The following is a 265650-nucleotide window of genomic DNA, read 5'->3' as shown; positions in this document are numbered from 1 at the left end:
TTATAGGATTCAGTGCCGAACGATGCTTATGAAATGTTCTCATTTTCCCTATATAAAACGGAGAGATGGAGGAATCTGACCCTCTGGGTACAATATTGCCACACTGTCATTATCATGGTACCATACAAGAATGATTAGAACCCACATTTCAAGTAGAGTATAAATCAACACTGACAAAGTACTGAATAAATCGTATATACACTCACCCTATCGGGATAATGCTTGCTCAGAGCTGCATAGTCTCCAGGTTGAGTATTTGTTGTTTATCGTTGGCTGTACATTCCAGTTGCCATGTACAATGGCTCTATTTTCTGTTGATTAGGTACTAACTATACAGTTGACTTTGCATTGAATTGAAGCATAGCATTCCATTGCGCCTAACAATTGCCTTTTATTATTGTGTAGAATTCCTAATCCAGCATAAAGTGTTCAGTGCCCAGCAAAAAAATTTGTAATTGCTGACATATTACAAGCAGACTGCAACACCTCTTAGACACTAATAAATATTGTCTAAGTGCCTTTAGACACTTAAGATCCATTTGTTTTTGTTTAAATTGAACTTGGGAATGAAGGAGGAAATGTTCTGGGATATGACATTGCAAACTAGTGATCATCTCAGATTTAATTTCTACAAATTAATCTGGCACCTTTCTTGATAATCCAGATATGTATGTTGAGATGCAATTGTACTGGTTTCTTGCATATTCAACTGGGTCAACAATTTAACATAATTAGAATCTCATTGCTAACTCCATAGTGCCTATTGTATGCAGTGCTCAAATTTATTAAACTAAGGAAATGCAAATGAAGCTTTCCTCTACCTTCCATTTTAGCCAAAATCATAATGTCAGAATAGTTCGAAGTATTCATTCTGACATCATCTAGATTCAGTCTTTGTTTGTAACTAGTTTTACTATTTGTAAAGTAGCCAGCAGAAAAAAAGGTGATGCAGAAGGGAGAAAAATAAAGTTTTTGAGACTGGCTTGTGTTTAAAATGTGCAGCCATGACTGTTCATGCTTTACCACTGTCCCAGTGTCGTGCAGGACCGGTTCCTGACTGGGGCAGAGATCGCATCATATAGAAGGTAAGTGTCTTTATAGATTACGCTTGGTTTATGTAATCTCCTGGACTGGTTTTGATCACCTGAAGGGGTCGGAGAAGAATTTTACAGCGTATTTTTTTTTTCCCCTTGTTTGCCCTGTTTTTTTGCCTTTCCCAGAATATAGGCTGTGGGGGTGGGGAGGGGGGAGGTATGAAGTGTTTAGCCATGATGGTCCGGCTTGATGGACCAGCTGGTCTCTTTCTGCCCGTCAATTTCGTATGCTCAGGTCCACCAAGAAACCCAGATGGACTAAAGACATGGTGATGAAAGCTTTGGTTTTCAAAACTGCCTTTATTTTTGCTATTACAGTTCTGTTAAGTTTACATCTTGCTGAAACTATCAAACACACTAGATCTGCCAAATAGGAAATCTAACACAGAGCTTTGCATAATGTTACATCTATATGAAGGACAATATATTATATGTAAATGTAACATTTTGGCTCTTGTGTATTTTGCTTGTGATCCCTCTGTATGTGGACAATATGCTTGCAAAGATACTATGACACTGAAGTTTATTTTTATATTGTACGGTTTTGCAGTGCATAACATTTTTTATATTACATTAAGTAAATGGAAGTTTTGATCCCTAACAAGTTTTGAAGATGGGTGCCTGTTTGTACATTGCTTTATAACTACAGCATTACGTCAACTGTGGTCAGTGTGAATAAATTGTTTTGTGATTTTGACACTTGGGTTTTTTTTAGTGGCAAAATGTGAATGTAGTTACCCTGAATGTTTGTTTACTTATGTGTTTCACTCCCCTTGATATCCATGCATAATATGGAAATTGTATAGTATTAGGGAAATCTCTAACATATCATAACCTCAGATAATGAGTGGTATATTGACGGGCTTTATTTTCTTTTACAAAAACGTCCAGTTTTAAGCAACTCGCTGAAAACATTTTGCCTAGTACATAGAGTCCAGTATATATAGTAAAGGGCAATTCTGGCTTTGAGGTTCTTCTACTTAATTGTTTAACAGTATATTATTAACTGTATCCAGGCAGGTTGGAGGAGTCAAGAAGACTTGGTTTTCTGATCATTACTGAAGTCCCATCAGTCTGATCTAAATTTGATATAAAATCCTGATTTAAGCTGTGGAGTGGCAAATAGAGATATGTAAATTTTCTGATGTGACTGTACATCTTAAAAAAAAAAAAAAAAATTATACTGCTGATGTCTGCTTGTATACTTTTACCCTAGAACTTATTGTTTTGTTCCAGAGGGGTAATGGCATTCGAAGCCATTAGAAACCTAGTTTTCCTTGGTGAACTAAGTTCTGTATAAATCATTGCATCATCATAACTCAAGCAATTTGTCTTCATGTTGTATTGACCAGATTTCCACTCCTCCCCCTAATAGTGCAGAAAGGGCAGGCACTTGGGGGTCTGGGATCCTTTCCACTGTTAATTATTTGGGGTTGTTGCTACTGTGTAATTCTAGTGTCTGATATCTTTCTTTGCAAACTCTAGGTTTACATAATGGGATTGAAACTCTTCAGGTACAGTTGGTATGGAATCGTAGAAGTTACAGCACAGAAGGGGACAATTCAGCCCATAATTTTTGTGCTGCTGCTAGTTTTTGAACTGGAACTTTCTACTTCAATTTCATTTTGCTGTCTTTTTTTTATCCATATCCTTTTTTTAAAAATATGTATTTTTTTCAAATACTTACCCAATTCCCTTTTTAAATGACCTAGTCACTGCCTCAATAGCCATTTGCATATTCATGTTCTAATAACTGAGAATGAAATTCTTTTAACTTCCTCCTTCATTCATTTAGTGCTTATCTTGAGTTTATGCCCTCTTGTTACTGATTCACTATGTAGCTGCATCCCCTTTCTAAGTGTTCACTGATTTCATCAGTATTATGAGCTTTAGATGTTTATCCACAACCAAAATAAGACTGACTGGTCTATAATTTCCTGCCTTATACCCTATCTAATGTTATCCCTTCACCTTCCTTAAAGTTAATACCAACTTTATCTCCTCCCCAATCTCCTGTTCTAGGGTGCATACTATCTGAGCCCTGTGACTTTTTTACTTTCAGTCCATAAACTTTTTTTTTTAATACCACTTCTTTTTGAGTATCCCCAACAGTGGATTTTTCACATTTTCCTTAAGTACTCATCATCCTGTTTTAAAAACTGAAGTAAAATTCATCTTAAGGATCTCTGTTTCTTCACTCTCAAATACAAAGTGGTGCCTTTTGTAGTGGTTCTATCCTTTTTTTGACTATCTTTTTGCCCCTTATGTATTTGGAATACTTTTCAACTTTCTGCTTCATTTTTCTTTCCTCTTAGCTGTAGTATTTTTGCTCCTATCTCTTCTCCACTGCTACTGTGGCCCTTCTTTGTGGCATAGATGAGTTTGTGATGTTGTCATGTGCGGAATTGTAGGTCGGACTGTCGACTCACTGCAATCCTATATTCCGTCTATTCACCAGCCATTTTGAACTTTGACATTTGGCAGAAGTTGTGCAGTGCAAGGTCGTGTGCTGTGGGAAGACAACAGGCGTGGTTGAGCGTAAGACATCCTTTGTAATTAAGTTAGATTTTGGATGTAAGACCATGGCAGCAGGTATTTATAGTGAAAATTATATATAATTTGTATTTATAGTAGATATACCTCAACAATATTGCCATTCCATTTCTCATATTGAATGAACACATAAAATCACTCTTAATTGGATTTATAGAAATGACACATGTACTAGAAACTTTGCCTAACGTTTTTAGATGAATTGGCCATCTAAGAGTCTGACTTAATGTAAATATAAATGTTTAATAATAAATGCATGTTTTTCTTTAAAATAGGAATATACCTAACTTTTTGTGAACTAAAAATGTTGCTGAAGCCAAATAATGGTGCAAGATTGTTTTAATCTTTTAGCGTTGTTTGATTTCACTGAAATAAGTGTTAGGAAGAGGTGGCGTTGTGATTGTCTGGTTCTAAATAAATAAACAAAATGTGCTACTTCCCTCCCGTTCTCCATTGATGCTGTTAGAGCAGATACTGAGTGCAATTCACTTTTTGCAGGGGTGGGGGCGGGGGGCAGATTCAAGCACCTTAAAGTCACTCTAACATTCTTGGACGGAGGAGCCACCTTGCAAAGTTGTCTACTTTTTAAACACCCACCTCCTTACCATAAACAACATCAATGCAAACTTTACTATTTTTAAAAAAAAATAACAGTAGATAGCTCTTAGAACATGTAGTTCATAGATCCGGGTACCGACTTGACCCCGGAACGGAATACCGCGCGGACGGTCGGTGCGGACAGTCGCCGAGTTCCTGTCTCCGTTAAACGGGCAGGGGCAGGATGACGAGCGCGGAGAACTACTGGGCCATCGTGCGCTACCTGACGCACAAGAAGCAGCCCTACGCTCCCGGCACCACCGAGCACACCAAGCGGGCCATCCGCAAGGCGGCGGCGTGCTATGTGTTCCGGGACGGGGTGCTCTTCTACCAGCGGCGTCGCAGGGACAGCGGCCGCCTGGACGAGCTGGAGGTGGTGGTGGACGAGCGGAGGCGCTGGGAGATCTTCCGGCGGTGTCACATCAGCCAGAGCGGCCTGCACTACTCGAGGGAGATCACCAGCAGCAATGTCAGCAGCGGCTACTGGTGGAGAGGTGACTGGGCTGGAAGACGGGGGAGTAATAAATAATACTGGACGATGGGGGAGTAATAAGTAATACTGGGCGACGGGGGAGTAATAAATAATACTGGGGAGATGGGGGAGTAATAAATAATACTGGGGAGATGGGGGAGTAATAAATAATACTGGGGAGATGGGGGAGTAATAAATATTACTGGGAGACGGGAGTAATAAGTACAGTTAGATGGGAGTAATGTAGGTAGGTGCGAAGGGGAGAAAGTGTAATAAGTATAGATATACACGAGACTGGGAGAACTGACTACAGGAGTTGGGAGAAGGGAGTAGTAATAGAGTTATACAGTGATGTAATAAGTATAGATGTACATAACCTGGGGGGAAGAGAGTGTAATACACATAGATGGACAGGAGCTGGGGAGACTGACTGTAATGAATATAGATATTCAGGGCTGGGGGAGAGTGTAATAAATGTATATGTAGAGAGGTTGGGGGGGGGGTAGAAAGTAATATAGATATATAGGAGCTGGGCGAGTAATATACAGGAATAAGGGATGAGTGTAATATATATAGATACACGAGTAATACATATATACAGGAAGTAGGGGGAAAGAGAGTAGCATGATAGACTGAGGTGAGATGCCTAAATATAGATTTACAGGAGTGTAATAAATATAAACAGGAGAGTAACAAATATAGATTTGTGGGGGGGGAGAAAGAGTGTAATGAATATACAAGAATGTAATAAATATAGTTATCCAGGAGCTGGGGGAGAGTAACAAATATAGATGTACAGAGGCTAGGAGATAGTGTAATGAATAGAGAGCACACACAAGCTTTGGGGCGAGTGTAACAAATATGGATTACAGGAGTTATACACACAAAACATTTTGACCTGTCTTTTTACAGACCTGGTGTATATTTGTGGAATTTACAGTTTTTACTTTTTATTTTACAAAAGACATTGTGTTTCCAATATTTCTGTGATCTGGTAGCTGTGATGTTTAGCTGCCTTACAGTTTGTTTCCAAAGCTGTTGTTTTATTAATGCTGTCCAACCAGCTCCACCACCAGGCTAATTTTTAATTGCAATCTTCAGTGAGGTGTTGTACAATACTGGTTTATCTTACTGAATTAGAATTTTACAAAAAAGCCTTCCTTTGTGATGAGGTGTTATGTTCATTTGGGGTTGTTTTTTCTTTTTGCTTAATTTGTAAATGTGCTTGGGATTGAATTGCATTTAAAAATGTTTTTTTATTTAAATAGGAATTTTGAGCCAAATATCACAGTTTGTCAAACAGTGTGAAGTGTGCAGGTCAGGTGCTGACAAAATCCGCTATCTGCCAGAAGACTTGCCCACAGAGCCAGAGATAAGCCATGGGACTGTCAAAAGGAAAAAAGCTACAGCAGCAAGACCTAACCAGAATAACGTGGAAGACAGTATGGGAGCACAACACATTCAGAGAAATGAAAAACACTTTACAGATCAATCCTGTAACCAGGCGAGTACAATAAATAACCCAGTGGTGGGGGAGGGGGGTTTAAATGTCTTTCTAGAGGCAGCTTGCTATCAGTTCTCAGCCAGATCTCCAGATGGAGCATCTTGCAACAGTCGAACTTTCCAGTTCAAATGAAGAAGACATTGAGGTTCTCTGCCTCTTCTGCCACTTAAAGTGGTAATACATACCCTTTAAGAAAACAAGTTAGTGGCTTCAACAGCTCTGTGAAGCTGGTCAAACAAAACTATTAAAAACAACTGTAAAGAGACAGATGGGGGATAACATAGTAAATATTGCATTTAAAACAATGGGTGTAAAAAATACAATTCAAAAGCCTCCGAGGTTAAGTAAGTATTTTGAGACCATTTCTTGGCTGACTTGGTTAGTATTTGGTTGATGCTTTTAAACTGTTCAAGCTAATGTGACATCAATTTATAGTGGGGTTAAATAACACTTTTTTTTAAAGTTCAAAATCTTAAATGTATATTTGCAAAATCTTAGGCTGAACTTCAGAGGATTGTGAAGCAGACCTCCACAGGACACAGCCGAGTAGTGCTAGATCAGCTGAACGAGCAGCGAATTGTAAATAAGTTTTGTGACATTGCCTTGCTTATTGAGGGAGAGGAGTACAGGGCACACAAGTCAGTGCTGGCTGCCAACAGCAAGTACTTCCAGGACCTCTTCACCGAGAAAGGAGCCACCTCCAGTCAGGAAGCAGTAGTGGAGCTGGCAGGTAAGGAAAATGTCTATTTCTATCATAAGTTATTAAGTTTTTCCTTCGTGATTGTTTAAGAAAAATACTTGTTTCACTTCTGCGCAGCAGCGACTCCTGGTAAGGTGCAACTTGATGCACTTGTTGCATTTGAAGCTGTTTGATGAAGAAGCTGAGTAGCTATCCAAGCCTGCCATTTTCACAAGTATTTGCTGGGAGGCAGAGGGCAGTGTTTTTGTGTGCATATTTCCAAAGGTGTAAAAAGAGCCATGCAACTGATTCCTAGCAACAGAAGACTGGGTTAAAAGCAAAGACTGGAGAAACTTGGGCTCTTCAGCCTTGAAAGGAGGTCACTAAGAGGAGATGTCATAATGCAGCATGGTGAATGGTATAGAAAAGATAAATCCAAAACACCACTTCAAATTAAACTATTGACAGTAGGATAAGCAGGCGCAAGTTCAAACTAGCAAAAGACCAATTTAGGACTGAAAGCGGTAAGTTCTCCTTCACATGAATAGTGATTGACATGGGGAATGGATTTGCAGGAAGCATAATGGAGGCAAAAAGCTTGAAATCATTCAAGAAACAGCCGGATACTGTGATGGAATGTCGGGTCCTTCTGGATAGATAAGCTGAAAAGTCTTCCTCATCTCAATCTATCTTGTGAAAACACTAGAATAAAAATGACTGCTTTAGTGGTCTAAGGAGGAAGGAAATTGCTTGTTGGCTGCCCAGTTTATTTGCCAGGTTAGGCTGCTGGTTGTTATGTAACCCAGTTGTATACTTAGACTGCAGTGAACTCCCGAAATATGCGCTTTAAGGGAGGGAGGTCACCCATATCCGTGAAAGAGAACGAACTTGCATTTATATAGCGCCTTTCACAACCTCTGGATGTTCCAAAGAGTTTTACAGCGAATTAAATACTTTTGAAGTGTAGTCACTATTGTAATGTTGTAAACAGTGTCTGTTTATTTATTTAGTACAATGTGAAGCTGAATGCTAGAATAGTTGCTGGTATGGTTGAAAGCCCGAGTTACAGTTGCAGTTTCCAGTTTTTGTTTTATCCTATGTTAGTAGGATCAGTGGTTGGATTTGAAACAATGGCTTCGGCTCCAATGAGTTAGGGAGGTGAAATAAATCGGGGTTCCTTTATGCATGTCGGACAAGAATAGAATTGGATTTGTTTATGATGCCCTCCACAATAAAAGAACCTGAGGCTTGGGATGAGAATAGTTTGGATTTAATTGAATGTTCTGATTGAAAAAGCTGGAGGTTTACAGTAATGAGAGTCAGTCACAATTTTGCTAATGTTTTAGCTGTGAAATAATATAATTTAACTTTTTCGCCCATCAGTGTGTTTTTCTGTTGAATTTATGTTGCAGGCTTTACAAAACCAAGTTTTTTACCTTTGTTGGACTTCTGTTACACATCCTGCTTGACAATTGAAATGCTTCACCTGGATGACATTGTCAGTGTTGCTGAGCATCTCAAGATGGAGGAAGTTATCAGCCTGTGTAAACAAATTCAGCTGGAAATGGAATTTAAGAAAGCAAGCTGTGATCTCAGGTCAAGTAATTCAGCTAGCAAAGCCCATGCTTGTGCTTCGAAGCAAATAAACTTGTCGACCAGCAAAACTGCAAGTAAAAAGGCCTTTGGGAAAGAATCTGCTCTAATCTCTCAACTCTTTGAACCTCCAATAAAAGCACGCAGTAAATGCAGTTTAGTTGTAGGTAATCACTCACACAGAGTCGATGAAAAAGGAAGCGTTGTCGTCAAAGACCAGGAAAGATTTGGCTGGAGAGGTTCAGAGGATGGAGATGATTTGCAAGCATTTGATGGTGAAGTCTGTTGTGTGGAGATGAGTGATGATGAAGAAAATGTGAAGACTAACGTGGAGAACCAGTATGAACACAAAGCTCCAAATCCAGAAGTCGAAGTAACACTGGGGATGGACTGCATCTCAGCAAACGATTATAACTGCATTACTGGCAGCCTGAAAGGATCAGGAGTAACTCGACCTGCAAAGCTAAAGGTGAGTGACACCAAATCTTTGATTAAACAGTAGTGGATGCCGAGATTCCAGGGCCAAGCCCTAGTGAGTGCTAACATTAAAAGTGGTCGTTGCTGTTTTTTTAAAGAATGGGATATGGAAGTCCTTGAACAGTATAACTTAGCTTTCCTGCTGTATAAGGATCTGATTGTGTTATAGGCTGGGCAATGATTGCAAATTAAGCAATCAGAATAATGGCATTTGAAAAATTCATTGGAACATGGAGACATTATTTTCATAATGTGGAACCCAGTATTTAGATTGTATATGCAGCCAAAAAATATTCATTTATCAAAAGTATTAGAGTTTAGCTATTTGTCCTGTAGAAGTAGGGGTGTTCTAGGACAGATGAATACCATTATTAGATCCTCTCTAATTGTAAATGAGCAGCCTGTTGGTGGGGGCTGATGGCCTGTATCTTGTTTTATTCATTCTGTTTTGTTTCCCCAATCGGTTTAAAATTAAAAAGTAAAAATAGAGAATAATTAGGTCTTTTTTAATACCATATTTTTTTTTAAATGCAGGATGAATGGAGCCTGCTGGCTGCTTCATTTGTGCTTGATTTCACTTTGTCTTACCATAAAATCTTATAATATATTTTTGAGGAGCTGATATTTGCCTCTTCCTCTTTATTAGGTCCATCAAAAGCGGCTGAAGCGATGGAAACATTTGGCTATCAAGTCACTCACCAAGATAAAGGATGAAAACATAGCCAGTTTTACCTGTAGCGAGTGCGGTGAATCATTCCAGTCAGCGTGGAGCCTACAGAAGCACGCAGAAATGCACGGCAAAACAAAAGGATTTAAGTGTGCAGTAAGTCCACGCTGAAGCTTCTTATCTTGCTCCCTATTCTTAGCAGCACTCTATTGTGCACAGTTATAGATCACCAATCACTAGGGCAAGTGATCTGGCACAGCCCGATATTCTGTGAATTTTTACACTTGCCTTGAGAACTGCAGTTTTGTATAAAAAGCCACAGAGGCTGTGACAATGTCAGTATGGAAGCACTAACAAATTACTTGCCCTACAGCTCCACCTACTGTGTTAGATTCCTCCTTTCTCTTTGCAGTTGCATACAGTTTTGACACTTGTATAGCTGTTTCATTGGCCCCAGGCTGTCAAAATATCAGTCCGGCTACTGAATTGCAGACACTGGAAGCCTGCAGAATTATATTTTTTTTATTAAGTGACACTCTCTAATGAATAGCTGCTTTCAGACATGACAACTTTTTGGGGAAGTTGGACAGTGACTGGGAGCCTGGAGTCAATTAATTATTGGCAGGCAGCACAGCGGCCACATCTTTATTTTTCTGCAGCAATTGGCCCCGGAGCCTGCAGCTACATGTTTCCAGTGCCAGAGTGCCGCAACTCCCTGGTAGAGGACGGGGGCCTGTCTTTGATATGGCAATGACGCCAGGCCTGGAAAACCATTCGGGGTCAAGGTGGTATCTCAGGAGTGGGCAGAAATGCCCACCCTGCCTCAATTCTGCTGGTGCAGCTGCCAAGTAGAAAGGCCAGACCTTTGTGAATCTTAAAATATCCTACCGTATTGTGTTGTGAACAATAACCTTTTAAGGACTCTTATAAAAGACTACCTCCCATATATCAGCTTTTTCAGAAATTTTGCATTTGCTCTTAATGTGACCTAAAGATTGAAAATAGATTGTTCCTGAGTGCTTCTTTGCTGAACTGGTGATTTCATCTTTGAATGTACTGCTGAGTCTATTTGCTAGGCTCCTCCCCATCCCACCTGAAGTAATATATCACGTAGTTAATGTTATCCTCTGGCTAGCACTGCAGTAAACGGGAGTCAAAAATTTTGTCAAATTGATGAAAAATAGCTCTCTGTAAATTGTTAGCAGATGTCAGGATCATAGGTTGACATTTGTTGTATGCAGTCAGCTTAAGCATTTGATTTAAATTGATTGGAAAGAAGCTGTTTCACAAGCTGGGGTTTATGCCTGTTGAGAAGGGTACAAATTTTAGCAAATGTTTTATCTGATTTCCACCCCCACACCCCCCACCCCCATCTTCCCATTCCTCTTCCTGTGAGAAGCATCTAATCTTCATTTGCTGCCTCTCCTGGCAGTGCAGTTGAGATCAGGTATGTGATGGGCCCCACTATACCAATAAATTAAAAAATTTTAAAAATCTCTTGGGCTTCTGTGCTTGATGCTCTGAACTGGCTGGTTCGAGTGATGCCAGCTTACTAAATTGTGACTAAAGTTTCCAAAAAAGCCATTGAGGCTCCCCCAGTGTCTCAGTTATTAAATCCAGTGAGATGTGCAGTTCAGTGGTCCCAGTTTTCTTTTAGTTTTTGAGCTCATCAAGGTCCTATTGCTCAAGAATGCAATCTTTCCCATTTCGGTCAGCATTAAATGCTCCCAGATTAGGTGTAGTATAGCCAGATGCAGAGTAAAGTCCCCTCTACTCTGTACCACTAATATGCCAACCCCAACCTCAAAAGAGTACCCCTTACTGTACCAATGCAACATTTTTTCCATTTTCCACACCAGCCGTTCTGTGGCCTCTCTGAGATTGCCAATTAGGCCTGAATTAAGGACGGTTTTATGCTGTAGGCCCATGCTCACTAGGAAGTGAATTGAGACTACCCAAACCCATTTCACATTTGACCTCTAGAGGTAGCAGATGGGAGAGACTTTTATCCCATCAGTCTGGACTGGATTTAAACCCAGGCCTGAGAGGTGAAAGGTCAGCATCTAACCCAACTCCCCTAGAAGGTGCCAGGTATGATCCTCAGTCTGTTTCGAGTTAACTAACCTCAACCAAGGTGATGGGGCACTACCATTGGCATCAGCGTCCTTGTTTTAGGAAGGGAAGAACCAGCTGGGGTCCCTTCTGGATATGTGCATGTATGGACATCGGGTGAGGACAGGATTGTCTCCTACACTTGATTGTTGAGGGACTATTTGGCCGCAGGAAGCAATCAGTCTAGGGTCACTCATGGGCTACTTGGGTGAGGGACTTGTCAGCACCTAGTGCACCTGGAATCTTACTCAGCAAGTAGTCAGTGCCAAGTAGAAAGAAAGGGATGGGGAGAACATTGATAAGGATAGAGTAAGAGTCATTACATGATGCATCTTCACCCACCCCCCACAAACAACAAAGAGTTTCCTGGTTGTTGGCATATGGAGTAGCCCTGATGTATAAAGCAGTGGAAGTAGCCAAACTGTACCAGCTTCAGCTACCACAGTGGAGCCTCACTGAAATCAATCCTGAGCAGATCATATCCCAATGAAAGTCAGTCTTTGTTATGTCAAAATGTATTATGAATGATCCAGTGTAATATAAAATGGGGTATTGGGATAAATTATGCATGTGAAACTTCCCTAAATGGAACCCTTTGATAAGTAGTTGTTGCTATTGGAGATCATGGGCTGACAATGTAGGCAATGGACACGTTAACTGCTGCAGTTAAAAGAGCTTAACGCTGTACTTTCACTCATGCTGTTTTCAGATCTGCGGTAAGGAATTTTCTTATAAATCTTCATTGAAGACTCATTTGAAGAGACATGTCCCTGACAGACGCAGGTCCAGTTCTGATTCTGTGAAGCATAAGCAGCAGAAGCTTATATGTACCACATGTGGGAAACTGAGCCGCAGCCTCTATGAGCTTGAGATGCACGAACTGAAGCATGCTGGGGACAAACCACATAAATGCATGGTATAGTTCTGTCTTTCTCCTTAAATGACATTTTGGATATAGTTATGTCATGGCCATTGAAGCTGACTGCATAACTTTTTTTTTTCACATCGTTCACCTGACGAAGGAGGAAGCCTCCGAAAGCTTGTGAATTTAAAATAAAATTGCTGGACTTGGTGTTGTAAAATTGTTTACAATTGCATAACTAACAGTTAGGCTATTGCCTACCTCACCCGTGAAGATATTTATTATACACGTAGATCTCTAAAGGTGTTGCTCATGATTGGTCAGGTGGTAGGCTCCAGAGTTTGCTTTGCTGTGGTTCTGGCATCCAATTGGTCACTGCTAAGCATGTGATGGTTAATACCATGTGGTTAGTATGATCCAATCAAAGTCAGGAGGAACATTCCAGTAGATGCAAAAGGTTTTATTAATGAGATTGGACCAGATACAGTGACTAGTTGTGCTTACATCAGGTGGTCAGAGAACAAATATAGTGAATATTTTATGATTCCTGGAGCAGTTGAAATCGTTTTGTGACAACCCCTTGTAATTTTGGTGTTGGAACACTGGGAACATGATTTCTGTTTCTTCACATAAGTGATCTAATCGTCAATTGTTGATATACCTTTCCAAAACAAAAGCTGGGTAATGATGTGAAATGAGGCCCACTGTGACAAGGTGTATTTCCTATTCTGTCAGTTACCCATTGTTTGTTCTTTATATGTCATATACTTAACTGATTGTCATTATTTAAAGTATATATTTGACAAAAATGAACCCAAAGGCTTTGACTTTGCATTATGAGATTACTTGAAGTGGGGCATCATTCATATACTTGTACATGGAATATGTGTGAGTGTACATTCAAAAAAAATCCCTCTTACTGTCAAATGTCTTGGAATTTTAAGCACTTCTTTGAACTTGAGCAGAATGCCATAAAAAGAATTGTGGTTAAAAGAATCTATAAACTGTACGGACTTTAGCTATTTCACCCTTTTGAGAAATGGTGAGGTACAGTGCCCGTGGATCTTTCTCCCTTAGATGAGTCTTGAAAATCCGACTGCGATGTCACGCAACCCCTTATTTAAAAAGCTTTCAGAATTAGTGTGTTACTAAGCCAACAGACCAGGAGAGTCCTGGTTTGCGTTTCCCTGGTCTGTGCTGAATTTGCTGATGTCAACTGGTGCTGCAGTCAGGTTCTAAATTTAGCCTGAGCTTCCTGAGTGGAAGAGAGAAAATTGAGATGGATTCATATTTCTGATTGTTATCCTGTGTCGTCTGCTGGAAAGCCTTTGTGTATTGATATCAAGTGGGTCAGAACTGGGCTCTGTTACGTTCCCATAGTTGAATAGCCCGCTGACACTTGCCACTTAGATTCACACATGAGGAATGGCCACTTGGGTGTGAGGTACTGAAAGCTGCTAGCCTCTATGGAACCATATTCCAGCATAGTGACTGACTTCAGGGGAGGAGAAGAGAAAACTAAACTTTCTAAGTACTGGTGTTCATCAATGAAGCTCAAAAATTACAATCTCTTCCCAGGTTAAAATGTTTATCATTCAATCTAAATACCAAAGTAAAAAGTGAAGTAACATTAAAAGATGCAGTTCCTCTCTATTTGTCCTCTGTCTAGCTCAGATATTTTCACTTTATGGCACAAACCACTGCTGGGAAAGTATATACCCTTATCCCAGACCTCCACCAGCATAGCTTTGAAATCGGCCAGGATCAGATGCACAGTTACAGCTTGGGCTAATACTCCCTCTGCTCGTCTCTCCCTCCCTTTGGGGTAGTACCATGGCTCCACTTGGTGAATCCTTATGATGCACTTGACATCAATAACTCAACATGTAAAGGATTATAGGTGTAAACTTGTGGCACAGTAACTTGAGAGCCCAACACGCTGCCTCGTTCCATTTTTAAATATGCCACTGCTGGATCAGTTTCAAATTATTCTGCTCCCTGAAATTGCACTTTAAGTCATTCAAGTATTAACTGAAATAAGTTTTAACATTACTGCTGCATTGTTATGTTTTACCTAAAATGCAAATTCCTGACCAATGCATTCTATTGCAGCTTCTTTCAGATTATAACACATTTCCACTTGCTGTCTTCAGTCTCTGAATTGTTAACATTTGTTTAATATGTTTCATCTTCAGCACTGAGTTACATCAAGAATAAACTTCAGCCTATTCACTACATACCGCTGTTGTGAAGTCATTTACTACACATAGGATAACCCACAGACTGGAACATGCTACCATGTAGTAACAGATCAGACAAATTTGTGCACCATGAAAGTAAAGTTGATGTTGGCTTTTCAACCTCATCTAAACCTTAGTGTGGGTTACATCTTTGAAGCACATTCCAGCCTGTGTAATTCTTTATAACTTAAACAGTTAGTTAGTGAGTGGTTTTATTCAGGTGCCCTTTTGCTGCTTGTAGCAGTCAGCAACAGATTACAGGCTCTCTGCATTGAGTCACGAGTTAAACTATGTGATATTGGATTTTGTTTTGCTAAATATTAACAGGGAGTAGTATACCCTATTCTGTCTTATAGTCATCTCATCTAGGTGAGGAATGATAGGGCAATGGAACACCTTTCCATTTTGATCATGCATTATCAGCATTAAACACTCCTAGATCAGGTAGAACACAGCCAGATGCACAGTAAAGTTCCCTTTTTTGTGCTCCAGCAATATACTTTAACCCTAACCTCAAAACACTTCCACATCAACCATCCTCTTACTAGATTAGGGGCAATGTTCTGCTGTGGACTTTTGGTGACAGAATCCTTGATTCGCCATTTATTTCATGGAGGACCCTTATAGCCAGCAGACGGAGAGGAGACTTTCATCTCATTGTTTTGGACTGAATTCAAAATCAGATCTGAGAGATGAGTAGATGGTGTATTTTATTTGAGGAGTTATAATATATCTGCCATATGATGAGGAAGAGATTATTAGGTTTTATTAATCATCTAGAAAAATGAATCCAAAAGGTGAATCCACCTTCTAAATGTATTATGATTAGGACAATTGATTTGTCGCAATGTGGCAATTTCTACACTTGCTGAGTGCTGTGCAATTTGTACCACAGTTTTGCATAGAAAGTCCTGGAGACATGTTTGAGTGAACCTGAGTGGTATCAAATGGTCCTAATTATAGTATATGGGGATCACCTATTTGGAAAAACGGTTTGCACTTTGACCATTTGTACTATTGTACTTTGACCCCATCATATAGTGTACCACAAATGATGGATGGAATGAACTACAGTTGGTACAAATCGGTTTTGGTACTTAAACTTTCCATTTTATTCTCCAAAACTAAATTAATTGAGTTAAATACTTTAGAAACGATTAACTGAGGACTGCTGGTACTGCAGAATTGTCGCACAAGATGATAAGATGCAGACTTTTGTCCTTCTGTACAAGGAAAAGAGCAAAATGAAGGTTAGGCATTCTCAAAATGGAGATAGAGGATAACAGAAGGTGAGTCAGCCCTGCCCTATTCTTGTGCACTCTCTGAGTAACCAACTCAAAGAGCACAATGGCACAGGCAGTGTGGTAGCTTGCTTGCCCACCAACTAGAGTTGCCGACTACAAGTGGCTCAGTTCTGGATAATTGCTGGTTTTGATGAACTTCCTAACTTTTCTATTTGTGCGTTACCATTTCTGAAGGGATATAGTTCAGGAATAAACCTTCAGTAGTTGTATCCTGAAGTATTCGTGCAAAGAATACTTGTATATTTAATTTAAAAAAAAATCTGACCTTCCAATAGTATCTACATACCATTTCCAAAGTTGGGGCTTCGGAGCTAGGAGTCTACAACATTGCTATAAGTCACTCTGAACTTTAGTTTAAACTAATAAAATTATTAACTGCTGGTCACCTCATAGAGATCCTGTAACACGAGAGCTGGAGGATTAACGTGTGACCTCCTGAAATCACATAACTGCCATCTTGCTCCAGGTCAGCATATCCGCTAATCTTATAGCAAGTTACTGACCAATTGTTGTAGCAGACTTAAAATAGTCACTCAAATAATTTTCCAACTATCATTTTCAGTTTAATGGCCTTGTTGATAGCAGTGTGTCCCACTAATATTTGTACCAGAGACAATTACTGACTTATAGAAATGATCCTGATGTCGGATTGATGGGTACACTACATTGTGATGGTGATCATCATAGCAAAATGGTCAGCCCATGACTTTACTGTTGAGTCACTACAAAGTACATCCGTCATCCTCTAGCACATAGAACTAATGCCTTTGGTTTGAATCAATACGGAGATCAGTTGCAATTGATCGGGATTCCATGTACATTTGCACTGATGTGAAAATGTTTCCGATGAGGCTTTGGAATATAATGCCAGTAACTCCCAACTTAACATTGTTCATGAGTGTTGAAATATTCTATTTCTTACATCACAAGTCTAACTTTGAAACACTCCATTCAGATGATCATTTGCGATCCTTTTAAAAATGTCAATTGCAGAATAATTTGCCCCATGGCATCAAGTTTCAGTGAGTGTCCTGTTTTATTGCGATTTTATAAAGCTGACCATGCCCTTGGTTTATGTTATATCCTTTCAGACATCTGTGTTGTGTCTCACCAGCTTCTGACTTTGGCAGCAATTCTGTTGACTAAAACAACTAGCTAAAAGCTCTCTACATCTCTTGTAATCAGTTCAAAATGGGCTGAAAATTCTTAATTACTTTGGCAGATCTGTGACAAGTCTTTTGCCTACATCCACGTCTTGAAGCTTCACATGAAATATCACCAAGGTGTAAAGGACTACCGTTGTGAATTATGTGGAAAAGAATATTTCAATGCCAGTTCATTGTGGTACCACAAACTTACTCATTCAGGTATGTTTTCTAGAATACCCCTTTTTATGGAGTAGGTTCTGAGTCCAAAGATGCTGATGAGCCTCCAGTTAAGCAGTGTTGCACAGCATTAACATAGTAAGCGGTAACTGCTAGGTCAAACTGGCAATTACACCCAATCTATATATAAGCACTATTCTAAAGTTTCTTTTATAATCAAGTTATAATTATTTCATTATAGATGTCCCACAGCCAATGATGTCTCGAAGCACGTCCCAGCCAATTACTTTTGAAGTACAGTGATAGTTATTTTGTAAGCAAATGCTGCAGCCAATTTGTGCATAACAAAGTCACGCAAATAGCAAATGTGATAAATGACCAGCCAAACTGTTTTGTGTTGTTAGTTGAGAGATAAATGTTGGTCAGCACACCAGGAGAACTTCCCCTTATTCTTGGAGAAAGTGCCATGGAACCTGTTAGGTCCACCTGAACAGGCAGTTGAAGCTTCCGTTTAACGTTTCATCTGAAAGACGGCAATGCAGCACTCCCTCAGTACTTTGCTGAAGTGTCAGTCTAAAATATGTGCTCAAATCCGGGAGTGGGGCTTGAATCGACAACTTTCTGACTCACAGGCAAAAGTGCTACCAATTGAGCTAAGCTGACACTGGGTTTTCAGTCTACTTGTTTAAATTCATATCTAATTTTAAAGTCTACATTTACATTATTGTCTGCTCTCTTTGGATAGATGAGCTGCAGTATCGCTGTATTCTCTGTGGAAAGAGATTTAAAACGCCTTCAGGTTATAATCGTCATAAGAAAAAACATCACTTATCAAAAGAAGAGAAGTTCCGCTATAATCAGTTGAGTATTGTTTTCAACATTGTGGGACTGTACATCTGTCCTTGAAGCGCACGTGTCACTAACACCCTTTAATTTAAACCATTTAAAAGAAACACTTTGTTTTCTGTTTTTTAAGCCATTTAGGAAAATACAGTGAGATCACTGTGTTAATTTCTTACACAGCAGCCAGCCAACGTTCAGTTCTTAAGCCTTTTGCCTAGTTCTGTAATGGGAAGGATGAAAGTTATATGGAAATTAGTAGATGCCTCGAAAACTATGTTTCTGGCATCATATACAACCAGCACATTCACTGAATGAAAGCCTTTCCAGTTATGCAGGTGTCTGCCCTCTTGGCAGTCGTTCAGATGAATATGTCAATGCAATCATTTGAATGCTAGACATTGAGGAATTGCCAGTGGTGCAAATATCGACTAGTTCCCAGCTGCTGCTGTTGAGGTGTTGGATGGTGTTCCCATGAGAAAAGTAATGGTGGCTTCAGATGCAGCATATTCATCAGCAAAAATTAGTGTATTTTTGTGTTCATCAAATTGATGGATGCAGTGCTGGGGAGTGGAATACTTTCCACTCTTGGCACTTATTGGCAACACAAAGTACTCCCAGGTTAGGTTTGGGCCAGCACACCCTCTACCCTATCCTACTGATCAACTCCTTATTGCACTAATATGAATTTTTCCATTTCTGGGCCAGTCTCCTTTCAATATCTTAGTGAGAGATTGGCAATTATACCAAGTGACAGGCAGTTTTTTTTTGGGCTTTAGTCCTGCCTCCACTGGGAAGTGGTTTGTGACAGCTCAAACTAAGTTAATTTAGGACCTTTAAAGTTGTCAGAAAGAGACTTCCATCCCATCAGTCTGAGCTGGATTGGATCCAAGTACGAGAGGTGAAATGGCAATGTATTAGCCCACTGTGTCACCAGTCCGCCTCGAGAAACTACTTCATTTACTGCTCTAGTAAAAGATGATACCTAGATTCATCCCCTCTGTCACAACAATCCTTTTTTTAAAAAAAAAACATCTTTTTGAAAAATAAAACTAGGCATACAGCCCTTTCACAGTTGCTTATTAAATGGATAATTCTGCTAACGGTGTTGAATGTGGCATCTGCATATCTTAAGGGGTCTCTCTATTACCTGTATCACCAATTGTTGTCTCTTATTTTGAAATCAAGAAGAATATTACAGATCCATTTTATTCTCTCATTACTTAGTCCATTGGCTGCACTGTTCCTACTCACTGTGGCAGGATGTGATTTGTGCCTGATTTCTCACATTGAGTGATACCGATCTAATGGTGGTTGTTTCCTGGTGGACCTGTTACATATGTCAATTCAGCATCTTCCTTTTTTGGCTTTAAGACTTTAATATGGTAAAGCTTTAACAGTCTTCTCATTCAGGGAAGAAAATCAGATGTTGTAACAGGTAGGTGAGGTCTTCATGCTCCGTTCTCCCCTTGCCTCTCCCAACACTGGTGTTTCCCATCCAAACCTCCATCTGGAAGCAGGCGACTGCTAATTCTTTCAATCAGAGCAGCCCAGTGAAGACCCTCCTCCCCTGACTACCTCTCATCACACTTTTTTCTGCTGCGCCCTCCCTTAGGGAGATGTCCGATCACCACTTGCTGCATGGAATGGAGGGAACCCGCAGCTCCATAATAGAGCGCATTGCTATGCAATCCCACTCTACCATCTGTCAAGAGAGGCTTGTTAGGACACATGTCATGCAGACGAGAAGCTCCTCGGTTTGATTGCCAGTCTCTGCTGAATTAGCTGATGTGCTGCGGCAGCTGTTGCACCACTACTATTGACAGTGCTCCTGAGCTGAGGGGTGGGGGGAAACAATTCAACCAGATTTTTTGCTCCTGATCGCTATCCAGTGTGTTCTTCTGGAAAGTGTCCGTATGTGGACATTGGGTGAAGGTCCAGGCAGTTGAATAGCCCATTGGTTCCTCATTATTCACGGTCATATTTGAATAATTGGGTGAATTGCTGAGGGGCTGCTGGTGCCCTTGGAATCAAACCCAAGGGAGAGGCAGTGTCTTCAGTGCGGAGGGGAGAAAAATTGGAAAAAGGAATATATAAATACTATTCAATCTCCTGTGGCATTGCATGCGAGAAGTCAAGACCAAGTGTAGTCTTCAGGTGAACTGGTGTTAGAGGTTGGGGATAATTGGATCAGTTGTAATTCAGTCCACATTTTAAAATCATACATTTTTAAATAATATGTTAATTTTATATTATTGTATAGTTAAGTAGCAAAGCTTCCAGCATTTTGGGAAGCAGAGAAGTAGAGTTGTTGGAGCATCAGAGTTTCTCTGCGGTATTGGCTGAGGACCCGGAAAACACTAAACTGAGACACTACAGTATCCTCACTGATCGGTTGTAAATATAATGTGACAAGTTTACATAGGCAGTTTCCATTATAAATATGGACATAGGAATTTATAATGGAAAAAATTGACAAAAATTTGACAACAGGAAGTGCATGCAGATGTAAGAATTTTTAATATATTAAAGATGTATGGTGGAACAGGGTACAAAGTGCATTTAAAACATTGTTGAAGAGTGTTATTAATTGACACGGTGCTCAAATTAAGTGCAGTTTTTTAAAAAACTGGTCGAATTGTGGCACAGTAATTTAATGCCCGAATGCACAGTGATGAGGATGTTAATCGGAGGTAGATTCACATCACAAATTCCTGGTTTTGGTTATGCTTCTGCTGAAGAAGGGAAGCAGTTTCTTCCTCAGTGAAGGGAGAGAATTAGAGGTCACGTCACCCAGGCTAGCAGAAGTACTATTGGTAGATATGGAAAGATCCAGAGAGGTGTTCTCAAGAATGGAGGGAAAACTTTAGATTCTTGATTTTGTACAATGGCTTGTAACATTGATCATTACAACAAAAAAATTGTCCATTTTGCTTAGGTGTGATACATGTGGCAAGGTGTCCTGTGACTGCAAACAGACAAGAAGAGCACATTGTGAAGATAGGCCGCGAATCAGTCGCACGGTAGAGCATATTTGTGAACATTGTAACAAGATATTCAACCAGATCGAAGACTATCGTAAACACATGACTGAACACACAGGTACTGTTTGAATTCAGGAAATTACCAGCTGATTCTAAAAATAATTAACATTTCCATCTCTTGGTGTTCACTTGTCTTATCAGCCAGAATGAAGGGTAGATTGCTGATATTTTTTTAAGTCTCAAAGTCTCAGACAAGAAGAGCACATTGTGAAGACAGACGAGAGTCTCAAAGTCTCAACTATAAAGTAAAGAGTACAATTTTAAAAGGGAACAAAGAGATCTGGGGGTATCTGTACACAAATCATTGAAGGTCGCAGGGCAGGTTGAGAAAGTGGTTTAAAAAAGCATACGGGATCCTGGGCTTTATAAACAGACGCATAGAGTACGAAAGCAAGGAAGTTATGATGAACCTTTATAAAACGCTGGTTCGGCCACAACTGGAGTATTGTATCCCATTCTGGGCACCACACTTATGGAGGGTGCAGAAGAGATTTACTAGAATGGTTCCAGGGATGAAGGACTTCAATTACTTGGATAGACTGGAGAAGCTGGGGTTGTTCTCCTTAGAGCAGAGAAGGTTGAGAGGAGATTTGATAGAGGTTGAACATCATGAAGGGTCTAGACAGAGTAGATAGAGAGAAACTGTTCCCATTGGAGGAAGGGTCATGAACCAGATGACATAGATTTAAGAGGATTTGCAAAAGAACTAAAGGCAACGTGAGGAAAAACTTTTTTACATAGCGAGTGGTTAAGATCTGGAATGCGCTGCCTGAGTGGGTGGTGGAGGCAGATTCAATCGTGGCTTTCAAAAGGGAATTAGATAAGTACTTGAAGGGAAAAAAATTGTAGGGCTGCGGGGGAAAGGGCGGGGAAGCTGGATTGCTCTTGCAGAGAGCCAGTACGGACTCAGCGGGCCGAATGGCCTCCTTCCGCACTGTAACCATTCTATGATTCTAAATACTTTCTGAGCTGTAAAATTATGTTATGCTAAACAGTGCTGATTTTCCAAAATAAGAATTTGTAACATTATTGTTTGTAAACTCTCTTGACTTGTCAAAGTCAGGACCTCTGCTGGGAGTCTGACTTTGACGTAGCCCTACTCCGCTGCTATCACAACATTGCTGTCAGATTTTCTTGGTTTGCACACAAATCTCATTCTTAATATTTGACCCTTTGACAGAGTGTGTTGTCTTTTCTGTTTGGTGCAGGCCTAAAACCGTTCCAGTGCTTGACCTGCGGCTTGTCCTGGGCTGACCCTCGCTCTTTACGACATCACATTCGTGAGCACACCGGGGAAAAGCCTTACATCTGTTCCATCTGTCTGGAACCTCACATCGATGCGCGGAGTTTGCGGCTGCACATGAAAAAGCTCCATGGAAACGACGTTCCAAAGCGGATTGCACTTAAAAAGGAACCACTGCCACTACACAAATACTCAACACACTTGACCCATGATATGTTTGTGCCACCAAGAACAGATCAGAAGCAGGAGGGTGACGATTCCATGAATGAGATAACGCAATAGGGCAATTATACTGTGAGACAATGGAAAGCAATTCCAACCATAGCTATTTCTAATGAGCACTGTAGAAATCTTCCCGTTCCATGTAATCGAATTTCCCAACTTTATTGAATGAGCCAGTTTTGCCTGTTTCCGAATGGAAAAATCTAGGCGTTGAAATGACTGCAGGATCACTTGAAAAGCAAGTGTGGATGTGTTTTGCATAAAATTTAACAATTTTTTTTCTTAAAAGCCTTGTGAAAAAAGGAAGAACTTTTTGTGTGCAACAAATGGTTTTTGACATTTTTAAATAAAATGATACTTTGTGTAAAAAAAAATCAACTTTGAGTATTATAAAACTTAGTAAGAACTTGTAAAGATATAGCAAAGATAGTTAGAAACTTCACAGGGGTCACAATTACACCCCTTCTCCCCTACACGTACACAATACAAATCTAAGCTTTATTAAGAGGGAACAAGGTACAGTTATTAACTGATTTGCAATTTTTGAAATAATATACAACAAAGGGAAACAGTTGTGTTTTTTAAATGTTTGATTTTGTTGTCCTGGTTCACATCCGTTTTTAAACTGACACTTAATAGTCGGATTAGCTTCATTCATTAGGAAACGATGTTCCACACATGGTTACCTTTTAATGACTTTTTCACTTTGTTTCGTAATTGGCTCTCGAGCATTACATTACTACTAAATGCCTGCAAGGAAACAAAGGTTATGACTTTTCATTGAGATGGACACAGCTTGCTAGGTGATTTATAACTATAGGTTTTGTTTCTTTGCCATGAGCAATTGGAGCCAGTTCTGATTTTTGCTGAACAGATTTGGCCATTTTAATGCATTAATTGAAGTGGATGCTGGAAAGCCCAGTGGAACTTGTCCTGATAGAAACAGAAGCCATGTCTGGACGGTGTCAGCATTTGGGCTGATGGCCAAAGTTATAAAGGAATTCTGGGTTGGTACACTGCCAAGGACTCCTGCAGGCACTCTAAAGGAGGTGTATTCCTCAGCTGTTTGAGAGAGGTTAAAGAGGTTTCTTTTCAGAAGCTAAGCAGGATTTATTTTTCAATTGGGATTTTTTTGGACCTCTTTATCCTGGATGTACCATGTACAGTTTTCCATACCTGTCAAACTTTGAAACTTTGTGCATCTCAATTTTAATGAGGTTGAACAGTTGAATCATCCACATTTTTAAACACTGTTAGATCTTAGTTTAGCAACTTATATTGCAACTCATGAAAATGGCAGAATTAAGGTGCTGCTAAAAAAGATAAAGTACCTAGTATATTTGAAGTACTTTCCAGGAACTTTTAGTCATTTAATGAAAGATTATCTTCTAAAGTAATTGTAAACTCTGGAATTTAGGTTAAGGTATGAATTACTACTGAATTATGTTGACAGGTCTTCCAGAAACAGTCGTCAAGAAGCTTGGTCTGCCCTGATCAGTCTCACTAAAGTTAACTTCTGGAATCTAGCACTCTGTCCTAGTGATGGTCGAGCTGTACTCGTGTGATGGGCATTCAGTACTACTGAGGAGGTATTGTGTTCCTGTTTGGTGTTGTGTGGAAACTGTACTTCTTTATGGTCAGTCTGAAAACAGTTCACATCTGTGAAATCTGCCAGAAGGCTGTTATTAAATGAGACAATAGCAGATTGTGCACATCACACACTAAAAAATCGGAGAGGCAGAAATATGTACAGTAATGCAAAGCGTACTGAAGCAAGTGCTGATGACGTCAAACTGTGTTGAAACTCTGGCCAATGTGACGAAATGGAACACTGTCCTTTTACTTTTGTGTTAATTATCCATTTTCTTCTCTTTCCCCTGACAGTCTCTCCCTCTCCCTCGTCCTCAATGACTACATGGGTCATAAAACAACGTCTTGTGCGTAGTCACAATGGTGCATCCAGTAAAATTACTGTTTTATAGTCTCAGTGTAGTTCCTTGTTTTGTGTGATTTTATACTTTCTATTCATTTATTAGCACTGGAATATAAACTGAGTTAGCACAAGTAACTTATTTACACAAGCTTTTCTTCCGTTCTCTTCCTTTGTAATATTTGCATAGTTACTTCAGGGTAAATGATCAATTTTTGTCTATTCTGATTAATCGCAATGCATTTACATTTTTTTTGTTGCTACAGTTTCAATACCCAAAACAATTGAGTGTGAGAGAGAGAGAGAGAGAGAGAGAGAGAGACTGAAGATGACCTCCCATCACCACATCATGTACCATTCCCTAAAAAATGCTGGCAAGGAGCCTGGTCTATGCCTCCATCAGTGCTGCTGTGTAACCCTATCCTTGGAGAGGCTACAAAGCAGCCTGGAGCAAGACTCTTTTATTTAACCTCCCCTTCCCTTCTCTTTTTTTCTTTCAGGTAAGTGCCTTCCCGCGATGAAAATGAACTACCTACTTCATGTCTTGTGACTCACTAAGATCTGTCTTCTGTAATAATGGCAGAAATCCAAACAGGTTCCTGCTGATCAGACTTGCAAACCAGTAGGTTGCATTTCTTTTTCAAACAAAACCTACCTTTCTCCCAATTTATGTGAAATAAGGCCAAATAGTTATAAATTGGTGTAGCTTTGAAACGGCATCATCTTTCAATTGAACCAAAAACAAATTGATCTTGTTGGGCTATAAGTAGGCACAAGAATAATTAAGATTTCACGTGAGGCAGTTTTTATTGGTGTTGTAAGGCAGGAGAGTGTTAATCACAGAAAATATGTGCTGGTTTTGTACTGGAGTTTTTACAATGAAGTGTATTTTGAACTTTTTCTCTACCTAAATACTGTATGATAGAGGAAAATCTTTTAAATTTCAAAATAAAAATGTGATCTTGCAATAAGATTTTTGTTAATTGTACCATGTTTGCACAGATTTATCAAAGGCACTAGTTGCTCCTGTAAGCGGACCCCACATCTCTTACAATCAGATTTTTGCCCATACTGCCCAATATCCAATTATACATTAGTGTAACCTGGGGGAAGAGGCTGTAACAAGCAACACCCTTGTTTTATGAACCCATGCTCTCACGTGCACTTCTCCAATCCTCCAGCAGTTAATTTTCAGTGCCAGAAGGTTGTTTGGCTGTAATTAAGACTTACCACGCCATTAAAAGGGTACTTAGACTGGAATGGACAAGCCCTAATTTTTTCTGGAGAGTTTAGTCCGTATCCACGATAAATGCTCTGAGGAGATTGAGTCAGTGTAAAACAAATAAATTGGGCTGGAGTTTGCTGTAAAAATTACAGTGCGGCTAACAGCGCTCGAACAGCAATTTCCGGTGAGCACATGCGCAGTTAAACATGGATATCAGGAAATTGCTGACCGAGATGCGTCGTCACTCTGTAACTGCTCAGAAATGTCATCTTGCCATCTGGCTCCCCGTTCAAATTAATTGAACAGCGTGTAGTTCCTGCACTGACATCGTGGATACGGACTAAACTCTCCAGAAAAAATTAGGGCTTGTCCATTCCAGTCTAAGTACCCTTTTAATGGCGTGGTAAGTCTTAATTACAGCCAAACAACCTTCTGGCACTGAAAATTAACTTTAACAAGTCTGGAGTCTCATTCCTTCAGGTTTTCATGTTAGACATTTTTTTTAAAAATAATTTAAATAAAAAAAACTCTTACTTTTTCTTTGACTCTTTTAGATCTGTCTCTTAATCCAAACTTTCCCCCTCTAATTCGCTTTCTGTACCTGATTTGACATTGAATTCACTAGTCTAACAGTCTCTGCGCTGCTCATTAACAATTCTTCAGTGAGATTGATTAAGGAGACACTTGGTTGCTTGCCCTGTTCACACAGGTCCCAGATGCCCTGTAGAGGGTGCAGTGCTGAATGGATCTCTAATTTACAGGAACTGGCCATGCAAAAGCTCATAGAAAGTTTATGGGCAAGTGCAAGTCTAATGAACGGCTGGTACGGTTCCTTCGCCATTCACAACAACATCCGGCCCAATGGTTTATGTTGCAGAATACACATGATTAAACAAATTACAGACATTTAACATTTCTCCCAAAGCTCTTCCTCCTAACATACAAAACAGGCTATGCTATAGTAACTGAACTAAAGAAGAGTAAAGTACATGTTCAAGATCAGTTCCAGTAAAGACTGAGAGGCAGGCCAGGACCTGGGCCAGAAATTAAGCGACAACTGGTCAGATTACAGCTAGCAGTTGACCAGAAAGGAAAACAATAGTGAGCAGTCCACCCACTCCAATATAAATTGTACCTGAATCCTTCCGTAGTAAATTGTCACATTGCCTGATTTTTTGACCATTTTTGCAGGTGCGTTGCAAATGACAGTTTTTCAGTACGCCTAATAAAATTGCATTCACATTGCACATTTCAAAACCATGCACTCCTACGATATTGTTAGTAATTCAGCGAGGGAGACGTGGCTGAGAGGAGCACTATATGACATGGATATTGTGTGCTTTTTAAATTTTTCTTTGAACACTTTCATTTAGTAGTTATAAAAATATTGGAGATGGGCAAAATGGCTGTTTGACTGGGTAGGGCGGTTCGAGACGGGAGGCCATGTGGTGAAACCTCCAGGAATACCTCCAATCAGAGTTGGCAATCCTAAGCACACCAGATTGATTAGGTTAAGTTTAAAACAAAATCAGTTGACTAGGCAGTTAGTATACAGAAAAGATCTATGAAAGACTACGTGTACGTTCTAACTATTTTAATTTATTACCACCGACAAACACTGATTTTAGTGAAAAATTGTAATTTTCTGCGTGTCTGTAATTGAAGAACAAGCTGTTCATTTCAAGGTGTTTTTCTCAGAAAGCATAACAGCTGTTTGTTATCCTGAAAGAAAAAACAAATGTCATTAACAGATAAGAAGGATTAAATCATTCACAGTGTTCATCAGTACAGGGTATTGGAGTACCACAGTGGGGGAACACAGATTCACCGTGTTCCTGTTCTTTGGGCACTGACGAGTTAAGACACAAAGTCGATGCCCCTAAGAAAAGAAAAAAAATTAGACTCAATCCCCCAAGCACACGTATATCCAGTGAGGACTTGGAAAGCGTAGCCCACCTGCTGCTGGCTCATTTATTTGTTCATGAGATTTTGGTGATGCTGGCAAGGTCACATTTACTGCCCATCCTTAGTTTAACTGAAATGGTGGTGGTGGTAGGCTGCCTTCTTGAACTACCTGTGGTGATGGTGCTCCCGTGATGGTGGTAAGTAGGATATTCTTGGATTTTGACCCAGTAACGATGAAGGAATGGCAGCATATGTCCAAGTCAGGGTGGTGTGACTTGGAGGTAATAGTGTGCTCACGACTTGTAGAGAAAGAGATAGAGGACAATGGAGAAAATAGAGGAATTCATATTCTCACAAAAATATTATCAACTTATTTATTCCTAACAGTTTGTGGAAATCAAGTACAAATGTTTTCTAAACTTATCAAATCTATCCTGCTACCCTATGCTTGAGTAGCAGTAGTACATTACTCATTCACAACTTGGGCAATGCATTTCCAAGCTTCTGGCATCATCTTCATGTGTTGATCCTTTTCAGAAGTTCAAAGTAGGACTATTATCAGTTTTCCACTGCTTCAGCATCTTGTTCAGGTTTCCACAGGTTGGTAAGCACTGGTTTGAGTGGGCTGTACACAACACAAATGGGGTCTGGAGTGATAGCAAGCCTAGCACACGCTTAAAGGGTAGCAAGTGAAGCAGATTGCAACGTTAAGCCCTGCATTCCTTGCGTGTGGATCTTTATTCCAAGTATACACTCCACTTACTACTGGCAAATTACTGCAGAACCTACTGTCCAAAAAAGAATTAATCTGTTTGTTACAGTTTGTTAATCTGCTTGTTAAAATCAGTTTGTTACTTATACTTTCATTCTGCTGTCTCTCCAATCCCTGACACAGTTTGCCTTTCATTGCCATACATGGATTGTACCACAAGGTGGGGGAAGCATTCCATCACTCAGGTTCTGGCATCTATCTTACATTAAAGCACAAAATATAAAAGGAGAAAATAGCATTGGGCTCATGTAGCTTCCTTCTTCAAACATACCATGTTCAATTTGCATTATTATTTTAACATCTCCTGTTTAATCTCCTAAGGAAGGTAAGTAATCAACAGATAAAACTGCCAAAAAGGCTGAAAGATATCACCCATCATAAAATAAATATGGATGAAGGGTGCCATTGGCATGTCCTAGTTCCTAAATCCAACTGAAATCAATGGAATGAAAATCAGGCAGTTCTATTATGGGTGGGCAATCTGCCTCGCTAGATTAGCGCTCAGGCTGTGAAGACAAAAATCTACCCACTAGTTTCCAACTTCCCCTCCTGCTCACAGTATCCAACTCCAAGACTTTTGTCTCTGTTACCCTACTCATGAAAAGCAAATATAAGACTGATGTCATGGAGTCCTTGATATAATAAACCCACTGTTTGTATCTGATATTATTGCTTGGCTTTCATGTCACGTGGCACTGTTACATGTATAGTTTAGGAATGATGGACACCTGAATTGATCTTAAGGCACCATAACTTATACACAGTGAATCCATGTACTTCATAGTGGCTTGGGAGAGTTTCTACCGCAAGTTACAATTGCACTTTTTTTATTTAGGTGTGTTTCTAAAAACAATTCGATCTGAATTTGAAGCTATACCAATCACGGAGGTGAGGAGGAAACATTAATAGTTTCAGTCTTCGAAACACTCAACTCTGACCTTAAGATTCAGTTGTAAAGTTGACAGTGCTGTGGGACTTCCATTATCTGCAATCCAATTATCCACCCTCCCAATTATCCACTGGAATTTTTGTGGGACAAAGCCTTGCATGAGAAAAAATCAGCTCCTTTTCTCGTTGAATAAAGCTACATGATGTTTCTTTTGTAATTTGTATGGTACTTTTCTTCATTTGCATATCCTATGGGTACTCCTTTACCATATGAATGAGGCCAAACATGGGGACTGAATATCTGCCAATCTTCAAATATTTGGATAAATATTTGAAGCAGAGAAAGAAACAGGGCTATGGGGAGAGACCAGGGTAGTCGGATTATTTTTAGATTGCTCTAGCAAAGAGCTTTCTCAGACACAATGGTCTGAATGGCCTCCTTCTGTGCTGAAAACTTTCATGGTTCTATCCACTCGTGTCCCCTCATAGTCCCAGCAACGATAGCTATCAATCAGTCAGGCAAGACTAGCACCTCTTCCAACACAGTGTTATCAACACTTTGCTATCACCTTGAGTAGTTGAAAAAAGGAATTGTTATCTAAAACCAATAAAGTTATCAGAATTTTTTTGTGTTTCTGATAACTTTGCAGAACTTTTGAGGGCCATTAATCATTAAGAGTGATGCTAATTTAAATGTAAGGAAGTCATTATATATAACAGTTGCAGTTATATAACAGCTTGTTGTGTTGAAACTGCTTAAAGCATTTCACACAAGTACCTTTTGAAGTACAATGGCTTGTTGGTTTATCACTTCTTAAAGCACTTCCCACAATGAATTACTTTGAAGTGCAGTGAATGTTATTATAGGTAAACATAGCAGCCACACAAAGGGTGGTAGAAGTTTGGAACCCTCTTCCGCAAACGACAGTTGATACTAGCTCAATTGCTAAATTTAAATCTGAGATAGATAGCTTTTTGGCAATCAAAGGTATTAAGGGATATGGGCCAAAGGCGGGTATATGGAGTTAGATCACAGATCAGCCATGATCTTATCAAATGGCAGAGCAGGCACGAGGGGCTGAATGGCCTACTTCTGTTCCTATGTTCCTATTTTCTGCACAATGAGATCCCAAAGTCAGCAATGAGGTGAATGCCAGTTAATAAAAAATATACATTGTGATGAAAAGTAGACAAATGTAAGGAATCTTACAACACCAGGTTATAGTCCAACAATTTTATTTTAAAATCACAAGCTTTCGGAGATTATCCCCTTCGTCAGGTGAATGAGTGGAAGGTTCTCAAATCGCATATCTTATATTAGGCTGGGACAGCATCACACCAATCAAAAGGTGTCGTTGTTGTTCAAACAGGCCAGTCACGGAGAACAGCACGTCCCAGTACACTGGATATACATTGTGTCAATTACACAGACAGAAAGAAAGAGACCCAAATGGCAGAGAGAGAGAGAGAGAATATTAAAACACATAACTTTTTTTTTCCCTTTTTGCTGGTGGGGTTACGTGTAGCGTGACATGAACCCAAGATCCCGGTTGAGGCCGTCCTCATGGGTGCGGAACTTGGCTATCAACTTCTGCTTGACGATTTTGCGATGTCGTGTGTCTCAAAGGCCGCCTTGGAGAACGCTGACCCGAAGATCGGTGGCTGAATGTCCTTGACTGCTAAAGTGTTCCCCGACTGGGAGGGAACCCTCCTGTCTGGCAATTTTGCACACTCTGCAACCATCTCGTACACCAACTCTACAACAGACGCCGCAAACTCGAAACCAAGATAGAGTCCATACCCTCAACCTGTACTCAGGACACAGCAGACGAAGCAACGGAACTACACTGCCTACATGAAAACCAAGAGCAGGAAGCTTGAGAAACTCGGCATCACCACCAGCATCAACCAAGCCTCCCCCGGTACCACGGTAACAACCACAGGGAAGTCTATCGTCAATTTGTCCGACCACACCCTTCAACCAGACGAAATCGAGGTTCTCAGCCGAGGACTCAATTTCTGCCCCACCACCAAAATGGACCCCATTGGTCTCGCGGCAGACACAGAGGAATTCATCAGGAGAATGAGACTCCGGGAATTCTTCCACAAATCCCAAGATTTCAGCAGCGAGCCCAATGAGACAATCAACGATCCGGAACAGCAGACAGAGGGATCCGCGGTACAGCAACCGAAGAAGAGTCAAACTGGACTCCTCCGGAGGATCGCTGCCCTAAGCTTGACATGTATGCTCAAGCTGTCAGGAAATGCGTCAATGCCAGATTCATCAGCCGCACTCACAAGACAGTCCAGAATGTCACCCGAGCACAACGCAACGCCATCAACGCTCTCAAGACCAACCGCAACATCGTCATCAAACCAGCGGACAAAGGAGGAGCCATTGTCAGAACGGACTATTGCAAAGAAGCATACCGACAACTGGACAACCAGGAACACTACAGACAGTTACCCGCAGATCCGACCAAAGAATACACCCACCAGCTCAACAAACTGATCAAGACCTTTGATCCAGACCTTCAAAGCATCCTACGTGCTCTCATTCCACGTAGTCCCCGCGTGGGAGACTTCTACTGCCTCCCAAAGATACACAAAGCCAACACACCCGGACGTCCTATCGTATCAGGCAACGGAACCCTGTGTGAGAACCTCTCTGGATATGTCGAGGGCATCCTGAAACCCATCGTACAGGGAACCCCCAGCTTCTGTCGCGACACTACAGACTTCCGACAAAAACTCAGCACCCACGGACCAGTTGAACCAGGAACACTTCTCATCACGATGGACGTCTCGGCACTCTACACCAGTATCCCCCACGATGACGGCATCGCTGCAACAGCCTCAGTACTCAACACCAACAACAGCCAATCTCCAGACGCCATCCTACAACTCATCCGCTTCATCCTGGATCACAATGTCTTCACCTTCGATAACCAGTTCTTTACCCAAACACACGGAACAGCCATGGGGACCAAATTCGCACCCCAATACGCCAACATTTTCATGCACAAGTTCGAGCACGACTTCTTCACTGCACAGGATCGCCAACCAACGCTATACACCAGATACATCGACGACATTTTCTTCCTATGGACCCACGGCGAAGAATCACTGAAGAGACTACACGATAACATCAACAAGTTCCATCCCACCATCAAACTCACCATGGACTACTCCTCAGAATCGGTTTCTTTCTTGGACACACAAATCTCCATCAAAGACGGACACCTCAGCACCTCACTCTACCGCAAGCCCACGGACAACCTCACGATGCTCCACTTTTCCAGCTTCCACCCCAACCACGTCAAAGAGGCCATCCCCTATGGACAGGCCCTACGAATACACAGGATCTGCTCGGACGAGGAGGAACGCGATGGACACCTACAGACGCTGAAAGACGCCCTCGTAAGAACGGGATATGACGCTCGACTTGTCGATCAACAGTTCCGACGGGCCACAGCGAAGAATCGCATAGACCTCCTCAGAAGACAAACATGGGACGCAACCAACAGAGTACCCTTCGTCGTCCAGTACTTCCCCGGAGCGGAGAAACTACACCATGTTCTCTGCAGCCTTCAACATGTCATCGATGACGACGAACACCTCGCTAAGGCCATCCCCACGCCTCCACTACTCGCCTTCAAACAGCCACCCAACCTCAAACAGACCATTGTTCGCAGCAAATTACCCAGCTTTCAGGAGAACAGCGTCCACGACACCACACAACCCTGCCACGGCAACCTCTGCAAGACATGCCAGATCATCGACACGGATACCACCATCACACGAGAGGACACCACCCACCAGGTACATGGTTCATACTCCTGTGACTCGGCCAACGTTGTCTACCTCATACGTTGCAGGAAAGGATGCCCCGGAGCATGGTACATTGGCGAGACCATGCAGACTCTGCGACAACGGATGAACGGACACCGCGCAACAATCGCCAGACAGGAGGGTTCCCTCCCAGTCGGGGAACACTTTAGCAGTCAAGGACATTCAGCCACCGATCTTCGGGTCAGCGTTCTCCAAGGCGGCCTTCGAGACACACGACATCGCAAAATCGTCAAGCAGAAGTTGATAGCCAAGTTCCGCACCCATGAGGACGGCCTCAACCGGGATCTTGGGTTCATGTCATGCTACACGTAACCCCACCAGCAAAAAGGGGAAAAAAAAGTTATGTGTTTTAATATTCTCTCTCTCTCTCTCTGCCATTTGGGTCTCTTTCTTTCTGTCTGTGTAATTGACACAATGTATATCCAGTGTACTGGGACGTGCTGTTCTCCATGACTGGCCTGTTTGAACAACAACGACACCTTTTGATTGGTGTGATGCTGTCCCAGCCTAATATAAGATATGCAATTTGAGAACCTTCCACTCATTCACCTGACGAAGGGGATAATCTCCGAAAGCTTGTGATTTTAAAATAAAATTGTTGGACTATAACCTGGTGTTGTAAGATTCCTTACATTTGTCCACCCCAGTCCATCACCGGCATCTCCACATCATGAAAAGTAGAGGCAGAGATGGATAGAGCCAGAGATTGAGAGGGTACTGTGAGTTACAACCCTACACTTTTGTAGGATAGCTGGCCATTCCAAAACACGCTACAGACAGTCTGTAAAACAAAGGGTTAATTCTCGAGTCCTGCAAAACTGAAACTCAGACAAAATATCTATATGGCCTGCTGTTACCAGAAGGTCAATAGTGATGGAACCTGCTCAGCTGGGTCTGAAAGAGACCTCTCAAGGTTATGGAATAGTGGACTGAGTAATGTGCTATGGGTCTTGCAACAAAAAGACTGGCGAGTAGAAAAGAGCCCTGCAACAATTGGGGTCGTAGCCTCAGTCTCCTAATAGTAAACTGAGCACTAGCACAGACGTGCTGTCACTCAACAGAAAAGCTAACGGATAGGAAGAGCCTCAGATGCAATTGGGGTCTCAACCTCATTGTCCTGGTCATGAACTCATACTAGCAGCAAGAGGTGTAGCAACAGGCCTTCATCAAACTAATCGACATCTGGCAATCATCGTTTCTGACACATGCCTGTCTACGTGAATGACAACTTGGAAAAGATCCATGTGTCAGAGTTAATTCTCATAATTTGGCTACTAAAGTTTGTGTCGATTAGTGTGATTATTTTAGAAGAAATTAAGGTATATAAAGCCATATTTTTGACCACCCTTAATTTAGACAGGGTTACCAAGAAGATTCCATGTGTTATGAAGCTTTTTAGATGTGACAGAAAATTAAAAGGAAGTTGTAAATAAATTTTGGTGGTGTAGATTGTCTTAGAAGTTTAATTGCTGCCAGTAAGCAAAAACCCAGCTAAGGCTAAAATATTGTGATACATATAATAACCAAATAATTACTGTAATTCTTAATGATTAATATTGTGATGGCATTAGTTGTGCTCTAATAAATGTTGTTTGAATAAAGATTGCAATTACTACAATATGAAGAGGAATCAATAGCAGTACAACATTAGCATACTTCAGGACAGTCTGATTAATCCTTTCCTTACAAAAGGATGAGCCAGAGTATTAAAATGATATTAGAATCTCATCCAATGTGATCGTTCATCATGGGATATATGTTTGGGGATAGCAATTGGAACTGAAATTCAGGATGCCACAGGTCTAATTCATGGCAGATTGACTCTCAGCAGGGTTACTATTATTAGAGGGAGAGACAGAGCATCATGAAGGAGGACATTGTTTTGACTTATGAAGTGTACGTGAAGGAACAGTTTGTACGAGAGCACAGCAAAGTCAGAAAACACACTATGATAAGATGCACTGAGATGATTAATGTAAAAGGAATCATTTGTGTTTCTTCATACTCATTTTCTATCATCATAACTCAACCATTTTGATGCTAAACTTTTACACAGGATAACAATGAGAGCATCTGAAGTGAACTGTAAGTTAGAAAACCAAAACCAAGAAATTACTGTGTGTATATTAATGAATGAACGTTTGTATGACATTCCTCTGTAATTTTAACCAAAGAGCCAACCCACTTAAAGTAAACAGGTTAATGCCTCAATTAAAATAGCAAATAGAAGAATATTGTAGCAATGCATTAAATATTAACCTTATATCACTGACAGTAGTTTCCAGGTTACAGTTACACATAACCCAAGGTTTTCACTGTGCAGAAGGATGTAAGTGAATGGATCAAGAGAAGTCAAAAGCAGCAGAAAAGTCAAGAGACAAAAGCAAAAATTGGAAAATCTAATAGAGGATAAACAGTAAAAAAAAATCAAGAAACATTACAAGGACTGGGGATGGAAGCCAGCCAATAAACCTGGAATGAAGGCAATGGTTGATTTTCTGTTTGGGCGTATCGCTACCCACCGGCTGGATTCGAGCATGCAGGCATTGGGACATTTTGAGAGAGATCCTGATTAAGCTTGCTTCCCGCATACTAACAAAGGCCTCCAACCGGCCTGTTCCACTATCTGATGTTTGGGCTGAAGTCTTGCCCAGCGTTACTTATACCCATTATAATGGAGCGTTAAAGGGAAGCTGCTTTCAGTCCCAATTTAAAGGGAAAGAAGGAAAAAGTTTTGAATACACTTTTTAAATTGCAGGTAATGTTGAATGTACTTTTGCTGTGTTTTTCAGATCAGACCATGGAGGGGATGTTTCGGTAATGAGCGAAGCATCTGAATCATCGTTACCAATATCAGTGAGAAACTGACTGTAGAGACTCTTTCTGCAGATCAAGAAGATCCTTAAAGGAGACAATATCTGTATAGTGTCTCCTATAATATCAATGTTTGCACCACTTCAGAGTGCACCATTGCAACCAATTGGAAGCTACACCAAATGCAGTGCTCTTTGGCAAGTCACTATTACCCGACTGACAGGGGGTCCTCTGAATCTGGCCTATTTTGCATCCCAAAATCCCTTCGCCCCCACCATTGTAGTATTGGCCCTAAGCTCTGGAATTCCCTTCCTATACCTCTTCACCTCCCTCTCCTCCTTTAAGACCCTCCTTAAAACTCATCTCTTTGACCAAGCTTTTAGTCACACCTCCTAATATCTCAATTGGCTCAGTGTTTATTTTTTATCTGATTATGGTTCTGTGAAGTGGCTTGGGACATTTTTCTACATTAGAGGTGCTTTATAAATGAAAGTTGTTGTTGCTATGTAACTGTTAATACAATTTGGCTCAATAATGTAAAATGGTTGAAAGGTGAGTTAGTTTAGCACCTTATAAACCTCAGACAAGAATGGTAAATATCCACACCAATTCTCTGATGTGAAAGTGCAGAAATGGGGAAAGATTAATCTTTGACTATTACCCATTTGATTAATAGTCTTACATAGTTTACTGATTTACCATTTCTTAATTTTATACCGAAGCTAAAAAACTATAGGCAAACCTGGCATGAAAATAAGTTCAGTCCACCATGTGTACAAAGTAGGATTTGTACGTGTTCACAGTAACCCATTCTCAAATTATGAACTCCAATAGTGTGGTTACTATATTTAATTCCTGGGCTCTGCTGATTCCAATATCACCCCTATTCATCCCCCTCTACCCGTACTCCTGTGCCCATTCATTCCCTGCTTCCAATCATTCGCTCCATACCTCCCATTCATTTTTCATTCCCTTCCACCCCATTTATTCCCCATTGCCACCCTCATTTGTTCTCCTCGCCCTCTTCATTCCTGGTGGTAAATGAGGAAGGAATGGGACAGGAATGAGTGGAGAAGCAAGGAATTAATGAATTTGTAGCCCACTCTTCATTCACTTCCCACTACTCTAATCATAGTCACCCCATTCATTCCCTGCCACTCAATTAATTACTTGCTCCTCCATTTTTGTTTCATCCATTCATTTTTCCAATTTCCTATTCATCTCCTCTCCTCATTTAATCCCTTCTCCTTTTTCATTCCATGCTTCTTCCCCTCTATTTTCAATTCTTTCCCTAATCATTTATTTCCCACTCCTTTCATTTCTTCCTGCTTCTCTGCAATTAACTTCCTATTTCATTCCATTCATGGCAAGCTCCCCCATTCACACCCCACACCTTGATTCATGTCTCCTTTCTTCTTCCAGCTCCCTTCATTCCCCTGAAAAAACAGCCATTCATTGCTTACTTTGCCTCTATTCATTCCATGCTTTTTCCTATTCATTCTTTGTGCCTCCCATTCACCCCCTTATTCTGCTTTGAATCAACACTCTCTTCATTTCTGACTTCTTCCCTATTAATTTTCCACTTCTCCCCTTAATTCCCCATACTCCAGCCCATTCAGTCCCCACTCATCCTCACATTCATTCACTGCTCCCCCTCCCCATTTGGTTCTCATGCTCTTCCCCCGTTCACTCTCTCCTACTTCTCCTGATTCATTAGCTGCTTCCCTCCCATTCATTTCCCACTCCTCTTCCCATTCATTCCACACTGCACCTCCCATTCATCCCCCACTTTTACCCATATATTATCCCCTCTCATTTATCCTCACTTCCCTTTTTTTCATTCATCTCCCTCCCCTATTCTTTCCCTGTTGTTCCCCCCATTCATTCACTGCTCTCCCCATTCCCTCTCCACTCTCCCTCCCATCTCTTCTCTACTCTCCCTTCCCCACTCTTTCTCCATTCCCCCTCTCAGCCCATACCTACTCTCCCCCTCTCTCCCCACTTTCCCTCCCTGCTCCCTTCCCCACTCCCCTTCCCCCTAGCCCATCTCTACTCTCCGCATCCCATCCCTCCCTCACCCCTATAAGAAAATAAGAAATAGGAGCAGGAGTAGGCCATACGGCCCCTCGAGCCTGCTCCGCCATTCAATAAGATCATGGCTGATCTTCAACCTCAAATCCACTTTCCCTCCTGATCCCCATATCCCTTGATTGCCTGAGAGTTCAAAAATTTATCTATCTCAGCCTTCAATATACTCAACGACTGAGCATCCGCAGCCCTCTGGGGTGGAGAGTTCCAAAGATTCACAACCCTGAGTGAAGAAATTTCTCCTCATCTGTCCTAAATGGCCGACACCTTATCCTGAGACTATGCCCCCTATTTCTAGACTCTCCAGCCAGTGGAAACAGCCTCTCATCATCCACCCTGTCAAGCCCTCGAAGAATCTTATATGTTTCAAAGAGATCATCTCACATTCTTCTAAAATCCAGAGAGTACAGGTCCATTCTACTCTCTCTCCATCCATCCCTCCCTCCCTCCCTCTCTCCTCCCTCACTCTCTCCTCCCTGCTTCTCTCCACCTCCCTCCCCTTCTCTCCCTCCCTCTATATTCCTCTCCCTCCCACCACTTCTCTCTCCCCCTCTATCCCTATCCCTCTCCCCTCTATCTGCCTCCCCCTCTTTCGCTCCCTCTATCCCTCCCTCCCTATTCCTCTCCCCCGCCCCTCTATCTGCCTTCCCCTCTTTCGCTCCCTCTATCCCTCCCTCCCTATTCCTCTCCCCCTCTATATCCCCCCTCTCTCTCACTAACCCCCTTTCTCTCTCCATCCTCATCTCTCTCTCTATCCCCCTCTCTTTCTATCCCTATCTATCTTCCCTCTATATCTCCCTCCATCTCTCTCTACACCCCTCCCTCTCTCTCTCTACACCTCCCTCTCTCTCTCTATCCCCATCTCCCGCTCTCCCTAGCCCCATCTCCCGCTCTCTCTAGCCCCATCTCCCGCTCTCTCTGTGTCTTCCTCTCTTTCTATCCCTCCCTATCTCCCTTCCCTCCATCCCTCTCTATCTCCCTTCCCTCTATCTCCCTTCCCTCTATCCCTCTCTATCTCCCTTCCCTCCATCCCCCTTCCCTCTATCCCTCTCTATCTCCCTTCCCTCCATCCCTCTCTATCTCTCTCACTCTATCCCCCTCTATCTTTCCATCCCTCTGACTCTATCCCCCTCTATCTTTCCATCCGTTTCACTCTACCCCTCCCTCTCTATCCCGCTCTCTCTATCCCCCCTCCTGCCCTCTCTCTATCCCCCACTCTATTCAGCTCTCTACTCCCTTCTCTCTCTCTATCCCCCTCTCTTTCTATTCCCCTCTCTTTCTATCCCCCTCTTTCTCTATCTGTTTACCCCTCTCTTTCCTCCCTATCCCCTCTCTCTCCCCATCCCCCTCTCTATGCCCCACTTTCTCTCCCATCCCCCCTCTCTCATCCCCCCTCACTCTCTCTCCCCCTCTTGCGTTCCCCATCCCCTCCCTCACATTCTCTCGCTCTATCTCGCTCACTCTATCCCTCTCTAACTCTCTCTCTGTCCCCCCCTCCCTATCCCTCTATCCCCCCTCTCACCCTCTCCCCCTCTATCACCCCTCTCACCCTCTCTATCTCTCTCCCTCCCCCTCTCACTCTCTCCCTCCCCCTCTCTATCGCTCCCTCTCGCTCACACACACTTTCTCTGTAGATATCTCTCTCACTATACCCCTCTCTCCATCTCTCTCTCTCCCTATCCCTCTCTCTCTCCATCTCTCTCTCTCCCTATCCCCCTCTCTCCATCTCTCTCTCTCCCTATCCCCCTCTCTCCATCTCATTCTCTCCCTATCCCCCTCTCTCTCTCACTATCCCCCCCTCTTTCACTATCCCCCGCTCTCTCTCTCTCACTATCCCCCTCTCTCTCACTATCCCCCTCTCTCACTCTCTCTCAATCTATCCCCCTCTCTCTCACTATCCCCCTCTCTCTCACTATCCACCTCTCTCTCACTATCCCCCCCTCTCTCTCACTATCCCCCCCTCTCTCTCACTATCCCCCCCTCTCTCTCTCACTATCCCCCTCTCTCTCACTATCCCCCTCTCTCTCACTATCCCCCTCTCTCTCACTATCCCCGTCTCTCTCTCACTATCCCCCCCTCTCTCTCACTATCCCCCCCCTCACTCACTATCTCACTCTCACTATCCCCCTCTCTCTCTCTCTCAATCCCCCTCTCTCTCTCTCAATCCCCCTCTCTCTCTCTCTCTCTCACTATCCCCCCCTCTCTCTCACTATCCCCTCCTCTCTCTCACTATCCCCCTCTCTCTCTCACTATCCCCCTCTCTCACTCTCTCAATCTCCCCCCTCTCTCTCTCACTATCCCCCTCTCTCTCTCTCACTATCCCCCTCTCTCTCTCACTATCCCCCTCTCTCTCTCACTATCCCCGTCTCTCTCTCAATATCCCCCTCTCTCTCTCACTATCCCCCTCTCTCCATCTCTCTCACTATTCCCCTCTCTCCATCTCTCTCACTAGCCCCCTCTCTCCATCTCTCTCTCTCTATCCCCCTCTCTCCATCTCTCTCTCCCTATCCCTCTCTCCATCTCTCTCACTATCCCCCTCTCTCCATCTCTCTCTCACTCTCACTATCCCCCTCTCTCCATCTCTCTCTCTCTCACTATCCCCCTCTCTCCATCTCTCTCTCTCCCTATCCCCCTCTCTCTCTCACTATCCCCCCCTCTCTCACTATCCCCCCCTCTCTCACTATCCCTGCTCTCTCTCTCTCACTATCACCCTCTCTCACACTATCCCCCTCTCTCTCTCACTATCCCCCTCTCTCTCTCACTATCCCCCTCTCTCTCTCACTATCCCCCTCTCTCTCTCACTATCCCCCTCTCTCTCTCACTATCCCCCCTCTCTCTCACTATCTCCCCCTCTCTCTCACTATCCCCCTCTCTCACTATCCCCCGCTCTCGCTCTCTCACTATCCCCCTCTCTCTCACTATCCCCCTCTCTCTCACTATCCCCTCTCCCTCTCACTATCCCCTCTCCCTCTCACTATCCCCCTCTCTCTCTCACTATCCCCCTCTCTCTCTCACTATCCACCTCTCTCTCTCACTATCCCCCTCTCTCTCTCACTATCTCTCCCTCTCTCTCACTATCCCCCCCTCTCTCACTATCCGCCGCTCTCGCTCTCTCACTATCCCCCTCTCTCTCTCTCTCTCTCAATCCCCCTCTCTCTATCTCTCACTATCCCCCTCTCTCTCACTATCCCCCTCTCTCTCTCACTATCCCCCTCTCTCTCAATCTCCCCCCCTCTCTCTCAATTTCCCCCCTCTCTCTCTCACTATCCCCCTCTCTCTCTCTCTCACTATCCCCCTCTCTCTCTCACTATCCCCCTCGCTCTCTCACTATCCCCCTCTCTCTCTCACTATCCCCCTCTCTCTCTCTCACTATCCCCCCCTCTCTCTCTCACTATCCCCCTCTCTCTCTCACTATCCCCCTCTCTCTCTCTCACTATCCCCCCTCTCTCTCTCTCACTGTCCCCCTCTCTCTCTCTCACTATCCCCTCTCTCTCTCTCTCACTATCCCCCTCTCTCTCTCTCACGATCCCCCTCTCCTTCTCACGATCCCCCTCTCTCCATCTCTCTATCCCCCTCTCTCCATCTCTCTCTCTCACTATCCCCCACTCTCCATCTCTCTCACTATCCCCCTCTCTCCATCTCTCTCTCTCTCACGATCCCCATCTCTCCATCTCTCTCACTATCCCCCTCTCTCCATCTCTCTCACTATCCCCCTCTCTCCATCTCTCTCACGATCCCCCTCTCTCCATCTCTCTCACTATCCCCCTCTCTCCATCTCTCTCTCTCTCGCTATCCCCCTCTCTCCATCTCTCTCTCCCTATCTCCCTCTCTCTCTCACTATCCCCCTCTCTCTCTCACTATCCCCCTCTCTCTCTCACTATCCCCCTCTCTCTCTCACTATCCTCCTCTCTCTCTCACTATCCTCCTCTCTCCATCTCTCTCTCTATCCCCTCTCTCCATCTCTCTCTCTCTCTCTATCCCCCTCTCTCCATCTCTCTCTCTCTCTATATCCCCCTCTCTCCATCTCTCTCTCTCTCTATATCCCCCTCTCTCCATCTCTCTCTCTCTCTTTCCCCCTCTCTCCATCTCTCTCTCTCTCACTATCCATCTCTCTCACTATCCCCCTCTCTCCATCTCTCTATCCCCCTCTCTCCATCTCTCTCTATCCCTCTCTCCATCTCACTATCCCCCACTCTCCATCTCTCTCTCTCACTATCCCCCACTCTCCATGTCTCACTATCCCCCTCTCTCCATCTCTCTCTCACTATCCCTCTCTCCATCTCTCTCTCACTATCCCTCTCTCCATCTCTCTCTCTCTCACTATCCATCTCTCTCACTATCCCCCTCTCTCCATCTCTCTATCCCCCTCTCTCCATCTCTCTATCCCCCTCTCTCCATCTCTCTCTATCCCTCTCTCCATCTCTCTCTATCCCTCTCTCCATCTCTCTCTCACTATCCCCCACTCTCCATCTCTCTCTCTCACTATCCCCCACTCTCCATGTCTCACTATCCCCCTCTCTCCATCTCTCTCTCACTATCCCTCTCTCCATCTCTCTCTCTCTATCCCCCCTCTCTCCATCTCTCTCTCACTATCCCCCTCTCTCCATCTCTCTCACTATCCCCCTCTCTCCATCTCTCACTATCCCCCTCTCTCCATCTCTCTCTCTCTCACTATCCCCCTCTCTCCATCTCTCTCACTATCCCCCTCTCTCCATCTCTCACTATCCCCCTCTCTCCATCTCTCTCTCCCTATCCCCCTCTCTCCATCTCTCTCTCCCTATCCCCCTCTCTCCATCTCTCTCTCTCCCCATCCCCCTCTCTCCATCTCTCTCTCTCCCTATCCCCCTCTCTCCATCTCTCTCTCTCCCTATCCCCCTCTCTCCATCTATTTCTCTCCCTATCCCCCTCTCTCTCTCACTATCCCCCCCTCTCTCTCACTATCCCCGCTCTCTCTCTCTCACTATCCCCCTCTCCCTCACTATCCCCCTCTCTCTCTCACTATCTCCCCCTCTCTCTCACTATCCCCCTCTCTCTCACTATCCCCCTCTCTCTCACTATCCCCCTCTCTCTCTCAATCCCCCTCTCTCTCAATCCCCCTCTCTCTCAATCCCCCTCTCTCTCTCTCTCACTCAATCCCCCTCTCTCTCACTATCTCCCCCTCTCTCTCACTATCCCCCCCTCTCTCTCACTATCCCCCGCTCTCGCTCTCTCACTATCCCCCTCTCTCTCACTATCCCCCTCTCTCTCACTATCCCCCTCTCTCTCACTATCCCCCTCTCTCTCTCTCTCAATCCCCCTCTCTCTCTCTCTCTCACCATCCCCCTCTCTCTCACTATCCCTCTCTCTCTCAATCTCCCCCCCTCTCTCTCTCACTATCCCCCTCTCTCTCTCTCTCACTATCCCCTCTCTCTCTCACTATCCCCCTCGCTCTCTCACTATCCCCCTCGCTCTCTCTCACTATCCCCCTCGCTCTCTCTCACTATCCCCCCCTCTCTCTCTCACTATCCCCCTCTCTCTCACTATCCCCCTCTCTCTCTCTCACTATCCCCCCTCTCTCTCTCTCACTATCCCCCCTCTCTCTCTCTCACTGTCCCCCTCTCTCTCTCACTGTCCCCCTCTCTCTCTCACTATCCCCTCTCTCTCTCTCACTATCCCCTCTCTCTCTCTCACGATCCCCCTCTCTCCATCTCTCTATCCCCCTCTCTCCATCTCTCTCTCTCACTATCCCCATCTCTCTCTCTCACTATCCCCCTCTCTCCATCTTTCTCATTATCCCCCTCTCTCCATCTCTCTCACTATCCCCCTCTCTCCATCTCTCTCACTATCCCCCTCTCTCCATCTCTCTCACTATCCCCCTCTCTCCATCTCTCTCTCTCTCGCTATCCCCCTCTCTCCATCTCTCTCTCCCTATCCCTCTCTCCATCTCTCACTATCCCCCTCTCTCCATCTCTCTCTCACTCCCACTATCCCCTCTCTCCATCTCTCTCTCTCACTATCCCCCTCTCTCCATCTCTCTCTCTCACTATCCCCCTCTCTCCATCTCCCTCACTATCCCCCTCTCTCTCACTATCCCCCTCTCTCCATCTCTCTCTCACTATCCCCCCTCTCTCCATCGCTCTCTCACTATCTCCCTCTCTCCATCTCTCTCTCTCTCTATCTCCCTCTCTCCATCTCTCTCACTATCCCCCTCTCTCCATCTCTCTCTCACTATCCCCCCTCTCTCCATCTCTCTCTCTCTCACTATCCCCCTCTCTCCATCTCTCTCTCACTATCCCTCTCTGCATCTCTCTCTCTCTATCCCCTCTCTCTCTCACTATCTCCCTCTCTCTCTCACTATCTCCCTCTCTCTCTCACTATCCCCCTCTCTCCATCTCTCTCTCACTATCCCCCTCTCTCCATCTCTCTCTCACTATCCCCCTCTCTCTATCACTATCCCCCTCTCTCTCTCACTATCCCCCTCTCTCCATCTCTCTCTCACTATCCTCCTCTCTCCATCTCTCTCTCTATCCCCTCTCTCCATCTCTCTCTCTCTCTCTCTATCCCCCTCTCTCCATCTCTCTCTCTCTCTCTATCCCCCTCTCTCCATCTCTCTCTCTCTATCCCCCTCTCTCTCCATCTCTCTCTCTCTATCCCCCTCTCTCCATCACTCTCTCTCTCACTATCCATCTCTCTCACTATCCCCCTCTCTCCATCTCTCTCTCACTATCCCCCCCTCTCTCCATCTCTCTCTCTCTCACTATCCCCCTCTCTCCATCTCTCTCTCATATCCAAGAAGATCGCGCATTTAGACACAGACATCAAGTTTTTACAGAGCTGCAAGAAAGCAGACAAGATCCCGAAAGGACTCCAGATCACGAACCCACTCAAGTCCACATACAACTCGGATTACGCTGAGAGACTCTGCCGCCGTACCTCTCGCACACTCCGCAACCATCTCATACACCAACTCTACAGCAGACGCCACAACCTCGAAACCAAGATAGAGTCCATACTCTCAACCTGTACTCAGGACACAGCAGACCAGCTACGTTATACCGCCAAACAGACGAGGCAACGGAACTACGCTGCCTACATGAAAACCAAGAGCAGGAAGCTTGAGAAACTCGGCATCACCACCAGCAACGACCAAGCTTCCCCTGGTACCACGGTTGCAACCACAGGGAAGTCTATTGTCAATTTATCTGACCACACCCTTCAACCAGACGAAATCGAAGTTCTCAGCCGAGGGCTCAATTTCTGCCCCACTACCAAAATGGACCCCACGAGTCTCGCGGCGGACACAGAGGAATTCATCAGGAGAATGAGGCTCCGGGAATTCTACCACAAACCCCAAGATTTCAGCAGCGAACCCAATGAGACAATCGACGATCCGGAACAGCAGACAGAGGGATCCGCGGTACAGCAACCGAAGAGGAAAGAGTCAAACTGGACTCCTCCGGAGGGTCGCTGCCCTCAGCTGGACATGTATGCTCAAGCTGTCAGGAAATGCGTCAATGCCAGATTCATCAGCCGCACTCAGAAGACAGTCCAGAATGTCACCCGAGCACAACGCAACGCCATCAACGCTCTCAAGACCAACCGCAACATCGTCATCAAACCAGCGGACAAAGGAGGAGCCATAGTCATACAGAACAGAACAGACTATTGCAAAGAAGCATACCGACAACTGGACAACCAGGAACACTACAGACGGTTACCCGCAGATCCGACCAAAGAACACACCCACCAGCTCAACAAACTGATCAAGACCTTCGATCCAGACCTTCAAAGCATCCTACGCATTCTCATCCCACGTAATCCCCGCGTGGGAGACTTCTACTGCCTCCCAAAGATACACAAGCCAACACACCCGGACGTCCCATCGTATCAGGCAACGGAACCCTGTGTGAGAACCTCTCTGGATACATCGAGGGCATCCTGAAACCCATCGTACAGGGAACCCCCAGCTTCTGTCGTGACACTACAGACTTCCTACAAAAACTCAGTACCCACGGACCAGTTGAACCAGGAACACTTCTCACCACGATGGACGTCTCGGCACTATACACCAGTATCCCCCACGATGACGGCATCGCTGCGACAGCATCAATACTCAACACCAACAACAGCCAATCTCCGGAAGCCATCCTACAACTCATCCGCTTCATCCTGGATCACAATGTCTTCACCTTCGATAACCAGTTCTTTACCCAAACACACGGAACAGCCATGGGGACCAAATTCGCACCCCAATACGCCAACATTTTCATGCACAAGTTCGAGCAGGACTTCTTCACTGCACAAGACCTCCAACCAACACTATACACCAGATACATCGACGACATTTTCTTTCTATGGACCCACGGCAAGGAATCACTAAAGAGACTACACGATAACATCAACAAGTTCCATCCCACCATCAAGCTCACCATGGACTACTCCTCAGAATCAGTTTCTTTCTTGGACACACGAATCTCCATCAAAGACGGGCACCTCAGCACCTCACTCTACCGCAAGCCCACGGACAACCTCACGATGCTCCACTTTTCCAGCTTCCACCCTAACCACGTCAAAGAGGCCATCCCCTATGGACAGGCCCTGCGAATACACAGGGTCTGCTCAGACGAGGAGGAACGCGATGGACACCTACAGACGCTGAAAGACGCCCTAGTAAGAACGGGATATGACGCTCGACTCATCGATCGACAGTTCCGACGGGCCACAGCAAAAAATCGCATAGACCTCCTCAGGAGACTAACACGGGACGCAACCAACAGAGTACCCTTTGTCGTCCAGTACTTCCCCGGAGCGGAGAAACTACGCCATGTTCTTCGCAGCCTTCAACATGTCATCAATGAGGACAAACACCTCGCTATGGCCATCCCCACACCTCCACTACTCGCCTTTAAACAGCCACCCAACCTCAAACAGACCATCGTTCGCAGCAAACTACCTAGCTTTCAAGAGAACAGCGTCCACGACGCCACACAACCCTGCCACGGTAACCTCTGCAAGACATGCCAGATCATCGACACAGATACCACCATCACACGAGAGGACACCACCCACCAGGTGCATGGTTCATACTCCTGTGACTCGGCCAACGTTGTCTACCTCATACGTTGCAGGAAAGGATGCCCCAGAGCATGGTACATTGGCGAGACCATGCAGACGCTGCGACAACGGATGAACGGACACCGCGCAACAATCGCCAAACAGGAGGGTTCCCTCCCAGTCGGGGAACACTTCAGCAGTCATGGACATTCATCCACCGACCTTCGGGTAAGCGTACTCCAAGGCGGCCTTCGAGACACACGACAACGCAAAATCGTCGAGCAGAAATTGATAGCCAAGTTCCGCACCCATGAGGACGGCCTCAACCGGGATCTTGGGTTCATGTCACGCTACACGTTACCCCACCAGCGAACAAATGTTATCTGTTTTTAATATAATGGGTCATTTGCTGGCTCTCTCTGCCTTCCGGATGTTTCTGCCTCTCTCTGTGTTTTTTTTCTCTGTTTTTTTTCCCAGTTTGTTTTTTTGTTGAATGTGTATTCGGGGGTTCTGCAGGTGACACCTCTCTGTCTGAACACGGTGATTGCCTTGGCAACGGGCAGTTGCAGGGGCAGTCTGTAAACACCATGTATTGTTCTATATGTATAAATGCGTAGGCTTCAAGGAGCTCTTGAAACATTTGCCTGAGGAAGGAGAAAATCTCCGAAAGCTTGTGAATTTAAAATAAAATTGCTGGACTATAACTTGGTGTTGTAAAATTGTTTACAAACATCTCTCTATCCCCCTCTCTCCATCTCTCTCTCACTATCCCCCTCTCTCTATCACTATCCCCCTCTCTCTCTCACTATCCCCCTCTCTCCATCTCTCTCTCACTATCCTCCTCTCTCCATCTCTCTCTATCCCCCTCTCTCCATCTCTCTCTCTCTCTCTATCCCCCTCTCTCCATCTCTCTCTCTCTATCCCCCTCTCTCCATCTCTCTCTCTCTATCCCCCTCTCTCCATCACTCTCTCTCTCACTATCCCCCTCTCTCCATCTCTCTATCCCCCTCTCTCCATCTCTCTCTATCCCTCTCTCCATCTCTCTCTCTCACTATCCCCCACTCTCCATCTCTCTCTCTCACTATCCCCCACTCTCCATCTCTCTCTCTCACTATCCCCCACTCTCCATGTCTCACTATCCCCCTCTCTCCATCTCTCTCTCACTATCCCTCTCTCCATCTCTCTCTCACTATCTCCCTCTCTCTCTCACTATCCCCCTCTCCATCTCTCTCTCACTATCCCCCTCTCTCCATCTCTCTCTCACTATCCCTCTCTCCATCTCTCTCTCTCTATCCCCCCTCTCTCTCACTATCTCCCTCTCTCTCTCACTATCCCCCTCTCCATCCCTCTCTCACTATCCCCCTCTCTCCATCTCTCTCTCACTATCCCCCTCTCTCCATCTCTCTCTCACTATCCCCCTCTCTCCATCTCTCTCTCACTATCCCCCTCTCTCTCTCACTATCCCCCTCTCTCCATCTCTCTCTCTATCCCCTCTCTCCATCTCTCTCTCACTATCCCCCTCTCTCCATCTCTCTCTATCCCCCTCTCTCCATCTCTCTCTATCCCCCTCTCTCACACACACTCCATCTCTCTCTCACACACACACTCCATCTCTCTCTATCAAACTCTCTCACACACTCTCTCTATCCCTCTGACATTCACTATCCCTCTCTCACACTCTCTCTATCCCTCTCACACTCTCTCTCTATCCCTCTCACACACACTCTCTCTATCCCTCTCACTCTATTCCTCTCTCACTATCCCTCTCACACTCTCTCTATCCCTCTCACACTCTCTCTCTATTCCTCTTTCACTATCCCTCTCTCACATTCGCTCTCTCTATCCCTCTCACACTCTCTTTCTCGATCCCTCTCACTCTCTCTATCCCTCTCACACTCTCTCTATCCCTCACACTCTCTCACTCTCTCTATCCCTCTCTCACACTCTCTCTCTATCCCTCTCTCACACTCTCTATCACTCTCTCTCTCTATCCCTCTCTCACATTCTCTCTATTCCTCTCTCTCACTCACTCTATCCCTCTCTCTCTCTCTCTATCCCTCTCACACATTCTCTCTCTCTCTCTATCCCTCTCTCACACTATCCCTCTCACACGCTCTCTCTCTATCCCTCTCTCTATTCCCTCTCACACACTCTCTCTCTCTCTATCCCTCTCACACTCTCTCTATCCCTCTCTCACACTCTCTCTCACTCTCTCTATCCCTCTCTCACACTCTCTCTCACTCTCTCTATCCCTCTCTCACACTCTATCTCTCTATCCCTCTCTCACTATTCATCGATCTCTCTCTCTCTATCCCTCTCTCACATTCTCTCTATTCCTCTCTCTCACTCACTCTATCCCTCTCTCACACTCTCTCTCTCTATCCCTCTCTCACACATTCTCTCTCTCTCTCTATCCCTCTCTCACACTATCCCTCTCACACTCTCTCTATCCCTCTCTCACACTCTCTCTCTCTATCCCTCTCTCACACATTCTCTCTCTCTCTATCCCTCTCTCACACTATCCCTCTCACACTCTCTCTCTATCCCTCTCTCTATTCCCTCTCACACACTCTCTCTCTCTCTCTATCCCTCTCTCACTCTCTATCCCTCTCTCTCACTATTCATCGATCTCTCTCTCTCTCTATCACACTCTCTCTCTCTCTATCCCTCTCACACTCTCTCAATCCCTCTCTCACTCTCTCTCTCTCTATCCCTCTCTCACACTCTATCTCTCTATCCCTCTCTCTCACTATTCATCGATCGATCTCTCTCTCTATCACACTCTCTCTCTATCCCTCTCTCACACATTCTCTCTCTCTCTCTCTATCCCTCTCACACACACTCTCTCTCTATCCCTCTCTCTCACTATTCATCGATCTCTCTCTCTCTCTCTCTCTATCCCTCTCTCTCACACTATCTCTCTATCCCTCTCTCTCACTATTCATCGATCTCTCTCTCTCTCTCTATCCCTCTCACACACTCTCTCTCTCTCTCTATCCCTCTCACACACTCTCTCTCTCTCTCTATCCCTCTCTCTCACTATTCATCGATCTCTCTCTCTCTCTCTATCCCTCTCTCTCACACTATCTCTCTATCCCTCTCTCTCACTATTCATCGATCTCTCTCTCTCTCTCTCTATCACACTCTCTCTCTATCCCTCTCTCTCTCTCTATCCCTCTCACACACTCTCTCTCTCTCTCTATCCCTCTCTCTCACTATTCATCGATCTCTCTCTCTCTCTGATTCCCGCCCCGCTGCCGATCGTCCGATTGTGACTCGCCCCGGCTCGCTCTCCATTGGTCGCGCCCCTCCGCGCGGCTTCCGGGCAGAACCTGCCAGAAGCCAATGAGACGGCGCGCGCGGCGAGTGGGCGGAGGGGGGGAGGGGTGGGGTCGGGGGTCGGGGGTCGGTGACCGGCAGTAACCCCCAATCACGCCACTGGGTGATGCCGCTGTCACCGAAGGAGACGGGGAGAAACCCAGAGAAACTCCCCTTCCCTCCCTCCCTCCCTCCCTCGTCCTCCTCCTCCACCACCACCATAAGCCGAGTGGCCCAGGAACTCTGGTCGGCCCATTGCCTGGAACTTTTGTGCCAAAATCATAATATCAAATCTTAATTAAATCGTCATCAGGGTGAGTACTCGGTGCGGCTCCTGCATCTCCTGTGATGGGGCCGCTTGTACCATCCAAACCGGGGCAACTTATTGATGTTAAATCAGTGCAGATAATAATTGAGGCACCTTAAAGGGAGTGGGGCGGATTGATAGGGATGCCGATGGTCGATGCCGGTGTGCAATGTCCTTGCTTTAATGACTGTGATGTGGGATGGTGGTGGGGTGGTTTCTTTTCTTTTTCTTTTTGCTGGATCTTTTAAAATTGATCCGAATCAGCTCCCAGGGGCTTGGAGGCTGGCGAGAGATTAAAGGGCAGCTGGTTTACTGGAGGTCCCGGACAGAAGGGAGACTCGCACTCACTCGGGCTAGGCCTTGAGGACAAGCAGCTTCCTGGTCCTGAAACTGGGGTATCTGAATTAGACGTTCGTTTAAACCCCCACCACCACCACCACCACCGAACGATAATCTCGGTGTCACACTCTCAAATCTAACCCGAGGTCCGACTCTCTACTTAGTTTAGCGATGGAAGGGTGATTTCAGGAACCATGTTACATGGAAAATGTACCAAGACACGTGGTACCAATTGTAACTAATCGTATTGATGAATTATAGACGCGTTCGTTGCTTCTGTCCCAGACTTACTAGGTGAGCTGTGGCTGCAACTCACCCGTAGTTGTTGCTTTAATTACTATAAAGTAATCTGTTTACCTTTTACGTAAAATGATTTTGGATGGATGTACTTATTTTACTGTACTGTACACTATTGTTAAGTATCATTCCCTGGATGGATGGGTCAGTATTGTGGGACTGTATCTACCGAGCAGCAAGCAGTCTGCTAGCAGAGCGAGGCTGACCAGATAGCCCGCACACAATCAGAAATCATTAGTGGGATGAGTTGTGGTCAAGCTCAGAACGTCAGGATAGTTATGATTTTCTTGCTACCAGCCACAACATATTTTGTTTAAACGTAACTCATGTTTTAAAAATGTGACCATGGCAGAATTTTCTGCTGCCTGGGCAGTAAAATTGGGGTTTCAAAATTGCTATTCGCCAAGTGTGTTTCTCTTCATGGTAGCTAATGTAATTTTATTTTCCTCTATCTCTAATTTTTATCTTCCAATCTTCTGTCAGTCACTCCTTTCATGAAAGTGTTGATTCCCTCACTAGGGTACGTTTTGACTGCTAGCATTCTAGTTCCTCACCCAGGGAGCCTTTCAGGTAAATGTCCATTAGGGGCCACAATGTGGCAATCAGGAGTGAGAGCGAAATGACCCTGAGGGGCTGGCCAGTTGCGGTGTCCCCACTGCTGCTCTGTCTGAGATCAATTAACAGTACAGACTGAGGTCTTTCCTGGCCTGTGTGGTTACCTCTGAACCATCAAAGCAGGCAAATATGAATGTTCTAATGTCCATCAAACTGACTTTGCAGCAACTAACTCATTCAATAAGAACAACCTGCATTTATATCGCACCTTTTAACGTAGAAAAATGTTTTAAGGCACTTCACAGAGCTGTAAGAGAAACAGGTGCTCAGCTGAAACAGGAAAGATTTAGTAGATCAGATCCAAAACTTTATTACCAATATCATTCAGTGATCATTCACAGTGAGTTTATGGCTGACTAACCCTTCCAAGCAGTAAACCGACCCCAATTCTTCATGTGTAAACTTAAGGCGTGAGATTTAGCAGACTGACTATGTTGGGAGTGGGGTCACACAAACATGCACGTTCCAGCAGGGTCACAGGATATTGGATGGGGTGGGAACCCAGGAATCATTTTTTTTTATTTGTCCCCTGCCTCACCCAGGGATGCTGAGGCCAATTATGTTGAGATTTGTGATTGGGTTTCAAATAGAGTTCAAATTAGAGGGACATCGTGGAATTTAAGAAAGAAAAGTACTGCAGATGCTGGAAATCTGAAATAAAACAAAGTGCTGGCCACACGCAGCATATCAGGCCGCATCTGTGGAGAAAGGGAGCTAGGGTTAACGTTCCTGGTCGAGAACGGGTTCTGATGAAAGGTCATCGAACTGAAACGTTAAGCCTATCTTCCTGTCTCTACAGATGCTGCCTGACTGGCTGAGTGCTTCCAGCATTTTGTATTGCTAGAATTACAGCCCTTGTTTGTATTGGAACAGTTTTGCCCAATATAACTCTTTTGAAAATTTGCTGGACCATTTGTCATATGGTGAGCTTTATACACTTCAGTAGTATGATTGAATTGCTCAATTGAGTGTATCATGTACCTGGGATCAGGGTAATTTTAGGGACAGTGGCCAAATATCCATTTTAATATTTCAAGTTTCAGTGTCCTCAAAGGCTTAGGGTGTTCTGCTCTTTCTTTCACTCTGTAAAGATAATTCCTTCCTAGCCAGTCTAGTAGAATTCCAAAATAATTTTTCTGATACTATGATGCCAGGGATTGACAATAGAGTACTGACTCTGAGCCACGCAACTGTCCAGCAGAAAAGCAACTCAAAGATAGAGAAAGGGACGGGGGAAGGACTTTTGGTACATTCAGTTTTGCCTGGATAGTTGGACTGGAGCTAGATTAGGGAAGCAGACAGAACTTCTGTCACCCTTCCCTGCAGAGAAAACCAAGGAGCTAACTTCAGGGCAGGGCAGGTCTATCAAAAACATTAATTAGCCATAATTATTTTTTCCTTCTTCCTAATTTTCCTCTCTTATTTCCTAAAAGTATGACTCCCTGCTGCGGTCTGGTTCACTAGGTGGTGGTTAATCTCTTGGAACTCTCCCAAGTGGCCTCCAAGCCGCAAGTTTTCCAACTGTGCTGTCTTGACCTTAAGACAATCTGCAAGATGCTCCAAGGGAGTCCTCGAGGGCATCTGATTACTGTGTTTTTAATTTGTTGACCTGAGGGTATTATTTATGTTGGTGTATACGAATAAAAAATATTAGCCAGAATACAAACCAGATCCTATCCTCATCCCTCAACACCCAGAAGTTGCTGGACAGGAGCAGGAGTGCTAGTAGATTTTCCTTCCCTAACCCAAGGACACCATGAGGATCCCAGACTTCCAAAATTATACAGAGACTTAAAGGGTTAAATTATGAGGACAGGTTGCATAAACGGGTTGTATTCTCTTGAGTTTCGAAGGTTGAGTGTGATATAATTGAGGTGTTAAAAATGATAAAAGGATTCGGTAGAGTAGATACAGAGAAGCTATTTCCTTTAGTGAGGGAATCCAGAAGACGGGGGAAGCTCAACCCTAAAATTAGAGCTGGGTCATGCAGAAATGAAATCAGGAAGCACATTTTCACACAAAGGGTAGTGGAAATCTGGAATTCTTTCCCCCCCAAAAGGCTGTGGATGCTGGGTCAATTCAAATTTTCAAGACTCAGATCGATGGATTTTTGTTAGGCAAAAGTATCAAAGGTGGGTAAATGAAGTACAGATCAGCCATGATCTAATTAAACGGTGGCCTACTCCTGTTCCTATGTTCCATCATAAAGACTACCTACCTCCACCTCTAACATCACCGCCTCCACCCCGCCTCAGCTCATCAGCTGCTGAAACTCCCATCTATGCCTTTGCCAACTCCAGATTCGACTATTCCAATGCTGTCCTGCCTGGCTTCCCATCTTACACCCTTCATAAACTTCAGCTTATCGAAAACTCTGCTGCCTGTATCCTATCCCACACCAAGTTCCACTCACCAATCAATCCTGTTCTCGTTAATCTGCTTTGATTCCCAGGCCCTAAAGCCTCAAATTTAAAATTCTTATCCTTGTGCTTAAATCCCTTCATGGCCTCGCCCCCATCTGTGTAATCTCCTGAACTCTCTTTTGACACTGACCTTGCGTGCTACCCTTTCCTTTCGTCCCACCTTTGGCGGGTGTGCCTTTAGATGCCTAGGCCCCATACACTGGAATTTCCTCCATTAATCCCTCTGTGCCTCCACCTTTTTTTTTCTTTGTTTAAGACTTTCCTTAGACCCCACCCATCTCTTTCAGCAATGTTTTGTTCACCCCTCCTGATATTTCCATCTTTGGCTCGATGTCCATTTTGTCTGTTTATGCCTTTTTGAAGCGCCGTGGGACATTTTTCCATGTTAATGTGAGTTTTTGTTGTAGCAGAAAATCCACGCCTGATTAGTGGGAGTTGCAGGATTGCACACACTGTACTTTGTAGCAGTTCCAAGTTGCAGCAAAAGCGCAGAGAGGCAGAAGGAAAAGATAGGACTGTGTCCAAAGCTTCTTGCTCAATTCTCATTGTGCAATAAATACGCGCAAATAGATGGTCACTGTCATTCTATCGGGCAGTCCAAGTCTTAACACTTTCTTTGGTGACTGTGACTTTCCTGTCATTCTGTTTCAGCTCTGGTTCCTTTCATTGCAGTGCTGATTGTCCGGAGCAAGGATGTCGGATCAGGATCCAGCGGCCAAGCTTCCTGAGCTGCAGCTAACGTGCCAGTCCTCCAGGTTCATCATCGGCTCCGTGTCAGAGGACAACTCTGAGGATGAGATCGGAATGAACAGCAGCAAATCTGATATTTTGGAAGACAAGGAGCGATCATTATCACCCTCATCTGTAAATTCTGACAGCCTGTCTGACCTGGGACTGGGCTACGATAGCCTTCCTCTACAGTTGAGGTAATGTCAGAGTGTTCCTGTTGCTATTTATGTAAAATGCCTTGCTCCATCTTGATTTTCTGGCATGGCCGTGCTTTATCTGTGATGGCTGAGTCGGATAATCAGGGTTTTGGGAGCAGAGTTATGGGCCTGCTCCCAGTATATTTTCCTCTCTATTAGGAAAAGAACGAGCAATGCCGTTATCCATTGCAGCATCGGGAGAACTCTTTAATAATGCATTTTTGTTTAAAGAAAAAGTTTCCAATGAAATACAGTAGCTCTTTTTCATGCCAATCTACTATGCTCTGTCAACAATTTTAATTTCCATAATTTCTCTAACAGTTTTCTTCCCTCTCCACCTCTCTTGAAAGGCATTGACTCCTTGTCAAGTGCCCATCAGTATCCACCCCCCCCCAACCCCGGCCAAGTGGACATTATTCATGTGTGAGCTTTGACACTGGATATCAGGTCTTGGTGTGGGATACATAGAATCATAGATAATAGGAGCAAGAGTAGGCCATTCGGCCCTTCAGGCCTGCTCCGCCATTCAAAATGATCATGGCTGATTGTCTAACTCAGTACCCTGTTCCTGCTTTTTCCCCATATCCCTTGATCCCTTTAGCATTAAGAAATATATCTATCTCCTTCTTGAATATATTTAATGACTTGGCCTCCATTGCCTTCAGTGGTAGAGAATTCCACAGGTTCACCACCCTCTGAGTGAAGAAATTTCTCCTCACTCGGTATCCTGAGATTGTGACCTCTGGTTATGAATTCCCCGTCCATTGGGAACATCCTCCCTGCGTCTTGTCTGTCTAGTCCTGTTAGAATTTTATATGTTTCGATGAGATCACCTCACATTCTTCTAAACTCTAGTGAATATAGGCCTAGTCGACCCAATCTCTCCTCATGCGTCAGTCCTGCTATCCCAGGAATCAGTCTGGTAAACCTTTGTTGCACTCCCTCCATGGCAAGGACATCCTTCCTCAGATAAGGAGATCAAAACTGCACACAATACTCCAGATGTGGTCTCACCAAGGCCCTGTACAACTGCAGTAAGACATCCCTCTTCCAGTATTCAAATCCTCTTGCAATGAACACCAACATACCATTCGCCTTCCGAACTGCTTGCTGCACCTGAATGCTCACTTTCAGCGACCGGTGTACAAGGACACCCAGGTCTCGTTGCACCTCCCCTTTTCCCAATCTGTCACCATTCAGATAATCTGTCTTTCTGTTTTTACAGCCAAAGTGGATAACCTCACATAATCTGCCATGTTCTTGCCCACTCACCCAACTTGTCTAAATCACATTGGAGCCTCTTTGCATCCTCCTCACAGCTCACATTCCACCCCAGCTTTGTGTCGTCTGCAAACTTGAAAATGTTACATTTAGTTCCCTCATCCAAATCATTTTGCCATTCAGGTTTACCATTGTGAATAGCTGGGGCCAAGTGCTGATCCCTGCGGTACCCCACTGCCACCCGGAAAAAGACCCGTTTATTCCTATTCTCTGTTTCCTGTCTGTTAACCAATTCTCAATCCATGCCAGTATATTCGCCCCAATCCCATGTGCTTTAATTTTGCACACTAACCTTTTGTGTGGGACCTTCTCAAAAGCCTTCTGAAAATCCAAGTACACCACATCCACTGGTTCTCCCCTATCTATTCTAATAGTTACCTCCTCAAAAAACTCCAATAGATTTGTTAAGCATGATTTCCCTTTCATAAACCCATGCTGACTTTGTCCAGTCCCGTTAATGCCTTCCAAGTGCACTGTTATCACATCCTTTATAATAGACTATAGCATTTTCCCCACTACTGATGTTAGGCTAACTGGTCTGTAATTCCCTGTTTTTTCTCCCTCCTTTTTTAAATAGTGGGGTTACATTTGCCACCCTCCAATCTGTCAGAACTGTTCCAGAGTCTATAGAATTTTGGAAGATGACCACCAATGCATCCACTCGGCAGCAGAGTTATGGATGAGCTGATGGTCTGCTCCCACCTGATTTCAGGAATTTCCCCTGACATTCCTAGTTGCTGGAAAGTCACAGCTTCTGTCCCTGGTCTGTGCTGAGTTAGCCAATTTCAGCCAGGACAGTGGCACAAACTTAACTGTTGACCTGAGCGGCCCCAGAATAGGGAAAGGGGAGGATGGAATTAGTCTGGGTTCGTTCTCCTAATTGAAATTCATGTGCGTGTGTGTAGAAGTCAAGTGAACCTTGGATAGGGCTCAACTTGATGCCCCTGAATAGCCTGCTGACATTCATTTTCCATGATGAATCACCACTTGAATGAGGTACCAGAGCCCGCTGCCATCCATGGAACCGTATTCCTGGTTAAAGTGTTTCACCACCTTCAGGAGAGGTGGAGACAAATTTGGTGGTGGGGATGGGGGGAAATGCAGCAACGGGATTGGATTGCAACGGGATCTTGATAAATTGGGCCAGTGGGCCGATGAATGGCAGATGGAGTTTAATTTAGATAAATGTGAGGTGATGCATTTTGGGAGATTGAATTGGGCCAGGACCTACTCCGTTAATGGTAGGGCGTTGGGGAGAGTTATAGAACAAAGAGATCTAGGAGTACAGGTTCATAGCTCCTTGAAAGTGGAGTCACAGGTGGATAGGGTGGTGAAGAAGGCATTCAGCTTGCTTGGTTTCATTGGTCAGAACATTGAATACAGGAGTTGGGATGTCTTGTTGAAGTTGTACAAGACATTAGTTAGGCCACACTTGGAATACTGTGTACAGTTCTGGTCACCCTATTATAGAAAGGATATTATTAAACTAGAAAGAGTGCAGAAAAGATTTACTAGGATGCTGCCGGGACTTGATGGTTTGACTTATAGGGAGAGGTTAGATAGACTGGGACTTTTTTCCCTGGAGAGTAGGAGGTTGAGGGGTGATCTTATAGAAGTCTATAAAATAATGAGGGGCATAGATAAGGTAGATAGTCAAAATCTTTTCCCAAACGTAGGGGAGTCTATAACGAGGGGGCATAGATTTAAGGTGAGAGGGGAGAGATACAAAAGGGTCCAGAGGGGCAATTTTTTCACTCAAAGGGTGGTGAGTGTCTGGAATGAGCTGCCAGAGGCAGTAGTAGAGGCGGGTACAATTTTGTCTTTTAAAAAGCATTTGGACAGTTACATGGGTAAGATGGGTATAGAGGGATATGGGCCAAGTGCAGGCAATTGGGACTAGCTTAGTGGTATAAACTGGGCGACATGGACATGTTGGGCCGAAGGGCCTGTTTCCATGTTGTAAACTTCTATGATTCTATGATTCTAAGTAAAATTACTGGAAACATGAAGTTGCTAGGAATAAATAGTAATGTTTCTAGAATGTTCTGTACCTGAACTCTTTGTAATTTAAGTTATACGTTGTGACATTTTACTGTGTTCTCTGGGAAGGATCCAGGAGTTCTTCGCAGCGACTTTTTTTTTCTTTGTATAAATTGTGCTGCATTCCTTCACAGAGCTGCCCAGAGTGGAATGGTTAATAGCAAAGAGGCTAATTGCCTGTGGTGAAGGGTGTGTAGGATCGAGAATGGGAAGAAAAATTGAAAAAACTTGAGGGGAAAAATCAGCGTTTGTTTTCTGTTTTATCACACTAGACTTAAAGAGCAATCAGCAACGCTTTTTCCTCAATCGAATCAGCAAGTTAGATATGCTGCTATTATACGACCTGTTCTGGCTAACCACTGGTGTAACCTTTGATTCTCGCTTGACTTTGGTTTCAACAGCAGTCAAGAGGTTATTTCAGTCCAGGCCTAATCCTCTTTGCTTCAGACGTCTGTTTTGAATTGTGATGCAATGTCTGGTCATCCGATCTGTTTCGCAAAGCTCAGCTAATGCTCTGGATGTTTGCTGAACTGGGTGATGTAATTAAAGAGCATCCCCTGCCATAATCTCTGAACTACTTTGTGAGGACAAGTTTGAACCCGTACAAATCTGCAAGCAATCTTTGGAAGGGACAGTGCACCCTCTGCAGGCTGCAGTCGGTTTCACTTGTTTTTTGCCAATTTCTTTTGCTAACTTTCTCCCCACCTCTTGTGAAGGCACTAAATCTAATCTGGGGAGCTGGGTCCCCCTTCCAGTGCCTCGCCCTAGTAGCCATTATTCCTTTGTGAACCTTGACGATGAATATCGGCAGGTTGTTTAGGGGGTTTATAGCTGGGTCCAGTGATGATGTTATACACAGTTCCAGCAGAAGTTTCTGCATATTGATCAGGAGTGAGAACCTCAGACTTTTTTCCTCCCTCCCAAACTCTGGAATGTTGAGGACAATTGTACTTCCCCCCCCACTGCTGCCCCGTCTGGGATCAATCCTAGAAGCTTCCTGTCTGTATGGTTCAGCTATTCATTGGACAGACTTCATGAGCCATCGAGGAGCCTTAAAAGCCATATCTATGTGCAGTGGTACAGTGTATTGCAGAGTGGTATGAAGTGGGATCCCTCCAGCAGCTTTCCGCACGGCACATTGAAAATCTCAAGCAAGCTGCCATGGAGAGGTACAAAGTAAAGGCCTGAAACCTCCTCACGTGGAAAGAAAATTGGAAGGCCAGTTTTCAAAATCGCTCCATCATCTATCACCTCGCTATAGAGTGGCATTGGTGGAGACCGTCTCTTCGTCTGGGGAATCAGAAAATTTATGGCACAGAAGGAGGCCATTTGGCCCATCGTGTCAGCGCCAGCCAAATATGAGCCACCCAGCCTAATCCCACTTTCTGGCACTTGGTCCATAGCCTGTAGGTAATGGAAACTTCAAGTGCATCCAACTATTTAAATGTGATGAGGGTTTCTGCCTCTACCACCCTTTCAGGCAGTGAGTTCCAGACCCCCACCGCCTTCTGGGTGAAAAAAATTTTCCTCAGTCCCCTCTAATCCTTCTACCAATCACTTTAAATCTATGCCCCCTGGTTATTGACCTCTCTGCTAAGGGAAATAGGACCTTCCTATCCACTCTGCCTAGGCCCTTTATAATTTTATATACCTCAATTAAGTCACCCCTCGGCCTCCTCTGTTCCAAAGAAAACAACCCCAGCCAATCCAATCTTTCCTCGATGTTAAAATTCTCCAGTCCTGGCAACATCCTTGTAAATCTCTGTACAACCTTTCTGTAATGTGTTGACCAGAACTGTATGCAGTACTCAAGCTGTGGCCTAACTAGTGTTTTATACAATTCTAGTATAACCGCCCTGCTCTTGTATTCTATGCCTCGGCTAATAAAGGAAAATATCCCGTATGCCTTCTTAACCACCTTATCTACCTGCCCTGCTATCTTCAGGGATCTGTGGACATGCACTCCAAGGTTCCTCCCATTTATTGTGTATTCCCTTGCCTTGTTTGCCCTCCCCAAATGCATTACCTCACACTTCCCCAGATTGAATTCCATTTGCCACTTTTCTGCCCACCTGACCAGTCCATTGATATCTTCCTGTAGTCTACAGCTTTCTTCCTTACTATCAACCACACGGCCAATTTTTGTATCATCTACAAACTTCTTGAGCATGCTTTCTACGTTGAAGACGAAATCATTAATATATACCACAAAAAACAAGGGACCTAGTACTAAGCCCTGCGGAACCCCACTGGAAACAGCCTTCCAGTCCCTGTATGTAGTACAGTTTGCAGGGACTGGAAGGCTGTTTCCAGTGGAGTTCCGCAGGGCACGGAAGGTCTGTACCGCTAGGGGTGGTTTGGAGCAAATGACCAAATCCTTCTCAAAAAGCTGCTATACAAACTCCCCAGACCATGTCCTGACCACTCCCCAGCTGAGATTAGCCTATTTAGCACAGACTCTGGAATTAACCTAATACCTCCCTGATCAGTATGGCTGAGCAGCTCATTGCATCGTGTCACTGAGTCCACAGAGAGTGAGTATCCAGCTTTAATATTAAGTTGAAATTAAGATGATCCTACTTTTGCCACGAAGGACCTAGTTGATCATGGACTGCCATGAAGCTGCAGAAACCCATGGTCTGAAAGTCACTGTGGACAAATTACAGTCAGAGCCTGAGTGCTGTCACCCTGTGACACGGAGAACACTGAACGTCGGTATTCTTGCTCTATGCATTTCCTTCCTTCAGACTTCCCAGTTGTTTGTATCCGCTTTCTAGACATTGTAGGCTGGACAAGTGATTTGTTGCAGCACAAAATCTGTTATCGGTCAGATCGACTTAGAAACCGGCATCTTTGCTGCTTTTGGCACATTTTACAGAAAATTGGGTTTCTGAGGCAGCAAATTCTGCTACATGCAGTGAGTGTAGGGATTTGTTGCATTGTACTGTGCCAAATTGTTTGCCCCAATTATAGGATAGAAATCATACACGCACATTTTTAAAATTTACCCCATAAAGTTGGTAATTTCACGACTTCAGGATGTCTCAAAGCGCTTCACGGCCAATTAAGTATTGGAGTGTAGTGACTGTTGTAAATTACGGTAATTTGCCAGCCAATTTGTGTACTGCAAGGTCCCAATGTGTTTTAAGTGGTGTTGGTTGAAGGATAAATATTGGCCAAGACACTGGGAGAAATCCCCAGCTCCTCTTCAAATAGTGCCATGGGATCTTTAACGTCCATGTGAGTAGGCAGATGGGACCTCTTTTCAATGTCTTATCTGATAAATGGCACCTCTGACGGTACTCTCTCAGTACTGCACTGAAATGGCAGCCTCGATCATACGCTCAAGTTTGCGGAGTGGGGCTTGAGCTCATGACCTCTTGACTCAGGCGAAAGTGCTACCACTGGGCCGAGGCTGACATTTAAACAGGCTGTTAATGGGATGCAGTGTAATGCTGGAGCTGTGGCAGCCCAAATTTAAATTTGAAATTGGAAAAGGTACAGCAGTAGCTGGATACAAGTGAGGTACACAAGAAAGGTCTGATCAATGTAATCCCGAGACAGCCTTGAACTTACTTGTTGCCATTGGCACAGGGTGTTGTTTGTCTGGGTGAAGTACATTGCGTCTCTCTGGAACACTGTTGCTTTCTGTTACCTGAGCCGATTGTCTTCCGTGAAACTCCCTCTTCCTATCGTATGAGGATTGGGCATGTGGCTGAAAACTGGTGCAAATGCAGGACCTAAATTAAAGTTGCAACACTTGAGGGAGAAACAAAAATGAAAAAAAAACCTGTATATCACTAAAATTTGTGACGCAGGTTAATAAGGCCATTTTAAAAAAAAAAGCAAACTAAGCACTGGGGTTCGTTTCTAGAGGCATAGAATTGAAAAGCAGAGAAGTTACGTTAAACTTGTATAGCGTACTTGCAGGACTGTGCACAGTTCTGGTCTCTATTATGAAAAGGCTATCGAAGCACTGGAGAATGTGCAAAAAAGATTCACAAGGATATCATCAGAACTGTGAGGATATACTTATCAGAAAAGGCTGAACAGGCTGGGGCTCTTTTCTCTAGAAAAGAGAAGGCTGAGGGGTGACCTGATAGAGGTCTTTAAGACGTAGAGAAAATGTTTCCATTTGTGGGGGAGTCTAAAACATTTAATATAAGATAGTTACTAATAAATTCAATAGGGAATTCAGGAGAAACTTCTGAACCCAAAGAGTGGTAAGAATATGGAACGTGCCACCACAAGGAGTAGTTGAGGCGAATGGCATTGATGCATTTAAGGAGAAGCTAGATAAACACATGAGGGAGAAAGGAATAGAAGGATATGCTGATAGGGTTGGATGAAGGGTGGGAGGAGGCTCGTGTGGAGTATATATGCCGGCATAGTCCAGTTAGGCCAAATGGCCTGTTTCTGTGCTGTAGTCTCAATTTAATTCTATGTAAAAGCTGTTGGGAATAGGAACATTGTAACAGGAGTAGCTCATTTGGCTCATTGAGCCTCCACCTCCAATTTGTTAGTCCATGCAGCTCTTCACCTCCTTAAACCCAATTCTCCACCCTTTATCCTTAATATCCTTATTTTCCAAGTAAGTATCTATCTCCCTTTTTAATACCTCAATTAATTCTGCATCTATGGCCTTCTGGGGCTGTGCATTCCACATGCTCACAATCCTTTGTGTGAAGTATTTAGCTCAAATTTATGTTTCTGACCCCTTATTCTGGATTCTCCCAGAGGGAAGAATCTTTTCACACCCAATCCCAACATGCAAGAGTTACTTCCTTTCTACCCTATCTCCACGTTATTTTAAACGCCTTTGGCAGATCATCACATAACCTCCTCCTCTACAGGGAATGTACCCAAGTTTACCCTGTCTCTCATCATGGCAAAATCCCTTCCTCCCCGCTATCATCCTGATGAATCTTTGGACTTTCTCCAGTGCCAGTACATCCTTCCTATAGTGGAATGCACAAAACTGCAAAGTACATTTTTGCTTTTATATTTGATACCTCATATGATGAAAACCACAGAAACTTTTTGCACCTGTAAGCAAGCTTTTAATTACTATTAGTGCATCTCCCGTGGCATTGCTTATGATTAGTGAGCTGTTTTATAAAGACAGGAGCATTACATCACGATGTCATGAACAATGCATTATTCTGCTGCTAAGATGGATCGATATTTAAGTTGGCCTTAGCTGCCATTGTGAGTCTTCACAGAGAATGCCAGCTCCAGGACCCTAATCCTGTACACATAAGTGAACTTCCAGCAGCATTTTAGTTAGTGGTTTGGAGCAGGAACCTGAACCCTTTTTTTGTGCAAAGAAAAATTTAGCAACTTGAAGTGCTATCGGAGTTTTCAAACAAGAATTCAAATTAACAGATGATTTGAATTAAGTAACCAAATTAAGAGTAGATTGTAGTTAGAAACATAGAAAATTTACAGCACTGAAGGAGGCCATTTGGCCCATCGTGTCCGTGCCGGTCGAAAACGAACTACCCAGTGTAATCCCACTTTCTAGCACTTGGTCCGCAGCCTTGTACGTTATGGCACTTCAAGTGCATATCCAAGTACTTTTTAAATGTGACGAGGGTTTCTGCCTTTACCAGCCTTTCAGGTAGTGAGTTCCAGACTCCTACCACCCTCTGGGTGAAAATTTTTTTCCTCCGCTTCCCTCTAATCCTTCTACCAATTACTTTAAATCTATGCCACCTGGTTATTGACCTCTCTGCTAAGGGAAATAGGTCCTTCCTGTCCACTCTAGCTAGGCCCCTCAATCAAATCACCCCTCAGCCTCCACGGTTCCAAAGAAAACAACCTCAGCCTATCCAATCTTTCCTCATAGCTACAATTCTCCAGACCTGGCAATATCCTCGTAAATATTCTCTGTACTTCTCTAGTGCAATCACATTTTTCCTGTAATGTGTTGACCAGAACTGTATGCAGTACTCAAGCTGTGGCCTAACTAGTGTTTTATACAGTTCCAGCATAACCTACTTGTTCTTACATTCTATGCCTCGGCTGATAAAGGAAAGTATACTGTATGCCTTCTTAACCGCCTTATCTACCTGTCTTGCTACCTTCAGGGATCTGTGGACATGCACTCCAAGGTCCCTCTTTTCCTCTACACCTCTCAGTATCCTCCCATTTATTGTGCATTCCCTTACCTTGTTTGCCTTCCCCAAATGCATTACCTCACACTTCTCTGGATTGAATTCCATTTGCCACTTTTCTGCCCACCTGACCAGTCCATTGATACCTTCTACAGTCTACAGCTTTCCTCCTCACTATCAACCACACGGCCAATTTTTGTATCTTCTACAAACTTCTTAATCATGCCCCCTACATTTAAGTCTAAATCATTAATATATACCACAAAAAACAAGGGACCTAGTACTGAGTCCCACGGAACCCCACTGGAAACGGCCTTCCAGTCACAAAAACACCTGTTGACCATTACCCTTTGCTTCCTGCCACTGAGCCAATTTTGGATCCAATTTGCCACTTTCCCTTGGATTCCATGGACTTTTACTTCTTGGACCAGTCTGCCAAAAGCCTTGCTAAAATCCATGTAGACTACATTAAACGCACTACTCTCATCGACCCTCCTTGTTGCCTCATCAAAAAATTCACTCAAGTTAGTCAGACACAACCTTCCCTTAACAAATCTATGTTGGCTGTCCTTGATTAATCTGTGCCTTTCTAAATGACTGTTTATACTGTCTTTTAGAATTGATTCCAATAGTTTGCCCACCACCGAGGTTAGACTGACTAGTCTGTAATTACTCAGTCTATCCTTTTCTCCCTTTTTAAACAACGGTACAACGTTAGCAGTCCTCCAATTCTCTGGCACCACACCTGTAGCCAGGGGGGATTGGAAAATGATGGTCAGAGCCTCTGCTATTTCTTCCCTTTCTTCTTTTAACAGCCTGGGATACATATCATCTGGGCCTGGCAATTTATCTATTTTCAAAGATGCTAAATCCCATAATACTTCCTCTCTCACTGTTTATCCCATCCAATATTTCACACTCCTCCTCCTTAACTAGTTGAAGCTAATTTTTTAATTACACAGATATGATTTCACTTCTGTAAATGTATGAGTTCTACCATTACATCCACAGAACTGTTTTATTTTATGGTTTGTCCCCTCTCTCCAAACCATTTTCAGCATTGACTGGTGACGTCTGTCTGTTCATAATAACCGTATTGTTAGGTTGTGCATGATCATGTTTGTCCAGACATTTCTGGGCAGTCAGTTAAATATTAGAAGGATGTTGCAAAGGAATTCTCCCATCCAGCCCACTTGGTTTGCAAAAATGACCTATCTATTGTGAATGTGCTTTGTAAACAAAAAAGCTCTTACTGAAAAGGCCCCCCGTGTTTGGTATTGTGCAGGTATGTGCGATTATAGTTATGTAGTCAACTGATCATTGATACTTTATCATCTATTAAGTCAGTCCTTCTATTACCAACAATTTGTGGCAGTACCTCCTGTTTGGTGATTGCCTCCCACAGAGGCTTGACATCCTTTGCCTTTCTCTGTGAAGCACTTTGAAATGTTTTATCAATTAATGGTGCTTTAGAAATACATGTTCAATTTGAAGCTGTTGTACCATCTCAGACTGCACGTAAATCAATCCCCTCCTCCTCCCCACCTCCTTGCTGTGTAATGCTTTATTTCCCATGTCTGCACCACCTAGAGGAATTACTGGTCTGACCCACTTCCTGGTTTATACTGCAGTTGTGTTAGTTTTATACTGGCACGAATCCAGGGCCCCTGGGTGAGGGTGGAGAATTTGTACCAGTATAAAGTCCCCAGTGTTGCCTGGCAGCTGGTTCGCGTTCGTCTAAGATGTGGGTTGGTTTGGGAGGGGGTGGCAAGGAGACGGACTGTAACTGGCAGCACCCAACATTTCCTGTCAGTACTATATAATTCCTTTCAGCGTCAGCAGCCCCACTTAGCTCTGACAGGACTGCAATAGACAGACTGCGTCATCGTACTCAGTAGTAGCCAATTCCTGTGTGAGTATGAATGAGAGTCAGGTGATATGCATTTGCTTATCAAGGCAGGACTGTTTATCCACGCATGCAGAAATAAATTGAAAGCAATGGGGACCCTCTTGTCATCAAGATATTCCCTTCAGACTGTCTAACTGCAACCAGTAAAGCCTGCACAATTTTTCTACTGAGTCTGGCAGCTTGTGACTCTCTTCACTGATCATGGAGGATTCTGGAGACGAGAGCCAGAGAATGATATACTACTTACTGCGGAGGTTAGTAGGAGGTGGTATTTTGAAATAAAAATGTGAAGTGTAAGTCTGCCTGTTACCTAATCAGTGAAGTTCTAATCCTTCTGTGTGAATGTTGCAGTCAGTTTAAACTTACTGGTACGTAGGGCTGAGGCCTCAGTGCGTTAGACTTCTGCAGCACTCAATCCACAGTTGATAATGTACCAAGAATGCCGTGCCTATTGACCGATCAGTCACTTGCTTATCAGTTGATCAGTGATACTTAAAAAAAAAAAAAAATATTTCACCTTTCTCCCCTTCTCTCCTGAAGGTCTTGGTGTCTTCTTGAAGGATAGACCATGGGCACTTTGTTCAAGTAGCTGTACTTCATGTGGGAACCCGGATAGTAAATGTTAGTAGGCTGTTTGACTGTGGAAGGCATCCCAGTCGAGCTAAATGTTCCTCTCGATATGATGCCTGCAAAACAGGTGCTTTCCAGCCAAGGTCATTAAATAGCATTCAGGAAGAGGAATCTTTACTGATTTCTTTTTTCATCACCCTTGCTTAAGGACATTTAAGTTAATTGTGGCATCCCTGCTGCTGCCTTGGCTGAGACCAGCTAACTTAGCACAGAGCAGGGGTTGAACCTGAGTCTTTTCTGTTCTGCATTACAGTACCATACTGGGTGTGAAGTTAGCCACTATGCCATGAAGGGGGAGTCGGTGTCTTATTTTCAAGATGCAGCATCTTGTTTTTCTTGATCCTTTTGTATTGTCTCCCCAAGGAGCACAGTTGAAGGCACTGCTTAGTGTAATATGAATAGACCTGGAAAGTATGCATGTGCGGCCCTCGTGAGGCCACGATAGGGCTCGGTCGTAATGCTCGCCCAATTGAATAGCACGTGGCGAGTCATTGTCGAGGCTAATGTATTAGAGTGATCACTTGGGTTCGGTCCTGGAGGACTGGGTTGATGTCTGCAGAACTATACCTCAGTTTGTGACTTCAGGAGAGAGGGGGAGAAGAAATAGTCACTACAATTTTAATATCCTCAAGTACAGTAGTTGCAAGCACATTCCTGTTCAAAGCAGCAATTTTTTTTGTAGTTTTAAAATTTGTTTCTCATCAAGCTGCTAATCTGCAAAAATGCTTTTTGTTGCAATTTGTTTACAGACATTTTACAGAACAACCATTTGCAGTGATTGCAGAAAACTATATTTTTGCAGTGAAGGAAATGCTCTCTGAATCAGGGTCATAGTTTGCATTGGTACTGGGGAGTCCAGCCATTCCAATTATATACCAGTGTAGCTTGATATAACTGAATTCCACTGTCATTTATTTAAGAAATATCTTCTAACAACTTGCTTTTTATGTTGCACTTCATTAATGACTCTTTGCTACCTGGACATGAAGCCATGGCTCAGGTCAATTTCTCACATCCTCCTGACTGCTGAAATTATTGGTGTCTTGCTGGCATAAAGTCGCCCTCCAGCACCTTGCCCAAGTGACCATTATTCACGTTTGAGCCTTGACAGTGAGTGTTGGCAGGCTGTTTCACCTGGGGTCAACTTACAGCCCAGCTGTCCTAACTAAATGTCCACACAACTGCACTTCGAACAGAGGTCACACCTCCCTGGTCCGTATGACTCACAGAAACACAGATGGAGTCCATTCCACCTATTGTGCCAGTGTCAAATGCCACCTTCTGAGCTGGAGCTATCTGCTTCAATCCCATCTTCCTGCCCTTTCCCTGAACCTTTCTGTATTCTTCCTTTTCAAATACTTATCCCTGTCAAACAAAGTTATAGTCTCAGCCGCAATAGTCAATCAGCACAAATGACCCCACTAAACAAGCTGTTCGGTTCTTGAAATTTGTTCCTTATCTCCACAGGCCTAGCATGTCAGGACTGCACCTGATGAAGCAAGGAAGGGACAGGAAGAAGCTGGAGCTGCAGAGAGATTTCACAGTTGCTTCCCCGGCTGAGTTTGTAACTCGCTTTGGGGGCAATAAAGTTATCGAGAAGGTAAGCAAATAACTTCACTACGGCTTGAAGAGGCTGGGTTGGCTTTCTGTCTTTGGACAAGTACAAATATTCTTGTCCAATCACAGAAACAGCTCTGAGAAACCCTTCTTCCTGCTCGTTGCTATAATTTCCCATTCATTGTGTTAAAGGGATCACTGAGAAGAAAGCATTTTAAAAATGAGCGTTTAGATATGGTGAAATAAAAGTGATTAGATGGGGTCTGTTTAATAACTTAAGGGCATGTGGAATGGAAAAGGCCATTAAGCCCATTCTTTCTCACGTACCATGTGCAATTTGCATTATCGTAGTCTCTAAATTTCCAGAGAAAAGTGATTATGCACAGATAAAATGCCTAGCCAAAATTCCTGGAGGTAATATTCAGACTTCTACGAACAATGTGCTTCATAAAATATTGAATAGTTGGTGCCTAAATTTATCCTTTATAACCTTCAGTTCATTTCTAGCCAGATAACTTGCTGGACTTTGCCAACAGGTGCTGATTGCCAACAATGGGATTGCAGCAGTGAAGTGCATGAGGTCCATACGGCGCTGGTCTTATGAGATGTTCAGGAATGAGCGTGCAATACGATTTGTTGTCATGGTAACTCCAGAAGACTTGAAAGCTAATGCAGGTCAGTTTATCTAAGGGGTTACTGTTTTGAGTGTGGTTAATAACATATGACAGAGGGCGTGGTCTATTCTGGACTGTAAACATTCTGTAACAAACTGCCAATAAAAATAACTGTTACAACAAAAGCAGGAGTGTCAACCACCAAATACCTTTAGTAGCTGTAACCAAGGGCATTTTTGGGTGGTGCGGCCTGCAATCTCTGGCTTAAAGTTTAGCAAAGCCTTTTAGTCCAAAGCACTAGTCACAGCTTTTGCTGTGCTAGTGCTACTTCTATGGTTTCTGTTTTTTTAGCACAAAAAGATTAGAGCTGTGACATATGACTGTCCAGTGCTGAGCCATATAGACCAGCAACATCTCAGGTTTAATCCCTGGTCTGTGCTGATTGTATCCGGGCTGTAGATGGAATTGTTACTGGGGTCGGGGTGGGGGGGGGGGGTAGAGAGAAAATTACATGGAATTTGCAGAACAGAAACACATGCTCCACATAAGCTGACACCCATTCTATTTACTTCATCTCACCCTATCAACAAAATCAGCCCTGGATTCTGCTCCTGCTCGCTATCTAGTGAACCTCTGTGGGAAAAATGTGCATGTGGAAGTTGGGTGAGGACAAAATGAAGCTCGACTATGACTTCCTGCAGACACTCACTGTCTTGGCTCACACATGAAGATTGGCTATTTGGGAAATTATTAGAGAAAACTGGCGGCCATGGAACCGTACGCCAACAAGTGTCAGATAGAAAAAGCAGAAAATTGGGAGTGAAACAGGGAGAGAGGAATGGCCAGTCAATTATATGGGAGTGACCAGATGGCATTCTGCTGCCAGTCTCAGAAGTATACACTTTAGGAGTCGCACATGATCGAGTGCTGTAATACTGAGAAGAAACCGACAGACGCTTGTCTCAAAAAGACTCCGTTGTTCACATCACCTCTCAGCCTCTTCAATGGTGCAGTAATGTTCTTTTGGCAGCTTATAATTCAATTCGGCGAGTTCAGGTAGTGACTGTTTGCTGCTGATCTTTGTGTGTTCCTTTTAAAGATTACTGCCAATGACAACTTGTGGTCTGAAATGTTGGTTTTGCTTTGCAGAGTACATTAAAATGGCAGACCATTATGTTCCTGTACCTGGAGGACCAAACAATAATAACTATGCAAACGTTGAGCTAATACTGGACATTGCAAAACGCATTCCAGTCCAGGTACTGTTAGAGTTGCTATACACTCTCCCTGTTTATTCTTATCTGGGATTAGTTCCTTTGGGTCAGCCCTTAAGTAAGCCTTTCTAATATTTTAGCATGCAAATATTTTCCCTCTTTAAAATAGCTTGAACCTCTAATCCCGGATGCTGTATTCTTCAACATGATACACAGCTGAGAGGTCATTTTGTTAGTTTTTTTTTGAGATCACTTACAATCCAATTGTTGTTTCTTGACCACTTGCTCACTTCCTCCTTTAGCTGAGTGGCAGGGTTAGATGTAGGTCTACATAAGCCACCACATTGCAACTCTGACAAGAGCTGCAGGTTCTACCAGGAGGCACTGGTCCCTCCAATATGAAAACTGGCAAACTTGTAACCGGTATTGACAGCCATGTCTGGATGGCTTTCAAGGCTGGGGTTTGAGTGATTTATGCCTACAGCTACTAGTTATTTCCTTCTTGGTACTTCAAATATATTTTATTTATAAAGCAATGATGTACAAAGATTGAATACAAATATGTGTTATCTCCTCCATTCACAGGCGGTGTGGGCAGGCTGGGGCCATGCCTCTGAGAATCCCAAACTGCCGGAACTTCTTTACAAACATGGCATTGCTTTCATGGGTAAGAAATGTTGGTTCTGACCAAGTAGAACAGTCTCTGCTTAACTCATCTGTTAAGAGACATTAAGAGAAGGAAAGAACTTGCACTTACATAGTGCCTTTCGTGTCCTCAGGGTGTCCCAAAATGCTTCACGGTCAATGTTGTTTTGTGGCTAAATATGGCCACCAATTTGTGCACAGCAAGATCCCACAAACAGCAAATGAGATAAGTGACCAGTTAACCTGTTTTGGTTGCCGGATGAAAGTTGGCTGGGACAACAGAACTCCCAGCTCTTTTTCAAACAAGTGCTATGGGATATTTTCTGTCCATTCAAACAGGCAGATGGTGCCTGGGTTTAATGTTTCATCCCCAAAAGATGGCACGACCAACAATGGAGTTCACTCTCTGTATGGCATCGAAGTATCAACCTAGGTTATGTGCTCAAATCCCAGAGTTGGACTTGAGTCCGCAAACTTCTGATTCAGAGGCAAGAGTGGTACCAACTGAGCCAAACTGACAGACTATATAACCTGATGGTGGAAGCTTCAGATTGTCCTTTGTAACAGTGTTTCATTGACTCTTTCTAGTGAGACTAGGCCCTTTTTATTATTGTATTTTATGTCATTTTCAGTAACAGTACAACATTGAATTATAATATTACTTCACAATAATTAGTGAATCCTAAACAAACTGTTTATTTCTGTAGCCCTCACTATAGTAGTCTGATGTATTTGGCATTGTCTTTGGCTCCCTCACTAGTCAGCCACATAGAACAAGTTTGATATAAAATGCCCCCCCACTTTAATTGTCTGGTATACCTTACATTGCCCTTGGCTCCTGCTCTAATCAGTATAAAGTCTAACACATCTTTCATTAGACCATATTCTTTTTTGTTTGACTCTCAAGGACGTGCTTATAGATAGCACTGAGGCACACTAGAGCTTACGAGGTTACCATTTGGTTATAGGGGCTCATAAGAGAGATTATCTTCTGGTGCTGTATAAACTGAGCTGAGACGTTGTTCAACTCTTTATTCTCTTCAGGTCCTCCAAGTCTAGCCATGTGGGCTCTGGGTGATAAAATTGCCTCTTCTATTGTAGCACAGACTGCGGGAATCCCCACTCTCCCCTGGAGTGGCAGTGGTAAGACATCTCAGTAGACGAAAGATGTTTGATGACTATAACTTTAACTGGACAGGGAACCTTTTAGTTAAGATTATTGTGACAGATGGGTAACAATGGGCTCCTGTGGCAAATCAATTTGTGATAAGTTTTTCATTTTCAAGCCTGTTTTATGATTAAGCTATACAGACCAGAAGGTACCAGGCTCAATTTCTGGTCTGTCCGAATTATCTTGTGTAAGACGAGGCAACATTAGGGTCTCTACAATTAGCCTCAATGCACCTGGGCAAAGGAGGGTGTGCCTGAGGTTCCCTCTGGAACATTGGGTGATGAAAGGATTGGACCTGGTTGTAATGATCTCTGCAGTCAAGTAGTCTGCAGTCAAGTAGTCTACCAACACTCGCTATCTAGGCTCACAAATAAAGAGGAGGTGCTTAAGGGCTGTTGGCACCTGTGGATCCCTCCGCCAGCAAGAAAATGTGCTTTAAGAACCATGTGCCATCGCAGTGATGCGGGCTGCTGCGGGTCACTTTTGTGAAGCACTGTTCAGTCCCTAAAGTGAGATTACCCTGTGTTTATAGGACAGTAAGAAATAGATCCCGTGAAAACAAAGCTGTATTTTTCCTATACACAGTACTGGCTATGTTGGTGTTGGGAATTAAAAATTGAGCTTAAACAAACAAAAACACAGTTATCGGCGGAGAAGAAACAAACAATTATAGCTGTTGGTCCCACCCTCTCGTCTGTCGCTGTATAACGACACAATAGGCACCCTCACTTTGTAAGGAATGAGTGGCACTTCGATTCATGTGTGTTTACTGAAATAAAATTGGCTCTAAGTGGGAAGTGTTATTGGAATAGATTGCTGAATATACCTCAAAGTGCATAGGTTTTTGGTTGAAAAACTGACATGAATAAAGAGGTGATTTTTAGTTATTAGCTAATCTGAAATATCTGAACCAGTAGGTGTTGCATCTCATTGTGGGAGGTGCTGAGAGAGGGTCAGGCACTCCTCCATAGGGAAGGGTGAGTGATCACAAGGCGCAGTCTGTTAGCTCCTGAGGGTTGGCTCGAACGGCAGTAGCAGGATCTTACTGCATTTCGAACAGGGGTGTAGTGTGAAGTTTAAGAAGATGTAAAGATTATGAAGAATGTGTGAGGCAAAGGGGAAGAACAAATAATTTTTTAAAATAGCAGCCTTATGCACAGCCCTCTTAGAAACAACCTCTGCACTCTGGAAGTGTAGAATGTGTATGTAGAATCTGTTGATCATAATGAAATTCATTTAAGTTTTGATTTAATCAATTGTCTCCTGGATCTCCCTCCTGCAACCCCCTTCAATTTATTTTCTTCTCTTTGGTTCCCTTACGCCGTTAGGCCACGCAATGCCCATATGTAACAAGACGAAGCGGCCAGCCTGCTTCTGCCAATGCTGCTCTTGGCTGACTACCAAGAGAAGCGTGAATGTGGCCTGGTGCAGACTGCCTCTCTGATTGTCCCTCCCTTCTCTCACCATCGGGGCACGGTTGGAAAGGTCAGTGGAGTGGCGATCAAGCCTCTACCTTTACTACTTGGCACCACATGTTGCTGCTCCACTGTGCTATCGTATTAGAAGATCGCACGCGTGAAACTTTCTTCAGTCATGCAAAGTGAAAGCTGTTAATGTCAACCGATTGAAAGACTCTGTTCTACTCCCCACCCAACCCCTCTCCAGCTCCCCTCTGGATCCAAAGCATACATTATCTTGGAATCTGAAAGTGCAATTCAATTGGTTAACTTTTGATTTTAGGGCTGACTATTGAGTGGACAGAATCTGAACCACGGAAACTAATCGTGAACGTTCCTCCTGAGCTGTTTGAGAAAGGCTGCATAGCAGATATGGAGAGTGGTATGAAGGTGAGGGGGAAGCAGTCTTTTAAGTGCTCTTGCACTGCCTATATAGTCTGCGGCAATGTCACGATAAGTGAAGAGGCTGGCACAGTGGCCAATGTATAAGCAGCCAAGAGCGTAAAGATAAAGAACTTGCATTTATATAGTTCTGTATCATGCTTTCATAATGTCCCAAAGCACTTTTGAAGTGCAGTCACAAGGCAAATGTGGCAGCCAATTTGTGCACAAGGTCCCACAAACAGCAAATGAAATGAATGACCAGTTGATCTGTTTTTAGTCGTGTTGGTGAGGGAGGAATGTTGGCCAGGATACTGGAGATCTCCTTTTCCATGGGATCTTTTATGTCTACCTGAGACCACTGCTGAGAATTGGTGGTGACACTACCTTCAGTCCCTGGCACTGAGAGTCAAAAGCCTAAAAACGGAGGTTTCATATCACAATTACTTGCTGATTCCCATCATGCTTTTGTGTCATGTGGCACCAGAATTTCACAACAGCAGCTGTGAGGAATGGTCTCACTTAAAGTTCCAGGCTGAATTTTTTTAATAGCTTTGAAGACTCAGGATCAGCATCCAGCATTTGGAAGCATACTAATCCTTGTTGAGAACTGCTTGCTGATAGACCCATAACATACGGAGCAGCTACGAATCCCAGCTCTGTGATGATGAGATCCTTTATTTGCTATACTTTGCTCCCCCTGATCTCCCTGGGCCATGACAGCAGGCAGGTAATCTGCTACTAGGCCTCTGCCAGAGCCATTCTGAACCAGTCACAGCAGAGCTCTCAAGCAGCGTGGAGGTGCCTGTTCCTCTGCTCAGCACCTCCTCATTATGATGAGGTGGGGACTGGGAGCTCGGTAGCTGAGGGGAATTCAGTATGTGTCCCACCACTCTGTGCACTGGCTGTTGATTTTTTTTTTACTTACTTTTTCTCTCTGAATTGGGTCATGGTCTGGAACACCCGAGAAGATTGCTGATTTTAGAAAGGCCGTTTATAATGGGGGCTGATTTCCACTTGTAAGCCAGCTACACTGCCATGTAGCTTTTCAGCGCTATTTTGCAACCTGCCATTCTGCCCCTCCCCACATCGGGTGCCGAAGACGAACCCATGCTGGTGCGGCGGCATGCCTGTTTAATTTAAATTTCCTGATCTTTCCCTAGAAACTTCAGCAACATAAGGACCTCTTCACACTGGCAGATCTCGGATTCCCACTCTGCTGCAGTAACTATGGCAGAGCGGGGTCCTGGGTATTTGGGCCTGAAACGTCTCCTAACAGTGATTCATTTGTCTAGGTACTGGACTAGATGGGACGTAGAGTGCGCTAGTACTAGATTTGTACTGGGAATAGAGGAACCGGTACTGCAACACTGTCCTAGCAGATTTGGGTGGCTCTAGACTGGTATATTTTATACCAGTGTGCCGTTAATCTTTATCTGTCGCTCTGTTTTATTGAATGTGTCAGGCTGCAGAAGATATCGGCTACCCCGTGATGATAAAGGCCTCTGAGGGAGGAGGTGGGAAAGGGATAAGAAAAGTGAATAACGCTGAGGATTTTCCAAACCTTTTCAGACAGGTGAGTGATGTGGATATTGCAGTCTGATAAACACAGAAAAGTTGAATTCTGTTGTGCTTTGAATAATGATATGCTGGTAATGTTGGTTCTGACTCCCATTATCTGAAGAGTGCCTTTAATGTGCTGATGCTGCACGAGCTTAATCAGATACATTTACTGTTGTGCTGCTGGTAGCACAGATACAGGCAACGGGAAAGGGGGATGAGTCTCTTTAAATTTGGCACTTGGGGCTCTTTGAGGGACATCAAATGAGTTGAACCAAGTTGTGATCATGTAAACTGTTCTGATTGACTGACTGACTATCCAAACCTAATTATCTTGGACACTTTGGGATTTAATTTGTCCTGGTAGCGCACTGGTTAATCTGTTCATGTAAAATTCTTTTGTGTACAATTGTAACCCAGTCATTAACCCATATTTTAACTGCACCACAATAGTACACGAAAGAATCTTGCACATTAATCAGCGCACTGCCATTAGAGATTAAACCTGTATGTTCAGGTGGTTTGTCCTTTCTGTGGGGTGGAGAGGAGGAGCAAAAATGTTAATGAAAATTTAGAAAAGGTCTTAAGATTGCTATGGATCCATTGTGTTTTTGTTCCTGAACTGTAATGTCCCCTGTCATCAATGTGATCAGGTTTGTTTGTACATGCAAACAGCACCATTCTTGGTTGACAGGTTGGCTTGTCAGCCTTAGGGATGTGTGTACGTTTATAATTATACCTCAATCGGCTTATGTGGTTCTTCAACAAAATTTCCTGGGTCATTTTGACTAAACATATTTTTGAGCTTTTTTTTAAAAAAAAGAATTACTTACTTGAGAGTAAGCCCCCTTTATTTTTCCTCTTTTTTCACGAAGATAAATACAGATGAGGGAGGCCATTTGGCCCATCCAACTGATCCTTCCATTGAAGCTTACGATCGCCCATCCCCTCCCCCACAGCGTCTAACCTCCTCTTGAATATCTCCCGGGGCCATACACCAACTGTGACTGAGAATAGAACGGCAACCTGTGCACAGGTCTCCCAAAGCCATGTCTAATCCAGCTGCTTGGTGGCATCTGAGGATGGCCTAGGGCTGAGTCTCTTCTGTGCCTCTCCATTGCCATGCACAGATATCAAGGACTTGGCAGAGTGGGTAACTGAACTAGCGACCCTCTCCCATTTTATATTTTTCGTTAAACTTTCTCCCTTTTTCCACCCACCCAAGGAATGTACTATTTTTGCCTCTTGTTAAACTAGTAGCTTGGAGATGCACAGAAGTGCTTCAGGTTCCCTCTGATGGGCTGGCTGAGATTTGGATCATGGCATCTGGGGAATTGTAGGTGTAAATGTGTCCTACCCCCGTTCAATCCCTTCAGTTACACTTCGTGCATGGCTCACCAGAAGGCTTATCTTGAAAATGAAAATGAAAAGGACAACATCAAATTTCCATTCTAGTAGAAAAGTATTTGAGCAATGATTCCAGTTCTCGTCCTCTTAGAGGTGTTGTTTTCATAAGTGGGGACTAGTATTTTTCTCTTTATTTCAGGTACAAACAGAGGTCCCTAGTTCTCCAATTTTTGTGATGAGGCTTGCCAAACATGCACGCCACCTTGAAGTCCAAATCCTCGCTGATCACTATGGCAATGCAATCTCCTTATTTGGCCGTGATTGCTCGGTTCAACGTCGGCACCAAAAGATTATCGAGGAGGCCCCGGCGACGATTGCTACCTCAATAGTGTTTGACAGCATGGAGAAGGTGAGCACAGGTTGTTCATGGGATAAGAAGCTGCGTATCATCCATTTCCTTGTTGTGCATCTTCGCTTATTGGCAAACCAGTTTGCTCTTTACCCTGTTATCTTGCTGACTGCTGAAGTTTTATTTTCCAGTGTGCAGTGAAGCTGGCGAAAATGGTGGGCTACGTGAGTGCAGGCACAGTGGAGTATCTGTACAGTCAAGACGGAAGCTTTTACTTCTTGGAGTTAAACCCCAGGCTTCAAGTGGAACATCCCTGTACTGAAATGGTAGCGGATGTAAACTTGCCTTCTGCACAGTTGCAGGTGAGTTCTGTTGGATTAGTCATGTTGCTTTAAAAATTCTCTGGGATTGTTAATCTTCCATCTCTCTCTCTTTCTCTCTGTCTCTCTCTCAGTGGGAAGGGTGCGGGGGAGCATGGGGAAAACCCGGGGAGGCGGAAGTCCTGCTGAATTTATCGACGGGGCCTCATTATCATTTTTTTCTTCCGTTTCCTGCCTGGCTACCAGTCAAATTGACAGGCTGGCTGGACAGGAAAACCAGCGGCAGGAGGCCGTAGCTGGGGACCCTTTAGGACGATCCCTGGCATTCGGGAGGGGGGAGGGGGGGGTCGCCAATCATGAGAGGGAGGGAGCTAGAGATTGTGGTTTGGGGGGAGGGTGCAGAGGTCACCAATCACGGCAGGAGGGAGAGAGGCGCTGCGATCGGAAGAGGGGAGGCTGAAGGCTTCCTTGAGGGGCTGGGGGGAACACTCCTGCTCCTCCTGGCCCACAAGGAGTTCTATAAAAGGCATGTACCTTCTTGAGCCAGCAACTCCCGCCTTCCTTTCGCTGCTGGGTTCGCTCCTTGGAAACCTGCATGACAACTGTTAAATCAGGCTCTCAATTGCACTGGGGGAAGCCTGATTTAAATATGTTAATGAAGTGCGCTCACATGACACAAAACCCACCGCTGTAAAAATGACAATGGGCGTGTACGCACCGGTTGGGGATGTGTTCCCTATTTTAAAATTTTTAACACCTCGACCCTCTCCCATCCGTTGTGGGGGGGTTAATAACGAGGCCAATGCCTGTCTGCTTGTCATTGTCTCTCTGAAGAGATGGAAGTCACCTCTGCCTGCCATGTGTCCTACGTTAAATGAGTGAGTAGTCTCAATCCAGTTCTTAGTGGGCCTAGACCCGAAGTACAAACGCCCCCTAGTTCTGCAATAATTGGCACCAATTTCTCAATGAGATTTCAAGGTGGCTGGCTTAGGAAATGGAAAGATGTCGCACTAATGCAGTTTGGGATGCCCTTCACAAATTGCAGCTGATACTCTTCACCTTGAACACAAAAAAAAGGTAACAGTACTAAACTTGCTCGACTATTCCGTTTCATGTGTTTCTGCTCCTTTGATTCCCCTCAGATTGCTATGGGAATCCCTCTACACAGAATCAAGGACATTCGGATGCTGTACGGAGTTGCCCCATGGGGAGATTCACCAATTGATTTTGAGAATTCAGCAAACACCCCTTGCCCGCGTGGTCATGTGATAGCTGCCCGTATCACCAGTGAGAACCCGGATGAGGTAAAGTTTAATTTTACATTTTTCTTTTAAGAACATGAGTTACAAAACGTTTTCTTCATTTTCTTCATATTTAGCGACTACTTCCCTCACAATTTCCAATGAGGCCTCTGATTTTGACACAAAAGTGGTAGAATTGTACGCATTACAGACTTTCTCAACAATTGCAGGCTATTTATTCCTTGATCAGCAACTGCAGTCTATGCATCAATAAGTACTGATATACCTGGATAAAATCCACAGCCTCTTTCACTCCTTCCCTTCTTTTCCCACTTCTCCCCCACTCCCCTGCAGTGAGATGCTGTACTATTGACCTGGCTAAAATATGAAACTCAGTGGTGGCTGGCGTTAAGTATTGCATTTTGGATGGTGATGTGGTTCCATAGCAAACCAGTACTGTAATTGCTATCACACCAGGCACCTTGTTGGACTTAGTTGGATTGCAGCCCATTAAAACAGCTGTTCAATATTACGTTGTCCCTTTAACTTACATCTTTCCCCTTCCTGCCTCACCCCTGGCTGTGGCCAGGCTGAGGTATGAAAGTATGTTGCCTCTGCTCTGCAATTTACCCACTTTTTAACCAGGCCCAGGTGGTCAGTAGTAGGCACAGGCCCATCTCCTGATTCTCAGTATGCAGATTATTGAACACTCCTGTAGTAACATACTGGCTGCTATATAATGTTACACAACCCCAAGCCAAGAGTACGTATGTTAAAGTCAGGCTCAGGGGTATTCGGAGACCACAGATGGCTGCAAAAATGTCTTGACGTAAACTCAACTTAAGTAGCTGGTTATTCAATCTCTTGTCATGCAATGTGTGCACTTGAGACAGACACAGTAAAGCAGTGAGTAATGCATTTGTTGCAGTCTGACTGCAACTGAGTGACTCACATTTACATTTGTTCTTTTACTCTATCTGACAGGGATTCAAGCCGAGCTCCGGTACTGTGCAGGAGCTGAACTTCCGCAGCAGTAAGAACGTCTGGGGTTACTTCAGCGTGGCAGCGGCAGGAGGCCTCCATGAGTTTGCTGACTCTCAGTTTGGACATTGCTTCTCCTGGGGAGAAAACAGAGAAGAAGCCATCTCGTTAGTACTTGGCCCGACCATTCTTTCACTGAGACCCTGCTGTCTCCTTAGTCAAATTAAAAACAAAATGTCTGATGATGACCTTCTCTGCAATCTGAGCATGTGCAGGGTACCTAATTTCCCAGGCTGCATCGGCATCGTTCAATCAGCTATATTGATGCAATATTGAGTGGGGTGGGGGGGTGTGGTTGAATGAGGGTGAGAAAGAAAACGAAAGTTACTGAGAGAAAGGAGGCAGAGAGAGAAGGGGCTTGTAGTTACAGTGTGACAAGTTTATATAAGCTGCTTCCATTATAAAGCTATATTTTATAATTAGCTTCCATACATGTAGTTATTTTATAATATTTCTACCAACTACAGCAGCTACTTGACCTGATGTAGTCTGTATGAAAGTTCCAGACTAACTCTCTGATTTGAAGAGTCCAGGTTAATGAACATCCCTGAAAATAATTATCACTGTTTGTAGGTTTGAATAATTGCCGTATGAATTGCATGGCTTGGCTGGTGCTTTAAGCCAAGGACCCAAAGTCAACAGAATAGAGCCCTCGCAACAAATATGTCAGGTTAGGCTGAGATATGAATCCTGAGAATGCAGCTGGTTTTAAAACTCCTTGCGTTCTTTGACCAAATTACAGGAGCCACTATCAAACTAAAACTAGACAAAAAGGCTTCATTTTGTCACAAGATAGTGTTTTCTTCTCTGGTAGGAACTTTTCCTGATCATGTCTTTCTTACTGTGCAGGAACATGGTGGTGGCGCTGAAGGAACTATCCATTCGTGGCGATTTCAGAACAACTGTGGAATACCTCATCAGATTACTGGAAACTGAGAGCTTCCAGCAGAACAGCATTGACACTGGCTGGCTGGACCGGCTCATTGCAGAGAAAGTCCAGGTAATGTAACTCAGAGTGGCAGGACTTGTACCCCTATTAAAGACGGAAAGCTAGACATTGGGGGTGTAATCCAGCTTCAGCTTACAAAATGTGCAGTCGCGGATTGGCTGCCCATTATTCACCCTTGGTTATACACTGCACCCGATTTTCTTTTCTCTGCAGTCGATGGAAGGGAAATCGGGCAGGGTGTATAATGGGCGGCAGATCCACTTTGCGCCCCCGCTGAAGTTGAATATTGCCCCCATTGTTTCTGCAGAAGAGCTCCACCATTTACATTAGGATTAAAATCAATTAATCCTGAAGTTCAAAATTCTGAGAGATATCCAGAATTGAATGTCATGGGTAGCATGGGTGTGTTCTCAGTACAAAGTTGAGTGTGATCCGGCTGCCTCTAGCTTAATTCATCGGTTTACAGATGTAGGGTCTGTTTATTGGATAAGTAAACAAGCTATTGGGAAGAGCTGGTCACAGAAGTAGATGTCAGGCAAGTTCCAGGCTGCTCCCCATTTCTAATCTTGCCGTAGAACAAATAGATCTAGCTGAGTCCCGGCCCAATGGTGAGATGAAAGATACAAGTCAACCATCCTGCCCCCACCCACATGTCATAGCCTACTGATGAGTGAGTGGATAATTGAATGAAAGGCAGTGATGATAATGGTGATTATTTGTCTATACCTGCACTGATGAATATGAAATAAGGTGCAGGGCAGCAATTGATACATCCCCTCCTTCCTTCATGGTTACCCTCTTCCTCCTGACCACCAGATTCCTCCAGTGTGGGCAACAAGCTTTTGCTGCTTGTGTTGGTACCATTGACAAAATGGCTTTACCCGGTGCTTGCAAGTACCATCAGGTAAAATCATAAAAACCAGAGCAGTGAAATTGCAGCCCTTTGAAAAAAAATCAGCCAGTAATTTCTGCTATTTTAACAAATTTATTTTCAAATGTGTTAGATATATTTTCTCTCCCCGCCCCGAGGTTATTGGATTCTTGCTGTGGTATAGTCCATGGGTGCCAGCTGTCCTTCAGTACCACGCTCAGCAACCATTCTTTGATGGTTGGGCATCACTGCCAAGTTTGATCTTGGCTCCACCCAATGACCACACACACGATCTTTCAGGCAGAAGTCCCTGGAGACTGATTAGGAGGGGCATCCTAAACTGAAATTTTCTTTTCCTTCCCTAACCTGGGGCACTGAGGCCAACAGTAGTATCCCTGTTGGCTGCAATCAGCTAACTCAACACAAATCAAACAAATCAGGGATCAAATACTGATCTCTACGGTCCAATTGCAGACAGGGCAGTATACTTAACCTGCTAGGCCATGGGAGCAGCACTTTAAAATGTTAATGATTTCATAGCAATAATTGGGACTGAACAGCATATTTTCAGTTGTTTGCTCGTGTAGTTGCTAAAATGTCTCCATTTTCTTTGCCCTCTTTAGGCTGAGAGGCCGGACACAATGCTGGGGATTATCTGTGGAGCTCTTCATGTTGCAGACAAATCCTTCAGAAACAGCGTCTCCAATTTTCTTCACTCGTTGGAAAGGTAAATGAATCGTATTGACCTTGAATGTTTAACAATTTTATCTGAATTGTGTTTTTTAATAACTGTATTTTTGATGTGGGGGTTGTTTGTGGTTAAACAAGGCGTTGACATCTCATTAATGTTCATTCTTACTGGGTCACTGCAATACTGATTTTATTCCTACTTGTATCAGAGCTGTTGCTCCTGCTGTTTACACAGGAACCCAAATGACTCTAAAATGTGGTGAATTGAGAAAGTTTCCTCAAATAAAAGAATAGTGTCTTATGCTAATTGGGAAAAATGCCAAAATCAATGCTGCACAAAGGATTGTTATAACCTACTTCTTTTGGAAAGGCACCTTCTTCTGGGGTATGATTCCACAGATATCAATAGGCCTCCACTCCCACGCCCAGCTACTCTTTTTATTTATGTGTCAGCCAGGACAGTAATGTCAGCAAGCTGTTTGACCACAGAGAACATCACAGCCAAGACTGATTTCTGATCCTGTCTTCAGTCACCACCTCTAGCCTTTCTCCCACCACTGTTTGATGTCTGGTTATTTTCTCCCCAGTGCATTGCTTTGGGACATTGTATTAAAATAGGACCCTGTCTGCCTGTTGTGATGGTTTAGATGAATGTTTAAAAGATCCCATGGTTCTATTTGAAGAACAGCAGGGAGTTCTGCTGGTGCCATAGCCCAACATTCCACCCTCCACCAAAAACAGATTAACTGGTCATTCGTCTCATTGCGGTTCATGGCATCATGCTGTGTGAAAGATGGCTGCTGTGTTTGCACACTTAAGTCCCTGTATTCAGAAGTCATTTATTATATGTGAAGCACTTTTGAGACATTTGAGAGATGGGACAAAGTGCTATAATAATGCAAGTCTTTTATGATTCATCAGGACAGAAGGGAGAGAGAACATTCTCTCTTTTTCTCTTTCTCTCTCTCTTCCTCTTTCTCTCTCTTTTTTTCTCTCTCTCTTTTTCTCTCTCTTTTTCTCTCTCGCTCTCTCTTTTTCTCTCTCTCGCTCTCTTTTTCTCTCTCGCTCTCTCTCTTTTTCTCTCTCGCTCTCTCTCTTTTTCTCGATCGCTCTCGCTCTTTTTCTCGATCGCTCTCGCTCTTTTTCTCGATCGCTCTCGCTCTTTTTCTCGATCGCTCTCGCTCTTTTTCTCGATCGCTCTCGCTCTTTTTCTCGATCGCTCTCGCTCTTTTTCTCGATCGCTCTCGCTCTTTTTCTCGATCGCTCTCGCTCTTTTTCTCGATCGCTCTCGCTCTTTTTCTCGATCGCTCTCGCTCTTTTTCTCGATCGCTCTCGCTCTTTTTCTCGATCGCTCTCGCTCTTTTTCTCGATCGCTCTCGCTCTTTTTCTCGATCGCTCTCGCTCTTTTTCTCGATCGCTCTCGCTCTTTTTCTCGATCGCTCTCGCTCTTTTTCTCGATCGCTCTCGCTCTTTTTCTCGATCGCTCTCGCTCTTTTTCTCGATCGCTCTCGCTCTTTTTCTCGATCGCTCTCGCTCTTTTTCTCGATCGCTCTCGCTCTTTCTCTCTCTCTCGCTCTCTTTCTCTTTCCCCCCCCCCCCCCCCCCCCCCCCCATTCCACTGAGTTAAACCAATAGCGCAAAATCAATAAAGCACCTTGAGAGCAGGGCCTGTGCTCCTACAGCATACACTGAGCATTGTGGAATAAAAATAGTCAAGAGCTTGTAAAGCTGTTACTGTTGATTGGGTAACAGAAATATATTTGAAGCGGAATTAAGATTTAAGCTTGACTAATCTGTTTTGCGCTGCCTTTCTAAACTTGGGTGGGGGGGCAGATTTCTTCTGTGTGCTGTGTAACAAAATCCTAAACATATTTATGATGTTACGTCTAATGCTTCCCCTCGTTGAGAGTTTTTTTTTAAACTTCAGTTGACTTAGGGCTTGGGGGTCACACTTAAGACACAGTGCAGTGCAGGAATAGACGGTGCAGGTTCGATCGCTACAGTGTAGAGCCAAGGAATTGGAGGTGCAGGTTTGATTTTTTCACTCCATTTTAGTTTCTGACCTGAGCCATGTTGTATTCCAGATCATAACAACTCGCTGCATAAAAAAAAAATTCCCCTTATCCCCCACTCCGGTTCTTTTGCCAATTATCTTAAATGTGACAAAACAAATATAAATAAAAAACATGACAAATCGTCAAGCACCCTTGTGCATCCTCTTTGTGCTCACAAAACCTTTGGCTTACGCTTCCTACTACTCCTACGTGGTGCTTCCCCTGTGGCTGCAGCAGAGGTAGTGGCAGGTTGCTCTTGTTCATGCCCTGACCGATTAGATGCTTTGCGCCCTCTGGGTTTCGGTGCCCGTGAGGGCCCCTCCAAAGACTGCTCCACCTGCACCTGTGCAGGCGCAGACTCGACCACCTGGAGACAAGGCAGCATTGTGGATACTGGTTGAGAGGGGGGGCAACGGGTGAGACGTGGAAGTGCTTTGAGTGGCGTCCCCACTTCCATGTCCCCTTTCGCCATCATCCCTCTCCTGGGCAAGGCCCACATCACTCCTACCACTCTGCTGGACGACAGTTTGGTGGACATGTAAGACGCATTGTAAGGCCAGTGCTAGTGTATCTGCCTGCCTGTTTAAGGCGGCAGAAAGTTGCTCACCCTGAGTCCGAACGGCTGTTTTCAGGGCCTCAATGGCCTCATTGTGGAGCCGTACTTGAAGCTCGATGGAGACTAGCCTTCCCTCCATCACAGACATTCCCGCACTTACCCGTGACACTATCTGAGATGCCTTCATGTCCGTGTGTCAGTATCTCAGAGATTCCCTCCTGTACCTGTGCCACCATTCCACTCATGCAGGAGTTGGACTTCTCCATCCTCTGCGCGATTGTGGAGAGTGCGCGTGGCACCTGTTCCAGAACCTTGCAAATGTGCTGCTGCCCCTCGATCATTCTCCTTTTAATGGATGGCCCCCAGGGTTCAGCATCTGTGTCCAGCTGAGCAGAGCCTGGAGAAGAATGCTCCCACTGACGCGGACTCTCCACAGCTGCCCCAGCCACCAGAGTCTCCTCGTTCTCACTTTTGTGTGGTGACTCACCATGTGCAACCCCAACTAAGTGACGACGGGGACCCACCGAGGTGTAATGATCTGTGCTGGTGGATGGCTCGCTCAGATGTGACGGTGCCCCCTCAGAGGCCGGCAGGCCCTCTGAGGAATTGCTCTCCGCCGTCACGGCAGTCGCTGAAGGCCCTGTAAGAGAACAGAAGGCAATATTAAGCATGGTGACAGATGTTGAGCTGAAGAAGGCAAGGCATATTAACATCATTTGCTGTTGAGTGCTGAATGTTAAAGTTCTATCACCAGCCGCTTGTCGGGTGGCAGTCTCGGTGTCCCCCACGGACAGGCACTCGAGGGTGTGGCTCAATTTGAAAGTGTCCTGCTCCGCGTCAGTGAGGACCACCAGATGTTGCGGCCCCCCCCTCCGGTCTTCGCCCTCTCTCGTGCATTCTGGGCTCTCTTCTCCGATAAGGGGAGAAAGTAGAGAGGCGTGAGTGAGTGATGGTGACATGGCCAACCGCTGAATGCATCGGTTTGGGTGAGGGTGACGTGAAAGAGATGCATCAGAGGGTGAGTGTGAGACAGAGGCATGAGATTGTATGAGGATTGGGTTGAGTGGTAGTGGTGGGATGAGTACTGGGGAGGTGAGTAAGTGCAGGTAAGTAGAGGATGAGGTTTGAGTGGGTGTGAGGAGTGATGTGATAGAGTAGTGTTGGCGGTGCAGAAGGAGTTGGGGGGGGTGGGGTCGGTGATGTGGAAGACTGAGTGTAGGAGAATGAGTAAGTGTACTCACTTTGGCTGACCTAGTTAGGTAATTGAAGCGCTTCCTGCACTGAATCCAGGTGTGGGATATGTTGCTGCTGCTGCTGACCACCTCTGTCACCTTGAACCATGCCTTCTTGGTGGCAGAGGGAGGCCACTTCCTCCCGTCGGCCAGATAGGATATGTCCCTCCTCCTCCTCACCCCATCCAATAAGACCTGGAGTGATGCATCACTAAACCTGAGAGCAGCCTTTCCCCTGGGCTGCTCCATGCTTCTGTTTTGGTTGTTTGCTGCAGGAGCAGCATTGGAGGACTGCCCCTTTAAATAGGGCTTCTCCAGCTGACAGCTTGTGATGCAGGTGCGCAGTCCGCCCGCTGCGCACGTTTCCAACGGGAAACCCGGAAGCCAAGGTAAGTGGCTTCAATTTACTCTCTATCACGTGGGGAACCCACCGATTTTACTGGGCGGGTTACCCACACGCCCAGTCGACCCCCCGCTGCCAACCCGCCTCCCTGGTAATATCAGGGCTGATGTGTCAAATGACCTCCTGCACTATAAATGTCTTTGGTTTCTATGGTTTAATAAGAACCATCATTCCATCAGCAGAAATTAATCTTTTCATTTAAAAAAAGGGGGAAAAGGTGTACCTTTACAGTTGAGCTGGTCAGTGGGGTAGGAAACAGTTGCACCGGGCTGCAAAAAATCTGATACAACAGGGAAGTCAAAGGAGGTAACCATAAAGGATTGGCGATGAGAAAGTGAAGGTAAACTGGTAAATTAATTTGTTTTTCAGTTCACGTAAAGCTAGGATGTAACAGAAATTCCGGAAACACTCAGCAGGCTGAGCGGTATCTGTGAAGGAAACTGAACAAAAGATTCAGGTCTACGCCTGAAACATTAACTCCTCTGATCTGTCCACAGATGCTGCCTCACCTGCTGAGTGTTTCCAGCATCTGCAGTTTTTTTGCTTATTGTCTTATTGAAAGTAACAGCCCTGATGAGTTGAGTGACAATCCAACTTGTTCAGTGGGCTGGTGGGTGGTGATTTGACCTTTTATGAAAGTCAGGTCATTCCCAATCATATTAATTATCTGACTGTTTGTTTATTTTTCCTTAGAGGCCAAGTCTTGCCGGCTAATACTCTTCTGAACACAGTGGATGGGGAACTCATCTATGAAGGGGTGAAATATGTGCTAAAGGTACAGTCCTATATGTCAAGAATGCACTTCTAAACCTTCTCAGGGCCTGGTTTTCAATCTTGTTTTCTTTCCTAAGTGAAATGAAAAAGGTTTCTTCTGGTCACTGTGTACCGGTGACAATTTGTTCTTTTCAAACACTTGTACAATTTTGCTAGAAATTGGAAATGCATGAAATCTTGTAACTGCGCTGGCAGTGTTGGAAACACACAGTGATTAGAGGAAATCACCAAGTACTTGTCAAAACAAAACAGAGGTGGGGAAACAAGGAAGTGCAGTGGGTTAGAGATGGATCTTTCCACCTCTGGGTTAAATTCTTCTCTCTCTGTTGGCTGAAAGGATCCTGTGTTTAGTCTGTGCAGTCTCAATCCATTCCCTAGAGGACAATCTCACTTTGGAAAAATTGCCACACTGACGCAGTAGGGGGTGCTCTTCTGAGGTTGGAGCTGATGTATGTTATTGGAGAAAAAGAAAAAAAGACTTGCATTTATATAGCGCCTTTCACAACCTCAGGACGTCCCAAAGTGCTTTACAGCCGATGAAGTACTTATTGTGAGTGTAGTCGCTGTTGTAATGTAGGAAACGCGGAGGCCAATTTGCGCATAGCAAGGTCCCACAAACAGCAGTGTGATAATGACCAAATAATCTGTTCTAATCTGTTCTAGTAATGTTAGTTGAGGGATAAATATTGGCCAAATCTTTGTGCCACCGTTGGTGGCTGTGCCTTAAGCCATTTAGGCCCTAAGCTCTGGAATTCCCTCCCTATACTTCTCTGCCTCTCCTCCTTGAAGATCCTCCTTAAAAACCTACCTCTTTGACCAAGCTTTTAGTCACCCCATCTAGTATCTCCTGAGTTTTGACTGGTTATTAAATGTGCTGTATAAATGCAAGTTGTTGAATGTGTAGGGAGTTGAGCGCAGATCTTAATGTAACAGCATAGCTATAACTGTGTTGGTACACAAATATAGGCAACAGCAGCAAAGAATCAGGATTACAAGTGAAAGTAACACCACTTACGGGTCTGTGGGAAACCTAAAATACTAGCAGAAAATCAACATTAAAGAAGTTGTCAAATTGGTACCTTGTTGCTTCTACGTAGCACCCTGGTTCACTGCAAGTTATAAGATCAGGAAACTAAAAATCCATTCAGCCTCCAGTACATTGCTATCCAATTTTGGATTCAGGGAACTATCGTTGTGAAAATGTCAGTGCGGTGATTTAACAGAGCATCAATAGCCTTTATTAAATTGACAACAGGGACTGATTCCAGAGTGCCTGGCTGGAATATTAATTATGGATTGACTGGTTGGATGTGTGTCTGGATCTTGTCCTGTGTGCTTAAAAGTTATAAGTAGTTGGAACTTTTCTCTCCTTTCCCCACTCCCCCCACTATGACTCACTGGCAACATGTTGAATCCAGTGTTGAACTGACCATAAAGGCCAGGAGATGCCCAAGTTTGATTTCAGATGGGGCAGCAGTTGGGGTGCCTGAAATGGCCACAGTAGCTTAGGGAAGGCAAAAAAAAATTAACCAGGGTTCCCACCCATGATTACTATCCAGCGACCATTGCTGGAAGGTACGGGCAAGATTGAGCTGTGAGGATCTCACTGCACCCAGTGGTCCATAACCTGACAACTCACTGGCTTAGGTATCTCATGAAGTAGGGCCCATTAAACAAGATGCTGGAGGACGGCTGGAGCCCATAAAACTAGGGGCTTGGGGACTTGCAGCGAGGTGAACTTAGCTGAGGAATCATGGGAAACACTTTCCATTTTTCTTTATTTTCATTGTGATTTTGTTTTGTAACTTGTGTAATTGCATCCTCTCTCCTGCCCATATTGTCCCACCGCCACAAATTCTCCTCTAGCTGGGACAGCAGGAGCCTGCGCCTAGTGCTGCTGCTTTTGTAAGAGAAGCATTGTTTAAGTGAGGGGAGATAGTCTACTTCCTTTATCTCTCACGAGAATAACGCTTGCACTGGGGGGGAAAGGCTGAGGCATTTCATCCAAGACCTCTGGTTGAGGCCTGTCCAAAACTGGCAAGTGAGTGGGCATCCACTTCAAACTGATGGGCATCTTTAAGCTGATTGATAAAACGTTTAAGTTGCAGCCTCAGTTGTCCCGAGGAATTCCAGAAATTGTCAACAATGCTGTTTATTCCTTTCACAGATTACGCGGCAGTCGCCTAATTGCTATGTAGTTATAATGAATGGCTCTTATGTGGAGGTGGATGTTCACCGGCTGAGTGACGGTGGCTTGCTGTTATCCTACGATGGCAGCAGCTACACCTCATACATGAAAGAAGAAGTTGACAGGTGAGGAACAATTTATTTTTGTTTCCCCTGACTCCCACCTTCAAAAACAGTATTCTTATTTGACCTTTGTTAGTAACGCATTTTGACGTCACAAAATCTTTGTGTCACAGATACCGTGTTACGATTGGCAACAAGACCTGCGTCTTTGAAAAGGAAAATGACCCATCACTGTTACGCTCGCCCTCAGCGGGGAAGCTGATCCAATACACAGTGGAAGATGGTGGCCATGTTTTCACAGATCAGTGCTTTGCTGAAATTGAGGTAAATAATCTTTGCCCTTGGTATTGGCCTGCTTTTTTGTCTTTCAGGAGTTTTCCCAGCTAGTCCTGTTTTAACTTCAGGCCTGATAAGCAGGCTTTGAATGTCTCCCATCTTCTCTTCTTTTCTTGGGTTGCCTCTCACTGCCTTAGCTTGTCACATGTTATTTAGCACAAAAAGTAATCAAAAAGGCTCAAGGAATGTTAGCCTTTATCTCAAGAGGGTTGGGATACAAAAGTGAGGAAGTGATGCTTCAGTTGTCTAGAGCCTTGGTCAGACCCCATCTGGAGTACTGTTTTGGGCACCGAAGCTCAGGAAGGATATATTGGCCGTGGAGAGGGTACAGCGCATATTCACCAGAATTATACCAAAATGTGAGGACAGGTTGCATAAATGTGGTTTGTATTCTCAAGGCCATTTCAAATGATGGGATTCAATAGGATAGATCCAGAAAAACTATTTCCTCTGGTGGGGGATCCAGAACAGGGTGGGGCATAATCTTAAAATTAGAGCCAGGCCGTTTAGGAGTGAAATCAGAAATCTAGAATTCTCTCCCCAAAAGGCTGTGGATACTGGGTCAATTGAAATTTTCAAGACTGAGATCGATAGATTTTTGTTAGATAAGGGTATATAGGGATACGGAACAAAGGTGGGTAAATGGAGTTGAGGTACAGATCAGCAATGATCTGCTTTAATGGCAGGACAGGCTCAAGGGGCTGAATGGCCTACTGCTGTTCCTATGCTCGAATGTCATTAATTTCTTTCCATTGTCTGATGTAATAATCACCAGTCTTCTTTCCATCTGTTTTTCTTTCATGTGGGTAACAGCGATACTCTTTTTTGTTCTCCCACTTGCTTTTGTTCAGATTCTATTAAAATTTTTGTTCATCAATCATTTTTCAGTTCTGATGAAGGGCTGTGAAACGTTAACCTATCTGTCCTCTTCAGTGATACTGATTGACCTGTTGTGTATTTCCAGCATTTTCTGAGTTTGTTTCAAATTTCCAGCATTTGCAGTTTTTTTGCTTTAAATTCCCTATCCTCTTCAAGTCCTTTCATAGGTGGCAACTCTCCTCCCAGTCATGTGTGAAAAATAGGAGTAATTTAATGAATTCATTAAAATTAATTTTAATAGATGGGAAATCGTGGGGGCTTGCACCCAAATTTCCAGTATGTGTTCCCAGCAGTGCAGCTTTGAGCTGAGTGCTGTGAGGTTGTAAAATTACCTCTAAGATTTCAAATGTTCATGAAACCAAGTACAACTGAAGAGATTACATTGGACGAGGGTAAGTTTGGAAGCACGTCTTGAGGAATTAGGAGGGATTCTATCCTCGTGACCCGCTGAGTGAAATTGCCAATTATTTGCCTAATTTGGAGCAGTTTTTTGTTATGATCTCATGCCTCCTAGGAACTGGGTTGTTACAGCTAAAATTATTTCAATTAAGAATCTTACAGCTGGTAGACAGGGGAGACTCTCACCCCATTAGTCTGTGCTGAATTTGAACCCCATTAACCAGGCTAACTAACTGCAATGTCCAGTTCAACCCCCACCCCCCAATTTAAAAGAACCCTGGCTGGAAGAAAGGAATAACTTGCATTTATAGAGCGCTTTTCACATCCTCAGGATGTCCCAAAGCACTTTACTGCGAATGAATTACTTTTGAAATTAATCACTGACCCTGTACTGCACTGAAGTGTGAGTCGATATTATGTGCTCAAGTCCTGGAGTGGGGCTTGAACCCATAGTTTTCTAACTCGGAGGCGAGAATCCTACCAAGTAAATCAAGGCTGATTAGACAATGGAACCTAGCTTGCAAATGTGTAATGAGCTGTTAATAGATGTCAAATGTATTTTTTTTTTGTGAAGGTAATGAAGATGGTAATGACACTGGTTGCTCAGGCATCTGGCTGTATTCATTACGTGAAGAGAACGGGAGCTGTCCTTGAACCAGGTTGTGTGATTGCCAAACTGCAACTAGATGATCCAAGCAGAGTGCAGCAGGTAGGAGATGGTTCTGCTTTTAGTTTTAGGTTTGCCGATCCCTAATGTCTCACCATTAACCCTTTCAGTGACTAAAGCCTGTACTTTGCACTGCTAGCTTCCTTTCTGGATAATCTAGTAACCAAAAAAAATGGCATTTTATGAAGGAAAATATATGTGAAACACTGCTTTATTGTGTATTAAAATGGTACAATTACAAATGAATGACTATTTTCGAAGGTTTTCTCTTAAAGCATACTTGTAACTTATCTAGTCTCTTAAAAATGGCTGACTCCAAGCAGAATTCCATATGTTAATTGCCTCTCTATTTCCTGTTGACTTTTTGATGAAGTTGTTACTGAACAATATTTAAGTCACACAATTCATGGAAAGTATGTTGAAATATTTTAAATGTTGGTGAAGGCAGCCGTGTCAATCTCTGGTGCGGGCTTTGACTGGGATCGGTGGGGTGCGGGCTTTGACTGGGATCGGTGGGGTGCGGGCTTTGACTGGGGTCGGTGGGGTGCGGGCTTTGACTGGGGTCGGTGGGGTGCGGGCTTGTGCTGGCAGTTTCTCCACACAGCGACCTCCCAATTTCAGTCAAGCCACCAGGTGAGATTATGTGGACCTGAGGCATTTGTGTCTGTGCTGTAGACTCGATGTAACATTTCACCATAGGAAACAGGCAAATTATAGAGTAAATCATCCTGAGTCACTCTTGCACCATCTAGTCAAGGCCAAAGAGCGATGATGTTTACGGTGATCTTCCAGGGTGGCTCATAGAGACAAAAGCATTCGGAATATTCAAAACCCATTTAAATCCTAAGCATGGATGAGCCCTAATGGGCTGAATGGCCCTTTCTTGTCAATTTGTACCAACTGAGCAAGCTTGAGTTTGGCTCTTTTGGTAAAGTCTATGTCCAGAAGATACATGTTCATCCCTAATCCTGTGCTCTTCATATATTTCAGTGTAATATGTGAATATGGTGTGGTTTACAAAATAGAAAGGTAACGTATTGGATATTTAACAGAAATTACAAGAAGGTTATTTCTTTTGAGCCGGATTTAAATTAGAGCAATTTAAGTGCACATAAGAATGTCAGGGGATGAGCTAGCATCCATCCCTTGAGAAGAATGCACTCAGAGTGCATTCACACACTAGCTTCAGCGTTGCAGTGAAGCAGTTTCCATTGCTGTGATGAGCAAATACAGAATGAGGCCAGTGATCTCGGAGCGGATCACATTGGAACTGCCCAAAGGAAAGGCCCAGGAGCTGGAGTTGCACATTCACTGCAGAACCAAGGCGCCAATGTAAATACAGTCTTTGCATTGAGTTTGAAAGGACAGAAGGATGAGAGCACGGCTGAAACTTTGATGGCAGGATAGATAAAAATGGAGATTTAAGCAAAAAGCCCTGAACAATTGGTTGTACCTCCTGGGGATAATGTAGGAATTTATTTTAAAAATTATTTGTAAATTTAATTAGCTGTCCTATGCACATATATTGTGACATCATCATGCACGACACAATAACATATTAATAGTCTTCATTGTGTTTGAAACCCAGGAAGTAAAGAGTGAGTTTTCAAGGGGCCACAATAAATTGAAACACAGTCCGTAGTGATTCGCTCTCAGTTCATTTACTGCAGTGTGAATGCACTGTTAGTAGGTGTCGTGTTTGCCTGAACAGTAGCAAGAAAATCTCTGGCTATTGGATGGTCTGTGAGAAATGTCAGCAGTTACATTTTCAGCAGGCAGCTTTGTAGTGCCTCCAAGTGGTAGGATGCAGGTTTGCACTTGAAGGTTGCCTTTGCCGAATGTTCCTAATTCCACCTGATTTCATCCTGAGTGGAGGTGAGGAATGCGTCCACTAGGAGGCAGGGAAAGTCAGCTTGGGCCACTTCAATTCTAGTTCTCAGTTACAGAGGGGCGAGGAGTAAGTTGTCTGCCTGCTCTCAAGCATATCAAGTGAACAGACAGACATAAAGAAGGTTGAAGGGGAAGGGTAGCAAACCAAACCTCTAGAAGTTTCATTTATAACAAAAGTTTATTTACAGGCTCCCCCAAAGGCTCATCGAGTTTATCCTTATGCAATGAATAAGTGAATCATGCGGACCAGGAAGACCCCAAGTCAGCACTGTTTAATGATATCAGCTGGGATGGCAGTGGGGAGTCTATAATCGACCTCCGTACTACTGGATAGGAAGGGGAAAATTGGCTATGGTTCTGGGTCCTGATTGCTGCACAATTCCCCTTACTGAAAGTGTGCACGTGTAGATATTGGGTGAGGACAGGATTAGACGTGACCGTGATGACCTTAACAGTTAACTAGCCCGGCGACATTCACTGTTACTGTTGCTCATACATGGAAAATAGCCACTTGAGTGAGATGACTAAGGAAGGCCCATGAAAGGGAATCGATGCGTTCAGGAGAGGAGAAAGATGAAAAATTTGGCGCGCTTATCAAGATTTTTTCAGTATTTTATGAAGATTGGGATTGAATCTGATAGCTAGTCATCAAACACTTCATGTTGGAAAGATTATGAAATATGCTATGATTTCATTTTGACACAATTATGCACTTTGCTACTCAGCAGCCTCAAGTAGGCACTGTTTGAGTTCCTTTCTCAAGCTACATTCTAGCAGCAGAATACAGTACAGGAAATCTGATGGGGTTCTGAAGTTACATTCATACAATGTGTACCATTTAGGTTTATTCCTGAAAAGCCTAAGTTTTGTGTGTTATGCTTAATTCCAGGCGGAGTTATTTACTGGACCACTGCCCAAGATCCAGAGCTTGGCCCTCCGAGGAGAAAAACTCCACCGTATCTTCCATTACGTACTGGATAACCTGGGGAACACCATGAATGGATACTGTTTGCCCGAGCCCTACTTTGACATCAAGGTACCATCACAGAATGATGTGCAGGGACTTTGCAGAGGGGTCCTGCTAGTGTTTGTCTGGCAGATGGAAAACTACTTCAAGTTAAACCAGAACGATGAGGCGAGGGGATGCAGGTTTAAACTAGCGAAAGACAAATTTAGGACTGGGGTTCAGAAAACTCTTCACATAAAATATGGTCAACATGTAGAATGGACTTCTGGGTAGGATAATGGAAGCAAAAATACTGCTCTAATTTAAGAGACACTTGGATGCTTTGATGGAGGGATTGTAGGTATATTTCTGGGTGGACGAGCTAGGGTTGGTCAAGTGCCTTTCGTTGTCTGTATCTAATTCTAAATGTTTTAAAAGTGAGACTCTGATTTATTGACATAGATCAAATAGTAAACATGCAGTTCAATGTATCATCAGCTTTCACAGCAATTTTGAGATGTGTTAGATCGCAGCAGAACTTAATGAGAATGGAAGTAATAGTGATATATATGCAGGAGAGATTTTAAGATTGATGATTTATTATTTGGACAAATCTGGAGGGGTCAGGCATTATGTGTACTATAAAATCTCTGCAGCACTAATTAATTGCTTCATATTGGTTTTTGTTTTGGGTTTAAGCGCACTTTATTGTGTTTTCAGTGCCAGATGTGTATCAGTGCGTGTTCGATAAAAATGTTTATAGTGCCTGGTATGGTGGCACAGTTAAGTGGTGGTCTGTTTAGAGTGCTAGCACATCAGTTGGAGGTGGCGAGACGTCATGCGATGAGTTACAAATGATGGTCGTGCATTCAGGATGGGGTGCAGAGCAAAAGGGAGGCTCTTCCCGACAGAGACCAAGGGAAAATTGGAGGTACCAGGCTACTGTTGCATTGGCTGGTTGATTTGGCTGGTAAATGTTGGGATATAAAAAAAGGGGGAGGAAAATACATTAAATGGAGATTGTAGTAAAAAAAAAATGGATCAGTTCATACTGTCCTGCTGTGTTGTTTGTTGTCTAGCTGATGGTGTTCCAAGAACATGTGAAAATGAGGGACATGAAGAGACCATCTGGCCCAACGAACCTGCCCCACACAGTCATGATGCCTTAAGTATCATGATTCACAACACCTCCAGCTGCAAATCCAAATATTAGCTTTTTTTCAAGTTTTCTCTACCATTCTCTCACTGGCTGAAGGTGCTGCAGTTGCTGGGGTGCAATGCCTCAGGCAGCCCTCCAGCATCGCATCCAAATGGCCACTCCTGTGTGAGCCTCGATGATAACTATCAACGGGCTATTGAACTGTGGATCTAGAACTAGAGGGCGTAGTCGCAGGATAAGGGGTCAGCCATTTAGGACTGAGAAGAGGAGGAATTTCTTCACTGAGGGTTGTGAAGCTTTGGAATTCTCTACTCCAGAGGGCTGTGGATGCTGAGTCGTTGCGTATATTCAAGGCTGAGATAGATAGATTTTTGGACTCTAAGGGAATCAAGGGATATGGAGATCGGGCAGGAAAGTGGAGTTGAGGTTGAAGATCAGCTATGATCTGATTGAATGGCGGAGCAGGCTCGAGGGGCTGTATGGCATAGTCCTGCTCCTATTTCTTATATACTTATGTGGAGGGGTTACAGCCAAACCCAATCCAGCCTTTGCCCAACATCCACATATACGCATTTTCCAGCACGAATCGTTCAATACTGATAAGGAACAGAAATCCCAGCATGATTTCCGCCCCCCCCACACTTTTCCCAGTAGCCTAGGCGTACTGAGGCCAAATGTAGCTGCTCGTCTGAGATCAGCTGACTCAGCATCATGATTGAACCTGGAAACTTTTGGTCTGTTTTAATCAGTACCACAACACATGAAACAGGTACCCACTTAAGGCAAGGGGGAGACTCGAAGCTTCACGCAGAGGGAACGTGCAGCGAGCTTAATTTTTGACTTCTGTTTTATTCTTTGGTTCAAGTTGAAGGACTGGGTGGAAAGACTAATGAACACCCTGAGAGACCCCTCCCTCCCACTCCTAGAACTGCAAGAAATCATGACCAGTGTTTCTGGAAGAATCCCTCCAGCGGTGGAGAAGGCTATCAAAAAGGAGATGGCGCAGTACGCAAGCAACATCACCTCGGTGCTCTGCCAATTCCCCAGCCAGCAGGTACTACAAGAGCTTTTTGGAAAGAAAGAAATTTGGCCTTAAATTAAATTTAGAAATTTTTGGTTTTTCCCGCTGTGTTAAGATATTATTCAACAAAAATATTCAATATGGGCCAAAGCAGAATGTTACAAAGGGACATGTACAGATTAAGTGAGTGGACAAAACTGTGGCAGATGAAGTTCAACATGAGTAAGTGTGAGGTCATCCACTTTAGATCCAAGAAAAACAAATCGGAACATTTTCTTAATGGCGAAAGATTAGGAATTGTGGTGGAGCAAAGGGACTTGGGTGTCCAGGGATACGAATCACTAAAAGCTAGTGCACAGGCACAAAAAATAATTAAAAAGGCTAATGGAATGTTGGCCTTTATCCCGAGGGGCTGGAACACAAAGGGGAGGAAGGTATGTTTCAGTTGTTCAGATCCTTGGTCAGACCCCAACTGAAATATTGCATTCAGTTTTGGGCATCGGACCTCAGGAAGGATATATTGGCCTTGGAGCGGGTACAGTGCAGATTCGCCAAAATTATACCAGAGATTAAAGGGTTAAATTGTGTCAGGTTGCATATACTTGACTCGTATTCCTTTGAGTTTAGATAGATTTTTATTCGGTAAGGGTTTCAAAGGATACGTATCAAAGGTGGATAAATGGAGATGAGGTACAGATCAGCCCTGATTCAATTAAATGGCAGAAGAGGCTTGAGGGGCTGACTGGCCAACTCCTGTTCCTATGTAAACACTAATGACGGTTAATTGTATGCATGGCATCAGAGAGGAAGCAAAGTCTAAGTACCCTTCCTTTTTATATATCAGGAGAAAAAAGTCATGTTATAAAGATTCTGAATGACTTGTGATGAAACAATGAACTGCGAACTGTAAGGGTCCTAGAACTGGCAGATTCACTTACCCTTTCTAGAGCCCCAATCCCAAGCAGCGGCCTACTTGAGGGCCCTTCTTTGGAATCTTCCAGCATGCCTTACTGCAGAGTGATGGGTTGAGGTTCACAGCCAGGATTCATCATGCAGAGCTGCTGATTGGCTGTTTTACTAGTACTTTGGGGGCGGATAGCCCCAGCTCCAAAACAGCGTCCTCATGCTTTCTGTTGCTGGAGAGCAAAGCAAACTAAATCCCAGCATCAGCCTGCAGTCAAGTGAGCCGTGGGTCCAGAAACGCATCGTGCAGCAGATCGGTCCAGCGCCTCTCGGCCGCATTCTGTGTATTACTGAGTAACTGTCTGTACGAAGTGCCACAGTTCGAGAGATTGCTGTGTACTGTGCCAAAAGGTTTTAAACCACAGATTAGGTGCTATGATTCTTTATGTGCCAGTTCGACTGTACTGTAGATAGAAGATACTAAGCACTCGATGATCTCAAAGATGGTGGTAATACATACCTGATATGAGGTTACTTTCCCAGGCTTTCAACTAGAGATAATCTGAAGAGTCCCTCAAAATCGTAACATTATTTACATATTGTATATTAAAATTACCGGATACATGCATTTAAAATCTCTGCCAATTGCAGATAAAATGAGTCTCTCTTTCTTCTCCATTTTCAGATTGCCAATATACTGGACAGCCATGCTGCAACATTAAACAGGAAGTGTGAGCGGGAGGTTTTCTTCATGAATACACAGAGCATAGTTCAACTGGTACAGAGGTAAGTAAAACGGGTGGTGGGGGTGGCAGGATCAGTGCTGAACAGTCATCATCAAGTTCTAAAGGTTGGCTTAGGCTTTTCAATGGGCCCATTGTGACAGGCATGGTCAGTGCAACAGCTCAGGAGTGTAGCGTCTGCACTATAATAGCATTTATACAGGAAACGGACAGTTTGTCAATCTATCTGCTGGGTACATGCATGATGTGACTTTGTGATGCCCCTCCATGGTCAAATAGTTTGCTAACACCTACCTCCCAGGCTCTTGCGTGAAGAACACTAGAGAGCGTCAAAGCGCAGCGCAATTCAAGTTCACAGCTGTAATTTCTTCTTTGCTTTTTCCACTCTCCTTACCGGCTGACGGATAGTGATAGGAAAAGTGAAGAGACTTTTACGCATCTTCTAGCAGCCAATCATATAGCTGCGTAAGCTGAGTTCTGGAGACAGGTCACCTGCCTCCTCAGCTGGGGATATTCTGTGTCTCAAGAACACCAGAGAAATAATGGGAGAAGAGGGAAAAAAAAATACAATGCCATTTAAAAACAACATTTTCATATCCATTTCCTGGCTACGTTACTGTCTGGGATCCTTGGTCCCCAGTAGTTCAGTGGGTGTTGTGTGTCTGGTAATCTAGGGATGTTTTCCCCATTTGTGCTCTGATCTGTTATTCAGAATTTGATTTCAGATAAATCTAGATTTGTGGGGAAGGGGCAAATTTGAACCACTCCTAATATTCTTCTTACTGACCCAGAACAATTCTGGGATCGGTGGGAGAGAGTCAGCAAAATTCAGTAGCATTCATGCCGACCAGTGGAACCTGTACCCTCCAGTACCAGATACATTAATTGATCAAGGCTGGCTTGTATTCTGACCAGTCTTTAGAAATCATGAAATAATTGGAATTGTTCAGTCAGAGCTTTTGTCTAGATTCAAGGTTGCACAGAATCTTTTTCATGTTATTTTGTGATTATTATTTATCAATTGAAATTGTGATGAGGTTAATATTACACAGAATGTATGGCACAGAAACAGGCCATTCGGCCCAACTGGTCCATGCCAGTGTTTATGCTCCACACGAGCCTACTCCCTACCTACTTCATCTAACCCCATCAACATATCCTTCTATTCCTTTCTCCCTCATATATTTATGTAGCTTCCCCTTAAATGCATCAATGCCAATCGCCTCAACTACTCCTTGTGGTAGGTGGCGAGTTCCACATGCTAAACTGGGTAAAGATGTTTCTCCCGAATTCCTTATTGGATTTATTAGTGACTATCTTATATTTATGACTCCTGGCTCTGGTCTCCACTGCAAGTGGAAACATCTTCTCCATGTCTAACTTATCAAACCCTTTCATAATCTTAAAGACCTCTATCAGGTCACCCCTCAGTCTTCTCTTTTCCAGCCTGTTCAATCTTTCCTGATAGGCATAACCTCTCAGTTTTGGTATCATCCTAGTAAATCTTTTTTGTACCTTTTCCAGTGCTGCTATATCCTTTTCATAATATGGAGACCAGAACTCTGCACAGTACTTCAAATGTGTTTTAACCAAGGTTCTATACATGTTTAACATAACTTCCCTGTTTTTCAATTCCATCCCTCTAGAAATGAACCCCTGTGCTTTGTTAGCTTTTTATATGGCCTTATTAACCCGCGTCGCTACTTTGTGATTTGTGTATCTGTACTCCTAGATTCCTCTGCTCCTCTACCCTGTTTAGACTCTTATTTTCCAAGGAGTATGTGGTCTCCTTATCCTTCCTACCAAAATGTACCACCTCACACTTAACTATATTGAAATTCATTTGCCAATTACACGCCCATTCTGCAAGTTTATTAAAGACTTCCTGGCCTGCCTTGGCTCATATATATGCATTGCAAAAATCACCTTGCAGTGTCTTTGCTTGTATGTGTTGGTGACTTTCAAATGTGTCTAATAATATAATAATTTGCATCTTTTCATGAAGACATTTGAATATTAAATGAATGAAAATGCTTAACCTTTGGTTCTAATAGAGTTTCTGTATTTAGTATTTATGTATTCATGCTTTTAAAAAAAAGTGAGTCAGCCCTACATGTTAATGGCTTGATTATTGTGGTAATGTTGCTGAATAGAAACTGTTGTCAAAGCATTTTTGAAAATAGCTCGAAATCATTTGCTGCCGTTGAAATGACCGAATGTAATTGTGGAACAGACACGAAAATAATGAAGACGATAAAGTTTGATATGGTTTCTTAGGACCAACCAAAACATTTTGCACGTTGGCCCACTGACTTCAATTAGTAAAAGTACTTAGTGCCACAAATGTTACTTGTCAGGTTTACAACACACAGATTAATTATCGTACGTCACTTTTTAAAAATGTTGATGTGTTTTCTCCTCTTTTTGCGCTCTCTGAGATTTGGTTGAGTGACCCCAGATATCTTAAGGGCCTTGCTCGATGTTGCCCTGATGGTATCGCTCCATGGTGCTGCCTAAAAGATGGTTGGGTAGCCAGGGATCTGAGCATCAGACACATGGCCAGAAGATCTTGGGTTCCAAAAGTGGCAGTTTACTGAGCTTTTCATCCTGAGGTAGATAAAGCGACTCCCATGTTTTAGGATGTGAAGACTGCAGGTACGAAACTGAGCTTATTTTTGGCTAATGGAGACCGACCGCCTTTCGGCTTTTTGAAAAAAAAAAAGGACCATTAGTGACCAGGTCAGACCCAGCTGATCCAGTGAACTTGGTTCAAACTATTGTCTGTCACAGGATAGAAACTATGCTGACTGGTTGAAATGTATTGGCCAGATTGTATGAGTGTACATGTGTTCAATGCCAATCAAACCCAGCTCTCCTAAGCCATTGTATCATCCTTTTTGTAGTGCCAATTAAGACTATTAGCAAAGTTTGGACAAGTTAGTAAAGGAATGACTGTAGAACAACCCAAATAATGATGTAATGTCATTACTTAAACAATCCCATCAACAGCAAAATCATTTTATACAAACTAAGAAAAAAAACTCAAAACCCATAAAAATCAACAGTACAAGATTGATCATTAGTAATTAGTAATAATTAGAAATTGAGCTGTGTTTTTGAAGCAGGCTGTTCGAGGACTTGAATCTGTCCCAAGCCCCCAAAGATACAGCACCCTTTACAATAATAACTCCAGGCTGTTTGTAACAATGAACTGAACTTCTCAACTCTGGTTTTTCAGGTATCGGAGTGGAATCCGGGGCCACATGAAAGCTGTTGTCATGGATCTCCTCAGACAGTATCTGAAGGTGGAGATAGAATTCCAGCAAGGTTCGTCCTGCTTTATCTAACTCATTCGCAACACTCAGAAATACAAACACAGCGATGCTTTTCATTTTCATTTAGTACGTCTTAAAAGTGAGTGCTCTTCCTTTTTGTCACAAGCTGCCTTAATTCTATGTCGTCTTCATCAACTGATGGCTAGCAAACCATGTGAGTTTTGACCCTCCTCCTCCCCAAATTCACCCTACATAAGAGCTACAATTTGAAAATTATGTTTTGTTTAGTGAATTATTTTTGCTCACCAAGTTTAAGGATGTCGCGCTGAGGATTTGAACATGTTTGTTTCTTGCCCAGTGTCAATATTGAGGTACAGCAAGGCCAGATGCAGACTAAAGCTTCCTCTCTTCTGTCTAAACAACATGCCATAACTCCAACTTTATAAGAGCTCCGTAACCAGTAGGAAATTTCCATTTCCCACAACACCCATCCTTATAGTCTCTCTAAGTGAGATTTCCAGGCTTGTTCCAAATAGTCAGCAGCTTTGGAATGTGGACTGGTGTCTGCTAGGAATGAGCTGTTACTGCCCAAAGTTATTTCTTGCAGACCTCTTAGAGCCAGTAGAGAAAGGCAATCTTCGGCACATTATTCTGGGCTGTAGCTGAACTGAGGATCCAGAGGTGAAAGCAGAATGTGTGAGCTGGTGTGTTTCCATTTCTGATATAAGCCAGCCAGTGCTTCGGAGCTGGGTCAGAATGGCCAGAGTACTGTGGGATCAGTGTCAATGATTTTCTTTTTGCAGCATTCGGGAGCACCAACTCCTGAACGTGTATATATGACTGGTGAAAAGTATTTTTACATTCAGATAAGGGCTTTAATGCCAGCAGAAGAAAGGAGATTTAGAGGTGACTGTTTTTGATCAGTGGTGAGCTTGCACCACCTGATTGGTGTAGCAAAACAAAATCTGTGCAGTGACGTTGTTAAAATAGGGTTTACGATCTACTCCTATCAATTCAAAGCTGTTTTTTGCTTGCAAAAATGTGAATTTCCAGTAGTACAAATTATAGGCTTGGATGATAGAGTAGTGTGTTGTGGTGGATTTTGCATCACTATTGACTTACCACAAGATGGCAGCGGTGTATTGTTTGGTCAGGATAGGCAGCTGTCCATTGTATTAAAACAAATTACTGGAATATCTTGTTTCTCAGCAGCAAGAACCAGTGGGAATGATGTGACATTGTATAATTAAAGCACAATATAGAATTAAGGAAGGATCCAGATTTGATTCCCATCTGTGTTAAATTAGCTGACCGCAGCTAGGCCAGTGGTAATGAGCTATAATTGGCTGCAGCGTGACAAGGTAAGGATAGCGCCTCCGCTGCTGATTACTATCGAGTGATCCCTACTGGAAGAACACACACGTGGACATCTAATAAGGACAGGATAGGGCTCAGCTATGATATCCACTGGGGTCAGAAAGCTGACAATCGTTGTCAAGACTCGTAGGTGAATAATGGCCACTTGGATGAAGTGGTAGGGAGCGAATGCTGTCCGTAGACCCATACCCCAGTAGGGGAGTTGACATCTTCGGACGAGGAGTGTTGGGGAGAAATTTGGAAAGGGCAAATAAAGTAAGGAAATTTATATCTTTCTGGTCAGTTAAGTGTCATAATTACTTGAAGGAATTACACATTTTCTGGATTTTTCAGTAGCGGGTTGCTTGTGTCTGACTCTTTTCCCATATTTGTTTCCCTGGTTTATATAATGCAGGAATAGCTCTGGGCACAAATTGAAAGCGAGAGTGGTCTATCCTAAATCAGACCCCATCTGGACTACTGTGTTCAGTTGTGGGCACCGCATCCTAGGAAGGATATATTGGCCTTGGAGAGGGTACAGTGCCGATTCACCAGAATGATACTGGGGCTTAAAGGGTTAAATTATGAGGAAAGGTTGCATAAACTTGGATTATATTCCCTTGAGTTTAGAAGATTGAGGGGTGATCTAATTGAGGTATTTAAAAGCATTCCATAGGGTAGATACAGAGAAGCTAGTGGAGGAATTCAAAACAAGAGGGCTTAATCTTAAAATTAGAGATAGGCCATTCAGGAGTAAAATCAGGAAGCATTTTTTCACACAAAAGGTAGTGGAAATCTGGTTAAGGGTATTGAGGGATATGGATCAAAGGTGGGTAAATGGAATTGAGGTAGACATTAGCCATGATCTAATTGAATGGCGGAACAGGCTCGAGGGGCTGAATGGCCAACACTCGTTCCTATGTACTTCTACTGCAAAATGACAGAAAAAGTGGAAAGCAGTTAAATTTTACACTTAAAACCCTTCCAAGTTATAGGTTGTATGTTTCGTAAGCTTATTCTGATTAGTATCAAAATAGTCAATTGTTTTGTGCTGTGGCCTTATGTGCACTGGGAATAGGGTTGAGACTGCCCAAATTTCATACAGAGCCAGCAGAGAGAGATGAGATCTTCATCCCTTGGAGGAGAGAGAAAAGCCAATGGACATTGTGTCTGTAAGGTTAACAATTGAATAAAACCAAAGGTAGCTGGATGTGCGGTCCCACCATATGCCACTTTTACATTAGCAAGCAGTCTTTGGATTCATTCTGAAATTAATCAAAATCTCACCTCTGTTTGCCACTATAAATAAGCTAGTGTGTGTGTAATGAATTGGTACCAGCGTAAGTGAGACATGTCTCGGAGTGGATTTCATTCCAATGTCTATTTGGATGTATGGCAGTATAAGCTGTCAGTGGGCTCATTATGATCCAACTCCCCTTGCTGCCTTCTCCCCTCCCCCTACAGCTTCTGTATCAGTGGATACATTCCTTGACTGGTAGGGGTAGGGGGAGGGGGAAGTACTGGGAAAGAAGATAAGCATCCGGTAGGAAGGAATTGGGTGTTCTGATGATCACCATGCATGAGCAGGCACATACATCATGCATAGTGCCTTGAAGTTCTGTATATATGTCTGATTCTACATGTTAGTTCTTTGAGTTTCAGAGAAAGCTGCAGTTCCTGTGGTTAGTGTAACATGGGCATCACAATTTAGGTGCACTAAATAGTGCTGAATGAAGCGTTTCAGCAGCCAGGAAATACCAGGAAGGTGCCCCCAAACCCGACGTGGTTAAATCGGACGTAGGCGTGTTGGAGTCAGGTTTCACGTTTTTCGTGGGGGGGAGGGGGGGTGGTTAAAACTTCATTACAATTACCATTATCATCAGTGATTTACGGCTACTTTAATCTTTTCTGTTGCCGATATTACTATGAAAAATGGCCCCAAAATCAAGATGCACGTTGAAAGGTATTTTACATACATATGTGCATTATATAAAAAATGATGCCAATGCCGATTACCACCTCAGACTCCGTGATACTGATTTTCAATTCAGTTGATCAAAAAGGTTGCAGAACAACAGATTATGGTCATTCCCAGCATAACAACTGGTTGCAATCCTACCCTGCATCACCTGTGGTGAACCCAAGCTCTCTGTATCAAGACACCAAAATTCTCAACTATATTAGGAAGTTCCATCTATGATGCATTTCAAGGGGGGGGGGGGGTGGGGGGGGTAAATTGTTGTACATCTGTTATCAGGGGAAAGAGATAGATCAACATTTAATGCCCCAACAAGGTGCCCTCCATTGCATTTCATTCTTGTACTATTTGATGTACAAAATATTTCTTTTTAAGTCATTTTCACTATTCCTTCAGCTGTCTGAATGATATTCCACAAAGTCACACCATGATGATTAGCAAGATCTGCAAAACTCACTTCTCTCAAACCAGAATTTCAGACAGCTAGTTGTCATTCAGGCTGTGCTTTCAGGTGATGTGGTGTAGACCTCAATTGCAGTCTACCAGTTGTGTTAGACAGATTTTGTGTTTCATTAGTTGGATCATTTGAGGGATGTTGTGATTGCTTTGCAAGCCCCAGCAGCTGGACCGACTCCAGCGTTGTAAAATTCCTATAATTCAGGAATACAGAGTTTTCACAAAGCCAGAGTGCTACAGAAGTATGTTGGCTCAGCATTTTGTCGATACCAGCTTAGAACTGAATTTAGCCTTCTGTATGAAAATTGCTCTTTGAGAAGTTTAAAGAGGCAATCACCAGGTTTAAACAATCAAGGAGCTATTAAAAGGTCATCCTTTGACTGTCCTTCATAAAGGCAAAGGATGCTGGACCTTCCAGTTGACATAGTATTCCGCTGGGTCTTCCAAAGGTTTCTCGAAAAATTTATATTTACAATTGTCTTTCCTTTTCTCCAATCTTGACCTAAAGGCACTTATCCTTGCTAGGCCACAGCTCCTTCTTTGCCAAAAGCTCTCTGGTGCATTACCCAAATAGATATTCTTCATACTTGAGTGTTGGTCGGTTGTTCAGCTGTGGAGGACAGCACAGCTGGGTCTGATCTTGTCCTCACTGATGGCCACACTTTTTAAAAATCTAGCAATGGATTGCAATCAGGTGCAGGTGTCCTCACCCCCTGAGACCAATTGCGTTCCATTGGTGCCATCACTGAGATTACCTAGATCCACACAGACCTTTGGTTTGGTCATTGGATTTTCTTAGTCTTTCTGACTAAATAGCATGTGAGGTAGTGCACTTATATACTGAGTCCTGTGGGAAGGAGCTGAGTCAGTCCCCAAGCACGTCTTCAGAAGATATGACTGAATAATCGTGCAGTCATTCAATGCTGCCCACAATATTAGACATCTACCTGTTCTGGACTCGGAAAGCTCCAAGGCCAAGTAAAAGGAGTTCTACTGTGTATTTCAAAGAGCTATTCTTAAAAGAAAAAAGGCAATTATTTTGTTGAACTTTCCCCTTCCTCGAGATGGAAAATGTACCAAACTCCCAGTCTGAGATTAAGCTAAGACTGAAGTTTAGGGTGATTCAATGCTCCCGCGACGATCTATACTCGCAGAAAGCGCGTAGCCCTACCTCCAACCTGCGCTACCTGTGAGCACAACTCTCCTACTGTTAGCACAGGGTCACAGAATCATTGCATATGTTAAATAAATGTTGGTAATTTCAAACCACATCTTAGTGGGAACAAGTGTTTCATGCGAAACTGCCCAGAATTTGCCACAAATTGGTAGTCTTACCCCGGAATGACACAAGGACTGCTGATGAGGGAAATAGAAATATTTACACTATATGGAGGTGGGGAAAGGCATCTGAATCTGGAGTTAAGATACATATGATACTGGAAGTCTTATTTGGGGATGCTTTTGGACATTGAAACTGTTCTATTCCCCAAAGCTAACATCTCTCACTTTGAGCACACGCATCGTTAAAAATACAGAAATTTTAAAAAGCAATGACACATTCCAGAGAAGGGAGCTAATTCTCCAGACTGCAAAGAGATTCAGTTATCTGGTTCTCTTGTAGATGAGAGTTTTTTTAAAAAAAGAATATTAACAGGCATGGTGGGATTAAACTAGGTATTTGAGTGGAGAAAACACTGGCAGACATGATGGACCGAATGGCCATTCCTGTTCTGTCAATGACAAACATTCCTAAGACATTAGTTTCATAAATATTGGAAACTAAACAGTTCTGGTGTTCCACGAGTTGATGGTAGTTGTCATATTTTCAGTCTTGAATGCCCAGTTTAGCCAACTTACATTAGGTCCCTGCAGTTTCATCTATTGATTTACTGGTTGCCCAAATATTCACCATTGGTTCGGATAGTAGTGATGGAGGCCATATCAGTAGAACTGTTGGTGAAAGGTCATGCCAGGTATTTCTTTACAGCAGTCACCTTCTCCTTTGAATCTCTTCCCTTTGGTTGGAGAGCAAGCACAGCAGTCATTTTGACAATATTTTTAAAAATTCCAAATCTTGTCATCAGTAAGATTTACAGATCTGCTTCTTAGCTGTACACATGACTAAACATGGCACTGTGAAAACACATCCTCTACTAACAAAATTGTCAACTCTTATTTGCCTGTTTGTCTCTGTCTATCCAGCTATCTTATCTATCTATCTGTTTCAAAAGTGTCCTGTCACACTTCAAAGTAGCAGAAGTATTTTAGAAGGAGAGCAAAAGGTGGTCATTCTCTGCTGTTATTTCTTTGGACCTGGTGTAAGGCACTTAAAAGCATCTGTCAGTCTGAGAACATCCCTCACAGAAATTAAACTTTGTGGTCTTGAGAACATGCCACTTAAATGCAGGTTCACCTTAGTAGCAGAATAATACATGGTTTGTCACACGATACAATTTTCCTGTAATCATGAATCATTGTATCTTGACTTCTTTTGACCCAGCAGAAACCAGCAAAAATTAAAATACAGCTTACTGTAGACTATTTTGTTACATCAGATGTGAGGTGTCTTCTTGTTATTTCAAGTAATTTTAATGATTTGAATAGAGCAGAGATGGGCATAGATCTACCGAGTGGCGCATAGGTATTGAGACTGGGGAAGCATAATGTTCAGACTGAGATCTGATAGTGGGAAGGCATGGAGCAAGAGGCTGGTAGCCCTGCAACCTGCAGACCTGCAACCCTGGTCCAGAGGATGGGTCCAGAGTTGGTCTGGGAGCAGGTGCAAGTACGGTTGATTTTCCTTCTTTGCTTTGTTGAGGTTCTCTCAGCTGATAGGTCTGTAATAGCCACTTGACCAATAATACCATGTGGGTCCCACTGACCAATCATCTTGCTCAGAAGAGTTGCTCACAATTTCACTCAACGCTTACAGTACTGAAAAAACTGGATTAAAAAAAAATTAAGGTGAAAGGCCAAGGCTCATAGTACAAGACACCTTTTGAGGTTGAAAAATAAGGTCAATTGGGAAGCAGTAATCATTTTTAAAAAAAATATTGAGAACTGCAGGCCACCACTTAAGTTGAAGAGAGTAAAGAAGTGAAGTAGTTCAGGAAGTAGTTAGGCATCACCACACCTGGTTTTAAAAGCATCGAGATTATAGGAGGAAGGAAAGACTATTGGAGGTAAAGAGTTTGAGGTTTGAGGTCCTGAGAGAGAATGAGTTAGAGTAGGAGACTATATCATGAGTTTGATTTCAAGTCCGTAGGCACATACCGAGGAGGAACAGGTACGGGCACCATATTTGGAGCTGAGTAGGAACATAGAAACGTAGAAAATAGGAGCAAGAGTAGGCCATTCGGCCCTTCGGGCCTGCTCCGCCATTCAAAATGATCATGGCTGATAGTCTAACTCAGTACCCTGTTCCTGCTTTTTCCCCATATTCCTTGATCCCCTTTAGCATTAAGAAATATAGAAAGACTAGTTCAAAGGAACAATGGCTATAGTAGTAATGATAAAATAGAGAAAGGAGGGTAGATTGTAACAGAGTGAAGAAGAGGTTGTGGCCTAGAAGTGAGGTAATATAATAGCCTGAGCACCCAAGCAAATGTTTCCTGTTTTGTCACATCTCAATCAGTTTCCCTTTTATACTCTTATACATACATGCACAGCTTTCAAAAGTTATCTATTCTTTAAAATGCCATTGTATTACTCTGCACTTATTGACGGAACAAACGGTAGCTTTGAGCACATTCATAATCATTTGGCTGGAGAGTGGTATTTATTGTGATCCAGATGGGGTTGCAGAATTTTGAAAACTCCAAGTTGCATATAATTTGCAATTGTAATTAATGTTTTCAGGAAAACAATTTGACATTGCTTCTCTCCCTGGGTGCTGCCAGAATAATCTTACAACATAAGTACATATAATGTGACATAATTTGATGGAACATTAAAGAAATCTGCATCATCGAACTATCAATATAATTTATATTAAATAAATTGTCTTTCTTCATTATTCTAGTTTTCAATGCCAAATTGGAATATCCTGGAGAGAATATCCGCACCGCAATGAAGGCTAAAATCACATAGAAACTTAATTTGACATGTGTAATTGTGTCAGGCTTGGTTGGTAGTTCTCACCTCCGGGTTCAAGCCCCAAACCAGGGAAAGAACATTGGTTAGGCCACAGCTTGAGTACTGCGTACAGTTCTGGTCACCACATTACCAGGAAAGATGTGATTGCACTAGAGAGGGTACAGAGGAGATTTACGACTATGTTGCCAGGGCTGGAGAATTTTAGCTATCAGAAAAGATTGGATAGGCTGGGTTTGATTTCTTTGGAACAAAGGAGGCTGAGGGGAGATTTAATTGAGGTATATAAAATTACGACGGTAGTGGATAGGGAGGACCTATTTCCGTTAGCAGAGGGGTCAGTGACCAGGGAGCATAGATTTAAACTAATTGGTAGAAGGATTAGAGGGGAGCTGAGGAGAAATTTTTGGAATGTGGTGGGGGTCTGGCACTCACTGCCTGAAAGGGTGGTAGAGGCAGAAACCCTCAACTCATTTTAAAAAGTACTTGAATGTGCACATAAAGTGCCGTAACCTACAGGGCTACGGACCAAGTGCTGGAAAGTGGGATTAAGTGGGATTGCTCTTTTTCGGCCGGCACGGACACGATGGGCCGAATGGCCTCCTCCTGTGCCATAACTTTCTATGATTCTAATCTAGACTGGCATTCTGGTGCAGCACTGAAGTGGTGCTGTATTATTAGAGATGTTAAACTATGTTTGTTCGAATGGGTGAGGTGGGCAACAACAACCCAGGGCATTGTTTGAAGATCAGAGTTATCCCACTGTGTTGGCCAATATTTCTCCCTCAAACATTGCAACCAAAAACCAGATTAACTGGTCATTCATCATTGATCTTTATAGGCTCTTGCTGTATGCAAAATGGCTGCCATGTTTTTGCTTACATAGCAACAGTTGCTACACTTCAAAAAGCAATTAATTGTATGTGAAGTGCTTTGAGACACGATAAGACACTATATAAATGCAAGTCTATTTAATCCTCAATGAACCATAAAATGCTTTCACCGTATGTGTTTATATTTTAGGGCAATGCATTTAAATTGGATTTTTAACTATATATTGAATGGTTGGGTTTTTGTTTTGCAAAAGTTGATTGGCAGTTCTGGACTTTCATTTGAATAGTCTGAATGAAATTTGCGAATTATGCATCAAAACTATATTTTGATAGTGGAAAATCTGCATGAAGCAACCTAAAAATATATATATATTGTTATAATGCAATGCTTTTAAATATAGTGGGACTTTTTTGGGGTCTGATGAATTGAGTTCATATTAACAGGGTATTCGTATCAGAATTCTTCTTCGAGGTTTGACTGTAAGTGAAATAAGAGAGCAGGAAGAAAGTTCAAAAGATTTCTCAGAAAAGATTTTGAGGCTGAAAAGATACCCTTCATGCCAGCTATAGTAGAGTGATATTTATCTTTAATATCTTTTTCAAACTGCAGGCCATTATGACAAATGTGTCTTTACCCTTCGAGAAGACCATAAAGGAGACATGGCTACAGTCTTGAACTACATCTTCTCCCACGCCCAAGTCACCAGGAAGAACCTTCTAGTTACAATGCTTATTGTAAGTTAAGCTCTGTTATGCCCACAAATTCCAGCTTCCAATGTGCTAATCTCGAACGATAGGTCTATATAGTATTTCATGTGATTTTAAGTAATGCTTGGCCATAAGAATCTCATTATTCTAACACAAAGCAGTATTTCCTTTGAGATTTCTGAAGTAGCTTTGAGCCGGGCTGTTCATTTCTCATGTAATCACGCCGTGGTGATGGAGAGCGAAACGGCAGCTGTTCTTTTTGCAGGCCTTCAATTTTCTTCAGAGTCCAGTCATTGAAGTGTGTAATTACATGGGGGTGTCATGGAGGTGCTAGTCCTTTTCAAAGAGTGGGAGACGGCTTTGTTCACTGACATTGTGCGAGGGCAGACTGCACCAGACACCACTGCTGGCATTTTTTTAAAAAAGGAAACTTGCACACAGATGATAAAAGCTCAGTTTTCTGAGCTCCTGGAAAATAATTAAAGTTTGATTTTTTTCTTTCTTTGTTAAAAGTTGTAAGAAGGAGCCGGATGATTTTGGTCACTGTGACTTTTCCGATTTTGTCAAGGCCCCATCGACTCCATTATTTGCCCAGTATATATTATAATATTTTTAAAAAATATATATGCATTAACAAAAATGTACAAATATTTGAATTTTCAAAACAAGGAAAGGATTAATTAGTAAATTCAAGAGAGCTGGGAGAGCTGCACTTGAAGAGAGCAGGGATGAGGGAATCGGCACAACGCTGTTGTAGCCCTTTCTCTGCCCTTCGATCCCTTTAAGTGAGGCTCCCTGGTGGGAGCTCAGGTTGAGTCTATCTACCCATAAGTTTATATATAAGGGATGATTCCGTGTCACTTTTTTTTTCGCAAGTTGCTATCTGTTCTCAGTCATAACATTATCTCCATGAATCAAGAATGTTACATTTGATATATAATGATTCAAAAGACAATGGTTCCTTAACATTTTCCAACACTCTCTTAATGAGTTTTAGATCTTCAATCACAGGTGAAATGGGTCCATTTTGCCCATCATGCAATTAAATATTTTGGACCTTTGAACTTAAACATTGATTCCTTGCTGAGTGTTGGGACACACAAGTCATACCCATTATTCCTTCCCCCATTCCCTCGTAGATTCAAATTTTGGCAAGGCCATCAGTTATATGCTGGTTAGTTGAAAGGTGCTATGTAAATGCAAGTATTATTTCCCATCAGTGCTGGTTTAATTTGCATGTTGGCATGCCATAGAATCCAGCCATGTCACAGTGCAATCAGGAAGTTTTTTTTAAAAAAAAATGAAATTGCATTTTTTTCCCTCTTCCCTTTCGAACAAAATATGTCTGAGCTTAATGTGTTTTCCCTTAGCCAGCAGGCAGACTGGAGTGGTAAACTAATTGGTGTTTGTACTGTTAACATGTACCAGTACTGACTAGCTCCATCATCTTGTTCATTTAATAGATCGGCCCAGTTATTTGCATGACATTTCGAGGTATGCTGTTAAATGGCATCCACTGTTCTTTTCCTAAAAATGCTTTTATGGTGGTTTAACCATTTGTCGTGACAAAGTTCCTACTTTCACCAACTCAGAGTGCTGAAAGGTATTAAAATATGCCTCATTTCGACTAAATCATTGTTACAAAGTTGTCATGTCTTTACAGCCAACATCAGCTAACTCCACACAAACTGGACATTGAACCTGGGCCTTCATGGCCCGTCTACCTTAATCAGCCACACTCTGCCGTAGTCACCTGAATCACTGGAGGAAGCTCGGGTTAATGTTTCTAATATTAAATGGTATAAAGGGTGGCGCAGTGGTCGATGGGGTTGGCGCTTTGGTAGGAGCGTTATTCCGTAATTTTTTCATGCAATGAATTACTGCTCTCTCAAGATGAGGTATCCACACCAGTCTCATGCCATTGGTTGCAGAGTGATTCTCAGAGGCTTGGGAGCAGACCATTTGCCTGTCCTCCTGGATGGGGAACAGGGGTAAGGGGCCAAAATCAACTTAAAAAGGCAGAGAAAGCAAATTTTAAAAGGAGCTAGGATTCAGTAAGTAGTAGGATTCAACAAATGTATAGAACCACAGAATCTTGCTTAATATACAGTGTTCTGTGGAGATTTTTTTTTAAAAAGTAGTTTCATTTCAATGCAGAAGTGCCATAGCAGCATTTAAAGAGTTAAATGGAAATCTGGAGCCAGAGATGATAAAATATAGCTCTCATGTTAATATGTTACCTCTTTGCAACCCATTCTGTTCTGCTGTGTTCTGAGTGCTAATTTTTCAGACTATTCAAACTAATTGCTTCAGTGGGTGGCACACTGGCAGACACCCCCAGCCATACATTTGCCCTCCTGACCATCACCCTGTCCTTTACTGTCCCTGCTGAGAATACAGACTAATCGTGTTTTAAATAAAAGCGTAATAATGGGCCAAGTGCTTCTGCAGTCGTACTAAAGGAAAATTATAATTATAATGCAGCACAACCCAATAATTCTTGTGTTATTTTGATGTCTGAATGGAAGCTTTTATTTTAGGGGCGGAGGGTTAAAGCATGTAAGAGGCAATGATTTACACATCTGAATTAACAATTAACTCTTCTTTAATTTTTATTAAAATGTCAGTTTGACCAATGGTATTGCAGTTATTTCTCTGTTAAATCTTTTTAAAAAAAATTGAAAGTATTACATTTTTGAAAAAAAAGGATTTGAATTTTCTAATGTGATTTTTGTGCACATCTTTCTTTCAGGACCAGTTGTGTGGACGGGATCCGACCCTGACAGATGAGCTGATCACCATTCTAACTGAGTTGACACAGCTCAGCAAGACTACCAATGCTAAAGTGGCTCTCCGAGCTCGGCAGGTAAAGATCAGGGACCAAGTGGCGTTGAAAGAACAGCGATATGTATCCAAGTCAAGGTGGTGTGTGACTTGGAGGGGAACTTGGAAGTGATGGTATTCCCATGATGGTCATGGGGCTGGAGAGTGCTGTCGAAGTAAGCTTGTTGTCTTTAATACCTGCTGGGCATGTTATTGCATGGTTTTAAAGTGAAAATGGAAGTTCAGTCATAAATTGCTTTCTTGATTTTTAAAAAAAAAATTTTTTTTTTAGTAAATTATGGGGAGGGCAAAGGCTACATCAGTAACCCATAGAATATTCAAAGCTCAACTTCACTGGAATACCCTACAAAAGGTATAATGTAGTGGCGCAGGAGCCCTGACAAACTTTCCTTTCCCTAAACCAGGGGTAATGGGGCCAATGGTAGCGCCCCATATTACTACCTCTACTGAGATTAGCTCACTCAACCCAGACGGGGATGAAACCTAGGGCCTTTGGTGTGTATGGCTCAAATATTCACTGGATAAGCTTGCTGGGCAATTGGGAGGAAGGCTCATTTTTCATCTCTTAAGCAAATTTAAATCTTGTTTATATTGAAACTTAATCATATTCATTTAAAAAAAGTGAACCCCTGGCTTTTAAACATACTTATTAAATGAGGACTGCTGCATTAGGAGAAAGAAACCACTCATATTCACCAACTGAAAATATTAACTTTTTTGAAAGATGGCATGTTTCCCTGTTCCCCTCGCTTTAGTCTCCCTACTCTAGGAATTATTTTCATTGAGAGGGCATGTGGGCGCCCTCCTTCCATGCCTCTATTGTCATTCTGAAACCAGACGTGTAAGAGCAACCTGAGAGTGATTGTCCCTCTGATTGCAGTGCATGCAGTTTTCTCAGGGCGCTCCGTTTCCACCCATTCATGGTCAGTGAGCAAAAAACCCATGATGTGGCTCAGATTGGGACTTTCTGTGGCAGACCACGAGCCATGATGCACGTCCCACCAATCTTGGGGCAGAATTAGTAAGCATGGTGGTAAACTGAGCCATTGTGTCACCCATAATATTTCTCATTTTAATTACTGTGAATTTTCAGATGTTTTGAAGAAAAAAAGAAATCTTACAGGATTGGAATTTAACAGAGTGCTGATTCTCAAGAGCATGTGGTGCAAGCCCGTACAGTTCGTGTTAACACCTTTCAGTGGAACTTGGAGTTAAGGGATTCACCTGGGATTTGGTAACTCCACTGAGGATAGCCTTCATTACACTCCCAGTGACAATCAGTGTTTGATTCTGGTTTTGCTGTGATGTGGATGGTCACTTACTGTGAGCCTTCACAATGACACCTTCAGCACATAGAAACAATCTTTTAACTTATCACTTCCTAACTTGCAGCTCGATGGCTTTTGTAAATTCATTAGTAACCCTGAAAAATTGGTGGGTTTTTTTGAATTACAAAATATTTGCTGCTTAATGGAATGTCTTATCATTGGGATAATGTTTTATCTGTTCTCAGGATGTGGACGATGCGAGCAAGGCCGCGTGTATTGCCCATCCGTAGTTGCCCTGAAAAGTTGGTGGTGGGCCCTCTTCTTGAATAGCAATTGTTTGCACAACTGAGTGGCTATTTCCGAGTGCATTAAGTCAACTACGTAATGTGGATTAGAGTTACGTCCAGGCCAGATTGGGTAGGGGTGGCAGATTCCCTTTCCTGAACAACATTAGTGAACCAGTTGGGTTTTATGACAATCCGGCAATTTTTATGGTCTTTCTTTCTGGTGTTTGTCCACAAATCACCAAATTTAATGAGTTCAATTTCACAACTTGGGATTTGAACTCACGATCTCCAGGTTGCTACACCAACAATTTTCATTTGTATAGTGCCTTTAAGGTAGAAAAACATCGTAAGACAATTCACCGAGGCGTAATCTGACAAAAATAGATGCTGAGACAAAGAATGAGATATTAGAAGGGGTGACTAAAGAGGTAAGTTTTAAGGAGTGTCTCAAAGGAGGAGAGGGAGGAGGAGAGACAGAGGTCTAGGGAGAGAATCCCAGAGCAAAGGGCCTAGATAAGTAAATCCCTCCACCAAAAGAAAGTTCATAGCTGAGTAAGCCCCCTGAGATGGAGATCAGTGTGTGGGCTCCAGTCTACCCAGCAATGGAATGGGAAATAACCAGGAGGCCTGTCTGAAAAGACAGGTCTCTGCCTACAGAAATTGCACACTCCTGGTTTTGGGTCAGTGAAAGAGATGGGTACCCCCCATGGTTGGCTTTGATTAAATGTCTTTGGGACTGTTCAGCAAAGGTAATGTTTCCTCCAACACCCACTCACTTCTTTTATGTTCTATCAACTGTTTGTCACAATAGTATTGTAATCTTGTAATGACATTATTTGAGTAGACTTAGTATAGCCACTTGTTGCTCACCTAAAACAGAGTGTAGAATATCCATTTTTCTGGAGCTCAATGGGCCCATTTTCACCCTTTTAATTGCCTAATGCAGAGTTACTGTTCGAGATGAGTAAATCACTTTAGTTCTTTTGAATCTGTGTGACTTTAATAGAATGTTCTGTCGATTTTATCTATCAGATGTACTGGTTTAATCAAACTGCTCTGTCCTTATGGTCCTCTCTCCACAGGTTCTGATTGCATCACACTTGCCCTCTTATGAGCTCCGTCACAACCAGGTGGAGTCCATCTTCCTCTCAGCCATTGATATGTACGGGCATCAGTTCTGCATCGAGAACCTTCAGGTAAGAACATAAGAAATAGGAGCAGAAGTAAACCGTTCGGCTCCTCGAGCCTGCTCTGTCGTTCAATCAGATCATGGCTGATCTTCAACCGCAACTCCATTTTCCTGCCCGATCCCCATGATTGTACCATCTATATCTATATTTATAATAAATTAAAAATGTTACATCTGCCCGCAAATCCTGTCACCTTTTTCTATTATTATAAATTTCTATGTCCGTATTTGTAATCGAACTGTACGTGTAAATATATTCTGTAATTACATCCTCTGGCCAGTGGAGGCGCTGCAGGTGCATTGTTGCTAGGTGGGTATAATTACAGTGACAAGTTTACATAGGCCGTTTCCATTATAAATGTGGACGTAGGGTTTAAAATGGATATATAAAGATAAAGACAGAATTTTTAACTTTAAAATAGGGACTGAATTATGTCTGGACACCTTGGTCCAATTTTTGACTACCCTTTTACCCCATTTCACCTGAACACCTCACTTGGTGTCTCCCTGTATGCACTGCCATGGGAGATTGACTAGTTTATTTGCTAAGTAAAGTGAATGCTTCAATGAAACATTGATGTCAAATCAAACAGTGTTCAGTTAGTTTTGTGGGTATTTTTGTAAAAAGCTACATGGTAGTTTTGTACAGTACCCCTTGTACATACAGTCTACTCTTAATTTGAAGTTTTTAAATTCAAATTATTTGTTAATTTGAATTGAAATTTTATAGAAATGCCTTCTGTGCTATATTATTTAAATTGCTTAATTTGAACTACTAGATAATTTAGGTTTTTTCAAGCAAAAATAACTGAATTAAATTCCTCTTTTAACATATGATAGAATACCAGTTTTTCTCTGGAATTAATGACAGTAACAACATTTTGAGTGTATTGCTTTGAAAATGAGGATGCAATTTTGTTAGGTTGTTAATTATGGAAAAAAAAAGTTATTCTCCCATTTTTCATTTAAAGAAGAACATTGCCTCCTGAATCTTAAATTACAAGTGGAATTATCATGTTACAATTTTCCCGTATGATGGAACGTAAAATTGATGTTTAAACTGAAAATAATTCCTCTCTTGAGGCACTATGTGAGATGGAGTGAATCATAAATCATTTCGAGTGATGATAGGGTGAAGAAATCCATCTTTATTTAATAGCTGCAATGGCACTTTCCCTCTGACTCGGTGGGTAAGTGCACCACCCAGTATATGTATGGTGCTGACCCTTACGGACCAGGTTCACACCCTGAAAAGAAACTTGTGTGTACATAACACCTTTTATGACCTCAGAATGTTCCAAAGCACTTTACACTTCAAAAAAGAACTTCATTGGCTGTAGTCACTGGGAAACATAGCAGCCAATTTGCGCACAGCAAGGTACTACAGACAATAATGAAATAAATGACCAGATAATCTGTTTTAATGATGTTGGTTGAGGTATAAATGTTGGTCAGGACCCCAGGCGAACTCCCCTGCTGTTCTTCAAAAAGTGCCATGGGATCTTTTACGTCCACCTGAGAGGACAGACGGGGCCTCAGTTTAACGTCTCATCCAAGGGATGGCACCTCCATACAGTCCAGCACTCCCCCAGTACTACACTGGAGTGTCAGCCTTCATTATGTGCTCAAGTCTCGAGTGGGGCTTGAACCCACAACCCTCTGACTCTGAGGCGAGTGCTACCACTGAGCCATGGTTAACACCTGCCATGTGTTGTCAGCTGATCTCAGCTGGAATGGTGACAAGGATGCTACAATTGACTTCAGTTTTTCCTTCGCTAATGAGAGGAAGACTGGGCTAGGGTTTCCACTCTTGCTCCTGCAAGAAAGTTGCCATGTATGAAAGTCAGTTCAGCATAGGATCAGGCTTAGTTGTGATGATTCCCCCTCCCATGGTAAAATAGCATGTGAACACTCTCTGGGTCGGCTGTCATTTGAAGATTGGCCATATGAATGATGTATTGTGGGGCTGCTGGCACTGTGCGGCAGCGCAAGTCAGCAACTTTGAGAAGCAGGGAAAAACTGAGAGGAGAAATGTAACAACAAAAAGGGATGGTAGATTGAAGACTAAGTTATTACTAGAGTGTCATTGCACACCTCCTAGTGGTGAGCTGAAGAACAGTAACAAGGAGTGGATAAATCCATATACCACTGCTAACCAAAAAGATAGCTTGGAGACCTGCTCTCAGGCCTCTGTCAATGCTGCTCTATAGTAAAGTTCAAACTCCATCTGATTCTTCTCTTCTGCTGGGGATGTTGCCTGACTTCTGCTCAGTGCCTCCCTGACTCTCCGGAACAACATGTCTGAGGCAGGGAATTCAGAGATTGGAAAATCTCAGGATCAGTCCTGCATCCTATAACTCTGTGATACTGGGCAGCATCAACACAATGTGCCATCTTGTCAGCTTTACCCGATATTTTTATTAATGTCTGATATTAACTTTATTTTAAAAACATTTTGATTGATATCTATATCATGTCTCTTATCTGAAGTTATTGTACAGATATATTAAAACTAAGTAAACAGTGAGTTGCGAGGCTCAAATCAGCATAAATAAGACGTATTGACACCTTTTTATGTGTACTTTCCTGTTCACAGAAGCTCATCCTATCAGAGACCTCCATCTTTGATGTTCTTCCCAATTTCTTCTATCATAGTAACCAAGTGGTGAGAATGGCTGCATTAGAGGTTAGTCTTGCACAGTTCGCCAACAGATGGTGTGCCTCTGTTTCAGTCTCGTGTCTGTTGCTTCATATATAGCTGGATATTTGAGAATTTTGTTAAGGAAGGTCAATTTGTGTTTTTTTGTGGGATTACCTTTGCACTACTGGCTGCACCAAAAGAAAAGTATCCAAAGCTATATGTAACATTTCCCTTCCAATTTTCTCCTCTACTTCCTGAAGGCCTTTACCCCTGCTAGTGTGAGGTTTTCAAGGTGCTAGCAGCCCTCTGAATGGCCATTCTTCAGGTGTGAGTTTAGATGGAGTGTGGATGGGCAATTTGACCTTGGTGTGATCACTGGTGTGCCTGATTCTTTTTTCAGCTGACATCCACATATGCATCTTTTTCAGCATCATACAGGCTGATTTACTCCTCCATAGTCCAGAAGCACTAAGGCCAATTGTTGAGCCTCAAATGCCCATAAAGGAGTCTGGAGTGATTCGTCTTCTGATTTTTCCTTTCCCTCCTCTCCCTCCACTCTCCTCTTTTCCGAGTGACATAGTAAAGATCGTGACACTCAGCCACATATCCGTATGCTGCACACCATGGCCCAGCATGTTGTATTCCAGTCAGGAATATCATTAAGTTTAAAGTAGAAAGATTCTGAGAAAAACCAAGTGGATGTTGCATAAATGGTGATATTTGTGTTCTCCTGATATCTGAGGAGTCATTAAAATTGGTTACTGGGTAATTGGTGATTTCTAACCTGTTTACATCTGTGCCAGAGTCTGGGTAGAGACACATTCCCTATGGAGGGAGAAAGACAACTGGAGGAAAGTAATGTCGTCTTAATACCATGTCAAGTGCAGCATCTTGAATGTAGGCCATTATTTCATGATTATAGTGCACAATCCATCAAACTATTTTAGGGAAAAAGATGTGGCTGTGATTAGGATGTGTTTAGATTACCCGATGTAAGCAAATGAACAGAACTAGATAATGGGAAAAGTTGGGAAAAACAAAAGTGCATTTATTTGTCATAAAGTGACCCTGTTGCCTCTTCAGCACCATGACTGACCAATTGGGAGTTTGATGACATGTTTAGATAACCATATGATTCCACTGTTCTTGTACAGGTCTATGTTAGAAGAGCCTACATTGCATATGAGTTGAACAGTGTTCAGCACCGCCAGCTCCAGGATGGAACCTGCGTTGTAGAGTTTCAGTTCATGTTGCCAACATCCCATCCCAACAGGTGACTAACTCCCTCGATATCTGTGTGCTAGGAGAGGAAGTCTGGATAAGAGTAGATGTCAGGGGTCGATATTCTGAGTTTGAGCATATTGATGAATCGTGGACATGTCTTTGGATGGAAAATTGCCTGGAATTTCCCGATATGCATAGCCAATGGACAAAGCTCCATTGCTCCATACAGCACAAAATCAGAATATTACTCTAATGTGTCTCTGGGATTTGTCTTCTGTGTCAGACAAATGTAACTGGTTTGGTGGATGGTAAGGCGGCAGCCTAATTGGGTGAGATATTTATGCACTTCAAATATTTGTTAAACTTGTGCAAACTGTCTAATTTATCTACTTGGCCCTAATTCGATTTTTAGATCTTGATTGTAGAACTGGGCAAATGGAAGCTGTCACCAGCCCCAATGTCTCTCATCCAACAATTCACCAAACATTTTCTCTTTATATCTGCGTCCTCGGAAATGGGTGGAATGCAAGACCGACATGGCAGAGGAAAATGGAGTAACTCTCAACGTCACAAAGTACGCGTTTCTGCTTGGCCACCCATGATTTTCATGGTGACAGGTCTCAGCAGGGTTGGAGGATTAGTCAGTCAAGTAATTGCAGCTAGAATTCAGTGCCCTCACTCCCTGGTTTGTCCAGATGCAACTTTTGAAGCTGTGATCCTTTTTCTTTTTTTAAATATGCTACCGATGAATGCACTGATTACTGTGTTTGATGGAATCTGAAATCCTGTCTTTAGTTCAACTGCAACATGGTTTTACTCTGTCAGAATGAACTTGTCATATTTGCTACTACCATGCCTGAATTTAAATGTGGTTTTTTCGATAGAAAATGTTAGGTTACTGAAAGTGATTAAATTTATTTTCATTTTTCTTGTAATAAAACACTGCTCAACAATCATAACTGTACAGTACAAAATCTATGTGTTGGCATAATGTCAGCAATCTAGTTGATGATGGGAAGGAGAAAGTATCCCGTACCTTTTACAATTCAATTTTGGTGCAACTTCGAAATTATCAGCATTTCAGTTTTCTATCCTTGCCTTCAGCCTTTTTCACTTTTCCCATCTCTCTAAATGATAATGGAAATTGCAACAGTGTGGCACCCACACGGGTGTGATACAGAGAAACAGCTGCTCGGCCTGGAATTGGGAAAGTGCCTGTATCTCTGGTATATAGCAGAAGCATCGTGTCCATCATTACTTTCCTTCATTTTAATATGATTTTGTCACTGGAATGCCTTTAATAGGTTACAAAAATGCAGTCAGTCTGTGTTTCTGTCTCTCTTTTTCTTCCTTTCTCACTGGGGTTTTTTTGCCATTTTTAAAAATTAATTTTCAGTGTAGTACCATTTTTTTAATACTTGCCTCAATTAACTGCCTTTCTCTCCTGAAAACTGACTCAAGGTGGAATATGCTTCCACGTTATCTCACTCAAATGGTCATTCTTCGTGTGTGAACCTACACAGTGTGTGTCAGCTGGTTATTTGACTGGGGTGGGGAGAGTATCATAGTCAAGCCCAGTCCTCTGCTCGTCTATTCCTGTCTTCAGCCAATGTCCACAGAGGCGCACTTTGCAGCGTGGTCACTGGATGACAAACAGGACTGTTAACCCTGGCTGCGTACCTCCCCCCTCGAGCCATGGGCGCTGACGCTGATTGGAGCTCCTGTAATTCCACCCCTGGTTGACGTCAGCTAACTCAGTATAGAATGGGAATCAAACTCTGGGACCTGCCTGGTCTTTGTGTATCAGTTCCACAATGGACAGTGTATTTGCCACCCGAGTTTAGTACCATCCTTTATAGTTCATGTAACTTGTGTAGGAGCTGGACCAACCGCTGAGAATAATTCAGCAGTGGCATCCTTCACCAGTGAAAAATAGTCACCTCAGTCTCGCAGGTCTGATTTAAAAGTCCGATGTAACTTAAATATGAATTTTACGGAGCTTAGCCTTTTAATAAAGGAGATAGCATGAATTAGATATGACTTGCAGCCCATCAGATTCAGTGATCTTCATGGTATTTCACTAGCACGGGGTACATTAATATGATTATATAATTGTGATAAAACAATCTTCAAACTGTTCTTCAGGAAAAAATAGCAGAATACATATCTTTAACAATAAGTACTAACTGTGTAAATCTATTATATGCTGAAATCTGGAGAAAGCTGTGTGGTGTAATTTGTTTTGCTGGAGCATGCCCAATGAAACAATATCACTTTAAATGTTAATGGCAATAAGGTTTACATAAGCGAAATGCATCAATTCTCACCTTATTATGCTTTGCCTCCTGATTTATAAAACTGTGGTCTGCACTGGCACCAAATCATGACTTGATTTAAACGCCACTATTAGCATGCGTCTTGCTTGTGTTTTTTCTCCCCACATGGAAATCTTGAAGGAGTGAGAGCCACTTCTGTCAGATGAAATGTTTCAGATGCAAAGGCTTGAATGCTGTGAAAATAAAAATGAAATGAAATTCTCTGAGCTGATGGTAAAGGCTAAGAGAAATTGTGATTGCATGTGTATGAGGATCAATCATAACTGGAGGGAGTGTGCAGGCTGCCGTTATGCGTTTGCATTCACTGGAGCAGACTGAGGGATGCTGGTTACAGGTGCCTTTTATGCTGGATCATACTAACCACATAAATTCCAAGGCAATTTGATTTGAACGATTACAGATTATGTTCTTACTGTGTAGGTAATTGTCTGCATTTAATTCTGTATTAATTGAAAGAACCAAAATATCAAAAATAGACTTGGTTTAAAAAAAATGACATTCAATCTAAAATGCTGTAACAATTTATATTCAAATATTGTGATTCTTAATCTTAAAAAAAACATTTTACTCGTGTGTGTGTGCGTGCGTGCGGGCGCGCGGGTGTGTGTGCTGTATGTCTATATGTGTTTTCTCCTGCTATCTTGCGTAGCTGCAAGTATTCAGGGTTTACCCACTCTTTCCTATACCTCTGAGGTCCCAATTAAGAAGCCTCATTTTGAGATTGAACAATCCTAGCTTATTTTGTTGCTCCTTATAGTTCATACCTCCCAACAGCGGGAATCCATCTTGTTGCTCTTCTCTATTGCTTGTAGTGGATGCACCCTTATCCCAACCATAGCAGGTGGATTTAAGTGATAGGAAGCCCTGGGACCTGAAGCTTTGGCCACCTGCTTACAAGGCCACTAATTTAGTGGCTGGACTAAAGGCCATTGCAAAAAGGTCAGCTTCTTAATGTTTAAAACTATTGTGCCATATAGACTATTGCCACAGTGATACTCATAATATGGACCCCAGGCCATTGTGACTCACTGCCCTTTTACCTGGGCTCTTCCGGAGCACTGTGTATCTCTGGGTCTGCAATCACAGCTCACTAGTACAAACAGAGAGTTAGTGGTCCTCAATTTTAAAAAGTCAGTGAGAAAGGCTATGTAATGGATTTTTGTTTTAGTTACTGCACAACTGTTGTGACATGACTCAGCCTTCTCTGCCCACACCAATAATTAAACAAAATTAAAATAAAATACTTATTGGTAGAATTTTTATTGTAAATAAGGGTTTACGCAGTAAGTCTGAACAATATAAAGATCCATTGCTTTTGCACTGAGAGAGCTGAATGTGCACTTTAAAGCAGGTCTGTACCTGTTGCAGCTGCTGCAAATCCATGATATTGAGAGAGAGAGAGAATGTGTTTAAAAAAAATAAATTGCTTGCATCACTAATTGATGTGCATCATTTAAAATAATGAATTCTCTTCCCCCCCACCCCCCCCCCAACTTTGCTGATTTGAATGTGAACTCATAGTCCAATCAATCCTCTGTTATGCTTCTTCACTAACCTGTCAGTAATTGTTTGATTTCAGAGGGAACATCCCCACACTTAACAGGTACTGTACAATCATTTATTTTCTAATTTTACCTAATTTATAAAAACGTACAATTGAATTCATTTAATTTGGAATTGAATTACTAACTTGGAGAGGGGAAGGAGATTTCATCTCTGCAGAATGGGATTAAGATTTTGTTATACCCATATATAACGCACAAGGGAAATCTTCCCTCATAGTTGCTGTACCATTTGCCTTCCCTGAGGTTTTGGCCTTTGTTATTCCTTGTTGCTTCCTGCAGTTAGTGATCTGACTCCTTACTGACTAAACTGGTTGTTTTATACACCTAGTTAGCTTCTAATTACTGACTGGATGTGTGTTGTCAAATGTAAAGATATATATGCGGGGGGGGTGGTGGAAGGTTGGATTTTAACAGTCGGGACCTGACTGCCATTTTAACGCTGGCCTGAGTGGGGAAGCGGCTGCAGCTTTCCCGACAGGCCGAAGCTAGGGGGAGGAGGATCAGCAGGAGAAGAGACCCTGCCAGGTAAGTTTATTTCTTTCCTTTGTGGGACCCAGAGGCGCAGGACCTTACATTTAAGGTTGAGTTTGGAACCTAAACTAGTTATTGAGCACTGTCTGAGTGAGGTCTTATCTTTAACTGTGTGAGGTTAAACAGAGGGCCCATCTGTCACATTTGAGATTAGCACTATTTGAAGAAGAGCTGGAAGTCCTCCAGGTGTCCTCACCAACATTTCTCCCTCAATCAATGCCACCAAAAAACAAACTTAGCGCTCATTCATCTCCTGACTGTGGGATGTTGCTGGTACAGAATGGCTGCTGTTTGCATACATGCAATCCAAAAGTACATCATGGTGTGAAGTGCTTTTGAGACAATTTATTTTATTTTACTTTCATATTGCAAATAATTATTTTGGGAGCAGGGCCAAGGACGTGGGAAGGCTTGTGTGTTTTATGCAATCGCGTACAAATTTATTTCAGCACAGTTTAGGCAGCAGCAGGGAGACATACGTGGCTTCATATGTTCATTGTTTTGTCCATGAGGTATGTATGGCAATGTCTGCAAGGTTGGTACCTGCCCTCGAGTCTCCAGATGCATGTTTGGAACGGGGGTGTTATACAAACTTCAAATTGTTACCTGCACCTGTGAGGGACTTCCCACTTCTCCAGGATCGGGTGTATTGAGTGAGCTAATGAGCCTAAAATATATCCATGTACACATTTACCATTAAAGCTGAGTCAGTGACCAAGGAACAGGTCGGAAAAATACAGGCAAATCTTGCCTTTATGATTACATTTCCTGAACAGTGTGGCTGTGCTCAAGGAGAAGGAATGTATCTTTCCTTTTCTAGTTTTAAAAATAAAGTACTTTTATTGTCTTGAAAAAGGGTTTTCCCTCTAGTTTACTGTTTACAATGAAAGATTCTACTGTGAACAAGGTGATTTTGTGATTTTTGTTGGGGCATCTGTTTTAAAGGTAGTCAGTCTAGTAGAGTCTTCTGCTGTCTACAGCGAGGAGGGTCTCACTACCCGAGTTAAAGGACTCCACCCACCTGACTGGAGCGTGAAATGACATATTATTACTGGCAGTCAGGAGGAGTAGTTAGGGCACTGAGTGTGGAATGTTAAGTTACCCACAGAAAACCCAGGATTCAAGTTGCTGGTAAATCCATTTACATCTGTTGCAAAAACCAGCAATAAAATGACATTGATAATAAATATTTGAACTGGGGTGTATACAGCTAAATATTTTTCTTGGTCTGGATCAGAAAATAGGCTCAATAACTTATGTCACGGATCCACTCCCATTTACCATCTGAAGTGGGCCTGGGACATTAATTTGAAATGGCCGATTTATTGCATAAATGCACACTGAGTTATTGTTAATGTCAGGGAGCGCAGGGCTATTTGTAATAGGCTGTCTGTTCCTGAGTCTCTTAAGAGAAAATATTTTTGTTTCTTATTCCAGATGAGTAGTTTTGAGCCAGCGTTACTATTATTGGAAGTTGAAGCCCCAGGGGTCCAGCTCTCCCTATAAGCTATATTTCAGCATTCTTTACACTGTGTTGAAGAATTTGGCCTTATTCAAATTTCTAACTGAAAATAGATATTAACTTGATTAGCCCTGAATGAAATATGCTGTCCCTACTATATTGCCTGATCCTTTATCAGATAACCCTCTAGATTCCCTGATTCTTTAACAGATAATCGGCCGGTTCACCCAAGAGTCTAAAGCAAATTAATTTTTTTTCCTCAGTATTTCCAGTGTAAGTACGATCTGCTGAACTGGATATGATAAACCACTTTACAATTTGGGCTTTGGATTGTATTTTATTTATGTTTTATCTTTGACCTGATTAGATGGGCCAGCAGAATGTGCCTTTTTGAAATTTAACATTTAATAAAAATAGTACTCCATATTTTTTTTCTTTCCTGATATGCCTCAGAAATGGCAACGTGTGTGCCTCCAGTGGCCCAGTTTGCTGTGGTACTGAGCTGAAAGACCCCAGGTTCAAATCCTGAAATCTCAACCAGGGTGGTAGCAGGGTTGCTACAGCTGGCTAGAGAAGAGAAAATGAGCCAGATTTTTCTTGCCCTGTTCACAATCTAGTGAGCCTGGAAAGAGTTTGTGGGAACATTTGATATGGTTTGGAAGTGATGCCTTCCGGTGTCAAAAAGCCTGCTGGTACTCCCTAACTGGACTTGCATGTGATGAATGGCACTAGGACGAATAATGGACAGTACCTGTGGAACTGTACCTCAGTATGAGTTAGTGTCTTGGGGATGGAGGTGGGGGAAAGAAATAACAACTGAACTGCAGAAATTTGATCGTTTGCACTGTGGGACTGTGATGTGAGACTGATCTACTTAATTATATGCAGTTCCAATTTAACGAGTGAAGGCGTCACACTCTACATGATCAGGTAGATTGGAACCTGGGACCTTCTGCTCTTTATGGCCCAGTATAGAGCTGAGGTGCCCATTAAAATTGAATCCATTTTACCTGCACAAGTGATTTCATTTATTGTGCTGGGAAACACCTTGTCCCTGGTTACATTAAGCATTCCAGAAAAATGATTCAAGACGTGCTTCAAATACAGAGCATCAGTATGGAATGGAACCTAACTGGACAAGCACTTCATATGGCAGTTTACCAGCTGGCTGCAGAAATCTGGAACTTTTTAACTCTTCTGAAAAAAATTTTTCTATCTACACAGAATGTACAGCACAGAAACAGGCCATTTGGCTCAACAGGTCCATGCCAATGTTTATGCTCCACACAGCCCTCCTCCCACCCTGTCTTGAATTAGGATATTCAGAGTTTTAATTAAAGGGCAATAGTTTTTTTTTAGCTGGGTGTTGAGGCCTGGATTCATAGATTGAAATTTGCTTTTGGTAGTATGTTAATTTTTGAAGTTATATATTTACATACCCGGCTCGGAGGGTCAGTAAGAACAAGGGTGATGGGATGTGAATCTTAGTTCAGGTAAAGGCCTGGGACTAGTAGGTCATGGTAGAAGTGTGGAGGCCAGCGCACCATACGGGTATGATAGCATAGTGGTTATGTTACTGGACTAGTAATCCAGAGGCCGGGACTAATAATGCGGAGATATGAGTTCAAATCCCGCCGTGGCAGCTGGGGAATTTAAATTCGGTTAATTAAAATAAAATCTGGAATAAAAAGCTAGTATCAGTAATGGTGACCATGAAAATACTGGTTGTCGTAAAAACCCATCTGATTCACTAATGTCCTTTAGGGAAGGAAACCTGCCGTCCTTACCTAGACTGGCCTATATGTGACTCCAGACCCACAGCAATGTGATTGATTCTTAACTGCCCTCTAAAACGTCAGTTGTCAAGAAGGTGACTCACCACCACCTTCTCAAGGGCAATTAGGGATGGCAATAAATGCTGGCCTTACCAGCGACGCCCATGAATGAATTTAAAAAAAAAAGGAGAAATCCAGCCAAAAGGTGCTAAAAGTGTGGATTATGATTTTAGCAGTGGAACAGGAAAGGTGGGGGCGATGTTGTGGAGGTAAAAAAAAATCGCCTGTGATGAATTGGATGTGGGGTAAAGAGCAGAGCTGTAGTTGAGCAATGTGCCAAGGTTTTACATCTCTGGGCTAAGCCTAATATGGCAACCTCGGAGAGACAAAATGGACGCTGGAGGTGCTTGGGTGGGCGTCGAAGAGGATGGTTTTGGTTTCGCAGATATTAAGCTGGATGAAGTCTTGGTTCAGCGCAGTCTTAATGTTGGATATGCAGCTGGAAATGGTGACAGCAGCCTTGGAAGAAGGTGGTGAGATAGAGCTGGAAATCATTAGTAAATGCGCACCCCTCCTCAAAGAAGGAGCTCGGGATATGCCAAGAAATATTTTAGTTATTGGTAAACTACAAAGTACTTGGAGAAACGTGTGCCAGCACAGATTTCTAAAAGGCTGGTCATGCATGACTAACCTTATAGATTTTGATGAGAAAGTAACAGGATAAATAAAGGAAATGCAGTGGATATGGTTTATATGGATTTTCAAAAAGCATTTGATAAGATCCCATTGCTAGACTTGTAGCAAAAATAATGGTACATGGAATAAAGGGGGGTGTGGTGAAATGTTAGAGCAGTGATTGGAGGCAGAAAGCAAAAGATAGGGGTAAAAGGAAGTTTCTTGGATCAGAAAGATGGGGTTAGCAGTGTTCCACAGTGATCTGTGTTGGAATGACTGCCGTGTACATAAATAATCTGGACTTTGGAAATGAGAAAACAATATTGAAATTTGCTGATGAAACCAAATTGAAGGACATGGCAAATTGTGGTAGTAAGGATTGCAAAAAACTACAGGAGGCTTAGATAGGCTAGCATTTTGGGGTTGGGGGAGAATATATCTCATTCTCGTAGGTGAGGTGGTGGAAAGGCTGTTTTGGAACTGTAGAAATATCCTGTTGTATTCAGGTGGTTTACTGTCTGGAACTGACTTGTGTGCTTTATTTCCCCTTGAATTTCCAGACTCCCCATGAGCTGGGAAAGGTGGGGGCATTAATTCTGGTACCTGGGGTGTGAATTGATCTGACAGCAACAGTGATTAGACTTCTAATCTGACTTCACTGGTGTATAATACTGAAGCTGCTCAGATGCAATGGGAACCTGGTTGTCAGCAGGGTCAATGCTTACCCACATAGAGGGAGTGAAACTACCTGGGCTGCTACTGTCAGACCTCACTGTGGTTAGTCATAGGCTGGCGATTGTAGAGCCCTCCGAACAGGGTCCCTCTTAGCCCTCAATGAGGAAATGGTGTAGGGGAGGAATCAAAAAAATGAGGTGGAGAGAGTATGGAGCACACAAAAATGGAGGGCTGGGGAAAAAGCTGTCTTATACAAATATGATTTTTTTTGGTGGTTTGGAATTGTCATTTGGCCTGTTAATCATACAGGATCCCTGCTTCTAGATTGCTTTATATAAAAGCTGCTGTATTGACTTGCTGTGCAATATAAGTAATGGTGATGCATCTTATGATATTCCTTTGTCAACTATTTAATGTTAATTGACATGAGTAATTTTAGATGAATGCATTCACACATTTATTACTAATATTGCACAATATGGGTTCAACTCATAAATGTGTTACTGTGCTGATGGGATTGTAGGGCTTCTTTCTGTAACACTGCAATGAATTGCCTCTCCCATGGTCCTAATTGTTCATCATTATGTTCCAATCCAGAATGTCTTTCTCTTCCAACTTGAACCATTATGGGATGTTCCATGTCGCCAGTGTGAGTGATGTGCTGCTCGACACTGCTTTCACTCCACCGTGCCAGCGCATGGGGGCAATGGTCGCGTTCCGCACCTTTGAAGACTTCGTCAGGTAGATCATATGTTCTTTTTTTTTGAAAGCTTTAACTTCTAGACTTTTCTATATGTGAAAAGGACTGGTTATACCTATATGTAAACTTTTCTAAGTGTCAGCTTTTCTCTGTTTGAATTTTGAATTCTGGAACATGTGAACAATTCTATCTACTTCTGTACTTTCAGAAACTTTCAGGATGTGACGAGTTGCTTTTCTGACTCACCCCCTCCAAGCCCCACCTTTCCTGAATCAGGACATGCCTCCCTGTATGATGACGATGACAGCAAGGTAAGTTGCACAGACTCAGGACTATGGGTACATGGAACATCAGATAGCAAAGTAGCCGAACTCCAAGTGTGCAACGTCATAGCTTAAGCCTACTTATGTTAAACTAGAGTGGCATAGTGGTGAGAATAATTTGGACCATTGAATAGCACACTTATTTCAGACTCTTTAATTCGTAGTAAGTAAAGTTATCATATAAATGAGCATCTAACAACATTTCTTTCAGTGTATAGAATCAAGAAGAAAATTGATGAAGGGTCCTCAATTCTTTTGACCCAATGACTGCGGAGGATAGGCTGTCATATACTGCATATTTCTTGCTTATCATAAACATTACGTACAAGTTATATCCCAAATTTTAGTATGATTCATAATACAAGGCTAGTGGTTAAATTTCCTGCTCACTCACTGAAAATAGCAGTGTAACAGAGTTATATATCAGATTTGATGGCGTTTGGCATGGATTTGCTGTGCAGATGTGGAATAAGAATTAATATTTTGGAGCGTTCACAGTAAAATCAATTTTGGATGGCATTGATTGAAAGTTGTTTTAAGTGTACTGTCCTTTCACCCTCGGTGGCTTGAGTTCCAACCCGCTTGGATGGATGGGCTGAAAATCTCTACTCTGCTTGTTAACAGTCACAGTAAAATGTTTCATGGGCTCTCTGTACCCACCTGCTAGTGCATGGAATCTACATCACAACATGGACAATAGTTTGGCACCAATTGGCATTAAGTAAGCAAATTTGCTCTTGGAGGGCATTATGGTTGATGGTGTTGGAATTGGAAAAGTTGCAATGATGCTGCTCTGAGACAGGTTTTTGGGACAGATTAGGGGGAGCACTACAATGTATATAACTTGTGGGGTAACTGACCTGAAAGTGCTTGGTACAGAAACTGCATCTGAAAGGAATACCATACCAATTCCCATCACTGCCATCTATCACATTGATGAATGCACCTTCTTTGCAGCTGTGTAAAGAGTACTGTACATTGTGTAAAACCTGTTCTATACTTGATCTTGGAGTGCTTGGTGAAAATATTAAGTCCAGAGAGCAATAGTTTTCCATTCTCCATCACTTTAATGATGAACTGTACTTCTCCTCCCCCCACACCCCCATGTCCTCCAGTTCCTGCCCCAAAACAGAACAATCTTCACTCTGGAGGGTTTGAGGCTGAACTGATGGCTTGCATTGCAGAGATGTATTCCTTTACCCTCTCAGATGGAAAGTGGAGGTAGGTGTCCAGACAAGAAAGGAGATAAAATTGGAGAGATGGCAGGGACAAGAACAAATGAACAATCTTGGAGACTATTTCAATTGTGTGAGGAAAAAAATCAGTCTGAAGAGGAAAATGATCTTTATGGTAGGTGAAAATGGGACATCTTGAAAATCCTCATGAAAAAGCACAAGGCAAAATCCTTCGTCATCAGCAGCTACACTTAAAGCCTGATTGCTTGCTGTTGAAATAAATTGAAAGCTTTTCCTAGCTGCACTGGACGTGTGGAAGAGCTTCAAGCAGCTGAAGCTCCTACCACTGCTCATGTGACAAGTGTCTAGTGCCTGGCATTTTCTCTACATGTTATAAAGTGCCATGACACTTTGAAAGTGCTAAAAGAATCTCAAAATAAACTAAATGATGCACGGACCATACACTCCTAACAGTTCTGTTTCTAAGGCATCTCTTTGGTCCCAAGGTTCCTGTTTTACTGATTTTGTAGGATTTTGGGATAGTGCCCTGGGTATATATGCCTGTGTTGAGAATTCCTTCTCTCAGATTTAAAGATGAGTCTTGCTGATCTGGATAAAGATGAGTCGAGGATCTGGAGTCTCTTTCCTTTACTTAATTCTGAATGTTACACTTCTCATCCAGCCATTCACACGACTAACACAGAAATCAAAGAGAGCTATGTGTGGCCTTGTTCTCTTTTACAGTAATATATGCACGTAAATGGGGTTTCCACCACATTTCCGACGAAGTTATAGTGAGAGCAGCTCTGAGGAAATTCCCGGCCTCTGCATTTCCATAGTGTGCCGTGGCATTGTTTAAACCCAGTCTAATCACTTCCGCCCCTGCTTTTTAAACTTGCAGAGTATGAGAGACGAACCCATTCATATCCTCAATGTGGCCATCAAGATTGACAATGACACTGATGACGATTGCCTCGTGACGATGTTTGGAGATTTCATGCACTCCATGGTGAGTACACGTGTACAGTCTCTTTCATTATCATTATGTTGATATAGGGTTGTCACAAACGCCTATCACAACAGTCTGCTTGCCCATGACTCCAGTGATGTCTTTGGGAAAAATAAGTGATAACTGTTCACCAGCAAGCTTTTGATAGTGCTGACCACTCCCCTAATGGTTCAGTTTGTAAATACACAGTCCAGTGTAAGACTGGATCATGCAGACCAAGAGGGTTCCAGATTCGACCGTTGGTCTGTGCTGAATTAGTTGATCTCAGCTGCAGCAGCAGTTAGGCTATCCCAATTGGTTTCAGTTCTCCCGGCTATGGAAAGAAAAAAATTGCATGAGGGCTGCCACCCATTACTCAGTGACCGCTGCTAGAGAGTTTGTGCATGTTGGACATCAGGTGAGGCCAAGATTGAGTTCAGCTGTGAAGTCCTAATGGTTGAATAGCTTGTTGTCTTGACCCACGTGTAAAAAAGAATGGGCACGATACCAGAGGATGGCCAGTGCCCATAGAACCCTACCCTAGTTCCTTCAAGAGAGGTGTAAAATTGCTGTGGGAGGGTATTAGAAAGTTTCATTGATGCAGCATACTGTGATGTTTAGTGATATGATATGGGTTTATGCCTCTGTGAGGTTGTCCAAGGAAATGCTCTGAGCAGAGTATGGCACGGGGATGTAAGGATGAGACCTACTCTACTTTCCTACACTTGCTATACTCGGTGAGCTCAAAATGTTGCAGAGGCCTATAAGCAGGTCACCTGTCCTCCCTCACTCAAGGAATAGTGCAGCGTATTGAGCAGCAGGGGAACTTCTTTTTTTTAAAAAAAAATTAGAACTTGGCGTTTAATATTTATAATTGTGTCTTGGGGGTTGACCTGTGAAAGAGGAAGAGGCTTGTTGGTCTTCATGACCTTTTTCTTCTCCTAAGAAAATCATTTTTTTTTTGTGTTGTGTTGTGATTATCCTACAAAATATAGAGAAACAAGTGTGATTGGGCAAGACATCTCTGAGATTCATGGATGAACATTTTCACTTGGGCATTGTCCTACACGGAGAGTCCCTAGTGTGAGGCAGTCGGTGCAGGCTGATCAGTTCAATTTTTTTTGACAAAGTGAATTTCAGTGTTTGGATGACATTTTGCATGATTAGGTCATTTATGTTACGCGAACAGCGAACTTCCTTCAGGATTTATGATCTGTCAAGGTTCAAGAAATAAATTTTAAAAAAAAGGAGCTTAGCTGAAAAATAGTAACAATGTTCTAGAACAAAACCCTAATTAATCATTGTTTATTATTAATAGAAAACTTCCTCCATGTTACTAGAGGTTGCAATGCAACATTGGGTACATTGACTCCAGTCCCACACCAATGTAGTCTACTCTTAACTGCCCTGTGAAGTGGCTTAGGAAGTCACTCAGATGTACCAAACCTGCAGTGGTTCAAAAATGTGGTCTATCACCACCTTCTCAAGGCAACTAGAGATGGGCAATAAATGCTGGTCTTGCCAGCTCCACCCATATCCCAAGAATGAACTAAAAACATTTAAACTTTCACTGCATTAAAGGCACCATATAAGTGTAACGTTCCAAGGTACTTTTACAGAGGGTTAGAACAAAATTGGGAGAAGAGTTGGGGAGGTGATCAACGGTATGGTCAAAGAGATAGGTATTGAGGTGGCATTTGAAGATGGGGAGAGGTGTAGAAAGATGAAGAGGTTTGGAAGGTACAGTGCAGTAGGCCAGACTCTGAGTGTGGAAGGTGTGAGCTGGGACATAGAACAAGAGCAAGAGGAGATCGCAGACATAGGGTGGAGCGAAGCTACAGAGGGATCTCTGAATGAAGATGAGGATTTTGAGAGTAATGCACTGAGGACAGGTCAGCGCGCAAGAGGTGATGGGTGAATGGAACTAGAATATTTTAGGATGCTGGCAGTGGAGTGTTAAAAGTTTACGGTGAATTTACACAGCATTCTGCAACATCTGGCTGGTGTCATGCATTCAGCCAACCAACTGCTGCTGGTTATGACAGGAGAAATTTGTGTGTTGAAGTCAGCTGCCCCATGTGGATATTGAACCAATGTGTTCTGTTCTGAAAGCACCATTCTTTCTGGGATACAGTTCCATGGATGCTGGCAGCCCTCGAGTACCTTGTTCAGGTGCCCATTTTTCACGTGTGAACCTAGACAGCTAATGCGGCTAGACTATTCAACTGAAGAAGGCATCACAACTAAGCCCAATCCCGTCATCGTCCAATATCTAAATACAAGCATTTTCTAGCAGGAGTCACAGAATTGTAGACCGCCCCCCCCCCCCCCCCGCCCCCCCCCCACCGACTGAGGTGTATTATCTCAGCGTTGATTGGAGAATTGGATCTGGAACCTTGGGGTCTGCCTTTACCGACTTGGTCACAAAAAGCCCACGTGTTACTGTATGGTGCACACACTGCAAAGAATGACTGAGAAACTTCATGACATTGTGGGTTTTATTTTCCAGAGATCGATTCTGTTTGACCATGGTATTCGCCGCCTGACCTTCCTTGTGGCTCACAAGGTACAGTCCCTTCACCCTTGTCAAAGTATTCCCATCTATTTCTAACAAACATAAACCAATTACAAAATGACTTGAATAGAAAATAAAATAAAAATGTCATCAAACTGTGCAACTTAATTGATTAAACCTTTGACCGTCTAATTTAGTGGATTCCTTAATCCAAATCCATTTGTAATAATAGGATATAAATGTAGTCAGTTCTGTGTAATTTGCCTCAAAGCGGCTCTGCCCTATATTTTTGCATGCCAAGCTGTTAATCGGTAATGTAGAATTATCTTGCATGAAGTGCAGGAAAGGAAATGATAGAATGTGGAAAAAAAGAATAATTTCTATATTTCAAAAAATAACATTCCGAATAAACTCATCAAAGTTGAGGATTTGCTCATTTTTTCTTTATTGCTGGTTCTTTCTGTGCCCTGATTGCCTCTTTCACAGTACTAGGAAAAGGCTTCTCATTCTAATACAGCTGACTGTCTTAGTTTCTCTTCCCCTCCTTCCTCTCTTCCACGACCCCTGCCCTATTGCAATGCAGATCATCCAATCATAACACTTCTTTTTTAAATTCCTACTCGTCCCCAAGCTCCCATCATAAACTAAAAGTGGCTCCTAGCTTTAACACATTCTTCTCACAGATCCCTACCTTCTAGCCATCCATAGACCATGTGATTTGTATCCACCACAACTCCCACTCGTTTTTTACACTCCTTGCATGTAGCATGACTTGTTTCCAAGTACCACAGTTTTGTATAAAAAGTTCCAACAACAGGGAAATGCTGACCTGAGAGGTAAGAAATCACTTGTCTTAGCCACTCGGTATCATGGCTTTTCTAATGCAACAAAAGTATTTTTAAAAAAAACAATGTCCAGATCCACCAGCTTTTAAATGTAATTCTTGGTCCAAATGGTATTAAAATGCAAGCATTTTTAAAATGTGAGATTTACGGGGAAGAGCAGATTTAATATTTAATTGTTTAATAATTGAGCTTTGATTCTCCTACTAACAGCTAGATCTTGTCCACTTTCTTCATTTCACTTTATCCCAAAGGATTTCAGGAAACAGTGCAATTATGAGGTGGATCGGAGATTCCATGTAAGTAGCCAAGAATTATGGAATGATTTCTAGGACACATTCTTCTCTGTTCGTTAAATGACAACTGATCATTAAATGACTACTGCGATTTTTATAAATTAATTAAAATTTGTCCTGGTTTCATTCACAGTTCAGTCCATTATCTGAAGCTCCTATTGCACCTCGTCTGATAATGTGAGCAGTTGCCCTTCTTACAGGCTTATCCCTGTATGATGGCTGCTAGAACGTACCCTCAGATTTTTGCCTCCCTCCCTGTTGGTGAATGAGCTTCTGTTTGGCATCTCTTGCTGATAGTATGAACTTGATCTGAAGCTCTGTGGATGGGGAGTCATGAGGATGAAGCAACATCCTAATGCTCCATGGTATGGCACGTAGAAAGAACAAAGGAACTTACATTTATATAGCGCCATTCACAACCTCTTTACAGCAAATTAAGTACTTTTGATGTGTAGCCACTGTTGTAATGTAGGAAATGCAGCAGACAATTTACACGCAGCAAGGTTCCACAAACAACAATTGCAATGAGATCAAGACCAGTGATGTTGGTTGAGGGATAAATATTGGCCAAGGCACCAGGGAGAACTCCCGTGCTCCTCTTCGAATAGTGCATGGGGTCTTTCACATCCACCTGAGAGGGCAGACGGAGCCTCTGTATTCCCTCAGCCTAAATTACATGCTGAAGTCTCTGGAGTTGAATATAAACCAACAATCTTCTGACTCAGAAGAGAGACTGGGCTGCCACCCACATAGGCACACCAAATGACAGTTTTACTTAATATATACTTTGCAATCTTTTAGTTCAACTTTGCATTATATAAATATGTACATACTACATGAGTAAGTACATCCATAGGTGCCAGCTTGCTCAAAACATTACGGGAGCAAGATTGAATCCGACTATACGCCTGCACAGTCGGGCAGTTACCAACGAATTCTAATTTTCTGGAATCCGGAGAACCATGATGCCTGATGGATTGGCTTCCTGGAATGTGGGATATTTGAACCCCTATTTATCGCAAGCGTTGGCACCGAGTCCACCTCATAAAAGCATAAAGGCAGTCACTTCATGTGATTTCCTGAATATTAATTCTTGGAGAGCAGTTGCTCTTTTTTGCTCCCTCTAAGTTGGCACATATAGATTGATATGGTAGATTGTACAGCTGAAGACAGAAAGCACTGCTGCATAGTATATCTTTGTTCAAATTCTGTGCATTACTGTAACAGCTTGATGCACATTTTACATGGTGTCTCAGAAAGATTATTGAAATTGCTGGCTTACTTTGCCTGTCCTGGTGCTGATAGCAAGGCCTTTTTGTTTCAGCTTTGTATTGGAGTCCATTTTGCTCTCTTGTAATGACCTATATTAAAACTTCAAGCTATCAAAGCATGTTGTTTTGGGATTTAGTGATTTCCTTTCCCTTCCCACACTACCTGGTCTTTTTACAACACAAAAGCAGAGTGAATTTGTGCACTACTCCCCAGAGTTTAATGGGTCAAAATTGCGCTGTGTGATATTTTCTTATGAAATTTCTTTGTCTTTTATTTTAACATGTGTTAAGCAGTTTGCTTTCAAATTGTGACAGAGGAGTTTCACACGAACATGGTGGAATGCATTCATTCCTAATATTGCATAGTGCAATTTCAACTATTTAATGTGCTATATTTCACTTTGTCTCACTTGCATGGAGGAGAGACCCACCCAGGCTGGTTGATGGTTAGTGTTGGGTACAAGTGGCCCAGTGGGTGGAACTCAAGAGCTCCTAATGCCAATGTGTAGCTCAGCTCTTATCAGCTTGCGAATCTGTCCTCCGTTCTTTTGATTAATTTTCAATGGATTCTCTGAGTATGTAAAATGCATATGCGATTTCTTTCTCTTTTGACGTACTTTTCTCATTAACGAATAAAACAATCCACAGATACCGTACTTACTAATTTTATTTACTGTCTCTGTAATAAGCACCATGGGGAAGTGGGCAGGGGGTGCATAGCTGGTCCAATAATTATGTAATCTCTCTTATCAGCCATTTAACCTGATTATCAATGTAATAACAAGCTGAAATTATTTTTTTTGCTTGTTTTCAAATTTCCTGAGTTCCAGGGTGTCTTGAGCAGTTAAATTAAGCACATTATTATGATTGTCTAAGTAATGGCTGACTGCTCTGCCACAGCAGGGGCTAATGACCTCCATAGGCACTGCTGGATATTCAGGTTCAATTTGATGTAACTGGTATTGACTTCGGGGGGGTAAAAAGAAAAGGCTTTCCCCAAAGCAGACATTAGGTAGCACTGATATCAGTTTTAACAGAGCAGTACCTTTATATGGCGATGATATTTTCCTGGCAATTGGCAGTACAGCCATTAAATATCTCACAGCCATTATCCCAACAATTGCGTCAGCCAGGTTGCATTTGCAAAGCAATAATGCCAAGTCTGAAGGGAGAAATAAAGCTTTAAAAGCTGTTTTTTTTATTGTTCTGGAGGAAGCAAAACTATGTTAATGATTTTCTTTTTATGGCTGCTGGAGCAATTTTTCTTCTTTCAGAAATACTATCAGTGGCTTGATCCACTGTAGTTCTGTGGGTGCTAAATGTGATTTATTGTGGTTTTTTTCAGCACTTGATGTTTCTCTTTTTTCTTGTATGTCTACATGTTGGTCACAGGCGCTTAACGTGGTATTTTAAAGGTAACATTTTTTTTTTCTTCTCTCATCCTTCTTTCACACAGAGAGAATTCCCCAAGTTCTTCACTTTCCGATCAAGAGACAAGGTAAGGCACACAACAGAATTGAACTTCATATCATTTCATAGAATCTTACAGTGCAGAAGGAAGCCAATCGGCCCATCATTTCTGTACCGGCTCTTTGAAAGAACTGTCTAATTAGTCCCACTCCCCTGCTCTTTCCCCATAGCCCTGCAAATTTTTCCTTTTCAAGTATATATCCAATTCCCTTTTGAAAGTCCCTATTAAATCTGCTTCCACCACCCTTTCAGGCAGTGCATTCCAGATCATAACAACTCACGTAAAAATAAAAAAGTGCTCCTCATTTTCCTTCTGGTTCTTTTGCCAAATCTAATTGTAGGTTTTGTTTTCAAGTCAGCGTTGCAATAGATGGCTTTTGAAAACAGGGGGCTTTGTATTAGATTAGATCAGAATTTATCAAAAGTGCAGAGGAGAGGAACCAATGTAGAAACTACCAACTGAATCAGTTTGGCAGTTACTTGAAGAAAGGCGCACACGTTAAGCACTGGCAGGCTCATCAATGAACTAGAATATGAACAATTTAAATGATTCGTGTTTATTCTCTAAAAGAAATGATAGGAAGAGAAACCTTGCATTTGCATAGTGCCTTTCACGACCATAGGAAATCCCAAAGCACTTCACAGACAATTAAATACTTTTGAAGTATAGTCACTATTATAATGTATGGAAACGGGAGGGGGAAATGAGGAGTTTCCAGTAAATCTCAAAGATTGCCTGAGGCTGCATTAGGGTTCGGGTTAGGGGAAGGAACAAGTAGGAGCTGCATTTAATCGATGGTTTGGTATATCTGGCGCAGAATGGATTTGATCCAATGGATGTTGAGCCTGCCCAAGCCTCGTACAATTAGGACAGGCTCATGGAATTTCTGAATATTCTTAAGCAGCCTCACTTACCCTGTCCATTCACTCTTATGGTTTGAAAGGACACATTGGAACAGTGTACAAAACCTTTCTGCCTCTGTGCATTGTGGACCATTTTTGTGACCAGTTTGTTGGGCAAGGAGTTCCTTTTACCTTTCTCTGTCAAACTGTTACCCTCATTTCCCCCCCCTGACCCTGTCCTCTATCCAGAAGGTTCTGACTGATGCTGGGCAAGGGTTATTCTTAATGTGTGAGCCTTGGCAGTAAGTCTTGCCAAGTTACTCAACCATTGGAAGGGTCAAATCACAGCCAAACTATCCTCGCCGAGAATCAGAATGCAGAATTCTAGTGGGTGCTGCTGGACACTGATCAGGAACAGAAAGCCTGCTTGATATTTCCCTTCCCACCTCACTCACCCAGGGGTGCAGAGGCCAATTGCAGCACCCCTGCCTCTGCTCTGGTTGAGATCAGATAACTTAGCAGAGACCAGAGATCGAACTTGGAGCCTTCATGGTCTGTATGACTCTGCTACCTACTGGGTTAGCCAGCTGCGCTGTCTGTAGTGCAGACTGGGATTTTTTTTTTAGAAACCTTTAGACATTTCTTGAAAACTATCCAACTAAATGGAAACATCATTTTTGTATGAAATTTCACAGCAAAGCTCACTGGTTTATAAGAACGTTTAAAAAGCACAGACTGAAGACAATAATTTAATGAGTATTTGTGCTAAACTTTCCAGGGCCGGATCCACATGTTTCTCTGTTTCTATATTAATCAGTCTTCATTTGATATCCTCCACACTCCGCAGGCCGTATTGTCAAGGGGGAGGGGATGGAAGAGATCACTTTGTTTCAGATGCGTTTAATGATGTGGCACACCACACGTAAGCCTACTCCCTCAGTTCTTTTCTCCCAGCTCCAGCGGGAGTTGGTGCTGCAGCTCCTGCCTATTCAGAAAAGCAGTTTTGGGGTGACTTAACCAGCAATTTATTCTGTGCAATGGTTTTTTAAAAAAAAATGTACCTCCAAGTTGGCTGGATCAGCTTCATTGTTCATGCAGATTTATCTGAAATTTGCAATTTTCCATCTAGAATGTGTTGATAATAAACATACATGTTAATCAGCAATCAAGTAGTCAGCAGTCTCCCCTCACCCCCCATATCAGATTTCATCAATACACATAATTTTTTTTCCAAAAGCTAACACTAAATGTCTTCCACCTGAAAAGAACCAAACGGTTAATAATGATACGGTTGGCATATTTCTCTTTCCAAGTACCTGTAGTAGTTTTGAAAACCTATTTTAAAACCTCAATTGGGATGAAATTGCGCAAGGAGGGGTTAAAAGGTGACTGAAAGAGTGGCCACTGATGGTGGAGCAGGGAAGGTGAGAGGAGCAGTAATTTAGTGTTAGAGGAGAAGATGATGCAGGTGGGATGTGCGGTGTGGAATCTTATTCTGAGACGTGTAAGAATATCACAGATTACAATTCCTCGGCGGTTTGCAATGTAGGATATTTGTGTTGCAGCATTAATATCATGGTGTAGAGAATCGGATATGGACTAACAGAGCCATTATTTGAAAATGTGTCATTTATAAACATTTATGAATTCAAAACTAACACTGGTTTGTATAGTTAGACTTAATACAGAGAAACCAACGTATAGCGCGGGAATAACTTAAACCTCAGAGCATTCTATAAGTCCAGATTTGAGTTGATGAGGTGCAGTGTCCTAGCATAAAAAAGCTCAATCAAATGGCACAGCAGGGTGCGTACGGACAATTGAGTCCTTTACTTTGTGAAATAGATTTTTCTGTATTAAGACTTGTGCGTCAAACACTGCGTTGTTAATAAATTATGAGGTGTAAACTTATCTACCCAGTTCATGCTGTTAGTTTTGGTGTGGCATTAATGACAAGTGTTTGTAGCAGGATGTGAAGCTTTTATTTAAAGCAGGTCATCCTGAGGATGAGATGTGTTAACTTGGATCCGTTGCAGCGTCATATGTTGACTTATTTTTGGCTGGCGGAACTGTGTTTTATAGCAGACTGGCAGTGTTTGAGGTTTTAGAAAGTTCTATGGTGTTAGAATTTGAAAATATCTTGACAGATAATATACTGACTCATACGATTTAAAGCACTTGAGAGTTTTGCAATGATGAGGAAAGAAGGCAACGTTTGAAGACACACAATGGAATAGCTTCTTCCTTTTACCGCTTGGGTATGAATTATTGGAAGGGAGGGGAGAGCCAGTAACAGAGTCTACCTGATTTTCCTTTCATTTGATTAAATAAAGGGAATATTTAATTATGGGCGTGTGATTGGAACCCCCCCCCCCCCCCCCCCGCTGATTTTTCTGTTTTGCAAACCGCCCAGGCAATAATTTATGCCCAGATGGTACAGACAAAAAAATCTACCTGACTATCTTAATTTACCAACAGCCGGGATTTCCTCTTTCTCCAGGTAAAATACTGTAATTTTTAGAATCGTGCTCAGGGTCACTGTCTTTTGCCAAGTCCAGAATTGGACTGGGGAGGGGGTGGAGGAGAATGGGGACAGGGCAGGACAGAGGGAGAAAGATCATGCCTTGAGCACTGTCATTTGTTGCTGATTCAAAATTCATCAAAAGCTTTAATAATTAATGTCTCCCTTTATAAGCCACAGAAGTGAAAGAATCAAATTAATTTTAAAAACCATTTAGGGAAGTGGACAGTGGTTTTGCAAGATGAGTTTGGATGAAGAGGGCCCTTCTCCATTTTGATCTCATTTTTCCAGAATCTAAACTCCCATTGCAACATCTAGCTGTTTCTTATCTATATTTGGTGTTTCTGAGTTTGGTTTAGGAAGAGTGGCATCCATATGTCCACTCCCCAAGCTTACATTGGGTCTATGATCTGCCATCTGGAAAAGGGAGCTGGTTTAAATAATGTAAATGCAAAGAGCTAGCACATAAACATTGCTGTCCTGCGATCCAAATTACAGAAATGCCTTTAAATAAGTCCAGTATCCTCAATCAGCCTTCCTGGCATCTCTTTCCACTGGCTGATCACCATCTAGCTAAAGGAATACCATCTCATTTATTGTTTCATCCTGCCCTAATAATTGATTCTAAGAGATTGTCACTATGTTTTAAAATCTTAAAGCAACAACTTCTATCACGTTGTGGTGACCAGATGTGTTAGTCTGTGCGTGTGGGTGTGTCTCTCCCTCTTCTCTTTCTGCTTCTACCTCTCTCTCTCTCTCTCTCTCTCTCTTTCTCCCTCCCTTTCACTCTACCTCCATCCCACAATCACACTCACAGTAAAAAGTGATTCTAGTTCAGTTTTGTTGAGTCTGAGTTGTAAATTCATTTTTTTTTCCAGTTTCAGGAAGACCGGATTTACCGACATCTGGAGCCCGCCCTGGCTTTCCAGCTGGAGCTGAATCGAATGCGGAATTTTGAACTCACTGCAATGCCATGCGCCAATCACAAAATGCACCTGTATTTAGGCGCAGCCAAGGTGGAGACGGGGATTGAGGTGACCGACTACAGGTTCTTTGTACGAGCCATTATTCGGCACTCTGACTTAATCACCAAGGTGAGTCAGCCTACAACAACTTGCATTTATGTAGTACCTTTAACGTAGGGAAACGCCCCAAAGCACTTCACAGTAATGTAAGGGAAAAAAATGAATGCCGAGCCAAAGAAGGTGACCAAAAGCCTGGCCGAAGAGGTAGGTTTTAAAGGAGGAGAGGGAGGGAATTCCAAAGTGAAGGGTCCAGATGGCTGAAGGCTTGGCCTCCAAGGAGCGATCTACCAGAGGCCAGTCAGGAAGGGAGAGTCCTGGGAAGGTGTTGTAGGCGATTACAGAGAAAGGTTGGGGTGAGGCCATGAAGGAATTTAAATGCAAGGATGAGAATTTCAAATTTATATATTGGTTGGATTAGGAGCCAGTGTAGGTCAGCAAGGACAGAGGTGATGAGTGAGCAGGCTTTGGTGTAGGATAGGATACGGAGCGCAGAGTTTCGGTTGAGCTGAAGTTTACGGCAGGTGGAGCTTAGGGGACTAGCAGGAGAGCATTGGAGTATTCAATTCTCTGGAGGTGACAGCGGCATGGATGAGGATTTCAGCAGCAGATGGGCTAAGGCAAGGGCGGAGGTGGGGATCTGTTACGGAGATGGAAGTTGGCAGTCTTTGTGATGGAGAGGATATGGGGATGAAATCAGTGGAAAGGGTAAGGAGTTTATGGCGGGGGCTGAAGACGATGGCTTTCGTCTTCCTAATGTTTAACTGGAGGAAATTGCAGCTCATCTAAGACTGGATATCGGACAAGCAGTATGACAATGCAGAAGCTGTGGAGATGTGTGGGTGTTGACAGCATACATGTGAAAGCTGACCCGATGTCTGAATTTCCCCACCCCAACGAGCAACATGAAGATGAGAGGGCCAAGAATAGACCTTTGGGGGACTCTAGAATTAATGGTGCGGGAGCAGGAAGAGAACCCATTGCTGGAGATACTCTGGCTAAGAATGGATTTGGAGTGGAGTGAAGCAAGGATAGTCCCAGTCCCACTGAGCTGGACAATGGAGGAGAAGTGTTGGAGGAGAATGGTGTGGTCTACTGTGTCAAAGGCTGCAGAGAGGACAAGGAGGAATAATGCACCAGTCACAGGGGATGTCATTTCAGACTTTGGTTAGGGCTGTTTCAATGCAGGGGTGGAAATCTGATTGGAGGGGTTCAAACAGGTAGTTGCAGGAAAGATGGCTGCAGATTTGGGAGTTAACAGCTCATTCAAGGAATTTGAAGAGGAAAGGCAGATTGGAGATTGGGCAGTAGTTTGCAAGGACAGAGGAGTCAAGAGTGGGGTTTTTAAAGACGGGGGGAGGGGTGGGGGGGAGTGATAGTTTTGAAAGGAGGACAGTACCTGAGATGAAGGAACCATTTACACTCTCAGCTAGCATGGGGGCCAGGGGACCAGGGGGTGAGTCTCATGGATGAGATGAGGTTGGATGGAGCCGAAGGGGAGATGGGAGAGTAACTAGAGGGAGACGCAGGTTCAGTCTTGGGGGTGGGGGAAGTTTGGCTTGAAGGGGAAGGGGGGAAGCAGCAGAGGCAGCTGAACGAATTGTCTCCACCTTAGTGACAAAGAAATCCACGTTGGAGATGCGGGTGGAAGGGAATAAGGATTTAAGGAGACAGTTGGAAGTGGAAAAAAGCTGGGGTTATCTTTGCTCTCCAGGATGATCCTAGAGTAGTGGGTAGTTTTGGCAGAGGAGAGTAAGGCTGGTATGGTCCAGCCAGATCTGGTGATGGATGCTTAAGCCATTTGTGCGCCAGATATGTCAAAGTCTGCGCCCCTTGAACTTGAGTGAGCAAATATGGCGGCCATATTGGGGGAATGGCTGAGATGGAGGAGAGATAAGATTTTGCGGCGGACAAAGATATCAAAGGTGGAGGTGAGGGAATGATTGAGAAAATCAACAGCTGCAGAGATATCATGGGGACTGATTGGCCAAAGGCCAGATAGTTGGGAGTTTGGAAGTGAAGTTGTAAATGACTTGGAAGAGAGTTTTTTTCCAAGGACGGATGTAGAAGGAAGTCTGGTTGCAAGGTGGGTGCAGGGACGTGGGTGGTGAGGGATGGCCTTGTCAGTGAATCAGCCTAGCAGGGCCCCAAATCCTCAATGTAGTTTTGACCATTTAAGCTTGGAATAAACGTGATATGCTTCTCCAATAGAAGTCACACGATGAGTTATTTTATGTGCTGTAATACTGAGGAGCACTCCACAATATTAATATACCTCCCAAGTCATTTTTTATTTTACTGCATTTTAATGTAATTTTTGATGGTCTATTTCACTTGATATGGTTTTTCACATAATTTGAAAAACCCCCTCGAAAAGTTGAACAAGCATAAAACTGAGAGCAGGTAGCACATTAATTAAAATTCCTGTGATGCTTTAAGCAATATGATTCCACATGGCACAAACCTGTATTTAAGGGCTGCTGCTTTTTGATTTAAATACTTTTTTTTATAGCCAATGATTAAAAGTGACCTTTGTTTTGTTTTTCAAATTTTGACTGGTTTAATTATTTTCACAGTTAATTGAGAAAAATATTGCTTTGTGCCGACTTTGTTCTTACTGTTTTCTTTATTTTGTTTAACTGTGTCTAACATATGGGATTTTAATTGAATTTGTTTCTTTTAATTTTCTATTTTCCATTGGGAGCTCGTCCCTTTTTGTTTAATGCCAGTTTTCTCCACGCCTTTTCTGAAGGATTCGATTCCTTGACTGGTTACGGCTGCACAAATGCCAGTTACCTTCTCGCATTTTGCTCGAGTGGACCTTACTTTTTGAGTGTGGGCCTCAACACTGAGCATCACTAAGACATTTCACCATAAAGGCATCATAGCCAAACCTGATGCTATTCTCCCCCCACTGTCCACATGTGTACTCCTACCAGGTGTTGCTGGATAGTGATCGGGAGAGGGAATGCTGGCTGATTTTTACCGAAGTACCCCTACTGCTATCCCAGATGAGATTAGCAAACACAGCTCAGGCCAGGAAGTGATTCTTGGGCCCAGCTACTCATTGGATAAACTTGCTGAACCATTGGGGAGAATCAGCTTCCCTTTTGTTTTTCTATTAATATTTTTTCATCATTCTTCGTCCATCTGCCTGACAAAGCATACATAAAAGGACATGTCTTCGGCCTGCTCGATTGGCTGCTGCCAGTGCTTCCTGTAATTAGCCACCAGGAGGTGCTTTTTCATATCCTCTTCTCCCTTTACACTTTCTCCTTTCTCCTCCCTCCTCCTCTCTTCCCCCCCCCCCCCCCCCCCCCCCCAACCCAACATATAATTACCGAGGTGGGATGCAGTCTTCACTTGGCGCTCTCCTGCTCAGCGGAGCTCAGATTGGGTGTCGAGTCGAGCGGAGTTCAAACCAACTCCAGTCCTTATTGTCGGGCATTGCATGTTCACCACACCGTGTCACCACTCACTGAAACCCAACTATCAATTCTCAGCAATGTAAGAACTCTTCTGAGCGCAGGGTAGAAGCATATTATCTGGTGAGGAAACTGTGTTTCATGTGCTGCTTGTGACGTGAAAGTGCTTTACGCTGTTCCATTCTTTATAACTATTGACATCCATGTTGAAGGACCACGAACACACAAAAGAAAAATCTTTAAACAAAAGTCCACAGCAGCTAGAACTTGGCATGGACCTTTCAGAAACTTTCAGAATGCAGCAAGACCTGGACAACATCCAGGCTTGGGCTCATAAGTGGCAAGTAACATTCGTGCCAGGCAATGACCATCTCCAACAAGAGAGAGTCTAACCACCTCCCCTTAACATTCAACGGCATTACCATCGCCAAATCCCCCACCATCAAAAGCCCGGGGTTCACCATTGACCAGAAACTTAACTGGACCAGCCATATAAATACTGTGGCTACAAGAACAGGTCAAAGGCCGGCTATTCTGCGGCGAGTGACTCACCTCTTGACTCCCCAAAGCCTTTCCACCATATACAAGGCACAAGTCAGGAGTGTGATGGAATACTCTCCACTTGCCTGGATGAGTTCAGCTCCAACAACACTCAAGAAGCTCGACACCATCCAGGATAAAGCACCCTGCTTGATTGGCACCCCATCCACCACCCTAAACATTCACTCCCTTCACTAGCGCACAATGGCTGCAGTGTGTACCATCCACAGGATGCACTGCAGCGACTCGCCAAGGCTTCTTCGACAGCACCTCCCAAACCCGCGACCTCTACCACCTAGAAGGACAAGAGCAGCAGGCACGTGGGAACACCACCACCTGCAGTTTCCCCTCCAAGTCACACACCATCCTGACTTGGAAATATATCGCCATTCCTTCATCGTCGCTGGGTCAAAATCCTGGAACTCCCTTCCATCAGCACTGTGGGAGAACCTTCACCACATGGACTGCAGCGGTTCAAGAAGCCGCTCACCACCACCTTCTCCAGGGCAATTAGGGATGGGCAATAAATGCCGGCCTCGACAGCGACGCCCACATCCCATGAACGAATTTTTAAAAAAACTGTTAACATGCCAGTAGAGACGGTTCCATCATTGTGTCAGATCCATTGTACTGCGTGCAGATTTCGCAAAAACATACAATCATGATCTTAAATCAATTGCATTTGCAACTTTGTCAGTCTGGAATCAGAATAACCGACCCAACACAACTGCCATCGTCAGCGCTTTCCCATCAGAGACACTCGAGGGCAACTACCTTCCAAAGGGAGTTTGGCATCAATGGCATTGGCGCAAGTCATTTACGATAAGGGTAAAAGAACCATAAATGTCACGTTCCAATGATGCTGTGGCGGAAGAGTAGATTGTGTTAATGAACTATTAATTGTTCTGGTTTGAGCTTTCTTATATGAGGCGTTCAGGCTATGTTAGATGTTATGTGGCCCTAGATGTAGTTTTAGATTTCTTTTTAAAGAGGTATTTTAGTAAAACAGTCAAAGAACTTTTACACTGATATTAACCTTGCCTGCAGGAAGCCTCCTTTGAGTATCTGCAGAATGAGGGAGAACGTTTGCTGCTGGAGGCTATGGATGAGCTGGAAGTGGCATTTAACAACACTAATGTTCGAACAGATTGCAACCATATCTTCCTCAACTTTGTTCCCACTGTCATCATGGATCCATCAAAGGTAGGTGCTGTCTTTTGAATTTCTCAGCAAAGATTTGACAAAGTGGAGAAATAAATCTGTGATGGTTTGTGGGATGATGTATCGCAACAATTTCACACCCTCAGTGAGGGGATGAACCACCTCTGCTGGTGGCCAGGTTAAGTGTTATCAGCTTGAGAGATGCTGCAACATTTGTGGAATGGCACAGGTGACAAAAGAACTTGCATTAAAAAAATACACTGCACCCTGTCAGCAGATCAATAATGTTTTGTGTTGGCAAGAAGGGGTGCTGCATGGGGAGCTGTTCCTATTTGTATAATGTCCTGTCACTAATAATGTGATATCACATCCTTCTATTTAAAGAATTTTTTTCTTAGCTAAATTTTAAATTTAGGAGTAGAAGCTGTTGTTGCAATACCTTGGAGAGCTTGCTGCATTGTAGTCTGTTCCCAGTTGAGGCTGACTGTTCCTGACCACCCTGAAATCAAATCAGCCCCAGATCATCTTGTAACATAATCCTGTTACATTTGGCGCTTTCAGTGGCTCAGTGGGTAAATGCAACGTGTGAAGTGGTACTGTGCCTTGCTCAACAGAAGGTCTCCAATTCGATCTCTGCTCAGTTAGCTGATCTCATCCAGGTAGTAGTTGGGATGCTTCAACAGCCCCAACATGCATGGGCTAAGTGGAAAAACTTGGGCAGAGATCCCGGTTCTGATTGCTATCCAATAACCACCACCCCACACACCTGCCCTTGACATCAAGGCAGCATTTGACAGAGTGTGGCACCAAGGAGCCCTAGTAAAATTGAAATCAGTGGGAATCAGGGGGAAAACCCTCCAGTGGCTGGAGTCATATCTAGCACAAAGGAAGATGGTAGTGGTTGTTGGAGGCCAATCATCTCAGCCCCAGGACATTGCTGCAGGAGTTCCTCAAGGCAGTGTTCTAGGCCCAACCATCTTCAGCTGCTTCATCAATGACCTTCCCTCCATCATAAGGTCAGAAATGGGGATGTTCGCTGATGATTGCACAGTGTTCAGTTCCATTCGCAACCCCTCAGATAATGAAGCAGTCTGAGCCCGCATGCAGCAAGACCTGGACAACACCCAGGCTTGGGCTGATAAGTGGCAAGTAACATTCGCGCCAGACAAGTACCAGGCAATGACCATCTCCAACAAGAGAGAGTCTAACCACCTTCCGTTGACATTCAACGGCATTACCATCACCGAATCCCCCACCATCAACATCCTGGGGGGTCACCATTGACCAGAAACTTAACCAGACCAGCCATATAAATACTGTGGCTACAAGAGCAGGTCAGAGGCTGGGTATTCTACGGCGAGTGACTCACCTCCTGACTCCCCAAAGCCTTTCCACCATCTACAAGGCACAAGTCAGGAGTGTGATGGAATACTCTCCACTTTCCTGGATGAGTTCAGCTCCAACAACACTCAAGAAGCTCGACACCATCCAGGACAAAGCAGCCCGCTTGATTGGCACCCCATCCACCACCCTAAACATTCACTCCCTTCACCACCGGCGCATTGTGGCTGCAGTGTGTACCATCCACAGGAAGCACTGCAGCAACTCGCCAAGGCTTCTTCGACAGCACCTCCCAAACCCGCGACCTCTACCACCTAGAAGGACAAGAGCAGCAGGTACGTGGGAACAACACCACCTGCAGGTTCCCATCCAAGTCACACACCATCCCGACTTGGAAATATATCACCGTTCCTTCATCGTTGCTGGGTCAAAATCCTGGAGCTCCCTTCCTAACGGCACTGTGGGAGAACCTTCACCACATGGACTGCAGCGGTTCAAGAAGGCGGCTCATCACCACCTTCTCATGGGCAATTAGGGATGGGCAATAAATGCTGGCCTTGCCAGCGACGCCCACATCCCATGAACGATTAAAAAAAAACCCACATCCTCCCAGCCCTGCAGGAAGGTGCCAGTTTTGGCTGAGGACAGGTTTCGGCCCTCAATCAAATAGCCTGTCGACGCTTACTGTCCAGGTTCACAATTTAATAATGGTCACTTGGGCATGGTAACTGGAGGGCTGTTGGGACCATGGCATCCTACTTGAGCACAAGGCACGACCTTCAGGAGATGGGGAGAGAAAATTATGAGGGGACAGATTGATGTCATTTCTGAAAGAGTGTGCAGAACCTGAATATAATAGTGTTTGATGCAGTTGGTATGTTATAACTTGCATTGGGTGCAGTCTATGTGTTAGCACTGTGGCTATTTCAGTAATGTTGAGATGAAAGCCCGTGATGGATGAGGGTCCTATGTGTTCCATTTCTTTTCCTTCCTCCAGATAGAAGAGTCTGTGCGCAGCATGGTGATGCGATATGGAAGTCGTCTCTGGAAGCTGCGCGTGCTTCAGGCTGAGTTGAAAATAAATATTCGCTTGACGCCCACTGGGAAGGCTATTCCAATTAGGCTCTTCCTGACCAACGAGTCGGGTTACTACTTGGACATCAGCCTGTACAAGGAAGTGACGAACTCCAGGACTGGACAGGTATGAGAAGTTAACTACAAACTAGCTTAAATAATGGAAGTTAGTGTTTTGTTTTCTGAAGCTTGTTGAAAAAGTGCTGCAAAGAGAGGCATCAGCCTAGATATTCCACTTTTGTGGAATTGGGGTGTATCCGTCCATCGACACCTGGCCGATTTTCTGGCCTTTGAGTCATTTGCCTAATTTTAGTGGGAAGTCCGACTGGATTTAGGGTGGAGATTCATTGCGGGAGAGCCCTATTGCCTAACTGCTGCTGGTGTAAATGCAAAAAAAAAATCATTTTAAACATGTTCTAGAATTTTGTGCCGAAGCCTGAACAGGAGAGGGTGGGAGAGAGTGAAAAATAGGGTGGGTTAGGGTGCAGGACCTAAGGCACAGTCAAAGAAAAGGGTGTTGAGCAGGTTTTTAAAAGCATGGAGGGAAGTGGCATGGTGGATAGAAGTTGGCAGGGAGATCCAGTGGGCTGGAACCTAGTGGCTGAACAAGTAGCCACCAGTGGTGAAGTGGAGGGAGCAGGAGATGAAGAGATGCCCAGTGTTAGAGGAGCAGCCAGTGCGTGAGGGAACATTAAGCTGGAGAAGATAACTGTCACGTAAGGCCACTGAGTGATTTGAGAGCGAGGATGAGAATTTTGAAGTCAGCTCATTGGGATACGGAGAGCCACTGGAACATGGATGGAATGAGGTGGATGGGAGTACCGGACTTAGTGTGGATGAGGTATGTGGGCTGCAGAAATTTGAATGTGCTGAACCTTGTGGAGGATTGAGGCAGGGATGGTGGCAAGGAAATCATTAGAGAAGTCAGGTGAAGGTGAAGGGTTTTGGAGACAGATGGGGAAAGGAAGAGGCGGAGATGGAAGAAAGCAGTCCTGCTATTGGACTGCATGTGGGGAAGGAAGCTGAGCTCAGAGTTGGGCAGTATGCCAAGATTCCACAACTTGATTTAGCCTGATGTGACAGCCGGAGAGGCTGATAGTCACGGCATGTACAAGTGATGGCGGGTGCCAAAAGGGAACGGCTTCGGCTTCGGCTTCACCAACATTAAGCTGGAGGAGATGTTTACTCATCTGGGTCTTGATGACAGGCAGGCAATAGGAGTGTAGCAACAGTTATTGGATGAATGAGGCAGAGAGGCAGTTCTGGGTTTCATCAGCACACATATGGAAGCAGAATCTGTGCTTCTGGATAATGTTGCCAAGTGGTAGCATTTAGATGGTAAAGAGGAGAGACCTGTGGGGTGATGAACCTTTATAAAACACTGATTTGACCACAACTGGAGTATTGTGTCCAGTTCTGTGCACCGCACTTTAGGAAAGATGTGAAGGCCTTAGAGAGGGTCCAGAAGAGATTTACTTGAATGATTCCAGGAATGAGGGACTTTAGTTACATGGACAGACTGGAGAAGCTGGGGTGGTTCTCCTTGGAACAGAGAAGGTTGAGAGGAGATTTGATAGAGGTATTTAAAATCATGAAGGGTCTAGACAGAATAGATAGAGAAACTGTTCCCATTGGCAGAAGGGTCAAGAACCAGAGGACATAGATTTAAGGTAATTGGCAAAAGAACCAAAGGTGAGATGAGGAAAAACTTTTTCACACAGTGAATGGTTAGGATCTGGAATGCACTGCCAGGAGCCAGATTCAATTGTGGTTTTCAAAAGGGAACTGGATAAGTACTTGAAAGGAAAAAAATTGCGGGGCTACGTGGATAGGACGGGGGAGTGGGACTGGCTGGATTGCTCTTGCATAGAGCCAGCATGGACTCGATGGGCCGAATGGCCTCCTTCCCTGCTGTAACCTTTCTATGATTCTATACACCAGAGATGACTGTGCAGATAGAGGAGGAGATGCTGTTTGAGGCGATAAAGTACCTATATTGCAACAAATTTAAGTGGAACCGGGAAAGGTCAGTGGCATAGCAGTGGATTGCAAAAGACAGAAAGGTGGAATAGTCCATGGTGTTGGAGGCAGAGAAGGCTAGAGAGATGAGGAAAGACAGAGAGCCTTGGTTGCAGACACACAAAATGTCATTTATGACTTTAACCAATGCAGTTTCACACTGGGCAGGGCAAAAACCAGATTGGAGTAAAGAGAGGTGGGAGTGTAGTTGCATTTAGAGTTTTTTCTGATGTTAGAGTAGTGAGTAGTTTTGACCAAAGAGAATGAGTAATAGTACAGCTTGAGGTGATTCAGATAGATCTGGCAATGAACAACCAAGCTGTTCAAATGGCAAGTGCATTTGAGCTTTATGGCCTGTTCATCAGAGGCTGTAGAGGTAGCTGTTATACTAGGCAGAGTGGTGAGGCTAAGAGCCTACCCTACATCTGAGGGAGAAAAGAGCATTGAAGGTGAAAGCGATATGGTTGTGGAGAAGATCAACAGGGGCATTGGTGACATCATGGGTGGCAAGCCAGGGGAGGAGAAGAGCAGAATTTGAGAGAATGCTTGGGAGTATGTGGTATGGTGTTTCTTCCCAAGAGTGAAAGGTGACAGTGGAAGGGTTCGTGGCAGGCTGAGTTAAAGATCACCAGGTTAAACCCGAGCCTTTCTGCCCTACAACACAATAGCCCAGAACATCAATCAATGCTGCCCTACCCCGTAAGCCCACATTGCAAATGTGTTATGATAGTGCTCCAATTCCCCAACCACTGATAAAATAATTGTCATCCCCTCTTTATAAAAATATACATCTTATTTTCTCTTAAACCAACCTGGTATCCATCAATTTAATTTCTGAATATTTGAGAAGCTGAAGGATTCTATTATGAAAAAGAAAAGTTGAATTCTGCTTTTTGTAATTTGCAGCCTGACCTTTTCTTTGATATTCTTCTGATTGAGTTTATGATAATGAAATTACTGAGTGTACGTCCAACAGCCACAGCTGGGGGAAATGGGGGCAAAAGGAGTGATTTAATCTTCTGTGTTCTCTTAGTGGTACCTGCTATTCTTAACTACAGTTGCTGTGGCTCTTTGTAAAGCTTGATTACATTAACTCATATCACAATGGCTTCAAGGCAAGCCCTTTCTTGTCAGTAAATAATGCCACGACTTGTTTTTTTTTGTAATTGTGTGGAATAAGACTTTTTCATGGTGCAAACTTTCATTTTCATTATGTATTGTAAATGACAAAAGAGGTCAGAGAAATGACTACTAGGTAATACAGTGGTAGAGGAGATTAGAATGTTTGTGTGGGTAACCTCTGGTAGCCTTTGGAAAGATTCCTCGGAGACCACTCGTACGCATGATTGATTGCTTTCGAGGCTGGCTGTTGATGAAAGATACAGCAGCAACAACAGCGATGGATTATGGCAGGGATGCCTATCGTGGCTCCTTCAGAGACACACCGCTAATCCCCAACATGCAACACGCGGCAACTTATCACGGTGTGCTTCGATGCATGCTCAAGAAAAACCCACGGTCCGACTTGCGAAGGAGCAGAATGCAATAATAAGAGAGAGAAAAAACCATGGTGAAATCTGAACAAAAAAGCAGAACATACTGGAAATGTACAGCAGGTTGATTAGCATAAGGATGCGTTCATGTTTTGTAGACTGAATTCTGTTGAAGGATTGTGAAGGAACGATTAATCTGTCTTTCTCTTTCAGAAGCTATTCAAATTCTTGTGCACACTCAACACACTCTGTTTTGAAAGCAGAATTACAATATTGCACTTTTAAGCATGATTTGATAAACATAATCCTATTTCTATACAATGCTAGCAAAAATAGCCAGTAACTCTGTTGCACATGCATGTATCCTGTACTACAGGAGCCCATAACTAAAGAGTAGAAATGCTGCCTTAATTTCTTAAAGCAGTCACCTAATAAAGGTGGAGAATTTCTGAATCTCGAAGTATTCAGAGTGCAGCACAGCAAATGACTAGTTTTAATCTGGCTCAAATCTGACTAATAATTGTAGTGCTCCAATTAACTTGTTTTCAGCACCATTCAGTTTAGACATTCTAGAATGTAAAGTAATGTGAATTTGAGCCTGATTTGTGTTTGAGAATGTCACTCCGGAAGAATGGGGAAAGCAAATTCCATTGGCTCCCCCACACAAAAAGGTGCCGCCATTACCCTAAATAATAATGTTACTTCATGTTCAAAAGGACTGACAGAATGAGCTTCTGTTCAGGATAAGGGAGCTGATATATTTATAAAACAGGTGACTGTCTATTACAGAATAAAAATCCTTCACCTTTTCTGTCCTCTGATAACAGATCATGTTTCAGGCCTATGGGGATAAACAGGGACCATTACATGGAATGCTGATCAACACACCCTATGTTACCAAAGACTTACTGCAGTCCAAAAGATTTCAAGCCCAGTCCCTTGGAACGACATACGTGTATGACTTGCCTGAAATGTTCCGACAGGTAAATCCGGCACTTTGGAATGCTGCTGTTTTTGTTATGGTGACTTTATTATGTGATGTAGGTTTGAGTTGAAACAGTTGTATTTGGGTTTGTTGGAGGCACAGAGTATAATGAATCTCTGAGTGCATTATAGGATTTGCCATTGAGTCGAGGTGTTTAGGTGACACCAGCAGGTTTTTATAAATGTATTCTGAACCTTGAGATGATTATTATGGCCCAAATAATATTCCCTGGTGTCAATTCTTCTATACTGCAAAATCCTTCTCTATAAAATCCTGGAACTCCCTACCGAACAGCACTGTGGGAGAACCTTCACCACACAGACTGCAGCGGTTCAAGAAGGCGGCTCACCACCACCTTCTCGAGGGCAATTAGGGATGGGCAATAAATGCTGGCCTTACCAACGACGCCCACATCCCATGAATAAATTTTTAAAAATATTTTATTTGTTGTAATAATTTCCATTTTTTGATCTGTCTGTGTACATTTTGTTCAATTTGTGTTTTAAAATGACTGACCTTCACGCCATGTTGATTTGTAATAACGGGTGGTTGCTTTGTGATGAGATATCTTCATTAAACTTGACTGTAGGGTAGGGGATAGACCATGTCTTCAGTTCGATTATATGTTGGTTAAAGGGAAACTATTTGATGGTTAAGTATTCTACTGAATTGGCACCTAATTTCTTCTGATGGCAGAGCAGGTTTATTAAATGAGTACCTGAGCCATGCAGACCATGCTGTTAGCTAAATGGCAATTCCTGTCAAGGCTCACATAAGAATAATGGCCATTTTTGGGAATTGCTATTGAGCATATTTGCCATGGAACTGTACCAGTGCAAGAAGCCTCGAGGATTGGTAAAAATTGGCAAGGGGGGGAAATTCAAAATGTTATAAAGATGTCTGTACTTTGATGTTTCTCAGTCCTGCATAGAACTATAGAAATTTCCAGCACAGAAGGAGGCCACTTGGTTTATAGTGTCTATGCTGGACCTTAGTTTGAGCAATCCAAAATTAACCCCACTGCCCTCCCCTCTATCTATAGCCTTGCAAATTTCTCTGCTTCAAATAATTATTGAATTTTCCTATAAAAGTAGCTAAGCATTTCATGCTGCAACAACACTGTAAAGAAATTTTTCCTAATCTTCTTGCTCTGTGACAATTCTAAATTGATGATCACTAACTCCTTTAACTGAGGAAATGTTCTTTCCCTATTCAGTTTGCCAAAACCCTTCATGATTTTAAAAACCTCCTCTTAGCCTTCTCTGGTCAAATGGAAACAGTTCCAGTATCTTAAGTTTCTTCATAACTATTGTTTCCCATCTCTGATGAAGCTATGCTGTGACCACCAGATAGTGTTTTGCAAACTTTAAAAATTCTAGTTCAAGCTCGTCTGGGAGGAGGTGCTAAGTGTAGAGCCACTCTTGAGGTGACATTGTGAAGTTCTATTCCATTGATGCCTTAAAAGTAATTGGCTCCTCAGTCGTGATGTAGTTAGAGCAGAACTTCATGATATCATCTTAAGGGTATTTTGTTTCTCATCACTTTTCTCCCCGAATGTGTTGACTCCTTGCTGGGTGACGATTATACTCCAGTACCACCTCCAAGCAGACATGTGTAAGTCTCCACAGTGACCAGGATATTTTACTGTCGAGGCGTTACAGCTGATTCCAATCCTCTTCTCACCTGACATCCACATGTGCACTACCAGTAGGCGTCACTGACTAGTGATGTGGAGCCAGGTGCCTTAGTTGATTATTTCCTCTCCTATCCAATGTCAGTTGTAGCATCCCTACTGTCTCCCAGGCTGACATCCGCTCATGGGGAGTTCTAAACAAAATGTCCAGTTCTAGGCTGTCTCTACCTAAAACTTAAAAGGGAAATAATGGGACAAATGAGAAACATCACCTAAGTAATTCATAAATACTTTTACAACATATAGCATTATACAACAGCTCCTTAGAATGCATTTATGTATTCTTTAAATATTTATGTGCAAAATCTCACCATTCTTTTTAACTTTGTATCTTTTTAACATTCTTTTTGTTGTTGAATTTTTTTTTAAAGTCTTTAATCAAACTATGGGTCTCTATGGAAGTGCAGGCCTATTTACCCTCCACACCTACGGAGCTAGTGACATTTACCGAACTGGTACTGGACAGTCAAGGTCAGCTAGTACAGATGAACAGACTTCCCGGAGGCAATGAGGTAAGTGTAAAGAAACTTGAAAGTATGCTGCAGCTGGAATCCTGGTATTTATCTCATGTCAGATCACGAGCCCACAGCCACTTAGCCAAGAAATGGTAATGTCTGGATAATTGGATCAGTTCATTCAGGTGCTGTTTGTGGGATCTTGTTGAGCACAAATGGGTTGCCACAGTTGCCAATATTACAATCAGTGACTCAACTTCAAAAAGTAACTCATTGTTTGTAATGTTCTTTGGGATGTCCTGAGAATGCGAAAGGAGCTATAAATACGCAAGTTTCTTCTTTAATAGTACAGAAAGATTATGCTGCCTGTGTTTGATCACAATTTGCATTATTTGCCTTTGTCACGATTGACCACGCTATTCTCCTCCAACGCCTCTCCGCTGTTGTCCAGCTGAGTGGGACTGCCCTTGCTTGGTTCCACCCGTATCTATCCAGTCATAGCCAGGGAATCTCCTGAAAATGCCTTCTCTTCAGGCCCCCAAGGATCTATCCTTGGCCCCCTTCTATTTCCCATCTACATGCTGCCCCTCGGCGACATCATCCAAAGACAAGATATCAGGTTCCAAATGACGCTAACGACACCCAGCTCTATTTCAACAATCCCTCCCCAGCCACTGTCTCAAGCTGAAACAGACTATTCACAATCTCAGAATCCTATTTGACTCTCAGCTGAGCTTCTGCCCCTAATCGTCGTCTTCACCAAGACCGCCTACTTCCACCTCTGTAAGATCACTTGTCTTTGCTGCTGCCTCAGCCCATCTGTTGCTGAAACCCTCATCCTTGCTTTTGCTACTTCCAGACAACTATTCCAATACTCTCCTGGCCATCGTCCCATCTTCCACCCTACATAAACCTGAGCTCATCTCTGCTGCCCATACTCTAACCTGCACCAAGTCCTGCTCACCCAAAGCCCCCAGTTTGTCTGATTGTGCTCCTGTGCAGCATAGGGACGTTTTCCTACATTATAGGCACTCTACAGATGCAAGTTGCTGTATTAGATGTGGAAAAGGTGAGTGTGGCAAATGTTATAATAATTTCACTTTATGTAATAATTGATTCTTGTATGTATTTTGCCACTATGGGGAAAGATTTCCTTTTAATTTGTAGAGAAGTAAGTGTATTCTTCAACTTGTGCTGATGATTTTGCTACAAAACAGCAACCAGCAGCTATCTTCCCTCTAGGAAATTGAATGTTAATATCCAGCCGGCTCAGTTAGTAGCACTCTCTCCTCACCACGAACAGAAGGTCGTGGGTTCAAGCGCTGCTCCAGAGACTTGAGCACTTAATCTAGGCTGAAACCTCAGTGCAGTACTGAGGGAGCGCTGCATTGTCAGAGGTGCCATCTTTTGGATGAAATGTTAAACCAATGCCCTGTCCGCCTCTTTAGGTGTACATAAAAGATGTTTAAGAAGAGGAGAGCAGTTTAAAATAAAATTGCTGGACTATAACTTGGTGTTGTAAAATTGTTTACAATTAAGAAGAGGAGAGCAGTTCTCCCAGTGTAGTGGCCATCATTTATCTCTCAACTAAGACAGATGTTGTGGTCATTCATCTCTTGATGTTTGTGCACAATTTGACTGCCATGTTAGCCTACATAACAACAGTGACTATAGTTCAAAAGTACTTTATTGTCCGTGAGGTGCTTTGGAAAATCCTGAAGATGTGAAAGGCACAATATAAATACAAGTTTTCTTTTTCCTTACTGCTAGTTTTACTAAAATGTATTTCTTGTGACAGAAAATAATTAATACAATTGAAAAAGAGCGTGTAATTTCCTCTCTGCAATGTTTTAAACTTACTCCAACAAGTTCCTCTCAAGTTCCTGTTTGTGTAATTTAAGTCAGTTGTTAAGTAGTTTATTTTTAATGGCTTTGTTGAAATAGCACAAATTAACTAGTGCCCTAAAAGTACCACAGAGGTAAAATCAAATCCAGTGGGTTTTCTCTGTTGCCTAGCAAAAAAGGATGTTAAAATTACTCTGCTGGTGTGCTGAAGGTGCTGATTCTTTGCTGGGGCCTGGCTCCACAGATGCCAGGAGCTCCCCAGTACCTCACCCAGGTAGCTGATCTTCATGTCTGAACCTTGGCAGTGAGTGCTGGCAAGCTGTTTATCCAAGGGTGGGGAAATGAAAGACCAGACCAATCCTGTTCTCACCTGACATTCGTAAATATGCACTTTCAGCAGAGATTGCCAGTCAACGATCAGGAAAGGGAGCTCTGTTTGATTTTCCCCTCCTTAGCCCAGGGCACTGAGGCAAACTTTATGACCCTCTATCTGAGACCAGTTAATTTGTTTCCATGTTGTAACTTCTATGATTCTATCAGATTTAAGGTGAGAGGGGAGAGATACAAAAGGATCCAGAGGGGCAATTTTTTCACTCAAAGGGTGGTGAGTGTCTGGAACGAGCTGCCAGAGGCAGTAGTAGAGGCGGGTACAATTTTGTCTTTTAAAAAGCATTTGGACAGTTACATGGGGAAGATGGGTATCGAGGGATATGGGCCAAGTGCAGGCAATTGGGACTAGCTTAGTGGTATAAACTGGGCGACATGGACATGTTGGGCCGAAGGGCCTGTTTCCATGTTGTAACTTCTATGATTCTATGATTCTAATTCAGCACAGACCACATATCAAACCTGGGATGTTCGATGTTCCTGCTGTGTACTGATTAGCACCACACCTGGGTGATAGCAAATTTTTGTATTTAAGATCACTGAAAAAAGAACGAACTTCCATTTATATAGTGCCTCTCACAACCAAAGGACGTCCCAAAGCGCTTCACAGCCAATGAAGTACTTTTGAAGTATAGTCACTGATGTAATGGAGGAAACTCGACAGCCAATTTGCGCTCTGCAAGATCCCACAAACAGCAATGAGATAATGACCAGATCATCTGTTTTAGTGATGTTGGTTGAATTTACTATGGTAAATTCCTGGGCAATTGTCCTTTTTCTGAAGAACGTTGTAGTGGGTGGGGGTATTGCTGAGAGGAGTAGTATTTGTGTTTCACAGGACCCTGAGAATACCATCAAATGGGGATATGGTAGGATTTGCTTTCCTGGAACAATGAGAGGAAATGGGCCAAATAATCTTGTGAAAGATTGTCATCTCAAAAGCATTGGAGGCATTGCTGAAATTATATCCATATCGGCAGTGGATTTACAGGCAGTCACCCCCCTGCCCCGCCCAACCTGCCAATTCTGCCCCTCCAGCTTACCATGGTCTCTATATCTTTTTTTGTCTTGGGGCAAAATTTAATTTTTAAATACCAAATTTTGTTTATAATGGTTCCTAAAAGGATTTGCTTCACTGCTTGTGGCATCAGGCACAGTTTGGCAGCTTTGCAAACAATGTTGCATTTTGACTTATATTTTACAAGAAAGGGAAATAAAAATTAAGAAACCAATAATTCAGTTTGAGGTTTTTAAATCTTAGCTGCACAGGATAATTTTCCAATAGTTTCCTCAAACTCTCGACCATTTCCATGTGTGTGTGTGTCTGTGTGGTGCGTTTATGTGTGTGTGTGTCTGTGTCCTTAAGTACATCTTTAATATTAATCCCATGTCCAAGGCTGAGTGCAGTATGCATTGTAAAGGACTCAACCCAGCCGCACAATTTCCATTCTGAGCTACAGTTGATGAAAACTGGGAAAATGGACAATTCCCAAAGGAGGGGGGCTTGCTCCTGGTTGAAATTACCAGCCGCACCGCGCTGCCTGGACTTGAGCATGTACTATTTGCTCTGTCTGGAGCTGTACAAACGGTATATAATGCAGTACTGTAACATCTCAACAACTCCAAAATAGGATTTGGTGTTCTAATTAAAGAGAAAGGCTCCAGGTGGAAAGAACTCATTTATAAAATAGAGTTTAGTTTGTGCCGCCAGTGAAGTAATTAATGAGCAGAGCAGCGTTTTTTGATAGAAAAATCAGAAGGGGAAATAAAATGTAAGTTTAACCCTTCAAAGTTTGCAGGACTTCATCATTTCTGTTTTTTGGTTCCTCCTGTTACCAATGATCTATATTGTACAAAACGATATTACACATGCCGTTACATTGAAATTGCACTTGATATTAGTGACAAATGTGTTCATATGAAATTCCTTTGCTCCCTATTTTGATGAGAGTGTTGACCTGTTTATTTTAAATGGGTTACACTTTTGTTAAAATAGTGGACAGAGGAATTTTGTACAAACACATTCATTGTTAATATGGCACAAGGCAATTTCAACCCAAATGAGAATTGTACCCCTGTTTGGCAGATCACTGTTTACAGGGCAAGCAGAAATAGGAGTCCCTTTAGCCAGCAACACACATGAGCAGGTTTTCTTAACACTATATTCAACATATATCTCCTTTCTATGCTATTATTTAGTTTTAACCAGTTTTTATTTCCTTGGTAATAAAGATTAAAGAAAGGACGAACTTACATTTATATCGATCCTTTCACATCCTCAGGACACCCCAAAGGGCTTCACATTCAATTAAGTACAATTAAGTGTGGTCATTGTTGTTATCTAGGCAGCCAATTTGCACGTGGATAGGTTCCAAAAAAGGCAATGAGATGAATGACCAGATAACCTAATTCTTGGTGTTTGTTGAGGGGTAACTGTTGGCTCGGACACCAGGAGAACTCCCCACTCTTCTTCAAATAGTGCCATGGAATCTTTTACATCCACCTGAACAGGTAGACAGGACCTTGGTTTAAAGTCTCATCCAAAGGTCAACGTCTCTGACAACACAGCACTTGCTCAGTACACTACTGCAATGTCAGACTAGATTATATGTTGAAATCCTAGAGTGTGACTTGAATCCACAATCTTCTGAGCCAAGCTAACCTCTGATATCTCAGTTATTGAATGTACTGTTTAGTTGGTAAGTGTACTGCCTAGCATAGAATTGAGTCATCTAGATGAGGAAGGTCCCAGGTTTGACCTGAGCCTGTGTCGAGTTAGCTGATCTCAGCTAGGGTAGCTGTGAGGGTGCTGTAATTGGCTTCTGTGCCCCCAGGGTAGGGAAGGGTAAATTGGCCACGGTTTCTGTTTCTGCCTGCTTGAAAGTGTGTATGTTTGGATGAAGGCAGAGAATAAGACTGTACTCGATTGTGGTGTCCTCCATGGTCAGGTAGCCTGCTAACACTCGTTGTCTAGGCTCACAAATAAAGAATGGCCACTTGGGTGAGGGACCAGAAAGTGGCTGGACCCTGTGGTACTGTAACTCAGCTTACCTCAGTGCTTTGACAAGAGGAGAGGAGAAATTTCAAGCAGAAGATATATATGTATATTTGTCTCCATCTTTATTCGGCCTGCCGCAGCCAATCAACTCCTTAGCTTCTGAATAACTAGCCACAAGAGAACTGTGCTGTTTGGTTTGTTATTTGCTTTTATTAATTAATTTATTTTTCCTTCCCTGGCTGGGGAACTGCATTCCCTTCCTTGCCAACCCTGCTGAGATCAGGGGCATGATTTTATTGGGGTGGGGGTGGGGGGGATTCCTGCCGGGAAACCCGGAAGTCCGTACGATTTTGACATAAGGATGTCTTTTTTTTTCACTGTTTCCCACCTGACAAGCCAGCCTAATTGACAGGCTGGTCCCAGTCAGACGGGAGAAGAAGAAAGACTAAGTCGTGAACAAGTAAGTGTTGGACTTGGGGGTGGGTCAGAGATCATCGGAGATCATGGGGGGGTGGGGGTCAGAGATCGTGTTTGGGGGATGGGGGAGGGGGTCGATCGAGTTTGTAGGGTCGCTGCAGGTAGGCTTGTTGGGCCTGGGGGATGCACCCCTGCTCCTCCGGGCCCACGAGCTGTGCTATAAAGGCATTTGCCTGCAGTTTCAGGCCTTCTCTCCTCTTCTCATGTGGCGTGAATCAGAAGGCCCAGGAATCCTGGCCCCCAGGGGAAGCCCGCAGCCTCCTTGAAAGCTTTTAATGACCAACCCGCCTCCTGAGAGCGGGTTGGTCGCCTGCCCCTCGTCCCGCCTCCATGAAAACCGGAAGTGGGCGGGTTTTCGATTTTAAAAGTTTTTACTGCCCCTGCCCCCAACCCACCTGTTTTTCCCATTTAAAAACATGCCCCAGGTCTTTAGTCCTGAGAGAATTTCAGGCCCTCTGACGCACTATTTTGAGAACAACAGTATGTTGCAGCACTGGACCACCTGGGTAAAATAACCTCTTGCAATTTGGATTTTTCCAGTGAACAAGTGACATTTGAACTAGATCTTTGAGTACCATCAGGTCCAGATAAACACATAACTAGTTTGCAGAGAAATAATATCTTGGGTCAGGATTATGCTTTTTTTTTTTGAAAAAGGCCAGCTAGAAATATTTGTCCCTTTCAGCTCATTGAATCACTCATGCTGCAATTGAATGTAATGAAAGAAAATCTGATCTTTTACAAGAGGTTAATAATGTTTGAAAGATGATTGACATGTGCTGGACTGACCATATTCTGAGTTCTGCTGAGCAATGAAATAATCAGGGGCCTTTTCTGCTGGATCAGGCCTGTATAGAAAGTGCTGTCATGTTTGGATCAAGTAATAGGAGTTGGGGAAGTGGTTTGATAGATTGAAGTTTGGATCAAGAATGTGTTTATCTACTTTAAATTTAGTTAGTAGTGAAGGATCTTTAAGCTATAATGAAAATCATTATAATTTTTGTTATGTGGAGCTCCCTGATGGCTCAGTTGGTAAGCACACTGCTGAGTGTGGAACTGTGCCATACAGGCCAACAAGGTCCCAGTTCCGATTCTCTGTACCAGATGAGATGATCTCCATTGGAGCTGTTGTTACCCCTCGGGTAAGGAAGGGAGTGCTGCTGATCGTGCATGCAAATGATTGTTGTGGGAGTACAGGATTGGGCTTGTCTACAATATGTGAACACTCACTGTCTAGACTCACATAAAGGACAGCCACTTGAGTGAGACTTTGAACGACAGGCAGTGCCCAGAGAACTACATCCTAGCACAAGCTAGCATCTTCAGAAAAAGGGGGAAATAACCCATTTTATTTGCATGACGGTGCAAGGAGCAACCTTTTGGACACCCATCAGATAGGCCATTGCATCATGCATTTAGTAACACGGTAATCTATATTTTTATCTTTTGATAGACCATGATTAATGAAGCTGCTGATACAGTAGTATTCTATTTGATCAGATTTTATTTTGTCAGCGTACCTTTTCCTCTGGGGCCAGGTTTCCGAAGATATCCTTCCTCTGAGGCATCCAGCAGTCGGCTGAGGAGGAAAGTGAGGTTGGGAATAGCCCCTCCAGCCTCATTGCCACAGTAATGCTAGGCCTGAGTCACTCCAGGCACAAGCCAGCGATGTAACTTTGGGAAGAGCCAGGAAATTCTGGAGCAGTGCAGAGAAGGTGGAGACCTGGTATAACTGGTCTCCGCCCCCTTTTCCCCCGCTGTAACTGGAAACCAAATGCAACGAAGAAGAACATTAATCCTTTTATGCTTCTGTAAAATGACTCTTAATTTTAAATACCTTAAGTAAAAAAAGAAGGAACTTGCAATTCTCAAGTGAATTATCACATCTGCTGGACATCACAAAATGCTACATATCCAGTTAATTACTTTTAAGTGCAGGTAGTTATGTAGTCAAAACACAGCAGCCAATTTGCACCTAGCAAGGTCCCATAAACGGTAAACGAAATGACATGACCAGTCAGTCCGTTTCTCTGTGTGGTGTTGGTTGAGTCAGGAATGTTGGCCAGGTCACTAGAAGAACTTCCTCCTCTTTCAGTCTTGGGATTTTTTACATCCACCTGAAGATAGACAGGGCCTCTGTTTAACATCACATCTGAAAGATATCACCTCTGACAGTGCAGCACTTCTTTGACTCTGTACTCAAGTGCCAACTTACATTGTGCTCAAATCCTGCAGTGAGGTTTGAACTCATGACCTTCTGACTGAGAAACAAGAGTGCTAAAGTAGACCAATATTAAAGGATACAGCCCCTTCAGGCGCTGTGTGGCCTCTGAGGGGTGGCCTGTTTGCACCATTGTCCGGTAGAATTCAAGATTACCGTTTTCAGTTTTAAACAAAAATATGACCGAGTCTTCAGAATGAATTTGGTTCTGCTGAAATTTGGGCAGTGCAAAATAGTGCTTTGTTTTTTCTCGAGAGGAGTGCAGTATTTTGTTGAATCTTAGATGATTTATGCCAACAAATTGAATTTAAAAACATATTGTTGCATAAATGGGACAAATCAGATGACTGCAGATTCTTTGTTTTATTGGCAACAGATGAAACCAAAAGCTGCCATTTATCAGTAATCATTTAGAATAATTATTGTCATTTTTCTTTTGGCTCGAAAGGGACTACAGAGTTCACTTCTGTGACTAAAATTGTTTTTTTTTAAGTGTTGAATTTTAATAATTTTACCACAGAGACTATGTACTGAGGCTAAGAAGAAATGTGCTCCTTTAGTGTACTTCTGTTGAAATCCTATTGTATGACACAAAACAAACTAAATCCTACAGGATTTGAGAAGATCCCATTGTAAACTGTTAAACCTCTCCTGGCTATCCTATTGAGTCTTCTCTAATCCTTTATGATTTACACTTTGTTTGGGATACAGTAGGATTTTTATACTCTTGATTTTCTATCATTAGACACAAGGTTGCCAACTCAAGTAAGATTTCTACAGAAATATGTTGTGCAATGAAAAATGCTTTATTTTGGAAATTCCGTTTTTTATAACCACAGTAATATGATCATTAAACACTGCTCCCCTCCCACCTCCTCTTGAAAGCATTGACTATTGGTGGGGTATGGTGCTGGCTGCCCCCAGTGCCTTGCACATGGGGCCATTCTTCATATCTGACTGTGAGAGCCTAGTGGGTTATTTTTCCAAAGGAGGCATCACTGTTGACTCCAATCCTGTCCTCACCAGGTTTCCGAAAGATGGGCACTTTCCAGCAAAAGTTGCTGGATAGCGGTCAAGAGAATGAACCCTGGCTCTGTTTCTGGCCCCCTCCCTAGACCTGGGATGCTAAGGTTAACTGTCGTGCCCAAACTACAGCCCTGGCTGAGATCAGTTGATTTAGCAAAGACCAGGGACTGAATTGGAAACCTTCCTGGTCTGTACTGCTTATTTACCCACTGGGCAATACACTTACCAATTGAGCCATCGGGGGAGGTTGTTTAAGACCTTAAATATGTTTGGGTGTGATATTTTTCCTGATTAGACTTCATTAAATAAATGAACAGTATGCACAGTGGTGGGAATGAGACTTTTAATATGACCTTGTGCTCTCAAGTCCATGTTTTGCTGCCACGAGGGTAAATTCAGCATGGCTCTACTCCCGGTGCAGAGACTGGAAGATGGCAGTGTAGAATTGGGCCATAGTATTAAAGCTGTTTCTGTGGTCTGAACTCCCGTTTAGAGAGACTTCATGGCAGGAGTCTCGCCTTGCTGAATTTACCCTATTGCAATGCAAGGAGGTTGTGGAGCTATTTTACGTCAATGTCGTATCCTGGGACCTCATAAACGTCCTATGAGGACAGCCCCCAGGAGCTCCCATCCAACGGCTGAGCCTCTCCAAGGATGCCATTGCTCATCTCTGCCAACTACATTATGAAAGTTTGCAGACTTGCTTCACTGCCACAGCTGCTCTATCTGTGGCAATTAAATTCTAGGCTCGTATGGAGGATAAACCCCAACATGGATTGTTTGGGCCGAATGGTGTGTTTGTAATTTCTGTGTAATTCTAATTGTATGACTGAACCAGAGGCTGGATTCTAAGCTATGTTCAGTATATCTTGATGGCTATTTTTACCAAACACTTTGAGGACAAGTTTAACCTCACCCGCCTGGCAGGAACCAACAGGATTGAAGTCAATGGAAAGTAAAATCAAATGGGGTGCAAAACAGGCGGCCAATCTGATCCCCTCAATTAAGGTTAAAATGATCTCCTTTGTGTTGAGGTGAAATAGTTTCAGCTTTGCATCAACACAACTTGTGAAACTGGGGCAATCACCAAATTCAAAGTTTGGCAAGTGATGACAGCTCCCTGTCTGGTGATAATGTCATATAATTGTTTTATGTACACTTTGAGTTAACAGATAATACCAGGGACCCGGAATCCCACTTCTAATGAAAAACCTGATCTGTCATTCCCTTTAATTATTGACCCACTAACAAAATCGCATTCTGAGAAATTGCGTGTTTCAAAGCTGTGCATTTGTTAGTGTACCTTTTTAATTACAGAGAAAGATGGGCATTCACCTGCTTTTCATTATAAAAGGAATTTCAGGCCCTTGAACGTTTAATCCTGACTAATTCTAAAGCATGGTGTTAAAACTGGAGCAGATTATTTCTGATTGCTTTGTGCAATCTCTGCTGCTGTTGCATAGTTTGTGTGCCAGTGCTTAGCAAAGCCTTTTCTTTCATCCCAGTGGCTAGTGTGGAGAGGAGGTAAGTTTTTCATGCTGTTCTTTGTGGTGGAAACTTCGGAAAGCACAGTCTCTACTTTCTGTACCCATCCCAGTCATGGTTTTGGCTGTGGAGAGATGAGACACTGGAACCAACTTGCCTCTGCTTTGTGCCTAAGAAATGCTTAGTTCTTGGGGGCAAAGCAGAGGAAAAAGGGACAGAGACCCATTGACCCAATCTCTTAACGTTGTCCTGGAATTTCTGCTGACCTCTGCAAATACAGGTTGATGTAGTTATTTAAACCTGCACCTAACTAGAACCTAGGCAGAGGAAAATCAGTGCCTATTTGTTTGTTGCTGATTTGTGGCATCGATTGGTTCTGAATTAACATCCAGTTTCTTTGAGAGCTTTGCTTTTTACCATAAATTGAATGTTACGGGGCAGCCGAAAGGGTTTAAGGAGGGAATTGCAGAGAATGGGACGTAGATGGCTGAAGGTATGGCTGCCAGTTCTGTGAAGGGAAAGGTTGATACACCAGGGGTCAAGGTCAGAGGAACAGAGAATTTGGGGAAGAGGTCACAGGGTGGGGTGACACCACGGACGGATTTAAACCAGGGGCGGTGTTGGGCCTGTGCAACTGCATGGGGCCCTGAGCCTGTCAGGGGTCCCAGAGCGGTTGCAGTGAATGGACATCTATGCAATAGTGATAGCTGATCCCTGATCGTTTTGTCAATTATTTTTATATTTATATTTATCAAAGGCTATAGTAGGTAGACGGGAAAGTAGGGTTGAGGTCACAATCAGATAGCCATGATGTAATCAAATGGCAGAGCGGGCTCGAGGGGCCAAATGGCCTACTCTGCTCTTAATTCGTATGTACCTATTGTAAACATGCCTTTTCATGGTTGTACGAGTGTGGATTTGATACCAAATTAGGTAGTATTTAGTATCATTGTCTAGTAAAATGTGGGCACCCCAAACCGAACCTTTGCACAGGGCCCTCACAAGGTAAACACCGCTCTTGATTTAAATGCTACCTCTTTGTAGTTGTATGCTGGCATTTTTCTGGTAGATTTGTCAGAGGACAAGATTATTCCTGAAAATCTGTCTACGAATCAAGGGGTAAGCCCCATTAAATTGAATGGGAAGGGTCGGAGACAGGTTTAGTTATTTTGGTATCTGACTATGTATTTTCTGAGTGCAGTTCCCTATTGTTTCCTCTAGGTGGCACATCATCCCACTAAAGGTGGAATTATCCTGCAGTTTTATTTCCTTTTTTAAGGGAAGGGGGAGGTTTAACTACAAAGTAGCCACTTCATCTGTATTGAAAAGCAGAAGCAGTATTTACATTTACACCGGTTCTGTCAGCTTTCTTTGCTTCTTGATTTTAAATAGATGCTTTTTATCTTTTATTTTCTGAAGACTTACACGTTAAAGACTTCGGATCAAAGTATTTCAGGCGCAATTAAAATTGTGGTGTTATAGTCCACAAGCAAATTTTAATTTTCTTAGAAAAACTAAAGGCAGACCATTGTTTTTAAACCCACATTTTGTTAACTTGATTATTTTTAAGTTTCTTTCAGGGTTTGCTGCAAAAATTACTAAAGAGGAACTAGTTAAAACCTATGGTCAGTGACTTTACAACCAACTAGTGTTCAAGTTGCTGTGTCCATAATAACCATTTCTATTTTAAAATTTTAATGAAAAATGTTCCACTTACTGAATATTCTGACTGCACTCCATTTGCAAGGGTTTTCATTCTTCCTTTTTCCTTTGGTACTCTCCCCTTGCCTCCTCTCCTGAAGGCACCTGACTTCCTCCTAAGGTTTGGTCACCCTGCTGTACCTCATCCAAGTGGCCATTCTTCATGTGTGATTTTAGATGAGCAGTGTCACCAGGCAACTCAACTGAGGATGATATGATGGTCGAGTCCCAATCTCATCCATAGCCGCACACAGCCCTTCCAGCAATGATCCGGCGTGAGAACCGCGGCCAATTTTTTTTTTCCCTTCGCCTTAACCCAGAGGTGTTGGGGCCAATTGTGGCATCCCTGCCATCAGCCAAGATCAGTTAATTCAGCACAGATCAGTGATCAAACCTGGTTCTTTCTGGACTGTAAGACTCAGCTGATCAGTGCCAGCAACTGAGTCATTTTAAAGATTTAATATTGATGTCCACAATTAGGCATTTTGGCAACAAATATCCATTTTGCAATGCTAGTCACTGGGTGTTTGATTGAGATCTCATTGGAATATGGAGATCAGCATCACTGTACTTGTAAACGCAATGTGTGGTCCTTGGGTTTGTCTCTTGTTCTTTCGCACACCGCCCCCCCCCCCCCCCCCCCCCAACCTTTTCCACCCCCTTAAGATTATTGTCGGCCACTAACCATATCTGGTAGAACGAGTGAGCAGATGACCTGGCCCAAAACTTCTGCCAATAAGCTACTGCTGCTAGTTGTTATGTGAGATCAGACTGGAGACTTTGATTCTCACTGCCTTCCCTGTGGAATATAATGTTGCCTCTATTTGACACCTGCATGGTCATTATAGACTTTTAAAAAAAAATCTTATATATTGCTTTACAACATCATATTTCATAAGTGCCATGTTTTAGATTTAGCTTTAGACATAGCTTTAATCTTGGAGAATTTTTTTTTGAAAGTCTGCTGAGCCAACAGAAATCTAAGTGTCAGCTTTGCTCATTTGGTTGCAGATGTGTATGAGTCAGATAGTTGTAGGTTCAAACCCCCTCCAGGACTTGAGCACGTAATCCAGGATGACACTTCAGTGCAGTACTGAGAGAACATTGCCAGTTTTTAGATGAGATGTAAAATCAAGGTCTCACCTGCCTGTTAAGATGGATGTACAAGCTTGCATGACACTACTTGAAAAGCAGAGAGATCTCCTGGCATCTTGGTCAACATTCCTCCCTTAACATCAACTACCAGCACCAAAAACATAGTAACTGGTCATTTATCTTTCCTGTTTGTGGGCTCTTCCGGCCGTGATAACAGTGACTATACTTCAAAAAGCAATTAATGCGAAACGCTTTAAGATGTGATGAGGCAATGTATAAAAGCTCTTTCTTTCTTTAGGTACTCTCTGATATTATTGATTTTTGTAATGTCCAGAACATTTGATTTTCCCCCTTGCTAACCTGGTTTGTTTGTTTGTTTGTTTTTTTTTCTATAGATTGGTATGGTGGCCTGGAAGATGCATCTAAAGTCACCAGAATGTTCAGAAGGCCGTGACATCGTTGTCATAAGCAATGACATCACTCACAAAATTGGGTCCTTTGGGCCACAGGAGGACCTCTTGTTCCTGAGAGCCTCGGAACTTGCCCGAACCAAAGGCATCCCACGCATTTACATAGCAGCAAACAGTGGAGCAAGGATCGGATTGGCGGAAGAAATTCGACACATGTTCCATGTAGCCTGGGAAGACCCTGCTGATCCATATAAGGTAATCACTGGCTCAGAATGGATAATTACGGGTAATTGCTGATAATTACTGTTTCAGTTGGTTCATCTTAATCATGGTGTCCAAATAAATGAATTTCCTATTAGCCGTCAGCTTCAATAAATTGAATCCTTGCTAAAGTAAACCCACAGTACAGACAATGATTTTTCACAGTTCTGGTTACTATGCATAGCCTTGCTTTATGTGTGTTTACTGCCCGCTGTCTTGATCGGATATTCACAGGTTATTTTGTTAAGACTTGTTTAGCTGTATTAGGACCTAGCAAAGTTGAGGAGTACTGCTTTAAAGCTACAGCAAGGCTGAAAATCAAAACTGCTCACCACCACCTAAGTGAAACTGTTTGTCTTGCCTATGCATTAGCGCAGGCCATCAATCTAAGTGGCTGCTTAAGCAGAGCCTGTGGAACTGGCCAAGCATTTCTACGTTATTTAAAACTTAAGTGCTACATTACTAATCCCTACAAATTCTAACACTCTAAGCCCATAGTGAGTGACTTTCTGTGATTCTTAAGAATTGATGGGTTTGAGAATTTGTGTGGGATAATGAGTCTAGTATTTTTCATGGGATAATGAATTTGGCCCCAGTGCTTTCACCTGTGGTACCTGGGTTTGAATAAGGTCTGGACTGATGGGTTGAAAGTGTCCTGGTAAAGGCTTCATGTGAAATGAGTGCTTATTGAATGGAGGTCTACATCAGAAAACTGTTCATAATATGGTACTAATTGGTAATGTTGGCCAGAGACCATAAGGATAGCTGATGTGAGAAACAGAAATATCTCTGTGATGCACCTTACTCATGGGGCTGAGCACTGGCATTTTGGTGCTGCACCTGATCTGCACTATATCAGTGCTGGGAGTAATCAATGCGACATAACATGCCAAAAATCTTCCAATATTTCAGCACTAATATCCCTTGCTTTGAACATATAAACTTAAAAAAAATTAAAAGAACAGACACTGCATGTGAGGATCCTGTGAATATATCCTGCATACTCGTGTATAAGACAACTCTAAATTCCATCTGAACTCTTATTCCTCTTTCCCCCCCCCCCCCCCCACCCACACCCACACACACAAGATCCATGACCATTGTGTAAGATGAGGATTAATATTACAAAGTTTCCATTCACTAACATTTTCACCTTCATGTCAGCAGGGGCCACAATACATTTTCTCTCTGTTCTTTTCATCCAGCACATTCTTATCCACTGTGATATTTAAATGGAAGCTCTCCCTCCTGACTTCAGTCCTGATGCACGCTGTTGATTTTAAATCTCCTCTGCCTGTATCTATCCTGTTGAGCTGTCTCTGATTGTAAATCAGAAGTGGGAGCTTGGACTGGACTCCGGAGGGAAAGTTGCTATTTAAATATATCACTGTGCTGGAAGAAAGAACAGAGAGGAGCAGTGGTTGATAGGAATGCTGCTGGGTCGATATGTATATGATGTACCCCTCCTCCACTTTTAACCCTTATACATGGGTATGTACAGTAGATGTTGACTCACAATTATGACTGGTTACGTTTACATTTCTAAACATCTACGATTTATTTCAAAAGTCTTCATGAATTCTTTTTTATTCCTGTTAGATATTATTGGGATAGTTTCCTGGGATATCTCATTGAATATTTTGATAAAGGTTGTTAGAACCCCGTGGTACTATCATTGTCACAGTTTTGGAGTCGATATTTACTCAAACACGTGTCTGCCTTTTAACTTGGGCTCCTACAGTAAATGTTGTATTTAACTACTTCAGAAGCCCAACAGTAACATCAACACACTTTCAACATTCAAATGGAAAAAATGGATGACAGATCTGTTTTTGTAAGGAGCAGCTTTGCAGCTAGAGGCTGCTCTACAGTCATGAATATGGGCTGCAAGAGTCTGGGCTGAGTTAGAATGTTCTGTTGGCATTTTCAAATGCATTCATTATCCTGTACATTTACAGGGATACAAGTACCTGTACCTCACACCTCAGGACTATAAGAAGGTCAGTGCACTGAATGCTGTGCACTGTGAACATGTTGAGGATGAAGGAGAGTCAAGGTATGTAATAAGCAGCATATTGCATTGTCGTCTCTAAGGCTTCATTGACACGTAATGTTGGGTATGTGAAATTTTTCCACTTTAGCTGTGGAAAAGCATCCAATACAATTTTTAGATTTTGCCCCTCCAAATGTGGATTGTGTCTGGGGAGAGTATTTTGAGCTGTGTAACTCTAGGATGAAGTACAGTTGGTTACAGGCCTGTCACTGTTAGTGGTGGGAGTAATTTAAGATGAGAAATTAAGAGTATCATACCAGTGGATTGTACAATATTGAAGTGTGTTAGCCATATTGTGATTCTTCCTAGAGCATATTGGTGCTATTGTGCTAAGTATATCTAGTGTAATACTCAATAACATGGCAATAAATGTTTTATTCTAGTTGGACCTTGGGGGCTATGTGCCCAATCCAGAAATGCTGATGACACGGTGGTCTCAGTTGTTGGAGGGATCTTTGTCATCCCTTTCAAATAATTACCTTAACAGCATAAACAGCGTATAGAGGTACATTTAACTGTGAGGACCAGTATACACAAGAGGTAGAACCCGTGATTTGTTGTGGAAGTGATTCTTTTCCCCTGTATCTTGCATCTACTCAGGAAGCCATACTTTCACCAAAGCATCATTCTTACTGCTCTTGGGATTTTTTTGTGCAAAATTGCAATACTTGAGCTGACATCTATGTAGAAATTCACCAGATTTGCCACTGAATCTCATGTCAGTCCACACCCCACAAAATCATTGCCCAAACAAATTTATTTCAGTAGATTTCATATTCAAAGTATATGTTGTGATATAAAATATGTGTGCGGGCTTGACTTTTTCCTCAGTAATTATCCATGTTTAATATGTGCAGTAATCGCTTCTCAACTGTGCCGGATTCTAGATTGACAGGTCCCAGCCTCCATGCCGTTTCACTGTTCGTCTTCCCTACTGGAGGGTTCTCAGCAGTCTCAGCTATGTGTTCTATGGAGCAGCAATCTGTATTTGGGGGGGGGTGGTGGTTACACCTTCTGGTATTTTGAAACTTGCTGCCTTGTGGATTCACTGAGGGATGCCATTGACGGAGACTTCATTGGCAGATATTTTGGTGGGAGAGAAATATTTTAGCAGGTGAACAGTTAACTAATTTTATTTTTCAATGTCCGAGCATAGCTGATATCAGTGGAGCAAAGGCTGAGACAAAGACTTTTAATAAGGCTCCCTGTTCACTATGCCTTATATGAAGATCTGTAATAGGAATCAACTCAGCTACGATGGAGGCGATGGCTGATGCCCTCCATGAAAGAATAGCCTGCTGCCACTGACTGTCAGTCATACACGAAAAATGGCCACTTGGGTGCGGTACTGGAGGGATGCTGGTGTCCATGGAACTGTGCCTCAGCATCTTCAGGAGAGGAGGGGCGAAGATTGAGAAAAGCAGAAAATAAAACCCAATATGATCTGTAGATTCATTACTGAGCTGCTGTGTTATTTGAGTTAGATACTTGTTAATGGGTCCCCTATAAGACCCCAGGCCACATTTAAGTTTGGATTGATTTCCTTGTTGGCCTTTCATCTGACTTGATAGTTCCTTGTTTCACAGATACAAAATAACTGATATCATTGGTAAAGAGGAGGGCCTGGGAGTTGAGAATCTCCGAGGATCGGGAATGATTGCAGGAGAATCATCTTTGGCCTATGACGAAATCATCACCATGAATTTGGTATGTCCTGGAGCTTTTTAAAAAAAAGTCTTGTATAAATAATACGTTTGTGTAAAAACATAAACGAAGTTGCTGTCCTGGAGCATTAATCTGTATTTAATCATAGATCAGCCTGATTATGTATATTTCTTCAATGTGCAATCATGCCAAAAGGAAAATCTAAGTTTATATACAAGAAAAAATTCCACCGAATTTTTGTCCTCAGTATTGCTGTTCACTGTCGAGCTTCATCCTCTACTCAGGAGGTCAGGATGACCTCTCCACAATCAACCTGAGTACCAGACCTAAGACGGAACTGTAACTTTTGCTTCTCTTTCCTCACACCCAGCAATGGAGTACTTTGATGTCAGCCTTGGCTCAGTGGTAGCATTCTCGTCTCTGAATCAGAAAGTTTTGGGTTCAAGTCCCACTCCAGAGACTTGAGCACATACTCTAGGCTGACACTTCAGTGCAGCACTGAGGGAGTGCTACACTGTCAGAGGTTCCATCTTTCGGATGAGACGTTAAACCTGCCCTGTCAGGTGGATGTAAAAGATCCCATGGCACTATTAGAAGAGCAGCAGGGAAGTTGCCCCACTTGGCCAATATTTATCCATCAACCAACATCACTAAAAACAGATTATCTGGCCACACATGTCATTGCTGTTTGTGGGACCTTGCTGTGCGCAAATTGGCTGCTGTGTTTCTCTTCGTTACAACAGTGACCACACTTCAAAATTACTTCATTGGCTGTAAAGCGCTTTGGGACTTCCTGAGGTTGAGAGGTGCTATATAAATGCAGGTCCTTTCCTTTTGCTCCATCTAGTGGCTTGGTTGAGGACTTGACAAAATGATTCATTGTCAAATTGTCCCCATAACAAAAATAAAAATTACAAGGGCTTCTCCTCGACCCAACACTCCCACCGGCACGTGCAGAGATTACATTTTGGGAAACCGCAGGGGGCACGATGCATGACGTTACGGGTGGAAAATCATGGGGTATACCACTGTGCTTTCTGTAGGTGCCTTGTATGTGTGTGCCATTTCCTGCAATCACAGAATCATCCCTAACGTTTACACGTACATAGTGCATTCATTTCTTTTGTCCTCTCTTGATGAAAATTTTTTTAAATTGTTGATTTACTTGAACAATGTGCGAACTGTTCACCCAATTTAATTAGAGAAGACTTTGACTGAAAGAGGAATTGTTATCTAACATAGTGCCTGATTGCAGGTCACGTGCCGTGCAATTGGTATTGGTGCATACCTTATAAGACTGGGACAGAGAACCATCCAAGTGGAAAACTCACACATCATTTTGACCGGAGCTGGAGCCTTGAACAAGGTAAAAGCAAGCTTTTGCATTGGTAAAATTCCGTAGTTGGCAGTCCTTACCAAGATAACACTTTCTCCAGCTGTCACCACTGTAGTACGCTGTAGCTATCAGCTAAAGTCCAATATAGTATTGACTTTACAAAAAATGCAATTGTATTTTTATTTAGAAATCCAGGATGTTTGAATTATTTATGAAGCATTGGTATTTTTGAGTGACAGTCGTTTTTAGTGCCATTCTTAATGAAATCGTCCCGTAATAATCTCCAAGGAAGGTTGTGCAGCAGTACAATAAAAGGAGCATAATGGGATTGTGCACAGTGTAAACCGATCTAATGTTGCCAAAAGCAGAATTCATCAAATTACAGGAAAATGGGATACGCGTTGTCTATAGCAGGACACCATCCACATGTTGGAAAATGCTAGAACAAATCTACCAGCTAGTAGAATAACTGTTGTATTAGAATGGAATTTTTACATGATTCCACAGATCGGTACTTATAAAAGAAAGTAAAATAAGTTGATGTTTTAAATTCAGTTAGGAGTTGAACTGTTTATACTCTCTCCGCCACCCCATTTTGTACAGTGTTTTCTCGCTGGCTTGGTGCTCCATATTATGAATTATCCCCCAATTGAGAAGTCAGACAGCTCTGTCAGTTTTACCTTGTGGCAAAAAGAGTCAGCGCCAGAAGAGTTAAAATCTCCCAGGCCTCACTATGTCAAGGTCGGGACGATTTGGCGTCCGCCTCATCCCCCGCCCACACGACTGCCGGCCCAAATTAAAATTAGGGAGATAGTACGGCCCTCAGGTAAGGGATGGGAGGTGGGGTGGGGGGAGATGTGTTCATGACTTCTGTGGAGTCCAGGGTTCTGCATCGGCTCCATGAGAGTTTTTTTTAAATAAAAACATTTTCACCTACCTTTCATAGGTGGCTGCGGGGGCCACTGAAGATTCCTGAGCGGGACAGGCCTGACTCCTGCCCCAATCACCGCTGACAAATATCTTGATTGGGTCCTTCAACAGGCATCAGGTGCCTCATTTACATATTTAAGGGGCTTGTGCCTATTCTGGCATCCATCCGGGACGTCTAAAATAATTATTAGCAGTGCTAAAGAATTTTAGCACTGGGACCGACACCTGCAATTCTGCAATTATTTCTTCAGTGTTTTATTTATTTGTTCTACTTTCCTTCCCACATTTTTTCAACTCCCACTATCATAGCTGGCTGTTTCAGCTGAGAAGAGTGTTCTGGGTTATCTAAGGCTAAGGTTGCTTTATTATTGCTGTGCCCAGCAAGATGTGCAATCTCCCTATACCTGCCAGGCTTTCATTGCACCTCAGTTGGAGGGTTCTATTGTTATGTTCAACTCTGCGTTATGGTATGGCTGAGAACTGTTGATGTTCACTCAGTGAATGAGGTAATGAGCTGCCAGCCCAGCCTGATTGCCCTGTGATTTGGTTTAAAGTCCGGGTGTGCCATGGCATGAAATTATAATCACAGTCTGCACTTCCCATCTCATCTGTGCTGTCTTTGGTAGTACTGACCAAAAGCAAAGTGCTTCCTCCTCAAGAGTTACCCTCATCTATTCTTCTTCATCTCCTAGCCACTAGTTCCAGGCTGAGCCTTAGGAATAAAAAAATAGCCCATCTTCTTAGCCACAGGTAGGCAGTGATGTGGGGAGATATAATAAAGTGAAAAAGGAGCAATGATTTTTTTTTAAAAGATCACAAAATCCTAAACTTACTGAAGAACTTACAATCAATTAGATTTATAGTTGACATTGTGGCCGGTGGGAAGAGGAGACTGCAGAAATAACCCTTTCATGTAGCCAGTAGATATTTGGAGGCTTAAGTTCTCTTTGTAAAGTTGCTTTTATTAATTCTTTTTTTTAAAGACCTTCTAGTTTGTATGGTTCAGCTACTCACTGGATAAATCCACTGGAGCAAACGGGGAGAACTTATCCAGGTGAACATTGTCCAGAATGCACGTACCTCAAATCTAATCGGAGATGTGTTTCGTTGATGGGACAGAATTGTCCCGTATAGTCCCATTAAATTCTCTAAAATTGAATAAAAAGCCTAGTGCCTTTGCTGTTTACCTGGTAGGTTGGGTGAGTCAATTGTTACTCGAATCTACTCAGAAACCAGCATTTTCGCTGCCTTTGTGACATTTTATGCAAAATTGTGGTACTCGGGCAGCAAATAGGAATAAAGGTGAGATTACAGGGATTTTTTACTGCGTATCGTGCCATGCCAAATCACCTCTCGTCAATAGAACGCCAACTTTGCAGCAAAAATTGGTGGTGAAAAATGCGGGACAACTATCTTAACTTGCCTATACAAGATTGGGCATTTCAGTGGGTGTAAGTTTTGCCTGCTTCCCACAAACTGAGTTGGATCTTCGGCAAACTGACAAGGTCTAAAATTTCCTTTTCAAATAATCTCCATTATAAACTTTTGGCTCAGTCTTCTCTGGAGCTTCTACAATGTCTACCAGTAGGCAACTGTTTTTTTTTTCCCCCCCACAGACAGCAAACTAGCCTAGCTGACATGAGGAGACACTAAACATAGTTTCAAAACATAAGGACAGGCTGTTGTAGAGAACAGCTATATAGGCCCAATAGCGAACTGTTAACACTTCAAATTCCTTTTATTTTTAATGAGATAATACTGCACTTTATATATAAAAAGAATTATATTTTACACAATGGGCAGACTATTTAGTTAGGATGTAAACTACCTAAAATGGGATGCAGGGATTATTTTCCCTAATGATGCAACTATGATAAAGCAATTGGAAAATGTAATATTTTCACATAGTAGTGACACAGGCCCCAGTGTTCACTTCAGTAGCCATTGTTATTGCCATATAGCTATTAAAGGAGTGGGTATATTGCTTATAATACACAGAGCCAAATGATAGGAGTCACTTTTCAAGCCCAGAGGAATCCATGGGTGGGAGATTGGTGGGTGAGCTCAATGAAATTGCCATCATCAGGAGGGAGTCTTCATTTTCTTTCATAAAAGAAAGCTTTCTTATCCCATTTTAGAAAACCATAATGCACTCGGTGGGTAGAAGTTGCTGTGACTGTGATTTGGTTGGAAATAGAGCGCATTCTGAGGCACAGGCAACCTGGAGAGAAAAGCTCAGCTCTCCTGTGTGTTGTTTTCTTTCTGCCCCCTTAATGTGGAATAGTGCCGGTCAAGGGTCCCACTTTCTGCTGGAATCTAGACACTGCTTGCTTTCTGCTTGGCTGAGCATGTGTCACTGCTCAGTTTGGTGATGATTCACAGACAGCTAATGTGAGATACAGGCAGCCTTCTGCTGGCCATTATCATTTGCAGACCAGATTATTTTATCAAGGGGGGTGGCGGGTGATCAGTGCTGGAAGTTGCCTAATCACGTTATGTCTGCATTACCTTCTATGTGTCAGTGGTCTGTAACTACAGAACCAAATTGCCGTAAGACACCTAGATTCATTTAGGTGCCCTGTGAACCCTTGCCTACGAGGTAGAGGCAAGCGAGTGAGAGAGAGAGACAGAAATTGGATTTTACTCACATTGAATCAGCTTTAATTTGCAGCTGGAATACTTGCATGCATAATGAACAGAGATGGCAAGGTGTCATGGACATCCTTCCGTCCCATCTTACAATAAACAGCTGTACGTGAAACATCAACATTTCGATCTCTCTGACCTGTCGGCTCGCGTGAAAATTGAAATAATGATAATGTACGCCTCAGACTGCATCAAAGTATCAGCACATCAAAGCCAGGAGGCATGAAATGCAAATGATAACATAAAGCAGATGGATTGAGCATGATCGCCGACACAGAATGAATTTCAATACAGCTTGAGATAAATACGTTATCCCAGCATTTTTTTTTGTTCTTGGATCTGACTCCTGACGATATTTTTTTTTCACACTCCAGCAATCACTCGCTCCATCTCTTGCGTTTCAGGTCATGTCGGCGCAGCTCCGGTGGAAATAATAGGATATAAACTCGGAGGTTGTTATTTGCATAGAAATAGCATGGAGCCCCAGGCAGTGGAGAGAAGGACAAGGAGATCATTTGTCTAAAATTTTAATGAAAACTTTTGCTGAGGCAGAGGTTTTCCTCTTCCCCCCCCCCCCCCCCCCCCCCAACCCCCCCCCCCCCCAGTCAGTAAATTAACGTGGCTCGACTGTCGAATTAGATGATACAGGGTAAATTGTGATGAAGGAATGCAATAACATGTAAATTTCAATTTGGTTGCGATAATAAAAGATGTTTCAGAGGGGAGGGGAAATGTAACCCTGCACTTATGTCTAACTCTGAGCAACATAACATTTTATTTCTGAAGGAAGAGACCAGTTTTGCACTTAGCTCTGTAAAGCAGCAGCCCTGATTGCATTGGCTGTGCTTTTAAAATATCAAAGATTCCATTTTTTTGCAACCTAATCTCACCTTAGACATGTTTAACCCTGCGACTACTGAACTAGTTTTGCTGCATTTTCAAATGTCGTCTATTTTAATTAAAGTAGGTTTGCGAAATGCTGGGTTGAAGTGCAGAATTTGAAGGTTGAATCGAAGAGAGACATTTGCAAGCAAGTGATTTTTGTTTATTTGTAGATAATCTACCTTGCACTGGAAAATGGCTCCTTACCGTTCTGGTTGCTCCCTTGGATACATTTATAAGAGGTTTTCAAATTTGGGTCAGTAGATTTTAGGGGGTACACAAAGGGACCCATTTTCTGTATAGATGCGTAATGTTTCCAGCCCGTGAGTGCAGTCTCTTCAGACATCTGTATCCTATATTTTTTCCGTGTTTGTTGACTAATTGGCATATTATTTCTGTTTTATGGTAATAGGAAATGTTTTCTGGAACAGGACCACCAATTTCTTTTGCATAGCTGTCATAGTCTTTCAGTATTTGCTTGGGGCTCCACAAGGTGTGTCAATATTTGCCGGGGGTCCCCAGGAGGTGTGTCAATATTTGCCGGGGGTCCCCAGGAGGTGTCTCAGTATTTGCCAGGGGTCCCCAGGAGGTGTCTCAGTATTTGCCAGGGGTCCCCAGGAGGTGTCTCAGTATTTGCCGGGGGTCCCCAGGAGGTGTCTCAGTATTTGCCAGGGGTCCCCAGGAGGTGTCTCAGTATTTGCCAGGGGTCCCCAGGAGGTGCGTCAATATTTGCCAGGGGTCCCCAGGAGGTGTGTCAATATTTGCCAGGGGTCCCCAGGAGGTGTGTCAATATTTGCCAGGGGTCCCCAGGAGGTGTGTCAGTGTTTACGTGAGATCCTCCGAAATGGTTTTAGGTGGCCTCTGGAAGAATGTCAATATTTGCAGGCAGTCCCCACACAGAAAAGTTTGTAAACCATTGCTGTACAAGATGCTTTAACACATATATATTCGCTAGCAACCAAACACCTCCCTCAGCAGTACTGCTTAGGGCTAGTGATTTGCATGGTTTGACATTCTGCGACAAATCAAGTGGTTTTCGCAATCTACTGTGACTAGTGCGATTGTATTAAATTTTCTTAAAAGTCTTGTTTCTAGCGCAGTCTGTCATGACAACACAGTGCTGCATTCCTATTACCGTACCAATTAAAAAAAAGTTCCCTCTAAAACCTCTCTTGTCATCAACCTGCACACCATGGGTGAATGGACTATTAGTACACTGGATCCTACTATAGATGACCTAAAAAGCAACTAGACACTGTAAGGTTTCAAGTGGTCAAGTAGCCATCAGTGCCATGATTGGTGAGCAAGTTTCACACAGTTTCCCTTAAAACCAGTGTCTCTCCCTCTTGGCCTCCCAGTATTCAATATATGGATTTGGTACATGAACATTAATCATAGAACAGTAGAAATTTCAGTGCAGATGGAAGCCATTTAGCCTGTCATACTGGCTTCCCCACTAGACCTATATAAAACAACAACTTGCGCCTTTAATGTAGAACAATGTCCCAAGGAACTTCCTGGAGGTGTAAGGAAAACAGGCACTGAGCCGAAGGAGAGATTACGAAGGGTCACCAAAAGCTTGGTCATAGAGATGGATTTTAAGGAGGATCTTAAAGGAGGAGAGGAAGTTGGAGAAATGAAGGGGCTTAGGGAGGGAATTGCAGCAAGTGGGACACAGGTAGCTGAGGTTGTGGCTGCCAATGGTGAAGTAAAGGCGGCAGATGGACAAGAGACTGGATTCTGAGGAATGGAATGTTTGTGTGGTTGCAGGAGGTTACATAGATAGGGACGCCATGAAAGGATTTAAACGTAAGGATGAGAATTTTAAACTTGAGGCATTTGGAGTCCGGGAGCCAATATAGGTCAGCAAGAGCAGATGTGATGGACGAGCGGGACTTGGTGTGAGATTGGATACGGGCAGCAGAGTTTTGTCTGAGCTGAAATTTGTGAAGGGTGAGAGGCCAGCCAGGAGACCATTGGAGTAATCAAGGTGACAAGGGCATGGATGAGGGTTTTAGCAGTGGATGAACTCCATTTCCATTGATTCATGTTGCTGCTCTTTTCCTGTACCATTTAATATTTTTCTTTGTGTTTATCTAATTTTCTCATGTTTATCTAAATTTCAATGTCATGATTGACGATTTCAATAGCCACTTGGGGTAAAGGTTTCCATATCCTGATAACCATTTGCATCAGAAAAATCTTTCTAATCTCATCCTTTATTCATTTAATGCTAATCGTGAATGTATGCCCCCTTTTAATGCATGTGGGGAATATAATTCTCTCTCCTTTTCTTCTCCCCCCCCCCCCCCCCCCCCCCATACCTCCATCAAGCTCAGTTTAATTTTGGCTGCTCTGCACGTATGCATTGGATCTTGCTGCCCATTTCATGCTGATGAGAAATTCCCAGGCCTGTCCATATTATTTTCCTACTTTTCCCTGCAACCATCTTGTGGTTTTCAGCATGTTGTGCTGTGGAAAATCTCCATCCCCACTTTGGCTGAGTGCTGAGGTGTGATCCATGTAGGAATCTCTGCTGACTTTCACCCATTCCCATTAGTTAGGTCTCTCACCTCATCTTGGTGCTCCAACTAGTGGTGTAGTTGAGAGCAGTCTAGGAGAAGTTGGAACATGCAAGTCACATCAGGTTATAGCCACCACTGGCTATCTGGTGGTCACTGCTTTCTTTGTGTATCAGTTTGTTTATCTTACTGTTTTTGATTTGCTGCACTCTGCTGTTCTCTTCAGGCAGATGTGCTTGAGATTCCTACAACAACAACAACAACAACAACTCGCATTTATATAGCACATTGAACGTAGTAAAACGCCCCACAGCAATACCGTGGGATGTTCAGTAAAGAATAGTAAATGAATTGTGACTCTCATCAGTTCAGATTCCTACCAGTTGAGTTAGAGAGAGACATATTTACCTTTTTTTAAAAGAAAAGAACAACTCTACTTTTTCAAACCCTGTATCCTTTCCATCGCCAAGGCTACCACGAGATAGCCAATGGTGACTATGACCTGAGGTGACCTGCATATTCCAACTTCTCCCAGATTGGTCTCAACTACAGCACTAGTTGGAGCACCAAGATGAGGTGAGAGACCTAGTCAGTGGAAATGGGTGAAAGTCAGCAGTCTACATGGATCACACTTCAGCACTCAGCCATAGTGGGGCTGGTGATTTTCCACAGCACAGCATACTGAAAACCACAAGATGGTTGCAGGGAAAAGTAGGAAAATAATATGGCCAGGCCTGGGAATTTCTCTTCAGCAACTTCCAATGGATACGTGGAGAGCGTCCAAAGCAGACCAACTTTGCTCCTACCTCATTCCCACCATCGCCACTGAAACCCTTATTCATTCTTTCATCGCCTCCAGATTATCTTTCTCCATTGCTTTCCTGCTGGCCTCTACCCTCCATAAACTCCAACTTGTCCAAAACTCTACCATCTGCATCCTGTCCTGCCCGGTCCCATTTGCTCATTACCTCTCATCCTCACTGACCTATAGTGGATCCCTGTCCACCAAAACATTGAAATTAACCTCTTCTAATTCCTCTATAAATCTTCACCCTACCTCTGCAATCTCATCCAGCCTTGTATCCTCTCCTGTGCTGCTTGGCCTTCTGTGCATCACCCTATTGGTGGGAAAGCATTTAGCTGCCTCATCTCCACCCTCTGGACCTCTCTTCCTAAACCCTTCTACCACTCCACCTCTCTCTTCATCTTCAAAAGACCTTTTGTCAAGTTTTTGGTAACCTCTCATAACTCCCACTAAGGCGCTCAGTATTTGTTCCCTTCTTCCTCTGTGAAGTCCCTTGGGTGATTTCTCTGTTGGAAGGTGCTAAATAAATGCTATTTGATTTATTAGATTTTAATAACTGCCAATCAAAATGTCGAGTGTGAGCAATTTTGCTGTGGCCGATTTTGTGCAACATGATTTCGTTAGTGCAAGCGGTAGAAAGCCAGCCAGTCATGACTCCCCCATTAAAATGATCCTTTAACACTTCTTAAGCAGCTAACAAACCAGTTAACCAATATAAATGACAAAAATTCTGCTGATTCAGCTTTGCAGCACACAGAGGTTTTCAATAATGGCTCAGGTTCAGATGCGGAAAGTATATTTCACTGGCCATGGAGGTCCTCATTGCATCATTTTTTTATTTGTTCTTGAGATGTGGGTGATGCTGGCAAGGCTGAATTTATTGTCTATCCCTAGTTGCCCTGAGAAAATGATGATGGGCTGCCTTCATGAACTGCTGCAGTCATTGTGGTGATGGTACTTCCACAATGCTGTTAGGGAATTCAGGATATTGTCCCAGTGATGGTGAAAGGCTGACTTAGATGTCTAAGTCAGGGTAGTGTTGGCGGGGGGGGCGGAATGTGAACCCGGGGTTTATGACAAAGTAATCATGGCACGTTAATGTGCTTGGAGAATGCTTATGGACAAACGTGAGAGAGGGATTCAGGGAACTCACAACTGTCCACTTTTCAACATTCAGGGTGAGAAGGTGGTGTTCAATAATGACGAAATGCAGAGGAGCAGACGGTTGTCACTCATGTTAATAGCTGTTCTGTGCAATCATGTGGTCCTGTGCAAGTGGCACTGGGCACTGCCTCTCAAAGCAATGTGCCCACAACTGCATCAAAGGAGACTCCTTGCACTGATGCAGGTTCCTCAGAGGAAATTGCAAGTACAGGTTCCAGATCTTCTGTAACCCATGCAGCTTTTCCATTGGTTCAGCAGCCACCCACCACAGCTATCCCAACAAGGGGAGCACTGAGGAGTTGGGCACCTGCACAAGGTGCATACAGAAATCCACGATTGAAAGGGGTTACATGCACCAGAAAAGCTCACTGAACACTTGTGCTACAAGCAGTGAAGTATGATAAAAAATAATTTTATTTCAAAATATTGCATCTTGCAGCCTGCCATTATGTTATCATGCAGAAAAGAAGGCATTAATTGTCCAAAAGCATAGCAAACTAATATATCCACTTCTTACCACAAACTAAACAGGTACAGAAACTGGTAGTCCTGTGGTTGTAAAAATATCCAGGTCTTCAGAGATGTACCGTTCAATCAAATCCACAGTTCAAGCATCTGCAGTATTGCTATAGCATCTCAACTGCCTCTTGAGATCCTGGTTCTCCCATGTACATTGTTGTAACACTTCTATTCTGTAATTTGGGGGTTGTATAATGGTGTCATCATCACTTAGCCCGTATCTCTGAGGACCCAGTGTCCATCATTCCCTTCAAAAAGCTGGGCCATGTTTGATTGCTTCAGGATATGTCCCTGGGAAGTTTGCAGTGATGTGCATTATTCTTTGCATGTTGAGTGAATAATAGCTTTTCTTGTATAGGCCATAGGATGATTGGGTGCACAAATGGCTACATGCATGCAGCCAGTGATGCCTCGTAGAGTGGGGAACCTATTAGTAACTGGCTCTGCGACTGTGATGTTTGTATTTGGGTGCACGGCAAACCCAGGCTTCAGCTAGGTCCTTAATGGGAGTGCTGAACACCTGTGATAGTTTTGTGGTTGTCTGGAAGGACCCTATGGCATAAATGTTGACGTGTGTGGTGATCTTCATTGCCACTGTTCATGCATTGCGAATGGCTGATTATCCCAGCAGGTCATCTTGGACCAAATAACACCCTTCACTCAGAGCCTCTCTGCTGAACCTGAACTGCATCATGCGCTGCTTTTCCACTATGCCTAAATATCTGACTCTAGTATGTCAATTTGGCTCAATTGATAGCAATCTTGGTGCTGAGTTAGAAGGTCATGGGTTCAAATCCCACTCCAGGACTTGAGCACATAAGCTAGGCTGACACTTCAGTATAGTATTAAAGAAGTGCTGCATTCTTAGAGATGCCATCCTTTGAATGAAATGTTAAGCCAAAGCCCTATATATCTGTTTCTATGTTAAAAATCCCATGGCAGTATTCAAGAAGAGCGGGAGTTCTAGTGTCCTCCCTCAAATATTCATCTTCATTGCTGTTTTTGATATCTACACTGGTACAAATTGGCTCCCTTGTTTGCCTCCATATCTGTCACTGTATTTCAAAGTAATTAATCGTACGTGAAGTGCTTTGAGTTGTTTCTGACGGATGTGGTGAGATATGATACAAATGCAAGTCTTTTTTGTGATGCATGCAGTGCCTAGGGTACTTTGTTCTGAAGATTGCTTTTACTATGCCCTCTTTGCTGCCAGGCTGTCCTCTCCTCCGCCTCCTGCACCAAGACTTTAGCCACTGCAGCCATGCTGAGGGTTTGAAACCTCTATACTATTCACTCTGTGCTTTGGTGTCATTGCAAAAGTCGTGCCCTTCATTCATTTGCTTAATGTCAGGTCTGAGTTTAATTTGAGTACTTGCTTTCATTTATATCCTCCTTGCAAAATTCTGCATGATGGGCCTTAACAGGCAAATTTATTTTTTCCATTAATTTCCGTTAATACACATTAGAATGAGAGCAAGACTCAATAGCAATACAAGCAAACCAAAAAATCCTGAACTACTTCTATTTCTGCACATCTAATTTGACTGACAATTTGCCCAGAATTGCCTAGGCGTGCCACTCAGGGCCTTTCCATTGTTTTGCAATAATATGGGTGCCAGGCCAGTTAGACAGCAAAACAGCACTTCACTGGAGACTACCCTGTCACAAATCAGCCATCTTTAATAGGCTTGTAAAAAAAATATATATAATTTTTGCATTTAAATTAATTTTTTTACAGAAACTACAGCAACCTTTTCCAAAAAGCCTTGAGCAGTTTAAAACTTTGACACCTGAATTCTCGTCAGTGTTTAAAATCTGTGTTCAGTGACACTTGCCTTAAAGGCCACCTGCCTATGGAGCCGCCACCTGTACACAGAGAGCTCCCCATGTAATTTCCCAGCACGAAATGAATGATCTTCTGTACTAGCAGACGACCAATCCTGAAAGTGTGGTCATAAATGACCCCCTTCTCTAGAATTTATGCTCACTTGCTTCTGTTTGGAGCCTAGAAATTGCAGTATGTGATATTTGTGTTCACATGATGTTCCTCAGTCAGTATTGTAATGAGAGCCCAAGCCCATTGAAAATAAATAGGTTAACACCTCAATTAAAGTGGAGGGGATGGACAGAGGGGTGTCAAGCAATCATGTTAAACATTTGTATGTTAATATTGCAACATTAATTTCTGGGATCATAAGTAACGCACATGGGAGGTGAATGTGGTTGGAGTTCTGAAAACTGTATAGGACGATCGTTTTAACTCACTGTTACTAAGTATCAATCGAAAATTATGTGTTTAAAAAATGTTGAATTTTGCTATATTAGTAATTGGGTTTTTTTTAAAAGTGAAAAGCTTTTAGCATAATCTGAACTGTGGAGGAGGAAAGAGAGGGGGAGAAATGGTCACTAATGAATTTGGATTCTAATCATAGCTGTTCCTTCTTGGCAGGGTGAAAAACTTGCAGTTCAAACAGTCTAAGAGCACCTCTGGCTCATTTAAATATCATTGAATGTGGTGTGAATGCAGCACTGCTTTCAGCTGGAAAACTGTCATTTTTTGGTTAGACATCTCCGTTCTACAGCTTGGCATCATTCCCTAAAATGGATATCAGGAATTGTTGAAACACAATATGGGAAAACATAATGTATTGGTGCTTGAGTGGCTAGAGGTGGGTTTCTGCCCATTATTCTCTGAACAACAATTTCCATCCTTTGCTGTTTATGATGGGTGGTGGTGGGAAGAGAGAGAGAGAGAGAGAGAGAGGTGTCCACATGGATGGATAAAAGCACGGAGGATGAGTTGCCCCTGGCCACTGTCACATGTCTCCTAATGGACAGCTCCAGAACGAAACTGACATGCCTAGGAGCTACACTCTAGAATTATTTCTCCATAGTGTAGCAAACCTGTCACAGGTTTTACTTTGAAGTACAGAGAAGCATTTTGTCTGTCTCACCTCTGTTTAATAATTAGATTAGCTGTTATATTTAGAACAGTGAATCCAAGGCTGCTTTGATCTTCAACTGGGCAAATTCATTGCGTGATATGCCATACCAACCAGGATGGTCCCATGTTCTCTCCATGCTCTCTGCTGGGTTTACCAGGGCCATGATGGTGGTACTACAGTTGGTGTTCTCTGTTTAGGGAAGGGGGGGTGGCAGGGGGGAGATCAGTCAGGGATCTCACTCCTGATTGCTCTCCTCTGACCTATGCTAGAAAAATGTGAGACTCTATGGGGAATATCCCTTGCAGACAGGATTGGACCCAGCTGTAACTCCTCCCCATGGCTGGCACACCATCTAGTGCTGATATTTATTGTCTAGGCTCACACATGAAGAGCTGTCACTTGGGTGAGGCACTACAGGGCTGCTGGTAACTGCAGAGCTGTAGCATATCATGAGTCAGCATCTTGAGGCGAGGAAGGGATATGAGGGGAGAGAATGGGATGGGGGGGTGGGATAAAACTACAAAAGCCTTATGAAATAAAACATTTTTTGTTTTTACGCTGTCTGTATCTGGGATATGAATGAATTTATTTTGCTTTCATTCCATAAGGGCTTTTACAGCCATTGCACTAAACACTATTACCATTCAAATTGCTAACTAGAGGTGAGATCAGTTAGCAGTATGGAGAGGACAAATCACAGACCATTGCTATTAAACAGCCACAGAATGCACATACAATGACAGGGACACTCATCGCTGTCTTGGAAGGTTTTATAGGGCAGCAGTTAGTCACTATAGCAATGCTGAGATGTATGCAATAACCTTCAGGCAGCATAATTTCTATTAATCAGCTCTGGGGTCATTGGCAGAACACAGAGCAATCTGTGGTAGGGGAGGGGGGAGGGGAAGTAAAGAAAGGCAACCACTGAAACCAGGTTCTTGCTCAATTCTTTCAAATCCACTGGGCTCGCAGTAGTTTGTAGCCTCACAACGGGTTGAGTTTGACTGCCTTAAATAACATGAAATGGAAAGAACTGAGCAAGCTATGGATACCACACATGAAGCCCTGGGCTACAAAAGCACTGGCATTTTGTGAGTGAAATTCCTTCTGTTGATAATTTAACAGAAAAAGGAGGCGTGAATATAAAATAGGATTTCTTGTTTTGTGCATGTACCAACATTTTCATCTCCTTTCAATCTACTTTCTTTCTACATGAGATTCCAAGACTCCGTGAAGGAGTATATTTATTTTGGTGAAATGTCCTTGGTACAATAGGCCCTTTTGTAAAATAGCCAGCTATTGTCAGTCGTAACAAGATCTCTGTCTGCAGTTTCCTTTTTGTTACCAAAATGGAAGCTTTAGAAATGGAGTAAATTTACACACTGGTGTTATTTTATAAAATGGGTTTTAGGTTATGTTGGGTTGCCAAACTGGTCATTCCCACAGTGTTTAGAACAGGATTAGCAATTTTCACTAGTGACACACCTACATAATTTCACTTGCAGCAAGTACATTGCTTGTAGGTTGGTCCAGGACAGAAGAATGATTGTAGGTTACTATGACAGGTTGAGCTGGGTGAATCAAATGGTCTGCCTCATCTGTACTTATTGTTGTAATAATGTGCCACTGGTTATCTGTATCTGTGTGACTGGACAGCAGATCAGTCACATGCATCTTTTAAGTGACAAGCCAGCTCTCTATTGTCTTTCAATTAAAAAGGGACACCCTCTCATTGACAAAGTTTAAATAATCAAATGGTGTTGGATATGGTTTTTACACCAGTTATAGCATTGACTTGGATGTCCTATTTTTGAGACAGAGACAGACAGGTAAGGAGATAATTGACAGTTGAGAAATGTGTAAACTGCACAGACTTTGTCTATATTTGTGGCGGGATGGATTTTCCAGCCAGCATTTTGGGAGACAGAAAACAGAGAAGACTAACTTCAGGCCTACAGCTCTTTATCTTCAGTGTTAGCAGTTGAAATTGCATTGTGTGATATAACGTGCTAGTATAAAATTATTTTGTCTGCTGTTAATCTATGATTCTAACAGAGAAGCTGACCTGAAATTCCTCTGTTCACTATTTTAATAAAGGCGGTTCAAAATAAACCTCTTCAAAATAAATGCTTTAAACCTTCATTAGAGTGGACAAAAGAATTTTGTACAAATGTGATTTCAACCCGTGTTATAGGTAGCTTATGTCTTGGCAACATGCATATAGGTTGTCCACTAACTGAAGAACTGTACTTCAAATTGGCCTACAGATTTCTTTTCTACTACTCCTTTCAGATCACTAATGTGATGGTGTCACTGTGTGACTGGTCTATTGCTGCCTAACTTGCTGACTTTAGCTCAGTAATGTGGTAACGGACGTGGTTTGCACATACCTCATTACCAAAACTACAACTTTAGTTAACATAAATTGGTTTAGTGGTGAAACTGGGTGACTGGATTAATCAAGAAAAAAAAACATTTCTATTTGTTTTATGTACCTACATGGGAATGCCAACAGACATCATTCCAGGCTTCAGATGGTAACAAGATGACAGTGCGTTGTTTCCCACTTAAATCACGACCAATAGTTCACATGGGCACTAGATGTTGGAAAATTTCAATATCAGGCGCTAGGTTGCCATTAGTTGACTTGTCAACAAATTATAGGTAGTCGGGATCGGAATATAGTTGTGTCTATGAACCTATACAAGAAATAGACCCAGAGCTTCTGAAGCAATGACAGATTACAATAAAATCAACTAACATAATATACTGGAGAAGCTTCTATAGGTATGTAAAAAGAAAAAGACTGGCGAAGGCAAATGTGAATCCCTTACAGACAGAGATGGGAGAATTTATAATGGGGAATAAGGAAATGGCAGAGAAATTAAACAAATACTTTGTGTCTGTCTTCACAGCAGAAGACACAAAAAACCTCCCAGAGATACTAGAGAACCAAGGGTCTGGTGAGAATGAGAAACTGAAAGAAATTAGTATTAGTAAAAAAAATAGTACTGGAGAAATTAATGGGACTGAAAGTCGATAAATCCCAAGGACCTGATGATCTGCATCCCAGGGTTTTGAAAGAGGTGGCTATAGAGATAGTGGATGCATTGGTTGTCATCTTCCAAAATTTTATAGATTCTGGAACGGTTCCTGCAGATTGGAAGGTAGCAAATATAATCCCACTATTTAAGAAAGGAGGGAAGGTAGAAAACAGGGAACTACAGACCTGATAGCCTGACATCAGTGGTAGGGAAAATGCTAGAATCTATTATAAAGGATGTGATAACAGAACACTTAGAAAATAATAATAGGATTTGGCAGAGTCAACATGGATTTATGAAAGGGAAATCATGTTTGACAAACCTATTGGAGTTCTTTGAAGATGTAACTAGTAGAATAGATAAGGGGGGAACCAGTGGATGTGGTGTATTTGGATTTTCAGAAGGCTTTCGATAAGGTCTCACACAGGAGGTTGGTGAACAAAGTTAGAGCACATGGAATTGGGGGTAATATACTGGCATGGATTGAAAATTGGTTAACAGACAGAAAACAGAGAGTAGGAATAAATGGGCCTTCTTTAGTTTGGCAGACTGTGACTAGTGGGGCACTGCAAAGATTGGTGCTTGGGCCCCAGCTATTCACAATCTATATCAATGATTTGGATGAGGGGACCAAATGTAATATTTCCAAGTTTGCTGATGAGACAAAACTAGGTGGGAATGAGTGTTGTGAGGAGGATGCAAAGAGGCTTCAAGGGGATATAGGCAGGCTCAGTGAGTGGGCAAGAACATGGCAGATGGAATATAATGTGGAAAAATGTGAAATTATCCACTTTGGTAGGAATAACAGAAATGTTGATGTTCAAAGGGACCTGGGTGTCCTTGTATATGAGTCACTGAAAGCTAACATGCATGTGCAGCAAGCAATTAGGAAGGCAAATGGTATGTTGGCCTATATTACAAGAGGATTTGAGTACAGGAGTAAAGATGTCTTACTGCAATTAGACAGGGCCTTGGTGAGACCGCACCTGGAATATTGTGTACAATTTTGGACTCCTTACCTAAGAAAGGATATACTTGCCATAGAAGGAGTGCAACGAAGGTTTACCAGGCGGGATTGTCGTATGAGGAGAGATTGAGTAGACTAGGCCTGTATTCTCTTGAGATTAGAAGAATGAGAGGTGATCTCATTGAAATATACAAAATTCTTACAGGGCTAGACAGGGTAGATGCAAGGAGGATGTTTCCCCTGGCTGGGGAGTCTAGAACCAGGGGTCACAGTCTCAGAATAAGGGATAAGCCATTTAGGACTGCGATAAGGAGAAATTTCTTCACTGAGGGTGGTGAATCTTTGGAATTCTCTACCCCAGAGGGCTGTGCAGGCTTCGTCATTGAGTACATTCAAAACAGAGATCGATAGATTTCTAGATATTAAAGGCATCAAGGAATATGGGGATAGTGCAGTATAATGACGTTGAGGTAGAAGATCAGCCATGATCTTGTTGAATGGCGGAGCAGGCTCGAGGGGCCGGATGGCCGACTCCTGCTCCTATTTCTTATGTTCTTATAATATAAAGGGACAAGGAAGCTACACAATGATCTGAAGGTCTAATGTACAGTGCCAATGAGCAACAAGTTTTGAACCCCGAATTCCCATCTTTGCTGCGTCACTGGTGGTGGGTAAGTGGCGGCTATGCCCTTCCCCATGGGAAGAGTGGATGGATATTTGTCCCCCACGGCTGTTCTTACTGGTTAAGAGGAACATGAGTAGAGGTAAAGGAGCAAATTCTTTCACTGCGTGGCATAGACAAACTGAGAGAGAGAGAAACAAATTTGCCCTCAAATTAAGGTCACTGAGCCAGGTAAAACCTGCTACGTGCACTTGAAAAAACCAAATGCATCAGGAGGTGACTTTCAACTGCCTGCCGGCCGCCCATTTCTCACCTGAAAAACTGGTGGTTGATAGTTGAAAATCGAGGGGGAATCTCAAACACCCCTTGGCTGCCCTGTACCTACCTGATGCAATTTTCAGATGGGCTTGTAAATGCGCACAAAGGACTCCCATCTGAAACAGGCAGGAGACTACTTACATATCCAACTCTGGTTATAGGACCCCTTTGCCATTGCCAGGTACAAATGGGTAGACCGTACACTTCTCTTTGCACAAAAGTACTGCGGTCCGCTTCCGGCCTCTGGATGATGCACCCCTCTTCCGATGTGCCTCCCACCCCTTTTACTGCTCAGCCTACTCGTGGAGCCGCTGGATTTCCCACCTCTGGTGTGGCGAGCTGACCACTTGGGCTCAGTGAACATTCAGCAGCTCACCGGAACTATGCTGATGAGGCAAGAACCTGAAAATGGTTCAGGCTTCCTGACGCTCGTTTGGGCTGGCATACGGCCACTCCGCCGACTTCATGCCTGTTTTGAAAAGCAACCCTCCCCCCTCCCATATTTCTCTATCCAGTGCAGCATCAATAGGGTAATTGGCATTCTTGGCACCATGGTAGAAGTACAGGAGGTTGCAGGTGTCTTAGTGCTGAAGTCCTGCTCCCCCAATGTTTCACAAAAGTTGAGGTCTACGAGAAGTAGAAGATTAAGAAATTTATCTTGACGAAAAGGGAATGGAGCTTCTGTGGAAAATAGGATTTTCAGAAGTGTCTTGCTTTATGTGGAAATTACACTGGTACAAAAATCCTATTTCAGCAAGTACTACTATGAATTTCAACTTTTATATGCAGCAACAGATTTATCTCGAGCAATACCATGAAGATAAATGAGTGATATTTCAAAAATCATGCTTATTATAGTCTACCACACCAAACAAACAAAAATTAGCTTTAGCAGTGTGGAATGTAGCACAGTGTCTCAGACCTGGACTTGTGTCTGGTTGTGTATTTGACATTAGCAGTGTTAATACAGCAAGTGGCAGATTTTCTATTCAGAGAACCCATCTTATTAATCTGTTGAGTTTAATCTTTCTGTAGTGGTTCTACAAAGCCATTAAAATAGTAAATACTGTAGCTGTGTATTCAAAAGGAAAAGCTGATAAAAGGGACACTACTAAATATCAGAGAAATTGCGTCTCTGACAGTCCTGAGCATCCGTCTGTGTCACTGCAGAGTCCCCTCAAGGTTAGGCTGTACTTGGTTCATGGTTCCTCTACTCTGACTTGTCATTTACATTAATAGGTTGCACCCTGTGCTCGGTGTCTAGCAGAAACAGAGGGGAGCAGACGGGTACCATGTGTGCGATCATATTTTCACAACTGCTGACCCTGACCGCTTAACGCATGAGCGATGAAAATCTGCGATCCATCTGCTTATACCGTGAAAGTGCTGACAAGTGCAAGCACTTCAATGGCATTAATAGATATTTTCTTTGAAAAATAAACAATTTCTGCGCGGGCTCTATGCTCCATGGAAGCACCGTGGTCCCAGGTGGTCTGCGCCTTCACTGCGTTTAAGGCCTTGCACAACGCAGTGTTGGGTTGGTGTATGAAATTAGATGCACACGATGAAAATGGGCTCACAACCAACGTTAATATCTTGCCTTTCAGTATCAAATTCCTAATGCACCACAGCAATAGCACCCATCTCACTACAGTGCTGGCTGCATCAAGTACTACTGTTCCATGTGGAGACCCACAGTGACACTTTGAGGATTAAAAAATATGAATCTATTGTGTTTGTTTACATGAGAGGGCATCAACGTTTAGTTGCCTTGAAACAATTGTGATTTCTAAGGCTTGTTTGTTCCTTAAGTTTACTTGTGTGTGTGTCATCTTATTTACCATTAGTTGTACGTTCTCTCGCAATATACTAACTAATCCTGAACCAAATTTTTGATGTGCTAAAGTATACCTAGACTCTGCCGTACAAGGTTATTGTGTAAATGTTAAAATAATGGGATGAGAACTTGATATGAGTGTGTTACGCTTTTGTATTCTCGTAATGCACGTTAACTTCCAGGTTTTGGTGCCATGATGTCTCTCGTGGCATTGCTCACAGTGAGTCAAAGTTTATGCTGTGTAGGGAGTGCACATCTCCAGTGAAAGAAATCAGAAAGATGTTACAGATCTCCCTAGAGACCTTGAAGTAAATGTTTTTTAATTGGTTCCTGGAAAATAAATTGGAAAGGATATTGGATAAGGGCCGTTATTGGGCGTGGGTAGCGTGATACGCTATTACCCCGCGCCCAATGACCTCTGCACAGGCAGGACGCGAGTTTCGGCCAGCCTGAGTGTGAACCTGCAATCAGTGTTCCATTCCAGGCATTGCATGTGGAATCTATGCAATTTGCACTTTCCACCAGCCAGGGGAGCTGAATCTCTTAAAGGGAGGATGTTTCTTTGAAATTTCTTAAAGATAGCTGGTACCTGTTATTTGCTGAAAATAACAGTCCTCTCTGAATGGAGATCAGACATCGCACACGTAAAAGATAGATGCAGGTTCCATCCCTATGTTAACACACTGATGAGTTATGTTAAAACATTGAATAAAGGTTGCGCACTACTAAATCCCACATCCTCCGATCTGCACGCCAGACCTCACCAATCTGCCGATCTGAGTTAGTACCAGGCCTGCGAGAGTGCGTGCACCAAGGTTCTCTGCTGATGCACCAGAGACCTTGGTGCAAGGGGTGGACAGAAGGAGGGACATCCTATATCCACAGGGCGGTGGGAGGGGGTGGCAAGAGGCCCTCCAGACATGTATCCAAAACCCAGTGGGAGGCAGCGGGAAACAAAGTCAATGCCAGGCACACAGCATCATGAACATGGATGCAGTGCAGGAAGAAGTTCAGTGCTTTGACATGAGTGGTCAAGATGAGTGAGGTCAAGTGGCATCTCATACCAACTGCACCAAGCACTATACCCCCCCATCACCCACATACCAACAAACTCTTTCCATCATACTCAACTCTTCCAGATGCTTCCTCTCACCCTTCCACATTACCACTGTTTCAAGCTGCCCACCCACAACTCACAGGCCACACACACTGGCAGCTAGTCAAACATGACAGGCACATCACCCAGACACACGTCCCGCTTTCTTACAGGAGAAGGTGGCGCATATCAGGAGGCAGCAAGTGGCAGTGGCATATAGTCCCTCAAGCCTGTTCAATGAGATCATGGTGGACCTGTGACCTAACTCCATATACCCGCCTTAGCCCCATGTCCCTTAATACCCTTGGTTCGCAGAAATCTATCAATCTCCGATTTAACATCCACAAGTGAGCCAGCACCGTCTGCAGAAGAGTGTTCCAAACGTCTCCCACTCTTTGCGTGTAGAAGCATTTCCTAACTTCACTCCTGCACGCCCTGGCTCTAAATGTTAGGCTATGTTCCTGCGTCCTAGCATTCAAGAGTCTGAGACCTCCAAAAACAGTTACAAATATCTCTGCAGCCAAAAGCAATAATCCAGCCACTAACCTGTAAATCCTGCATGGTCCCTTTAAATAGCACTGGTGCGGGAGTCCTCCGGGCACTCTTAAGACACGTTCAAATGGTTGGGGTTAAGACTGCATTGAGTTGAGTGTTAGGCACCATTTTGGGACTTATCACTTTAAATCAGCGTTGTACCTGATTGAAGCCATTTTCTCCCTACTTGACAAGATTCCAGCGTTCGTTATCTGCGCCTGTGCTAACTTCTATACCAAGATGGCATCCGGCGCATGTCACGCTGGAAACGTGTGTGCGCATCCAAGATGCCATCTTGGATGTCAGAGAGGCCGTGTAGCGCCGAAACAACGGGCGCCACACGGCCCAATTTAGCTCCCGTTGTTTTCTCCTTAACCACTGCAGGTAGAGGGGGAAAAAAATACCACATTTACCTAAATAAATCTCTGCACATAATTGTACGGAGCAACTCTTTGTGTCCTTCTGTTAGGGTATGGCTTTTTATGGTGAAGGTCAAGAAATATATAAACATTCAGTTTAATCTGCGCTGCTTTTCTAAATATAGCTGCAGCAGTACTTAGTAGTTTTAAACCTTTTGGAAAAACATTTTAAATTCAGGACTTCTATTCAGATCCTCCCTTCCAAATTGAATAATGGTATTGTCCTTCCAGAAGTTGCTATGTGTTTATAGAAGTTTAATCACTTTCTTGTAAAATTTTAATTTTTCTCAACTTTTTTGGTGTTGCAACTTTATTTCCAATATTTATTGCTCAGCCTAGTGGAGCCCCCAAGATGGTCACCAAAACGATTTTGAGTGGTTTGATTGGTTTGCCTTCTCTTTTGAATCAAAAATAGTCAGTCAGCAACAGCTAGCAATAAGACACATTTGAACTTAATGATTAATGATTTTCATTCCTGCTTCCTAATTACTAATTGGAAAATTTTTGCCCATTCAATTGTGATATATTGCTGTTCTATTAATATGAAAATTGAGCCAACCAGATGCAAATGTGACCCAAATTTATTTTCATATAAGTGCATGATGGACAGAGCACATTATAGAATTTTATTTTTTATATATATTAGTTGATCTCCCATGGCATTGCTTACAGAGATTTATAATGGAAAAAATAAGAAACTTATAAATTCAGCTGGAAATGTAATTATTAATTTTGAGGAAGTAATTCATTTATAAAATGTATTCCATGTGTGGATTTTTTAAAAATATAATTAAATATAATTAGTAAAGTGCTAATTAAATGTAATTTGTAAATTGATGATATTTAGTAAGTTAAATGTAGTGAGTAATTTATTAATTTCATGAGTAAATTAGGTAATTACAAAATGGAGTGAGTAACTTACTGAGTGGTGAGATGAATGTTAAAGTGCTTTTGTGTTCTGTTAGGGAATGCTGGTTGCGTTGGGTTCCAGTCTAAGAGCCGGGAGTCTTCTGCTGTTGTGGGTCTGTGGATGTTGCTGTTGCATGGAACAGGCCCAAAGCTGGCCTTGTGGTTTAGGCCCAAAGCCTGCCTTGTTATATAAACGTGGTTGTGTGGAGTCTGCTGTCGGTGCCAAGGGTGATGTAACTTCTGGTGGGAGGCAAAGTTGTCGATGGCTGCTGTGATTATCTTGGCTGATGGTGCATAGGCTGTGGGTGGGCTAGAGTCCCAGTAGTCAGTGTATCTGGTGCCAGTGCAGTCTGCGCCATGTATCTGGCTCCACCTTGATATTGCAGACTCTAGACGCCCATTTTGGCATTGTTTTGTAGAGGTAAAGTTGTAGCTTTGGTATGACTGGTCCTTTATCGTTGGGTGTTGAGCGTAATCACTGCCACTGCTGCTGCAGCCTCTTGCATGCAAAAAATGACAAGCACTTGTTCGGACTACCCGACTCACTAGTTCTCACGTGTGATTCAGGTTGCTTTCGGCACAAAAAAAAGAAAGAAAAGCCCAGTTCATTAAAGGTATAGCTAATTGCATTTATTGGTCTCTTAATAAAAATGTTTTAAAGGTATTTACAATAGCATATAAATAAGTGAATGAGTAGGAATAAAGTTGTTGAGTTTCTTTTTACTTAAGAGTTACTTGTAGCTGCTCAGAGTACGTCTTACCTTTGGATGCGATGTTAAACTGAGCTCTCATCTGCCTGCTTTGGCAGTCAGATGGCCTCTCAAGGCAAGATTCAAAAAGGAGTGGGAAGTTACCCCAGTGTCCTTGCCAAAATCCCATAACCAATACCACCAAAAAAAAGTTAACTGCTGATGTAACTCGTGCCTTTTTGTGGGATGGTGTGTGGCTGCCGTGTTTATCTACATAACAACAGTCGCTGCTCAAACATAATGTACAGTGTGAAGAGGTTTTGATGGGAAAGTATTTATTTTTTACTATTTTATTTTAAGCCTAATGGTAGAATTTTATCGCAATAAAAAAATGTTTCAGGGAAAATGAATTTCTTCTTTCTCTAAACACTGAGGAGTGGGCTCCAGCTATTTTTTCTCATGTGAAAAGCCCATCGTAACTCTCGCTTACACCTGCAATGCTGGTGAGTTATGAGTCTTTCATACTGGTGGAAGAACACTGGTAACTCACTGTCACAGGTGAGCTATCATCCTGTGTGTTCAGAATTATCATCACATAAATCGTGTAATGAGGAACTTGGGCTGAAGGGACTTTGCTCTGAAGAGGGGAAACGCTGAGCTTGTTTACCGCATAAACTGCGCTGCTGGTTTTTATTGTGCGGTATATCTCTCCCATGCATTCGAAATCCCAGCCTGTGTTTTATTGCAGACAGTGTCAGAATGATGTGTTTGGCTTGCAATGATGTGCTTCTCTCCTCATAAAATAAACTGCCCGTGGCACAGAAGTGTTATTACAAATACCTACACGGCCAGGCAGAACGCTGAGTGGCTGATGGCTTGTTGCATCCTTTCGTGTCCACCCCAAGGGTAAATGGACAGAGGAAAGGTGTATCAATGTTGTGCGGTTCAGGAGTGTTACAGCTAGAGTCTCTGCTGGTTAAGCCTATAGTGCTGAGTGCTTTAGAATCTGGTGCCTGATTTACATCAGCAGGCAAGGCTTATGATGCACAGATGTGGCTCATACAGAAGTACGGTCAATTTTTTGCCAGCTGAGTGACATAGAAGATGCTGGTGCAACCACTACACCAGACTGTACAATATCTTAGTTCCAGGAAGTCTGTAGATCCGATGCTGATTCTACAAGTGGGGTATATTGGAGATTTGTTCTGGGGGTTCTGCAGCCAACACTATCTTCTATACATTTAAAGGTGCTTTGGCACTTCTCAAGGTGGCCTGAAAGGCATTGTTTGTATACAGGGCAGTGCCTATAATATTATCAGTGACACAGTTGTGCTGGTGCTTAGATTTTGAATTAAAAAAGTAAAAATGCTTTGTGAAAATTTATGCTGCCTGTTATCGCCCCTCTTCCTCTTCTGAAGGTTTTGACTTCTGCTAATAGTTCCACTTGGACACTGATGTCCAGTACTCTGTGGACAGTAAGAGTGTTATTAGGCTATTCAACTACAAAGAGCTTCACAGCCAAGCCCGATCCTGTTCTTGCCACTTGCACTTCCAGCAGAGTTTGCTGGACAGCAAGAAGGAACAGCAATTCCAGCCGATTTCTCTTTCCCCTCCCCCTGAAAGGGGAAAGTGTTCAGCCCCTGTTATGGTACAGTCTGATGGGTGCAGGGACCCCTTCAGGACATTGCCTAATGGTCCATTATTCATGTGTGAGCCTTGCCAGTGAGTGTCAGCAGAGGACATCACAACCAAACCCAACCCAGTCCTCACCCCTGTGCTCAAGCACCCACACTTTCAGCAGGAATCACTTGATAGCAATCGGGAATGGGAATCTTCCTAACCAGGGAGCTTCATGGTCGGACTGGCTCAGAGACTCAAACTTTACTTCTGTGCCATCAGAGCAGCAGCGAAAGCTATTTAATTTTTGTTTCAACATTGTGAGAATATTACTTTTTTTTAAATCTCAAAGGTACTTGGCCGAGAGGTGTATACATCCAACAACCAGCTTGGAGGGGTCCAGATCATGCACAATAATGGTGTGACCCACGCAACTGTCTATGATGACTTTGAGGGAGTTGTTATCCTCCTTCAGTGGCTGTCCTATATGCCAAAGGTTTGTATTCTTATTTGCATTTTGAGAAATTGAGCAAAAAGGTTTTTAAGCTTTAACGTGCTAATCGGTCATTAGTTGTCATAACCATTAAGAGAAAATAGTCGATAACCTAACTGTTATAGGCATAACCAGAAATAGCCTGTGTTATACACTGTTGCATGCTTAGCGAACAATAACCTACACTAGTATTTATTTAACAGATAATAACAGTTACTTATTTAATAAATAACCTGTTTTTTTTAAAACAATAGCATGCAATTATTTTTTGACTGACAATAACTTGCACTGTGATTTATTTAAGAGACGAAAAACACACTGTTACACACAACAGACAGTAATCCAGACTGTGATTTTTTTTTAATGTGGATTATTACATACTTTTATTTAACAGACAATAACTCATACTGTTATATGCTTGACAGATGATAACATGGACTTTTATTTAAAGGACAAAAGCCCGCACTGTTACATACTTAAACAATAACCCGCACTGCTATAGACTTGATGGACAATAATCTGCGTTGTTATTTAACAGATAATAACCCACTGCTATTTATTTAAGAGAAATAATATACACGGTTATTTATTTAACAGACAATAATCCACACATTTGTGGGACAATAATGTGCACTGTTACATGTTTAATAGACTATAACCCACGCTGATGTTTATTGAATAGACAATAACCCACACTGTTACACTCATAACTGAATATAACTTGCACTGTTACATGCTTAACATACTGTTCTATATTTAATAGACAATAACACGCACTGTGTACTATTATATGCCTAATAGACAATAACTTACGCTGTTGCAAGCTTTATAGATACTAATTCTCACTGTTGCACACTTAAACAATAGCCTGCACTGTTATGCTCTTAATAGATATAAGCCGCACTGTTACTCAATTAACAGAAGATAAGGGCTGACGTTTATCTAGGGCTGAATAACGCCAATAATGAAACTTGATGGGTAGAATTCAAATGGTGGAATTTTTTTTAAAAATCTCCTTTTAATTGAAAATAATATTTTTAAAGTGTATGACTGAAAAGATGATGTGTTGGGGGTAAATGGGAGGCAGATATTTATACCCTTGTTTAGGGTGTTGTCTCATTGACCTGCAGATAACCTTCAATTTTTTAAAAATGGAAATTTAGTCTCTCAAAGTTTCCGGTGAGGAATCCATTGTGGATGTTGCGTGCTACTTACATTCAGTCACTCTGTTAGTAATTCATTTTGTCACTGAACTTACATTAATATTTATATCTCTTTACCATGCTGCAACAGCGTATGATATTTTTCACAAGTTTGTAGATTTAGAAGCAAGTTGTTTCTCACAAATTGTGCTGATTTTATATTTCAAATTGTTTTTTATATGTAGAATGTGTCAAGTTCAGTGCCCATCCTCAAGCCCAAGGATCCCATTGATCGAACCATTGAGTTTGTCCCTACAAAAGCTCCCTACGATCCTCGGTGGATGCTTGCTGGACGACCTCACCCAAGTAAGAAAAGGAAAATTCTGTGGTTTAGTTACAATATATTACATTGTGGAGCAAATTTATTTTTGTGAGTGATGGGAGAATCTTAGTTGAGTTGCCACGATTGGTGGGATATTAATCAATGCTTTCTGACGTTCTTGGCCATCAAGTATCCAACTGCTTGAGCTACCAGTTTAGTCTTTAGTTCAAAACTGTACAATCTGAGGCTCCTCCCCATTTTTGTATCTTCCAACTTTTCTCCCCTCCTGCAGATGTTGACATGGTCCTGGGTGTGTAGATCTATGGTAGTGTTCGCCCTCTGTGCCACAACCAAATGGTCATTGTCAAGTCTATTTGGCCATAAATAATGAGCATTGGCAGTCTTGCTGTCTTGACTGTGGAGGATCCTGTGCTCACCTGATCTCCGTAGATGTACGGTTCCAGCTGGAGCCATTGGATTGTGAACAGGAGTGGGAACCTTGGACAATTTTCCCATCCCTAGCCGAGGGGCACTGAGGCCAATTGTAGCATCTCTACCACTAGTCTGCCTGAGATCAACACAGACCAGGATCAAACCTGGGACCTTCCTGGTCCATATGCCTTTGAGATAGAGACATTATTTTTGAATCACTGGAACAGCTGAGATATAAACAGTTTTAACATTACATCCTGTAGTTGCCCTGTATAAAACCAGGAAAGAAAGATATGCAGTGGAATCCTGTTATACTGATCGCACTTAGAACAATGATTAATCTGTTTTGTAAAACCACAACCCGTCTGATTCTATGTTATTGGAATTGTTTATAGTGATCACTGCACTTCAACTATAGGGATCATTTTTGTGGCAGCTCCCCAGTGTTGAAAAACATTTGCTTTAGTTTGTAACATGTCGGTTATGAATGGGTTGTAATGTCACTAATGGGCTGCTAATTATCTTTAACTGGCTTACTGTAAAGGATCCAGTAGATGACTTGGTGACTACATTATTGAGCAGTTCCGGCATTGCCAGAACTTGACACACTGCACCATTCAAATGTCAGTTTTGGGTCGGGACTAATGACTGGAACAAAAGAAAAGCACTAACATTTTGAGCAACACACTGGGGAGGAGAAGCTGAGCAGCTATTTAATCAACAATTCCATGTGCCAGCGACTGCTGAACAGCACGTCTCAGCACTGCACTACACATTGTGGGTCATGGAATCAAGAAAGATATTGGTTATAGTGATCATTTAGTTATAGTGATCATTTGAGTTACTGGCTAGGTCAATCTTCATAACTGGACACTGTATGTGTTGTGCAGAAATCAAAAATCATCACAATAACTCCAGCTATAATTTCTTTCGCAGGATCTCAACACTATGGAACTCCTTACCTCATTCTGTCTTCCCTTCTTCCTACAATCTACAGACTTCTAGAACCCAAGCTTGGACTCACCTAATCACTCATTCTTGATTAGCCTCACTTTTTTTCTCCATTACTATGACCTGCTCTAAAGACCTTTGCCCTTCATCTCGATTTCTCAATTTTAGAATGATCTAAGTAAACAACACAACAGCCAGTGGTGCTATTGTACCCTGTCGGTTCATGGTGTATACATTGCACCTTACATCATGGAACAGCGCCATCCTTCAGAGGAACACATTGGTTACACTTGCACTTCATTATACTTGCAAACCTCTATCTTCACCTTTGCACTAACAACAGCACAAGCTACATATTGAGATGACTGAAATGTACAATTTTCTGGAAGCCTTCCAGCGTTGTCAGCTGAGCACAGCTAGTAACACCCTTGCATCTGAGTTAAAAGGTTGTTGGTTCAACCTCAACTCCAGGACTTGAGCGCATAATCTAGGCTGACGCTTCAGTGCACTACTGAGGGATTGTCGGATTAAGTGTTAAACTAAGATATAGTTTGATGATTCAGGTGGACACTAAAGATTCATGGCCGTATTTGAAGACAATCAGGGTGTTCTTCTGGTGCCCTGGCCAATATTCTTCCCTCAATGAACACCACAAAAATGGATTAACTGGTCATTCATCTTATTGCTGTATGTGGGACCTCGGTGTGTGCAAAATGGCTACTATGTTCGCCTACCAAACAGTAACAGCACTTCAAAGTAATTCATTGTATACGAGACGCTTGGGACGTTTCGGAAAGACTTGGTGGGATGCTTTATGGGTGCATGTTCTTTCTTCTTTCTTTATATGGGTTAAACAGTTAAGTACTGAGAGAAAGGAATGGTCCAGCTTCACATACAGACACTTGTTTGAGTATTCATTATCTTGTAGTGAGGTAATTGTTCCTGTCTCTAGAATGCTGCACCAGCAGTGTTTCTAGTGACTCCAGCTCCTAATTTAGTGAGAGGTTTAAAGAGCAGATGATTCCTGGTGATAAGTTACTTCAGATCTCCCATAGGTTAAAAGTTAAAGTAATTTATTACAGAAGATGGCACTGCGATATTCTTCATATTGACAACAAACACAGGTTTGGAATGTAAAAGGCAGTCAGCGACACCTGACTTCAAGATAATTCCAGGATTGATGGTCACATTATACTGTAGGGTCGAAGTCACATGGATTGAGAAGTAGACTAACAATATGGTAATTACTGTTTTGCTTTTGATTAAAACACTCGCTGAAGTGATTAAGCTAACACGATTGCTTATCTAAACCTCTGGGGTTTAAATTGCTTTTTGTGCTTTGTGTTGTTTTTCCATGAAACTCTACTAATTTATTGAACCATGCCACGTTCCAAATTATTTTTCAGACTATTTGCCCCAAACTTCAGTTAGCTAGGGAAGAGAATGTGTGGGTTGTCGTTTATTCTGTAGCTTCTCATGCCCGTGAAATGGCAATGAAGAAAGTGTATTTATAGGGCAAGGTGGAGAGATGCACAATTTTTAACCCAGTCCAAACCTCACATCCATGTTGGGACATTCCTCATGTGGCTTCAGCTACAAACCAATAAACATATTGCAGAGCAACTTTGGAAAGGTATGGGTACTGGTCATCAGCTCACCCTCATGACCAGGTCCAATTGTCCAAAGCAGCTGTGAAAAATTACTAAAATTTAAGAGGGGAGGGAAGGGAACATTTTCAAAAAAAAAATTACATTTAAATAAAAATTGCACAAATTCAAAACTTCCTTTATTCACGCAGCACAAAAAGGACAGTGGCAGAGTGGCTTCTTTGACTATGGATCCTTCATGGAGATCATGCAACCCTGGGCACAGACGGTGGTGGTAGGAAGAGCCAGGTAAATAATTAATTACTTCCCTCCTTTCTTTCTCTGCCCCCCCCCACCAAAGGATGACCAAGGATATTGATAAGATCCAGTATGAAAGAATACTGTCCCTTGTTTGTTTTCTTCATTTCACCACAAAACCAAATGAGAATAAACATTCAGCCCACGTGGAGGTTGTGGAGACACACGTTTAGGAGTTATCAAGGTGTTAGAGGAAATCTGTTACCATGCTTGCAATAAATGTTGATTTTAAGTAGCTGTTGTGGTGGGATATTCATGTAAGTGTGATTGGGTAATGTGTACCTATTCCTAGGAGTTTCAAATGTATGAAAAATGAAATTAAAACTGTGTGGTTTTGAGATGTGACGGTGATTTTCTGTAACCCAATTTATGCATCATGAACTGCCAGATGCAAAGCAAGATAAAACTCCCTCCACTCAACCTCCATCTCAACTGCACTTCTGTCAGTTTTTCTATTTCCCAGCCATAGTCTTTTTTGGTGAGATTCAGCCATATTAGGGTAAGTTTTGTGGTGTATGCCCATAACAACTAGGCTGAGCCTTCACAATCTCATTTTATATAGAACCTTTACAGTTGGCAGAGAAGACTTTCATCCCATCCCCTGGATTTGAACCCAGGTCAATGAGATTTGTGAGAAAATTATAAATACAGCTGGTGCAGTGAGCTAGCTCACCAAAGCTCCACACAATCAGAGTGCTGGGATGAGGGTTGCAGCCTGCAGATCCCCAATGGTGAATTCCTGGTCTCAATGATGGCATCCATTCTTAGAGGGAGATTTGGAGAACTAGCCATCCTGGCCCATTCTTGCATATTTCCCAGTGACCAACTTTCCCTCACAGCCTAAAGAAACAATTTAGAGAGACCTAAAAGAGGAGGAAAGGAAAAACATAAACTGGAATTTTGCTTTAATACTGAACCATTGGATATCATTAGTTTTGCATTGTGAGGTTAACCATAAGCTGATAGTATTTAATAAATTATATCCAGCTGTTCAGTATTTAAACATACACTCACACTGCAAACAACCTCTATTTAAATACTTACAACACCCAAAATGATTGCGTTTCCAGCTCTGATTCATTCTTACCGTTTCATCTATGCAGTAAAACGTACATTTAGGGGGAATATTTTCCCACTCACTGAGAGCAGCCGTTTACTACTTCGGAGAGATTGTCAGTAGCTTTTTGTCATCAGATAACGTCATACTGCTTGTTAACGACCTCACCAAGACAGCCAGCAGCAGCTCTTGTTGTGTGCACAACATCTAGGCTGAAAGTGGAATTTTCTGCATTGAAATTGTACTGCAAAAGGCAAGTTGTGTTAATGAAATTCCTTTGTCCGCTATTGAACAAAGATATTAACATTATAGAATCATACAGCACAAAGGAGGCCATTCAGTCCATCGTGCCAGTGCCAGCTCTCTGAAAGATATACTAATTAGTCCCACTCCCCTTCTCAACCCATAGCCCTGCAAATGTTTCCCTTTTAAGTATATATCCAATTCCCTTTTGAAAGTTAGTATTGAATCTGCTTCCACCACCCTTTCAGGCAGTGCATTCCAGATCATAACAACTCGCTACGTTTTTTTAAAAAAAATTCTCCTCCTCTCTCCCCTGGCTTTTTTGCCAATGACCTTAAATCTGTTCCCTCTGGTTGCTGACCCTCCTGCCAGTGGAAACAGCTTCACCCTATCTCCTCTATCAATATCCTTATTATTTTGAACACCTCTGTTAAATCTCCCCTTAACCTTCCCTGCTCTAAGGAGAACAATCACAGCTTTTCCCTTCTCTCTAGCTAACTGAAACCCATCATCCCTATTAATTTCATACAAATCCATTGACGAATTTGTTACTAATATCACCCTAGCGATTCTAATCCATTCCTATGTAGATGTAGTTGAAGCAAGCTGGATATCGGAGAAGGCAAAAAGAAAAGCTGCAAATCGTAAATAAAACTAGAAACTTTTGGAAACGTGCAACAGAGCGATCAGCATCTGAAAGAGAAAGCGAGATTAACGTTTTGTATGTGATCCTTCATCAGAACTAGCCACCTGCAGCCAGAAAAAATGGCGACCAGCTTCTCTGCCACTGGCAGCATTAACATGTTTAGGTGGTGCCTCACACCCGCTGAAGGAAGCAGCACTGCAGCCAGTGTCAGGGCTGTTGTCAGTGGCAGTACTGTGACACAGCTCTTGTACTCCTCTCCTTCCCCCGCCCCCCTCTTTCTAACTGGACTCCCCTGTGACCATCAGCATTTTATCCAATTCATTTCTTACCTCTTTTGGCTGACACTCTTCCAGAGACAGTTAAATGGCTGTCCTTTTGTTTGTCATGATGAAATGATGGCAATTACCCAGATGTTTTCAATGCACAGCACTCTAAAGTGCTTGAGTGGATGTGTGTATAAATGAGGCAACAGCAAACATGCAGAAATGGGAAGAAAAAGAAAACGGTTTTGAGCACTTATATGTTATTATCTGTCTTAGAAAAAAAAGTATGTTTTTGTTGCAGGTGGGGTGGGATGGGATGGGATGCTGGGAGAGAGCTGGTCTTAAATGCTTTGTAAAATTTGGACAGTGTCCAAAGCACCTATTTGCCTCGGTGTGAGATTCAATAGCAAAGCACCAAATGTTGTGTAAAAAAAATTGTTAACCAGCAGAGATTTGACCGCTGTAGGAAATTGTTCCTCCTGATAACTGTGTGCTTTTTAGTTTGTGTTCTCTTTTATATACAGTAATAGTTTGCTCAATAAAGAGCACAGCCCTGCTGCCGGTCTGCGTTGCCAATGCTTTTAAACAATTTAGATAAATAGTTATTCCTACCATTTCAGTACTTTTAATATAAAATTGCCTTAGTCTGTTACATTAGAATAATGAAGAGTAAAAATTAGATATTTGCAAATGAATGACCAGTTGGTGAATGTGTTCATAAGCCATGGGACAGGGGTTCGAAGAGAATTGTGCTGTCTTAAAGTGGGATTATTGCAGACTGTAATCTTAGGGGCAGTATTCAATGGTGCATTCTGAAAACTGTAGTTAATGTTTGCTTTGATCTGAGCGTGGATTTAATTTATTTTAAAAAATTTAGCAGGGAACATGGGCTGCACAGGACTAAACTATTAGCGAATACAGACTCTGCACATCCTAACTCAGGAACAGTCTGTGGCACTGGCACGCTCCCAAAAGAAAGTGTGGTGATTTCCGCAAAACATTCCTTGAATTTCTCCATTTAGTCACTCACTGTCTGCACAGCAGGATATAAAGTCCCAGGGGCAGGTTGTAGTCACTGAGTTAGACAGTGCGCAGTGTCAGCATAATCGGCAGGCGAAGTCGGGTGCTGAGTAGCTAGAACAAGCAGGCGCAGGGGAGAAATGCTAGCATACAGAACATAGGGAAGGGGAGCAGGACACCAATGTGCCAAGACTTGGCTTGAGAAACACCACAACTGCTCCTGCGATTTTCAGGAGTTTTTTTCTCTTATCAAAGCACTTGCCTTAGATATAGTGAACGCACAGCGAATTGCTGTTCACAAATATGTGAAGGGGATGGTGGGAGGGTGGGTGGGGTAATCTTTTCATTAGTTTTGCCTATCAAGCCTGCCTCATCCAGACTTAGTATAACCATGCACACCACTGATTCACCCGTTAACAACACATTCTTGGGAGAGGTTTAAAAAAAACAACTAGAGGATAAAACTTGCAGCCAGTTCAGGAAAAACACTGGGAAATTCTTTTCCAACTCATTAAGGTAATCGAGCACAACTCCAGAAGACCATGTTAGCCTATAACCCCAGCTAATAGCAGCTTACCTGGTGATGTTGAGACCAATTCTGCACCCTCCCATCACCCCATCTGAGACCCGCTAACTCAACACAGCACAAGGAGCCTGGCACTTTCTTGCTGTGAACAGTTGAGTACCATACCAGGAGGTGCATTTATCCACTAAGCTGTCGAGCAAGCTCAGTCATATATACAAGACTGGTCAGCTGCAAATTTTGTGTCCAGCCTGATCTATTTGCATAAAACAGAGCTCTTCTGAATATATATGACACGTTATTTATTGTACATTTTTGATGCTTTAATAAATCTGTGTGTGTTTGACAAATACTTAAATTGATTTTTCTGTGTAGTGACAAGGGATTTCGGCCCGTTGTCTGGTTTAGAACATTGTTTTGAATGATTGTCAGGATCTTGTCAGTGCTTTCTTTACAAGATCATTTTGGTAATTTTATATTGAGAATACCCCGTTGCTGTTGAGTGGTTTGATATTTGCACAAATGAAAGTGAATATATTACGCACGAGTGACCAAGTCATGAGTATGCTGTGTCCAGTCAGGACCTTGAGGTGTATCAATATCCCATCATACTGGCGCCTGTGGAGAGTCTATCTTACTCAGTAAATAACCTGGTAGCCACAGGCTCTACTGTTCATACAGTGACAGGGACTTGAAAAAGTCTGCATTTTAAGTACATAAAAGATTTTAGTTTGTAAATATTTCCTTTTCAAACTTAAGTTTTAAGTCTAGGTGACTGACTTCTATGGGAAGTACCTAAAGCTTTGAGGTTATGTCCTCCATTGCCACAGGGCATTGTTGAGGCTCATCGTGTCAAGTTATAGTATCACTTTTTTATTGCATTCATTGTTCTTTTTTTCCCCCTCTGCCCTGCTCTTGTAGTCTGTCACCTGTATATGCCCTCATTTTTCTGCTCTATTAAACAGCCTATTGCCATTTACAATACAGAGAACGGCTTCAGTAGAAGTTCTGCTGTAATATTGTAACTCCAGGTACAGTGAAATTTGCCCTGTTTTACATTGTGGGGTAGATTCCACAGCACCAGCTGGAACGTACAACTGTGCTACTATTCTGTGAAATGCCTTGGGGCACTTTGTACATTAAAACTGCTATATAAATGTAAGTTGCTGTTGATTGCACATGTAGATTTGTTTGAAATTGTAGATCACAACTTTGGATGTAGTGTATGGGAAAAATCCATATAGATCTTATTTGGAGAGCGATGAAAAAACTGCATCGCTACCCTGAACTGAGCACTTTACTGCACCAAAGCCAGTAACAGCACTTGCATTCGCTGCCAGCAGAATTGCTGCCTCCGGAGTCATTAGGGTAAAGCACCTCTTCAGGTGATTCACAGCATTTGATAGAGGCAGCAGTAATAACTTGCATTATAGTGCCTCCTCGCTCACATTACAGCGCCTTCTCGCTCACGTTACAATATTTCTTCAGTCACGTTTCGGAGCTTATTTGCTCACATTAGAGCAGCTCCTCGCTTATGTTACAGCATCTCCGTGCTTAAGTTACATTGCTGCTGCCAAAGTTAGAACAGCTGTTGCCAGTAGTACTGTGCTGTAATGGGACACTTGATTCTACTACAGTTGTGAAGCGAAGATTGACTCTGAATGAGTTCGATATCAATATCTTCATTATGTCAGTATTTGTAGCTTGTGGATCTTGCTGAATTTGACCACTTTCTCTGTATTAAGCCAATCTATATTAAACTGGAATCTAGTTTATTGTAATAGCAGAAACTCTTGTTATAATAGATTACCCTAGCACTCTTATCCTGCTATATTCTAATACTCTATACTGCAATTTTAACATTGTGCAACAAAAGCAATGTCAGAAAACGTCAGTGCTGCAGTCAGTGGGTGGTGCATAATCTGAGTCGGGTTTCTGATGAAACTCACTGTACGATGGATGGATTTGCTAGTGTTCAATGACTAACTCAGCCCTGTAAGTGGTGTGGTGCAAAGGGAGCATCTTAACTGAGAATTTTACTCTCCTCAAAATGCTTTTTTTTTTTATAAAGAGTTTCCCTCACCCCCATTTTATGTGGAAATGCAGGATGGTTCTTTTTGGTCAGTCTGTGTCAGTTTGCAGGCTGGCTGTTCATCCATTTCACGCTTTGATGGTGGATGACATTCATGCAAGGGCACCACCTGGTTGTAATGCCAATAAATAATCTGCAGCTAATTACCAGCAAATGCTGTGTCCAAGTATATATTATAAGGTCTAATTGGCGGACATTTCCTGCTCACATTAGAATTGTCTCTATTAAGTAGACCTAAATTGGATGGACCATACCAAGGCCTGCTCCACAGGCGGTGTCAATGCCAAAGCCTTAAGCACTGTTGGAAGTAAGTGCTTTCCCCACCTCTTCTCCCTGGTTCAATGCATTGCTACTTCTCTCTCCTCCTTCAAAAACCTTCTCAAAACATATCACTTTCATACACCTCCCCTAACTCTTCTCCCTTTACTGCTTGTTGTTTGTTTCTGCCTTTGTGATGTGCTTTGGGATATTTTATTATGTTAAAGGCACTATATAAATGCAAGTTGTTGTTTAGTCTGGGAAAGGCCTGAAGGTGAATGCTGACCGTGATTGGCCTTCAAAACAGTCTCTCGTTTGAGAATCTCACTTTAGATTAGATGTTGGGCTTTTTTGCTCCAAATAAAATATTATTTGATTTTGGAAGTTAATATCAATGTGGCTTAATCTAAGGTGTATGTGATGAAAAGTTTATATTTTCTAGCTCATATAATGAAAGGACTTGCATAAAAATACAAAATCATTTAAAAACATTACACAGCTGTACCTGGCAGCCATTTTGCCAAACATCTCTGGATCACCTGGATAGGTTTTTTTTTCATATTTGAAACAAAGTGTATCAAATGAGACTGAAGCCATTTCTTTCCCTGCCTATTTCAGATTGGGAGGAATACCTGTAGGAGTGGTTGCTGTGGAAACCAGGACGGTAGAGTTATCAATCCCGGCAGACCCTGCAAACCTGGATTCGGAAGCGAAGGTAGGCCTTGCTGAGCTCTGCACAGTGTATTCATGGAGAACCGCAGGATTTTAACTTGGGGTTTTCCTCGGGCTGAAGCTCTGTTATATTACAGATTTTATGTCGATGAGATGATGCAAAAACTGCAGTATAATTGGGAAGGATAGTTGCTGAAATGACTAAGCATCTTATTTTAACAAGCAGAGTGCAACCACCTTGAGGTGATAGCGCTTCACAAACAGTGGAGAGCAGAAATTAATGATGGCAGAGAGCTGACTGCCTCTTCGGGACTCTGCAGACATTAAAAATGTAACCAGCTTTGGATCAGAGATCAATACAAAGGTGGCATTATAACTCAAGTGCTGGCTGCACGTCGCCCCTAGCAGGTTCTAGTCTCAGACAGGTACCTGCACCATGACACCATCACTCGATTTATAAAGAAAGAACTTGCATTTATATAATACCTTTCATGACTTCAGGATGTTCCAAAGCGATTTACAGCCAATAAAGTACTTTTGAAGAGTAGTCAGTGTTGTAATGTAAGGAAACGCAACAGGTAATTTGCACACAGCCATGTCCGACAAACAGCAATGAGATAATGACAAGATAATGGCCTAGAAATTGGCTCACGCCTTACTTTGGGCACAAACCCAGCAGCAAACGGGAACTGAAGAGCAAGAGGACCACGCAAAATTGATCCTCTTGCATCATCAGGACTTGTGCCCCATGAGGCATTGCGTCAATCATGAAGATGATGAATATTGGACGCCATCACCAGACCCACCATGATTCGGGGGTGGGGAAATTGGGAGAGGGGCGAGCAGTGGCTAGTAGCGACCCGCAGTTTTAACATGGATCCAGAAGGAGCATTCCTGCCCCTTTAGGCTCCATATTCAGGTAAGAAAAAAATTTTACTTGCCTTTTTGTTGGCAGCCTCCAGCTGTGTCTTTTATGGACCGCTGGTTTGGCTGCTTTGCGCCTGAGACAATAACATACGCTGTGCTTGCTACGCTCAGGTGCCAAACAATTCAGGGATGGGACCTGAAATAATCATCAGGCCCTCAATTTGCAACGGCAATGGATCTAACTCATGTTTCAGGCAGGATATTTAAACGACCAGCACAGAATGTCCTCCTGCATTCTGCACACCATATTGGAGCCCTCTGCATCGATTTTGGCCTGAGAAGCGGGCGCTGCGTGATCTAATTTCTAGGCAATTCTGTTTTAGTGATGTTTGTTGACGGATAAATATTGGCCATAACACCGGGAGAACCCCTCTACTCTTCTTCAAATAGTAATGTGGGATCTTTTACATCCACCTGAGGGCAGACGGGGGTTCCAACAGTGCCGCGCGCTCTCAGTACTGTACTGAAGTGTCAGCCTGGATTATGTGCTTACATCTCTGGAGTGGGTCATGAACACACGACCTTCTGACTCAGAGACAGAATGCTACCATTGAGCCAAGGCTGACACACTGTTAGCTGTAAAAGGAATTGGTACCAGTGTCCTGGCTTTCGCTTTTGCTCCCAATGCAATTCCATGATGCTTTGTGAAGTAATATCAGTTTTCAATAGTAAGAAGAGTGAATCTGGATCTATTTCATTCCGAAACTTTGACATTGCTGTGAAGATCTTTCCAATTCACAGCAACACTAACTTGCAGTAAGGCCCAGCCGGATTCTGGAATCAGTATGAGATTCCATGGAGCAGATGGTCTCACACCACTTGGGTTTAACAGTCCACGCTGTCTAAAAAATTAAACCTTAAACTAGATATGTGCAGAGCTTGCTCCTAGCCAGAATAATAACAGTTCTTGGCTACAAATGGCTTCAGTGCCCCTGGGTAATCTGGGGGGAAATTGCCTCGGATTCTTGCTCCTGATCCCTATTCAGTGACTCCTGTTGGAAGTGCATGTGTGTGAACGTCGGGTGAGAACAGGATTGGCTGGGCTGTGATGCCCCTCACAATCAAATAGCTAGCCAACTCTCACCATCAAGACTCACACGTGAATACTAGTCACTTGTGTGAGGTATCAGAGGGCAACCGACATTTGGGGAAGTGTTCCCCAGCAAGGTTTTGATGCCTTTGGGGAGGGGGGAGAAGATCATCAGGAGATAATTAGTGACTGGCAGTGAGGACGAATTATATTTTTATGGAGATCCACAATTAAAAGGGTTCAGTTAACAGCAACAACCAACATTTCTGTGGCGCTAGAGAGAAAAGTCTTGGAGCACTTTACAGGTGATTGAGGGAGCGGTTGTGGGAGCAGCTTAGCACAATTGCAGAGACTTTTGAAAGGGAGGGCGGTGACACGGTGGATATGTTGAGAGGGAGTTCCAGACGGACATCGTATGTGAAGAAGCAGCTGGCGATGATGGAACAGAGGGAATGGGGACTGAGCAGTAAACTGATGTTGGAGAAGCAGAATGTTAAAAACAAAAATAGCAGCAGCTGAAAAAAGTGTAAAGACAGGATATCATGGGGTGGTCTGTTTCCCTAGTAATTTCCGTGGGGGGGTTCTCCCAAGGTACGCCATAACTTTGGCGGAAAATCTGCAGAATCCTCGCAGAAATGGCATGAACAAAATTCTACCCCCTTGCTTTATTTATGAAGGCAGGATGTATAATAATCTATAAGCTAATCTCTTTCCCCCCCCCCCCCCCCCAATTGTACAAGTTACTGGTCAGATTCTGAAAGTGTGTCTATCATTTGTAACAGTACTCACAGATTTTCTTTATTTGGACTAAATGGCCGTGAAAATGAAAAATTGTTTAAAAAAAAAAGAAACAATTTCCTAGGGGGTTTCATTCTTCCAGGAGCTTGCTAGTTAACACACTTACATAAAATTTAATTTTTACACAGTAGTTATTTTAAGTCACCCAGCTGTAGCCCTTTGGTACCTCGCCCAAGGAGTCAATCTACATGTGTGGACCTAGGCAGTGGGTGTTGGCAAGCTATCTACCATGAGACAGACACATCACTGCTCAGCCTGATTCTGTCCTCGTCCAACGCCATGCACTTTCCGATGGGAGTCATTGGACAGCATCGGGAACCCCAGCTGATTTTCCATTTGTGGCTACAGTAGCTGAGATTGGGTAGCGTATAAGCATTTATTTTTTAAAATGGCCATCCTGAATTCTCCAAAATGTTGAGAGCCATGTGCTACATTCCAGTTCATGACTGCCATTTCTCCACCTAGCAGGGCTGGCACTGAGCATTTTAAAGTTTGCCGTTTGGTTTGTTTTATTTTTATTAGAGGATATGATTTCCTCCATTTTGCTCATCAAATTGTTTCATCCCAAACAAGAGAGCTGGGCACCTGCTCTGAGTGATCTGCCAAAGTTACTTTGAACCACCTTCTCAGTATAAGAATGGTCCATTGTTCGGTAACCACCTGGACTATGTTAGGAAATTTAACCTGTGAGGGACTGCAAACAGTTGCAGCCATGAGCACTTTTTCTTAGTGTATGTACCCCCAGAACCATGCACTACCACACATTTATTTATGTATTTTTTTCTTCTTACTAATTTTCACCCATTCCTTCCCTTCTCCCTTTCCTCACTTTGTTTAAGCGTGGGGCCTTCCCCTTTTTAACATGTGGTTCCTGGTCATTAATATGTTTGTGGTCTGTGTGAACAGATAATCCAGCAAGCCGGTCAAGTGTGGTTCCCTGACTCTGCCTTCAAAACCGCTCAAGCCATTAAGGACCTGAACCGAGAAGGACTTCCACTGATGGTGTTTGCCAATTGGCGAGGTTTTTCTGGTGGGATGAAAGGTAAAGAGATAAAATAAATAAAAATGTTTCCAAGTTTGTTTGTAGCAAGGAGCTTTGCCCTGCCTGCATTTTACTGCAGCAGGGAGGGTAACTATTCCAGGCATTGAGTATTCCTTGACCACTGTCAATACCATTTGGAGGTCACCCAAGGTTGAATGCTGTGCCACCATGAAGCACTCCACCTAGTGGTTGAACGAAGAACAGACAAAACTAATCTCAGCTGACTGACAAATTCGAGTGACAGGCCATTTGTAATCTTGAATTTGAGAAGTCAGTGCTGTAATCTGCAGGGTCGTGAGGCAACGTAGTCTCCCGTAAGACCTTTGACAGGGTATTCCACACTCTTCGCAGTAAGAGTCCGTGGGTTATTTTTGAATTGTGACTCAATCATTTTTAAAGTTGTTTTCAGTAATGGTGGTGCATTGCTTTTTGAACAAGTCCACAATCACTTAAAATTTGAAATTGCTGTCACTGGTGTGTTCAGTGGCTGCAGTGTATTTGCAGCTCATCCTAAGCTGTTACAGCAGCACTCTGAGTTCGACACAAATTTTGTCAGTGCGCCATGGAAAGATCAATCAGTTACAAAGAATTTTCATAGCTTCAACAGACATTATATTCTCCCCATTTCTGTTGTTTTAGTTTTTCATATTTTGTTTAAACCGTAAGTGCGGATTATACAAGGGAAAGGAGCATTTTTTAAAAAAAACAAAGAAATGTTAATGTGCATCTTTGTTGCTATTTAATCTTTGCAAGAAGTATTCTGCTGGTGAGACTTCTCCTTGATGAGGAATCCTGAGGATGAGACTCCTACTTCAAATGTTTAATAAATCATAATATTTTTAAATGCTTCAAAAACAATTTTGTGGAACCATGTTTTATACTTCGGAACGTGCGGCAGCTTCTTAACCCCCCCGGGAATCTGACGACGGTGCCTCTTTAAGACGCCTTTTACAATCTCAGCAAATAAAACATCAACTGTGCAAGGGTCCACTCTGTGAAACTGTTTGTCCCAGTAACTCCATTCACTTACAAGGAGAAATGTGCACATGCAGTTTATTCCTTGGCACCGCTTTGATTATTCATGCGGGGGGGGGGGGGGGGGGGGGGGAGGGGGGAGAGGTGGAAGCAGAGGAAGAAAATAAACAATTACACCATTCTCCAGTGCACACACACGGCAAGGAGCCAATTGGATGGTGGGTAGAACATCTCAGAAATCGTGTGTAATGAGTAGGAAAAGATTAGACGCAGTTCTTGCTATGCTGAAAATTGACATTAGCGAAAACTCTTTACTAGACGACCTAGGAGGTCCAATTCAAGTTGGATAAAAAGCACATCCAGATACGTTTGGATTGGCCTTCTGCACATTTTTATGTGGCTGGAAAGATTATCAAGATAATGCAAAATTAAATTATAAAACTCGCTGAATATTTAGTTGGGGTGTATCCATATGCTAGGGTTTAGTTAGGCAGGCCAGCAGTGACCCACGACAGTAAGAAATCAGGCGTGAAATTTACCAGAAATTAACACCAGGGTCGTTGTCTCAGCATGAGTGGTTTGATAGGATGTGAATCCCTGTGAAATTAACCACTCTCTTCTTCCCCTCCAGACATGTATGATCAAGTGCTAAAGTTTGGTGCGTACATCATCGATGGGTTGCGAGAGTACAGGCAGCCCATGCTTGTGTACATCCCCCCGCAAGCAGAGCTGAGAGGTGGCTCGTGGGTAGTGATTGACCCCACCATCAACCCCAGGCACATGGAGATGTATGCAGACAAGGAGAGCAGGTATGGAAATCAAGTCAGCGCTGCTCACACTGGCCGTTAACCCTTTGTATACTCACCAGCCCTTTGCATTTTTTCACTCAAAACAGATGGACTGTGTCATTCACCAGTTAGGATGGCACAGGCATGGGGTTTGTGAAATAATTTCTAAACAACACGCACTCATTTAAATGTCTCCAAACGTGATTAAAACCCACCGTGTATAACAAATGAAGATGGAGGAGTGGAAAAATTACAAAACTATCCCGGTTCCCTAACATTAGTCAGGAGTTCACAGGAGGCTAATGGCTGTTTATACTGACCTGGATTTAGCTCAATTTTATCCCTGTGTCACAAAATTATTGCTGCTGATTGGTTGAAATCCAATAAATGAACAGTCTTATTCTTGCGAGTTAAGGGACCGTTTTTATTTGATGCAGGACCACCTAAAATATGAACCGATTTTCCGCTCACACAAAGAATGGGCAACATATTGGAGGGATCTAAACGACTGTACCTCAGCATGAGTCAGCACTGCATGGAGGGGAGGGGAAGGGATGGGGTTGAGTATAGAGTCCTCATTTATTTCACCAATTCTGTGAATGTTCTTTGGTGAGTTGCATGTTTCCATTCCTCGTTGGAAATTTACTTCAAATCCATATTTGCAGATGTCCTGTGAAAGGAAAGCTAAATGTAATCTGACTGCTGAGAAATTCCTGAGAATGAACTGATTCAGTTTGGCTTCACACATAATGGGCTCGATTTTAGGATCGTGTTTCTGGCGGGTTCCCAGCGGGGGGGCCCCGAAAATCCCGATCTCCGGTCACGTGACCGGATCGTGACGAAATCCCGGCCACTTCCGGGTACCGCGCTGACGTGCGGGGCTGCGCGCGCAAGCCCCGCTGGTGGGAATCCCGCAGGCAATTAAAGCCAGCGGGGTTCCACTTGAGAGTACTTACCTTGCTCGTTGTGGTCAGTTAATGAGCTGAAGCAGCTGTCAAAAGAGGAAGTGTGGGATTTTCGGTTCAAGGCAGTGAGTTTCCCACACTGGGGGAAACAGTCTCCCTCCAACCAGGCGTGTTGCAGCCAGCAGCCTGTGGCAGGTGCCAAGGTGCGCTCCACGGGGGAGAGCCCTCACCCACGCAGGAGGCCACCGCGTCACATAGGGCAACCCCTGCCCTCCACCACCCCCCGCCAAGCCAGAGGACAGACCGACACGAAACCGCAGCCCCAGTCCGAGGAACCACACACCTACCCTGCACAACCCCTCAGACCAACACCTGCCAGTTGGGTGGTGTGTGGAGACCCTCGGAGGACGAAGAGCATGACCAGCACCAGCAGCCTCGCAGTCCACGCCGTCCGCCGCAGAGACGTGGATCCCCCCAACACGGTGTTGTTGCACGCCCACCTGCACAGCAGGAGGGAGGGCTACCGCAGAGAGAGACGCGTCGCAGAGGGCACTACCCTCGCCACAGGGTCCACAGACCGAGGCGCAGCTCCCCGGACCTCTCCGAGCAGCAGTGCACAGGGAGGCGCAGATTCGCTCGACATGTAGTCGTGGAGATCTGCAGCCTCTTTCATGCCGAGCTGCTCCTGGCTGGCCCCAGCACCAACTGCTTCCCTGTCGCTGGCAAAGTCACCACTGCCCTCCACACCTTCTCCTCCGCATCCTTCCAGGATGCAGCTGGCTACACCGCCGATGTCTCTCAGTCGTCTGCGTGGACGAGCCCTGCAAATACACCTGCACCTACTCTGCAGTAACACGATGGGTGGCATCAGTGGTGGGTCCTCATAGTGATACCCAGGAGCGGGCATTATTGGACACAACGGACAGGATTCGCGGAGACATGGCAGTGGTGGTGTCAGTATAATGTGTGCTGTTTGTTGCTCTGAAATTCAATATGGGTAACACCCATGACAAACCCTCAGACACCCTTGTGCACCCCCTTCATGCTGACGAGACGTTTGCCTTACGCTGCCTACTGCACATATGTGATGCATGCCCTGTGGCTGCAGCACAGGTGGTGGCAGGTTGAGTGAGGCTGGCCGTGAGGGAGATGCACGAGAGGGCGAGTATGGGATGGAGCAATGAGATTGTATGAGGATTGGGTTGCGTGTTAGTGGCAGGGTGAGTACTGGCGAGGTGAGTAGGTGGAGGTAAGATGAGGATGGGGTGTGAGTGGGTATGAAGGGTGATGTGACAGAATAGTGTTGGCGGTGCCGAAGGAGATGTGGGGTGGGGGCAGTGTTGTGGCAGACGGAGTGTAGGGGAAAGACTTCGTGTTCTCACTGCGGCCGACCTACTGCGGCCTTTGCAGCGCCTCCTGCACTGTATGCAGGTGGGCGATATGTTGGTGGCGCAGGTGACCCCCTCTGCCACCTCGAGCCAGGCCTTCTTGGTGGCAGAGGCAGGCCGCTTCCTCCCGCCCGCCGGGGGGAAGATCTGTGTCCTCCCCCTCCTCCTCACCCCATCTGATGATACCTGGGGTGAGGCATCATTAAACTGGGAGCAGCCTTCCCCCTGGGCTGCTCCATGCTGCAATTTGTCCCATTGGTTGCAGCATCTGTCAGTGGAGGACTGCCCCTTTAACTAGAGAGCCTCCAGCTGACAGATCGTACTGCGCATGCGCAGCCTGACCGACGCGCAGGCCAGCGCCGTGGACCCCGGAGGAGCAGGTAATTGATTCCTATTAGTGGGTTGCCTGCTACGATCGCGTGGGCAACCCACTAATTTCGCCGAGCGTGTTGACCACGCTCCCGGAGGACCACCCGCTGGGAACCCGCAGGCCTGCTAAATTCGGGCCCAATGTCTCTACACATAATTTCTCTACACATAGTGAAGGATGCTGAACTTGTTTACATCATGCATCTATCACAATATATAAAATATATATGGGTTAAATGTCACTGTTTTTTGTCTTTACATGTTTTTATAAGTTATTTTCTCCCCCTGTATTAGGTTGTCCATTGCCTAGTTCCCTAACCAAGGTTGTGGGTGACCTGTTCCCAGTTTGGCCAACCCCCTCCCCATTTTATATTCTTAATACATCTGCTGGAAAGTATCTGCAAGAGGAGTTAGTGGCACATTCTGTAATTCATTTATTTTGTTTCCTCCTGGCCTTGTTTTTGCTTCTGCCTCGTGGCATGACAGAGACTGGCCACTGGTGTTTAGAGTCAGGGGCACTAAACCCACTTGCCAGGCTGATTCACCTTCTGATTTGTTGTTTTCTTCCCTCCCTTCCCTGTATGGGAACACCTTTTGCCCTGCTCCCCCCTCTCATCCTCCAGCTGTGATAACTATGGTCACAATACGGCGCTGCCATATAATAGCAGTGTCTCCCATATTGTGCTTTACAAGGACAGATATTTTTCTGCCATTTCACCCCGTCAGTACAGAATGTTTCTTGGCAGCGTTAAACCTAGGCCTGGCTTTTCACCATCACCAAACACAAACACTTTCTGTCCATTTCTAACACCGTCTCTCATTCTCTGTGCAATGAATATTGTGAGAACTGCAGAGCTTTGCCTGTGATCACGGTTTGGCCTAGTCGAACTAATCATTCTTTTAATCTTGTGGAATAAAATATCTGCCTGGTTCTCAAGACATACAGAAAGGTTCTTAGAAAAGGAAATCAAAACATATCACCCCTGCCTCCTCTTTCCCCCCCCCCCCCCCCCACCACACACACACCCCGAGCACAGAGCTGAGAGTAAGTTCTTATTTATTCTGAGGTCCAGACTGTGTTTGTATTTTTTAAAATGCTGTGACTTTAATTTATGCCTTGAATAATTGCATGGTTAATTAGCCTGTAAATGGGTTTTGCTCATTACAGAGGTGGCGTACTGGAGCCAGAGGGGACAGTAGAGATCAAATTCCGGAAGAAAGACTTGGTGAAAACGATGCGGCGGGTGGACCCTGTGTATATGAGTCTGGCCAAGCGTTTGGGTACGTGCAGTTTAATTTCTATCCGTGCCCCCCCCCCCGAAGCTTCATATGGATTAATGCTTGAACCTGTGGAGAGCCTTAATATGGATGGCTGGTCTCGTATTTAAATGCATTCCTTTGATTCATTAATACTCTGTAGCTTTTATTTATTTATTATTTTAAATCAGTTTTCTCACAGTTTAATTTGATTACAGCCATCAGGTGACAGGCCTCAGGCTCAACTTGAGGAGCTCATTTGTGAGATTGTGATCTGTATGATCTACCGTCATGGTTACCAAATCTAAATTAACAAGCAATTAATTTTTTTCTACTCCCCAATTAATTTACTTTCCTTCACCTCTTTAGAGCCTTCCATGCCTTTAGAGCACCACTGGCCTGGCCAAGAGGTTAGAAGGGTGTCCAACAATGCAGCTGTTGAGCTCTAGGAGATCTGGGAGTGAATCCTGAAGTGTCCCTTTCTGATTCTTCGCTCCCTTTTCATGTGGAAGTGCCCGGCCTCCTCCCGCTGCTTCCCCTGACAGCGTGGTCAAGATCAGGAGCTCCCCCGGAGCCTCAGCCAGTGAGTCATTGAGCCATGTAGACCAGGAAGGCCCCAGGTATAAGCCCCCAAATTTCTCCTAAATTAGTAGATCTTCACTAGGATTGTAGTGACTGTGATACAATTAGCCTCCACATTACATAGAATTTACAGCACAGAAACAGGCCATGTGTCCCAACTGATCCCTGCTGGTGCTTATGCTTCACACGAGCTTCCTCACACCCTTTTTCATCTAACCCCATCAGCATATCCTTCTATTCCTTTCTCGTGTTTATCTAGCTTCCCCTTAAATGCATCTATGCTAGTCGCCTCAACTACTCCAAGGGAACCAAGGAACTAGTGAGAAGGAGGAATTAAAGGAAATTAGTATCAGTAAAAAAATAGTGCTGGAGAAATTAATAGGATTGAAAGCCGATAAATCCCCAGGGCCTGATGATCTGCATCCCAGAGTACTAAAAGAGGTAGCCATGGAAATAGTGGATGCATTAGTTGTCATCTTCCAAAATTCTATAGATTATGGAACAGTTCCTGCATATTGGAGGGTGGCAAATGTAACCCCACTACATAAAAAAGGAGGGAGAGAGAAAACAGGGAACTATAGACCGGTTAGCCTAACATCAGTAGTAGGGCAAATGCTAGAGTCTATTATAAAAGATGTGATAACAGGACACTTAGAAAATATCAATGGGATTAGACAAAGTCAACATGGATTTATGAAAGGGAAATCCTGCTTGACAAACCTACTGGAGTTTTTTGAGGATGTAACTGGTAGAATAGATGAGGGAGAACCAGTGGATGTGGTTTATTTGAATTTTCAGAAGGCCTTTGATAAAGTTCCACATAAGAGGTCAGTGTGCAAAATTAAAGCACATGGGATTGGTGGTAATATACTGGCATGGATTGAAAATTGGTTAACAGATAGGAAACAGAGAGTTGGAATAAATGGGTCTTTTTCGGGGTGGCAGGCAGTGACTAGTGGGGTGCCACAGGGATCAGTGCTTGGGCCCCAGCTATTCACAATATATATCAATGATTTGGATGAGGGAACCAAATGTAATATTTCCAAGTTTGCTCACGACACAAAACTAGGTGGGATCGTGAGTTGTGCGGAGGATGCAAAGACACTTCAAGGCGATTTAGACAAGTTGAATGAGTGGGCAAATACATGGCAGATGCAGTATAATGTGGATAAATGTGAAGTTATCCACTTCGGAAGGAAAAGCAGAAAGGCAGAGTATATTTAAATGGTGATAGATTGGGAAATGTTGATGTACAAAGGCACCTGGGTGTTCTTGTGCACCAGTCACTGAAAGCAAACATGCAAGTGCAGCAAGTAGGATGTCTTACTGCAGTTATACAGGGCCTTGGTGAGACCACACCTGGGGTATTGTGTGCAGTTTTGGTCTCCTTACCTAAGAAAGGATATACTTGCCATAGTGGGAGTGCAGCGAAGGTTCACCAGACTGATTCCTGGGATGGCAGGATAGTCGTATGAGGAGAGATTGGGTCGACTAGGCCTGTGTTCACTCCAGTTTAGAAGAATGAGAGGGGATCTCATTGACACGTATAAAATCCTGACAGGGTTAGACAGACTGGATGCGGGGAGGATGTTTCCCCTGGCTGGGGGGGGTCCAGAACGAGGGGTCACAGTCTCAGGATACAGGGTAGGACATTTAGGACTGAGATGAGGAGAAATTTCTTCACTCAGAGGGTGGTAAACCTGTGGAATTCTCTACCACAGAAGGCTGTGGAGGCCAAGTCATTAAATATATTTAAGAAGGAGCTAGATAGATTTCTAGACACAAAAAGCATCAAGGGGTATGGGGAGAGAGTGGGAATATGGTATTGAGATAGGGGATCAGCCATGTTCATATTGAATGGCGGAGCAGGCTCGAAGGGCCGAATGGCCTATTCTTGCTCCTATTTTCTATGTTTCTATATTACTCCTGGGGGGTAGCAAGTTCCACATTCTAACCACTCTCTGGGTAAAGAACTTTCTCCTGAATCCCCTATGTGGAATTCTAATAATTTAAGCTCTGAAATCAGGTGATTATAGATCACTTACGTGTGTGGAATCTCCTAGTAAAGCACTTTTGTGAAATCCTATTCTATAGGAGATCCAACAAGCAGTTACATTTTAAAACAACATGATAAAGAAGCTGTTTGCACAATGCAGTGGAGAATTGATGGGGTTGTTGTTTTTCTGTTTATTTATTTTGCACACATAGCAAAAGGAAAATGCTTCAAAAAATGATAGCTGTCCTTTCAAACCACTTGAGCTTTAAGTAAGCAAAAGAGCTTGTCACTTTGAACAACTTATTTCTGAAGAGCCTTAAAAGCATTAGCTGTTGATAAAGACCTCAGTTGGATGAGTCATAATTGCGCTCAACAAAGAATTTGATTGTTAAAAACCTTGCCTAATGGAAGGAGAGCAACTATTGCAGCCCCGCAGAAGCCCTCTCACACAAAGAATTGCATAATTTTGCTTTTATGGCTAATTTAAAATGTTTTCAACCTCCTGGTTATTCTGGATCACTGGCCTTTGATGTTTACCTCACTCCATTTGCCACAATCAAGCAGTTAGGCCAAGGTTCCTGCTGACTCGAGCAGAAGCTGTGTCGGCTCCATTTGTCTTTCACCACACACTTCAGGCTTACTGATTATTAAAGAGAATTTCCGAACCATTTAACCCCTTGAAAGACTGAGTGAAATGGTGTCTGTTGCAGGTCAGCTTGCAGAACACTACATGGGTAACTTGGTACCAACATAGAGATGATCAGGGATACACTGCATGGGGGAGGCAATAGGACAAGAAGTTTCGTCCCACTCGGGACCAAGATGAATAATTCACTGGCTCAGGATTTCAAAGCCTGCTACTCTAGCAAAGTTCAATTTGGGCTTGGTTCTCCCACATTTCATTTAAGCAACACATCAAAAATGGATTAATTGGCCATTTGATGCAGGTGGCATCTTGTATTTGTGTTTGTCTGCATAACAACAGTGGCTACTCTTCATTGGATGTGAAACATGAGAAGATGCTATACAAATGCAAGTTCTTTTAGTTTGCATCATGCTGTATTTGGGCCTGGATTTGGAGTTAGTTCTCCCTAATTACAAATGGTATTTCCACTCATTACACTGAGCAAAGCCTGCTTTTTTCAGCACCTTCAATAATTCTCCTTTTAGATTAGTGGGAATTCCAGTGGCTCTATGCCCATCTTCTTCTGGCAAACCCACCAGCACAGGCTACTACAGGGGCCTAGAGCCAGAGGTCCTTTCGTTCACTGCCAATAAGTTTATTGAAGATAGTTAATTAAAATGGAGCGTTACAATTGGCTGGCCAGTGGGCATCAACTCTCAGGAGTGTCCCACACTCTTTGAAAGCAATTTGAATATTTGAACAGTACTTCACGCATTCTTAAGGGAACACTTCAGTCTGAGCCAGCTACTAATGACTTTAGTGTGGGAATGCTGGAATGGGGAACCTCAACATGGTGATGAAAACGTTGAGCTCTTCAGCTTTCTGTCCTCTCTGGTGCAAGTCCAGAAGTTCCTATACCATAGCCACGAACAGCTAAAGCTGCTGGAAGGACAATATTTTGAATGTGAACATGGTTTTGGGCTCAGGCTAGAATGGAAGCCCTTTCTCCATCCTGCTAACTGTGTTTTTCTCTATTTTGTTTGTTGGTTAGATTGCTGAAAGGAAAAGGTAACTCTTCAGTGACCGCGAGGTGGTTGTTCACCAAGTTCCTTCATGTTAAATTAAAATTGGTGTTTACGCCTGATCAGGCAGTGCATAGGCCAGTCACGTAGGCCAAGGTTCTCAGCCGAGTTAGCTGATATCAGCTGGAGCGATGCTAGGGACACTATAATTGACCATGGCGTCCCTTAGTCAATGGGGGAACAATCAGCCAGGGCTCCCATTCCTGATCGCTATATTGTAATGTCCATAGTCGAATATTCTCCTCGCACATGAAGAATGTCCACTTGGGTGAAGTGCCAAACAGTGATCTGCTTCAAGAGGGGAGAAAAACTGACTGAACAAAAATAACATGGAATTTTTTTTTTAAAAGTTAGTTTTTAGATTTAATGAAGCCTTCCTTCCGAAGCTCCCTCGGTGGAGTTTGGAGGCATGGGGAACTGACTTAAAGTGACAGTCTCCAAGGAAAAATGCACAACAACATTTTTTTGTCTGGGGAGAGAAATTTTTTTTTGTCTGGTATGTCATTTTCATTACTGGAACATAAAGTGTGAGTGAGATAGTGATTCATTTTAATATCATTTACATCATTGTGTTATGTTTCCAAACAGAAAAACATTGTCAAAACACTTCTTTGTGCAACAAGGTCCCTTTTAAAAAAAAATTTGTACCCAGAAGAGGTCTAAAAGCCCTTTTTTTTGTTCCGGTCTTGGCAGCGCAACCTTTGTGCACTGTTCTCGTTCATTTAAATTAATCGTCAGGTGCCAACCTGTGTAGACCTGCTGAGCTCCACTGTGCAACACGGCGACCTGACTGCAGAAGGCTGCCCCCACGTGGGAGCCCTCCCCACGTCTAGCTTGCATGACAAGGCATTTGATCCGATTGCAGATTTGTAGATCTATAATTTTATGGATCTATGTTGCCTGCAAGTCAGGCTATTTAAATTTTGGATTCAGCCGACAGAGGGAAAATCATATGTCTGCAGTCAGCTGTCCTACTGTAATGTAAAAGTGCATTTTTATCTCCATAAAAGTTGCCCCTTCCTCACTGGGAGGAGGGGGAGTCATTTTGACTTTGACTGGTAGTGTAAAATGGGCGATGTTGGATCAGCTGCCCGTTCGACATCTCTCCTGATTATCATTTCCATTGACTTCACTTGTCCAAAATCCAGTGCTGTTTTAATCCTTCACTCTTGTTTTGGAACATTTCTGCAGCTCAATCTTTCTCATTTGTCCTTGTGTTGCACACCATCATCTTTTTACAATATATTTGATTGCTCTTCTTTTTATTTCTGTTTCTGTTTCTGTTTCTTGCTTTGTTTTTGTTGGCTCTTAATAGCATATGGTCTGGTCAGAATGATGCAAGTTAATAACAATTTTATACGCCTGTTTAATTGGCTGGCATATCGAATAGCATGAAAATGTGCAGTCATATAGTTCAGAATCACTTGTGTCATTTTGCTATTAGGATTATTTCAATATTTATATTTATTTAGGCAGATAAAGTTTTAGCAAAACCCTGTATACTTGGAAATAAATGCACGGACACATTTTAGCAGAAAAATGGAAAGTCCTGTCGACTTGACCTTTAACCCTTTGGAAAGCATTCACAAGGGAAATTTAGCCGTCTCTGAAGGAGCTCGGATCAATCAATGGCTGATTATGTTCTCATTCTGTGCTGGATTGATCTTTTACTGAACAGGCCTTTGACTGCTTCAAGAGGCAACCCGAGATGGGCTTTGACAGGATTGGTTGTGACAGGGATCAATCTGAATCCTGCTAAGTGGTATGAAAGGCAGGCACCCCAAAGATCTGAGAAAGTTACTGAGATTCATTGGGATGCACTTGTGATGGTGAATTTGCTCTTTCCAAAGAAGCCTTTTTGTTTTTCTCTAACTGTAACAGAGAACCAATATCAGAATTCAGTGGGACAACCGAGAAATCAGCGGATGCAGCCCTTGAACATTTGCAGTCAGTTGGAAACAAGAGAATGATTTCTTTATGTGGTAATGAGGGTGGCAAAAAAAGAAAGTGGTAGGGCAGATCAATACAGGAATGACAGATTAGAACAGACACTTCATTTAAGACAAAAAAACATAAAGAAAACCACTCCTGTTTAATATGGTACCTTATCAGAATTTGCATCACAATTTTCTACTACTTTTTAAAATTGCACTTGTGAAATATTGTGTGTGTCATAAAAGAAAAATAATGATTGAAAGGACATGCCTGTCACATGAGAGACGGCCACGTAGCAGACAATTGCAAAACACAGCCGTCCTAACGGATGTCACGATTACCTAGCCAAGTGCGCCTCAGTTTGAGACTGGTATAAACGCCATGGTAACATATTGAGCATTATCCCTATGAAAGCTCACTTCTTTGTCAAATGCTTCATGCTGGTATGAGATCTATACGAGTTAAAAAGGGTGGCCTAGTCAGACGCCTGAGCTGCCTCCAGGCAACAGAGAATGCCAGCATAAGTCTGGACATTTACTTGTTTCTCTGCACTGATATGGTCCGAGGGCAAAGGCTGTGGTCCTGGAACTCAAGGGTGAGGGGCATATCTTCGACTTCCGTCCAAAATGAGCGCAGAGTCAGTGGAGCAGCTCTGCCACCCGACCATTCGTTGAGACCTGAGCTATTTTGGAGGCCTAGCTGCCCCACTGCAGCTTGCCAGTTCTGGAATGGTAGAAAATTGGCCGGCTCCCATGCTGAGCTGGCCTACTGAGGCTGGGAGGGGAAAAAAGAGACAATCTGGGGGTGGGGGCACCTCACTTGGGCCAGCAGCGAGCTGAATTTTTTTTTTGTGGGCCCTAGGAGGAGCAAGAATGGGCATGGCGTAGCTCCTTTATCCACCAGATTTTTTGCGGAGTGAAGCCTTGCACGAGACATGGGGGTGAAATTGGGCTGCAACGATAGCGTGAAACAAGTGATAGCAAATCAGCAGACCATTTGACACCCCATCCGGTTTTCTTTTCCCTTGAAATCAGTGAAAAAGCGAATCGAAAGTCAGGCATGTGTAAAACGTGCTGCTGATTGACTATCGCTCATTTTGAGCTATCGCTGAAGACAAATTTCATCCCCATTGTGTTTTATTGCACAGATTCTTCTGTGTGTGTTCATTTCCTTTTCTTCATAGATATAACTACATAATATTTCTTTTGTTATTTCTATTGTATTTTTAAAAAATTATTCGTTCATGGGATGTGGACATCGCTGGCAAGGCCAGCGTTTATTGCCCATCCCTAATTGCCCTTGAGAAGGTGGTGGTGAGCCGCTGCCTTGAACCGCTGCAGTCCGTGTGGTGAAGGTTCTCCCGCAGTGCTTATTAGGTAGGGAGTTCCAGGATTTTGACCCAACGGCGATATATTTCCAAGTCTAATTGGTGTGTGACTTGGAGGGGAACGTGCAGGTGGTGTTGTTCCCATGTGCCTGCTGCCCTTGTCCTTCTAGGTGGTAGAGGTCGTGGGTTTGGGAGGTGCAGTCGAAGATGCCTTGGCGTGTTGCTGGAGTGCATCCTGGGATGGTACACACTGCAGCCACAGTGCGCCAGTGGTGAAGAGTGAATGTTTAGGGTGGTGGATGGGGTACCAATCAAGTGGGCTGCTTTGTCCTGGATGGTGTCGAGCTTCTTGAGTGTTGTTGGAGCTGCGCTCATCACACTCATCACACAGGAGTATTCCATCACACTCCTGACTTGTGCCTTGTAGATGGTAGAAAGGCTTTGGGGAGTCAGGAAGTGAGTCACTCGCCGCAGAATACCCAGCCTCTGACCTGCTCTTGTAGCCACCGTATTTATGTGGCTGGTCCAGTTAAGTTTCTGGTCAATGGTGACCCCCAGGATGTTGATGGTGGGGGATTCGGCGATAGTAATGCTGTTGAATGTCAAGGGGAGGTGGTTAGACTCTCTCTTGTTGGGGATGGTCATTGCCTGGTACTTGTCTGGCGCGAATGTTACTTGTTACTTATCAGCCCAAGCCTGGATGTTGTCCAGGTCTTGCTGCATCCGGGCACGGACTGTATTTATCTTCATTCTCATTTTAAGGTATCACTGTACCATTTGTAGGGGCAACGTTTTTTCTTTCTTTTATCTTTTACTCTAGATCATTTTGAATTCACGTTTGACTACTCTCATGAGTGCAACCTCGCTCCCCATCTCCCAGAGAGTATTTTCCCTCACCCTAATATCTGTGTAGAAATTCCTAGCATGTCTGGGAAAGGAACAGAGAACCCTTTATTTAACAATTGGTTTTATCCAGTACTTTTACCAGATATTCATCTTTTTTGGAAGGCAACAGAATAGTAGCAGTAGCATAACATTTTATAGTCGTTGTTGAGCATAGCCATGTTGTTATGCAGAAAAAATACATAAGGAACTCCTGTGGTAAGCTAAGATTTTCCTTAAATAGTGGTTCATTTTCTTTTTCACACCATCCACAGAAGCTATCTAGCTTGACTGATCTTTTTAAGAGGTTTCAGACAAACCCACTTTGAAGGCGACATACAGATTCCCTTTGAAGACATCAGGTAGACTCTCCCAATTTGAAAAAAAATCAGCCTGGTATATACTTTGATTGGGACCAAGCAGAATTTAAATAACTGCCTGTGAAATTCAAAGAACTGCCAATCTAACACATTTAAACAAATCACACAGAATGGCTGTTTGAATTGTTGGAATTGAATGGGATGGCCGCCCCCCCCTGCCTTCAGACAAACCAACTAATGGTTGCAACAAAGTATCAAGTTGAGGTGGGGGGGGGTGGGAGAAATTGGACCTCATTGCTCCTTTTTTCCGGGTGGAAAACGGGGGCAAAAGGGACCAATTTTGCAGTACTATGTCACGTGCCCCAAGGACGGCTGAAAGATTTCTGACTCCATATCAGGTCGGACAGTTTTTCAGGCACCCTTAACAGCCGCCTAATACAGGATTTGGCCCCTTGCGTATATGTTGATAAGGGGCCAAACGCCAGTCCGGAAATTCATCAGTCCTGAGCAGGCACTCATGATTATCCACCAGTGGGTGTCCCTACGTTTATAGTAGATACAGCACAGGAGGATGCCATTTGGCCCATCATGCCTATGCCAGCTCTTTGAAAGAGCTATCCCATTAGTCCCATTTCCCTGCTCTTTCCCCATAGCCCTGTAAAATTTTTTCCCTTCAAGTATTTATCTAATTCCCTTTTGAAAGTTACTATTGAATCTGCTTCCGCCACCCTTTCAGGCAGTGCGTTCCAGACCATTACAACTCGCTGTGTAAATATGGCGAGTAATGGAGGTTCCTCTGTACCATATGTTGTGAAAATGGGAGATACAAACCAGATTTGTAAAACTTGTCAATACTAAATGCTACAAAGTAACCTTGAGCAGATTGTATGTATCACAAAATATAACTGTTGGCTTGTGAAATTTATTATAAAGCTGTAGGATAATCTTGAAGTGCCAATGATTTTTAGACATCTGTCTTTTTTTTGACGAATCTTGGTAATTGTTTCAAAACCTCATCAGCCTTTTGGAAACAAACACCAGCCTCAAACCCAGATTGCCAGGTTCCTGCCACGGGTGTTTTTTCATTGAAATCCTTAAATGGCCAGGAGCATTCAATTGTACTTCATCTATAACAAGGGGTTTTAGTTTATCAAATACTCTGTAGAACCAATTAATGAGCTGCGAGTAAAAGAACTTGCATTTAGATAGCACCTTTCATGTTCTCAGGATTTCCCAGAGTGCTTCATAGCCAATTAATTACTTTAGAAGTATAGTCATGTTGTAATGTAGGCAAATGTGCCAGCTAATTTGATCACAGCTAGTTCTCAAATAGAAATGAGAAAATGACCAGATAACTATTTTAGGGATGTTGGTTGAGGAATAAATATTGGCCAGGACAACTCCCCTGCTCTTTTTCAAATAGTGCCGTGGAATTTTTGACATCCACCTGAATAGGCAGACATTTTAACATCTCATCTGAATGTCTTAGTATGGCATTAAAGCATCAGCCTAGATTATGTGCTCAAGTCTCTAGAATAAGGCTTGAACCCACAATCTTTTGACTCCGGGATAAGGGTGCTACCACTGAGCTAAGGATGACACTGTGTTTCTTTTCCTCAAGTTGCTTTTATATTGAATTAGTGGGGTGATAGAACCCCTAACTCTTGATTGCAAGTCTGGAGCAGTGGCAACCCCAGTGTAAACATGCTGGTTTTGCTAAGGCCAGCTGCAGAGCTAGTTTTTGTTTTAAAAAAATAACTGGTCCTCCCAGTGGTTGGCTGTAGCAATTCCAGCGAGCTTAGTCTGAGGTAGCTGCCACTTGCACAATACTCACCTGTTGCAACCCTGGCACCCCACTAACCCCAATATAAACAGAGCTTTTTTTGGCTGTTTGTTACTAGCTTGCTTTACCTTCTTGTATTGAGATACTGTTCCTGTTGAAACAAAAAAAACTAAATCCAGTTCCAAGTGGGCATGGACCCACAGCTTAAAAAACACTGCCACTAATTCATCAGTAATTTTCAGTGTTCCTCAGAAAATTCACAGACTGAATGGTGTGGGTAATGGAAGAATTTACACTGGTGCAGCAGGGATGCTCTTCTGAGGTTGGTACTGAGACGCATTTGGGCAGAGTAGAGCGAGCTTTACTCTGCATCTTAACTGTGCTATACCATATCAGGGAGTGCTTGATGTGGATATCGGGTGCTTTAAATGGGGAAGTATTCAATCTTCAATCATCTGACAGCTTGATGAGCACAAAAACTTCACTGGGTTGGGGGGAAAGCAAGGATTTTTGCAGATGCATGAATAGTGTAGGCTGGGACAGGCAAATGTGTTATCTGAAGTCCAAATTGATTGAAACTGTTCATATCCGGATAAATCTCATTTGATCAAATGAAACCCTGTAAGGATTGGGAACTGACTTTGGAGACCATCCGCAAGCAGAACCCTCATGGGAGAGACTTAAGTGTTTTCCACACCGCTGAAATAATCGGAGGTAAGGATTGATCGTGAAATCTGAACTTCATTATTGTAAATCAGAAGCAGTATAAGGAAACTTGCCTCAAGTACATCTCATGCAGGTCCTGATTGAGACCCACTCTGGCACATTGACAGTATAACCGACAGTAGACTTTTTTGTCCTTTGTCTTTTGAGGGAACAGCTTCACTCTTTTTGCTATCTAACTCTGTCGGTTTGGCCAAGATCAGGAAACGCACTAGGTGGGAAATCGGAGCACAAGTTTGTGCTTTGGAACTTCGTGACGTGGTATCTCACTATAGACCCTCGCCGGCACAACTTATTTTTGTTTTTTTCCTACCACTTTGTTATTTTCAAGGCTCATTTACACTGTGATACTTGTATTAGATGTAGCTCCTAAAGCAGTATAAACTAGTGGCTTTGTGGATTAACTGCACCTGCCCCACGTAGCATTAAATTACCAACACAACGCATGCATTGAGAGTCCTTTCTTCCAGAAAGGAACAGTAGGGAAGCATCAGCCATTCACACCAAACTGACTCGAATCCCCCTCACGGTATAGCCCATCGTTGAGGGCAAGTGGTCAGGTTTGTTTTTACATGGATACAGAGTCAAAGCTGACACTGTGAAACAATGACAGACTCAGATAAGTCACTTTGTCCTGCACACACGTACCAAAGCTGGTTGATTCTGTTGCATTTCCCTAAAAATTAAACTTTTTTTCTTTTTTCCCTACTCTATCATCATCCTCTCCTGGAGGTATTAACTTGAGACATCATTCCATGGGTGCCAGCTGTTCTCTTGTACCTCGCTCAGTGGCTAGTAGTCATGTCATCGCTCAGTGGCTAGTCATCATGTATGAATTTATACAGCAAGTGTGGCAGGCTGTTCACCAGTAAAGGTCATAACACCTAATCCTGCCCTCACCCAATATCCATTGAAGGATTTGCTACAGAAGTAAATCAGGTGCATTTCTCACCCCCTCCAATCTTGCTGGGGTATGATTACATGGGCATTGGGTGCCCTTTAATACTCACACTCACTTTCTCTCTGCCTCCCTTTCTATCTTTCTCTCATACACGCTAGGAAGAAGATATTCCTCTCCCACTTCCTAGACCAAGTGTATTAAAACCAATTGTAACACCACTAACAATGCCCTGACTGCCTTGACTCAACACAGACCAGGGATCAAACCTTGGACCTTACTGGCCTGTGTGGCTCAGTTTCACACTGCACAGTGCACTTACCCACTTTGCCATTGAGGAACTGTAAGAGATGTGAATTCAGTTTTAAATTGAATTGAAGAAAAGCCAGTACATTTGAAAGGCTGCCAAGAAAAGCCAGTAGCCAAAGGGTTAATTGATTAAACAGTGTCAGTATGTGAAGACTGCTAGGGTGTTTTGCTCTGTTACTTTGGACTTGCCAACATGAAGCGGGAAGGATATGAAACCTCTTTAGTGATTTAATTGTAGACACATTTCTGCGGTTGATCAAGAGCTTGGTTTTACAATAGTGATTGTGAGCAACAAATAGTCTCAAAGGGGATCAATCATTGTGTAATCGCTCTCTGCCTTCTCCTTCACTGCTGTTTATTTTCCAAGAGAACAGGGCTGGAGCAGCAAAAATCTTTAAAGCAACCCAGCTTTAAATTGAGCAGAAAATAGTCATCGACATATTTGTTAATATTACCTAAACCATTAGTCTGGATGGTTGGGCTGCTTCTTCAACAAGAGAAGTGTCATTAGGAGCATAAAACACATTCAGTACAGCTTGCCTGCTGTATATTTACAATTCCTAATAAATGTTCAAATACCTGGATCTCAGACTTTCCTTTTCCACACATCCATTCACATTCTCCTTTGCTATACTTGACTTTACAGGCAGTTCCATGTTAGGGCAGGTTCTGGTCAATCTTTTCCACATTCCACATTTCCCATTCTTTTCCGGAGGCTTAATTTCAGTAACAGTGAAAGACTTGTCACCAGACCCCCATTACCTCCCTTCATTTTCCACTTACAGCACCTTGTTTTCAGAATCAAGGTATAAATGGGGTAGATGCAGGTCAATCTGTCTCTGCTCTGCTTCAACAACTGCATTATTTCCAAAATTTAATGAACCCCACCTTCCAACTCACCAGTGTGCATTCCTCTTTAAGAGATTGAGATTGCCAATTAGTGTGAAATCATTTTCCGTTTTGCACTTTGGACCAAGCACCATCCTAGAGCTTGATTGAGACCCAGTGTAAGTTCACTGTTGAAGAATTATATGGCCTGAATGATTTTGTAATTAGTTTTGTCCACATTTTGGCATCTCACAGGCACTCCGTATTCTTCAGGTCCAGTGCTGTCAGGCAGCATCTAACTGGTTTCAAAGTGAATGTTTTCCATTGACTTGGTCGCAACTATTAACTGGTGATCAGGATCAGACTTTTGTCCACAGATGACGATGACAGTGCTGGGAACTGTTGGCTGAAATCTTGTACATTGGGAAATTAGCAACATCGCTGCAAGAAAACTTTTTGCATTAAATGTTAAAATGAAAATATTTATTTTTGATAATGGTCAGACATAAAAGGAGTTTTCCCCTCTGTGTTAATGGTTAGCCTTCAGTCTGCTAAAAGAAGATACAAGGTTATTTGAAACTGTACAGCACAAGTAGATTTCCCATGCGTTTCAAAATGCATTCTACACTGTGGGGATGGAGGGAGATCTAAGGGTTAATTTTCAACTTTGCTGCCTGGGCGACAAGCTGGCAGAGTGGGTTGCCCGCCTTATATTGATTTCAGTGGAATGAAAATCGGTTTGCGCCTATAAAGGTGGGGGGGGAGTAATCTGCTCAGTCAGGTTATTGCCCAGGTGACCAAATTGAAAATTATCCCCCTAGTCTCCTCCTGTCAGCTGCACATAAGTAGTGTGAACAATCCCTGCTCCCTTATCCTAATGGCATTGTAGACCCATGAAAATAATGGCTCGATCTAAAAGTGAAGCTCAGCGCTTGTCACTGAGTATAAAAGCAGGAGAATGGTCTGGCTGACACCAAGCTTGGGTTTTTAAAACCTGTAGATTGTAGGAGGCAAGGAAGGCCTAGGGTAATATTTGGAGGTCCTGGAAAAGATTAAGTTAGAGTAGAAGTCAGTCTGACGAGTCTTGATTTTTCAACACGTGAGGTTATAGAAAGGATTAAGGTGAAAACCTAAGGGAGCATAAAAGAGCAGGGTGGAGAGCTTGAGGGAGAGAGAAATGATAAAGTTCAAAAAGGTGATTATAAAAATGAGACTGAGTGTTAAATATGAGTTCTTGGAGCATTTTGTTTCTGTCTACTTTGCATATTGATGCCCTTTTCACTGTTCCTCAATTAAATTCAACAGAATTCTTTTTAAAAGGGGAGTGGAATATTTAAGTGCTGATTTTGGTTAATAACCTCTAAGTGCTCGGTAGTCCTCGTCCCATTTTGTGGTGTCATGCAGCTTTAAATGAGGATGATCATTCTGTTTGCAAACGTTGCACAGCTGCGAGGTGAAAGAAATGACATCTCGTTGCTCTGTTATTAAAGGGAAACACGGCTGAGACACTGAGAATGTGAACTGTATCACACTGAGAAATTAATTGCCAAACTTTTCATCAACTGAATAGGACTAAATATAGTGGCTGTATTTGTTTTGACTCTCTTAGCAGCTCAAAATGAAATAAATGATATTTGATGTCATCAGTTTAAACCCATTCTAATCTGGTGATGCTGCACCTGTGATGGTGATCAGAATATGGTATTGTTGAGTAACAGATTTGCTGGAGGGCACCTGATATATTTTTGTATTGTGTATAGAAGTGGCCATATTGCTGTGTTTCAGGGTCGTGATTACATTATCGTTCCCTATATTTAAAAAAAAATCCAAGCTTTTGGCGTTGTGTCTGCCCCGCCTGCCATGTTATCAAGCTGTTCGGATTATAAAGTCCCCGGTTTGAAACCTTCATCTGTACTCTGTTAGTGGAACCCAGTGGATCCACACTACAGTTGGTCTCTGTACCCATTGGGTATTTGGAAAGCCGGGGGGGCGGGGGGGAAGGAAATCAGCCATGGTTTTTGCTCCTGATTGCAGTCTGGTGTCCTCTACACGTCAGGTGAGAACAACGTTTCAGCTTTGACGTGCCTGCTCCCCTCCCCTGACACAGTCGAACAGCCTGCTGCACTCACTGTCTAGGCTCACATGAAGAATAGCTACCCATGTGAGATGCTGGAGGGACTGATGTCCCCTGTGGAGCCGTACGTAGCAAGAGTCGACGCCTTTTAGCGGAGGAACAAGTTCATGTGGCTGGATTGGCAAACCCAAACACTTAAAGGCTGTCGACTCGGTGTCTGTGATCATTGTGTTCTCAGAGTTTGTACAGACTTTTTGATGAGTTTTAAGTAGAAGTATTTCTTTCACTGCAGGCACCCCAGAGCTGAGTCCATGTGAGCGGAAGGAGCTGGAAACAAAACTGAAGGAGAGGGAGGAGTTTCTATTACCCATATACCACCAGGTTGCTGTGAAGTTTGCTGACCTTCATGACACACCAGGCCGCATGCAAGAAAAAGGGGTCATCACGGTGAGTGATCTAATATGTTCCACTTTCTCTTTTTAGTATTGAGGGTGCAGTCCATTTTGAATAACGAGCAGCCCATCCAGTCCCACCACCAACAGGCCAACATTTACAAGATTGCTTGCTCTCAGTCATTTGCAAGACTTGTCACAATGGTGGGAGCCAGAATGTTCTCTTGTAGTATGGACCCCTTCTGGTTACAGCAAATTGAAACTAGGATCTAATGCAAGTCAGCATGCAGATTGTAAAAAGGGCATCTTACTGAAAACACATGGATGGTTTGCCTCGGTTCAATTAGGCATCATAATGAAATAGGTCAGGTTTGAGGCATGACCCGGAGAACTACTTGGAAGGAGACGAAACCATCTTGAACGTTCAGCCATGTTGATTACAGTTGCCAAGGTTCAACCTGTCGGAGGGTCGAAATTTGGAACTCTACAGTCTAGCTGATGAGAACAGAGGGACAGATCGGCAGTGATTCTGCTTGGGTGTAGCTCAGTGACTCCCCCACCCCCAATCCCCACAGGCTGCTTACAGCGTGGCCTTAGCTGAGGCTATCAATTAATTCTGAAATCATGCATGCAGTTATCTTTTAAATGTCGTCTGCAGAAATGCTGATTGCTTAGACCTTAGCATGTGTGTCGGCAAATCTAGGACAAGACAAAATAAAAGTAAATAAAGAAAAAGGCAGCCAACTGAAATGCATCTTTAAGAATGTTCTGTATTAGCATACTGCTGCCTGAGCTGCACTTATTATTTATTGGTTCCACTCTAGTCAGATATAAGACAGCTGCAGCTTAATTAATAAAATGTCACTTGGATCTTATTAATGCGTCATTGGAAAATGGAGCAAGCCCCGATTTGGGGAATCGGGTTGTTCTGTTCCACTTAAATCCTGATAATGACATAAACTAGCTTTTCAAAAAATGTAAAATGAATAATAAAATGCTTTAGTCAGCATTTCTGTGTACAGGTGTACATAGTGTGTGCTTCAACTCATTTGATCATGAAATCTGAACAACTGCTTTTTCAAGTTTTAAAAGAAATTTTGAGAAAATTATTAGGAAGTATTAATGAGACCTCCAGCATGTCCTGTGTCATCAGCTGACATTAAGGAATGGATTATATGGGCTGAGCATTGAAAACCTAACTGCTTGGATCAGGATCATGCACTGAATGAAGAGTTTGAAGTTTTGAGATTTGATGAAATACACTGGAATTTTCTAGTTTGATCAGAATTCATATTGTCAAAAGTAGGATATATTATGGTTTCTCATTTAATGACAGGATATCTTGGATTGGCCAACATCACGTACGTTCTTCTACTGGCGTCTACGCAGACTGCTCCTGGAAGATACCGTGAAGAAGAAGATCCTTGATGCGAACTCAGAGCTGACTGACGGACAGATTCAGGCAATGCTGAGACGCTGGTTCGTGGAGGCTGAAGGAGCAGTAAAGGTAGGTTTCCAGGGAGTTGTGACTTGATACTTGTACTATCTGTTTCTACCCTTGGGGCTATAAAGTCAGATCATTTATACCTGGATGTATTTTTGCAACTTTTGTGATTCTGTCACTAAACTGAAGAGTAGCATTCCACAATGTGACTGATGAAGGGGTTTGAGGAGAGCCAGCCGAAGATACACAGCAAAGGTGTTGAACGCGAATTGTTCTAGCCCCCCGAGACTAAGTGTCTGAGGTGAGGGAATGTCCCTCGTGTTACTACATGGTTGATGACATATCTTGGTCATCTGCCCAATCCTCCATCCCTTCACGTTATCAGTGTAGCCCATACAGTTTACAACTTTTTATTTTGTATTTTACAAGACATAGCCAACGGTTTGGCAAATTGTGTCCTAAAACAGCTGAAAATCGAATCATACAGCAGTCACAGAAGGATGAGATACGGTAAAGGAGGCAGTAAAAGATCACCTGCATGTGTAACAGGGAGGAATACAACTTACATTTCCAAATTGCTCATTACATACAGAGACAAATCTAAGAGTGCTTTACAGGGCCATGGGTATGTGGTAGAGTGGAGAACTGTCTGAAGCGGGCAAAAGCAAGGGAGGCAGAAACCCCACTTATGCACATGTAGGGTTTCTGCTGCACTTCCGGTGAAGTTACATTGGGGGAGCGGGAACAGCTGCAAGGAAATTCCCGGCAAAGGTCTGTGAGGAGAGATTTAAGGAGGTTTTTGAAGGCAGGGCGGAAGGCGGCAAAGTGGAGATGCTACTGGAGGGAGTTTCGAAGGATGGGGTTAGGCAGCTGATGGAGCGGAGAGACTGAGGAACAAGCAGTAAACTGACAGACCTTACAGAGAAAGCAATTGGGAACTATATAGAAAGTGTGGTCTGCCATACAGCCCCTTATAGGCCAGTGAGAATACCTTGTCTTTGTGGAAAATAGGCAATATAAGACCAAGTAGGGGAGAAGGGGACCCACACAACAAACAAAACTAAGAAATCTGCTGGGAGACTAAATCTAGGGAATCTGGGGAATTGATTTCTTGTTCAAGGAAGGGCACAATAACAGTTCCTTGGGACAACAGTCTCCCAAGTGATAGCACAAGGTGCTCCCAAAGGACAAAAGTATAATTACGATAAAAGGCAATTGATTTTGTGAATTTGTACTTATCAAGGCAAATGATGTTAGTCCTTGGGAATGGAACATTTGTCACATTTTGCATCATAAGCCCTCCTGTGTCAGGCTAGATGCAGGTTTAAAGTTCCCTTTACATCATGTACTTAAGCTTCAGAAGATCAGCTCCTATCGGACTAGTCTGAACATTTCCATTTTGCACATCGGCCATTCTTGTGGGGAAATGTATTCAATTTCCCAGCATTACCATCCCTACCAAAAATAAATCAACCAAAACAATGTAAATGTTTTAAAAAGACTGCCAGATCCCAGTGGTGTGCAGGAATGCCGACACATTCAGGATTGAAGGTGCTGATTTATATAGCAAGATTAGTGGGAATCTTTTCTCATTGGGAACTACATGGAATAGTGCAGGCACTGTGCACAATCTGCTCCCCTTAATTCAAAGTTGATTAATTGAAATGATCTGATCATTCTATTGTTTTTAGTGCTAAATTTCTGCTGAACTATATTATTTACATTTTGTTTATTAGATAATTTGACTCTTTAATGCAAAAAACACCTTCAAATTACCAGCATTAAACTCTATCAGTATGGTGTAGTTTAACAGATGGTGAAAGTAAAAATTAAAAAATGATTTGCATTTTTCTATAACCTAACCACATGCTTTTTAAATTCTGACAGCTACTGAATTACCTCAGATCTTTACAAAAACCCACTGTTCGAAAGTTCAAAATTTTGAATACAAATGATATTTTCTCCCTTTTCATAAAGTATTCTTTTAGTGTGATTGTTAAGTGCACTATCCTTTCATTCTAGGATCTGAGTTTGAATCTGATTGTACTAAACTGTCCCAATTCTCGGTGAGCACAGGCCCCACAATACAAAATTCCGCACACATTTGCACTAAGTCAGGAAGTTTTTCACTCAGCGAGTTTGTAGAAATTCTGTAGTCTCTTCTCCGTTTACTGTTGAGGCACTTGGGGAAAACACCACCAAAAGCAGATTTGGTATTTAGGTCATTGCTGTTTGCGGGACCTTGCTGTGCACAAATTGGCTGCTGTGTTTGCCTACAAAACAACAGTGACAATACTTCAAAAATAATTCATTGGCTGTGAAGCACTTGGAAATGTCCTGAGGATGTGAAAGCTGCAATATAAATGCAAGTTTTTTGTTCTTTATTTCTATTTATCATTTCACTTCAAATAGCAAACAGAAGTAAACTTCCCCTTTGTTGGAAGCTATACTATGCTCTGAAACAGAAGTGTGGCCTCCCGATCCTGTTCCTTAATGGAATGCTGTGCGCCGTGACTGTCATAACCATTACTTAAAGTTAGATGTTTGATATCGTTTAGATTTCTTTACATAGATGTTCCTCAAAGGCTAACCGAGTTCCCTGTGCTCTTTCAAATTGGAAATTCCTCTGAATAGTGAGACTTCTTACCAATAACAATTCAGTGTTTCATTTAGTTGTGTACAGTAGTGCTGCACATGTGTCTGTGGAACACTCAATCTGATGTCTTTGATAGTCCACATGTGCCGTTGTTTACATGTAAATTTTGTGCTTGCAAGCAAGTAAACCACACCAGGGTTTTAACTCGACATTGAAGACATGAAAAGCATTCCCAAAAAAAAAATTGCAAAGTGGGACTATATCAGTAAAAATAGAACTAGTTCCAATTAAAATTAACAGAAAAGATCAAGAAACCATATCAAAGACGACGAGTCAAATCCAGAATGCTCTCTTATCCTCCCATTTGAGACACCGCCCCAGTAGCTCATCGTGCGGCTAATAACTGACTAGGTGTGCGACATAAGCAAAATAAGAAAATAAAGTTCCAAACTTTGCCAGAACAAAACAGACTGGTCCCCAACCTTGGTCACAACATTGCTTCAAACATCTATCAACGCACAAAGCGAAAATACTCTGGAGCCACGCCAACCTCCCCAGGTAGAATACGCTTTATATGCAGGCGTTTCGTTAACTAATACTTACAACAATCAATTCTGATTATATTAAGCTACAATTAATCTGCACCCTGGAATGTGTTGATAGGAACTGGCGTGCTGTTACTTAATTAAAACCAAAAGGATTAAAAATATTAATGGTATTAAATATTCTCCTAAACCACAAGCGCTGGAATTCTTGGGTAAATCTGCTCTTCTTATGTGAGCTTAAAATGAACAGTCATTTACATCCTTTGAATCTTCAAACTCACATGCCAAGTATTACTTTGTTTGAGCTTATGACGAGCTAGCATCATGAATATGCATTTTAGTATTACAAACTGTCAAAAAGGCATCGGGAAGCATTTTCGTGCAGCATGTTTGGTTTATGTGGCCAAAATAAATTTTAAAACACTACCAAAGAAACTGAACTAAAAAGCAGCCTCCAGATTTAGGCTGGCAGTAGAACAGGTAGTCACAATGCCAAACTGTGATTCACAGGTAGAAGGGGCACAGGTATCAATACCACTCCTCATGATCTGTGTCACAGCAGAGTCCTGGGAACAAAACCTTGCATTTGGAGAATAATCCTGGGGTTTGGGGGGAAAAAATGGGGGTGCAGGAGAGAATGATTTTAAAAAAAAAAAAAATATTTTCCCTTTTTGCTCCCTCCGTCCTGGAGGCACTGATTGTCACAATGCTAAGATCCCACAGGTGCCGGCAATTCCTAAAGACCTTGCTCAAATGGCCATTTGTCACATGTGAACCCAGACAATGACTGTTGAAAGGCTATTTTAACTATAGAGGGTGTCACAGCCAAGCCTGATCCTGTTCTCACCTAAAGTCCACACATCTACCTTTCCAGCAGAGACCGTTGGATAGTTTATCAGGAGTGGGCATCCTCGCTAATTTTTGTTTTCCCACCTCCGAAATCTTGGGTCACTTATAGTACCCCAACTGCCAGCTGAGCTGAGGTGAGGTAATCAGCATAGGCCAGGGATTGAAGTTGAGCCAGTCTGTTCCCTGTGGTTTACTGCCACGCTAAAGGGTGCCATTACGCACTAAGCTATTAGAAAGCTGTACGTTTATTTTTAAATGTGTTGAAAACACTCCTCCAATCGGCCAAATACATAAAGTGTACACTTGTACCATCGGTACGGTCTCAGACTGGGGTCGTCAGTGAATCAGATTCCAGTTATACTGCTGTGTGCCCCTGCGATTGGCACTGGGGTTAATGGCAAAGGTGCACTGAGTATCCATGCACAAAGCTCTGCTTCATGGACAATTAACTTTTAATGTTGAGGGAGCACAGGCGTAAGCGCCAGCTTGCTATCAGCATTAAAAACACTCTCTAAACTTACTTTTAAACGCTCCCAGGTAGTCCAGTAGACTGCCTGAGCACTTCTGAAATGTAGCTTTGAACCATCAACAACTTGCATTTATATAGTGCTTTTAATATAGCAAAACATCCCAAGGCGTTTCACAGATGTGTTATCAAACAAAATTTGACACCGAGCCACATGAGATATTCGGACAAGTGAAGAGGTAGGTTTTAAGGAGCATCTTAAAGGAGGAGAGAGGGGCGGAGAGGTTTAGGGAGGGAATTCCAGAGCTTAGGACCTAGGAATCTGAAGGCACAGCCACCAATGTTGGAGCAATTAAAATCGGGGATGTGCAAGAGATCGGAATTGAAGGGTAGAGATCGCGGAGGGATGGAAGAGGTTAAATAGATAGGGAGGGGCGAGACCATGGAGGGATTTGAAAACAAGAATGAAAATTTTAAATCCAGGTGGGAATTATACCTCACCTTCTGTGAAATCAAACCAAAAATAAAAAGGAAACCTGCAAATGCTGGGAAATCTGAAATAATAACAGAAAACACTGGAAATACACAGCAGGTCAATTAGTATCTGTAAAGAGTAAAGACAGGTCACGATGTTTCAGGTGTGTACCTTTCATTAGAACAGATGCTGTATTTCCAGCATTTTCTGTTGTTGTGAAATCAAACCAGTTAGCCTACTCACCATAAGGGATCGCACATCTCTTTCTTTAGTTCACTCAGGAATCTGATTGCTGACAAGTTATATTGCCACCTCTGAGTTGACACACACCCAGAACCACCTTGAATCAATGTAAAAGTGGCAGTATAAGTGGCAGTCTCAAAGACGTTTTTGGCAAACTATGTGCTTGAGCTGAATCAGATAGCGCCACTGCTGCTGCTGCATGAACAGCTCCTGATTCTCAACTGCTGACTTTGCATACTGACCGTCCCCTAATGAAATGAACCTACCTGCAGAGCTCCCCAAGAAGACGACCTTGTCACTTTAACCAGGTCTCTAAGGAGCTTGTAGCAAAATGGTTTCATCCAGCATATTTAATTTTCTTCAGATTTTGTTGAGTCAACCACATGACCAACTCCGCACCAAAGAAAGCACAAAGTCCTGTGAAGTGCACGGTTCTATCCTGAGGTTCTTAGTGGTTTTACTTTGCAGTGTCCGTGTGATAGATGAGGGCCAAATCAAAGAAATACACTCTTTACCAAAAGGCATCCTCTAATGTTTGACTTGAAGCCCTGTATACAAGTTTCTGCAATTTTCCAGTTGCTATTGGGAAGAACGTCCTCATAAAACCAATAGAAAAAGAGGTTATCTGGTACACTGACAAACGCCTTGTACCTGTTCTCCTCCAGGGCTACAGACAGCTCATCTCGTGCAGCCAGAGCCTTTTGGTTGTTGGTACCAAGGCATGGAGCAGGAGAGAACCAATCCATCAATTAACTGTTTACTGCAAGAGCTCTACAACCCAGCTGATTGTCAAATGCCTGTGAAATGTTAAAATATAGCTAAAACTGTACAATTCATTTCACTTTGTGTTGTATCTCTATCACTGTGATAAGACTGTCTTTTTTTATGTCAGTATACACAATCACTGCGCACCCTATCCACAACCTTGTGTACCACCCTCCCCCATCGCTGTTAATACTAACTCCCGTGGGAAGCAAAAAACCTGTGGCCAATATCAGGGAAAAACAAGAAATTCCTTTCTAAGGCAAGCTATCAACAAGCGATCATTGCTACCTAAGATGCATTGTTAGATGTATTTAAATAACAACCCCTCCCCAATATGCCTCATTGTCCTTAGGAACCTATCCTTTATAAACCCTTCTTAGCACAAAGGGTTTGCAGGAATTATTTTTTTAATCCCAATTTCTCCTCTCTTGTCCTGACTCCTGCTGGGGTACGGTTTTGTGGGTGCAGGCATCCCTCTGCTGCCTTGTCTTAAGTGGTCATTCTTTGTTTGAGGATAGATAGTGAGTAGCAGCAGGCTATTTTACCATGGAGACATCACATTGGCTGTCATCAGCCAAATGTTCATATACTTGTACTTTCCTGGCAATTGTCACTGGACACCAATGAGGAATGGGAACATTCCTCCACCAATTGAAACAACTAAATGCTGCCCTGGCTAAGATCAGCTGACTGAGCACAGTCTGCGAATGGAGCCTGGAACATTGTGGTCTGTGTGGTTTAGTATTGCACTGACTGTGGCTTTACCCAAAGGGCCGTCATTTGGGAAACTGGCTGATTAACAGTTGGATAATGTTAACAAACTATATGGCTTAAAATAAAAATTAATACATTCAAATAATCCATACAGGAAGTTAACTCAATAATGTTATTGCATAACGAAGTTTAACACCTTGGCCGCCTTTTGAGAGATATCTGTTATACAGGAGTTCCTACAGGGTCTGGAGTTACAAACCAGATTGAAGCAAATTCCTAGCTCATGGTGCAAAAGCAGTAATTTCACACATTTATAATTCCATTTTAAAAGTGTCATGAAAATGTTTAACTTTTGAATTTGTGTTCATAACATGCCACATGAAGTTACAGCCTTCTTTACGGGGAGATTTTAAGTTGCTTCAAATATGTGATCATGTTTGCTTTCAGCCATTGGATTTGGGCCTCACGAGTTCTAGTTCAAGAGTACTAGAAGAAGCCTTAAGAAGACCTTTTACTTGGGTTTAAAGAAACTTAGACAAAATTAATAGTTTTACTTCCAGAATAAAACCCAATGGCATCAATAGCAGACTCCTTTCATTATAGTTGTGAATAAGATTCCTGTCAACAGCACTAGATTTTCACCTGAAGATTTCCATTCACTTTTGGTAGCACATGTAGAAAATCGAGTGCTAACAATGCTCTTCACTTCCAGGCCTATCTGTGGGATGATAATAAGGACGTGGTAGAATGGCTGGAGAAACAACTGCTGGAGGAGGAAGGAGCTCGGTCCGTCATTGATGAGAACATCAAGTACATCTGCAGAGATTATATTCTCAAACAGATCCGAAGGTGAGACTCGCTCTGGTTTTTCTCTTTCCAGAACTGTACCAATTCTGTTGCTCTTTTTAAAATTACTGGTATTGCAGTTTATAAATCTCTAATGAATATAATAAAACAATAGCGCGCATCACACCTTAAATAGTGATGAGCAGCACAAAATAATTAGTAGCAGGAAAAAAAAGTCTGTCATGCTTTTATGATTGGTTCCTAGACAATTGAGCCATTCAGTAAACACTTTACTGCTATCCACTGTCTCTCTCCACCTCTCAAACTTTTACTATATTCACCAACCCACCGTGAGCATTGCCACAGGAGATCTTCTAGTTTTTTTTGGAGGTGGGGGGGAATTGTGCATTTCTTCACTTCTCCTTCCTGAGTTCACAAAACTGTTTAGCTCCCTTCAGCTGGTTCTGAAGCAGTAATGGTAGAGGCCATGAGTTGGTTGCCAATCCATTCTCTCCAGTGGGGAACAGTGTGTTGCAGGGGAACCAAAAAGGAAGGAAGGAGGAGGAGGCAAGTAAGCAAACTGCTGACAGCAGAGACTGGCACTGTAGGGCTTTGTTTGCTGTTGTGCACTTAGTGTAGAATGCATATTAATGCATACGTTTCTGAGATGTACTTGGGACGTGAAAGCAGTCATAGGTCCAACTACCAAGGGTAAAGAGGTGGGGATGAGATGTCTTCCACTCCCAAAAAATCTCCCCACCCTCAGCTCCAAATCCCAGATTTGCCCCTGATATGCCCCCAGCTCGTGGGACCTCTGCAAGCAGCAGCCTCTTAACTGCAAAAACAAGTGGAACCCTGCTTGTGTGCTGTTCCTGACTTTCCCTTGTACAAACTGGAATATGTTCAGCATTTTATGTGCACCAGTCTACAAAATGTGAATTTAGCAGGAGCCCTGTGCATCCAGTCCAAAGATAAACACACTGTCCATCAACTGTTTCCCCAAACAAAGTGATTCATCCAACACGTCTCCAAGTGATTCTCAGAAGGCCCTGTAATTTGCATATTTTTTCTTTCCCTGGGGCCTCACACAGCAAGGTATTAATTTTCAGTGAGGCAATGCAAATGTGTATTAACTATCACACATATATGACTGCATCCTCTGCTTAAGGATTCTGTGCAGGCAGGTGCAGTAAGCAGACAGACTTGGCTTGTTCCGAGTTAAATGTTGCACAATGATCTGAAGAAATTCTTACACTGATTCTTGAACTCCAAGTAGCACCTTCTGTAATGTATTTCTAGTTGGTATATCTTTCTGAAGTTATAGTCCCCCCTGTCACTTTGTATAAGGCCACTATTTACAAAAATAAACTGCAGGATCTGACCAATTTTTTTTCTCTGCCAATTGTTCTCTCTGCGAAGGCATTGACTCTTCACTGGGGTACAGTTCCATGGGTGCCAGATGCCCTCTGGTACCTCTCTTAAATAGCCACTGTTCATGTGCGAGTCTGGATGTTAAGTGTCAGCAGACCATCCCTTTCCCACTCAACATCCACGCAAGTGCTCTCCCACTGGGGCGTTGTTCAATAATGATTGAGTGGAAACCCTGCCTAATTTTTCTCTTCCCTCCCCCCACCCCAACCCATAGCAATCTCATGGCTTCAAGTTGAACAAGGCCAAGAAAACCTCCACCCTAGCAGATAACCTAGATTGACATTTCCTTGTAGTACTACGGGAATGCTGCTTTGTCAGAGGGGCTGTCGTTCAGATGAGACGTTAAACAGAGACCTTGTTTGCATAGATGTAAACAATCTCATGGCACTATGTGAAGAAAAACAGAGAGTTCTCCCAATGGCCTGGTTCATGTTCCTCCCTCAACCAACAACACCAAAATAGATTGTCTGACCATGGAAAAATCAGACTGATCATGAGAGATTGGGCAATGGAAAAATTTAGAGAGAGGAACAGACAAATAGAGAGCAAGAGATAGAGACAATCAGGAGGAATCACTATAGCACATGTTGAAAAAGTGCATTGACTCTAGTCCTCATAGACCTTTGTCACGTTACCTCCCCCCCCCCCCCCCCCACCCATGTACAGGCTTCACCCCAATCGGGGGAGGGTGGTGCACCACAACATTTGAGAACCACTTTAAAATTAAACTAAAAGCTTGCATTAAATTGTGAAAACAGCCAGCAGTTGCAGAGATGATATTGGCTGCAGCATGAACATGGCCTGATGGCCAAATACAGCAGATGTTAAATAGTGGTGTTGGAGTAGGTAGTTCCTGGCTGTTTAGCACCCTTAAAGAGCGACCAGCTCTGATATAATACAGTCAGTTTCCAGATGTTTCAGGCTGAGTAGTCCACAGTTTCACTATAGAATTTCTGGGTTCCAAATATACTCATTTAAATTATAGCACCTAGTACTTTTGCTAGTTTTGTATATTATGTAATTGTACATTTTATGCCCCCACGTTTTGAATCTATTGTATGTAATAAGTCTTATTTTTCTTCCATCCATGATTGTAATTGTCTAATTCTGTTATGTTGTCAATTTGAAGATGATTAAGATTACAGAAAGCAATGGTTTGTTTGTACCTTGTCTTTGCAGTCTGGTGCAGGCCAATCCTGAAGTTGCCATGGATTCTATTGTTCACATGACCCAACACATCTCACCCACTCAGAGAGCTGAAATTGTGCGCATTCTGTCAACAATGGATGCCCCTGCTTCAACATAGAGGACACATAGACTGGATTCTGCAGTGAGCTGACAGGCACTGGCTCTGCCTGTTCTATCACAACAGCCTTACTGACAAGGATATTAGAAATTATGGAGTGCGGAAACCCAAGCACAGAAATATGGACACTGGCCCACAGTTGGAATTTTAACAATTTATCATTTGTATCTGAGACATAAGGCAAGGGTGAATTTAGTTTAAGCAGATGTAGATTGTGATGTAATATGTATTCCTGGCACTGAATGCACCCTGAACTCGCGTGTCCTTGTGAAAGGGCAGTAAAGATAGTGAATGTGCCTTAAAGACACAGTACTCATCTTTGCTGGTCCATAAAGGCTCTTTCAAACTTCCAGCAATCAATTCTGAACACTACAGTCCTCCGTTCTTTTGCAGGCATAAATTGACATTTAGCACACCTCATGAAGGGCATGTGGTACATTGTGGTTTGCAGTGCTAGTTAATTGTGCACTCGATGTAGAATGCTAATAGTTTGTGGAAATATGTTAACACTTCTTTGTGTAATCAGCTACCTTCACCATTCTGAAGTGCTGCTGTAGTTCATTTAATTTTTTTTTTAAAACAGGAGCTGACTTGAAAGAACAGTTAAACAGCCAAGTGAAAGTCAAACCTAGTCCCCCAACTTGCCATTGACTAGAAGTCTCTAGGAAGAGTTCTGCAAAATTGCAGGGGCGGGGAGGGAGGAAGGCTGGTAGTTATGGTGATGTGAAAAAGCTGCCTGTTGTGTTAAGCCCCTTACTCTTAATTAATGAACCCCACGGGCAGGTATACCAGAAGGTGAAGATGTGAGCATTTGAGCTTATTCTGTTAAAATAGGAGCCATCAGATAGAGCTGTTTGTTTGTTCCCAACTATGTTACAATTTGAATTTTCATTGATGCACAATGCTGATTGATTGACAGGTGGATCCTAACATTGTTAGTGCAGACGGGCAAGGGATGTCCTTAAATTTATTGAAGGAGGTGGGGCTGGTGTCCAGCTTCAGCACAGGCTATTTTAATCTGATTTATAGTTCAGAAATTACAATTTTCATATTTTTCCATAAGCCTGGTAATTGCCAAATCCAACAAGAAAACAGAATAATAACAGTAATGATATGTCAGGAGGAATCTGTGAACGAAAGGTGTCAGCATTTTCTTCTTAGTCCTGGTGCTGAAAGAAGTATCTGCAGTTTGAATGCACAAGAATAAAGATATGAGCAGGAATGTTTAAATCAACAGAAGAAATTTTATTCACTTCAGAATAAACTGAAGTGATGTCTTGGAGTTTCACCCTTTCCTCAATATTATCCAAAAAGGACTTAAAGGAACAGTGCACCAAGAATCAGTCCAAAATAATTTTGGTAAACATTGGCATTTTTGTGGCTTTAAATCAATTTCACCATTAGTCCATATGTTAAGAAAAGGTTCTTATCACCACAGTAAATTTCTCAGTAGCCTGGCATTGTGTTGCTTCAGGGAAACAAGAACGTACATTTAGTAAGAGTCTAAATATTTAGTTGCACTGTGTATCATCTCTAAATAACCAGATCTGGAAGAGCTCACACAAAGATCTGCTGTACAAGCTATAACCAGGGTCTATGAGTAGTATTTAGAGGAATGTTGGGTGGGCAATGATTCGCACTGGCCAGTAATTATTTGAATTTTCACCCCCCTTTTTGAGGGAGCAATGTCCTTTTACTTGGTTGTTTTTAAAATGGGTGTAACTGCACTAGTTCTGTTCCTGCCACAAACTATTGAAGGTGAGTCAAATATTTTTGGCAGTGTTTGTAGCAGTGGAGGGCATCCAGGTTCAGTGCCCCCAATTTCCTGATCTCACCTGACCTGCTCCGTCCGCACAAGGGAGAGAGAAAAGCAAGAGAGTCATGGCTGGCCACCTGTGAACAGCTCCTTAATCTCTCAGTTCAGAGAGTACGGGGAAAGGGAAAATGAGGAATCATTGCTCGTCTCCTATGTACAGCTCCTTATCACTCAGTTCAGAGCAGTATGGGAGAGCAGGTCAACCGTAGGAGCTGTGTGATCAGGGAAATGGGACAAAGCAGAGAGATTCATACCTTCACTAAACAAAGTGAGGATTCAGATTTAGGGAGCCTCAAAGCTTTTTGAGTCTTAGTACAAAATAAGATGGCAGTTGAGACTGAAGTGTGTATCTCTGTCTTTCACTAATTGTTCTTTTCAGGCTCTTTTTCAACCATCCTATTTAGACAGTTAAAAGAGGCTGTGCTGTCCTCAGATTTACAACTGCCTGCTAGCATTTGTTACTTCAGTTACTTTGATGTTTTATACACTGGGGTTAAGATGTTCTCTGAGCATCAATTGGTGCAAAATCGTAAACGCATTTGTAAAGAATGGTTTTACAATTTCAGTATGAGCTAGTGTCCAGAGAAAATCTTCCCCAGTATTGTAAATGAGTCGGATGAGTTCAAACAATGAAACACATTCACAGGGGGCCATTTTTGGACACCTGTTAAATGCGGTCCCACCATTTTAACTGCAAACAGCATCTGTTTAATTCTAGACAGCTTCATAATTAATTACCTATTTTACAGAGCTCTTATTTTCTTTGCATTAATACCCAAGGATTTTTGCTTGGGCTTTGTAAATGATTAATTATATATTTTTTAAATGTGTTAAAACCCAGATGCATATGCAGAATATTATATGCATTGAATGGCCCACCTCACTGATTAACTTGTAGTTAGGTTTATATAATTTTTTAAAATGCCACACGGAGGTGCAGTTTGTAAAATTTGTGGTTGGAACTTTTTTTTACTGCAGCATCAACAATGTCTAAGGCCCATCGCTCCTCCCCTCCAGAAGGGGGCGCTGCATAGAGATATCATCTCCACAGGATTCATGTGGAAATAGGATACCCTGGTCTTAGTGCAGGTGACACTGGGAGAAAAAGGCAGACACGGAGCAGTTATTTCAGTGATCTAATTAGTTGGATGTGTAATTTGTGATGCAACTGGAATTACTGTCCTTGAGCAGAAAGCGCAATTAAAATGCCCTCTCCTTGCCTGTCTTTATATTTCACAGTGGTGCCTATGGTAAGACAGTGATTGCGCCTAGCGGTTATAAACAGATTATGTTGGGGAGCTGTGGTATGTGGAATTTCACTCGTAGCCTCGACTGTGGGCAATAGGTGGCATGGTATAAAGTCCACAGGTGTGACACTGGGAAACAGCCTGTGGTTTACAGGAAAGGGATACAGTATCCAAACAGGTATGAAACTCTTCAGTCACTGTAGTGTACTGTCCCAAACTAGAGTGAAAAAGGAACTTAGAAGTGTCAGTCCCAGAGTTTTCCTGAATGATAGTGTAAGTCCAGAATTCACCTTTAAGTTTGGGAGGTAAATCATGTTCAGGGTCTCTTGTGGTGTAAATTCTAAATACCACAGTCCTGTTACTCTGTTTAATTTATACTTCTAATTCATTATTTTTCTAGTGACAATGTTTATATTTTTAACCTGTGTATCAGAGCTCTTTCATGATGAGCATTAAGACTGTCCTGGAATTTCTGTTGTATACTGATAATAGATGAAAGGTTAAGGTGAGCAATTCGGGGGTGAAATTCCTGTGAACATAAAAATGGGACTGCCTGTGGAATTGAGGCCCTGCAGACAAAATGACATTCTCAGAAACTGCACATTCTGAACTTGTGGGTTGCTGAGATTTTATTAAGGGTTATTAAATTCAGAGAAAAATGGTCATTCTCTCATTTTTCCTTAAAAGGAATTTCACCGACCCCGCGTAAACAAAGGAGAGACGAGTCATGTCAGCTGTTGAACAAGTGATGAAATGTATTAGTGACAGTGATTTGTTGTATTGAAGCAGTGGGTCAACATTTTTCAGCCAAAGAATCCTGAGATGCAATGTTAATGGAACAATAAAATTGACTTTATTTATTCCATACTTTTTTTTTTAAAAAGATAATTTTTTTTTTAACATGGAAATAATGAGGCCAACTTTGTTAGGAATTAATTTTTTAAAAGTTGTTTTCTAGTAAACCTCCCACTCTACACCCCAGCCACTTCATGTGCCGGCACAGGCACGATGAGCTGAATGGCCTCCTTCTGTGCTGTATGATTCTGTGTCTTCCCTCTCGGATCCTGTGCCAGCCAGGAGAGCTGTCTGCTCCTTCACAACCACTGCTGTTGCTGCTTTATGATTGGCTGTCAGGAAGTTTTCACTACCGTTCTCCCCCCACCCCCTCCCCAAACACCTCCACTCCGTTTATTCTGTTCTAATAACCACCGGCAACGAAGGAGCAGGAATGTCCCGTAGAGGGTTTTTTTGTTGGGGGGTGGGGGGGAGAGGGAATGCTGCCACAAAGTTCTGCAAAAAGTAAAAATGACAAATGGTAGAATAGAGCATATTTGCTGAATTCAGGTGCAGTCATAGAAAGTTACAGCACAGAAGGCCATTCGGCCCGTCATGTCCGTGCCGGCCGAAAAAGAGCTATCCAGCTTAATCCCACTTTGCAACACTTGGTCCGTAGTCCTGTAGGTTAGTATTTTTTAAATGAGTTGAGGGTTTCTGCCTCCACCACCCTTTCAGGCAGTGAGTTTCAGACCCCCACCATCCTCCAGGTAAAAAAAAAAATTCTCCTCAGCTCCCCTCTAATCCTTCTACCAATTACTTTAAATCTATGCCCTCTGGTCACTGACCCCTCTGCTAAGGGAAATAGATCCTCCCTATCCACCCTATCTAATCCTGTCATAATTTTATACACCTCAATTAAATCTCCCCTCAGCCTCCTTTTGTTCCAAAGAAAACAGCCCCAGCCTATCCAATCTTTTCTCATAGCTAAAATTCTTCAGCCCTGGCAACATCCTCGTAAATCTCCTCTGCACCCTCTCTAGTGCAAATACATCTTTCCTGTGATGTGGTGACCAGAACTGTACGCAGTACTCAAGCTGTGGCCTAACTAATGTTTTATACAGTTCTAGCATAACCTCCCTGCTGTTACATTCTACGCCTCGGCTTATAAAGGAAAGTATCCTGCATGCCTTTTTAACCACCTTATCTACCTGTCCTGCTACGTTCAGGGATCTGTGGACATGCACTCCAAGGTCCCTTTGTTCCTCTACACCCCTCAGAATCCTCCCATTTATTGTCTATTCCCTTGCCTTGTTTGCCCTCCCCAAATGCATTAACTCACACTTCTCCGGATTGAATTCCATTTGCCACTTTTCTGCCCACCTGACCAGTCCATTGCTATCTTTCTGCAGTCTACAGCTTTCCTCCTCACTATCAACCACACGGCCAATTTTTGTATCATCTGCAAACTTCTTGATCAAGCCAGTCCTGTTAGAATTCTGCACACTTATTGGAGGGTACAGAGTACAATGAATCCAAGTGTAGACTTGCATCCGGAAGCAGAAGGGGACAGAACGGCAGGAGCTTTTCTGTGAGCAACATGAACCTTATCTCACTAAGTCGGCCATGGATATAAAATAACTAGAGGCCAATGCACAGTTGATGTGCAATCAAATATTTATTTCAAGGGGCGGGGGGGGGAAGAGGTTGTCTGTGTCTTTTCTCTGGTGTGAAGCAGAAAGCAGTGCACAGGGGTGTGCTGTTCTCCTTTAGGGTGTGTAGGTGGCAAAAGCAAAGAAACAAAAGCCCCCACACTTTTACAGCTGTATTGAGGGTCAGTGTGATTTTTGTCCCATGGAAATGCTGTTAGTCTGGCACATAGGAGCTCACTTCCTGTCACATCAATCCAGAATAACAGACAATACACCATGTGGTTTAATCGAAATAGTATTGAGATATTGATGAAAGCAGAGATAAGCTATGTAACTCTATGGCTAAACGCACACTGCTGTGTGCGCGGTTAGTAGATTTCAACCAGGATAGTACGTGGAGTGCTATTCTTGGCTTCAGTGTTAGGGAAGGGGAAATTAGTCAGGGTTTCCACTTCAGCTTGCTATCCAATGATCCTTGGTGGCCATTCACTAATATGAATACCCACTTGGGCGAGGAGCCTGAGAGCTGCCAGTGCCCACGGACTGAACCCCAATAAAAGTCAGCATCTACAGGAGAGGAGGAGGGGAGACAAGTGAGTTTCAAAACAACTCTAAACTTTGACAGTAGATTGATAAACCATAAAGGTACTTGAGGGGGGTGGGGACGAGGAAATTAGTCGCATTACAGTGTAAAGAATCTTATGCTCTCAAAGCTGAGGATCAAAGTAGTAACGTTTTTTAATTTAAGGCTTTTGTAACTTCTTCAATCTCGAGAGTATTGAAAAGATCAAAATAAAAAAAAATTAAATTGAGTCTTTGCGGTTTGCGTTGTCTGATTCCTCATCTAGGCCACAAGGATAGGTCGGATTCATTACCAATCAGACAGTCCCACAAATATTTAAAACAAATTGAATTGCACACCAATACCCATCACAATTAGACTTGGTGCAATAACTGAATTAGCAATTCAACAAAATAATTGGAAATGCGACATTCTCTATCCAGAAGCCTCCCTCGAGGTTTTTTCGATCTATGGGGGTACTCAGCTTCACTAATTCTGCAGCTAATTAGTGCTGCACTTGGAAATGAAGTTGTTTAAATGTAGAATTTCTCTTTGGTGAAAAATACATCACAACTTAGAGAAAATGTGCCCTAAATTGGAATCCCAACTGTGTAACCCTTTAAGCACCAAACTTTAGTGTTTCTAGCATGTGCACTGAATTGTTTGCAATTTGTGGTAAATTTTTCTCTTCTGCAGTATTGTTTTTTTCATCAAATTTGTGCTGTTCACTGGTACAAGCCTCAACCTTTGATTGTAGTGGTACAGTTAGGGCTCGAAGGGCAAGTTGGAGTCATACCTCTACAGAAAAGTCAAGTTTAATATGGAGAAGAGCATAAGTGACCCAATCAGCTAGGACTTGCCCCTATTTAGGGACTGGGTGACTTAGACATGTTCCCTTTGCCTCTGGGATCTAGATTCATATCCAGCCCAAACAGATTGGATGAAAGTCTTCTCTTTTAATAAAGGTCCCAAGTGAGTATGTAATCACAAACTCATCCCCAGTGGATATGAGCCCACAGCACAGTGTCCTTGTACTTCACAGTCAGCACAACTAAGCAGAAATGTAACATTTACATTAATAATGTAGCTGTAGATAAACCAAAATGTTAGAAAAACTTTACATTTCTATAGAACTCCTCATGTACAAGAAGGTTTATCAGAGCAGTTGGCAGGATGAAGAATATCGATCTTTAATCAATAAACCTATGCATTTTTGTAGGCTAAAATGTAAACCACTCCAAGTACCATCTATAACTTGAGTGCTTAATACAGTGCTACTTTTTGTTTGAATATTGACGTTGTAAATAATAACAGCTGGTGCAATATTTTAAACTTTAATAAACCGGTAATAGATGTTTCATTAAACTTTTTGCTGTTACCATATAGAGGAAACATCACAGCAAATTGGTAAATGTGTTTGTTATAAGCCATTGGATATAGATAATGCACATTGGAAATCCTCCTCTTCCTCCCCCCTGCCCCCCCCCCCCCAACAATATAGGGCAATATTTTCCGGCTGGCAGGATTGGTCCCACTGGAGGGGAAAATCAATCGCAGTGCTTTTCATGCCAAATGAAGGTAGTATCTGCCTCGCCTAAATGTGCAAGAGTTCATTTTAATATTGAGATTACATTGAATATATGTAAATAAGGGTTACCATGACTTGCTGTGTGCTCCAGACGGCATCTCTTGCCCATTTCCTATCGGCACATTTGTTCAACCCTCTACTGTTTTTACTAGCAATATCTTTTGCCCTGTGCCGTTTGAGGAAAGGCTGCAAACTAGTTTTATCCCCACATGCAGCTGCATAGCTTTAAGTGACATGTCACATCCCTTTGAGTTAGGCCTGTAGCCTTTTATAAGGGCTGATGAAGCATCACAACCCCTCCTCGCTCTTTGACGAGCTCTCGGTGCCAGGGTGGTAACTCTCTGTTAATAATGAATGAGGACCAACCCTGGAAAGATCCAGCGTGTTCACCTTCTCCCGGTTTGTGCAAATAAGAAGCTTGCCACCAATTCAGTACCATGATTGGACAATCTGCCCAATTCTGCTCTGTATGAGGTGAGTGTATTTAATCAAAGAATTCAGACTCGACTCTTCATTGAAAACCCACCTGTTCGGTCCCAAAGGTGGCTGATTTCACTGTATTCCCTATAGACATACAGTTAATTACAATTACAAACCCAGTCACTGCAAATGAACAGAATCCTATTCAGGCTGACAAAAGAAAAATTACATTTAAAATAAACACTTTTTTCCTCCCTTGGTGGCATGAGTTTATTTATTGTTTTTCTACAATGCTTTTCAACCACAACTCTTCCACTTTCTTCCGAATAGATTAATCCTCAACTCTGGATGTTTTCCAGTCTTGCTTGTTTTCTGTGGATTTAATTAAATTAATTACAGCATTTATGTTGATACTGGGCACAGCCATAAAGCTGCTTTATTGTTCCTGTTTGTTGGCATTCACAGTCGGTTTGATAGCATCAAAAAACAAATTACAAACCATTTTGCACCAAGGTTGGCACAATGGCTTTATTTTAAATAATACTTGGAAATGGCTACAGCTTACAGGTATGAAAAAATACATACCAGAGAAAACCTTTTGCAACTGAGTTGCAAATGATCCATTAATTAGACCACCCTGTTATCTGTTTATTTTGATCATGTCTGCTGCTAAGTTCTGCCAAAAGACTAATTTGCAGACAAATACATTTTTTAATCAGTGAACCTCGAGATAGTCTCACACGGGGTGAATTTACAGAATAAGCTTTGTATCAAATAAGGTAGGATGGATGGCCAACAACAACTTGCGTTTTTATAGCGCATTTAACATAGTAAAACATCCCAAAGCGCTTCACAGGAGTATGTTCAGACAAAAATTGAGATCAAGCCAAAGAAGGAGATATTATTACAGGCAATTAAAAGCTTGGTCAAAGACTTAAGTTGTAACGCACACCTGACAGGAGAGGTTTAGGGAAGGAATTCTAGAGCATAGGGCCTCGATGGCTGAAAGCACGGCCACCCATGGTGGGGTGAAGAAAGTGGGGGATGCACAAGAGGCCAGAGTTGGAGGAACGCAGAGATCTCGGAGCTTAGTAGGACTGGAGGAGGATACGGCGATAGGGAGGGGCGAGGCCAGGGAGGGTTTTGAACACAAGGATGAGAATTTTTAAATTGAGGCATTGATGGATTAGGAGCCACTGTAGGTCGGTGAGCACAGAGGTAATAGATGAGCAGGACTTGGTCCAAGTTAGGATGCAGGCATGCATAGGAGGTGATATAAGGACAAGTGACTAAAAGCTTGGAAAAGAGGTGGGTTTTAAGGAGGATCACAAAGGGGGAGAGGGCAGTGACAGTAGGAGCTTTGTGATGGAGAGGATATGGGGTCATTACCTCAGTTTGGCGGTCAAATATGAGACTGAAGTTGTGAATCATTTGGTTCAGCCCGAGACAGTGGCTGGAATGGCTGGGAGGGAATCGGTGGTGAGGGTAGCGGTGGCGAGGGCACAGAGTTTATTGCGAGGGCCAAGGACAATGGCTTCAGTCTTACCAATGTTTAACTCGAGAAAGTCGCAACTTATCCAACCTAGATGTCTGACAACATAGGGGCAGTCGAAGTATCAAGAGAGGTAGTGGAGAAGTAGATCTGGGTGTCATCAGCGTACATGTGGAAGCTGACCCCCATGTCTGCAGCTGATATCACCAAGGGACCATATATAAATTTAAGTAAGGACCAAGGATAGATCCTTGGGGGACTGCAGAGGTGAGAAAATCAAAAGATTCGTCCTTGAACAGGAAGCTCAATGGGAAACCTTGAGGGTGGGAAGCGAATCCTTTACTGGAGGTGCTCGGACTAAAATCAGATGGCTAAGAGTGGGACCAAGTAAGGGGAGTCCCAGGGAGCTGGACAATGGAGGAGAGAACGAGGAGCAAAAATGCACCAGTTGGCGAGGATGTCATTTGTGATTTTAGTGTTAGGACCAGTTTGGTGGAAACGTGAATGGAGTGATTCAAACATGAAGCTGCAGGAAAGATGGGCATGGATTTGGGGGTGACACCATGTTCAAGAATTTTGTAGGTAAAGAGGTTGGAGATGGGATGGTAGTTTGTAAGCTCAGAGGGGTTGAGGGTGGACTTTTTGAAGTGGGGGGTTTTGAAAGAGAGGGGACAATTCCTGAGGAGAGGCAACGATTTACAATGTCAGCTATCATAGCAGCCAGGAAGGGGAGTTAGTTGGTCAGCAGTTTAGTGGGACTGGGGTTCGGGGAGCAGATGAGCGGAGGGCCTAGGGGGAGATAGGAGAGAAACTAGAGGTAATCACGGGTTCAGGACTGGAGCCTGGTGTGAGGGTTGGCTTGGTGGACACGGGCAGGGTTCCTTTCCTTCTATGACTGTTCCTTCCTAAAAATAAAATTGGTGTTTATTTAATCCATTTGCTGGAAGGTAAAGGGGACAAATGTTACATTTAATATCCAGCTTTGGCTTCAAACCCCCCCGCTGTGGGGCAGGTATTACACAACCTGAATGTATAATAAAGCTCCCCATAGACTCTTCCAAAAATATGCCTTTCGAGTGACGATGTGTTTTAACACCAGACTCATCTTAGTCTCACTGAGATTACATTTTTGGCAGTTTTATGCTAACTTATGTCCACTAGGAACGATATTGAGACTGCCTAAAATAATTTACATTGGTCCCTTTAGAGGCAGCAGAAACTATGTTTACCCCTTTGGTTTGGATTGCATTCCAATCCAAGTCCTGACAGTTTAAGTGTTCTACCCCTTTGCAACATTCAATCTCATTATCGGAACTCCTCAAACCACTTTTTTGATGCATACACTTCTCCCACCTCCTTCCCACTACGCCTATCTTGCTCTTCCTCATCAGTTTGAACAGCTTTACAAATTCCCACCAAGAAATCTATTCTATTTTATTTCAAATTGTGAACACTGTGGTTGCTCTTTTTGTGAATGTACGACCAGTTATTAATTTTGATGTTTTTATTTTTTGCCAATTTTCGCCCCACCTGAAGATGTTGGCTCCTTGCAACTGCACAGTTCCATGGAAACCACTCACCCTCCAGAACCTCAGCGCATGCGGTTTGAAAGTGAATGATAATAGATTAACTTGCCACAGGGGACATCACAGTTGAGTCTGATCCTGTCCTTATCCAACATTGACACATGCAGCAGGGGTTGCCCAACAGCAATCAGAAGTAGGAACCCTGTCTGATTTTCTCTTCTCTAATCCAGGAGTACTGAGGCCAATTGTAGCATTCCTACCAATTCCCCAGCTGAGATCAGCTAACTCATACAAACTATGCTTCAAACCTGGAACCTCCTGCTCTGCAGGTTCAGATACTCACCGGATAAACTCACTGGACCATTAGATGCATAATTACATGCAGTTGGCTTTTGGATGTAGTGAAGTCACAGACTTGAAAGTATCCAGAGAACAGTGACCTGGTTGTCTAGGCAGCTGTTGACTCCTAAAAAAAAATTCAATACATTCCACTATTGATTTCGATAACCAATACTTTGAGATGGGCTTATTCAAGACAAAGTTGTACACTGCTTTCTGGCCTCCCTCACATACTGCAATCCAGATAAAAAGTAAACTCTACAACACAGAACATCACGACAGAAGCTCCCATGGACAGTGTCCTTGGTCCAACCATCTTTGACTGCTTAATCAATGACCCTCCCTCGATCATAAAGTCGGGAGTGGGGCTGTTTGCTGACTGCTGCAGTATTCAGTTCCACTCACAACCTATGATAATAAACCAGCCGATGCCATCAATTCCTGGTTCCCCCACCCCATGCCTCAAATTTAAGAGCATATTCTTGTCTCTAAACCCCCCCTCTATGGCTTCACCCCTCCCTAGTTCTTTAACCTCCTCCTGTGCTACAATCCCCTCCTCGACAAACTTTCCACTGCTCTCATTCTGGCCTCTTGTGCATCTCCACTTCCTTCGTCCTACCAGTGACAGCCATGTCTTCAGCCACCTCGATCCCAGTCTTTGAAACGCCCTCATTAAACACTGCTGCCTCTCCATTGCCCTCTCTTCCTTTAATACCCTCCTTAAAACCCATCTCTTTTGGTCACCACACAATCTTGCCTTCTTTCGTGTGGTGTATGTTTCCCTTAAGTCTCTGATATTTTTAGGACATTTTTCCACATTAAAAGTGCTTTGTAAATGCAAGTTGTTAATAACAATAGTCAGCTATGAGCTCTTGTCGCTCACCCCTGCTTCATCTTTAACAATAACAGGTTTTCCAAGATAGGAATTTCAGGTCATTGTGCACCCATGCACACAGAGACTGTAACTGCGATTGACCAGGGAAGGTCGAGTGCTCCAGGCAGACCCAGAAATTGCTCAGGGTGCAGTTCGGGCCACCGTTAGTAACTGTAGTGGCTCCACCTAGTGGCACTGGTAATGGCAGTAGGATATTCTTGTGAAGCCACCAACAGGACGTGGGAGGAGACGACTCAACCAAGTTCTCTGGAATGTGCAATTTGATCCAGTCATTGTCAGGCAGGCAACAGAAAGTTCAGGGAGCGCACGGCCCCCACGCTCCCGGCTTCAGGGAGCGCACGGCGCCGACGCTCCCCGGTTCAGGGAGCGCACGGCGAAGACGCTCCCCGCTTCAGGGAGCGCACGGCGAAGACACTCCCCGGTTCAGGGAGCGCACGGCGCCGACGCTCCCCGGTTCAGGGAGCGCACGGCGAAGACACTCCCCGGTTCAGGGAGCGCACGGCGCTGACACTCCCCGGTTCAGGGAGCCCACGCCGCCGACACTCCCCGGTTCAGATAGGAAGGTGTGAGGCTACGGATGGATTTCAACATGAGGATGAGGTGTTGGTGGACCAGGAGCTAATGTCGGTCAGCGAGCACAGGGTCAATGGGTGAACAAGACTTACTGCGCGTTAGGATATGTGCAGCAAAGTTTTGGATGAGCTCAAGTATATTGAGGGTGGCAGATGGGAGACCGGCCGGGAGGGCATTGGAACAGTCAAGGCTAGAGGTAACAAAGGCAATGGATGAGGGTTTCAGCATGAGCAGGTGAGCCGAGGCAGAGGTGGAGATGGGCGATGTTACGGAGGTGGAAGTAGGCAGTCTTGGTGACGAAGCGGATTTGTGGTCTTTGGCTCATCTCGGGGTCAAATAGGAGGCCAAGGTTGTGAATGGTTTGGTTCAGCCTCAGCCCGGGAGGGGGATGGAGTCGGTGACCAGGGAATGGAGTTTGTGGCAGGGACCACAGACTGTGGCTTTGATCTTCCTAATAGTTCATTAGAGGAAATTTTTGATGCCAGTTCAGGGCGAGAGCAGGGGAAACCACAGGGGAAGTTTAGCTTGGTGGACGAGGGGAAGGGAGGGAAGCTGCAGAGGCAGCTGAACGGATGGTCTCAATCTTGGTGAGAAACAAGTCCATGAGCTCTTTGCATTTGTTGTTGGAGTTGAGGGTAGAGTCGGTGGGGAGAGGGGATTAAGACGACGGTTTGTAGTGAAGAGAAGCTCGGGGTTATCTTTTCATTCCAGGATGATCCTGGAATGGTGAGCAGTTTTGGCAGAGGAGAGCAGGCCCCGATCGTGCTTTACAAAGTCCAACCAGATCTAGCGATGAATGGCTAAACCAGTTATCCACCATAAACGTCCTTTGGACTTAAGGGAGTAGAGATGAGGGCTGTACCAAGGTGAACAACCAGGCAGCGTGTGAGAGAGTAATGGTTTTAATGAGGACAAAGGCATCAAAGGGGGATGCGTGTCCACGACACCACACAACGCTGCCACGGCAACCTCTGCAAGACATGCCAGATCATCGACACAGACACCACCCACCAGGTACATGGTTCATACTCCTGTGACTTGGCCAACGTTGTCTACCTCATAGATTGCAGGAAAGGATGCCTCGGAGCATGGTACATTGGCGAAACCATGCAGACACTGCGACAACGGAAGAACGGACACCGCGCAACAATCGCCAGACAGGAGGGTTCCCTCCGAGTCGGGGCACACTTCAGCAGTCAAGGACATTCAGCCACCGATCTTCGGGTAAGCGTTCTCCAAGGCGGCCTTCGAGACACACAACGCAAAATCGTCCAACAGAAATTGATAGCCAAGTTCCGCACCCATGAGGACGGCCTCAACCGGGATCTTGGGTTCATGTCACGCTACACGCAACCCCACCAGCGACAAAAAGTTATCTGTTTTTAACACAACGGGTCATTCTCTGTCTTTCTCTTCCTTTCGGATGTTTCTCTCTCTCTGTCTTTTTTGTTCTGGCCGTTTGTGTATTCGGTGGTCCTGTAGGTAACATCACTCTGTCTGAACACTTTGATTGCCTTGACAACGGGCAGTTGGAAAGATTATCTGTAATCACCAGGTATTGTTCTTTGACTACAAATGCGGTAACCTTCCATGGAATCCCACACTCGCTCACCTGACGAAGGAGAAAGCTTGTGATTTTCAAATAAAACAGTTGGACTATAACCTGGTATTGTCAGATTCCTTACATTTATCAAAGGGGGAGGTGAGGGCGTGATTGAGCAGATCGGAAGCTACAGAAATGTTGTGTTGAATGGAGGACCAAAGGATAGACTGCTGGGAATTAGAAAGAGCCGTTGTAAATGACTTAGGGGGGAGTGTTTTTTTCCAGGGGTGGGTACAGATGGAAGTAGGGTTGGGAGAGGGAAAGGGGAGGTGGGAGCAGAGGGATACAAGGAAGTGATCAGTGATGGTCTTATCAGTGATTGACATGGTGGGAGTAGAGAGGCCCCACATGAGATGGCAAGGTCGATGGGGTGGCCGTGAACGTGGGT

At 42.9% G+C, this 265650-nt stretch overlaps 2 protein-coding genes across 4 annotated transcripts; both read left to right on the top strand.

The window, feature by feature from the left end:
* Nucleotides 1-4341: 4341 nt before the first annotated feature.
* LOC137344944 (zinc finger and BTB domain-containing protein 11-like) lies at nt 4342-25729 on the top strand. 2 transcript variants are annotated; one of them, XM_068008236.1, is made up of 10 exons: nt 4342-4738; nt 5985-6220; nt 6719-6950; nt 8312-8961; nt 9616-9792; nt 12458-12664; nt 17377-17521; nt 18225-18339; nt 21258-21421; nt 22572-25729. In XM_068008236.1, exons 1-10 carry the CDS (start codon nt 4429-4431, stop codon nt 22886-22888), a joined length of 2553 nt encoding a protein of 850 aa, XP_067864337.1. In that variant the 5' UTR covers nt 4342-4428; the 3' UTR covers nt 22889-25729. The 2 variants fall into 2 exon arrangements, with proteins under 2 accessions (XP_067864337.1, XP_067864338.1); XM_068008237.1 differs by lacking the exon at nt 12458-12664.
* A 25068-nt stretch (nt 25730-50797) lies between these two features.
* Nucleotides 50798-257076, top strand: acaca (acetyl-CoA carboxylase alpha). Of its 2 annotated transcripts, XM_068008234.1 has the most exons (55): nt 50798-50967; nt 55307-55560; nt 69004-69136; nt 69630-69768; nt 70857-70966; nt 71507-71588; nt 72611-72709; nt 74478-74584; nt 76041-76151; nt 77682-77891; nt 78023-78193; nt 79294-79455; nt 80377-80540; nt 81283-81433; nt 82877-82980; nt 87882-87963; nt 90130-90275; nt 90386-90536; nt 92401-92535; nt 95273-95419; nt 97354-97542; nt 99098-99198; nt 102394-102482; nt 111756-111880; nt 114606-114719; nt 117335-117448; nt 120038-120127; nt 121237-121355; nt 125222-125245; nt 130923-131066; nt 131234-131336; nt 133425-133532; nt 136021-136077; nt 137123-137167; nt 139892-139933; nt 144148-144363; nt 149304-149459; nt 151756-151959; nt 156172-156327; nt 158394-158534; nt 172108-172377; nt 174342-174439; nt 176023-176143; nt 177357-177467; nt 202255-202398; nt 203783-203903; nt 207041-207137; nt 213867-213963; nt 217582-217717; nt 219324-219501; nt 223311-223423; nt 239056-239210; nt 240492-240662; nt 247965-248101; nt 250649-257076. In XM_068008234.1, the coding sequence occupies exons 2-55, from the start codon at nt 55328-55330 to the stop codon at nt 250773-250775; spliced, it is 7050 nt and encodes a 2349-aa protein (XP_067864335.1). In that variant the 5' UTR covers nt 50798-50967; nt 55307-55327; the 3' UTR covers nt 250776-257076. The 2 variants fall into 2 exon arrangements, with proteins under 2 accessions (XP_067864335.1, XP_067864336.1); XM_068008235.1 differs by lacking the exon at nt 125222-125245.
* Nucleotides 257077-265650: the final 8574 nt, after the last annotated feature.

This window comes from Heptranchias perlo, chromosome 28 (genome assembly GCF_035084215.1).
Source record: "Heptranchias perlo isolate sHepPer1 chromosome 28, sHepPer1.hap1, whole genome shotgun sequence".
NCBI classification, from domain to species: domain Eukaryota; kingdom Metazoa; phylum Chordata; class Chondrichthyes; order Hexanchiformes; family Hexanchidae; genus Heptranchias; species Heptranchias perlo.
The sequence above is the reverse complement of the archived record's forward strand: the minus strand, read 5'-3'. Positions and strand labels throughout refer to the sequence as shown.

Coding starts and splice junctions, on each gene's coding strand:
- acaca (XM_068008234.1), top strand. CDS start 55,328: ATGTCGGATCAGGATCCAGCGGCCAAGCTTCCTGAGCTGCAGCTAACG. Junction 82,981..87,881: donor TTTCTTCACTCGTTGGAAAG/GTAAATGAATCG, acceptor ATTTTTCCTTAG/AGGCCAAGTCTTGCCGGCTA. Junction 90,276..90,385: donor ATGAAAGAAGAAGTTGACAG/GTGAGGAACAAT, acceptor TTTGTGTCACAG/ATACCGTGTTACGATTGGCA.
- LOC137344944 (XM_068008236.1), top strand. CDS start 4,429: ATGACGAGCGCGGAGAACTACTGGGCCATCGTGCGCTACCTGACGCAC. Junction 9,793..12,457: donor CAAAAGGATTTAAGTGTGCA/GTAAGTCCACGC, acceptor TGCTGTTTTCAG/ATCTGCGGTAAGGAATTTTC. Junction 18,340..21,257: donor GAGAAGTTCCGCTATAATCA/GTTGAGTATTGT, acceptor CATTTTGCTTAG/GTGTGATACATGTGGCAAGG.